This window comes from Dendrobates tinctorius, unplaced genomic scaffold (genome assembly GCF_039654945.1).
Source record: "Dendrobates tinctorius isolate UK_male_01 unplaced genomic scaffold, ASM3965494v1 ptg000086l, whole genome shotgun sequence".
Classification (NCBI taxonomy): Eukaryota; Metazoa; Chordata; class Amphibia; order Anura; family Dendrobatidae; genus Dendrobates; species Dendrobates tinctorius.
In genome coordinates, this window is record NW_027361754.1 from 9,330,457 (window position 1) to 9,568,159 (window position 237,703).

General features: G+C 44.5%; 2 protein-coding genes across 3 annotated transcripts; one reads left to right on the forward strand and one right to left on the reverse strand.

Moving 5' to 3' along the window:
- Window positions 1–40,879: 40,879 nt before the first annotated feature.
- On the reverse strand, window positions 40,880–54,521 carry DFFA (DNA fragmentation factor subunit alpha). The gene is made up of 6 exons (XM_073585023.1): window positions 54,380–54,521; window positions 53,963–54,121; window positions 44,547–44,692; window positions 43,862–44,024; window positions 43,634–43,770; window positions 40,880–42,689 (listed from the first exon to the last, which is right to left on the reverse strand). The coding sequence occupies exons 1-6, from the start codon at window positions 54,462–54,464 to the stop codon at window positions 42,426–42,428; spliced, it is 954 nt and encodes a 317-aa protein (XP_073441124.1). The 5' UTR covers window positions 54,465–54,521; the 3' UTR covers window positions 40,880–42,425.
- On the forward strand, window positions 54,501–167,649 carry PEX14 (peroxisomal biogenesis factor 14). Of its 2 annotated transcripts, none has more exons than XM_073585021.1 (9): window positions 54,501–54,859; window positions 58,237–58,284; window positions 106,550–106,634; window positions 150,385–150,513; window positions 157,691–157,776; window positions 159,844–159,946; window positions 162,626–162,723; window positions 164,083–164,174; window positions 165,091–167,649. In XM_073585021.1, the coding sequence occupies exons 1-9, from the start codon at window positions 54,824–54,826 to the stop codon at window positions 165,518–165,520; spliced, it is 1,107 nt and encodes a 368-aa protein (XP_073441122.1). In that variant the 5' UTR covers window positions 54,501–54,823; the 3' UTR covers window positions 165,521–167,649. The 2 variants fall into 2 exon arrangements, with proteins under 2 accessions (XP_073441122.1, XP_073441121.1); XM_073585020.1 differs by lacking the exon at window positions 54,501–54,859 and adding an exon at window positions 57,087–58,147.
- Window positions 167,650–237,703: the final 70,054 nt, after the last annotated feature.

Genomic DNA, 237,703 nt, shown 5'->3' on the forward strand with positions numbered 1-237,703 from the left:
CGGCCGCTCCCGTCCGCTCTCGCTCGGCCGCTCCCGTCCGCTCTCGCTCGGCCGGATCCCTCCGCTCTCGCTCGGCCGCTCCCTCTCGGCCGCTTCCGTCCGCTCTCGCTCGGCCGGATCCCTCCGCGCTCTCTCGGCCGCTCCCTCTCGGCCGCTCCCGTCCGCTCTCGCTCGGCCCCTCCCGGCCGCTCTCGCTCGGCCGGATCCGTCCGCTCTCGCTCGGCCCCTCCCGTCCGCTCTCGCTCGGCCCCTCCCGTCCGCTCTCGCTCCTACCCCAGATACCTCCGTCCTCTCTCCTCCCTCTTTATACTTCCATCCACTCTAGAAGCAGCTTATCTTCAAGGAGAGCAAATGGATCGGGGTTGAACGTCTACAAGTCTGATAGTTCTCTCCCAGCATCCTCTGTTGGAGAAGCCCCTTATAAACATGAGATTTTGCGCTTGTTCGGACAACTTTACTGTGTATAAGATCTTTTAGTCCTATGGGACTTGATGAAGCTGAGTATCAGGATGCCGACTGCAGGGCTTCCTTTGTCTGCTGCACCCAGAGTTGCACTACAATGCTTTTATGAGTTGTGTTTTTTTTGGGTTTTTTTTACCCTTTAGAACCACAAATTTACAAATTGACTGTCAGCTTAAATAGGTTTTCCACCTTTGGGGACATGTTTTTTTTTTTTTTTTTTTGGAGGTGTGGAGTTAAAGATAAGTTTTCCATTTGGGTTTCATTGAAAATGTTGCACGTTTGCCTCCTGTAGCCGCTGTGTTGCACTGTCTATTGCTGGCTGCAGAATGAGTTAACTGAGAATCCATCAGTAACTGAGGAGTTACTCTTTTATATGCTTTTTTTTCTCAGCTCCTCTCAGTTGATTTATGACCATTCACCACAAAAAAAATTAAACGTGCAGCAAAACAAACAGTCTGGGAGAGTTGAACTGTGCAAAATTTCTAGTTAAACCCAATTGAAAACATTTTTTTTTTTACCCCAAAGAACTGTGCATCAGCTTTATCATGAGGATCCTGCATACAGCAGCCTATGTCTCAGCTTCTTGAACTCCATTATTTATGGGGATCACGGTTGACTTGAAATTAGGACTCTGTTCTGATTAATCACAACATCCCCATTAATAATAAAAAAAAAAAAAAGTATCCCCTTACCGTTCCTTCCACCTGGTACATATTGTGCACACACACAGTTGCAACTACTTTCCAAGAAGTGGAATTAGAATCAGATGTCTAATAAGGAGTCTCCACATTAATGTGACGATCGTGTAAGTGTGAACAGACACATAAGAGTTGCAAGAAGTTATTTCTTTTCAATCATGCTCCTTGTGTAACATATCACCTTTTCATAAGTTTCTACTCCCAAAAAGAAGGTGCGTTACCCTCCTCCAGTATAAAGCACCTTCACTAATCACCGCATTATACACTCCTAGCAAATTGCTGTCAATTAACCGTCACAGTCGAGGTGTTAGCTTCTCTGCTTATATAAGGCGCTGCCAGGTGATGCCAAGGAACAATCCACCATCTGCATCCAATCAGACATGTGCCAGTCGCTCAGCACCGCACAGCTCTTACTGGTCCTCCTTGTGAGCTGCACCGTGAGATCGACTGTGCCCATAACACAGGACAGAGTGGCAGCAAGTGACAGCATGGTAAGTATCAAGTAGGGGCAGTATTATAGCAGTTATATTCCAATACATAGGAGTAGTGTTATAGCGGTTATAGTCTTGTACATAGGAGCAGTGTTATAGCGGTTATAGTCTTGTACATAGGAACAGTATTATAGTAGTTATATTCTTGTACATAGGAGCAGTGTTATAGCGGTTATATTCTTCTACATAGGGAGCATTATTATAGCAGTTATATTCTTGTACGTAGGGAGCAGTATTATAGTAGTTATTTTCTTGTACATAGGGGGCAGTGTTATAGTAGTTATATTCTTGTACATAGGGGGTAGTAGTATTATAGTAGTTAAATTCTTTTACATAGAGGTAGTATTATAGAAGTTATATTCTTGTACATAGGGAGCAGTATTATAGTAGTTATATTCTTGTACATAGGGGCAGTATTATAGTAGTTATTCTTGTACAAAGGGAGCAGTATTATAGTAGTTATATGCTTGTATATAGGGGCAGAATTATAGTAATTATATTCTTGTACATAGGAACAGTACTATAGTAGTTATATTCTTGTACATACGGGGCAGTATTATAGTAGTTACCTATACTTGTACATGGGGGTAGTAGTATAGTAGTTATATTCTTGCACATTGGTGTGACGTCCGTCCGCAGATCTGGGCTGCAGTAGGGACAGCACCCCGAGAAACCCTGAGACTCTTATACAGGGATCTGGAATTGTAGCAAGGCCCAGGGGGTGGCTGTCTAGAAGCAGTGCGCCAGAGCAGGACGGTCGCCAATAGGGAAGAAGGCAGGGAACCAAAAACGTAGTCAGAAACCGGGCGAGCAGCGGAGGTACAGAAACGGCAGGCAGTGGCAGAGTCGAGAGTCCAGGCCAAGGTCACAAAACGGGAGGGCGGAAAAGGTACAAAAACGGCAGGCAGTAGCAGAGTCGAATATCCAGGCCAGGGTCACAAACCGGGAGAATAGCAGAGGTACAAAGTCGTCAGGCAGTAGAGAGGTCAAAAATCAAGTCTGAGGTCAGAGTCAAACAATAGCAAATCACACAGTAGCACATAGGGGAATATATCCGGCGGCTTGCAAGACCAGTCCCAAGGTATTTGAGGGATCAGGTCATCCCTCACAGGCTCCCTGACTGATGATGTCATCAGGACTGCCCCCAGGACCAGGCCAGATGGCGATGCACCAACCCCTCCATGACCGACAGAGGAGCGGAGCCTGCGTCCATCAAATGCCTGCGCAGGAGCCCCTTCTCTGTCGCCGCCATCACTCGGGGGCGAACCACGGCGCCTCCCAGTGGCCGAGGCAGGAACAGCAGGCCCCGAGTGACAGCGATGTGACAGTCCGGCGCCTCCTAGTGGCCGAGGCCGGGACAGCAGTCCCCGAGTCTGATGGCGACGTGACAATAGGGGACAAAATTACAGTAGTTATATTCTTGTACAAAGGGAGCAGAATTATAGTAGTTATAGTCTTGTACATAGGAACAGTATTATAGTAGTTATATTCTTGTACATACGGGGCAGTATTATAGTAGTTATATACTTGTAATGGGGGTAGTATTATAGTAGTTATTTTCTTGTACATAGGGGGCAGTGTTATAGTAGTTATATTCTTGTACATAGGAGCAGTATTATAGTAATTATATTCTTGTACATAGGGAGCAGTATTACCGTAGTTATATTCTTGTACATAGGAGAAGTGTTATAGCGGTTATAGTCTTGTACATAGGAGCAGTATTATAGTAGTTATATTTTTGTACATAGGGGTAGTGTTATAGCGGTTATATTCTTGTACATAGTGGCAGTGTTATAGCGGTTATATTCTTCTACATAGGGAGCAGTATTATAGCAGTTATATTCTTGTACGTAGGGAGCAGTATTATAGTAGTTATTTTCTTGTACATAGGGGGTAGTAGTATTATAGTAGTTATATTCTTGTACATAGAGGTAGTATTATAGAAGTTATATTCTTGTACAAAGGGAGCAGTATTATAGTAGTTATATGCTTGTATATAGGGGCAGAATTATAGTAATTATATTCTTGTACATAGGAACAGTACTATAGTAGTTATATTCTTGTACATACGGGGCAGTATTATAGTAGTTACCTATACTTGTACATGGGGGCAGTAGTATAGTAGTTATATTCTTGCACATTGGTGTGACGTCCGTCCGCAGATCTGGGCTGCAGTAGGGACAGCACCCCGAGAAACCCCGAGACTCTTATACAGGGATCTGGAATTGTAGCAAGGCCCAGGGGGTGGCTGTCTAGAAGCAGTGCGCCAGAGCAGGACGGTCGCCAATAGGGAAGAAGGCAGGGAACAAAAAACGTAGTCAGAAACCGGGCGAGCAGCGGAGGTACAGAAACGGCAGGCAGTGGCAGAGTCGAGAGTCCAGGCCAAGGTCACAAAACGGGAGGGCGGAAAAGGTACAAAAATGGCAGGCAGTAGCAGAGTCGAATATCCAGGCCAAGGTCACAAACCGGGAGAATAGCAGAGGTACAAAGTCGTCAGGCAGTAGAGAGGTCAGAAATCCAGTCTGAGGTCAGAGTCAAACAATAGCAAATCACACAGTAGCACATAGGGGAATATATCCGGCGGCTTGCAAGACCAGTCCCAAGGTATTTGAGGGATCAGGTCATCCCTCACAGGCTCCCTGACTGATGATGTCATCAGGACTGCCCCCAGGACCAGGCCAGATGGCGATGCACCAACCCCTCCATGACCGACAGAGGAGCGGAGCCTGCGTCCATCAAATGCCTGCGCAGGAGCCCCTTCTCTGTTGCCGCCATCACTCGGGGGAGAACCACGGCGCCTCCCAGTGGCCGAGGCAGGAACAGCAGGCCCCGAGTGACAGCGATGTGACAGTCCGGCGCCTCCTAGTGGCCGAGGCCGGGACAGCAGGCCCCGAGTCTGACGGCGACGTGACAATAGCGGACAGAATTATAGTAGTTATATTCTTGTACAAAGGGAGCAGAATTATAGTAGTTATATTGTTATATATAGGGGCAGAATTATAGTAGTTATATTCTTGTACATAGGGGACAGAATTATAGTAGTTATAGTCTTGTACATAGGAACAGTATTATAGTAGTTATATTCTTGTACATACGGGCAGTATTATAGTAGTTATATACTTGTAATGGGGGTAGTATTATAGTAGTTATTTTCTTGTACATAGGGGGCAGTGTTATAGTAGTTATATTCTTGTACATAGGGGTAGTAGTATTATAGTAGTTATATTGTAAATAGAGAGCAGTATTATAGTAGTTATATTATTGTACATAGGGGCAGTATTATAGTAGTTATATTCTTGTACATAGGGGACAGAATTATAGTAGTTATATTCTTGTACAAAGGGAGCAGTATTATAGTAGTTATATTGTTCACAGGGGCAGTATTATAGTAGTTATATACTTGTGCATAGGAGCAGTATTGTAGTAGTTATATTCTTGTACATAGGAGCAGTATTATAGTAGTTATATTCTTGTACATACGGGGCAGTAGTATAGTAGTTATATACTTGTACATGGGGGTAGTATTATAGTAGTAATTTTCTTGTACATAGGGGCAGTGTTATAGTAGTTATATTCTTGTACATAGGGGGTAGTAGTAGTATTATAGTAGTTATATTCTTGTACATAGGGGCAGTATTGTCATAGTTATATTCTTGTACATAGGGGCAGTATTATAGTGGTTATATTCTTGTACATAGGGGACAGATTTATACTAATATTCTTGTACAAAGGGAGCATGATTATAGTAGTTATATGCTTGTATATAGGGGCAGAATTATAGTAATTATATTCTTGTACATAGGAACAGTATTATAGTAGTTATATTCTTGTACATAGTGGCAGTATTATAGTAGTTATACTCTTGTACATAGGGGCAGTATTATAGTAGTTATATTCTTGTACATAGGGGCAGTATTGTCATAGTTATATTCTTGTACATAGGGGCAGTATTATAGTGGTTATATTCTTGTACATAGGGGACAGATTTATACTAATATTCTTGTACAAAGGGAGCAGGATTATAGTAGTTATATGCTTGTATATAGGGGCAGAATTATAGTAATTATATTCTTGTACATAGGAACAGTATTATAGTAGTTATATTCTTGTACATACAGGGCAGTATTATAGTAGTTATATACTTGTACATGGGGGTAGTAGTATAGTAGTTATTTTCTTGTACATAGGGGGCAGTGTTATAGTAGTTATATTCTTGTACATAGGGGCAGTATAGTCATAGTTATATTCTTGCACATAGGGGCAGTATTGTCATAGTTATATTCTTGTACATAGGGGCAGTATTGTCATAGTTATATTCTTGTACATAGGGGCAGTATTATAGTAGTTATATTCTTGAACATAGGTAGCAGTATTATAGTAGTTATATTCTTGTACATAGGGAGCAGTATTATAGTAGTTATATTCTTGTACATAGGGGACAGAATTATAGTAGTTATATTCTTGTACAAAGGGAGCAGTATTATAGTAGTTATATTGTTCACAGGGGCAGTATTATAGTAGTTATATACTTGTGCATAGGAGCAGTATTGTAGTAGTTATATTCTTGTACATACGGGGCAGTAGTATAGTAGTTATATACTTGTACATGGGGGTAGTATTATAGTAGTAATTTTCTTGTACATAGGGGCAGTGTTATAGTAGTTATATTCTTGTACATAGGGGCAGTATTGTCATAGTTATATTCTTGTACATAGGGGCAGTATTATAGTGGTTATATTCTTGTACATAGGGGACAGATTTATACTAATATTCTTGTACAAAGGGAGCATGATTATAGTAGTTATATGCTTGTATATAGGGGCAGAATTATAGTAATTATATTCTTGTACATAGGAACAGTATTATAGTAGTTATATTCTTGTACATAGGGGCAGTATTATAGTAGTTATATTCTTGTACATAGGGAGCAGTGTTATAGTAGTTATATTCTTGTACATAAGGAGCAGTATTATAGTAGTTATATTCTTGTACATAGGGGCAGTATTATAGTAGTTATATTCTTGTACATAGGGGCAGTATTATAGTAGTTATATTCTTGTACATAGGGAGCAGTGTTATAGTAGTTATATTCTTGTACATAAGGAGCAGTATTATAGTAGTTATATTCTTGTACATAGGGGCAGTATTATAGTAGTTATATTCTTGTACATAGGGAGCAGTATTATAGTAGTTATATTGTTCACAGGGGCAGTATTATAGTAGTTATATACTTGTGCATAGGAGCATTATTATAGTAGTTATATTCTTGTACATACGGGGCAGTATTATAGTAGTTATATACTTGTACATGGGGGTAGTAGTATAGTAGTTATTTTCTTGTACATAGGGGGCAATTTTTATTGTAAAAACCAAACAAATAACATTCCTCCAATAATACAAAACTGAATTCACTAGGATTGTACATACATTCATTACATATCCAGTTTATACATATCAAATTAACTTAAGGGGGTTTTACACTAAGCGATATCGTTAGCAATATCGCTAAAACGTCACCGGTTTTGTGACGTTATAGCGATATCGCTATGTGTGATACTTACCTCCGACCGGCTCCCCCGCTGTCCATCGCTGATCGCGCGACAATGTCCGGCTCCATTTCTCGTCGTCTGCTTCCTGCTGGGCTTCCTGTGGCGCCGATGAGCGACGCGTGGAGGCGGGCGGGAGGACGTCAGGATCGCTGTGTGTGAAAGGTGAGTATCGTGCGCTGCGTCGCTGCTGCATCGCTGTGAGATCTTTCTGTATGAAAGCTCACTAGCGATCATTTAGCGATGCACCAGCGATCCTGACCTGGTCGGATCGCTGGTGCATCGCTAAATGTAAAAGGGCTTTAGAGTCCATACTCCTAGTTTGAGAAAAAAAAAAACACTTTACAAACAGAGCTCATCATGTTCCTACCCAGTGACTCATCCTTCTCTATCTTAACATGTCCTAATTTCTTCTAATGATTTTCCCTATCTGAGTTCGGACATTATCTGGTTGACAGCGTCACAGATCTGAGTCGGAGTTATTCTGTTCACCACCGGTCTCCATCTCAGACTCTACTCGAGTGCCCTCAGTTAAGGGCTTCCGCTTTGGCGGAGGACAGTCCTCTACGTCCCTATCACACTCTGCGTCAATTCTCTTAAGGTCATCTTCAAAATCGCCGTCAGACTCAGACAGAACATCAAACCTGTTAGATACGACCATTACACCTGCAGAACTCTGGAATTTCTTCCCGGCTCCTTGGCCAGTGTCGTACCCCTCAGGTTTACGGGAAGCCTTGTCCTTTTTCTTCCTTTTCTGATTATTGCTATACTCTTCAGACACAGATGGTAGCACTGAAGTTATGCCTTCCTGTGACCGCTGCCCCTGAGGTACAACCTCCATGCTCCCCTGTTCTCTCTCTGATCCCTGCTGCTCTGGTGTTAGCTGAGTAGACCCCTGGTGGACCTCTGATCTGGTCAGTATTTCCCCTGACATTAAAGCTGCCTCCTCCAGAATCTCTGCCCCTGCCACCAAGTCCTCGTCAGGAAAGTCCTTACAGATATTGTGCCAGGCGTCTGGACAGTCCCTGTGAGGGTGACCGATCTTCCCACAGAGGTTGCACCTGATGTTCTGGCAGTCTGCAGCTAGATGGCCGACCTCCCCACACAGGCTGCACTTCACCACAGTACAGGTATTTGCCAGGTGACCTGCCTTGCCACATTTAAAGCACTTACGAGGCTGCCCAGGATAGAAACACACACCCCTCTCCCTCCCAATAAAGAAGGAGTTGGGTAAATGGGCAGTGATGTTATTGCATTGGCGCAGTTTCACCAAAACCCGCCACCCTCCCGTCCAGATCCCATCACTGTCTCTGCTTTTGGTGAGGTCCGAGACCAGGTCACAATGCCTCCGGAGCCACACCACAATGTCCTGCGGGGGAACAGACTCATTCCAGAAGATGACATTTACAGTGACAGTATCTGGCTTAGAGATAGGAATAAAGCTGAACTTACTCCAGCCCTCCGAGTCTCTAAACTTGGGGAAACTAGACCAGAATCTGTCCAGATCAGACGTGAGCTTAAAGCTGACATCATAGCCCTGCCTGTCTGGAAGATTAATTACTGCCAGGATGCTGACTGGCACAAACCCCATCTGGTGGCACAAGAGCTCCCTGACGACAAACCTCCTGTCTGGCAGGTCCTCCTTGGCACCTCTGTGCCGGAAACGCATGACGTTTCTCCGTTTAAACGCCTGGCCTGTATAATTGGTACCAGAGGTAAAGGACGGAGCACCACGACTCCAGGCATTACTGGGGGGACCGTGCTGGGTCACATTGGGTTGCCTGACGGGGTGAAGGTCTGCAGCAGGAGGGGCAGCTACACCTTGTGTGCTTGAAATTAAAGGGGGGAAATCACAGACATTATCATGCACATTGTTAGCATCAGCATTAATGTCATTATCAGACTGTGCAGCATCCACCAAAGATACTGTGCTCCCCCAAGCCCCCGACCCCCCAGATACAGTGCGGCTATCCCCAGCATCAGAGCCCTGCTGGGCACCATCAGTAATGACCAGCACATGTCCACTGCCCAACTGTTGTGCTTGGCATTCTGAGACTTGTAGTCCCTCTGATAGAAAGTGCAGTCCATGCTGCTGCTTGGAATCTGCTGCAGGCTGCTGTGCTGGGCATTCTGAGACTTGTGGTACACCTGCTGGAATCTGCATAACATGCTGCTGCTTGGTGTCTGCCGCAGGCTGCTGCGGCTGCAGTATTTGACCCTTTTGGAAGCAGAAACTTGCAGGCTGCAGCACTGGCCGCACCGGCTTCTGGGGCTCACCTGGGACAGTGTCTGAGCTGGAACCTGCAGAGTCCTGCTTGTGTGACATAAACAGTTCCTGGTTCCTATAAGTCTCTGCCAGGGGCCCATCCTCTCTAGGACACAGTCCATGTCCGTCACCACTTTTGCCAGCTGTATGCCAAGCATGTTCAGAGTCTGATCACAAAAGGTGTGATCCCCACCAGGATTAGCAGCCTTTACCTTATAGCCCATGTCTATTTGTTTCTGCAGCAAGTCTTTGTGCTGCTGTAACTCACCGAGCCTCTTGACCAGTCCTGGGATCTCCTTTGCGACCTGAAGCTCGGGTGCACATGGCGTCCCCTCCTGGGATCCTGCTTTCAGCAATGTCCCTGGATGCTTGAAACCAGACGTCTCCTTAACCTTCACCACCGCTGGTTTCGTGGCTCCAGGCTCCACAGCACTTTTACTGCTGCCACCTGACTGCGACCTTGTGCGCCCCGAGCTCGCCATGCTGGCCACCACATGCTTCTGCTGCAGGTTCTCCTGGAGCGTCTGTCTCTCCAGTGAGGTTCTCCTCTGTCTGCTGGGAGTCAGCTGCACACCTGAAGATGGTGATGGCACCTCCTGAGCTGCAGGCTGCTTTCCTCCATTCAGCTTCTCACCAGTAGATTTCTTTTGGATTTCTCCTAGTTGTCCTTCACTCTGCTTGCCTTGGCTGGCCGACTGCTTAACTGGAACTTTCTTACCCACAGCCATGGCTTTTCCTTGTTCCGTTACTTTTTGCACTTTCACAGCTTCATCTTTCTTGCTGCTGCTGCTGTTACTTCCATTCTGAGCTTTCTTTCCCTCAGATACAACTTTGGGACTTGCATCTGCCTTAGACACAACTTGAGCGTTACTTCCAAGTGTAGGCCTGGAAGCCTGGGCCTTGCTTGGGGAGTTACCCCGCCAAGGGTGGCCTCCCCCTGGGCTTGCTCCAGACATCAGGAGAGCTACAAACACACAACCTCACACATAGGAGGCAGTATTATAGTAGTTATATACTTGTACATGGGGGTAGTAGTATAGTAGTTATTTTCTTGTACATAGGAGCAGTATTATAGTAGTTATATTCCTGTACATAGGGGCAGTATTATAGTAGTTATATTCTTGTACATAGGGAGCAGTATTATAGTAGTTATATTGTTCACAGGGGCAGTATTATAGTAGTTATATACTTGTGCATAGGAGCAGTATTATAGTAGTTATATTCTTGTACATAGGAGCTGTGTTTTAGTAGTTATATTCTTGTTCATAGGGGCAGTATTGTCGCTATATTCTTGTACATAGGGGCAGTATTATAGTAGTTATATTCTTGTACATAGGGGACAGAGTTATAGTAGTTATATTCTTGTACAAAGGGAGCAGTATTATAGTAGTTATATGCTTGTATATAGGGGCAGAATTATAGTAATTGTATTCTTGTACATAGGAACAGTACTATAGTAGTTATATTCTTGTACATACGGGGCAGTATTATAGTAGTTACCTATACTTGTACATGGGGGTAGTAGTATAGTAGTTATATTCTTGCACATTGGTGTGACGTCCGTCCGCAGATCTGGGCTGCAGTAGGGACAGCACCCCGAGAAACCCCGAGACTCTTATACAGGGATCTGGAATTGTAGCAAGGCCCAGGGGGTGGCTGTCTAGAAGCAGTGCGCCAGAGCAGGACGGTTGCCAATAGGGAAGAAGGCAGGGAACCAAAAACGTAGTCAGAAACCGGGCGAGCAGCGGAGGTACAGAAACGGCAGGCAGTGGCAGAGTCGAGAGTCCAGGCCAAGGTCACAAAACGGGAGGGCGGTAAAGGTACAAAAACGGCAGACAGTAGCAGAGTCGAATATCCAGGCCAAGGTCACAAACCGGGAGAATAGCAGAGGTACAAAGTCGTCAGGCAGTAGAGAGGTCAGAAATCCAGTCTGAGGTCAGAGTCAAACAATAGCAAATCACACAGTAGCACATAGGGGAATATATCCGGCGGCTTGCAAGACCAGTCCCAAGGTATTTGAGGGATCAGGTCATCCTCACAGGCTCCCTGACTGATGATGTCATCAGGACTGCCCCCAGGACCAGGCCAGATGGCGATGCACCAACCCCTCCATGACCGACAGAGGAGCGGAGCCTGCGTCCATCAAATGCCTGCGCAGGAGCCCCTTCTCTGTCGCCGCCATCACTCGGGGGCGAACCACGGCGCCTCCCAGTGGCCGAGGCAGGAACAGCAGGCCCCGAATGACAGCGATGTGACAGTCCGGCGCCTCCTAGTGGCCGAGGCCGGGACAGCAGGCCCCAAGTCTGACGGCGACGTGACAATAGCGGACAGAATTATAGTAGTTATATTCTAGTACAAAGGGAGCAGAATTATAGTAGTTATATTGTTATATATAGGGGCAGAATTATAGTAGTTATATTCTTGTACATAGGGGACAGAATTATAGCAGTTATAGTCTTGTACATAGGAACAGTATTATAGTAGTTATATTCTTGTACATACGGGGCAGTATTATAGTAGTTATTTTCTTGTACATAGGGGGCAGTGTTATAGTAGTTATATTCTTGTACAAAGGGAGCACTATTATAGTAGTTATATTGTAAATAGAGAGCAGTATTATAGTAGTTATATTCTTGTACATAGGGAGCAGTATTATAGTAGTTATATTCTTGTATATAGGGGCAGAATTATAGTAATTATATTCTTGTACATAGGAACAGTATTATAGTAGTTATATTCTTGTACATGGGGGTAGTAGTATAGTAGTTATATTCTTGCACATAGGTGTGACGTCTGTCCGCGGATCTGGGCTGCAGTAGGGACAGCACCTCGAGAAACCCCGAGACCCTTAACCCCTATACAGGGATCTGGAATTGTAGCAAGGCCCAGGGGTTGGCTGTCTAGAAGCAGTGCGCCAGAGCAGGACGGTTGCCAATAGGGAAGAAGGCAGGGAACCGAAAACGTAGTCAGAAACCGGGCGAGCAGCGGAGGTACAGAAACAGCAGGCAGTGGCAGAGTCGAGAGTCCAGGCCAAGGTCACAAAACGGGAGGGCGGTAAAGGTACAAAGTCGTCAGGCAGTAGAGAGGTCAGAAATCCAGGCTGAGGTCAGAGTCAAACAATAGCAAATCACACAGTAGCACATAGGGGAACCAAGAATATATCCGGCGGCTTGCAAGACCAGTCCCAAGGTATTTGAGGGATCAGGTCATCCCTCACAGGCTCCCGGACTGATGATGTCATCAGGACCGCCCCCAGGACCAGGCCAGAAGGCGATGCACCAACCCCTCCATGACTGACAGAGGAGCGGAGCCTGCGTCCATCAGATGCCTGCGCAGGAGCCCCTTCTCTGTCGCCGCCATCACTCGGGGGAGAACCACGGCGCCTCCCAGTGGCCGAGGCAGGAACAGCAGGCTCCGAGTCTGACGGCGAAGTGACAGTCCGGCGCCTCCCTAGTGGCAGAGGCCGGGACAGCAGGCTCCGAGTCTGACGGCGACGTGAAAGTCCGGCGCCTCCTAGTGGCCGAGGCCGGGACAGCAGGCCCCGAGTCTGACGGCGACGTGACAATAGGGACAGAATTATAGTAGTTATATTCTTGTACAAAGGGAGCAGAATTATAGTAGTTATATTCTTGTACATAGGGGACAGAATTATAGTAGTTATATTCTTGTACATACGGGGCAGTATTATAGTAGTTATATTGTTCACAGGGACAGTATTATAGTAGTTATATTTTTTTGCATAGGAGCAGTATTATAGTAGTTATATTCTTGTACATAGGAGCAGTATTATAGTTATATTCTTGTATATAGGGGCAGAATTATAGTAGTTATATTCTTGAACATGGGGACATAATTATAGTAGTTATATTCTTGTACATAGGAACAGTATTATAGTAGTTATATTCATACGGGGCAGTATTATAGTAGATATATACTTGTACATGGGGGTAGTATTATAGTAGTTCTTTTCTTGTACATAGGGGGCAGTGTTATAGTAGTTATATTCTTGTACATAGGGGGTAGTAGTATTATAGTAGTTATATTGTAAATAGAGAGCAGTATTATAGTAGTTATATACTTGGGCATAGGAGCAGTATTATAGTAGTTATATTCTTGTACATAGGGGCAGTATTGTTATAGTTATATTCTTGTACATAGGGGCAGTATTATAGTAGTTATATTCTTGTACATAGGGGGTAGTATTATAGTAGTTATATTCTTGTACATAGGGGGTAGTATTATAGTAGTTATATTGTACATAGGAGCAGTGTTTTAGTAGTTATATTCTTGTACATAGGGGCAGTATTATCATAGTTATATTCTTGCACATAGGGAACAGAATTATAGTACTAATATTCTTGTACAAAGGGAGCAGTATTATAGTAGTTATATGCTTGTATATAGGGGCAGAATTATAGCAGTTATATTCTTGTACATATAGGGCAATATTATAGTAGTTATATACTTGTACATAGGGGCAGTGTTATATTAGTTATATTCTTGTACATAGGGGCAGTGTTATAGTAGTTATATTCTTGTACATAGAGGTAGTATTATAGAAGTTATATTCTTGTACATAGGGATCAGTATTATAGTAGTTATATTGTTCACAGGGGCAGTATTATAGTAGTTATACTTGTGCATAGGAGCAGTATTATAGTAGTTATATTCTTGTACATTTGGGCAGTATTATAGTAGTTATACTTGTACATAGGGGCAGTATTGTCGTAGTTATATTCTTATACATAGGGGCAGTATTATAGTAGTTATATTCTTGTACATAGGGGCAGTATTATAGTAGTTATATTCTTGTACAAAGGGGACAGAATTATAGTATTTATATTCTTGTACAAAGGGAGCAGTATTATAGTAGTTATATGCTTGTATATAGGGGCAGAATTATTGTAGTTATATTCTTGTATATAGGAACAGAATTATAGTAGTTATATACTTGTACATGGGGGTAGTATTATAGTAGTTATAGTCTTGTACAGAGGGGGCAGTGTTATAGTAGTTATATTCTTGTACATAGGGGACAGAATTATAGTAGTTATATTCTTGTACATAGGAACAGTATTATAGTAGTTATATTCTTGTACATATGGGGCAGTATTATAGTAGTTATATACTTGTACATGGGGGTAGTAGTATAGTAGTTATATTTTTGCACATAGGGGACATAATTATAGTAGTTATATTGTTGTATATAGGGGCGGAATTATAGTAGTTATATTCTTGTACATAGGGGACAGAATTATAGTAGTTATATTCTTGTACATAGGGGCAGTATTATCATAGTTATATTCTTGTACATAGGGGCAGTATTATAGTTATATTCTTGTACATAGGGGCAGTATTATAGTAGTTATATTCTTGTAGAAAGGGAGCAGTATTATAGTAGTTATATTCTTATATCTAGGAACAGTATTATAGTAGTTATATTCTTATATATAGGAACAGTATTATAGTAGTTATATTCTTGTACATACGGGGCAGTTTTATAGTAGTTATATTCTTGTACATAGGGGGTAGTATTATAGTAGTTATATTCTTGTACATAGGGGGCAGTGTTATAGTAGTTATATTCTTGTACATAGGGGCAGTGTTATAGTAGTTATATTCTTGTACATAGGGGGTAGTATTATAGTAGTTATTTTCTTGTACATAGGGGGCAGTGTTATAGTAGTTATATTCTTGTACATAGGGGGTAGTAATATAGTAGTTATATTCTTGTACAAAGGGAGCGGTATTATAGTAGTTATATTGTTCACAGGGGCAGTTTTATAGTAGTTATATACTTGTGCATAGAAGCAGTATTATAGTAGTTATATACTTGTACATGGGGGTTGTATTATAGTAGTTATATTCTTGTACATAGGCGCAGTGTTATAGTAGTTATAATCTTGTACATAGGGGCAGTGTTATAGTAGTTATATTCTTGTACATAGGGGGCAGTGTTATAGTAGTTATATTCTTGTACATAGGGGGCAGTGTTATAGTAGTTAAATTCTTGTACATAGGGGACAGAGTTATAGTAGTTATATTCTTGTACATAGGAACAGTATTATAGTAGTTATATTCTTGTACATATGGGGCAGTATTATAGTAGTTATATTCTTGTACATGGGGGTAGTAGTATAGTAGTTATATTCTTGTACAAAGGGAGCAGCATTATAGTAGTCATATACTTGTACATGGGGGTAGTATTATAGTAGTTATATTCTTGTACATAGGCGCAGTGTTATAGTAGTTACAGTGGGGCAAAAAAGTATTTAGTCAGTCAGCAATAGTGCAAGTTCCACCACTTAAAAAGATGAGAGGCGTCTGTAATTTACATCATAGGTAGACCTCAACTGTGGGAGACAAACTGAGGAAAAAAAATCCAGAAAATCACATTGTCTGGTTTTTTTTTCATTTTATTTGCATATTATGGTGGAAAATAAGTATTTGGTCAGAAACAAGCAATCAAGATTTCTGGCTCTCACAGACCTGTAACTTCTTCTTTAAGAGTCTCCTCTTTCCTCCACTCATTACCTGTAGTAATGGCACCTGTTTAAACTTGTTATCAGTATAAAAAGACACCTGTGCACACCCTCAAACAGTCTGACTCCAAACTCCACTATGGTGAAGACCAAAGAGCTGTCAAAGGACACCAGAAACAAAATTGTAGCCCTGCACCAGGCTGGGAAGACTGAATCTGCAATAGCCAACCAGCTTGGAGTGAAGAAATCAACTGTGGGAGCAATAATTAGAAAATGGAAGACATACAAGACCACTGATAATCTCCCTCGATCTGGTGCTCCACGCAAAATCCCACCCCGTGGGGTCAGAATGATCACAAGAACGGTGAGCAAAAATCCCAGAACCACGCGGGGGGACCTAGTGAATGAACTGCAGAGAGCTGGGACCAATGTAACAAGGCCTACCATAAGTAACACACTACGCCACCATGGACTCAGATCCTGCAGTGCCAGACGTGTCCCACTGCTTAAGCCTGTACATGTCCGGGCCCGTCTGAAGTTTGCTAGAGAGCATTTGGATGATCCAGAGGAGTTTTGGGAGAATGTCCTATGGTCTGATGAAACCAAACTGGAACTGTTTGGTAGAAACACAACTTGTCGTGTTTGGAGGAAAAAGAATACTGAGTTGCATCCATCAAACACCATACCTACTGTAAAGCATGGTGGTGGAAACATCATGCTTTGGGGCTGTTCCTCTGCAAAGGGGCCAGGACGACTGATCCGGGTACATGAAAGAATGAATGGGGCCATGTATCGTGAGATTTTGAGTGCAAACCTCCTTCCATCAGCAAGGGCATTGAAGATGAAACGTGGCTGGGTCTTTCAACATGACAATGATCCAAAGCACACCGCCAGGGCAACGAAGGAGTGGCTTCGTAAGAAGCATTTCAAGGTCCTGGAGTGGCCTAGCCAGTCTCCAGATCTCAACCCTATAGAAAACCTTTGGTTGGGAGTTGAAAGTCCGTGTTGCCAAGCGAAAAGCCAAAAACATCACTGCTCTAGAGGAGATCTGCATGGAGGAATGGGCCAACATACCAACAACAGTGTGTGGCAACCTTGTGAAGACTTACAGAAAACGTTTGACCTCTGTCATTGCCAACAAAGGATATATCACAAAGTATTGAGATGAAATTTTGTTTCTGACCAAATACTTATTTTCCACCATAATATGCAAATAAAATGAAAAAAAACCAGACAATGTGATTTTCTGGATTTTTTTTTCTCAGTTTGTCTCCCATAGTTGAGGTCTACCTATGATGTAAATTACAGATACCTCTCATCTTTTTAAGTGGTGGAACTTGCACTATTGCTGACTGACTAAATACTTTTTTGCCCCACTGTATATTCTTGTACATAGGGGCAGTATTATAGTAGTTATATTCTTGTATATTGGGGGGCAGAATTATATTAGTTATATTCTTGTACATAGAGGTCAGTGTTATAGTAGTTATATTCTTGTACATAGGGGTAGTTATATAGTAGTTGTATTCTTGTACATAGGGAGCAGTATTATAGTAGTTATATTTTTGTACATGATCTCTTGGTATAGTTAAAGGGAATCTGTCACCTATTTTTTCATCTCAGCTGCCAGCACCGCCATCAGGGGCTTATCTACTTCATTCTGTAATGCGGTAAATAAGCCCCCAATGTAAAAGCCCCGTCACATATACAGATGCACCAGCGATCCCGACAACAATACGACCTTTTGCTGTATTCATTGTGATGGATCTAGGCTGCTGTGCACACACACAGCAGCCCCGCCCTGCCCCAGGCTTTATAATTTGTACATCTGTGTCTGAGCCTGCATCGCCCTTCATCTGTGTTTGCTGGTTGGGCAGTGTGTGGAGGTTTAACCTGAGATGTCTGTGTTCAGACCTGGATGGCCTTTATCTGCACTTGTTTCATCTGGCTGCACGGAAGCGATTCAGACATGTTTCAGGTACATTTGCAATAGATATGGTCTTGCTTTTGAAATATTCAGTAGGCCGTAATGGCACAGTGAGTAATAAAAAATGTAGAGTAGGACCCCCCACATGAGATTGCCTTGGCGCGACGGGGTGACTCAATGTATTGATCAATATTTTGCCAAATGTCTCATTTTGATTACAGTTAGATGTCAATATGTGCATTGCACTTCATGTTATGCGTTCTGACCTTCGGCAGCGCTGGCTTCTCTCTTTTTATATAACGATACGACCTTGTCAGGATCGCTGGTGCACCGCTACATGATCGCTGGTGAGCTGCCAAACAGGCAGCTTCACCAGCGATCAGCACCAGCGAGGACGCTGGTATCTAAGGTAAATATCGGGTTACTAAGCGGCGCGCGTCACTTAGTTACCCGATGTGTACCTTAGAAACCTGCGTGCTTGCGCCGGGAGCTGCCAGCACGCAGGTTTCTAAGGTACACATCGGGTAACTAAGTGACGCGCGCCGCTTAGTAACCCGATATTTACCTTAGAGACCAGCTCCCAGCGCCTGCTTAGAGCTCTTGGAGCCTCGATGCGCGCAGCGGGAGACCAGCGATCAAAAAATGGCCCAGGCCGATCAAGCACAATCAGCGATACCCGGCGGGGGGGGGGGGGGAGGGGCGGTCGCTGATCTCTGTCACACACAGCCATCTCGCTGGCAAGATTGCTGTGGCGTCACGGGGCTTTAACCTAAAAGATAAGAAAAATGAGTTATATTATACTCACCCAGGGGCGGTCCATTCTTGGTCCAATGGGTGTTGCGGTCTGGCGCCTCCCTTCTTCTAACGATGACGTCCTCTTCTTTGCTGCCTGTCGTGGCTCCTGCGCACTGCAGTACTCTGCTCTGCCCTCAACAGGGCAGAGCAGTGCGCCTGCGCAGGAGCTGCGACGGGAAGCAAAGAAGAGGACGTCATCGTTAGAAGATAAGAGGCGCTGGACCGGACCGCGACATTACGATGTGCTCCACTATTGCCAATGCCATCCAGTGCACGTCTTGCCGCATGTATGAAATCCTTGAACAGCCGATCGAGGGTGCATACTGCTGTGCAAGATGTGAGCACATTGCGCATTTGGAAGCCCAGATACTGGATCTAAATGTGCAGCTGGCAACACTGAGATCCATAGACAATATGGAAAGGAGTCTTCTGCTCACTGAGCAGATGCTCAATGGGATAGATGAGGGAGGGGATGCTAGGTTGGAGCTGCAGGACAATGAAGCAGCTAGCTGGGTGACAGTTAGAAGGCGGAGTAGAGGGAAGAGCACCAGGGAGGCTAGTCCTGATCTGGCACACCCCAATAAGTTTGCTAAGTTGGCAGATGAGGGGAGTGTTAGTACAGGAGTAGCACTGCTGCCGCAAGGCATGTCCTCTGAAAGCCGGAGGAGTGTCTGCTCCAGTAAGGGGGGAAATAGGAGAGCAGGGCAGGCCAGACAGGTTCTGGTAGTGGGAGACTCAATTATTAGGGGAACAGATAGGGCAATCTGTCACAAAGACAGGGATCGTCGAACGGTGTGCTGCCTACCTGGCGCTCGAGTCTGACACATTGCTGATCGGGTTGACAGATTACTGGGAGGGGCTGGTGAGGATCCAGCGGTCATGGTGCACATTGGCACAAATGACAAAGTTAGAAGTAGGTGGAAGGTCCTTAAAGATGATTTCAAGGAAATAGGCTGTAAGCTTAAAGCAAGGACCTCCAAGGTGGTATTTTCGGAAATACTTCCTGTACCACGTGCCACGCCAGAGAGGCAACGGGAGATTAGGGAGGTTAATAAGTGGCTCAGGAATTGGTGTAGGAAGGAGGGGTTTGGGTTCCTGCAGAACTGGGCCGACTTCTCAGTTGGCTACAGGTTCTACGCTAGGGACGGACTGCACCTCAATGGGGAGGGTGCAGCTGTGCTCGGAGAGAAAATGGCTAGAAGGTTGGAGGAGTGTTTAAACTAGGGACGGGGGAGGGTATTCCTTTTATAGGAGGGGAAGACAGTGCAGATAGAGACCTGGGCACAAATAATGAAATTGGGGGTGGGGTTAGAACAGTTAATAATTTAAGAAAGAATAGAGGTACAGAGAGATACATAAAGTGCGCGTATACTAATGCCAGAAGCCTCACCAAAAAGATGGAGGAATTGGAGTTAATGTTGTTGGAACATAATTATGACATGGTGGGGATATCTGAGACATGTCTGGACGAGAGCCATGACTGGGCGGTTAATTTACAGGGCTATAGTCTGTTCAGGAATGACTGTACAAATAAGCGAGGGGGAGGCGTGTGTTTATATGTAAAATCATCCTTAAAACCCATCCTTCGTGATAATATATATGAATCTAATGAAAATGTAGAGTCCCTGTGGGTAGAGATAAGGGGAGGGGGGAAAAATAATAAATTAATGATAGGGGTTTGTTATAAGTCTCCAAAAATAATGGAAGCAACAGAGAATATCCTCATAAAGAAAATAGATGAAGCGGCGACTCAAGGAAAAGTCATTATTATGGGGGACTTCAACTTCAAGTTTTCGTGTATCCTTTAATAAGATGTGTAGTAGAGGGGTTACAAGGACACTAAACTTCAGGAAAGCAAATTTCCAACGGATGAGAGATGATCTTTGTGCAATTAACTGGGACGATATCCTGAGACATAAAAATACACAAAGAAAATGGGAGACGTTTATTAGCATCCTGAATAGGACCTGTGCACAATACTGTATATACCGTATGGGAATAAACATGCTAGAAATAGTAGGAAAACCACTATGGCTAAATAGAGCTGTAAGGGGCGCAATAAGAAATAAAAATAAAGCATTTAGAGAATTAAAGCAAGTAGGTAGTGATGAGGCATTAACTAAATACAGAAAATTAAATAAATTCTGTAAAAAGCAAATCAAGACAGCAAAGATTGAGACAGAGAGACTCTTTGCCAGAGAAAGTAAAAATAATCCCAAAATATTCTTTAACTACATAAATAGTAAGAAGCTAAAAAATGATAGTGTTGGCCCCCTTAAAAATAGTCTGGGTGAAATGGTGGATGAGGATGAGGAAAAAGCCAATATGCTAAATGACTTTTTTTTCAACAGTATTTACACAAGAAAATCCCATGATGGATAACATGTTCAGGGATAAAAATTCTCCATTAAATGTCACCTGCTTAACCCAGCAGTAAGTACGGCGGCGTCTAAAAATCACTAAAATTGACAAATCCCCGGGCCTGGATGGGATACACCCCCGAGTACTGCAGGAATTAAGCACAGTCATAGATAGACCATTATTTTTAATCTTTAAGGATTCCATAATAACAGGGTCTGTACCACAGGACTGGCGTATAGCAAATGTGGTGCCAATATTCAAAAAGGGGACAAAAACTGAACTTGGAAATTATAGGCCAGTAAGTTTAACCTCAACTGTGGGTAAAATCCTGGAGGGTTTTCTAAGAAATACTATACTGGAGTATCTGGAAAAGAATAACCTCATGACCCAATATCAACATGGGTTTACAAGGGACCGTTCCTGTCAGACTAATCTGATAAGCTTTTATGAAGAGGTAAGTTTAGGACTGGACCAAGGGAATGCAGTGGACGTGGTGTACATGGACTTTTCAAAAGCTTTCGATACGGTGCCACACAAAAGGTTGATACATAAAATGAGAACAATGGGGATAGGGGAAAATATGTGTAAGTGGGTTAAGAGTTGGCTCAGGGATAGGAAACAAAGGGTGGTTATTAATGGAGCACACTTGGACTGGGTCACGGTTAGCAGTGGGGTACCACAGGGGTCAGTTTTGGGCCCGCTTATTTTTAACATATTTATTAATGACCTTGTAGGGGGCATAGAGAGTAGAATTTCAATATTTGCAGATGACACTAAACTCTGCAGGGTAATCAATACAGAGGAGGACAATTTTATATTACAGGAGGATTTATGTAAACTAGAAGCTTGGGCTGATAAATGGCAAATGAGCTTTAATGGGGATAAATGTAAGGTCATGCACTTGGGTAGAACGAACAAGATGTATAATTATGTGCTTAATTGTAAACACTGGGCAAAACTGTCACTGAAAAAGACCTGGGTGTATGGGTGGACGACAAACTCACATTTAGTGGCCAGTGTCAGGCAGCTGCTGCAAAGGCAAATAAAATAATGGGATGCATTAAAAGAGGCATAGATGCTCAGGAGGAGAACATAATTTTACCTCTATATAAGTCACTAGTGCGACCACACTTAGAATACTGTGTACAGTTCTGGTCTCCGGTGTATAAGAAAGACATAGCTGAACTGGAGCGGGTGCAGAGAAGAGCGACCAAGGTTATTAGGGAACTGGGGGGTCTGCAATACCAAGACAGGTTATTACACTTGGGGTTATTTAGTTTGGAGAATCGAAGGCTTAGGAGTGATCTTATTACAATGTATAAATATATGCGGGGACAGTACAAAGACCTTTCTAATGATATTTTTACTCTTAGACCTGTGACGGGGACAAGGGGGCATCCTCTACGTCTGGAGGAAAGAAGGTCTAAGCATACTCACAGACGCGGATTCTTTACTGTAAGAGCAGTGAGACTATGGAACTCTCTGCCATATGATGTTGTAATGAGTGATTTCCTACTAAAATTTAAGAAGGGACTGGATGCCTTTCTTGGAAAGTATAACATTACAGGGTATATACGCGTACTCTAGTTTCCTTTTTTTTTAATCAGATAATTTTTATTAACAAGATTCAAAATGACATTGCACACAATTGTGTCCAAAAAAGGAGCATAGACATATTTACAAACATTATAAAACCAATCCCCCATTTCCCTCCCTCCACCCCCCCTCCCTTAAATCCTCAATAGCCAGTAATGAGTGTAAAATAATGCTTATCCTGTAAAATACTCAGGACTAGTTACCAGATAAAAATATAGTGGTTTATTTGGATTCTTCCATCAAAGAAAGGTTATTACAGAAAAACAGGTGAATAAAAATAAGTGAAAGAGAGATTGTCCATTGTTCATAGCAAAAGCTTTCCATCTTCATTCTCTGAGATCCCACATGGCAAATGGCCTCTGTCTCTCTTAGGCTTCTTCGTAATAAAGTAACATACCAGCTGTTCAGTTATGTCATCTTGCGTCTGTGTCTCATGATGGTGAGGGAAGAAGACAGCGACCTCTACAGTTAGCCATGAATTATATACGTCTCTTGAAGCACGTGATCTCGGTATATATGGAGTTTGACATTTACCTCAAGGCTAAACTTAAATATGTAGTGAGCTGACATTTCTACCATGAGCCAAGCTTAAAAATAGCCTATGTCATATAAGCTAAAGCAATCTACAGAACTGGGTGTAATAAGAAATATTTAACGAATTATTAATATTTAACAATTCCCCCTTTTGAGGGAGACAGACATTAATTGGAACCCTCAAAATATAATGAGATCTTTTTTCTTCTTTTCTTCTTCTTTGACAAAATATTTTAATATCAATCATAATAATAATATCAGATTACCGTTATAAGTACTCAATGACATAATTGATTTGAATTCATGTTATGGTAAGCCGTGAACAATATTCATATAAAATATGTATAATTATACTTCCCTAAGTCTAAATTGAAGCATCTCAGGTTCAGTCATCATCTGGTGTCATCTGGTCTTCATTTTGATGTCTTCTGTCTTCTTCTTGGTTCTTTTAAAAATACAGTTTTTCTCTAGCATATAGATGTTGTAGAAATCGTGTTGTATATAAAATCAAAGTCTATAGATGAAATGCAGCTTTAATATCTGTGCAGTGTCATCTTTAAAAACCTGGGCTTACATTGGCTCGCCTTGGATATTCTGGAATCCTCCATCGGTACTGGTCTTTGAACAGGTGTGACGTCTTTGGTCAGCAAAGCAAGGGTTAAAATGACTCTTCCTTGCTAAACATAGCACCATAACCAGTCCTTGTCCTAATGCACAGGACATATGTCAGGGTTAATTACCTTCATTGTTCACCAGCTTTACATTGAAGCTTTACAGGTGATTGAAAACCTCTGGAACTTGGTAAGAACGTGATAACACAGTTCATCTCAGCATCATAGGATCATCGTCCTCTGGTTGTCAGGTTAGACACTTTAATTGTGACTGTCGGTGGTGGATACTGCACTTGTGATTGACAGTGGTGGATACTGCACTTGTGACTATCAGTGGTGGATACTGCACTTGTAATTATCACAGTTCATTTCTCAGAAGTCATAGCTTTGTTACCTTCTGGGACTTCTGGATAGCGACATTCTTCTTCTTGCAACTGATAAGAATCAATTTTAATATGAAAAGTCTTTATTAACGTAATTTCAGTATCTTGCTTGAAGTCTTCATTCCCTATCTTATACCAAATCTGGTAATTTTCCTATCCTATAATATCACAGCGTACCATAGCAATCAGTAATATCCATATAATTATTATCAGAATTTGTACCATATATGGATTTCAATATTTGAAATAATAAACCAATAATAAGTGATAATACATTATTATCCATTTTTTTCATGTGATAGAACATTTTTATGTCATAGGTGTAATTACCTTTTTCAACCCATAGGTGTCACTGTGTTTTATGTAACCAGTGTTTTCATCTTTATTAATAAGGAATATATTTATTATACTAATAATATGTAGGAATGTATAGCCATGAACCAAAATAAGAATATATGAGTGAGCGAATGAATGAATAAAAGAATTGTTGCATATAACTCAGAAGTGAAACATTTTCCTTAGTAATAGAACCATATAATTGCTATATTTAATGAAGCAATATTCTCAGTAGACATTACCCCACTAAATATTGGTGAAAGAATTAAAAATAATGAAAAATAAGAATAAAAATAAAAATAAGAATAAGGCCTTTATGTTGATGCAGAGTAGTTATGTCTTCAGTAACATATACCCTTAATATTTCCATGATCTGGATTATTTCATAATTGTCATAAACTTGTGTTACCAAAATATTCAAATTATGCAACTTTGCATGTAATTCCTCTTAGTGTAAAGAAATGACTCTTTATAATACTTGTTATTATACCCAATACTTATACCATTGTACCTTATTAATATTTTTTCCTATTAAAATGTGTGAAGAAGAGGTATTAATCAAATGTGATGATGTAGTCAGGATCAAAAACATATTTTCCCCCTTAATACCAAAAAATATTGTTCTATGAAATAATTCATTTATCAAAACCAAAATTAAAAATAATTAATGTATAAATTATGTGAATTTATACTTGCTTATACCATTTATTTGTCTGAAGATGTGTAACCATCAAAATTAATTTGAATATCATAAAATTATCCTTTGGAAAAATTAATTTAAATGTAGATTTTCTTCATAAACCATTTTGATGTGCGATTGCACTTATCCACAATTAACTAAATCAAGAAATAATAATTACTATAGAAATATAGAAATATATGTTGTATAGATAATATTTCATTCTAATAATTTAACTGATCTGCATATTTCTCCTAAAGATAAAAGCTTTTGGGTTTTTTTTTTTTTTTTTTTTTTCTCTCTCATTCAGAATCCTGAGGTCTCATACAAACGTATCACATTACTCGCTCAGCAGCTGCTCATACACTCAGTCACTGTCACTCAGACTGTGTCACATATTTAAGTTTAAACCAAATACCTCACATACGAAGGTGTGATGAATACACGTATTTTAACCCAAATTATCCTAATTATCAATGCATTGTAAACTATTTCAATTTAGTCTCTTAATATTTCTTTGAATATTCCCCAAATACACATGACATAAATATATGTATAGCTATACTTGACATTTAGGCCTGGAAAAAAAATTCCATTGCTTTGCAAAAGCTGAGACCCCTTTAAAAATTCTTTCCCTAAGGAACAGGGACATAGTATACTGGTCTGGTATACTTATTATTAGAAAAAGGTACAAATTCCACATGCTGTGGTAGTCATTCGAACCATGCAGTGAAGGCACACACACAGAACATATTTTAAAATGCAGTTAGTTATTTTCTTTTAAGTGTTAAATATATAAAATCATGCAATTATTGCAACTTCCTGTGTAAATAAAGGCATAAATCCTTGGAAGAGAATTTTTCCCGATTAAGTCCTGCTTTGAAATGAAAATTCTAAGGAAGCATAAAAGATAAGGTTAATATCATATTCAGAATTCTAAATATTATTACTGATGTAGATTTTAATTTTCATTAAAAAATACAGTTCTACTATTTCTACTTCTACAAACACTCTATATATACTGTATGAATATGTATATATCCACAAACCATAAAACTACAGGATTATACTCTATAAAATAATTACATATAACTCACTAATTGTATAACACTGTTACACAAAATATATATATATAATTACTTTTTCTAGCCAATTCCTAAACCCATACTTATTTCTCTGCAAAAAATATCCTGAAAGGTTCTTGCCATTTTAAAGCTGATAGATTCTTGGAGCAGAGTATTCAGTTTACAGGCCATGATGTCACTCACCACCTGTTTCTGTCTGTCAAATTCGGCCATCTTGGTTACAGAAAGAAGATCAAAACTCATCATTTTTCTTAATTCAATTTGTGTCTTTTCGGTGTTCCTTTGCATCATTCCATATGGCTTATAACAAACATGTGATTTCCTTTGTTCTTCATATATTTGATTTTGGGGAAAACTCATTTTAGAAGGTTTTGCTAATACAGGCTTCTGATAAGATTTTACTCTGCCTGTCTTTACAAAATTAGCACAATTTACTTTCCTTTCACGGTTCTCGTGTTTTCTGGCAAAATCAAGGGATTGCGCACATTCAAACAAAGAATCTTTTTGTGACGCAATAACACGAGATGCAGGATTTAGAAACCAAAATTTGCTTACAAAACTCCTTATGAGGGACGGTGTTTTGACATTCTCACTCAGCATTCTATACAAACGTTCATATATGGACATGAACGTAAAAATACATTCCTTCCGACCAATCCTTAATTTTTGAAGAATATCAATATCTGGATGATTTTCATTTGATGAACAAAAAATGAGAATTTTTAATCTGTCCTTATCAGTTAAATTCTCATGTATTTCACCAGATAACTTTAAAGACAATCTCCTAGCAAAATTTACAGGGATCCACATTTTGAACAACTGATTCTTCTCCTCGTTAGATAAATCAAATTTATCAACACAACTTTCAAAAACCTCAGAGTTTCTACAAACATGCATTTTGCTGTCATATGCAGGAATTATTTTGCATATCTCTAGCAAAGTTTTTCTTACTTTCCTTCGGATTTGGGCCTGTGAGTGATCTATTTTTAGTGGTACGTCTTTCCCTTGTACATCCTCTACGTCAGTTCTGAAGTCTCCTCCTACTACTCCATCTTGTTCCACGTCTGCAAGGTCACCTTCAATGGCCGCTACAGACACTTGATTACAGTCAATCTCCCTAACTTTACAGCCAATCTCGAGAACATCACAACAATCATTTTTGGATTTCTCTGACACAGATCTATGAAATATATCTACCATCTGTAGAATATTTTTTAATCTCTCTCTTTCTCTATTGAAAAACTTAGAATCTAACCTTTGATTCTCGAGTTCACACTCGGCATATAAACTTAACCATAAAACTTCTGAATTAGAATTGTCTACAGACTTAAATTTCAATTTACTCTGCTTAGCAAGACAATTAATGACATCCATTTTATCTTACCTTGAAATGTCTCAGCTTGTTCCTTTGATGGACAACGCTGGGTTCCTGTCTTCACACGTCTGGCTTACGTCTGGTACTTTTGGCCCTTGTAGTACTTCTCAATCTATCTGGCACTTCTTAGTCCTCACGTCTAGGTTCCGTCTGATTCTTGTGAATAGTGGAATTCCTGACAACTTGCACATATGAGCAAAGTTCATTCCCCCTTGTGAGCAAGTTGAGGGAAATCCGCAAAAAAGTACAAAAATTCAGATCTGGCTGGCTCTCCAATGTAAAATAATGCTTATCCTGTAAAATACTCAGGACTAGTTACCAGATAAAAATATAGTGGTTTATTTGGATTCTTCCATCAAAGAAAGGTTATTACAGAAAAACAGGTGAATAAAAATAAGTGAAAGAGAGATTGTCCATTGTTCATAGCAAAAGCTTTCCATCTTCATTCTCTGAGATCCCACATGGCAAATGGCCTCTGTCTCTCTTAGGCTTCTTCGTAATAAAGTAACATACCAGCTGTTCAGTTATGTCATCTTGCGTCTGTGTCTCATGATGGTGAGGGAAGAAGACAGCGACCTCTACAGTTAGCCATGAATTATATACGTCTCTTGAAGCACGTGATCTCGGTATATATGGAGTTTGACATTTACCTCAAGGCTAAACTTAAATATGTAGTGAGCTGACATTTCTACCATGAGCCAAGCTTAAAAATAGCCTATGTCATATAAGCTAAAGCAATCTACAGAACTGGGTGTAATAAGAAATATTTAACGAATTATTAATATTTAACAATGAGACATTAGCATCCATTGCTTACACGTTTACTCTAGTTTCCTTAATATTGCGTTGATCCAGGGAGCTAGTCTGATTGCCGTATGTGGAGTCGGGAAGGAATTTTTTTTTCCCCAATGTGAAGCTTACTGTTTGCCACATGGGGTTTTTTTTTTTTTTTTGCCTTCCTCTGGATCAACATGTTAGGGCAAGTTAGGATAGGATATGGGTTGAACTAGATGGACTTAAAGTCTTCCTTCAACCTTAATAACTATGTTACTATGTTACCCATCAGACCAAAACCGGGCCCGGACTGCCCCTGGGTGAGTATAATCTAACTCGTTTTTCTTCTCTTTCAGGTTAAATTGGGGGCTTATCTACAGCATTACAGAATGCTGTAGATAAGCCCCTGATGGCGGTGCTGGCAGCTGATAGTCGAAAAAATAGGTGCAGATTCCCTTTAATGTTGCATAAAAATGGCTGCTATATTCATTCGCTTTCCTGTTTATTGAAAAAGCTGCGTTTCCAGTTTAGGGAATACAGTAGATAATTCGGTAAAATATAATCCTTACTGGGTCACTTGTCACATTAAACAAAACAGACATAAAAGTCAGATCCATTGAAGCCGTCCAGCTGATTTGTGTCCACACGGAGACCGCACACAACACGGCTTTTTCCAGATAAGTGCCTTTATATGTTTAGCTTAATAAGAGGCTGCATCTAAAGAGCGGAAAAATACACAAGAAGGTGAATTGAAAGGAAATCAATGGTAAAATAAAGTTATGTATGAAAGATGAAATCCTGCCATTGGCTGCGAGTTCAGGCCTGGACAGTTAATTAAATCCTCTCCGTTTTACAGGCTCCTATTTCAGAGATTCATTTACTTTTTTTTTTTCCATTTTTTTGAAAAAGTTCCAGGAAACAGTCCATAAATGTAACCATTAAAGCGGGTTATTACATTAAAATGGTGCGGGGAAGTGCAGCACTGGAGCCGGCAGTACATTATCTGTCAGGATCTGTCATATTCTTCTGAATTGCCTGCAGACTGATGTGGAAAAGGTTACGACCCTTATATTTAAAGAACCACTGATGTCACACAAAAATAATGAGGGGACAGAATAATGAGGCCGGTGATTTGTTCTCTCCGCCCCATTTAACTAACATCTGTGTAAAAGAAAAAAAAATGGAAAAGGAAAATAATTTTATTTTACCATTATCAAATGCCACAGACGTAAATCAAAGCATTGTGCATGTCTGGGGAGGAGAAAAATGGCCATTTGTGGAAGATTTAGCTGCGTCCGTAGCAAATGTAACGTATTAACCTGCTGAGCCGCTTATAAATTATATCGAAGATCAGGCTCATCACCATTTATACCTTTCAATACAGATTTAGAATCGGATTTAAAGGGGTTGTCTCACTAAAAAATCCCATTATGTCCCTCAAAGGGATACAGGCATCTTAGAGTTAGGAGGATCCTGTGTAACCAGATCCATGGCCTGATATGTAATGCTGCCGTCCTCTTATGTGGCAAGGAGGACTTTGGATCCCAGTTGGCCATGTTCACACCACAACTTTTTTTTCAGTCCAGACACGGACTATTGGCAGCCACATGGAAGATTACAGCATGTGATATGCTGGTACATTTTACAGGTGAGAATAGCGCATGCAGTGGCACCTGTGGATGAGCGCACAAAGTTGCGCACTGAACCTACACCCCCCATATGCAACTACGAGGAGACAGGAAGACATCCAGCAACCGCAATGTAAAGCACGATTAAAACATTATTTGTTAGTAACGATTAAGACATCAAAAGAGAAAATAAAATAAAACACCCACTAAGCCTACGCATTTCGAGTAGTGATGAGAAAGCATGCGCGAATAAGGTATTCGGTGCTCTCTAATATTTTTTTCGAGTCCCTGCTGCTGCATGTCTCGTGGCTGTTCGACAGCTGCAACACATGCAGGGATTACCTGTTTGTTAGGCAATCCCTGCATGTTTTCCGGCCTTGAAACACCTGCGAGACGTGTAGGCGCGGGGACTCGAACATAGTATTAGAACTCACCAAAGACACTCTATTAGCACCCGAGCACGATCGCTCATCACTATTTTCGAGCACTAAGATTCTTAATCATGGTGCTATGATCATAAACACGTAGGCATAGTGTCTTTTCTTAAGAACAAATTCCACTGATACATATCCATAAACTGTACGGTCAATAAACCAATCCACTCGACATGTCGTAAGTACGGACACTCCAATACAACATAAATCCTACAAAGAACACAGAGATATAATCCGAACTATATATAAAATATAGATTGTATTAATATAAATAAAGTACCACGTAATACAGACAAAAGACAAAGCACTATACAAAGCTCATGTATGGTGGACACAGCAGCACTATTGTAGCAGATTGGATAAAGACAGCAATACCCTATACAGAGTTACCCGCAACAAACAATCACAAAAAATCCCAGAAAGTGCATAGTGCATAGAAAATATTAATAGCGGACAACCCTAACTGAATCTCCCGGGGCACCAGAGTACCAAGAATAAAAGTGTGTATCATGAACATATCATAGAAAAGTAGCCACTATCGCCGGGACGCATGCCCTACCCATATGTAGCTGCAAGTGAGCGTGTCCAAGAGCAGCCCCGTCGCGCGTTTCGTGTGGGCTTCCTTGGGGGGCTGTGCCTGTGTGTGGAAATTGTGGGTATTTATGCAGGAGAACCAGGTGTTGCTGATTACCAGCGCCATTACCGGCGCATGCGCAATGCAAAGTAGGCCCATCAAATACATCGCCCTCAGCCGCTGCGTGGAAATAATCGTGCCACTCATGTCTAAAAGTTGAACAAAGGCAAAGAAAAATGTGACATCAACTCAGCCTGTCCATATAACGGTAAATCTAATAAGGGTGCGGTGCATGGGCAGGGACCACGGACATAGACCACAGACAGAGAACACGGGATGGCTCCTGTGTGAAAATGATCAGGATAACGGCTGGAAGATATCCAGCAATCATGATGGAAAGGACCATAAAAACATTATTTCATAGTAACTATTAAAATATCAATAGGGACAAACAAAACCACACTATCTCTACACATTTTCGATCATAGATCTATGACTAAGAGCATTAGTGCTCGAAACGCGCGTCTCACTCCTGGAGAATTAAGCCGGCAAGTTGCTTTTAAATAAAAGTTTTGTAATCTCCTTGTGTCTTATTTTCTGCAGGACGCTGATGAACTCAAGAGGAGAAACCTTCTGACTGTCCTGGCTGCCATATTTGACTGGCAGATACCAGAGAACGACGCAGAGATAAACGTTGAGGATCCCGAGTTGCCCTTTAGGCCGCAGAGGTCTATGTATAACCCACAGCTGAGCAGAGAAAAGAACATGTGTAAAAACTTCTTTTGGAAGACATTTTCTGCTTGTTGAGCTCATAATCCTCCCATAAGAAGTCCTGTGGGGTGCGCGCCCCGTCCCGTGCATGCAATCATGGTGTCATGTCACTACAGGAGCCTGGAGTCGGCCATTTATCGGTCATGCGTCCTGAGCCTTAAAGTGGTTATTCGGGACTTCTCAATTGATTACCTACTAGTGATGAGCGAGTATGCTCGCTGCTCGGGTGATCTCTGAGTATTTGGATGCGCTCGGAGATGTAGTTTCTCTCGCTGTAGCTGCATGATTTGCGGCTACTAGACAGCCTGAATATATGTGAGGAATGCCTGTTTGTTAAGAAATCCCCACATGTATTCAGGCTGTCTAGCAGCCGCAAATCACGCAGCTACGGCGACACAAACTAAATCTCCGAGCACGCCAAAATACTCGGAGGACACCCGAGCATGCTCGGGAAATCTCGAGTAACGAGTATACTCCCTCATCACTATTACCTACCCATAAAATAGGTTATCAATATGATATCGGTGGGGGTCCTACACCTGAACATCAGCAACGTACGGGGACAATACAGCAGCCCAAAAAATTGCTGAGTGGCCGCAACTCATTAACAGCCACTAAAGTGGGAATTGATTACGGCACAGATCTCGGTTGATAGGTGGGCACCGAAGGTCGAACTCCCACCAGTCTCACATTGACGATAGCGCTCATCAGTTCTTATGTGCTGGTGGTAAAGGAATTCTCCGAATCCGAAAACCCCCCTCTAAGTCCTGGACATCCCCTTTAAGCTAACGGTATATAGTATCTTGATTTTTATGTATATTTATTGTATATATTTGGTCTTCCCGTCTTTGTATGAAGGATGGATTCAACTTAAATGCAGGGACTTAGGGTTATAAGTCTAACTATATGGCAGTATATATGTATCCAGAAGAACTATAGAAAGGCAGTTGCCATTTTTATGACCATACACATTATTTTAATTTTCTTGATTTTTAGCACAATGTGCTATTCTGTTACAATGTATTATAAGAAGCATGAATGTACGTGCAAAATAAAAGCATTGTGTGCACAAGTGTTGCCAATGTTCCTGAGCACAACCTGCGCCTGGACCGACAGTTTGGGACTGGAATGGAGTATCTGGCGCTGGTAATGCAGCATCTTCATTAAAAGCATAAACTGCAGTACCAGGCACTACCTATGAACGAGGGTGGTGCTGTTTACAGAGAGGGGAAAAGCATTTTTTAGCTACCGTAATTACTCTGTATCCTGGTATCAAAAAAATGCTAATTCCAAATGCATAATATCCAACTAACATCACATGCAATCTACATGGATTTCATTTTCAGGACTGCAAATACTAAAATATTATATTATCTGCATTAGCTTCAGAGTTCAAAGTAGATGTTTTTTTTCCCTGCTAGCAGCCATTACTGAACTTGCATAAATGTTTGAGCGTTGATCTATTACAAAGCTCCAAATACCCAGCTGTGTCCCTTCACTTAGCCATAGTGTTCATTCTTAACGGCCACCACTAGGGGGAGCCTACTGCATATTCCAGTTCAATATGAACTGTCATCTGTGAGCTCCCCCTAGTGGTGGCTACAGGAAACGAATAGTATTATTTTTGTTATAGAGATATAGCCATAGTGTTCTTTCATATGGCCAACACTAGGGGAAATCTACTGTATACTTTAGTAGTTCAGTAGGAGCTGTCATCGGTGAGCTCCGCTTAGTGGTGGCTGCAGGAATCCAGACTTGTATTCTTTATGTTGTAGAGATATAGCCAGTGTTCATTCATATGGCCACCACTAGGGGGAGTCTACTGTATAGTCTAGTAGTTCAATAGGAGCCGTCGTCGGTTAGCTCCACCTAGTGGTGGCTGCAGGAAACAAGAATAGTATTCTTTTTGTTATAGAGATATAGCCATCATGTTCATTCATATGGCCACCACTAGGGGGAGTCTACTGTATAGTCTAGTTCAATAGAAGCTGTCATCGGTGAGCTCCACCTAGTGGTGGCTGCAGGAAGCCAGACTTGTATTCTTTATGTTGTAGAGATACATGTGAAGCTCTGTAAAATTAATGGCGCTCTCACCCTCTAAACTTATACTTTAAAGTTAATTTTCATAGATTTTTTTGTCCTAAAGATGTAACAATAGGCACTTTTTAAGTTTAGACGCTAGTATGTGCCCCAATAATGGAGGGGAGGGGGGCTCTGATTTGGCATAGGGCTTTGCACTGTCGTCATAAAGCCATTACGTAAAGCACTGACCCCAAGGACACGCGTGTAAGTGCCACTGTGTTTAATGCTGCAAAAAACCCGTCCATATCGGCTTTCAGATCCATATTTTAGCTGATTTAAATCATCAGAAGACTGTCCCTCAAAAAAAATCAATAGATATGAACTAATTAAACATTTTACATTATAATTTGCAGATCCAAACACAGGAATGAATCACGCTCGGAGGGTAATTCATGCGCAGCTCCACCTCCAACCTCACTTTGTAAAATTGATTAACGAAACATTTGCAACTCCGCGCTTAAATCTCCGGCAATGTTTCACTGCAGAAAGTGAATTATATTCTGTAGGGGTTAATTCCTCCCGGTTTTGCTGCCTTCAGCAGTTTCAATAACATCCTATAGAAATAAAGGTAAACTCTCGCAGCTTGTATAATGTTTGAATCATGTTTCCTGGCCAAGCAATTTGCTTCACTTTTCATTAAGCCATAAATCAGTTTTATTATCAATGAACACTTTGTAATTCTCCAGTCGTGGCTGGCAGATATGGTCAGGTTACCATAAAGTAACATGCCCTTTCTGAAACAGAAGTCAAAAAATCTCTGCCGCCGCGCTGTCGCCACGTCTTAACACCGTATTGTTTCTATTATAGATTGTTAGAATGGTCCGAGATCCTTTTGTTTTTTTATACAGAGTCCAAATCACCTGCAGGGACAAAGGACTAGGTTATAAAATTCTGCTTTTTGCAGACAACAGTAGGGGGAGCTCAGGAGCTGATCTCTACATTGAATTTAAAGGGGTATTCTTATGTTTCTAAGTTATCTTCTATCATATGGAGGATATGGGATCACTTCAGAATTGCTGGAGGTCTGACCTCAGGGACCCCCACCAATTCTGAGAAGCGGGACTCTGTCGAGCCCGTGAGAATGGAGCAGTGGTCGATCATGCGCACTGTTGCTCCATTCACTTGTAATGCAGAAATGCTCTCGGCTTGTGTCTAACACTCCCATAAGAATGAAGCAGAGGTGTCCGTGATCAACCACTGCTCTGTTCACGTGGGCTCTTCAGAGTCCCGGTTTTCAAGATCAGTGGGGGCCCAGAAATTGGACTCTCAGTAAATGGGAAATTATCGCCTATCCAGTCAAAAATTATGCATATCCTTTTAAAGGGCTGTTCTACTTTAAGAAAAGTAGTACCTTAATGGTTATGTACCTGTAAAATAATAGAGCAGGTACTCATCTTTTTCCGGTCCAACTCCGGCTCTCCACCGCTGCTGCTACTCCAGTCTCTGTCTTTTGGCTGCAGAATTGACGTCATATCAACAGTGCATATCACTGCTGCAGCCAATCACTAAGCTCAGCGGCTTTCGCCATCTACATCAGTTTAGTGATGGGCTACATTAGTGATGTGCACTTTAGTGGTGACGTCAACGCTGCAGCCAAAAGAGATACGAGGGTCCGACACTCAAACTCCCCCAATAAGTTATCAGCTTTGACAGTACATGGTCGTACACAGTATACGGAGCAGAATGTCATGGCGATGTACATGTACACTATTCAGAGGCCATTGCCGAGAACAGAGTGGGTGTTAGACTCCCACCAATCTGATTGATTTTGATGACCTAAGTGGTGATCATGGACAACCCCTTCAAATCCAGAACTGTAGGTCAACTTTTCGGAGGAAGGTTTGAAAAGACCCCTGAACCCCGATGCCAGAGCAAGATGGTTGACGTTCCTGTACAGGATTTCACTTGTTCCTGCCGGTGGAGCAGAGCCTCATTTTACAAGGGGTTATCTGGGAATTGTATAGTGGTGACCTGTCCTTAGGATGGTATAAAGAAGTGAGGCAGCAAGAGTCGTCTCAAACAATTGTGCTAAAATCCAGAGTGAAACATTTTATCCACATCGTGGCCTATCTCAAGCATCTATGGCAGGGTTCCCCAACTCCAGTCCTCAAGGCCCACCAACAGGTCATGTTTTCAGGATTTCCTTTGTATTGCACAGGTGAAGCAATTATCACCTGGGCAATACTAAGGAAATCCTGAAAACATGATCTGTTGGTGGGCCCTGAGGACTGGAGTTGGGGAACCTTGATCTATGGGATATTGTAGCTGAAGCGTCCCCTTTCTGGATTATAATACGTTGGTTTGCGGCCACTTTTGGAGCGCTGCCTCACTTTTTTTGTATTTGGAATTTCATCTTGGTGGATTACTGACACCATGATGACCCTGAGGGGCTGCGACACTTTACCTGAACCTGGGTGTGCCATATGAGCATAGGTAATCATCAGATCCCTACTGATCAGCTTTGTGCAACTCCCACCAAGGCCAAAACAGCACAGTCATGGGGACAGCGGCTCAGCTTCCATTCACTCCAATAGGAGCCATGTTGTTCCATCTCCATACGCCTGCAGCTGCAGACAGTCAGATTGGTCATTAGTATATAACAACCTTTTATGTTTTGCTGCGGTATCATATGGATTCTTTTTTTTTTGTCCCTGTCCGTAGATAAATGTCGTTGTGAGATGAAGGGTGAAGAGTGATTTTTAGCTTTGCAGAAAAAGCCAGGTAATGACTATTAAAGGTGCGTACATGACATGAAACACCAGCGTATTAATGGGGTGGAGAGGGTTGATATCTACTCTATCTATGGCAGGTTTTGTCTTTGGGATTGTTTGCAATGGGCCAAGTTGCAGTCTTTCTGATAGAACAGAGGACCCTCCGAGTATCAACGAGAGACACAAGGTTTCTTTAGAAAATGTATTAGCATCAATGCATTAGATCACTTATCCTTGTATAATACAAGTGACATCCTTGTACAAAAATATGGCAGCGTAACAGCAAGAACATGGAGAGAGGGAATGCGGAGGCTCCCAAACCACAGATGAATATATAAGAGCCTATAGTCCTAAATTCAGAAGCCCTGCATTCCCTGTGTGAACACCGCCACATGCGGATTATTTCTTCTGCACTGGTGTACCACACGGCCAATCCCTGATTGTAGGCTGGCTGTTTCATTTGGTATTTATGCACCTGTGCAGCTGCCACTTTACTTGGGTCCGCAGCACCCTGGATTAGTGCAGATGCATTTAGGCCTGCCTGGTTTGTATCTGAATTTTTTGGAGGATTTTTTTCCTCTTTTTGAGGATTTCATGTTAGAGTAGGACTGGCAAGTGTAAGGAACTTTGACGCAGTTTGCCAGCTTCCGTATTAAGGCCTTAATATCAACCAATACCTTACATATATTGCTAAATTCATGGAGACCCGATGAAGAACAAATCACTATATTAGGGCTCGCGCACATGACCAGATTATTTTTAGCCTATGAGACCGAGCACATGGCAGATCTCATCAAGGACTGCACTCAGGTGACATCAGTGCAGTCCGATTTCCACATTCTGAGACAATGGAAAAGATGGAGGAAGTTTTTTCTCCATCTTATCCTTATCCAAGAGAATCAGAGCACACTATGATCAGTGTGTGATCAGCAGAATGGATACGATTTTATCAGACGACAAAATAAATGGGTCGCCCGCACCTGGCCTAAAAGGAAGAAAGCTATCTCACTACTACAGGAAAGAAAAACACAGCTGCTGCTGTAAAACTTAAGGTGGTTAGAATTTGATAATAAAAAAAAAAAAAAAAGACAACTTTAATGCATAAGTTCATGTTAAAAATATCAAGAAGATATAGTGGATACAAAGTATAATTATACACAACATGATTATAGAAGATATTAGTATATTAGGTCTAAAAGGGGCATCATATATATATAAATCGGCAATCCACGGGATAAATGTAAAGTATGACCGATGCGGGTCCAACACAGCATTTCCCACTGATCACGAGAAAAGGGTTGTCCCAAAAAATTCTAACACCTACCCAGAAAATAGCTGAGGATCCGTCTGCCGTGACCCCCAGTACGGGCATCCCAAATTCACTGTGGCGCAGCAGCGATCATGTGCGACCACTGCTCTACTCCCTGTACACAGAAGTGGTGGTCGCAGATGCTCAGCACTGCTCCAGAGGAAGTTGGGACGTTTACTCTTAAGGCCCCGTTACACATAACGATGTGCCAGCGATCCCACCAACGATCCGACATGGATTGGATCGCTGGGACATCGTTAGACAGCCCCTCCAGTGATCAGGACCAGCGAGCAAGCTAGTTTCTAATGTAAACATCGGGTATCCAGGAACCGCAGCTCCTGGATACCCGATGTTTACATTAGAAACCAGCGTCGCTGATCGCTGGTCTCTCGCTGCCACACGCAGCGATGCGTGCTGGCCAGCGATCAAAAAATGGCCCAGGCCGATCGAGCGTGATCAGCAATACCCGGCAGGGGGGCCGGTCACTGATCCCTGTCACACACAGCCATCTCACTGGTGAGATCGCTGTGGCGTCACAAAATCAGCGCTCTCGCTAGTGAGATTGCTGGATGTGACGGGGCCTTTAGGCTGGCGTCACACTTGCGAGAAACTCGCACAAGTCTTGCGTCTCAATACCCGTTACTGCCGCCGGCATTCAGGATTGGAGTGTGCGGCTACATGTATTTCTATGAAGCTTAGCATTCCAGTCCAAGTGCCGGCGGCAGTGCCGAATATTGAGACTCGTGCAAGTTTCTCGCAAGTGTGACCCCTGCCTTAGGATCAGTATGGGGGCTACAGCAGCCGGACCCCAGCAATAATACAGTAAATTTATCATCTATTTTATAGATAATGATAAATGTTAAACCAAAGTAAGGAGCCAGAACATAAGTTGGTTTATTTGCCCCTACCCATTGCACATATACCAACTTACAGTCATGGCCAAAAGTTTTGAGAATGACACAAATATTAATTTTTACAAAGTCTACTGCTTCATTTTTTCTAATGGCAATTTGCATATACTCCAGAATGTTATAAAGAGTGATCAGCTTAACAGCAATTACTTGCAAAGTCAATATTTGCCTAGAAAATGAACTTTATCCCCCAAAACACATTTCAACATCATTGCAGCCCTGCCTTAAAAGGACCAGCTAACATCGTTTCAGTGATTGCTCCATTAACACAGGTGTGGGTGTTGATGAGGACAGGGCTGGGGATCAATCTGTCATGATTAAGTAAGAATGACACCACTGGACACTTTAAAAGGAGGCTGGTGCTTGGCATCATTGTTTCTCTTCTGTTATCCATGGTTATCTCTAAAGAAACACGTGCAGTCATCATTGCACTGCACAAAAAAGGCCTAACAGGGAAGAGTATCGCAGCTAGAAAGATTGCACCTCAGTCAACAATCTATCGCATCATCAAGAACTTCAAGGAGAGGTTCCCTTGCTGCCAAAAAGGCTCCAGGGCGCCCAAGAAAGACCAGCAAGCGCCAGGACCGTCTCTTAAAAGTGTTTCAGCTGCGGGATCGGGCAACCAGCAGTGCAGAGCTTGCTCAGGAATGGCAGCAGGCAGGTGTGAGTGCATCTGCACGCACTGTGAGGCGGAGACTCTTGGAGCTAGGCCTGGTCTCAAGGAGGGCAGCAAAGAAGCCACTTCTCTCCAGGAAAAACATCATGGACAGACTGATATTCTGCAAGAGGTAAAGGGAGTGGACTGCTGAGGACTGGGGTAAAGTCATTTTCTCTGATGAATCCCCTTTTCGATTGTTTGGGACATCTGGAAAACGGCTTATTCGGAGAAGACCAGGTGAGCGCTACCACCAGTCTTGTCTCATGCCTACTGTCAAGCATCCTGAAACCATTCATGTGTGGGGTTGCTTCTCAGCCAAGGGAATGGGCTCTCAGTCTTGCCTAAAAACACAGCCATGAATAAAGAATGGTACCAGAATGTCCTCCAAGAGCAACTTCTCCCAACCGTCCAAGAGCAGTTTGGCGATCAATAATGCCTTTTTCAACATGATGGAGCACCTTGCCATAAAGCAAAGGTGAGAACTAAATGGCTCAGGGAACAAAACATAGAGATTTTGGGACCATGGCCTGGAAACTCCCCAGATCTTAATCCCATTGAGAACGTGTGGTCAATCATCAAGAGACGGGTGGACAAACAAAAACCTTCAAATTCAGTCAAAATAAAAGCATTGATTTTGCAAGAATGGACTGCTATCAGTCAGGATTTGATCCAGAAGTTGATTGAGAGCATGCCAGGGAGAATTGCTGAGGTCCTGAAGAAGAAGGGTCAACACTGCAAATATTGACTTGCTGCATTAACTCATTCTGTCAATATAACCTTTTGCTACTCATAATATGATTGCAATTATATTTCTGTATGTGATAAAAACATCTGACAAACACACATAAAAACCAGAGGCCAGCAGATCATGTGAAAATATAATATTTGTGTCATTCTCAAAACTTTTGGCCATAACTGTACATTACGGCTCATTTCTTTGGTTTTCCTGTTTTTTTTTGTTCTCTATACAGACCCTTTTTGAGTCAGAACAGTCGGACCTGGGTCCCGCTCTGCCCTTATCCATGTTGAAGTCGTCTGACAAGGAAAGGTTTTGATACTAGACACAGGATAGGCCGTCCCAATTGGGTAGACCTTGTCGCGGCGGGATGGTTTTACACTTTTTTGATCAAAATAACCAAGCACCCTATGTTATTTCCATGCACTATTACTTATGACTAAGTGAGAGCTTCTTTATTTGCAGGGTGAATTGTAGTTTTCAATGACATAATTGACGATCATCTAAAGTACTGAGGGAAAAAAAAAACAAAAAAAAAAACTTAAAAAAAAGTCTTTGTTGGGTGCAAAAGAAATAAGTTTAGGTACACTTTTACTGCATTTGTATGTAATTAGCAATTATGCTGTTTTTATTATTTGCTAGTACAAATTCTAAAAAGCCGATAGAAAACCAAATAAGTTTATTCCAAGATGAAGACCCCAGTTATATCCACCTGTAAAATACCAATGCAATCACACAAAATAATACTGAAGACATAGAAATACCTGCAGGGTCACCAAGCACAGCATTCGCATTTTAACTCCCTGGAATAATAATTATTGTACACCAGATTAGTGAGGATATCACAGCTGCCGATGGCATCATCGCTTCAGCAGTTCTCTACAGGAAAGATCCCTTTTTTTTCTTTCCTTTCACCAATGATTTGTAATGGCCACTGGAAAAAGACTTATCAAAGCTGTAGGAAGAGATGAGAAGACTTTATCAAGAGTTTAGACTCCAGTCTTGGATCTATAAGCCCCCTTGGTTAAGGTGGCCCCTGAGTCAGAAAGTAACATCATTAACAGCCCTAGGTTTTCATCTTTTTGCCCTTATCCACTGGTTGGTGCAAAAGGGGCAAAAAGTCACAAGATTTTGCATTAACTTGCACCATAATGTGGTTTTCTGACGTAAATCCTAAAAGTTCATATAAGATGAACTCCGCAGCTGGAGCAACGTCTCACCCTCCGACGCGATGATATGTTGTCTAACCAGGGCGTGTCTCACCCAGCCTTTATTTTTCATACTTTACACATGATTTTATATTTTTCTTCTACCCGGGGCAAATTTTTGCCTTTTCGGCTCGTGATGCACTTAAGAGAAAAAAAAAACCTAAGACGTTCAGGCCAAAAAAAATGTAAGAAAAAGTGCAAATAGTGCGAAATTCTTATTGAGACTGACATAATCAGAAAAGAGGCAGTGACCATATCGCCATCCTCTCCATCCACGGTGGCCGGTGTATCTCATGGTCGGATGGCATTCGGAGCAGGGGTAATAGAAGATAACCAAAAGTTTATGGCGAGGCTCACCACGATCCAAGAACTAACGGTGAGGCCTTTCTCAGGAGGAGACACAGAGCATATGTGGCGCATGCAGTATAGAGAGGCCCATGTTAGCAGAATGCATGCAAAACCGTACCCGGATATGTAAAACACAAGGCACATTAAGTAATAGAAACACTCAAAAGTTTCCTAAAAGTCATAGAAATGCAGATAATGAAAATTGCAGAAGGTGGTCAATGCGTTCCTCCGAGGAAACTATTGGTGCTAAGAGCGCATCCTATAGGAATAGCTACCCTTAGGCGGCAGTGCAGTTTGCAGCAGTTCCAAAGATTTTTCACATCATCTGCATTTCATGCTTTATATGTTACTTTGGAGTATTTTTAGTACGTTTCCCGCTTATTTCGTATTCTACAATGCTAGGTGCTGATAGTCTGCTACGTAAACGTTTCAGGCTACAGCACTTTTCCGGGGACTTGCGGCACTCTGTACTAGAGTAATTGTGTTATATTGTGTCATCTATGCTTTCGCTGCAGTCCTGAGTAAGGGGATACATACGAGTCCTCTCCATTATAAGAAATTGGGTTATATTATATTACACCTTCTTATTTCCTCCATCTGACCAGGGGACACCTGTGAGACGGTTCTGCCCCGCAGTGACCCGACAGACATGATTTAAGGTGATGAGCTGCAGTGTGCGGTCACAGAACAGAGCACTTTGGGGGGTTCTGTCTCTGCGGGGGCTTCTTGGCACCCCCTCTTCATGGACTCTGCCTTGTGTTTGTTGTGCTGCGATACACTTGACAAGGAGTTCATGTAGTGCACTTGCTCGTAGCGCTTAGTTAGCTCTTCTCCGCATTCATACTGCAGTCGGCGTGCGCGTTTTGTATCCCAGTTTAAGTCCGTAGACAAAGCATCAAGATTCTGTTTCTGCACATCCTGGAAACATGGAGGCAAAATTGCAGACATTATAATGACAGCAGGGATTTTACGCAATGCAGGAACAGCTCCCGTCTGTCAAGTAACTGTACTCTCCAATAAACGCACAACTACAACTCTCAGCATGGCAGGGTAACGTAATACAATAGAGCCACCATCGCGGCTCCCACCCAATTTCTGAATGGAAGGTATGCCGCCGTTCAACTTCTAAATGTACTATTCAACTTTTCTTCATTCCTCAATTGAGCTATCACATAATTAAGAGGGGTATTCCCATCTTATAAAGTGATGGCATAACTCTAGAATATGCAGTGTCTATACGATCGGTCAACGTTCAATTCCGAGACCCCACTTATCCTAAGCAAAAAGGTAGAGCCGAAATATCACAGCAGCAAACATTACTGGGTACTACAGTTCAGCTCCCACTCACTTCAATAGAATCTGAGCTGAAGAATGGTCAATATATGTAGCCGTTATGTTCCTGATACATGTACATCCGGCTACCATGGGACCTGCAAACAGCTGATCAGTGAGGGTGGTGGGTGCTGGACCTCTATCATTCAGATACTGATGGCCAGTCCTACAGAGGGGGCATTAATATCCTGGACAAACTCTTTAGGAGCTGCCAAAATAAAGCCCCCTGATGAAGCAAGGGTGAAACGTACATTGGGGCACCAGCACCACATACCACACCGGTCTATTGGATATGTAAGTTATGTTATTTCCTTGCATATAAGACCCACCATACCATCTGTTTAGACATGCCAGAATCTTGCACTATGAAGCCCACCATTGTGTTACTCTGTTGACCCTACATTGTTACTAAATTGTTGAATGCAATAAAGTTTATACATTTTAGAGATTATATGCACAAATTGGTTCTTTTGGAAGTCTGGTGATGTTGCGCCAAAAGTGTCACCTGGTAAAGCGATCTCAGTACTCACTTCCAGCTGCTGATTGGATAAGCTGAGTTGTGGTGACGTCTTCTCCTTCAGTACCTTGATCACGTGGCTCGGGAGCTGGGTCTTCAGTTCTTCCAGTGCAGGCGCCTTGGAATCAGTGTCATCCACATTGGCTTTCTCTGAGATAAGAATAGAACATTTATTAATATAGTTTGATAGGAACAAACTTTAAAAAACAAAAGTCTGGTTCCTTTATATCGCTGCCTGAACCTTTATTCACAGCCTTTAAATAAAGCTGCAGCAGTTCCTTAGACTCCCGCTCTTCTGCCCTGCGGTCCAGCAGGTTCTGCAGAGTGTCCTGCAGCATTGCTGCCTGCCTGTCCGGTATTGCCATCTCCTTACAAAGCTCCTCAGTCTGAACATCGATAAGAGCCTAAAAGAGGGAGAGAGAAATATTTGACATTAGATTTCTGGCTGCCTGCGAACACCACTAGGGGGAGCATAATGAAAGCATTGGATCCATATGTGCTGACATCCCCCTAGTGGTAGCACCAGGATTATTTACAGCATCTGCACACGGGGCTGCAAATTAGTTGCTTATTTTTGCAGTGCCCTTGCCTAACAATGAAGTTTTACTGTGGAATTGATGCAGACTTTATCTATGCATTGCAAGGGTGAAGTCTGCATCAAACAATAAACACTTGTTGTTGCTTCCCCAAATGGTTCAGTCCGGTACTGGGAGTACAACTCCCACTGTTCTCATATTGATTACTGATAATTCCTCTCTGCTCTTGTAATTAGAAGACACCTACAGCTACACGGGATTACAAAATGAACAGTCAGCCACAGCTACAATTCAGAGACACGTATCAGACTGAAAAGGAAACAACAAATATAACGAAAATTAACAATGTTCCTTGATGCGATGGCGGCGTCAGAGGCAGAAGAACCTTACCTGATAGTCAGAGTCTGAAAACAGAACGATGTTGGCCAGGTTTTGATTCAGTTGTGCAGCCAATAATTTCCACTGCGGGCGCTCATTACTACTGTCCACATCATCCAACTCTTCTGACTCCTGAGCCATCCACATGGTGCCGCCATCTAAGAGAAAGCATCAGGATGGTGGGTGCTCGGTGCCCCTCGCGAGGGACCTACTACGCTAATAAGAGGCACCGATCACACACAGAACCGCTGCGCTAATAAGAGGCACCGATCACACACAGAACCGCTGCGCTAATAAGAGGCACCGATCACACACAGAACCGTTGCGCTAATAAGAGGCACGATCGGACACAGAACCGCTGCGCTAATAAGAAGAGGCACCGATCACACACAGAACCGCTGCGCTAATAAGAGGCAACGATCGGACACAGAACCGCTGCGCTAATAAGAGGCACCGATCACACACAGAACCGCTGCGCTAATAAGAGGCACCGATCACACACAGAACCGCTGCGCTAATAAGAAGAGGCACCGATCACACACAGAACCGCTGCGCTAATAAGAGGCACCGATCACACACAGAACCGCTGCGCTAATAAGAGGCACCGATCACACACAGAACCGCTGCGCTAATAAGAGGCACCGATCACACACAGAACCGCTGCGCTAATAAGAAGAGGCACCGATCACACACAGAACCGCTGCGCTAATAAGAAGAGGCACCGATCACACACAGAACCGCTGCGCTAATAAGAAGAGGCACCGATCACACACAGAACCGCTGCGCTAATAAGAAGAGGCACCGATCACACACAGAACCGCTGCGCTAATAAGAAGAGGCACCGATCACACACAGAACCGCTGCGCTAATAAGAAGAGGCACCGATCACACACAGAACCGCTGCGCTAATAAGAAGAGGCACCGATCACACACAGAACCGCTGCGCTAATAAGAAGAGGCACCGATCACACACAGAACCGCTGCGCTAATAAGAAGAGGCACCGATCACACACAGAACCACTGCGCTAATAAGAGGCACCGATCACACACACAGAACCGCTGCGCTAATAAGAAGAGGCACCGATCACACACACAGAACCGCTGCGCTAATAAGAAGAGGCACCGATCACACACACAGAACCGCTGCGCTAATAAGAGGCACCGATCACACACACAGAACGGCTGCGCTAATAAGAAGAGGCACCGATCACACACACAGAACGGCTGCGCTAATAAGAAGAGGCACCGATCACACACACAGAACCGCTGCGCTAATAAGAGGCACCGATCACACACACAGAACCGCTGCGCTAATAAGAGGCACCGATCACACACACAGAACCGCTGCGCTAATAAGAAGAGGCACCGATCACACACAGAACCGCTGTGCTAATAAGAGGCACCGATCACACACAGAACCGCTGCGCTAATAAGAAGAGGCACCGATCACACACACAACCGCTGCGCTAATAAGAAGAGGCACCGATCACACACAGAACCGCTGCGCTAATAAGAGGCACCGATCACACACAGAACCACTGCGCTAATAAGAGGCACTGATCACACACATTCTGGTACGCTCAATGCACCTGAGGGTTTAACTTGCAAACTTGTTTTTTTCTTTTGCAAAAAAGCTTAAAAAGAGGCCTTTTAGGGTGTGTGCACACGCTGTGGATCCGCAGCAGTTTTTGCTGCTGTGTACAGTACCATTATAACATATGGCAAACGAAAACCGCAGTGCAGACGGTATGGATTTTTCCGTGCAGTTTGAAACCTGCAGAAAGAATTGACATGTAAACTCTTTTCTGCGGATTCCGCTGCGGTTTGCCATCTCCTCCACAGATGATAAACCGCAGGGCTTCTGACCTGCAGATTTACCTGTGGATTTTAATAAATCCACGCAGAAAAATCCACAGAGCATTCCGCAGCGTGTGCACATACCCTTAATTTTATTATCAGCGGGGGGAGGTCCAACCTGTGAGACTCCCACTAGTGATGAGCGGGTATACTCGTTGCTCTGGTATTTTCCGAGCATGCTCGGGTGTCCTCCGAGTATTTTGGCGTGCTCGGAGATTTAGTTTCTGTCGAAGGTGCTGCATGATTTGTGGCTGCTGGACAGGCTGAATACATGTGAGGAATGCCTGTTTATTAGGAAAACTCCACATGTATTCAGCCTGTCTACAAGTCGCAAATTATACAGCTGTGTCGACAAACACTAAGGCTGTGTGCCCACATTGCGTTTAAGCGTTTCCGCCGCAGCAGAAACGCTTAAAAACGCTAGGGAAAATGCATGCCACGCATTACTATGGGATTCCGCAGTTGCTGTGCCAATGCTGCGGATTTTTACGCTGTGGAATCGCATGGTGGAAAAATCCACAGCATGTCCATTAATTTTGCGGAATCAGGGCGATTCTGCACCCATAGGATTGCATTGAAACGCTCACTTTACGCATGTGGCTATGCCCACCATGCGTAAAGTGAGTGCTTCATGTGCGGATGGTAACCAGGGTCTGGAGGAGAGGAGACTGTCCTCCAGGCCCTGGGTACCATATCCCTGTAAAAAATAGAATTAAAATAAAAAAAATAGGGATATACTCACCTTCTGATGGCCCCCGGAGTCCTCAGCGGAGCTGCCGGCAAGTTCCGTTCCCAGGCGTGCTTTGCGGGAATGACCTCTGATGACGTAGCAGTCACGACAGCTGCTTATCAGAGGTCATTCTCGCAAAGCACGCCTGGGAACAGAACTTGCCGGCAGCGCTGTTGAGGACTGGGATCGCCGCTGAGGAGATCGGGGGCCAACAGGAGGTGAGTATATCCCTATTTTTTATTACGGTATTATTTTTTACATTCTATCTTTTACTACTGATGCCGCATAGGCAGCATCTATAGTAAAAAGTTGGTCACACTTGGCAGGCACTAAGCTTGACGAGTGTGACCAACCTGTCCATCACTTTTCCAAGCAATGCTTCAAATCGCTTGGAAAGTGCTAGCATTCTGCAAGCTACAGTGGGGAAAAAAAGTATTTAGTCAGTCAGCAATAGTGCAAGTTCTACCACTTAAAAAGATGAGAGGCGTCTGTAATTTACATCATAGGTAGACCTCAACTATGGGAGACAAACTGAGAAAAAAAAAATCCAGAAAATCACATTGTCTGTTTTGTTTTCATTTTATTTGCATATTATGGTGGAAAATAAGTATTTGGTCAGAAACAAGCAATCAAGATTTCTGGCTCTCACAGACCTGTAACTTCTTCTTTAAGAGTCTCCTCTTTCCTCCACTCATTACCTGTAGTAATGGCACCTGTTTAAACTTGTTATCAGTATAAAAAGACACCTGTGCACACCCTCAAACAGTCTGACTCCAAACTCCACTATGGTGAAGACCAAAGAGCTGTCAAAGGACACCAGAAACAAAATTGTAGCCCTGCACCAGGCTGGGAAGACTGAATCTGCAATAGCCAACCAGCTTGGAGTGAAGAAATCAACTGTGGGAGCAATAATTAGAAAATGGAAGATATACAAGACCACTGAATCTCCCTCGATCTGGTGCTCCACGCAAAATCCCACCCCGTGGGGTCAGAATGATCACAAGAACGGTGAGCAAAAATCCCAGAACCACGCGGGGGGACCTAGTGAATGAACTGCAGAGAGCTGGGACCAATGTAACAAGGCCTACCATAAGTAACACACTACGCCACCATGGACTCAGATCCTGCAGTGCCAGATGTGTCCCACTGCTTAAGCCTGTACATGTCCGGGCCCGTCTGAAGTTTGCTAGAGAGCATTTGGATGATCCAGAGGAGTTTTGGGAGAATGTCCTATGGTCTGATGAAACCAAACTGGAACTGTTTTTTTAGAAACACAACTTGTCGTGTTTGGAGGAAAAAGAATACTGAGTTGCATCCATCAAACACCATACCTACTGTAAAGCATGGTGGTGGAAACATCATGCTTTGGGGCTGTTTCTCTGCAAAGGGGCCAGGACAACTGATCCGGGTACATGAAAGAATGAATGGGGCCATGTATCGTGAGATTTTGAGTGCAAACCTCCTTCCATCAGCAAGGGCATTGATGATGAAACGTGGCTGGGTCTTTCAACATGACAATGATCCAAAGCACACCGCCAGGGCAACGAAGGAGTGGCTTCGTAAGAAGCATTTCAAGGTCCTGGAGTGGCCTAGCCAGTCTCCAGATCTCAACCCTATAGAAAACCTTTGGAGGGAGTTGAAAGTCCGTGTTGCCAAGCGAAAAGCCAAAAACATCACTGCTCTAGAGGAGATCTGCATGGAGGAATGGGCCAACATACCAACAACAGTGTGTGGCAACCTTGTGAAGACTTACAGAAAACGTTTGACCTCTGTCATTGCCAACAAAGGATATATCACAAAGTATTGAGATGAAATTTTGTTTCTGACCAAATACTTATTTTCCACCATAATATGCAAATAAAATGAAAAAAAAACAGACAATGTGATTTTCTGGATTTTTTTTTTCTCAGTTTGTCTCCCATAGTTGAGGTCTACCTATGATGTAAATTACAGACGCCTCTCATCTTTTTAAGTGGTGGAACTTGCACTATTGCTGACTGACTAAATACTTTTTTTCCCCACTGTAAAACCGCTGGCAAAACACTTATGTTTTGAGGGAAAACGCATGTGAATTCCGTATGCGTTTTACCAGTGGCGGAGAGATGCGGAAATGCTGCGGACAATTCCGCAGCATTTCTGCAACGTGGGCACAAAGCCTAAATCTCCGAGCAAACCAAAATACTCGGAGATCACCCAAACATGCTCGAGGAGATCAGAGCAACGAGTATACTCACTCAGCACTAACGCCCACCAATCCAGGGAGTGCACACACAGCGGCTACTCGGCTATTCCCTATCCTTGTGAATAGTGATGACATGTGGGGGGGGGGGGGGGGGGGAGAGATCACAACTATGAAAGAAAGGAAGACAGATAGATCTCCAATATTATTGTGACAAAACATTCCAAACTGTATAAATAAAAAAAGTCCTTTCTAATACAGTTTGTTTTTTACCACTTCATCATTTTCAAGATTTCGGCTTGTTGTCAGTGAATGGAAGCAGTCAGGTTTCTGCGGAGTCACTGTGTGCAGGCAGCACAGAATGGAGGAGAATCATGGCGCTGGGGGCAGGTGGACGGCGTCCCAGAATTAAACATCACTTTTACACAAGCTGCAGCAATGCCTAGGTACAATAAGGGGCTCAGAGTCTGATGACGCGCTCCATGTCAGGTCCCCTTTACTACACCGGATGCTTCCTACACCCTCTTACCATTGGATTAGACTGTAACCAAAACTGAAGAAAGCCGACCCCATTATCCTGTCCCAATGTGTCCTGATTCTAAGATACATAAATATCAAACCTATAAAACAAACACCTCATCAAGATGGAAAAATATGATGTCCCCAAAATCCAGGAGGCAAACTCCGGACCAGGCCCAATGCTGCTCACAGGTGAAGGTTCGTCACTATTGTATCCAATCTGCAGAATGATCCAGGAGCAACACTCACCTCTATCCTCTTCATAGTTTATAGCAATGTATCAGTCAGGAATGGGTGGAGCTCTGCTCTGGATACTTTTGTGTTACATAGGTTGAAAAAAAGACCACGGTCCATCACGTTCAACCTTTCTCCACCAATTACACATTTTGTCACTAATTTAACTATGACCAGCAATGTTATGTGTACTGAGGAAATCATCCGGCCCTTTTTCACAAGCTGTTATAGTGTCGGACATTACTACCTCTGTGGTCGGCATCACATTCTGACTGCTCTAACTGGAAAGAACCCTTTCCTATTTAGGTGCCCCCTGGTCCTTGGTATGGTCATTGGAAGGAGTAAGTCATGTGCACATCCGCTGTACTGACTGCCCATGTATTTATACATATAAATCTGAGACTGCTTTTTTCTAGGCTAAATAAGACCAACTTTTCCTCATATGAGAGGCCTCCATCCCATGTAATAATCTAGTGATAATCTAGTAGGCACCTTTGCACCGACTAACTTCTGAATATCCTTTTTTTAAATGTGGAGCCCAAAACTGGATCCCATATTTTAGATATTGCTTCACAAGTGTTTTATAAAGGGGTAACAAGTGTAAAAAGAATTAGGCCAGAGCATGTATAACAAGAATAACCACTGAGCCATGAAAGATCTTGAAGATGTTGAGAAACTTTATTTTGCTGTGCTGGCCACTGCCCGGCTAGTAGCAGAGATGCCAGGAGGACTTCAGTATGTCTGCTCTCCTCATAGAGCAGGTGTTTCTATGACAGTGCACTGTAGGGTGCAACCTTCCTACAGTGGCGCGCCGTGCAGCATCCCCTCCCGCAGCGGCGCGCCATGCAGCCCCCCCACCTGCTTCTGACATTGATTTTTATGTTGTTATTTATCCTTAATTAGTCATCTGCATTTTTCACCACAACTTTCACCAAATTGTGGTAAAGAACAGCATTTTGTTTTAATCACAATAAAAAAAATATATGCCACGAACAAGAGGAGAAAAACAGTATAGAACAACATGAAATACAGCTGGGTGCAAGAGACACTTTTTTATGGAGGCATTTCCTTCAGTCCTTCTCATCTACTACACGGGCTGGGGGCAGTGGCCGCACTTCCTTCAGTCCTCCACTACAACACGGACGGGGGGCGGTGGCCGCATTTCCTTCAGTCCTCCACTACAACACGGGCGGGGGGCGGTGGCCGCATTTCCTTCAGTCCTCCACTACAACACGGGCGGGGGGCGGTGGCCGCATTTCCTTCAGTCCTCCACTACAACACGGGCGGGGGGCGGTGGCCGCATTTCCTTCAGTCCTCCACTACAACACGGGCGGGGGGCGGTGGCCGCATTTCCTTCAGTCCTCCACTACAACACGGGGGGGCAGTGGCCGCATTTCCTTAGGGCCTCCACTACTACATGGGGGCAGCGGCCGCACTTCCTTCAGTCCTTCGCTACTATATGGGGGCAGTGGCCGCATTTCCTTCAGTCCTTCTCCGTTACTACACAGGGGGCAGTGGCCGCACTTCCTTCACTCCTTCGCTACTATACGGGGGGCAGTGGCCGCATTTCCTTCACTACTATACGGGGGGCAGTGGCCGCATTTCCTTCAGTCCTTCGCTACTATACGGGGGCAGTGGCCGCATTTCCTTCAGTCCTTCTCCGTTACTACACGGGGGGCAGTGGCCGCACTTCCTTCAGTTCTCCACTACAACACGGGTGGGGGCAGTGGCGACATTTCCTTCAGTCCTTCTCTGTTACTACACGGGGGGCAGTGGCCGCACTTCCTTCACTCCTTCGCTACTATACAGGGGGCAGTGGCCGCATTTCCTTCAGTCCTTCGCTACTATACGGGGGCAGTGGCCGCATTTCCTTCAGTCCTTCGCTACTATACGGGGGCAGTGGCCGCATTTCCTTCAGTCCTTCGCTACTATACGGGGGCAGTGGCCGCATTTCCTTCAGTCCTTCGCTACTATACGGGGGCAGTGGCCGCATTTCCTTCAGTCCTTCTCCGTTACTACACGGGGGCAGTGGCCGCACTTCCTTCAGTCCTCCACTACAACACGGGTGGGGGCAGTGGCGACATTTCCTTCAGTCCTTCTCTGTTACTACACGGGGGTAGTGGCCGCACTTCCTTCACTCCTTCGCTACTATACGGGGGGAAGTGGCTGCATTTCCTTCAGTTCTTCGCTACTACACGGGTGGGAGCAGTGGCCGCATTTCCTTCAGTCCTCCACTACTACACGGGTGGGGGCAGTGGCGACATTTCCTTCAGTCCTTCTCTGTTACTACACGGGGGTAGTGGCCGCACTTCCTTCACTCCTCCACTACTACACGGGGGCAGTGGCCACACTTCCTTCAGTCCTCCACTACAACACGGGTGGGGGCAGTGGCGACATTTCCTTCAGTCCTTCTCTGTTACTACACGGGAGGCAGTGGCTGCATTTCCTTCAGTCCTTCGCTACTATACGGGGGCAGTGGCCGCATTTCCTTCAGTCCTTCTCCGTTACTACACGGGGGGCAGTGGCCGCACTTCCTTCAGTTCTCCACTACAACACGGGTGGGGGCAGTGGCGACATTTCCTTCAGTCCTTCTCTGTTACTACACGGGGGGCAGTGGCCGCACTTCCTTCACTCCTTCGCTACTATACAGGGGGCAGTGGCCGCATTTCCTTCAGTCCTTCGCTACTATACGGGGGCAGTGGCCGCATTTCCTTCAGTCCTTCGCTACTATACGGGGGCAGTGGCCGCATTTCCTTCAGTCCTTCGCTACTATACGGGGGCAGTGGCCGCATTTCCTTCAGTCCTTCGCTACTATACGGGGGCAGTGGCCGCATTTCCTTCAGTCCTTCTCCGTTACTACACGGGGGCAGTGGCCGCACTTCCTTCAGTCCTCCACTACAACACGGGTGGGGGCAGTGGCGACATTTCCTTCAGTCCTTCTCTGTTACTACACGGGGGTAGTGGCCGCACTTCCTTCACTCCTCCACTACTACACGGGGGCAGTGGCCGCACTTCCTTCAATCCTCCACTACAACACGGGTGGGGGCAGTGGCGACATTTCCTTCAGTCCTTCTCTGTTACTACACGGGGGTAGTGGCCGCACTTCCTTCACTCCTTCGCTACTATACGGGGGGAAGTGGCTGCATTTCCTTCAGTTCTTCGCTACTACACGGGTGGGGGCAGTGGCCGCATTTCCTTCAGTCCTCCACTACTACACGGGTGGGGGCAGTGGCGACATTTCCTTCAGTCCTTCTCTGTTACTACACGGGGGTAGTGGCCGCACTTCCTTCACTCCTCCACTACTACACGGGGGCAGTGGCCGCACTTCCTTCAGTCCTCCACTACAACACGGGTGGGGGCAGTGGCGACATTTCCTTCAGTCCTTCTCTGTTACTACACGGGAGGCAGTGGCTGCATTTCCTTCAGTCCTTCGCTACTAAACGGGGGGCAGTGGCTGCATTTCCTTCAGTCCTTCGCTACTACACGGGTGGGGGCAGTGGCCGCATTTCCTTCAGTCCTCCACTACTACACGGGGGGGCCAGTGGCGACATTTCCTTCAGTCCTTCGCTACTATACGGGGGCAATGGCCGCCCTTCAGAGAGCTTTTACATAGCAAAACAACAAAATTAAATAACACTTTGGATACACAGCTTACATAACATTATCGATGAGTATATTAATCCTGAAATACTCTGCGCTCCACGAGGACCCTGCTTTTCACTTCACATCATGTGCAGCCCTCTCCTCACCATTACAGATCTCTATATCCTACAAGAGCAGCACTTTTGCCTCCTGAAACACTCTGTGCTGCTGCTCCCTGTCAGAATATTGCTGACATCGCCATGTGCCTCCTCTCCGCGCTGCACCTTCTAGAGGGGCGATGTCGCCTTTACAGCGCCCACCACATACCTATCTGGCATGGAGACCATTTCTGGTTTCCGGTGAGCAGAACGAACTCTGTATTTTCAGGCAAGCAGAGGAAGTAGTCCTTATCCTCTACGATCGTCCCATCATCCGCCAGCACCAGTGTGACCGAGGCACTGGGGTCGACGTTCAGCTGTTTCACGGCTAATAAAGACAAGGCCGGGGATCAATACAAAATATAGTCAGATTGCAAATTAACATTCGTGCCCCCTATATATTGTGCCTCCCCAAACTGCTGCAAAACTATCATTCTCACCTGCCAGAGCATGCTGGGAGTTGTAGTTTTGCAGCAGATAACAGGGAATAGGAGCACACAAGCAACATCAAAAATATGTGCCCCTTTAAGAAGGGACCGGCGTTGCACGCTGGGGCTTGTAGTTCTCCGGCAGAGGCCGCTCTCACCCTTGTTACTTAGCTCCTTCAGGGAGGAGGCCGCGACCCCGTACTTTTCTTTTGCCCCCTTCACTCTGACCAAGAATCGCTTCATGCCTGCACAGCCGTTCTCACGGAGGAAACCGCCCCCTTACTAGCAGTCGCTTCCGCATTCCCGGCCACAAAGCATGACGGGAGTGGTAGTTCCAGGGATTCGTTAACCCATTCACCGACAAACAGAAATTATACTTGTAGACTAAGTGTGTTTGGGTATTTTTTTATTTGCTAATGTCCTGGGTAGAACTACAAGTCACAGCAAGTCATTATAGAGAAAACAATCATCCGTAGTAATCACAATCCGATGTATAAAGTGTGAGACTGGATCAGGAGACTCGATGATCGACTACTCGGGCCCGACTGAGCGCGGCAGGGCGATAGTGTTCACTCTGCGCTCGGCTGCTCGGGGCTGGGAAAATGGCCTCCTCGGATCAGGCTGAGCCTCCTGTGCAGGTGAGCGCGGGGTCTGTCCTGGGGGGTGCGGGCGGGGCGGTCACCGGGCCAGGGCTCCTGTCACTGCTGCCCCCGGGAAGATGGAGGGAGGCCGGCACCTGTCACCCCCCCCAACACACACAGCCTGAGCCCCCTCCACTGTTATATCACCACCTGTATAATGTGCCCCTGAGCCCCCTCCTCAGTTATATCAGCCCCGGGTAAAATGTGTCCCTGTATAATGAGCCCCAACCTCGATTATATCACCCCCTGTATAATGAGCCCCCTCCTCGGTTATATCACCCCCTGTGTTATGGGCCCCTGAGTCTCCTCCTCAGTTATATTACACCCTAAAGAATGAGACCCCCTATCCAGATATATTACCCCCTGTATAATGAGCCCCCTCCTCAGTTATATTTCCCCCTATACAATGAGCCCCCTACGTGGTTTTATTATGCCCTATAATGAGCCCCTCCTTGGTTATATTACCTCCTGTATAGTGAGCCCCCTCCTTGGTTATATTACCCCTTGTATAGTAAGCCCCCTCCTCAGTTATATTATGCCCTATATAATGAGCTCCTTCCTCGGTTATATTACCCCTGTATAATGAGCGCCCTCATCGGTTATATTACCCCTGTATAATGAGCCCTGTCTTTGGTTATATTACCCCCTGTGTAGTGAGCCCCGTCCTTGGTTATATTATCCCCTGTGTAGTGAGCCCCGTCCTTGGTTATATTACCCCCTGTGTAGTGAGCCCCGTCCTTGGTTATATTACCCCCTGTGTAGTGAGCCCCCTCCTTTGTTATATTACCACCTGTAATATGAGCCCCCTCCTCGGTTATATTACCCCCTATGGAGTGATCCCTGTCTTTGGTTATATTACCCCCTGTGTAGTGAGTCCCCTCCTCGGTTATATTACCCCCTGTGTAGTGAGCCCCGTCTTTGGTTATATTACCCCCTGTGTAGTGAGCCCCGTCTTTGGTTATATTACCCCCTGTGTAGTGAGCCCCGTCCTTGGTTATATTATCCCCTGTTTGGTGAGCCCCGTCCTTGGTTATATTACCCCCTATGTAGTGAGCCCCCTCTTTGGTTATATTACCCCCTGTGTAGTGAGCCCCCTCTTTGGTTATATTACCCCCTGTGTAGTGAGCCCCCTCCTTGGTTATATTACCCCCTGTGTAGTGAGCCCCCTCCTTGGTTATATTACCACCTGTAATATGAGCCCCCTCCTCGGATATATTACCCCCTATGGAGTGAGCCCCGTCTTTGGTTATATTACCCCCTGTGTAGTGAGCCCCGTCTTTGGTTATATTACCCCCTGTGTAGTGAGTCCCCTCCTCGGTTATATTACCCCCTGTGTAGTGAGCCCCGTCCTTGGTTATATTACCTCCTGTGTAGTGAGCCCCCTCCTTGGTTATATTACCACCTGTATAATGAGCCCCCTCCTCGGTTATATTACCCCCTATGGAGTGAGCCTCGTCTTTGGTTGTAGTGAGCCCCGTCTTTGGTTATATTACCCCCTGTGTAGTGAGCCCCCTCCTCGATTATATTACCCCCTGTGTAGTGAGCCCCCTCCTTGGTTATATTACCACCTGTATAATGAGCCCCCTCCTCGGTTATATTACCCCCTATGGAGTGAGCCCCGTCTTTGGTTATATTACCCCCTGTGTAGTGAGCCCCGTCTTTGGTTATATTACCCCCTGTGTAGTGAGCCCCGTCTTTGGTTATATTACCCCCTGTGTAGTGAGCCCCCTCCTCGGTTATATTACCCCCTGTGTAGTGAGCCCCGTCCTTGGTTATATTACCCCCTGTATAATGAGCCCCCTCCTTGGTTATATTACCCCTTGTATAGTAAACCCCCTCCTCAGATATATTATGCCCTATATAATCTCCTTCCTCGGTTATATTACCCCCTATGTAGTGAGCCCCCTCATCGGTTATATTACCCCTGTATAATGAGCCCCCTCCTTGGTTATTTTACCCGCTGTGTAGTGAGCCCCCTCCTTGGTTATATTACCCCCTATGTAGTGAGCCCCATTCTTGGTTATATTACCCCCTATGTAGTGAGCCCCATTCTTGGTTATATTACCCCCTGTGTAGTGAGCCCCGTTCTTGGTTATATTACCCCCTGTGTAGTGAGCCCCCACCTTGGTTATATTACCCCCTGTGTAGTGAGCCCCCTCCTTGGTTATATTACCACCTGTATAATGAGCCCCCTCCTCGGTTATATTACCCCCCTGTATGATTTGTCCCTTGTAGCTCTGCAGTGTACAGCTGTCATCTACTGCTGCAGGGGGGGCTTTGAGGCCCCTCTAAGGCAGCTTTTTGTGGAATATCTTTCTTTTACAGATTTAATCCAAATATGCATTTTTTTTCCAGTTTTCTCCCCTCATTCGTTCTTTGCCTTGGGGTGTATTGTGACTTCTGTGTCCCCCACCTCCCATCCTCCCCTCAGATAAGATGTTTGCTCTCTTGCATCACACGGATATTGTACCTTCAGACTCGCTCCGACCTTCGTCCTCTGACCCTCATTTACTCCCAGTGGTGCAGCCTGCAATGCTGCTACAGAAATGCTTGCATTAACGGGATTGTCCAGGATGAGAAATAAAAGGCTGCCACCTCCTGCCGTGGATTTTGTCTGGCTCTGCAACTCGGCTTTTCGCAGGGTTTATTAGAGAAAGCAGCCTTGTTTTTTTCATAATCTTAGACATGTCCTTTAAATACAGAAGATTGTTGATAACTGGGTATATTTTACAATAAAGAAATGTTCTGCCCATTCAGCTATGGTTTATTTCCCATTCCCTGTTTTCTGTCAGTGAGGAATAAGCTGTTTCTTCCTAACCCCTGGCCCAGGCAGTGCCGGTTACCAGTCCAGATGCCAGTCTGCTCTAGTCACAGTCTCTGTAGACATCCTCCTTCACATCTGACATTCACGGACCTATAGAAGACCTTTGTGTTTGGGTCTGGAGACCCGCGGTCTGTGCTCGGACCATCCATGTCGGACGTGTGACGTTGGCATAATGCAGTGTACCTGCGCTGATACATTGGAAGAAACGCTGGACAAATGAGATATTGAACCTAGAAGTTTGTCTACATTGTCTGCAAGTGTAACAAACTCTCAGCTCTGCCAACTATCAGGCCTTGTAGTCTGGGGATGTACGAAACATATTCTTCACTGACAGCAAGCAGCTATTTTGAAAATGTTAGGAAATGGAGTCACGCAGTATATTAGGAAGATCTGGGCCTAATGTAATCTTTCCGTCAGCCCTGAAGGTTGCTGTTTATCTGGAGATCAGCGGCATTGGAGCAGTAAGCTGCCGATCTCCTCTTGCCTGTTTATGAGGCTCTCATTCTTTGTTCTCTCCCCTGAGATTTTCTTTTTTTTTTTATATATATAGAGCGGATCCTTGCTGGGAAATGAGAAGAGAGTTCCCCGGGAGCAGCTGGTGAGTGACAGGAGGAGCGCTGTACTTTTCTAAACTTTTAGCCTATGAAATATTAGGAGCCTCTGTCAGTTCTGCTCTGTTCCTTTTATGTGCTCGTGATTTAGATGTTTACTCATGAGTCGTTTATATGTAAAGTTATGGAAATCTATCTAGAATCTATAAAAAGTTGACTCTTCCATGAGACGCCGCTATGACTTCTTATTTCACGGCAGTGTCAAATCCCAGGTGTGTGGACTGTGCGTTTGTGCAATGTTGCTGCATTTCTGTAAATTAAGACCTTGCACCATTTTTGCTCCAGCCTATAAACTGTGCTGCTGCGGCCTGAAGAGAATCAAAGACTTCCACAAAAGATATTTTGATAGACATATATCTGCAGATACAATCTTCATACATTACTGATCCTGAGTTACATCATGTATTATACCCCAGAGCTGCACTCACTATTCTGCTGGTGCAGTCACTGTGTACATACATTACTGATCCTGAGTTACCTCCTGTATTATACTCCAGAGCTGCACTCACTATTCTGCTGGTGCAGTCACTGTGTACATACATTACATTACTGATCCAGAGTTACCTCCTGTATTACACTCCAGAGCTGCACTCACTGTTCTGCTGGTGCAGTCACTGTGTGCATACATTACATTACTGTTCCTGAGTTACATCCTGTATTATACTCCAGAGCTGCACTCACTATTCTGCTGGTGCAGTCACTGTGTAAATACATTACTGATCCAGATTTACCTCCTGTATTACACTCCAGAGCTGCACTCACTGTTCTGCTGGTGCACTCTCTGTGTATATACATTACATTACTGATCCTGAGTTATATCCTGTATTATACTCCAGAGCTGCCTTCACTATTCTGCTCTTGGATTTGTACTGTGTTTTTATGATACCTGATGAAGGATATACACTGTATCCGAAACGCGTTGTATCTCTTTTTTTAACCTATGAAATAAAAAAATATGGAATATCATCTTTGGATGTGAGTCCTGGGAAGCGCTGCCGTTTATGGGCTGGATGTGTTTTTCTTGATTTACTCATCCTGTGTGAGCCTGAACCTGGCTCTTTCACTTGGATCCACCCGAGGCAAGCTGCAAGCCCTGTCTTCTGAGAAGTATCCCAAAAGGAAGGATTTTTGAGGATACATAATCCAAAGCTATATTAGTCTTCTATCAGGTGAGTGCATAAAATTGTGCACCCTTTAAAGACTACAATATTGTGTTTACGCACTTAGGGCGCCGCAAATTCTCTGTTCTTCTCTCCCAAACAGGGGTTTTTTTGCACAATGTTTTAACTCAGGAAGAGTTCAGAAATCAATATTTTGTGGAATAACCATGATTTTTAATCACAGCTTTCATGTGTCTTGGCATGCTTTCCACCAGTCTTTCACACTGCTTTTGGGTGACCTTATGCCACTCCTGGTACAAAAATGTAAGCAGTTCTACTTTGATGGCTTGTGACTATCCCTCTTCCTCTTGATTACATTCCAGAGGCTTTCAATAGGGTTCAGGTCTGGAGATTGGGCTGGCCATGACAGGGATTTGATGTGGTGGTCCTTCATCCACACATTGATTGACCTAGCTGTGCGGCATGGCGCATTGTCTTGCTGGAAAAACCAGTCCTCAGAGTTGGGGAACATTGCCTGAGCAGAAGGAATCAACTGTTTTTCTAGGATAACCTTGTATGCGGCTTGATTCATACGTCCTTCACAAAGCTTAATCTGCCCAATTCCAGCCTTGCTGAAGCATCCCCAGATCATCACCGATCCTCCACCAAATTTCACAGTGGGTGTAAGACACTGTGGCTTGTACGCCTCTCCAGGTCTCCGTCTAACCATTAGATGACAGGTGTTGGGCAAAGCTGAAAATTAGACTCATCAGAGAAGATTACTTTACTCCAGTCCTCTATGGTCCAATCCTTGTGGTCTTTAGCAAAGTCCAGCCTGGCTCTCCTTTTGCTTCTCATTGATGAAAGGCTTTTTTTCTAGGTCACTTGATGTCATCCTGCGGATGCTGAGTGACATTCGAATAAGATGAAGGTCATCCAGGTCAGTGGAGAATCGTTTTCACCCTCTGATGGTCTGTAGCTTTGTTGTCCCCAATGTCTGCTGCTTGACCTTGTTGTAATGGACTGCCGTCTTAGAAATTTTAAGGATGGAGGCAACATGACGCTCGCTGTATCCCTCTGCTAGTAAAGACAGAATTGAGCCCTTCTTTTCCTCCATCAAGACTTTTCTTTTCAACTCCTTTGGCATGGTGAAAAGTTATTTTTTCATTCCTATTACTTTTGGGATATTACTAGCACTTGTTTTGCCATCCAGCTTGTCCTATTGCAAGAGGATTGTGAACACCACAGCAGGGTTTTTATACTTTCCGTCGTTAAACTACTCCTCTTTGGTCAGACCTCATCTGGAATATTGTGTCCAGTTTTGGGCGCCACATTTTAAAAAAGACATCAACAAACTGGAGCAAGTTCAGAAAAGAGCGACCAGAATGGTGACCGGTCTGCAAACCCTGTCTTATGAGGAAAGGTTGAAGGATTTGGGAATGTTTAGTTTGCAAAAGAGAAGACTGAGAGGAGATTTAATTGCTGTCTACAAATATCTCAAGGGCTGTCACATTGTAGAAGGATCATCTTTATTCTCATTTGCACAAGGAAAGACTAGAAGCAATGGGATGAAACTGAATGGGAGGAGACACAGATTAGATATTACAAAAAACTTTTTGACAGAGTGATCAATGAGTGGAACAGGCTGCCACGAGAGGTGGTGAGTTCTCCTTCAATAGAAGTCTTCAAACAGGCTGGATAGACATCTGTCTGGGATGATTTAGCGAATCCTGCTTTGAGCAGGGGGTTGGACCAGATGGCCCAGGAGGTCCCTTCCAACTCTACCATTCTATGATTCTAAACAAGATTTGGTTCAGGTGATCACCTAATCAGAAGCACATTAAGTACAGTCATGGCCAAAAGTTTAGAGAATGACACAAATATTAATTTTTACAAAGTCTACTGCTTCATTTTTTCTAATGGCTATTTGCATATACTCCAGAATGTTATAAAGAGTGATCAGTTTAACAGCAATTACTTGCAAAGTCAATATTTGCCTAGAAAATTAACTTTATCCCGCAAAACACATTTCAACATCATTGCAGCCCTGCCTTAAAAGGACCAGCTAACATCGTTTCAGTGATTGCTCCATTAACACAGGTGTGGGTGTTGATGAGGACAGGGCTGGAGATCAATCTGTCATGATTAAGTAAGAATGACACCACTGGACACTTTAAAAGGAGGCTGGTGCTTGGCATCATTGTTTCTCTTCTGTTAACCATGGTTATCTCTAAAGAAACACGTGCAGTCATCATTGCACTGCACAAAAATGGCCTAACAGGGAAGAGTATCGCAGCTAGAAAGATTGCACCTCAGTCAACAATCTATCGCATCATCAAGAACTGCAAGGAGAGAGGTTCCCTTGTTGCCAAAAAGGCTCCAGGGCGCCCAAGAAAGACCAGCAAGCGCCAGGACCGTCTCTTAAGTGTTTCAGCTGCGGGATCGGGATGCCAGCAGTGCAGAGCTTGCTCAGGAATGGCAGCAGGCAGGTGTGAGTGCATCTGCACGCACTGAGGTGGAGACTCTTGGAGCAAAGCCAGGTCTCAAGGAGGGCAGCAAAGAAGCCACTTCTCTCCAGGAAAAACATCATGGACAGACTGATATTCTGCAAGAGGTACAGGGAGTGGACTGCTGAGGACTGGGGTAAAGTCATTTTCTCTGATGAATCCCCTTTTCGATTGTTTAGGACATCTGGAAAACGGCTTATTCGGAGAAGACCAGGTGAGCGCTACCACCAGTCTTGTCTCATGCCAGCTGTCAAGCATCCTGAAACCATTCATGTGTGGGGTGGCTTCTCAGCCAAGGGAATGGGCTCTCTCTGTCTTGCCTAAAAACACAGCCATGAATAAAGAATGGTACCAGAATGTCCTCCAAGAGCAACTTCTCCCAACCGTCCAAGAGCAGTTTGGCGATCAACAATGCCTTTTTCAACATGATGGAGCACCTTGCCATAAAGCAAAGGTGATAACTAAATGGCTCAGGGAACAAAACATAGAGATTTTGGGACCATGGCCTGGAAACTCCCCAGATCTTAATCCCATTGAGAACTTGTGGTCAGTCATCAAGAGACGGGTGGACAAACAAAAACCTTCAAATTCAGACATAATAAAAGCATTGATTTTGCAAGAATGGACTGCTATCAGTCAGGATTTGATCCAGAAGTTGATTGAGAGCATGCCAGGGAGAATTGCTGAGGTCCTGAAGAAGAAGGGTCAACACTGCAAATATTGACTTGCTGCATTAACTCATTCTAACTGTCAATATAACCTTTTGTTACTCATAATATGATTGCAATTATATTTCTGTATGTGATAAAAACATCTGACAAACACACATAAAAACCAGAGGCCAGCAGATCATGTGAAAATATAATATTTGTGTCATTCTCTAAACTTTTGGCCATGACTGTAGAATGAGGTGTACTCTGTTTGGAATTTAACTGACACTGGAATGGAATGGCTGACAGACATGTAGAGAAACTGATTTTTCTAAAACTGTGCAGTGGTCTCTTAATTTTTGCCAGAGCTGTATATACTTTGAACGTAGACCCTTACTTATCTCCACGCACCTTCTGAAATGAGTAAAATTGCAAGAAGTAAAAATAAACAACTGTGCAATTTAATTGTTATTAAAATTCCTCTCTGTTCTCAAGAACGGAGATTACCGTATATACTCGAGTATAAGCCGACCCGAGTATAAGCCGACCCCCCCCTAATTTTGCCACAAAAATACTGGGAAAACTTATTGACTCGAGTATAAGCCTAGGGTGGGAAATGCTCCATAGATTATTCCCCCATATGCTGCCCCCATTAGAAGCTCCATATTGTACCCCCATATACTGCCCCCATTAGAAGCTCCTTAAGATTATTCCCCCATATGCTGCCGCTGCTGCAGCATGTAAAAATAAAAAAAATGACATACTCACCTCTCCGTCCCTAGGTGTCAGATTCTCACCTGTCCTGCGTCCATGGCTGCTCACCGCTATCTGCCACGTCATCAGTCAGTGACGTTCAGACTGCAGGGGGCGTGGCGCGCACTAATCACGTCACCGTGCCCTCTGCTGTCTGAAGTCACTGACCGATGACAGACAGCAGCAAGCAGCCATGGACGCAGGACAGGTGAGTATCGCTATACTTACCCGTCCTGACGCTGTGTCTTGAGCCCCCAGCTTCTCCGCGCTCTCTCTTCCTGCCTTCAGCGGTCATGTGATACCGCTCAATAAAACTCATGAATATGCGCATGTTCATGAGTTTTAATGAGCGGCACCACGTGACCGCTGAAGGCAGGAAGAGAGAGCACGGGGAGAAGCTGGGGGCTCAAGAGACAGCGTCAGGACGGGTAAGTATGACCTGACACCCCCGCCCCCCCTCCCCCTCTGAACCCCGGTGTATATGACTCGAATATAAGCCAAGAGGGGGACTTTCAGCCCAAAAAAACGGGCTGAAAATCTCGGCTTATATTCGAGTATATACGGTATCTTTTTTTTATGGTTCGTTACTTGAGGAATCGGCTATCTCTGCAGTCTTAGTAGTGACCGAATCGGTGCATCTCTTGCAAGCTGTGCTGTGAAGCTGGCTGGGGTCACTGGAGTCTTAGGATATTTCAGAATGAGGAGCTGTTTTCACAAAATGATTTGTGTAATCCAACTCATTAAGGCTCCCCCTTATCCGAACCTCTAATAGATGATATAGTCTCCATTCTATACTGATCCTGAGTTACATCCTGTATTATACTCTAGAGCTGCACTCACTATTCTGCTGGTGCAGTCACTGTGTGCATTACATTACTGATCCTGAGTTACCTCCTGTATTATATACTCCAGAGCTGCACTCACTATTCTGCTGGTGCAGTCACTGTGTACAAACATTACATTACTGATCCTGAGTTACCTCCTGTATTATATACTCCAGAGCTGCACTCACTATTCTGCTGGTGCAGTCACTGTGTACAAACATTACATTACTGATCCTGAGTTACCTTCTGTATTATATACTCCAGAGCTGCACTCACTATTCTGCTGGTGCAGTCACTGTGTACATACATTAAACATAGAATGGTAGAGTTGGAAGGGACATCCTGGTTCATCTGGTCCAACCCCCTGCTCAAAGCAGGATTCACTAAATCATCCCAGACAGATGTCTGTCCAGCCTTTTTGAAGACTTCCATTGAAGGAGAACTTACCACCTCTCATGGCAGCCTGTTTCACTCATTGATCACCCTCACTGTTAAAAAGTTTTTTCTAATATGTAATCTGTGTCTCCTCCTATTCAGTTTCATCCCATTGCAGTCTTTCCTTGTGCAAATGAGAATAAAGATGATCCCTCTGCAGTGTGACAGCCATTGAGATATTTGTAGACAGCTATTAAGTCTCCTCTTAGTCTTCTTTTTTGCAAGCTAAACATTCCCAAATCCTGTAACTGTTCTACATAGGACATGATTTGCAGACTGGTCACCATTCTGGTCGCTCTTCTCTGAACTTGCTCCAGTTTGTTGATGTGTGTTGTTGTGTGTGTGTGTGTGTTGTGTTTTTTTTTTTTTTTTTTTTTTTTTTTAATAAATGTGGTGCCCAAAATGACACCGTATTCCAGGTGAGGTCTGACCAAAGAGGAGTAGAGGGCAATAATGACTTAACGTGATCTAGACTGTATGCTTCTGTTAATACATCCCAGAATTGTATTTACCTTTTTTGCTGCTGCATCACTCTGTTGACTCCTGTTCAGTTTATGCTCTATTAGTATACCCAAGTCTTTTTCACATGTGCTGTTGCTTAGCCCTATTTCTCCCTTTCTGTACATGCTTCTTTTTTCATTTTTATTGCCCGGATGTAGTACTTTGCATTTTCCCTCTTAAAAACCATTCTGTTTGTTGCTGCCCAGTGCCCCAGTTTATTTATATCTTTTTGAATCCTCTCTCTTATCTAGTATTAGCTATCCCTCCTAGCTTTGTGTCATCAGAAAATGTAATCAGTGTTCCCTCAATTCCTTCATCTAAATCATTGATAAAGATGTTGAACAATAAATACAGGGCCCAGGACAGAAACCTGTCATACCCCACTTGAGACATTCTTCCAACTGGATGTGCAGCCATTTACGACCACACTTTGGGTCCGATCACTAAGTCAGTTATGAATCCACCTAACAGTTGCCTTGTCCATTCCATACGTAGTCATTTTTTTCAATAAGGATCGGGTGAGATACTTTGTCAAATGCTTTGCTGAAGTCAAGATATACTATATCTACAGTATTTCCCTGATCCACCCAGTCAGTGATTCTGTCATAGAGGGAAATTAAGTTAGTCTGACATGACTTATTAGTTACAAACCCATGCTGACTCTGACTAATCACTTCATTCTTATCCAGGTACTGACATACATGTTGTTTAATAATTTGTTCAAAGATCATTCCTGGTATAGAAGTCAGACTCGCCGGCCTATAGTTCCCTGGGTCCACCTTCTTCCCCTTTTTGAAGATAGGAACATTTGCTCTTCTTCAGTCTTCTGGGACTTCACCTGAGCTCCAAAAATTTTCAAAGATTATGGAGAGTGGCTCAAAAACTTCTGCCATCTCCTTCAGTACTCTGTGGTGCAATTCGTCTGGACCTGGAGTCTTGAATTCATTTGTTAGCTAAGTGTTTCCTCACTATCTTTCAGTTCATAGATATCCTGGATTCTTCTCTTCCTTTAATAGGACAGTGAAAATCAGTTGACGTTACATTTCCTTTCTGAGAGAAAACATTATTAGAAACATTACATTACTAATCCTGCGTTACAACCTGTATTATACCCCAGAGCTGTGCTCACTATTCTGCTGGTGCAGTCACTGTGTACATAAATTACATTACTGATCCTGAGTTACATCCTGTATTATACTCTAGAGCCCCACTCACTATTCTGCTGGTGCAGTCACTGTGTACATTCATTACATTACTGATCCTGAGTTACATCCTTTATTATACTCCAGAGCTGCAGTCACTGTGTGCATACATTATTTTACTGATCCTGTATTATACTCCAGAGCTGCACTCACTATTCTGCTGGTGCAGTCAGTGTACATACATTACATTACTGATCCTGAGTTACATCCTGTATTATACTCCAGAGCTGCACTCACTATTCTGCTGGTGCAGTCACTGTGTACATAATTACATTACTAATCCTGAGTTACCTCCTGTTTTATACTCCAGAGCTGCACTCACTATTCTGCTGGTGCAGTCACTGTGTACATACATTACATTACTGATCCTGAGTTACATCATGTATTATACTCCAGAGCTGCACTCACTATTCTGCTGGTGCAGTCACTGTGTACATACATTACATTACTGATCATGAGTTACATCCTGTATTATACTCCAGAGCTGCACTCACTATTCTGCTGGTGCAGTCACTGTGTACATACATTACTGATCCTGAGTTACATCCTGTATTATACCCCAGAGCTGCTCTCACTATTCTGCTGGTGTAGTCACTGTGTACATACATTACATTACTGATCATGAGTTACATCCTGTATTATACTCCAGAGCTGCACTCACTATTCTGCTGGTGCAGTCACTGTGTACATACATTACATTACTGATCCTGAGTTACATTCTGTATTATACCCCAGAGCTGCACTCACTATTCTGCTGGTGCAGTCACTGTGTACATACATTACATTACTGATCCTGAGTTACATCCTGTATTATACCCCAGAGCTGCACTCGCTATTCTGCTGGCCTGGCAGCCTATATTGTGTGGAGTTGGTTTTCCTCTGTTAATGACTGTACTATGGTTTATATGCTTTATATTCGGGGCAGGAATTATTCCGGAAATGTATAGATGTTCTGCGCGATGTGCAACAATAAATCCCTTGTAGTAGTCACATGCATGCCCCTCTGTGTGCGTGGGGTTAATGGGGTTTAGCTCCGGGTGCTCCTGGATCCTGTCTGTTTGGGTAAGGCGTCTCCACAACCTCCGAGCTTCTCTCCCTTTATTCTTGTGCCAGTCTGTGTTTACATGACCTCAGGAGATCCCGCTCGCCCCTCCCTGCTACATGCGCCACCCTGATGGCGGGGGGTGCTGGCATCAGTCACTGCTCACCTGGATTAATGCACGGGCAGAATATCTGCGGTTCTGTCCTGGGCACAGTTAGTGCTGCACTAAACCTGCCTGCTCCAGGTAAAGCGGCGCTGCAATAATGTCCGACTGTACTGAAACTACAATTCCCATCATGCTGTTGTCAGGAAACATCACTGACCATAGCTACAGGAGCTCTCCGTATCCATCTTCAAGTCATGGACTGACCTCTGCCGGCTATAGAATGGAAGATGAATGTAGAAAGGTGGAACATGCGTCAGTGTGGAAACCATACTGCCCTCAAAGTATCGAAGCCTGAGGCTGCACTACTGAAGCCACTCTGACCGGGACCTCCCCAAAAATTCTCATAACTGATCACACACGTGCACACTGCCAAGATTTATTCTTCCAAAATGAAGTTATTCCCTATCCAAAGAATAGGGGGATACTTGCTGATCGCTGGGGGTCTGATTGCTAGGACCCTCATGGATGTTGCACATCGGGCTCTGCACTTGTACTTGCTCGGCCTCCTCTTCATTCACTGTCGATGGGACTGCCAGAAATGGCGCAGCACCGTCCTTTCTCCAGCAGTCCCACAGACAGTGAATGGAGCAGTTCCCGATGCGCAAGATGCATGAGGGTCCCAGCAGTCGGACCCCCTATCCTGTTTAATTTTTGGAATAAGCCTTTGCTGTAGGTGATCCTCTCAGTGGTGCAGCCTCAGACATCGACCCTGTAACTTCAAGCAGTTTCATCTCCTCCACCTAGAAGGTGAAGTCGTCAATGGCTGCAAGCTGAAGATGTCCCTTTAAATCCTGTTCTAGCTCAGGTTCCACATAAGCGGACCCCCGGCCGATAGCGGCTCTCGATCAGCAGGATCTGCGGCCTGGAGACACTTAAGGTGAAATAAAAAGGAAAGAATAAAGAATGGAATTATGCTTCATTTGCTCTTAGCGTCCAGGTTTCTGGGTCACGAGATGCCGCTAATGCACCGAGCTAAGTAGTTCAGCAAGCGTGTGTTTCTATAGCATCAATCACGTATAGGCGGATGGTACGGATGTGCGCTGCCTGGCCGGACCCCGGGGGGCTCTGCACACAGCCTGCTGACTACACGGGCGTTCCTGACTTGTATCCATTGCTTTTCTCAGCCACACGTTTTGTCCTAAATGGGATTAATTCTAATATAGAAAAGTCCTGTCTTTTTTTTTTTTTTCATCTTTAAGCGTCACTCGATTAGTAAGACTGCAGCTATTGTGATGTGATTCTGCACTTTTACCACTTTTGCTTATTATTTTTTTTGCTTACATGTCAGTTTTTACTGTGTTCTAGCATTCTATTCCCGCACGCGACGAGCTGCGGATGTACAGCAGTGAGTCATCGGTCAGCGCCTGTTGGGTGTTGTAGTTCTGCAGCGGCAGGAAGGTTATGGGGGTAGTGGCCCGAGACTGTAGGATATGCTGTATCGGAGCGGCTGACCGACTTTGCGGTGCTCCTTGCCGGAGCATTTTGCAGAGCGACATTTTGGAAGTCACTCTGTGTCCTTGATGTAAGCGATACTGAGAATTTCTTTCCAATTCCAAATATTTGTGATTGATATAAAGTCACTGGAGGCGCGGGGGATTGTTTGCCAGAATGTTGATCGCTGCGTCTTTTATCGTATGCCAAATAATTCATATGCTTCACTGTATAAATAATGACTTTACACCGGAGAGTCCGCTTCATTCTGCTCGCCTAATACCGTGTATCCTGCTGCTACACCTGGAGCCAGATCCTCGCTCTTTTTTTCAATTCCTCCTACCAGTCAGTGAATGGATGCTCTTTTTTTGTTATTTCCCATACACATCAGATGAGCCGTCTGCTCATCAAAGGCCTCAATCTCAAACTATGTCGACTGTCATTGACCATAAAAAAAAAAAAAAAAAAAAAAGTTTTCCTGACCGGTGTCATGAAGGTTCATCTGTTGTGATCGAAATTCGCCGTTTTATTCCGGTTGTATCAAGTGTTGTACGCAAGCAAAATTATGGCCGACAGGGTCCACACGAGTCGTCACCCTGCAATGAGCCAGACAGGTTTTTATCCACGGGATGTACGTAAGGTTTCCATTCACTGTTGGAAATGGAGAATTGCAACATATAACGAAAATAAGAAAGTTCCAGAACCATTTGTTATATAATGTTTTAATTTAAATGTAGAAATCTATTTTTTTTTTTCCTGTAAACTTCTACATTTTTTTTTTTTTTTTTTATAGGTGAGTTACTTTAAATGGTGGGTTATAAGTGGCGCCAGGGAATAAAAGGCAATACCAGACGACATGCGTAACACTTTTTGGGAAAAAAAAATAAAATAAAGGCCCTGTTTGTAACCCTGGACAGACCCACCCCATCTCTCAATATTTAGAAGTGTTAAAAAAGGCTAGGAGAAAAAAAAATGAAAAAAGCCAAACGTGGCTGATAACAGGGAATAATTGCTGACTTACCTGCACATACCTGGCAACCTTTGAAGTTAACGTTCTTTTTTTTTTTGCCTTGCTGCATTTCAGTTGTGGCCACTAGATGGCAGCAGAGGTTTGTCGTATTGACCTGGTGGTTCTACCATTGGGGCGATCATTCCTCTGCCAAAATCCTCCACCTTCTCCGCAGACCTCGCACAGCTACACAGGACAGGTTAGCAGCGGCCTGTAGACTGCAAAAACTCCCCTGTGGCGACGGTTAGCTGGTTAAACTGCGGGAAGGCTGCCAGGGCGAAATGACAGCGCTTTAATGGAGCCATATTTCACGGTTCAGAGTGACACTGACACCGTCTCTTTTCGCCATCCTATTTACGAAGTCGAATTGAGAGATCTGCAAGGTGTTTGCTGGAACGGAAGGGCCTGTTCTAGCCACTGATTTGTAGCCCTTGGGCCCCTTGTTTGGGTACTAGCTGGGAAGCGGTCGGACATATGTAAGTGAGCAGAATGCATGTAATGGGTCAGGAAGGTGTTCCCAATAAATTGTGTACAAACAGCGAACCTGACACTAATGAAACATCTCTTACGCCTGCAAATACACTGTAACGAGACGCTCTGCTAATGCACAGCATGAGGTCTCGTGCAGAGATTACCTACCGGCGAGAGGGGGCCACCGCTTATACATGGCTCTTATTAACATCGTCAATCAATTCACTGGGAACTAGTGGGCAGGCTGAGGCATTCTGAGCCCCACACCTCCGCCCTGCTACTACCCAAAGCGCTTTATGGCCTATGCACAGGATACTCCATGGGGGGTCCCACCTGGCTCCCCCATTCCAACTGTTGCCTGACCATCTGCATGTACTGACTCTCTCCATCCACAGCTATGGGGGTGCGCTCGGCTGATTTTGGACCTCCCATAGCTGAGAATACAGGCTTTACTACCATTACTAGCTTCACCTGTCTCCATAGAACTCTATGAGCACCAACCATCATCTCCTATTCACTGAAAGATCCATCCCAGAGGAGAAAGAAGCAGATTTCTCTGATCTAATATATTACTAAGTTTCTTGTTTTCATGTGCATTATTCATTTATAGAATACATATTAATACGACGGTTACTCTTAAAGTGTATGGGAGCCTTAAAGGCAAAGTCCAGAAGTGGAGCGTTAAAAAGTGGAACCGTCTTCTTGTTGCGACTCCTCTTTGATCCTAGATTTTTCCCAGATCTCCAGTTTCTCCGTTCAGACACCCAAATCTTTGCACAATTCGGACGGCTTCATCTTCCCTGACCTAAACATTAGCGCTTGGCGTCTATTCACACGCGCGTCACAATTGTGTCCTTTAAAATACATCTCAAAATCTGTGGCAGAAATAAAGTGGATTTGTGATGCCGATTTGCCCCCACTCAGATGAAGGGTCGCCTCATTATTTATTTATTTTTTTACTTAATGAATTTTCAAACCGATTTTGCTCGAAAGTCCACTTTTTTTAATGTGGAAAAAGCAACATAGCAATTCTTAAGGAAAACATTACAGATGTGATCACTGAGTTTAAGCAGTAAAAAAAAAATCCTTACAGAGTGAAAAATTCTGGAAACTGCTCGTGTAAAATGCGCTGATCTCCGAGAAATAATAGACGAGCTCCCCCTCCATACATATAGGGGGACATGTCGCCGGTATCAGTTCTCTGTGCAGAGGACAGGGGATGGATTTGTCCATACTTTCCATACACTTTACATCTGTAAATTTCTTTGCAATCGCAGTTTTGAGAAAGGTAAATGTGAAGCAGAAGAGCTGACAATCTACAGTGCTGATTATTACCATGATCCCCAGATAATCAGTAATCGGCCATTTATAGGAAATTGTGTGACAGCTGCAGAACCCACAAATGGGGGCGATCTCTGGATTCCTCCTAGTGTTGCTGCACTGTTGGCGCTCACCAGCAGCCTGTTACATAGTGCGAGATAAACCCCGCGGGGGGCAGTCTGGAGAAGCAGCACGACCATCGTACATCCACCATTTTGCTTGTGTACCCATGCGGACATTGGTGCAACCCTTCTATTTTGTAACTTGGTAATTTCAGCGTATTTTCTAACGTGCCTGCGCCATTTTTTTTGTGCAAGTTGCCGCGTTTCTGTGCTACAGTATTACATGGACACCTAAGTCTCCGGTGGTTTGGGTCAAAGTGCCGCTATTTCTGTCCATACCGGAGAATATTGTCAGTGCTGGAAAAGGCTGTGATTTCAGATCAGCGAGCCTCGGTAGACGGGTACCATGTGTGCCAGCTTGCGCAGACTGGCACATTAGGTGCACAAGGATCGAGGAAGAACGAGAGATGAGGGGGGAAACCCAGCAATAATGGATTCCATCCAAGGGACGGGCAGGGCTGTAAATCCTCCTTTTATTTGATGCCACTTCTCTATCGATCACTGGGGGAGGACGGGCTGATTTTGGCAGCAGATCTGAGGCACCGCGCTCTTACCAATCTGTTTATTACGGAAGCATCAATAATTTGTTTCACCACAGCTATGCTCCGCGACGTGCATAGGTCTTTCCTGAATGAGGCTCTGCCATGGAGGGAGGGGGAGGTTGTGGATCATTCTGACTCGCTACCAGTCTATTAGCACCCTATGCTGAGATCCAGAGGTTTATGACACCAAAACGCGCATGTGCACCAGGGCGATGGCATCATTTGGCACATGTGCGTGGTGCTGCCTGTCGTGCACACAAACTGATGAAGGGTCTCCTGACGATACGCCGATCACTGAGGTTCCCCCTGATGAGATCAGTAGTGATCCACCCTCGTCTGTGGGTAAACCTTGCAGTAACGAGAGGTGTATGTAATGCCGGCCAGGATGAGTCCTCGAGCGCTGCAGTTCATGGCTTCACCTCCTCGATGTTTATACTTGGCAGCGAGTATATATCATACTAGAGCACACACAACGCGCCCCCCCCCCCCCCAGTCTGCATTTTTGGGGCTGCTTAGTGCATGCCCATGTACCCACCAGGTCATTTCTTGCACATGCCCTCATTTATAAGGGTTGGTTGATCTTGACCGTGGCTTCTGTAGTGACAGCCGCTGGCTAATTTTGCAGCGATGACTTATGCACTCAATTATGTACTTGTAATTAAAGTCCAAAAAACTGAGCGCAAGTGTTTTGTTTATATGGCGGGATCTAGTTCTGTTCTTCAGAAGTGCTGGGTGCGTGCAGTTCTGGTATAAGGGAAGACGACTTATGAGCGAGTGCCCCACACCTAAGACCTGTACAGACCCCAACCACTTTCTCCAGGGTGATTGCACCCGGTGTCTCGGATCACAGCTTTCTTCCAGGTTACAGACTAGATACATGGTCACATCATATGGAATAACTCTGCCTGCTGCCACATTACGACTGTGCGACTGATAATGACACAGTTAGGGGGGCTGAAGATCGTGGCTATATCACAGCGTAATACATGTGAATGGAGGGCACAATGCAATTGCAAAAAATGCACTTGAGCAATGTGTGAACATGGTTTTACACTGTAGATATATTTTACAGCCTGTAAATTTGTATAATGTCACACTCTAGGCTGGTGCTGTAAAATCCAGAGGCAAATCGGCTGTTTTCAAACAATGGAAACTTAACAGGTTTGCAGAATTCGATTCTTCTAAAAAAAGAGTGCCACCCCTATCCTCAGGTTGTGTGTGACAATGCAGCTCAGTGCCATTTACGCACAACCTGTGGACAGCAACCAGGGCACTTGGTTTGGAGACCACAAGTTTTTTCCTTTCTGTTGGAGATGGGCTGAAAGGTTGCCGGATTTTCACGCGTTTTGCGTCGAATTTATCTACTATTGGTTCACAAACTTTGTCCTTTTGTGGAGACGTCTTCTGTCAGATATGAATTATTAAGGACTGATTTTGGGTCCACGTTCTGCATGAGTCCCAGCTGCTGATACTTCTGCTGACACCAGGTTTTGGGCCCCAGCCTGCACCCTTTTTATTGGTCTTGGGTAATTTGCTTCCTTGTTCCCAAAGATAAAAGGGGCAGGTTGCCTAAAGTAAATAACGCCGAGATGGGGGGATGCATAAGTCAGCATTAGAGGCAATAGGATCTCCCAGGCTGGATATTAATACTAATTCATTGCTAGCTCCCCGCTGTGCGTGTTATTTGTTTAAATTGGGAGAATCCCACTGCGCGGTTATATCCTCACCGCAGAGCTGCTCGTGCCGGCTAATTATTTAACATTACCGCCTGATAGGAACGGGAACCATTAAAGAATGGTAATGAGAAAGAGAAAAGCACAAGATTAACCTTAGAAATGGCTGCATCAGCCTTTCCGGGAGTGAGCGACATGGGGGGGAATCTGCTCCGGCGCGGGTCCCCTGTACGCAGAGGTCAGCGGTCATTGCATCGGCCGTAGGGTTCTAGCATCACAAGGGGTGTGGGGCAGTGGCGACCTCTCAGGATATAAGCTACGGAAAGATGGATCCATTTATGTACAAAGTAATAGAAAAGAATACATACATAAAAATTTCTACGTAGTGAAAGAGCTGAATTTCCTGCCACTGACGCCTGAAGAAGACCGCTATGAACATTTTCTGCTCACGAATTGACCCGCAGTGCAGATTTTGAGTTCCCGTTTTTTTTGTCAGGTTTACATTGGATTTCTGTCTCATGATTTGTTTATTTTTTTTTCCCAAAATCCTTTTCACATGCAGCAGGGAAACATCTGTGTAAACTTTTGGCGATATTGCAAAAATTAAAAAGTGTGCAACTTATTCTGCACAGAAAAGACCCCAATGAATTACTTTGTAGGTTCATCCTCATGCGGATCGGTTGCACAGCTTCTGAAATCTTGAGCCTTAGCCGCTAATTTTTGCATCGGAATTTCACGTCCCTTTTATGCCTATATATGAAGGTTCCCTAAAATCTGCAACGTGCCCATTTATGTTAAGGATTTGACCCCTTTTTTAATGCAACATGTGAAAACTATGTTGGGCAAATTCTACCTACGACCCATCCTTAAAACTAATACGGCACAGACGGATTAGTTGCCGTTATTTGGATGAGCATTGCTGATGCCGTCTGTTTTGGGAAGGCCGTGCCATGTTTTTGAAGAGCGACCAGCGGTGGCTGCGGCTTTAAGACAGCGCACACCCCACTCGGACTCCTATACAAACATATTAGAGCATCTGCCTTGATTTTTGCTGTGTATTTAGCTGGCCGCCTCCTGGGGTAACCTGGAACGTGGCCAGATTTCACCACAATTCATTCTGTGTCAGTTTAATAAATGCACTACTTAAATTATGAAATTACAAAAGAAAAAAGAGAATGCACTTATTCAGACTCTAATACATTAAAAATAAGGCATTAAAACTCCAGCAATTTTTTTTTTTTTGTTCCAGAATCAATAATGAACAGGAAGAGTTGCAGACATTAACAGCTGCGGACATCCAAAGTCTAAGACATAAATTATCAGAGAAAAATGCACAGAAGCCCTGAATAATGTAAATACATTAATGCATTTAATAATTTAAACATTAAGATGCAGGCAGGGGCTTATCTGTCAGAACTGCTCATCAAACTCCTGTGACTCGGGGGCCAAAGGTGCCTCCTGGTTTTAAACGTTGGTGGGGGGGTATGGAGCAGCCAATAACGTGGCAACATCTAATTTGCAGACTTCATCATTTTTCTATCCGGAAGACTCGAGTAATATTCATACAGACCTGGGGGGCATTCTCACCGTTTCATGCAGCATTACTGTTTACATTGCACAACATTGACCATTTCTGGTTCAAGTTCAAAGCTGAACTTGGAAATTATAGGCCAGTAAGTTTAACCTCAACTGTGGGTAAAATCCTGGAGGGTTTTCTAAGAGATACTATACTGGAGTATCTGGAGAAGAATAACCTTATGACCCAATATCAACATGGGTTTACAAGAGACCGTTCCTGTCAGACTAATCTGATAAGCTTTTATGAAGAGGTAAGTTCCGGACTGGACCAAGGGAATGCAGTGGACGTGGTGTACATGGACTTTTCAAAAGCTTTTGATACGGTGCCACACAAAAGGTTGATACATAAAATGAGAACAATGGGGATAGGGGAAAATATGTGTAGGTGGGTTAAGAGCTGGCTCAGGGATAGGAAACAAAGGGTGGTTATTAATGGAGCACACTCGGACTGGGTCACGGTTAGCAGTGGGGTACCACAGGGGTCAGTTTTGGGCCCGCTTCTTTTTAACATATTTATTAATGACCTTGTAGGGGGCATAGAGAGTAGAATTTCAATATTTGCAGATGACACTAAACTCTGCAGGGTAATTAATACAGAGGAGGACAATTTTATATTACAGGAGGATTTATGTAAACTAGAAGCTTGGGCTGATAAATGGCAAATGAGCTTTAATGGGGATAAATGTAAGGTCATGCACTTGGGTAGAACGAACAAGTTGTATAATTATGTGCTTAATTGTAAAACACTGGGCAAAACAGTCACTGAAAAAGACCTGGGTGTATGGGTGGACGACAAACTCACATTCAGTGGCCAGAGTCAAGCAGCTGCTGCAAAGGCAAATAAAATAATGGGATGCATTAAAAGAGGCATAGATGCTCATGAGGAGAACATAATTTTACCTCTATATAAGTCACTAGTGCGACCACACTTAGAATACTGTGTACAGTTCTGGTCTCCGGTGTATAAGAAAGACATAGCTGAACTGGAGCGGGTGCAGAGAAGCGACCAAGGTTATTAGGGAACTAGGGGGTCTGCAATACCAAGACAGGTTATTACACTTGGGGTTATTTAGTTTGGAGAATCGAAGGCTTAGGGGTGATCTTATTACAATGTATAAATATATGTGGGGACAATACAAAGACCTTTCTAATGATCTTTTTACTCTTAGACCTGTGACGGGGACAAGGGGGCATCCTCTACGTCTGGAGGAAAGAAGGTTTAAGCATACTCACAGGCGTGGATTCTTTACTGTAAGAGCAGTGAGACTATGGAACTCTCTGCCATATGATGTTGTAATGAGTGATTCACTACTAAAATTTAAGAAGGGACTGGATGCCTTTCTTGAAAAGTATAATATTACAGGGTATATACACTAGTCTCCTTAATATTGCGTTGATCCAGGGAGCTAGTCTGATTGCCGTATGTGGAGTCGGGAAGGAATTTTTTTCCCCAATGTGAAGCTTACTGTTGCCACATGGGTTTTTTTTGCCTTCCTCTGGATCAACATGTTAGGGCAAGTTAGGATAGGATATGGGTTGAACTAGATGGACTTAAAGTCTCCCTTCAACCTTAATTACTATGTTACTATGTAAGAAAACCTTAAATTCACCCCAAACTTTTTGGCGCGATGATGACCAGGCACTACTATTTTTTTTTTTTTCGCCCAATGTTTGATGCATGGAGGTTGTCCACTGTGGATGTATTTGTGGTCCTCAATCAGTGGTGAAGCCTCTAATCACTTTGAAGTTTCCCTAAACATGGGGCATGAACACTTGACAGCTGGAGCGGCTGTTGTACACCGGTGGTACCAAGAATATCTTGGCGGTATTGAAACTTACCACTGGCTCCAAACCCTATGGCAGCTGCACCTGAAGCCAGGACTAGAGGACTTGCAGTGGGCACAGGGCTAAAACTATATGACTGACAGTCTCCCATCAAGGTCGGTACCATATGACTATTTTGGCTCCTGGTCTTGAACTATATAGCTAGCAACTAGCACCAGGCTCGAAACCTTTAGACCGGCAGTGAGAACCAAAGTCAAACCTTTGTGGTTGGAAGTCGGTGCCAGGGCTAGAACGGTTCAACTAGCAGCTGGCAACTAGACTGTATGACTGGCTGTCGGGGCCAGGATCACTTGCAGTGGCATGTAAAAGTTTGTGCACCCCTGAACAAAATTACTGTTATTGTGAACAGTTAAGCAAGTTGAAGATGAAATGATCTCTAAAAGGGCTAAAGTTAAAGATGACACATTTACTTTTGTATTTTAAGCAAAAAAAAAAATTTTCATCCTTTTTACATTTTAAACATTACACATAGGAAAATGGGCTGATGCTGAAGTTTGGGCTCCCTGCATGGATAGTACCTAGTAGAACCCCTTTTGGAAGTATCACAGCTTGTAAATGCTTTTTGTAGCCAGACAAGGCTTTTAGTTCTTGTTTGAGGGATTTTCATCCATTCTTTCCTTTCCTTGCATCCTCTACTATTTTGAGATCTAACCACAGATTTTCAATGACGTTCAGATCAGAGGACTGTGAGGGCCATTGTAAAACCTTCAGATTGTGCCTTCTGAGGTTGTCTATTGTGGATTTTAACGTATGTTTAGGATCATTATCCAATTGTAGAAACCATCCGATTGTGCTATGTTTCCATCAAGAATTTGTTGAAATTCATTGAATCCATTCTTCCCTCTACTCGTGAAATGTTCCCCGTGCCATTGACTGCTGCAACACAACCCCGAAGCATCATTGATCCATCCTCATGCTTAATGATTGGCGAGATGTTCTTTTCCTGAAATTATGTGCTCCTTTTTTTTTTTTTTCTCCACACATACCTTTTGATGATTGTGGCCAGAGTAGAGTTAAGCGAAAATCTTCGGTTCCCCGCTTATTCGGCTGTGTCACTGTCACAGCACATGCATGGAGAGCCCAACACACAGGATCTCCATGCATGTGCTGTGACAGCCACGGCATATGCAGCTGCGGCAGCGATCAGTTGTTTATCCAACTCAATCCAGGAAGCCGTGTTCCCGCTGTAGCTTATTCGGCAAATGCTATAGCTTGCCGAATAAGCGGGAAACCGAAGATATTCGCTCAACTCTACCAAACAGATCTGTTTTAACCTCATTTGTCCATAGGACTTGTTTCCAAAAATTAGGCTTGTTTAGATGTTCTTTTGCTTAGTTCTGATGCTGAATTTTATGGAGCGGACGCAGGAGAGGCTTTCTTCTGATGACTCTTCCAAGAAGGCCATATTTGTGCAGGTGTCTCTGAACAATAGATCAGTGTACCACAACTCCAGAATCTTAAATCTTTCTTATGGTCTTTTGCAGTCAAGCAGGGGTTGTGATTTGTGTCTCTAGCAATCCTACGAGCAGCTCTCACTAAAATTTTGCTTGGTCATCCAGACCTTATCTTGACCTCCACTGTTCCTGGTAACTGCCATTTCTTAATTGCATTTCAATTTGAGGAAAGGGCAACTTAAACGCTTTGCTATCTACTTATAGCCTTCTCCTGCTTTGAGGACCTCCGTCATTTTCAGAGTGCTAGGCAGCTGCTTAGCAGAACCCATGGCTGCTGATTTTGTCACAAGGTTAGAGGAGGACAGGTTTTTATTAAGCTGGGCAATTTCCAACACCCGGCCTTTTTGAATGATGATGGTGAACAAACCATAACCCTAACAGGCTAATTAACTTTGACCAAGGTTTCAGACCTTATCTGAGCACACAAATCTCCAAGGGTGCCCAAACTTTTCAATCGACCCATTTTCCATTTTGTAATTTTTAAAATGTAAAAGATGAAAATGTGTATATATAATTTTTGACTAAAATACAAAGGAAATGTCATCTTACATTCTAGGCCTTTTAGAGATCGTTTCATTTTCTTCAAATTGTTTAACTGTTCACAATAATAATGATTTTGACCAGGGGTGCCCAAACGTTTACATGCCACTGTATGTCTAGAAGCCCAGGCCATTATATTCCTTCTTGGGCCATTGACCGTTTAGCCTCTTTCCTTATCTGTGTCCGGGGGCTTTAAAGTTATTACACGGGCTCTGTTCCTGTAGGGAGCGCTAGGTGTTCGGAGGGGCCCAGAGCTCGTCCTCTATACTGGAGAACAGCTGATGGTGCAGTATATAATTCCTGCATATTGGGTAAATATTTAACCACTGGATACATTATCCTATATATTGGACATCGTGTCATTCTCCTGTGGAAGCATTCATGAGTCACGACGCAAATGACTTCGCTGCTCTATAAATATCAATTATTTCCCTACGGGATTGATACTGTAATCCAATATTTCACAAGAATTCCATCACTATGTTCTATCTCTGATTAATGCGATCACATTGATATTTGATTTTTGGAATGGTTTTCAATTTCTAAATCATCCAACTTTTCGAGACGTCCGGGTAGCATCCAATTGATTGGGAAATAGATACATAACGAAAGTATGAATAGCTGGAATATTGGTTGGTGCCCTGCGTTCCCATCAACTAATATACCTGAGAAATGACCGTAGAATATTCTTTGATTTATTTTATTGGAAATACTAATTTTATGGTAGCTGCGATTTTTCTTGAGCATCTGATGTTTGAGGAATTTTGATTTGAATTTCAAGTCTTTGTTGGACTTTATAGACCTCAAAGGAAATTTATGAAGAAATTGGAACAAAAATCTAAGGCTTTTAAAGTTGTAGACTTTGTCATAAAAATTTGTTTCATTTTTAAATTTTATGCTGCTTTTTGCTACTTTTGGAAAGTTTATGGGAAACTTGCAAAAAAAAAAAATTGTTACTTATACTCTAGTAGTGGGGGGGATAGAAAGTGTAAAATCCACTGTAGACTGAAGTTTTCAATCTAAAGATGTTAAAATTTATCAAGCGTTCTGCAGCACTTTGATAAATTTTCCGTAGATGATTGCGAGAAGGCCACAAAATTTTATCTGACGACGACTATCTCTGAGAAGTGAGCAAAAAGATATATACAGGACCCTGGTCCAGTGGCCACGGTCTACTGACGAGAGCTTTGCGAGCCTCATCCTTTCGACATCGCTGGTGCCTCTTCTGATTGGCAGGTGCCATGGGTGTATTCTATCACTCCGGGCCTACTCTGAAGAGGAACTGGGAATGTCGGCAGGTAGGAGGAGGTCCGCATGGCGACCACGGAGAACTGATGTGGACTGTTGACCTACTAATTTGTTTGCTGACCTCTAGTCTCCCTCCATAGTTCTTTACAGTGTCCCCGTCCATCTCTTGAACTCTTCGTTTCCAGCACTTTGGACCCTCCGACAGCTCCTTGCCCTGATACTTTGTACATTTCTCAGCTACAAAGTGTTAATGCATGTAATCTATACTCCATGCAATATACCCCAAAGCCACTTCTGATGAAATCCTTCCAAAGGGAGAGAGCGAGAGCGGCTGAACTCGTTAATTAAATTAATCTGGCACAGGGTGCAGGGTAATTATAGGTGCTAAAAACCTACGTTTAACAGGACGGCTGTTTGAAAAATGATAGGTGGCAGCGAATGGAGGCGACTGTGGGCATGGAATGTAGAAGAACCAGCTCTCATTAATTGAAGTGTTGGCACAATTCCTTTCAGAATGAGTTTATTTATTCTTTTATACATTTTTTTTTTTTTTTTTATTTTGCGTACGGGAAGTTGAGGACATATTTTTCTTTTCTTTTTTTTTTTTTTTTATTAACCAGGTTACACCCTGTGACATTCTTGAAAAATAGGACAGGGTGCAGCACCGAGGTGGCAGGGAAGCTGGTATTTGTGAATGCCAGGTCTACGGTGCCATCATTTCCTGTTTAGAGTTACTAAGTCATTATTATCGTTGTACAAGGTTTGGGGTATTATTGGCAGGACGCATGGAATGGGAACTTGTAGGGGGTGCAAACTGTTTATAAAAAATAATTGTAGGGACTGAAATGGAATTGGTACCAGACAATGTTTTCTGGGAACCCATTGGAAACTGTGCGGCTTGCCCGGCGGAGGGCGTGTGGGTCAGCGGCTTGCCCGGCGGAGGGCGTGTGGGTCAGCGGCTTGCCCGGCGGAGGGCGTGTGGGTCAGCGGCTTGCCCGGCGGAGGGCGTGTGGGTCAGCGGCTTGCCCGGCGGAGGGCGTGTGTGTCAGCGGCTTGCCCGGCGGAGGGCGTGTGTGTCAGCGGCTTGCCCGGCGGAGGGCGTGTGTGTCAGCGGCTTGCCCGGCGGAGGGAGTGTGTGTCAGCGGCTTGCCCGGCGGAGGGAGTGTGTGTCAGCGGCTTGCCCGGCGGAGGGAGTGTGTGTCAGCGGCTTGCCCGGCGGAGGGAGTGTGTGTCAGCGGCTTGCCCGGCGGAGGGAGTGTGTGTCAGCGGCTTGCCCGGCGGAGGGAGTGTGTGTCAGCGGCTTGCCCGGCGGAGGGAGTGTGTGTCAGCGGCTTGCCCGGCGGAGGGAGTGTGGGTCAGCGGCTTGCCCGGCGGAGGGCGTGTGGGTCAGCGGCTTGCCCGGCGGAGGGCGTGTGGGTCAGCGGCTTGCCCGGCGGAGGGCGTGTGGGTCAGCGGCTTGCCCGGCGGAGGGCGTGTGGGTCAGCGGCTTGCCCGGCGGAGGGCGTGTGGGTCAGCGGCTTGCCCGGCGGAGGGCGTGTGGGTCAGCGGCTTGCCCGGCGGAGGGCGTGTGGGTCAGCGGCTTGCCCGGCGGAGGGCGTGTGGGTCAGGCAGTGGCAGTATATCGTCACTTCTCAGTTCTGCTAATTAAAACAGCGCTTCATGTTTCTGATCCTTTTGTTGCAAGAGTTGGAAACAATTGTAACCCAATTTCTGTGTTTATGGGCGATTTATTACATCAGTTGCATTTCTGTAGATTTGCAGGGCAGCGGGGATTGAATTGATCGTCACTGCAGACCTCCTAATGATTTCCTCATCCTAATGCTTGTGAAAGCTTTGTAACCGCTCGCCCCTGCCCCAACCTGTCTCTTTCCCTTCCTCCTGTCCCGATCTCTCTTGGGTGTTTTTATTTTATTTATTTTTTTTAATTTTTTTTTTTTTTTTTTTTTTTTTTTTAATACCAACATCTTGGAAAATAAAAAGCTTCACTTTACATTTGCCATCGAATCCTTGCAGTGAAGATTTCCATCCACTATTTAATGGCACACACAAATAATAAGTCATAGAATATATTCTTATAAAGACTTTTATTCTATTCAGTCATTTATCTGTTTTGGGAAAGCTGGGTGACAGATAACTAAATCACTTCCTCTAGAGTTGGGACCCAAATCTGTAAGTGCCCCCCCCCCCCACCTTCTGGGACACCCGAGTGATCAATTGTGTAATCTGTGATTACCTGGCAGTAAGTGTTCAGTTTCCCTGCAGCACCCCCGCAGGAGAAATGAAGCATTACACCCAGTCCACTCAGATCAGTATTTGTAATGCAGGACAGGTAGGTGTTCTTTTTCAGCCAAATAATAAATACATAAGCTGGACAATTCCCTTTAAGCATCCAAAGCTAAGTTCTGATAGGTTGTTAGATTAAATTTTGGCCTTTATTCTTCTATGAAAAAATTGTACTAAGTGATTTTCTGGGATTATTTTCTCGTTGGGTTGGTGAATAACTCCTAAGGCCTCATTTAGACCCTCAGGACTCGAGTGAATTCCAGTTGCTGCGCTGCGTCGTTGCTCAGGCTCCAGGTAGCACGTCACGTCAATAAATTATTGACTTTTTTTTTTTTTAATAATGCAGATTAGAGTATTGTCCTGCACAGAAAGGGACATTTTTTTGCACAATCGCCTCTTTTAAAATCTGCCATCTCCCTGCCAATATGTAATGAAATCTCCAACTTAAGAGATCATCTTCGACATGAACGCTCCAGGTTAATGTTTGTGAATCATTTTTATTGGATTTTAAGCAATCCGCGCCATTCAGGTCCCTGATGTCCTAATCTTATTTCCAAAGATTAAACGCGAGGCAGAATGATCTTCCGTCCTCCTCCACCTCCTGTCTAATGGAGTCTGACAGGGTGGGTCTGGGGTGCACATGTAAAGTCCCCAATTTCTGTGACGAATCCTTTCTATTCCTATGTACAGTGTCGTGTAAAAGTTAGGACACCCCTGGTCAAAATTACTGTTAGTGTGAACAGTAAAAATTATACACAGCTCTGGCAAAAATTAAGAGAAAACTGCAAAATTTTCAATTTGTCTGATTTTTCTCTTTATAGGTATATTTTTAAATATAAATTTTTTTATACAATGTAAATTGCGCTTTTATTCTATAAACTACTGACAACATGTCTCTGAATTTCCAAGCACTAAATTTATTATTTTCAGAAAATGAGAAATGGTAAAAAGAACAAAAAATCCAGGGCTTGCAGACCTCAAATAATGGTAAGAAAACAAGTTCATAATCATTTTGAAACAACAATACTAATATTTTAACGCGGGAAGAGTTCAGAAATCAGTATTTTGTGGAATAACCATGATTTTTAATCACAGCTTTCATGTGTCTTGGCATGCTTTCCACCAGTCTTTCACACTGCTTTTGGGTGACCTTATGCCACTCCTGGTGCAAAAATTTAAAGGGAGTCTGTCACCCCATTTTTCGCCTATCAACTGCCGGCGCCGCCATGCGGGGCTTATTTACAGCATTCTCTAATGTTGTAGCTAAGCCCCTGATGTAACCTGAAAGATGAGAAAAAAAAGAGTTAGATTATACTCACCCTGTCTTTAGGTCCAGTCCGATGGGTGTCGCCGTCCCGTCCGGCGCCTCCCATCTTCATAGGATGACGTCCTCCTCCTTGCTTCTCCCTCGGCTCCTGTGCAGGCGTACTTTCTCTGCCCTATTGGGGGCAGAACAGAGTACTGCAGTGTGTAGGCGCCATACCTCTCTGACCTTTCCTGGCGCCTGCGTACTGCAGTACTTTACTCTGCCCTCAGCAGGGCAGAGAAAGTACACCTCCCAGGAGCCGAGGGAGAAGCAAGGAGGAGGATATCATCGTATGAAGATGGGAGGCGCTGGATCGGACTGCGACACCCACCACACCTGAGCCCCCCATGTTCCTGTTCTTCCTTCCAGATATGTTGTTGCTGCCTTAGGCTTTCTCTCAGCATCTAATCTTTTGGTGCCATTTTTCTGATGTATTCCTGGATACTCCTTGTTTCATCTGTGATGGTGGCTTGGATGCTTCTCAAGCCTCAACCACCCTCCTTTATGTTGGTATACAATCTTTGGGTGCTAGACTTACGGTACCGTTACACTTAGCGATGCACCAGCGATCCCGACAACGATATGGTTCGCTGGTGCATCACTAAGTGGTCGCTAGTGAGCTGGCACACAGGCAGATCTCACCAGCGACATAGCAGGGGTCAGGGGTTGCTACTTACCTGTCAGACGAGGCGATCCTGATGTCCTCCCGCCCGCCTCCACGCGTCGCTCGTCGGCGCCACAGGAAGCCCAGCAGGAAGCGCCCGACGAGAAATGGTCCAGGACGTTCTTGCGCGAACAGCGATGAGCAGCGGGGGAGCCGGTCGGAGGTAAGTATCAGACATAGCAATATCGCTGCTACGTCACAAAATCGGTGATGTTACAGCAATATTGCTAGCGATATCACTATGTGTAACGGGGGCTTTAGGGTGGAGACCTCCATGCATTGAGGAGCTTTTGTGTCTTCACATCTGCAGCTTCCATCTCTTCTTTTGGTCAGCACAAATATGCCAGTAGGTTATCTGATAACTGCCAGGTCATACCGGTATGTATTGATGGCGCAGTGAATTGATGTCTCTTTCGTTTTTCGCATACAGCTTGATGTAATCCATGTAGAGGAGGTGGCTGATGGTGCTTCTACTCTTGAACTTGTATCCATAGCCAGATTCTGTAATTATCTGACTGAGGGGGTTCAAGCCTATTCAGAACAGCAATGGGGACAGCACATCACCTTGGTATATGCCGCATTTGATTGATTTGATATATAATTTTCAGCTTTTACATTTTAAAAATTACATAAAGGAAAATGGTCCTATTCAAAAGTTTGGGCACCCTTGGAGATTTGTGTGCTCAGATAACTTTGACCAAGGTTTCAGACCTTAATTAGCCTATTAGGGTTATGGTTTGTTCGCTATCATCGTTTGGAAAAGCTAGGTGATGCAAATTTATAAAAACCCTTACTCATCTAACCTTGTGCCAAATACAGCACCCATGAGTTGTTCTAAGCAGCTGCCTAGCTCTCTGAAAATGGTGGAAGCCCACAAAGCAGGAGAAGGCTAGGAGAAGATGGCAAAGCTTTTTCAAGTTTCCCTTTCCTCAGTTCGAAATGTAAATAAGAAATGGCAGTTAACAGGAACATTGGAGGTCAAGATAAGGTCTGGAAGACCAAGCAAAATTTCAGTGAGAGCTACTTGCAGGATTGCTAGAGGATCAAATCTGAACTCCTGCTTGACTGAAAAACACCTTCAGAAAGATTTTCAGACTCTGGAGTTGTGGAACATTGTTCTACTGTTCAGAAACACCTGCACAAATATGGCCTTCATGGAGTTGTCATCAGAAGCAAACATCTCATGCGTCCTTGCCATAAAATTCAGCATTAGAACTAGGCAAAAGAAATCCAAATAAGCCTGATGCATTTTGGAAACAAGTCCTGTGGACCAATGAGGTTAAAATTGATCTTTTTGGCTACAATGATCAAAGGTGTGTGTGTGTGGAAACAAGGGCACAAAATTTTCCCTTCCCTCGTGACAGTGCACCTGAGAGAGTGGATCTGCCCAGTCAGGACAGGAAACCTGCTGAAAGTAAAAGGGTGGTACCTCTCCCTCGCTTCAGTTGGGTTTCCTGTCCTGACAGGGACCCTTGTGCTGAAAGACGGCGTGTTGGAAGACAACCTGGACAATGTATGTATCATAGGAATCACTGAACTCTATATTGAACTCTATATATTAAGTCCTCAATATTTCCCGGACTCTATTGATGAAATAAACCAGATACAAAACGGTGAACCTGTTAGGTGAGAAGGCCTGTGTTCTTTTGTGTGATGTCGTTTGTTTTAGTGATAAGGTAAAGGTGCAGCTCCATACGAAATGAATATTGGCCCTCCCAACTAATAGAAGATACAGGTGTACACTTTGGAGATCTTGAATGAATAGCCTCTATCCCGTTGTGACCTATCGTTATCTGCATATGTACACAGCTCCTGTGGGTTTCCATTATAAACCAGTGGACCTGAAATAGACATCCGGTCTCCGGCCTATGGATATGTATATTGATACAGAATGTCTGTGGTGTTTTGGATGATAAACCATTGTTCTTAAATGAACCTGTCCTACACAAGAACTTTCTTCCCAAGCACGAGAATGCCATCTGCAGGAAGGTGACAATTACTGAAGCCAATGACCATGTTCATATTACCGGAAGATGAGTGGACATTTGCCACAGAAGATACCGGAAGAGAGGGACGGAGTTGTGGGTTGTAATGTATGTGGGTGTGGATGTGAAATCTTGGTATAAATGGAGGAAGAATCAAGGCCATCTCTCTATCTCTTTCATTATTGCCATGAAGAACAATTGCTAAGTATACTTATAATATATAGATATTTGTATTGTTATTTGTCTAATTATAGGACATTGAAGAAAGGTTTTATTGTTAACAATATTATTTGAATTCTTACTGTCTTATTTTACTTGTCATGAAATATTTGTTGTTTTCCCAACTTGAGTTATTGATAGGAAATATTCAGGACAGGATACAGGATGGGAAATTGCCTCCAACACGGCGGTTAAATGTTTTTTTTTCCTCTAACCCACGCCTGTCCTGGCACTGGAAGAGCCGGCAGGACACCTGTATGTCGGCCTTCAGATAGTGTAAGCGCCGTCCGTGGGTCCTGTGGAACCTTGTCGGGCATGGGGCAGCGCAATCGGGGGTCCAGTGTCTCTTCTGCGGCTGCGGCTGCCGCGCCGCTCTCCCTCCTCCTCCGGCTGTTCATCACTCCAGGAGCTCTACTTCCGGTTGGCGCTGCCGTCGTCACGCGCAAGGCCCGCTGGGAATGAACGGGCCTGCGTGACATCAGTATGGCGCGCCGGATCCAAGATATCGGCGCCCATGAGGAAAACGGCGGTAATGCAGGGATTTTTTTGCACGGTGGGGTGGTGGAGGTGGGAGGGGTATAGAAGGGATCTGGAGGAGGCGGGGAACGCATTGGATCCCTCTTAAAAAGGAGGGATGACCAAAGAAGAGGCACTCATGTCCAAAGCTAGTCATGGAGGAGTATTTGGAGCAAGAACAGCAGCTGCAAGAGCAGGTGCTCTCACGAAGTTCTAAGTCTGGTCAGAGAAGATCGGGCACTGGGAGGAGCAGCCGCTCGAGTGACAGTCATCCAGAACAAAGGTCAGAAGGCTCCTCAGCTTCCATGAGGGATGTACGTCGTACCCCTGATCAGCCTCCAAATCCGGTACCCCTGATTGACATCGGTGGTGAGTGATCTACGTGAATGTCACCCTTTTTGTAATGGGGGTCATTTTTCTGCTAAATCACCAGTGGTTGAGGAAGGCTAGTGCAAAAACAAAGCACAAGGAGTGTGCTCTTTGCAAAACCCTGCTGGCAGTTCAGTGGCAGAAGGATCTCTGCGTTGACTGTATACACAAAACCCCTGACTTGGCGGAAGTAAAGGGTTCCCTTAAGTCAGCTCTAAGGAAGGAGGGCAAGAAGAGCCATAAGGGGCTCTCAGACTCAGAAGACTCTCCTTCGGGTGGTTTTCAGAGATCCCTGTCTCCTCCTCCTCTTCTCCCCAATCCTCGGACTCCTCCTTGGACAGTGATATAGGAGGTCGACCGTGCCTTCCGACTGAGGATATGGAGAGACTGGTTAAAGCAGTCAGGTCTACAATGGACCAAGAAGAGTAGAAAACACCTAAGTCCTTAGGGGATGCTATGTTCGGGGGATTGGAGGAATAAAGGAAGCGCACCTTCCCTGTTAATATGAAGGTGAAAGCGCTTATAGAAAAGGAGAGGAAGAAGCCAGAGAGATCGGGTAACCTACCTTCATCCAAATGGAGGTACCCCTTTGAGGAGAGACTCAGAAAGCTGGCAAAATATCCCTAAATTTGATGGGGCCGTGGCTAGATCCGCAAAGTTGTCCCTGCCTTTAGAAGACTCCGGCTTGCTAAGAGACCCATTAGACAAAAAGGTAGATGGGTTCTTGAGGCACGCCTGGGAGGCGGCGGCAGGAGGTTTGAAACCAGCGATAGCTGGGAAATGTACCGCCCGCTCTCTTTTGATCTGGCTGCAATAAATTGAGGAACATCTGAGGAATAAAGTACCAAGGGATGAAATCTTGGCTAATATGTCTCTGGTGCAAGGGGAAGCAGCCTTCTTAGCGGACCCCTCAGCTGACTCAGTAGGGTTGGCGGCAGGCCTGTCGAATGCAGCGAGATGCGCCCTGTGGCGAAAAGGGTGTCCGGGTGACTTGCCTTCAAAGAATAGACTCTGTTCCATCCCATGTGATGGTCATTTCCTCTCTGGTCAGATTCTAGAGGATATTTTCGAAAAGGCATGCAATAGAAGGGATTTCCTCATTTCCCAGGTGAGACCAAGAAACCCTCTTTTCAGAGAAGAAAATTTTAAGAGGTCGTCCACCGGGGGGAAGGGAAGAGCTGGGACTTTAAGGACAAAAGAGGGTCTGGTTACATGTTCAAAGTCCCCTCTACGTCATCAAAAAAGTCAGGTCAGAGGTAGAGGGAAGGCTCTCTCTCTTCCTCCCTGCCTGGGTGAACATCTCCCCCAGTGTTTGGGTACTGAATGTCATCAGAGACGGCTTAAGGATAGATTTCATCCCTTCACCCTGACAGACTTTTGTGATAACACCCCGCCCTGGAACAACTAGCCCTGGAGATGGAGGCCTTGGGTCCGGTACAGAAACAAGTGCTTCACGAAGTTCCGAGGCAAGATAAACGAAGGGGATTTTATTCCCCCCCCCCTCTTTTTGATGCAAAAGCCGAATGGTTCCTAGAGAACCATGGTCAACCTGAGGAAGCTCAACCGGTGGGTAGAGAATTACTCCTATAAGATGGAGTCAATAAACACTGCCACAAAGATGATGGTCCAGCACTGCTTCATGACAATCATAGACTTAAAAGATGACTACCACCATATCCCAATCCATCGGGGTTATCAAAAGTACCTGAGGGTAGTTCTGTATATACAGGGACAGGTCAGGCACTACTAATATGCAGCCCTCCCATTCGGTCTGTCCACAGGTCCGAGGGTGTTTACCAAGGTGATGGTGGAAGTAATGTCATACCTTTGGTCTCGAAACAGTTATCATCCCATACCTGGACGACTTCCTTATAGTGGGAAGGTCGGAAACTCACTGTATAGTTCAGGTGAAGGAAGTGACTTTAACCCTAAAGGAGCTAGGATTAGGATGGCTGGTAAATACCCTCAAGTCAAAGTTGGTACCAAAAAAGGTGTAATCCTTCCTCGGGTTGGTGCTGGATTCTGAATGCCAGCTTTGCCTCCTGCCAGAGAGCAAAATTGTCAAAATAAGGAGTTTAGTACTGTCAGCAATACATCAGCCCGTGATGACACTGAGGAAGGCGATGTCCCTTCTAGGTTCCCTAACATCTTGCATAATGGCAGTAGGTTGGGCACAGTTTCACCTAAGACACACCTACAGTGGGAGGTCCTGTTGGCGCAAAGATCATTGAAAGGACATTTAGGAGGAAGAGTACATCTTTCCTTGGCCGTAAGAGATTCCCTGACCTGGTTGACTGTAATGGAACATGGCATCGGGGGTCCAGTGGTTAAGACCGGTGGAGGAAGTGATCACAACCGATGCGAGCAGTACGGGATGGGGAGCACATCTAGGACTCATTGCAGGGAACCTGGTCTCCTCTAGAAGGAGATCAGGGTTCAAATGTGAAGGAGCTGAGGGCTGTGGAAAAGGCCTTGAGACCTTTTCTCCCCTTACTTCGGGGTCGCCGTTCCCGAGTCATGTCGGACAATCGAGCAGTAGTGGCTTATATCAACCATCAGGGGGGAACGAGATCCCGTGCTCTTATAGAGTTATCCAGAATCCTGTTCCAGTTAGCAGAGCAACACCTGCTATGTGCACACGTAGTTTTCGATGGTGCGGATTTTTCCCCTGCGGTTTAGGATGCGGTTTAGCCATGCGGTTTCATACCTCTACAATGGAGGAGATGTGAAACCGCAGCGGATTCCGCAGAAACAATTGACATACTGCGGATTGTAACCCGCAGCAAATTCGTGCGGAAAAATCCGCAGCATGGGCACAGCGTTTTTGGTTTTACCATTGGAAACAATGGTACTGTACAACGCAGCAGAAACTGCTGCAGACCCGCAGGGCCAGAAACGCTGCGGATCCGCAGCAGAATCCGCACCGTGTGCACATAGCCTAAGAGGCATCGAAAATGTGAAAGCAGACTTCGAGTCGCAGGGCATTGAGACAGGGGGAATGGTCCCTAAACCCTCGAGTTCCAGCAATTAGTACAGGCTTGGGACAGGCCGGAGATAGACTTGTTTACCACCTTACACAACAGGAAGGTCAGGAAGTTCTCGCTAGATCCAAGAGAAAATCCGTTCGCAGTAGATGTCCTACAGATACCTTGGGAGTTCACCCTGGCGTACGTGTTTCCCCCCCCGATAGCAAAGATTCAGACAGTAGTGAGGAAGATCAGAGAGGATCAGGCGAGAGTAATTCTCATTGCTCCATTTTGGCAAAGGAAGCTGTGGTTCTCCCTTCTGAGACAGATGTCCGTGACCTATCATGGATTTTGCCAGAGATTCTGGACCTACTTACCCAGGGACCGGTATGCTACTCTCAGGTGAAGGGCTTCCATCTGGCAGCATGGAATTTGAGAGGGTGTTACTGAGTCGCCAGGGATTCTCACCAGGGCTAGTCTCCACCCTGTTGAAGAGTAGGAAACCAATTACATTGAGAATCTATAGTAGAACATGGGAAAAGTTCCTGGAGTTCGTGGGTCAACCTTTTTGGGGATGAAGCTCCAGTAGGGCCTATTCTAGAATTTCTACAGGCGGGATTACAACTTGGGTTGGCAACTAGTACTCTCAAGGTTCAGGTTTCGAGCATGGGGGGCCTTGTATAATTGCAACCTATCATCGAATAGGTGGGGGTCCTGTAGTATATCTAGACTGGTCATGGTCTCAAAAATTCCTCCATGGGACCTGAATCTAGTGTTGGAAACTCTAACCAGAGACCCATTGAAACCCTTACAAGAGTTGTCACCAAAACTCCTCACGCTTAAAACTGTGTTACTAGTGGCCTTAACATCAGCCCTGTCTATATGCCCTCCATACACTCAAGTTTTTGAGGACAGAGTAGTTCTAAGGCCGGATCTGGTCTATCTCCCCAAGGTAGTTCTTAAGTTCCATAGGAGCCAGGAGATCACCTTGCCATCGTTCTGTAGCAACCCTAGGAATCCAGGGGAGGAAAAGTTTCATACGTTAGATGTGAGAAGGTCCATGTTGCAGTACATGTCTATGACTAGTCAGTGGAGGAACGACCTGTCCCTGTTTCTAGCCTTCCAGGGTAGCAGAAAAGCGTACGGAGTAGATAAAAGTACCATTGCCAGATGGATCAGGGAGGCCATTAGGTTATCCTACTCTACGAGTGGCGCTTCAGTTCCTGAAGGCATCAAGGCTCACTCCACCAGAGCCATGGCTACCTCCTGGGCAGAAAAGGCAGAGGTATCGATTTGATCAAATTTGTAAGGCCGCTACCTGGTCCTCACCATCGACCTTTTTCAAACACTACCGGCTAGATCTATCCTCTGCTGACTTAACCTTTGGTAGAAGGGTGCTGCAAGCGGTGGTCCCACCCTAAGGTGCTTCATTCTCCAAAAGTCTCTCAGGTGTGCTGTCTTGGGGGAAGGGAAAACACCAAGGTTACTTACCGGCAGCCGGATTTTCCGGAACCCATGACAGCACCCATATATTCCCCCCTTTTTTCACTCATTTGGTGTGCACTATAGTTTGGGTGTTTTTTGTTGATAAAATATGGTGATCATTTTACCATGTGAACTAACCAGGGGGGACTCTCATGCTCTGTAAACCAACTGAAGCGAGGGAGAGGTACCGCCCTTTTATTTTCAGTAGGTTTCCTGTCCTGACTGGGCGGATCCCCTCTCTCAGGTGTACTGTCATGGGTTCCGGAAAAAACGGCTACCGGTAAGTAACCTTGGTGTTTTCGGAGAAAAACATCTCGCCAACCATTAAGCATGGGGGTGGGTCAATCATGCTTTGGGGTTGTGTTGCAGCCAATGGCACATGGAACATTTCACTGGTATGGAGAAGAATGGGTTCCATGAAATTTCAACAAATTCTTGATGCAAACATAGCACAATCTGTAAAAAGCTGTAGGTGAAAAGAGCATGGCTTCTACAAATGGATAATGGTGCGAAACACACATCACAATCCACAAAAGACTACCTCAAAAGCGGCAAGCTAAAGATTTTTTAATGGCCCTCACAGTCCCCTGATCTGAGCATCATTGGTAATCTGTGGCTAGACCTCAAAATATCAGAGGATGCAAGATGGCCCAGGAATCTCACAGAATTGGAAGAAATTTTCAAGGACGAATAGATGAAAATCCTTCCAACAAGAATTGAAAGACTTGTCTGTCTACAAAAAGCATTTACAAATTGATTCTTGCAAAAAGGGGATGATACTAGGTGCTAACCATGCAGGGTGCCAAAACCTTTGCATCAGCCCATTTTCCTTTTTGTAATTTTTAAAAATGTAAAAAAAAATTTTGGCTAAAATACAAAGGAAATCTGTCATGTGTAACGTTAGGTTTTTTTAGATCATTTCATCTTCAACGTGCTTAACTGTTCACAATAACAGTAATTTTGACCAGGGGTATCCAAACTTTTACATGCCACTGTATGTAATGTCTCCAGTATAGGCTTTTATCTTTAGGTATGAATGAGCGTCTCCATAATGCAATGCTCCTGCTCCAGTGGATGATCCCTCCCTAGTCATTGAGATGATGCCCTCGCTGTCTTCATCCAAACCCACAGCAGATCACAATCGTGTTATGATTGATCACAGATTGATGTCCGGGGGGGTCCTGGCGTATGATGGAGGAAGCTCCTTGCATTATATTTTATTTAAGGAAAGCGGGAAGCTTTTTATGGCGCTCGTGCACCTGGGTACTTCAGGATGCCGGCAGCAAAAGTCGATATCAGAAAACTAATGATGTCATACATGGCGAAATGAGGGTGACGGGTGATCTTGGCTCACTAGGGTGAGAGTGGACCTGCTCTGTACCATATGGATTGACCAAGTTTTTTTTTTTTTTTTTCCTTGCTATTCGTTTAGCCTTGCCGCCCAGCTTTCCAGGGACAGTTACATCTGCATCTGAGCTCTGAGGCCAGGTCTGATTTTTGGTTGCAACATAGATAAAGCGGCCAATTATCGAAATTTGCTGCTGCTACATTGCAGTCCAACCTGCAGGGAGACACAGTAAGCGAGTCACTGAAGAAACTCAGACTGGATCTGACTCTTTGAAGTTTGCTGGTCACAGTAACCTCAGAGGACGCAGTGTGACCCATTCACCTGCACTGAGCTGCGTTGTTATCTCTGCACATGGCGATCTTACATGTGCAGAGCTCGATGCTACTCTGCTGTGAATTTTATCAAAATCCGGTGTCCTTTGTTTCTTTGCATCCAGGTTGCGGTTTCTTGCTTTGATGGAGGTCGTTTTCTCACGGTAACTAGATTTAGATTTATTTTCTCGGGTACGTCGCTGTGCGTGCCTTGCTTCTGCAGTCTGCGCAGAGTCTCCTCTTCATCACCGTCATGGTCTGTCTTTCTCTTGCCTGCAGCATCTTCAAGAAACGCACAGAAAAGCTTCCGGTACAACTCTTATTTCAAGGCCGTTAGTGCGACAGATAACCCTCTGCAGAGGTCAGGGTCCTGGAGCATGTCGCTGAGTCCAAATGCTGTCCGCTTGAGAGGGCAATGACTACACTTGTAGTACTAGTAATAGCCATGAAGCGTAACCCATATGTGTACTGCCAGCAGTGATGCCGGCCTTGACCTCAGTCTTGGTACAAAAAACAAAAAGAAGAGAGTCCATCAGTTTCCTTTTGCCTAATAGTTTACAACATCGAGCCAGAACTAACTTGGGCTGCCTTGCACGCGCCCTCCAGCAGTGACGCCAGAGCTTGGGCTGCCTTGCACGCTCTCTCCGGCGGTGATGCCAGAGCTTGGGCTACATTGTGCGCTCCCTCCAGCAGTGATGCCAGAGCTTGTGCTGCCTTGTGCGCTCCCTCCATCAGTGATGCCAGAGCTTGGGCCGCCTTGCACGCTCCCTCCAGCAGTGGCGCAAGAGCTTGGACTGCCTTGCACTTTCCCTCCAGCAGTGGCGCCAGAGCTTGGACTGCCTTGCGCGCTCTCTCTGGCGGTGACGCCAGAGCTTGGGCTGCCTTGCGCGCGCTTCTTGGGATGCCTTACACGCGCTCCCTCTTGCGGTGACGCCAGAGCTCACTAATTCAGCTTGTTGCTACCAGTTGCCAGGATGTTTTGTCCGCAGATCTGCATAGCCTCCATGGCCCTGGCTCACATCTGACTTCTGAACCTCTTTCTTTGGCCTTGTTTTGTTTCTTTGCAATTATCTTGTTCTCTGCCAACAATCTGAGTATTGTCTCCTGTCCAGATCGACTGTTCCTACTATTGCCACATCTGTAAACATTAGTCTCCGTTTCAGATGGCGTGTAAGAGTTGGGTTGGTAGCTGTGACTGACGCACAATACACACATGGCACCTAATAATCTTGGTGTAACGTGCATCGACCACAGAGGTCCCGAGATCCGCCATAACTGACAGCACTTCTCACCACGACACAGCACCTTTTTAGCCATTTTCAGTTCTTCCTGCTGTAAAGATGGCGCCGTTACATAGAGATACTTGCAGCGTCGAGTGCCGGTGCCATCTTTCCACCATAAAGTTCTATACAAGGAAACCTAAAATCAGATTTTTACCTTGCCTTTTCCTTACTGGGGGCAAAGGGGTGGATTTTTTTTTTTTCTATTGCCCTCATCTGTGCAAATGAATGTTCTTTGCAAAAAAAATACATTTTTGCTGGCTTTGAGGCTCTTGATCCTCCCAATATCCCTCACACCAGCACCCACTATACATTGCCCCTAGACTTTACCGGTGATGGACATCTGTTACCCAAACTCCAAATCAACCATAAAACTGTGCCATGTGCAAGAGCTGAAGACCCTCCTATACATTAGACCAAGGTCAGCCGGGCTTGCGGATGGATACGGGCTGCGCCAGCTGTCCTGCATAAGGGGGACCCCAGACAGAAAATTTAAGGGAGGTGCGGATCCTGCATGTCCAACTTCAGAGCACCGATCTCACAGAAGACAGATGAGTGCTCCTGTGTGTGGGACAGTCGGGCAAGATGGCTGCCGGCCGAATGATGACCGCTATCTAGTGTGTATTAATGGGGGCATAAGAAATGGCGGCATTGGTTGTCGCTGTGCAATCTCTATTCTGACCCACCACAATCCCTAATCTCATAGGGCCCGTTCACACCTGACTTTTTCTCCATGTTGACTGCTTCTGATTTCAGCAAGTCCCTATGGCTAGTCACACACGTTTTTCTCGCTGACCCGTGTCCGTTTTTTTGAGTGAAATGCGCTCTGAAGCCATCCACACACAATCTGTTTTTTCTTGGGTGCAGATTTGCAGGCTGTGTGTGAATGCAGCCCCACAGCCGCTCCTCATCGCCCAGTAACTTCTCCAGTTTCCTGCAGACGGGTTCAAGTTGAGGCTTTAAAATCTTATTCAAGAGGAAATTGATTCATGAAAAGTTCCCTTTTTTTTTTTTTTTTTTTTTGTTTCGCAGGAGTTTTCTTTTCTAGCTGTGGCTTTTAAAGCGTTTTTTGCAGCCTTTAGACTGGACAGATTCAATTAGGAGCTGCTTCAAGGAAATGATAGAAACTTTTTTTTTTTTCCCCACCAGGCATTTTTCAAACCCTAAAGTTGCAGAAAAAGCCCCCCAAGAAAACTGAACTGCAAAGAATATTTTACTTTTTATTTTTTTGCTGATCTTCTCCATCTAAACACTGCATAATAATCGGATTGTAACATGAGACTCGGTCCCGCTGAATAGCTGCTGATCATAATTTTTCTTTTTTGGGTCGTTTTATACTTTGCGCCCCTGACGGACACCTGAGCCGCGCTGCAGGGAGGGAGTGCTAGTCTTTAGTGGTCTGTCCCTGGGGTCCTGCATGTTGTGTGATACTTTCCTGCCTTTTTATCTCCTCCAGACCTGTGATGAGCACGGACAGCGCTGATTTACAGAGTGGCATTAGATTGCCGGTAATTGCACGGATGAGGCCCCCCGCTCTATGATCTTGGAGATGTCTCTCTATCTCCTTGATGCGGACACTCGCACTGGTTGGAGATTTATTCTTTGCTATGATAAGGAGGCAGCATATTGCGCTCCCGTGCAGTAATAGTGATTCACGGGATCGGCTCCTAAGCACCGTCATTGAGAAACGCTCCGGTGAGTCTTTTTTTTTTTTTTTTTTAAATGAAGGTTAAAACATTCTGACGACTTGGATCCATGTCCACTAAGCCGTTTTCTGACTCGTGGCCCTGCCGGTGTCCGTTACCTAGAGAATTGCTAATTAATTTAGAATTATGAAAAAAATACGATTTTTTTTTTTTTTTTTTTTTTTACTGACTTGTTCATTACATATCCTTTCACTGATGTCATGTAGACTTTCTCCTAACCGTAAAGTTTTTGCCTGTGGCTGACATTCTGGGAGTTGTAGTTGCACCTCGGCCACATGGCGCAGAACACCAACCTAAAGATGCAATGGGTTATCCTATGTCAAGGTGGGTTTCATTTTTTTTTTTAGATAACTTCTGTCCACAGGCAACATTTTTATAAAAAAAAAAAAAAAAAATGATAGTTCCCAGGTCCAGTGCAGAGTCCCCACCGCTGCTCCCAATATATTATTGTCTGCAGCGCTCACATCTGCGCTGCAGCCAATAACTGAGCTCAGCAGCTCTACACAAGTAGTCAGCATGAGCCCGATTGTCTGCAGCATCAATGTGACGTCAAGGCTGCAGACAGAATTTCCTTTGTCTTCTGACCCTTAGCAATAATAAGAATGATGCCATGTCCATATCCCAGTATTGGACATATTATAAAACAATATTCCCGTGGTAGCGGAATGTCCCGATATGTTTTGTCTCTTCTCTAAATTTTGGTTTTATGTAGAAAATTTTTTCCTATGCATATTTTTTTTAACCTGAGCTGAATTTGATCACTATGTTCCACTAAATCCAGCTAGAGGGCAGTCTAGAGCTGCTCCTGGAATGTCCTGTCTGTGTAACGCTGTAAGGTCATTGAAGGAAGTTTGCGTGTCTGCAACTCACTGAGCGCTTCACAGCGAGAATGGCAGCTCTGGGACATTAAAGGGCGAAGACCAGGGTGGGGAAGGGTTAGCAAGGAGCAACTTAGGGGTTCAATATAGGATTAGCAACGTATGTACACAGTGAGTGCAGCTCTGGAGGATAATACCGGATGTAACGCAGGATCAGTAATGTATTTACACAGTGACTGCACCAGCAGAATGAGTGCAGCTCTGGAGTATAATACAGTATGTAACTCAGGATCAGTAATGTAATGTATGTATACAGTGACTGTACCAGCAGAATAGTGAGTGCAGCTCTGGAGTATAATACAGGATGTAACTCAGGACTAGTAATGTAATTATGTGTACAGTGACTCCACCAGCAGAATAGTAAGTGCAGCTCTTGAGTATAACACAGGATGTAACTCAGGATCAGTAATGTATGCACACAGTGACCGCACCAGCAGAATAGTGAGCGCAGCTCTGGAGTATAATACAGGATGTAACTCAGGATCATTAATGTAATGTATGTACACAGTGACTGCACCAGCAGAATAGTGAGTGCAGCTCTGGAGAATAATACAGGATGTAACTCAGGATCAGTAATGTATGTACACAGTGACTGCACCGGCTGAATAGTGAGTGCAGCTCTGGAGTATAATACAGGATGTAACTCAGGATCAGTAATGTATGTACACAGTGACTGCACCAGCAGAATAGTGAGTGCAGCTCTGGGGTATAATACAGGATGTAACTCAGGATCAGTAATGTATGTATCAGGGCTGTGGAGTCGGAGTCGGAGTCGGTGCTCATTTTGGTGGAGTTGGAGTCGGTATAAAATACTCCGACTCCTAAAATATATAATAAATTGGGTACAGTAGTTCAATGCAGGATGTGCTGAATATTTTTTCATAGGAGTTTGGGAAAGTTATGAAATGTCCTATAAATGGCTGTTCTATTCCTGATCTAAGGCTACATTCACACACAGCGTTTTTCCTGTGTTTTTTGAGGATACGTTTTTCAGCTGCAAAAGCTGATCATCTTTTTAAAAAAACTGCATCACCTGAAAGGTTTTTGAGCTCATAGATAATGTTTTCAATAGCAAAAGCAGATAAGAAATCTGCTCTATCTATATATCCATTTATCCATATCTGTCTATCCATATCGTATCTGTACCAAAAAGAATGAAAACCGGGTAGTACACCAATATATATTCTATTCTATCTAAATATCTTGATTATTGGATCATAAAAATGATTAAATGTCTGAGGTTCACATTGTACTACAATAAATTTTTTCACTTAAATATAAGCAATATGTGTGGGAGTCGGAGTCGGAGTTGGAGTCGGAGTCGGTGTAAGGGAAATTGAGGAGTCGGAGTCGCAGGTTTGGCTTACCGACTCCACAGCCCTGGTATGTATACAGTGACTGCACCAGCAGAATAGTGAGTGTATCTCTGGGGTATAATACAGGATGTAACTCAGGATCAGTAATGTATGTACACAGTGACTGCACCAGCAGAATAGTGAGTGTATCTCTGGGGTATAATACAGGATGTAACTCAGGATCAGTAATGTATGTACACAGTGACTGCACCAGCAGAATAGTGAGTGCAGCTCTGGAGTATAATACAGGATGTAACTCAGGATCAGTAATGTATGTACACAGTGACTGCACCAGCAGAATAGTGAGTGTATCTCTGGGGTATAATAAAGGATGTAACTCAGGATCAGTAATGTATGTATACAGTGACTGCACCAGCAGAATAGTGAGTGTATCTCTGGGGTATAATACAGGATGTAACTCAGGATCAGTAATGTAATGTATGCACACAGTGACTGCACCAGCAGAATAGTGAGTGCAGCTCTGGGGTATAATACAGGATGTAACTCGGGATCAGTTATGTATGTACACAGTGACTGCACCAGCAGAATAGTGAGTGCTGCTCTGGAGGATAATACAGGATGTAACTCAGGATCAGTAATGTTATTTACAGAGTGACTGCACCAACAAAATATTGAGTGCAGCTGTGGCGTAAACCAGTAATGCAGCATGTGAATCGGCATCCATTGTAATCACTGGTCTCTGCAGTCGCGTGGGAAGCAGGAAAACCTCAGTTTTCTCTCCCTTCTTTATTAGCTGGGCTATAGTAATGGCATCCCTACCTGGGGCCTGATCACTGGCACATCAGTACACTGCTGTGTTCAGTCTTTGGCTGCAGCGGTCACATGTACAATCGGACTCCACTGCTGCAGGACAGAACACTTTTTTTTTACTCAGGGAAGGTCTTTCTGGTGATTGAAAATTTCATGTACATTACTTTATATCATCAAAAATTATTAATGCACAGAATACTCCCTCTTATGGTGAAAGGGGTTTGCAGGACACTTCTCCCTTAACTAAAATGTTACAATTATCAGTCCTTGAGTCTAACGTTTAATTCTTTTCAGTTAATTGGAGGTTTTCCCATTTCTTGTATTTTTGGCAAATCCACAGGATTTTTCTTAAGTATGGCAGATACCGGGGGCCACCCATGGCACTAGCAGCTGATGTTAATAAGGCCATGAGGTGAAGAAGTGGTCGGCGTTCCCATTCATTTGTATGGGAGTTCCGGCCCACCTCCCAATTATCAGCGGGCTGTGACGGGGTTCCGTTCTAGGGATCGATGCCGGTCCTGTTGGTGGGGCTCTAGAGCAGAGCTAATGATGTGCAGTACCCCTGTATATCGGTTTTGTCGGTAGCTGTGGGCGATGGTCCAGCACTTTGCGAGCTAACCTTTTTATGTGTCTGTAGTCACCTGCTAAATGCTGAGTAGTTGAGGGTGCACGGCTTATTCTTCGCCTTCAGATGAGATCATACTGTTCAGAAAACACTTTAGCTGTCCGAATATAAAGTTGTTAACAAAGAGGTTACATAAGATTTAAAAAAAAAAAAAATAAATAAATCATGACTGCTATATTCTAGAAACAGCGCCCCACCTGTCTATGGATCATGTCTGGTATTGCAGTTTAGCTTCATTGAAGTAAATCGGGCCAAGGTGTAGAAAACCACAGACAAGCTGAGTGCTGGGGTGGCTAATCCTGGACAACGAACCTCCGAAAGTAAAATGTCAGCCAGGTTTTGGGGTTTTTACAGGTCACAGAAGCCGACAGATCTGAGCTAGGAAAAATCATCTGCTACAAATTGCCACAGAAGGGAACATCTGTTTATTGGGGGCTCTTTGATTTTTTATTTTTTTTTTCTTTCTTTCTTTCTTTCTTTAGGGGTCATTCTCTGTAAGAAAAAAATAAATAAAAAAAAATACAAATGTTACTACTTATCTTCTACACTGACACTGTGATACTTCCTTATACTCTTTGGTACATTCTCTGCAGCACTTTTGTATTGGCCAAGTGCCGCCGTCCTCCTTGTGCGAGTGCTGGTACCTGCGCTGTCAGTGCTGGCACGATGAAGCCAAGTGGAGCGTCTTTAGCGAGATATACAGCTTCATAATTAGCCTCCTGCATTTTTCCCTGAGTGCTGGCATCAGCACTGTGCGATAGCTGCCTCTGATTAACAGCCGCTCTGCAACCATTTCCTTGTGCCACCGATGACCAAATTTGTCACTTCAGTTTTGACACAGACCTGATTTCTTGCTAAAACTTTGCTCTGCCGCTGCCGGCTCCATCACTTAATGCTTCACATTGTTCATTACGGTGGGGGCTGCGGAGCTAACGGGCATTAATGTGTCGCTGTCTCCACGTTTCCAGATCTCCAGCACAGTGCCTCACGTTATAATAGGAGAGGCTGGAATATAGAACTTCCCTTCTGTGCGGGGTCCCCGATGGGAGGTGTCCAGTCCCCCAGAGACGAGCTAATTGTTTCCTGCATCTATTAAGATGACTTTTGACCTCGATCTGTGTCTGGGTTATTGGGCATCCTCCCTGCACAGGCATTACTGCTCCTGCTGAGATGATCCCATTGCATCGCGTCTGCGTCAGAGTTATAGGTGTAGTCTGAGAGGTTGGTGTATATTAGTGATATATTGTGCATCTTCAGACACTCCTCCTTCTCTAAATTACTCAGCCAACCCTCCCCTTCAGGTCTCCTTTCTGCTGGCCCTACACCTCACCCCCCCCTTAACTGTCCCATCCCGCCGCCTGTACTCACCTGCCCTCAGCTCGCCACGCTGTGCCCGCCTCCTCCTTGCTCCCATCCTCCCGGCGCGTGGTGGTCACGTGCACTCGCTCTAGGTTGCGGGCGCGCGCTCTGCAGGTTCCTTAACCCTGCGGCGCCCGCCCAGAGGTCTGGCCGCCCAATCAGACTGCAGCACGTGCTATATCAGGCGTCTCCAAGATGGTGGAGACGCCTGATTATCGTGTGTTGTACCTTGCGGTACTCTGGCCAAGTTGTAGGGGTTCTTCCCTGCAACTCTCTCTGTATTCCTGCCTTGCCTCAGTTCTGTACTCCGTCCTGTACTCCTTGTTCAGTTCTGTACTCCGTCCTGTACTCCTTGTTCAGTTCTGTACACAGTCCTGTACTCCTTGTTCAGTTCTGTACACAGTCCTGTACTCCTTGTTCAGTTCTGTACTCCATCCTGTCCTCCGTCCTGTACTTCCTACTCAGTCCTGCATTTTGTACTCAGTCCCGTACTCCGTCCTGTACTCCGTTCTCAGTCCTGCACCCCATGCTCATGTCCTGTACTCCGTCCTCCGTCCTATACTTCCTACTCAGTCCTGCACTCCGCACTAAGTCCCGTACTCCTCACTCAGTCCTGTACTCCGCCCCGTGTGCCTGACCCGTCCTGTATCGCTGGTTCTTCTTGTGCTCTGGTTCCACCAGTCCCTCTCTGGTCCTTTGAGCCGCCCCTCTTGGTTCTAGCTGTCGCGGTATCTGTCTTCCGAGGGTCTGCCCCTAACGGTCCCTGTATAGGGGTCGGCTCCACCTGGCGCGCTCGCCTCCGGGAGCTCCAGTTCCGCGATCCAGAGGGTCCACTCTCGGACGTTACCTTTCTGGTCGTCACACATCCCTTCTGGTCCCCTTTCTGCCAGCCCATCCCTTACCTGATGTCCTTTCCCTTTTGGCTGCCCCTGTTCCCTCCTGGTCCCACCTCTGCCGTCCATTCCCCTCCTGGTCCCACCTCTGCCGTCCATTCCCCTCCTGGTCCCACCTCTGCCGTCCATTCCCCTCCTGGTCCCACCTCTGCCGTCCATTCCCCTCCTGGTCCCACCTCTGCCGTCCATTTCCCCCCCCCCCCCCCACTCCTGGTCCCACCTCTGCCGTCCATCCCCTTCTTCCTGTTATCTCCCATACCCCACCCTTCTGCGCCCTCTGATGTCCCTTCACTCTTGGTCCAGTCCCTTTCCGCTGTCCCTTCCTTCCTGCCCCCTACTCTTCAGTGTCCCTTCTTTCTTTGCCCCCCCTCTGTCGGCCAGCCCCTGTCCCCCTCCAGTTATTCTGGTAGCATTTTTTTTCCCCAAGAGTGCAAAAGAATAACAAATTGATATTGTCAGGAGAGAAGAACACCCCCATACACAATAGATAGCTTTATTGTCCCACCAGTAATGGTGGGCTTTGATTACTTCCATATAAGGAGCCACGTAAATGAGCTGATCAGCTATATACAGGCTTAATGGCTGGTTTCCCATTCATCTGGTAATTGCCGGCCTATTTAGACAGGAACAAGCAAATGCTCCTTCCCCAGTTTTCAACCTGTATAACGGGCATTAATGTGTACAGGGACCTTCAGTGGCCGGTGTCTGTCATCTATCTGCTCCCTGCAGATTCTAATTGCAACGATCCATCACTGACCTGACCCTGTGGCCGTACATGAGTCTCAAGTAGCTCGGATCAGAAGATTTCAGTCAAAACGATAGTTCTTTAGTGACCTTTTTTTTTTTTTTTTTTTTTTTTTTTTACATCTAATGACCAATGATGCACTGTCAGGAAAGGCGTCTCCATGATAAAAATTTCCTCCGATAATCACTAGTCCTTGTAAGATTCAGTCACAGAATGTTACCAATAATAGTTTTTCGCTGTCATTGAACCTACAGGATTTGTTTGACTGTAACTCTCAAAGCACTAAAAGACTATACACATTGGACAGACTTCAGCCTACAGATGTTGTTCACAACGCTTTCCCTACCTCTTTCCCATACACTGGAACCCCCTTGTACTGATCCTGAGTTACCTCTTATACTCCAGAGCTGCACTCACTATTCTGCTGGTGGAGTCACTGTGTACATACATTACTGATCCTGAGTTACATCCTGTATTATACCCCAGAGCTGCACTCACTATTCTGCTGGTGCAGTCACTGTGTACATACATTACATTACTGATCCGGAGCTGCACTCACTATTCTGCTGGTGCGGTCACTGTGTACTTGCATTACATTACTGATCCTGTACTGATCCAGAGCTGCACTCACTATTCTGCTGGTGCGATCACTGTGTACGTACATTACATTACTGATCCTAAGTTACATCCTGTATTATACTCCAGAGCTGCGCTCACTATTCTGCTGGTGCGATCACTGTGTACGTACATTACATTACTGATCCTAAGTTACATCCTGTATTATACTCATGAGCTGCGCTCACTATTCTGCTGGTGCAGTCACTGTGTACATACATTACATTACTGATCCTGAGTTACCTCCTGTATTATACCCCAGAGCTGCACTCACTATTCTGCTGGTGCAGTCACTGTGTACATACATTACATTATTGCTCCTGAGTTACATCCAGCATTATACTCCAGAGCTGCACTCACTATTCTGCTGGTGCAGTCACTGTATACATACATTACATTATTGCTCCTGAGTTACATCCATCATTATACTCCAGAGCTGCACTCACTATTCTGATGGTGCAGTCACTGTATACATACACTTTTTATCCTGTGGGTTTTGTCCCATCTTGGCTACTTATTTGTTCTCCAGATGCAAGGTGATAACTCGCTGGTCGCTGGCAGACACCCCTCTCCCATTCTGAGAGCACAGCTCTGAAGTGCCTTACTTATATCAGAGGGTGCACCTGGACTTATTGTCTATGGCACTATATGGCTTCGACAGTCCTATAGCCAATGAGTAAAGCATTGGGGCACGAGTGGCCATCACTCGATTCAAACAAGTCAGCTCGTTGCACCGTTTTTTTGTAACCACAATCCACTTTATAGATAGGTGATAACTTGGTAAGGTGGAACTGCCCCTTTAAATCAGGAGCTGCCTTCAACATTCTGCTGGTTCTTAGTTTTACTGTGATTGGTCAGTAAGATAGTAAGTGACACAACTCCCTTTACAAATTGGCTGAGCTCCTATAGTTACTTTGGAGAGTCAGGTGTGAAGACGAGCTTTCTCAGAATACATATCATCAAAGCAAGACACAGCACCAGCAGGGATTGTTGCTCCAAAGTCAGTAGAATTGTGAATGCAGCTCTGGGCTAAACATGTGCCATATGAATGAGTAGGAATTTCTTGCATTAAGATCGTGGCTGGACCTGTGCAGCATCTATGGAACCTCTTGTACAGATCCCATTAGAAAAGAACCCAGAGAGTTTCTTCTTGTGTGGAAGCACAGACCTCGCAGCCCTGGTTCGGACCTTGCCTGTCTGGATCTGGGATATTCAGACGATGCCTTTTATTGTACCCCCCAGGTCTTTCTGCTCGTCCTCTTTATATGGCCCCGGCCTCTCTCCCTCCATCCCTGGCCGCAGCTTAATCTCTTCGCACATGTAAATTCACTTATCATGCTTTCTTAAAAGTCGCCTCCTTCCCCTCCTCTACCTGACATCTAAATTGCTTTCAGTCACTTCTCCTTCTCCTGTTTTCCTTTAAATGAATTACTAATGACATCTTGCTCAATCATGCCCTCTCTGCAGGCACTTGGAGAGTAATGTGCCCCATCCGAACCTTTTAAACTATTACCGAGCGTATTTCCCAATTGAATCAGCGCCATCGCAGGTGTAATAACTAATCGTTTGACTTACACCTGCTCCGATCGCCTTAATGTCCGTGATCTGTGTTGGATGCTGGTAATTTCCTGTTTATTGCATTGTCCCATGGATCGGTTTTGCCTACATTTGCCCAGATTAGTGAATTTATGGAAACAAGATATGTAAAGAGGTGGGAGGCGCTCCCATGGCAGCCGGGGATCAGCGGCTGGAGTCACACACAACCCCTGCTAATATTCAGTGTTCCTCCATTTTTAGTTGACGTCAGATCTGCAATCATCAAATCTGATTTCCTTTTTTGCACTAAGCTACTTTCAGGAAACAATCAGCATGCAGGATAGTTGCAGCTGAAGGATCTTACTATATCTTACAAGTGGATTCTTCTTGATCGCTGCAAATCTTGAATCTTCAATAAAACAAAATTTAAAAATATTTAAAAATCCCTGATCCAGAGCTGCGGTGGCCTGAATGAGAACCGCGGATTGTTCATTGCTTTAGAACCTCGGTAACTGTTCCTCCTGTTCCTCTTCATAGTCAGTTTCTAATTAACCTTTTGTTTTTGTCGGTGATAATATGTATCTGCTGCAGGGTCCTCATCCATACGTACCTCTGTCCTTACAGATTGCCACCGCTGTAAAGTTTCTGCAAAACCCGAGAGTGCGCCAGAGCCCTGTTTCCACCCGGAAAGACTTTCTGAAGAGAAAAGGTAAAATTTAAACATTATGCAAGATATTTTTGCAAGGGACAATATTATGCCACCTCCTAATATACTAAAGGGGCTCTCCGGTGCCCTCCGTTTTGATGAAGTTGCCTGCCACGGTTTCTGCGTCCTATTCCAATGACTTGGGCAGGTGCAGAAAGCTTGGCAGCCGCTATGCATCCTGATAGGCACCTGGTGATACTATAGTATTCAGTTCTCAAGTGTCATTAAGGGGCCAATATATTAGCAGCCCCCCACAAATCTGCCCAGTTTCAAAGAATTTTTAAGAAGTTTGTTAATCCATTCGGTGCTTCACATGAAAGAAAAAGGAAAAAATAAAAATACATTTTTGATTCTATAAAAATGAGGTATTGAATTGCATGAGATAATGGTACTCCCCTCCCTCCCCATCTCCCCCAAGAAATGACCCTATTTTGGAAACTCTACCCATCAAGGAATCCATCTAGGGGTCTAGTGAACATTTTTACCCCACAATCGCTAAGCTGTTTCACATGAAAAATGTTTATTAGAATATTAAGTAGATTTGGCTGAAAATGTTCCATTTCTCCAATGAGGGATCAAAAAGAAATGCTACCCTGAAACAATTTGACCTAAGTGATGCGCTATTTTGTGGGTCAGTACGATTAAATGAAATACCAAATTGATGTTTTACAATGCTTGCACAATAAATACTGTTAAAAACTAAAATATTTTGTGCCTCCATCTTCTGGGAGACAAAGCTTTTTATTTTTTTATGTATACTTAGCTTGATGAGGCTTTTATTATGCTTTGGCAAAATGAGTTTGTAGCTTTTTATTGGTACCATTTTGGGGTATACGTGACTTTTTGATCACTTTTTATTCCAACTTTTGTAAGACAATGAAACCTAAAAACAGCAATTCTAACTTTTTTTTTTTTTTTTGTTATGGTGCTCCCTGGGTGGGGATAAATAGTGTGCTCTTTTTATAGTTTTGATATATATGGACAGGATTATGCCAAATATGTATATTTCATATGTTTTAGCATTTTTTTTTTTCTTACTATACAGTCCATTAAAAAAAAAGCTGTAACTTTTTTTATTTTTTAGTCAACGGAGTTGCGTTAGGGCTTATTTTTTGTGATGAATTGTGTTATTGGTATATTTTTGGAGGTCGTGAGTACCTATTCAGGTTTTTTTTTTTTTTGAGAAATTCTCATAAAACAGCAATTCTGGGTTCTTTTAAAATTTTGTTTTACATGGTACAACATGCTAACTTTATAGTTTGTCTCGCTATGGATTCTGGCTTTTTTATGGTGCTCAATTTGATAGCTAATTGAAAAGTTAGTTTTATAGTTGAAGTTATTACAGTTGCAACAATTTTTTTTGTTTTTTTCCCTACGCGTTTATTTTATTTTGCTCTTGTAATATTCAACTATTCTTACACAGTGACATAACAAGAACGAAAGAAACCACTAGGCATGGACCTAAAAAGAATTGTAACAGGACAATGGAAATGGTTAAGCCCCCATCACACATAGCGATCTCACTAGCGAGATTGCTGCTGAGTCACAATTTTTGATCGCTGTGTGTGACACTGACCAGCAACCGGCCCCCCTGCCGGGTATCGCTGATCGCCCTGGAATGGCCAGGACATTTTTGTGATCGCTGGTCTTCTGCTGGCCAGCACGCATCGCTGCGTGTGACAGGCGGGAGACCAGCTATCAGCGCGCTGGTAACTAGCGTAAATGCTGGGTTTCTAAGCAGCGCATCACTTAGAAACCCGATGTGTACTTTAGTTACCAGTTCCCTGCATCAGCGCGCTGGTAAATAACATACACAGCGGCGCCGCGCGCTCGGCGTCACTGGTGCTGATCGCTTGTGAAGCTGCCTGTTTGACAGCTCACCAGCGATCATGTAGCGACACACCAGCGATCCTGACAAGTTGATATCGTTGTCGGGATCACTGGTGAGTCGCTATGTGTGATGGGGCCCTAAAACACCTTTATAAAACAGTGGGTGTCAAAATTTGGCAATGTGTGCAAGAGAGTGCCTGCACAAGTCAAACAATTAAATTAAACGAGTGTATAAAAATACATTGTACATGGAATTAAATTGATTCGGGAGAAAGGGGGAACCACAGGGAAAGTAATATGGTAGATAATTAAAGTGCAAAATAAATAATCCCTTTAAGAATAAGCCAATAGGTAGGAAATATGCAAATACCATATTCAGTTATCCAAAAATAGTTGAATGCAGTGTCACCCAAATACATATATGGGAAGCAGTCATATAAGGAGAGCAATCATAGAGAAGATACATGGGGCATGTTAGCTGCACAGTATGTGTGAGGGAAAAGGAATGTGGATAGCAGCAAGACACCCCAACGCACGTTTCCGAGCTTAGTCCTTTGTCAGGAGAAGATCACACAGAGCCTCTCTCCTGTCCCTGTTTCAGCCTGCTCAAGCGGAGATTACGTTTGTAGCAGAATATCTCAGTGGTGATTTATCCGAGTTATGGCCATTGGATGCCAGAATGTATCCCCAACATTGTTGACCTCTGAGTCTCCCCCCCCCCCCTCCCCCCTGCAAGGATGTATGAGATATAGTGGCTTGAGAAAGTGATTGCTCTCTTGGCTTTTTACATATTTTGCTACATTACAACCAGTGTTAAAATATTTTTTAAATCCGATTTGTGTGTAATGCATCAGCAATAAATAGTCTAAGTTGGTGAAGGGAGAAAAATGTAGGCAAAAATTAAATTTATGGGATCAAATTACTTAAAATTGGAATTTGCATATGTATTCACCCCATTTGCGATGAAGTACCTAAAAATTTCTGATGCAAGCAATTCCCTTTATAAGTCCTATGCTTAGTGACAGGATGTCCCTCTGTGTGCAATCTAAGTATCACACGTCTGACAGTATATACACTTTACCTTTTCTGAAAGGCCACAGAGGCTGCAACACCATTAACAGGAGGCCCCACTAACCAAACACCACCATAAAGACCAAGGAGATCTCCAAACACCACCATAAAGACCAAGGAGATCTCCAAACACCACCATGAACATCAAGGAGATCTCCAGTCAGGATAAAGTTGTTGAGAATACAAGTCAAAGTTGGGTCATAAAAAAAAAAATATCTCCCATTCTCTGATGATCCCATGGAGCACCATCAAATCCATTATCATCAAATGGAAAGAATATGGTACAACAACAAAACTGCCAAGAGAGGGCACCCACCAAAACCCTCAGCCTGGGCAAGGACATTAATCAGAGACGCAGAACAGAGACCAAAGGTAACCCTGAAGGAGCTGCAGAGGTCCCAAGCAGAGACTGGGAGTATCTGTTCATACGACTACAATAAGCTGTTCACGCCACAGAGGTGGTCTTTATTGAAGAGTGGGCATTAAAAAAGCTTTTATTTAAACACGAACATTATAAAGCTCATTTTGAGTTTGCCAAAAGGCATGTGGGAGTGTCCCCAAATGTACTGAGGAAGGTTCTGTGGTCAGATGAGACCAGACTTGAACTTTTTGGACACCAAGGTAAACTCCATATCTGGCGCCAAACCAACACAACTCCTCACCCCTAGAACACCATTCCCACAGTGAAATATAGTGGTGGCAGCATCATGCTGTGGGATTGGTTTTCTATAGCAGGGACAGGGAAAATGGTCCAAGTCAATGGGAAGATGGATGGTGTGAAATACAGGGATATTCTTGAGCAAAACCTGTTTTCATGTCAGTGATTTGAAACTGGGACGGAGGTTCACCTTTCAACAGGACAATGACCCAAAGCATACTGCTAAACACTCGAATAGTTTAAGGGTAAATGTGTAAATATTTTGGAGAGACCTAGTCAAAGCCCAGGCTTTAATACAATATAGAATCTGTAGTCAGATGTGAAGATTGCTGTTCACCAGAGGAAATTATCTAACCTGAAGGAGCTTGGGCAAGTTTTTCCTTGCAGAATGAGCAAAAATCCCATTGGCAAGATGTGGAAAGGTGACAGAGACTTATCCAAATCGATTTGCATCTGTAATTGCCACAAAAGAAGGCTCTACAAAGTACTGATTGGGGGGGTGAATAGTTATGCACACTGACGGTTTCAGTTATTTTGTCCTATTTGTTGTTTGCTTCGCAATAATAAGAATAACAAATCTTCACAATAGTCGGCTTGTTCTTTACATGAACTGATGCAAACCCTCAAAAGTAAACCATGAAATTCCAGGTTGTGATATAGCAAAACATTAAAAAAATTTTTTTAAGTATTTTTGTCTCTTTGTAAGGCTTTTTTGTGTGTTTGCACGGCGTGAGTTGGACACTTTTGATAAATATGTCCTAATATTGCCGGGTACCAACATCATAGTTATGGTAAGTGTATAAGAACATATGGGCTTCATTGATTAAAAAAAAAAAAAAAAAAGTTTCATTTTACAAGCAACCAATCAAAGCTCCGATTCAATTTTTGTTTTCCCGTCCAGAAAGTGCTGCCTTGTGATTGGTCACTAAAAGCCAAAAGGTAGTTTGTTTGTTTTTTTTTTTCCCCCTTCGGGCGTCTTTTGATGAATGGGGTCTGTGCCCTTATTGCTACCGCACAGGCGGAAATGAATGTAAACTTGTATAATGATCTCATCCATTCAGCTGCACGGAGTGTGGCGTGCGAGGGCGGTCACCTCCTGTCCCTGCAGATAATCCGGCTCCTCTCCATCATTGCATACATCTCTATTAACAGTCCCTCTGTACAGACCCCGAGCTTCAGCTGCTGAGACCCTCATCAATTAGCGACAGCCGTATTTACACTGAGCCGCAGGATAAATGTCATCCGCTGCGCTCTGCGTGCTGTGGACTCGGAGAATGAGCTGGAAAATCACTGTAAGGTCACGGGGCAGCCGCTCTTGGGGTCGGGGAAATCTCCCCCTGATTGGTCTAATTAGTGAGCAATTGATCTGGCTTCGCTGTACGCGCTCATGTAACGACGTATTGAGCCAGGGATCTGTACTGAGCAGCGCTGCCGGACCGCCACTCGTCTGACAACAGATTCTTGATTTTTCCCTCTTTTTCATTGACTCTCAATTAAAGCTAAAAGAAAGGGGGTAAGAAGCAACAGGAGAGGGAACTTCATTATACGCAGGTATTAATTGTTCAAAGTGTCCCACCACCTGTTATGTGAGGTGATGTCTACAGTGACCACACTCAGCAGAAGCTCTGGTTCTGTGGGTCAGTGGTGTGGGGCTCATTTTTAATCCACTCCTGGCTTCTGCCATGAAAACCTGCACGTGTGGATCCATTCGATAGTCTGCGCTAGTGCTAACCTCTTGTTCGGTGATGGCTCAGAAGCTTATGCGGAATAACAAGTGTCTGCTCCATACTTTACAGTGCTGCTCTGCTTGGTCTTATTTATTATAGATGTTTTGCAGAATGATTTTTGTGAGATGTCCAGTATAGAGATAAAAGAAAAATAGTCCCGGCTTCAACACAAACATTTGCGAGAATAAGTGCAGCTTCCTGAAATTATGCAATGTATCCCTGGGGCTCTGTATAAAATCATACATCTGTGTGTGTATATGTATAATATATAAAACTGAATGTGTATCACCAACCAATCACGAAGCATCTTTCATTTCACCAGAGCTGTTCAAAAGAAGCTGAGCTGTGATTGGTTGCTATGAGCAACAGTTTTCCTTGCAACCAATCACTAAGCATCTCTCATTTTGCCTGAGCTGGTTAAAAGAAGCTGAACTGTGATTGGTATGCTATGAGGTATGAGCAAGTTTTCCCAATTGACAACACCTCAGCAGACAGTGACATGGTGGGAGAAATCTAGCATCCCCGGGAACATAAGCTTCCAGCCATTGTCTGCCCCCCAAAAAGGAGCAGAGAGCACATGACAAAAATGAATCCCCCCTCCCGTTCCCATATACCCATCACGCATCCTCTATTCTATAGTCACATCTTCCCTCTTAAAGGGATCATTGATATTGAAGTCAGAGCAAATCCATCCAGGGCTTTGGTTTTGACCCCAGGCCTCTCTTAAAGGGATCCCCGGTATGGAAGTTAGGACCGTTCCACTTAGCGCTATGGTTCTGACTCCAGGCTGACGGGATGATGTGGGATATTAGGTGTAGTAGTCCGGTGGCTCTGGCTGACGGGATGATGTGGGATATTATAATGAATGTAGCTATGCAGAGTGGGCAGGGCTCTACACTCAGTTTTATATACAGTACAGACCAAAAGTTTGGACACACCTTCTCATTCAAAGAGTTTTCTTTATTTTCATGACTATTAAAATTGTAGATTCACTCTGAAGGCATCAAAACTATGAATTAAGGCTAATTTCACATTTGCGCTTTTGAGTGCAGCGACAGCCCGCGCACGGCCGCTGCTAAGCCCCGCCCCCTGTCGCGCCTCCGCCGGTAGCTCCGCCTACCGGCGCATGACGCTGCATGCGTCCTGCGTCCCCTATCTTTATCACTGGGGGCACAGGCCGTGCGCAGTATGCGTTTGGCGGCGCATGCGTCCTTTTCACGGTGCGCCGAGCGCAACCAAACTGCAGCAGGTTGCGTTTGGCGCTGGTCGGCGCACCGTGAAAAGGACGCATGTGCCGCCAAATGCGTACTGCGCACCGCCTGCGCCCCCAGTGATAAAGATAGGGGACGCATGCAGCGTCATGCGCCGGTAGGCGGAGCTACCGGCGGAGGCACGGCAGGGGCGGGGCTTAGCGGCGGCCGTGCGCTGGCCGTCGCTGCGCTCAAAAGCGCAAATGTGAAACTAGCCTAACACATGTGGAATTATATAATTAACAAAAAAGTGTGAAATAACTGAAAATATGTCTTATATTCTAGGTTCTTCAATGTAACCACCTTTTGCTTTGATTACTGCTTTGCACACGCTTGGCATTTTCTTGAAATGTCACCAGAAATGGTCTTCCAACAGTCTTGAAGGAGTTCCCAGAGATGCTTAGCACTTGTTGGCCCTTTTCCCTTCACTCTGCGGTCCAGCTCACCCCAAACCATCTCGATTGGGTTCAGGTCTGGTGACTGTGGAGGCCAGGTCATCTGGCGTAGCGCCCCATCACTCTACTTCTTGGTCAAATAGCCCTTACACAGCCTGGAGGTGTGTTTGGGGTCATTGTCCTGTTGAAAAATATATGATGGTCCAACTAAACGCAAACCGGATGGAATAGCATGCCGCTGCAAGATGCTGTGGTAGCCATGCTGGTTCAGTATGCCTTCAGTTTTGAATAAATCCCCAACAGTGTCACCAGCAAAGCACCCCCACACCATCACACCTCCTCCTCCATGCTTCACGGTGGGAACCAGGCATGTAGAGTCCATCCGTTCACTTTTTCTGCGTTGCACAAAGACACGGTGGTTGGAACCAAAGATCTCAAATTTGGACTCATCAGACCAAAGCACAGATTTCCACTGGTCTGATGTCCATTCCTTGTGTCCTTTAGCCCAAACAAGTCTCTTCTGCTTGTTGCCTGTCCTTAGCAGTGGTTTCCTAGCAGCTATTTTACCTTGAAGCCCTGCTGCACAAAGTTTCCTCTTAACAGTTGTTGTAGAGATGTGTCTGCTGCTAGAACTCTGTGTGGCATTGACCTGGTCTCTAATTTGAGCTGCTGTTAACCTGCGATTTCTGAGGCTGGTGACTCGGATGAACTTATCCTCCGCAGCAGATGTGACTCTTGGTCTTCCTTTCCTGGGGCGGTCCTCGTGAGAGCCAGTTTCTTTGTAGCGCTTGATGGCTATTGCCACTGCACTTGGGGACACTTTCAAAGTTTTCCCAATTTTTCGGACTGACTGACCTTCATTTCTTAAAGTAATGATGGCCATTCGTTTTTCTTTACTTAGCTGCTTTTTTCTTGCCATAATACAAATTCTAACAGTCTATTCAGTAGGACTATCAGCTGTGTATCCACCAGCACAACACAACTGATGGTCCCAACCCCATTTATAAGGCAAGAAATCCCACTTATTAAACCTGACAGGGCACACCTGTGAAGTGAAAATCATTTCCGGTGACTACCTCTTGAAGCTCATCAAGAGAATGCCAAGAGTGTGCAAATGTGTGTGTGCATATATGTGTGTGTATTTATGTGTGTGTGTGTATATGTGTAATATATATATATATATATATATATATATATTATTAAAACAATTTGTTATAACTAACCGTGGTTAATTACTGCGCCCGGGCAGCATCGGGCTCTTTATATTATAATAAATATATATATACATACATATTTTTTTTTGTGCAACCATAGACTTAAATGGGCAAGTCTTATCCAACACACAGAAGAAACTAATGCAAGTTGTGTTCTTTTTTTTTATTTTTACCCCCTATATGTAGATTCATAAAAAAAATTGCTCCCATTCACTGTCCCATTGAATAACGTTGGTCTGGGAGCTGCCCAGTTTTTCACTGAGAGCATTTGGACATTAAATTATGGCAGTGGAAACCTACACGACCAACAGTCCAAAATGGGAGGAGGGGGGTGCTACATAAAAAATGTTGGTTAAATACGTAATTTTTTTTAACTTGCATATATTTTTTAAATTAAATTTTGTTTAAATTGGCACTGTTGGACTTTTAAGTGACATTGCTGCAGAATGATTTAACCAAGAATCAGCTAGTGACCTAGGTGTGGGTCTGACCAGGAGTTTGTAGCTTTTATCTGTTTTTTTTGTTGTTGTTTCTTCCTGAGCTTCTCTCGGCTGATTTATGACCACATCAAATTTCGGTTCAACTTTGATGATAAATCTCCACAGAGGAGTGCAGAAAAAGTCAGACAGCAGATAAATGCTCCCAGTCAGACCGAGCCCACCGACACATTCTCCGTTAACTCATTCTGAAGCCAGCAATGAGCAAGAGATACAAAAGAACCTGAAAAAGTGAAGCAATGAAATTTTTTTTTTTTTTTTATGAAACCCAATAGCAGACTCCAAGAAGTGAGGTTGTTGCTACATTGCTGCGCAAACTTTTTGATACTTGACCCCCATTATTATAAGTTATTTTTTTTCACAGCAGAAAAGACGAGGATTTCTTTTTCTAGGTTTTTTTTTTTTTCTACAGATCTACTATTGATGAGGTTTGAAGTTTGATTTTTGGGAGCTAAAAGCCACAAAAAAGCGATTGTTTTCCTAATGCCTATTGTGGATGTCGCCATGGTTACTTTATAGACTTCACTTGTCTCAAGAGAGTCATCCGTTTTGTATCTCCCCTCCCTTCATACTTAATATTTCAGCTGCTCATAAAAAGCACCAGAAAGGGCAAGAGGAAATTATTTAAATTAAATCACAAAAAAAGGTGATTAGCGCCGGTTACGGAGTTAACCCCTTCCCCACTGGCAGACGTCCCGCTCCGGCATTTGCTACAATGTAGTATATACAATTTCATTATTTTAAAAGAAAATCTGTCTACCGCTATGAAATAAACATATGACTGGGTTGTCTCCTCTGTTGTACAGTAGGGGGAGAGGACCCCCCAAATATTTCTAAATGTCAATACAAATGTTTCCATACAAGAATACATGTTATGTGATGCTCAGCAACCCATCATAGGATTGGCTCCTTATGTCTCCTATCGCTTAATTGGCTGAAACACACTGTGCAGGAACAGCAGAAGGGTCTCTGTATGCTGGGAGCTCTGCTCATCTCTCCACTTGCGGCACCCTTACCTCTATCCCATTCCCTCCTAGACTGCGCAGGACGTCCAGAACCCCGCTCCTCTGCCGGGATAGGCACTCTTGTCCTATGCCTGGCCCGTGGTGGAGGGGTGGGGCCTCTCGTCCTGTGCCTGGCCCGGGATGGGGGGTTGGGGCCCTCTTGTCCTGTGCCTGGCCCGGGATGGGGGGTTGGGGCCCTCTTGTCCTGTGCCTGGCCCGGGATGGGGCGCTGGGGCCCTCTCGTCCTGTGCCTGGCCCGGGATGGGGGGCTGGGGCCCTCTCGTCCTGTGCCTGGCCCGGGATGGGGGGTTGGGGCCCTCTTGTCCTGTGCCTGGCCCGGGATGGGGGGCTGGGGCCCTCTTGTCCTGTGCCTGGCCCGGGATGGGGGGCTGGGGCCCTCTTGTCCTGTGCCTGGCCCGGGATGGGGGGCTGGGGCCCTCTTGTCCTGTGCCTGGCCCGGGATGGGGGGCTGGGGCCCTCTTGTCCTGTGCCTGGCCCGGGATGGGGGGCTGGGGCCCTCTTGTCCAGTGCCTGGCCCGGGATGGGGGGCTGGGGCCCTCTTGTCCTGTGCCTGGCCCGGGATGGGGGGCTGGGGCCTCTCGTCCTGTGCCTGGCCCGGGATGGGAGGTGGGGCCTTCTCGTCCCGTATCTGGCCCGGGATGGGGGCCTTCTCGTCCCATGCCTGGCCCAGGATGGGTGGGGGCCTTCTTGTCCTGTGCCTGGCCTGGGATGGGGGGGTGGGGTCCTCTCGTCCCATGTCTGGCCCAAGATGGGGGGGGGGGGGGTCCTCTCGTCCCATGTCTGGCCCAAGATGGGGGGGGGGGGGGTCCTCTCGTCTTGTGCCTGGCCTGGGATGGGGGGGGGGGGGGGTCCTCTCGTCTTGTGCCTGGCCTGGGATGGGGGGGCGGGGACGGGGCCCTCTCGTCCTACGCCTGGCCTGGGATGGGGGGGCGGTTTCTTGTTCTGTACCCAGCCTGGGATTATCCCGCCCCCCCCCCCCCCCCAACCACCCCGTCTACCCCCTGCTCTCAGCCTGGGATGGGCCCTCTGCCTGTTCTCCTGCCTGGTACACCTCCCCTCTGATTCTTGGGTCTTCTAAGGATAATCAGACTTTTTTCTTTCTTTGATACTTTAATAAGATGTTCCATAGCTCCTAGGACGAGTGCGTCTCTGTTCTCTGGGTGGAAAACTCACCTTTTTAGGCAAAGATTCTAATTTTATTGGGAAAGGGCTTTGTAAATCTTAAAACAATGGCGGCGTGCCCGTCCTGTGTAATCATCCAAACATACAGTAGATCCCATCTCTATTAGCTGCTGCACAGTGGACTCTAGTATTCCCTGTTATCAGCCGCGGCAGAAGCTGAATTTAGATGACTTTGTGCCTCCTGATCACTTTGTATCTATTAGAAAGAAGAAATGAAAATCCTTCTGGGTAAGTTTCCTGATGTGGCGGAGACATCACTGACCTGTTGGAAATATTTACCTTTAAGGCCTGTTTCACACTTCCGTTTTTGTGTCCGCCAAACGGATCCGTTTCCGTTTTTTGACGGAAACTGATGCAAACGGATCCGTTTTTTAAAAAACGGATCCGTTTTTTTGACGGATCCGCGGTAACCACTAATGGAAGTCTATGGGACAAAAAAAACGGATCCTGCAAAAAAATGGCGGATCCGTTTTTTTACGGAAACCAACGGATTTTGACGGATTTGAAAAAACGGAAGTGTGAAACAGGCCTAAGTGTCAACTGAGGTGAAAAAATGACAAACTAAAAAGTAACTCTGAGCGGCTACACGGACGAGTTAGTTTCAGCTTTTATTTACTGGAGGTTGTTCTACTTTTTTCTTAATGTTTTGATGACTTTTTGAAGCTTTTTAGAAGAGGTTACTTTTCTCCTTCCTGATGCATTTTTTACAGACGTGCTTCAAAAGAAGTGACCCTTACTTTTCCCTCCCTCACCCCAGGTGTGATTATTTTATATGCTAAAGTGGGGGGTGTGGGGGGGGGGGGAACGCTCACAAACCTCTACAAATGGAGTAACATGACATTGAAAAGGAAACGATAATTGTTTTCTTTGTGTTTTTGTTTTTTTTGTTTTTTGGGGGGGAGCTAATTGCAGGGATTCTTTCTATTTATTTCTATTAATTTTGCATGCATGTAACCTGGTGCTGGATTACCAGATACTTCGTATTATTGGACAGCGATAGAAAAGCATTGACTGACTAGTAAGGTGGATAATCTTCAGGAAGAAATGTCAGGCCATGTGCACACGATGCATTTTTCCTGCGGATCCGCAGCGGATTTTACCGCTCAGAAACGCTGCGGATCCACAAAGTGATTTACAGTAGCATGTAAATCAATTTAAGAAAAAACCGCTGTGCAGACGCTGCGTTTTTTTCCGCGCGGTTTTTGTGCGGTACAAAAAAATGCAGCATGTCACTTCTTTTGTGCGGTTTTCCACCTGCTCCATTCTCCAAATCCGCAGGGGGAAATCCGCAAGAAAACCGCACAAAAACAGGAAGAAATCCGCAGGAAAAATGCAGGTCATTTGACCTGCGGATTTCTTCAATTCTGGGCGGAAAAATCCGCAGGAGGAAAATCAGCATGTGCACTTAGCCTAATAATTAACACATGCTGGATTAACAAATGCCAGAAAGGAGTTTTTTGGTTGTTTTTTTTTTCCCCCCATATTTTATTCTCCAAGCATATTTTTTTTTTTTTTTCTTCCAGTAAGAGCCATTTGCTTCAGTTGCTGGAGTCTTTACTGGGCGCCGCTGATCTCCGGATCATTATGTGCAAAGAACAAAACATGTTTTACTTTCTAAAGTGTTCTGGTAAATCAGTGCAAATTATCAGCGCTGATGATCTATTTCCTTTTTTTGATTTATTTTTTGTTATGATAATTTTTTTTTTTTTTTGCACATTTTGCTAATGTGCGGATCAGCAGGGAGCGATTAATTATAGAAGCCTTGGGATTTCTGCGGCTCGGTGAAAGCATCCACAACACATCCTAAAAGCCCTCTTGATTACCCCGGGTAACCGGAGATTGGGATCTGTGCTTGCCAAGATCTCGTTAGCGCCCTCTTTTTTTTATATTTTCATAATATTCTGAGTGCTTGGCGCAGTTGGCATGAAGAATCGCCAACTCTGATCTCTGGGGGTAACGGGGACAGGGATTCGCTCGCTGCCCTCTAGCAGCAGAGATCTGATGTAAGGCCCGGTACCCACTGTGGTGCATCTGTGGTCTACCGATACACGCCGCTCCTGCAGGCCCATTACTCGCTTTCTGTAATCTAACCATCCATTCAATTAATTAACACTTTTTTCTGTTAAAATCCGCGGTTGCAGCATCGGCTTCTGCTGTTACGATCGCTGTCTGTGGTTATGAATGGGTCTGTCACCTCTGCAGAAAACCACATCACTTTACTTAAGACGCAGTGATTTGTTTTTCTTAAAGTGACACGAAGCCAAAAATCTATCGAATATCCATTTTTTTTATGCAGTTTTATTCAAGTCTGTTGTCAATGGCATGGCTGGCAGCAAGTGCAAAAATTACTTCTTATAATCGCCGCCTTATGGCCAATGTCTCCGTATTCTTTGGAAATCTGATTAGAAGCTGGGGACAGAATGCTCACTTGGCCAATGGTTCTGATCAGTTCAACATGCGTTTTAGATGGGGATAGGGGGGAAACGGGTGCCAGGCAGCTCTGGGAGACCATCTACCTACAGAAAAATAAAAGGAGTGGCTGTTGAACTTCAACAAGGCCGATTTTTCTAGCTCCCTTCACCGTTCCTCAGAAGGCCCCCATTCACGTAAGATAGTCAGCCCACCTGGCCAAAATCAGTGGTTACAGCCAACTTGGCTCCATTATCAAAATCCGCCTTGAAGGTCAGCTCGTCACTAAAATCCATGTTTATCTGCCCTATTAGGCACAATCACCTAGAAAAAAGCGGAACATCTCTCCGGACTTTGACCTGCTCCTATTCTGGCGGTCGGCCATCATTCACACTGTTCTGATATTCTTAATTTTTTTTTTTTTTTTTTTTACATGTCCCCACAAAAAAAAAAAAAAAACAAGAAATTTGCAGCAGTCACTTCTGGTGCATACATTAAAGGGATTGTCTGAATAAAATAAGCAGGGATAAAAGTTCCCCATTCTGCCGATCAGTGCGGGACCCCCAACAATCAACAAGATCCCACCGATCACATGTTGCGTATTTTGTGCTGATTTTATACATGAATTTCTAAACTGAAATCTGCGGTATTTTTGCTAATCTTCTGCACTTATTTACACTGCTTTTATAAATCTTTTTGTCGCAGGCAAAAAAAAAATGCATCTAACAATGTCAGATCAGTGGCATAACCTTAGCGGATTTAGGGTCCTCATTGGAATAAATGGGTAAGATCCGCTCCACAATGGTGTGTGTCCACAGAAATAGACATGCTGAAAATGTGTTGTTTTTTTTTTGTTTTTTTTTTTAAAAATCCACAAAAGCCTATTTACATGCAGATTCTGCAGTCAAAAAAGTAGCATATGGATGACATTAAATTCAACTCGCCCACTGTGGGGAGAATGTGTAAAATGCTGGTGCTTTTACATGTGGATGATCGGCACCATACACACCATTTGTGTACCTGGCCTTGGGGGATGTTTACAGTTTTGCTGTGGATTTTGCGCCAAAATTCTTGTCCAACACTATCGCAAATACTTTTTTGTTCGCTTTCAATTAAGTTCAGCGGAGGAACACATTTTTTTTTTTTTTTTTTCCCCCTTGGTGAAGTTTTGGAAAAAATGATGTCCAATTTATTTATTTTTCTCATTCCTCATTGAATCTGGGCCAAACTTGTCAAACAGCTGCAAAAAAAATAAATTTAAAAACCGCATTAAAATCCACCTGAAAGCTAGAAATGTTGAAAAACTGCACGGATATCGGACTTGGATTTCAATTAAAAACCGCGTCTCTTTCTTCCGAAACTTCTTATAGAAAAAAAAAAATTACGCTAAATTTTACTATAAAGTTTCTGTGTTTTTTTTTTTGTTTGTTTTTTTTATCTCCTGCCCATTGAAGATTTACTTCTAGTTCTGTCTTGTGCACAAGTCATAGATGTAGAGGTGGAGTGTTCCCGTTTCCAGCACGTGTAACATTTCAGCTTTGGTCCATGACTGTACTTTTCTAGGAGTATGAAATTTTAATGAAAACTCCATATTGGATGCATTTTAATTTATAGCGTCCGAAGGCTAATGCTGCAATTAGAAGCTTCTATAGGAAATAGTTTTCATTTTTCCATTTTACACTGACGCTCTCTCTCGGGGGTCACCATCGCCTCCATCCATGCAGGTATAAGTGCAGAGGCGCATCTGTGATGAAGCGGTCTGATGATCTCTATGATTGATGCAGAATTTCGGCTTTTAATATATGCGTAAAAAAGTCATCGGAGCAAGTCTATGGGACTCGAGGATTGGAGGGGTCACATCCGCACCCCCGGGTTGGGGGCGGCCACGATCTGTGTAATAAATCGTTAGTATCACTTTTATTGGTCTTGGTTCTTTCCCATTTTTAAGAATTTATTTACCCATTGCTGACATGACAGGGGCCGGCGGGTTGAGGCTGCCTACCGACTGCTTGCATTTCACCAGTGATGTACGGCTGTCCGCCACCCATGCTTATATATGTAAAGCATCCGAAGCCAAGACCAGAGATTGCGACGGCTGATTTAACACCTTCGGAGCAGAGATATCCCATCCCAAAAGACACCTAAAGGGTTAAGAAGGTGGAACCGTCTTTGGATGGAATCTCGTTACAGTGAAAGCCTTTTTAGCATTGATTTCATAACAGTCTTAATTTAATAGATCCGTCATTACCGAGAAGTCCTGGGAGTCGGGCCTAGCTTTCCAGGTCACCGACCTTTTAATTACAAACCTTGCTCTGATGGTCAGGTTATCGACTGAATGGCTTCCAGCTTGCTGGGCCTCAGGATGCAAATGCTAACTCTGCACCTCCTCCCCAGGCCCTTGCTATAAGGGAAAAATAAAATTATAGGCTTTTTTGACAGACCAGCACCAAGTACACCGCTTGCCCTGATAATTTTTTCTCTGCTGACTTGCAGTCGTGGCGTCGTCTCCTTATGTCACGCTCACCATCCTGCAGCCACACGTGTGCGTTTGTGTCCAGATGGCATGACCCGTATTCCTTCAGTGTAATTTAATGGCTGACATAATCTGTACATCCGTCTGTTTGTCAGGATGGGTCCTTGCAGATCTATTTTCTATTTTTACTTGATTTTAAAATGTTTTTGGGAAAAAGTTGCATATTTCTTAATCTGTTCTGCAATGCATTAGGGTCCCCTGCTTGTTCAGTGTCTGTAGAGTTTCCTTAGAAACTGCAGTTTACATAACCCCCTACCTACTGTCTCCTTTCCCCATTATAATGTAGACCAGGGATGGGCATTAAATTTTCCCAAGGGGCCACATGAGAAACCGTGACTGTAGGGGACCGAATCAATCGGCTGAAATTTAATTCTGCTCTATATTTATAGTAACCTATTATAATTTATTTTGTATCTCGTAATATTGAGCAGAATTAAGTATGCTGATATCCCCCATCCCCCTATATATCGTATGAGCCCCCACATAGACGCCGATATACATTATGGGCCCCTATATACAGTATAACCTCCCCTTGCGTGGCCTCCCACGTTCAGCGCGAGCCCCCCGCGTGGCCTCCCACGTTCAGCGCGAGCCCCCCGCGTGGCCTCCCACGTTCAGCGCGAGCCCCCCGCGTGGCCTCCCACGTTCAGCGTGAGCCCCCGCGTGGCCTCCCACGTTCAGCGTGAGCCCCCCGCGTGGCCTCCCACGTTCAGCGTGAGCCCCCCGCGTGGCCTCCTACGTTCAGCGCGAGCCCCCCGCGTGGCCTCCTACGTTCAGCGCGAGGCCCCCCCGCGTGGCCTCCTACGTTCAGCGCGAGCCCCCCGCGTGGCTTCCTACGTTCAGTGCGAGCCCCCCCCGCGTGGCCTCCTACGTTCAGCGCGAGCCCCCCCGCGTGGCCTCCTACGTTCAGCGCGAGCCCCCCGCGTGGCCTCCTACGTTCAGCGCGAGCCCCCCCCCGCGTGGCCTCCTACGTTCAGCACGAGCCCCCCCGCGTGGCCTCCTACGTTCAGCGCGAGCCCCCCCCCGCGTGGCCTCCTACGTTCAGCGCGAACCCCCCCGCGTGGCCTCCTACGTTCAGCGCGATCCCCCCCTGCGTGGCCTCCTACGTTCAGCGCGAGCCCCCCCGCGTGGCCTCCTACGTTCAGCGCGAGCCCCCCCCGCGTGGCCTCCTACGTTCAGCGCGAGCCCCCCCCCGCGTGGCCTCCTTCGTTCAGCGCGAGCCCCCCGCGTGGCCTCCTACGTTCAGCGCGAGCCCCCCGCGTGGCCTCCTACGTTCAGCGCGAGCCCCCCGCGTGGCCTCCTACGTTCAGCGCGAGGCCCCCCCCCGCGTGGCCTCCTACGTTCAGCGCGAGGCCCCCCCCGCGTGGCCTCCTACGTTCAGCGCGAGGCCCCCCCCCCCCGCGTGGCCTCCTACGTTCAGCGCGAGGCCCCCCCCCGCGTGGCCTCCTACGTTCAGCGCGAGGCCCCCCCCGCGTGGCCTACGTTCAGCGCGAGCCCCCCCGCGTGGCCTCCTACGTTCAGCGCGAGCCCCCCCGCGTGGCCTCCTACGTTCAGCGCGAGCCCCCCCGCGTGGCCTCCTACGTTCAGCGCGAGCCCCCCCGCGTGGCCTCCTACGTTCAGCGCGAGCCCCCCCGCGTGGCCTCCTACGTTCAGCGCGAGCCCCCCCGCGTGGCCTCCTACGTTCAGCGCGAGCCCCCCGCGTGGCCTCCTACCTTCAGCGCGAGCCCCCCCGCGTGGCCTCCTACCTTCAGCGCGAGCCCCCCCGCGTGGCCTCCTACGTTCAGCGCGAGCCCCCCCGCGTGGCCTCCTACCTTCAGCGCGAGCCCCCCCGCGTGGCCTCCTACCTTCAGCGCGAGCCCCCCCGCGTGGCCTCCTACCTTCAGCGCGAGCCCCCCCGCGTGGCCTCCTACGTTCAGCGCGAGCCCCCCCGCGTGGCCTCCTACGTTCAGCGCGAGCCCCCCCGCGTGGCCTCCTACGTTCAGCGCGAGCCCCCCCGCGTGGCCTCCTACGTTCAGCGCGAGCCCCCCCGCGTGGCCTCCTACGTTCAGCGCGAGCCCCCCCGCGTGGCCTCCTACGTTCAGCGCGAGCCCCCCCGCGTGGCCTCCTACGTTCAGCGCGAGCCCCCCCGCGTGGCCTCCTACGTTCAGCGCGAGCCCCCCGCGTGGCCTCCTACCTTCAGCGCGAGCCCCCCCGCGTGGCCTCCTACCTTCAGCGCGAGCCCCCCCGCGTGGCCTCCTACGTTCAGCGCGAGCCCCCCCGCGTGGCCTCCTACCTTCAGCGCGAGCCCCCCCGCGTGGCCTCCTACCTTCAGCGCGAGCCCCCCCGCGTGGCCTCCTACGTTCAGCGCGAGCCCCCCCGCGTGGCCTCCTACGTTCAGCGCGAGCCCCCCCGCGTGGCCTCCTACGTTCAGCGCGAGCCCCCCCGCGTGGCCTCCTACGTTCAGCGCGAGCCCCCCCGCGTGGCCTCCTACGTTCAGCGCGAGCCCCCCCGCGTGGCCTCCTACGTTCAGCGCGAGCCCCCCCGCGTGGCCTCCTACGTTCAGCGCGAGCCCCCCCGCGTGGCCTCCTACGTTCAGCGCGAGCCCCCCCCGCGTGGCCTCCTACGTTCAGCGCGAGCCCCCCCCGCGTGGCCTCCTACGTTCAGCGCGAGCCCCCCGCGTGGCCTCCTACGTTCAGCGCGAGGCCCCCCCGCGTGGCCTCCTACGTTCAGCGCGAGGCCCCCCCCGCGTGGCCTCCTACGTTCAGCGCGAGGCCCCCCCCGCGTGGCCTCCTACGTTCAGCGCGAGGCCCCCCCCGCGTGGCCTCCTACGTTCAGCGCGAGGCCCCCCCCCCCGCGTGGCCTCCTACGTTCAGCGCGAGGCCCCCCCCGCGTGGCCTCCTACGTTCAGCGCGAGGCCCCCCCGCGTGGCCTACGTTCAGCGCGAGGCCCCCCCGCGTGGCCTACGTTCAGCGCGAGCCCCCCCGCGTGGCCTCCTACGTTCAGCGCGAGCCCCCCCGCGTGGCCTCCTACGTTCAGCGCGAGCCCCCCCGCGTGGCCTCCTACGTTCAGCGCGAGCCCCCCCCGCGTGGCCTCCTACGTTCAGCGCGAGCCCCCCCGCGTGGCCTCCTACGTTCAGCGCGAGCCCCCCCGCGTGGCCTCCTACGTTCAGCGCGAGCCCCCCCGCGTGGCCTCCTACGTTCAGCGCGAGCCCCCCGCGTGGCCTCCTACCTTCAGCGCGAGCCCCCCCGCGTGGCCTCCTACCTTCAGCGCGAGCCCCCCGCGTGGCCTCCTACGTTCAGCGCGAGCCCCCCCGCGTGGCCTCCTACGTTCAGCGCGAGCCCCCCCGCGTGGCCTCCTACCTTCAGCGCGAGCCCCCCCGCGTGGCCTCCTACGTTCAGCGCGAGCCCCCCCGCGTGGCCTCCTACGTTCAGCGCGAGCCCCCCCGCGTGGCCTCCTACGTTCAGCGCGAGCCCCCCCGCGTGGCCTCCTACGTTCAGCGCGAGCCCCCCCGCGTGGCCTCCTACGTTCAGCGCGAGCCCCCCCGCGTGGCCTCCTACGTTCAGCGCGAGCCCCCCCGCGTGGCCTCCTACGTTCAGCGCGAGCCCCCCCGCGTGGCCTCCTACGTTCAGCGCGAGCCCCCCCGCGTGGCCTCCTACGTTCAGCGCGAGCCCCCCCGCGTGGCCTCCTACGTTCAGCGCGAGCCCCCCCGCGTGGCCTCCTACCTTCAGCGCGAGCCCCCCCGCGTGGCCTCCTACCTTCAGCGCGAGCCCCCCCGCGTGGCCTCCTACGTTCAGCGCGAGCCCCCCCGCGTGGCCTCCTACCTTCAGCGCGAGCCCCCCCGCGTGGCCTCCTACCTTCAGCGCGAGCCCCCCCGCGTGGCCTCCTACCTTCAGCGCGAGCCCCCCCGCGTGGCCTCCTACGTTCAGCGCGAGCCCCCCCGCGTGGCCTCCTACGTTCAGCGCGAGCCCCCCCGCGTGGCCTCCTACGTTCAGCGCGAGCCCCCCCGCGTGGCCTCCTACGTTCAGCGCGAGCCCCCCCGCGTGGCCTCCTACGTTCAGCGCGAGCCCCCCCGCGTGGCCTCCTACGTTCAGCGCGAGCCCCCCCGCGTGGCCTCCTACGTTCAGCGCGAGCCCCCCCGCGTGGCCTCCTACGTTCAGCGCGAGCCCCCCCGCCCATGTGGCGCCCACGTTCTGCGCGAGCCCCCCGCCCATGTGGCGCCCACGTTCTGCGCGAGCCCCCCGCCCATGTGGCGCCCACGTTCTGCGCGAGCCCCCCGCCCATGTGGCGCCCACGTTCTGCGCGAGCCCCCCGCCCATGTGGCGCCCACGTTCTGCGCGAGCCCCCCGCCCATGTGGCGCCCACGTTCTGCGCGAGCAAATGTAAATGCATTTCTTAGGGACAATACACAATGTAAAGCACAACCAGCATGCAATGGGTACAAAATGTATTACGTTTTTAATAAACTTTTCTATATGGAATTGATGTTTAAATATGAAAATAACCTTCTAAAAAAACAAAAGTTCAACCAGGGCTGTGGAGTCGGAGCTCATTTTGGTGGAGTTGGAGTCGGTATAAAATGGACCGACTCCTAAAATATATAATAAATTAGGTACAGTAGTTCAATGCAGAATGTGCTGAATATTTTTTCATAGGAATTTGGGAAAGTTATGAATTGTCCTATAAATGGCTGTTCTATTCCTGATCTAAGGCTACATTTACACACAGCGTTTTTCCTGTGTTTTTTTGAGGATATGTTTTTCAGTTGCAAAAGCAGATCAGCTTTTTAAAAAACCGCATCACCTGAAAGGTTTTTGAGCTCATAGATAATTTCAATAGCAAAAGCAGATTAGAAATCTGCTCTATCTATATATCCATTTATCCATATCTGTCTATCCATATCATATCTGTACCAAAAAGAATGAAAGCCGGATAGCACACAGACTAACACTCCTTCTTTTTTTTTTTTTTTTATCACCAGTTAGGTGACACCTCATAGCTGGTCAAAAGGACACCCAGGACAGGCATTGCTCGTCTTCAGTAACACATCAACATCAATTGATAGTTCGAATAAATAGGCTGCATTCACCACCACATCTTCTTAAGGTGCAGGCTTTATTTTCAAGTGTAGGGGTGTGCAGTATGAGGTTCTGCAGCAGCTGAGGTGTGCAGTATGAAATTCTGCGAAACAGCATGAGGTTCTGCCCCCCCCCCCCCCCCCCCAGGGTTTGATCCTGGCTACACCCATAGTGTGAATGTAGCCTGAGGATCTAGGCCTTGTCTTAGCTGAGATAAGTCATAGTGTGTGTATGTGTGTATATACACTCACTGGCCACTTTATTAGGTACACCATGCTAGTAAGGGGTTGGACCCCCTTTTGCCTTCAGAACTGCCTCAATTCTTCGTGGCAGAGATTCAACAAGGTGCTGGAAGCATTCCTCAGAGATTTTGGACCATATTGACATGATGGCATCACACAGTTGGCGCAGATTTGTCGGCTGCACATCCCTGATGCGAATCTCCCGTTCCACCACATCCCAAAGATGCTCTATTGGATTGAGATCTGGTGACTGAGGAGGCCATTTGAGTACAGTGAACTCATTGTCATGTTCAAGAAACCAATCTGAGATGATTCGAGCTTTATGACATGGCGCATTATCCTGCTGAAAGTAGCCATCAGATGTTGGGTACATTGTGGTCATAAAGGGATGGACATGGTCAGCAACAATACTCAGGTAGGCTGTGGCGTTGCAGCGATGCTCAATTGGTACCAAGGGGCCCAAAGAGTGCCCAGAAAAAATTCACCACACCATGACACCACCACCACCAGCCTGAACCGTTGATACAAGGCAGGATGGATCCATGCTTTCATGTTGTTTACGCCAAATTCTGACCCTACCATCCGAATGTCGCAGCAGAAATCGAGACTCATCAGACCAGGCAACGTTTTTCCAATCTTCTACTGTCCAATTTCGATGAGCTTGTGCAAATTGTAGCCTCAGTTTCCTGTTCTTAGCTGAGAGGAGTGGTACCCAGTGTGGTCTTCTGCTGCTGTAGCCCATCTGCCTCAAAGTTCGACGCACTGTGCGTTCAGAGATGCTCTTCTGCCTACCTTGGTTGTAACGGGTGGCAATTTGAGTCACTGTTGCCTTTCTATCAGCTCGAACCAGTCTGCCCATTCTCCTCTGACCTCTGGCATCAACATGGCATTTCCGGCCACAGAACTGCCGCTCACTGGATTTTTTTTCTTTTTCGGACCATTCTCTGTAAACCCTAGAGATGGTTGTGCGTGAAAATCCCAGTAGATCAGCAGTTTCTGAAATTCTCAGACCAGCCCTTCTGGCACCAACAATCATGCCACGTTCAAAGGCACTCAAATCACCTTTCTTCCCCATACTGATGCTCGGTTTGAACTGCAGGAGATTGTCTTGACCATGTCTACATGCCTAAATGCACTGAGTTGCCGCCATGTGATTGGCTGATTAGAAATTAAGTCTTAACACACAGTTGGACAGGTGTACCTAATAAAGTGGCCAGTGAGTGTATATGTACAGACCAAAAGTTTGGACACACCTTCTCATTCAAAGAGTTTTCTTTATTTTCAGGACTATGAAAATTGTAGATTCACTCTGAAGGCATCAAAACTATGAATTAACACACGTGGAATTATATAATTAACAAAAAAGTGTGAAACAACTGAAAATATGTCTTATATTCTTGGTTCTTCAAAGTAGCCAACTTTTGCTTTGATTACTGCTTTGCACACTCTTGGCATTCTCTTGATGAGCTTCAAGAGGTAGTCACCGGAAATGGTTTTCACTTCACAGGTGTGCCCTGTCAGGTTTAATAAGTGGGATTTCTTGCCTGATAAATGGGGTTGGGACCATCAGTTGTGTTGTGCAGAAGTCTGGTGGATACAGAGCTGATAGTCCTACTGAATAGACTGTTAGAATTTGTATTATGGCAAGAAAAAAGCAGCTAAGTAAAGAAAAACGAGTGGCCATCATTACCTTAAGAAATGAAGGTCAGTCAGTCCGAAAAATTGGGAAAACTTTGAAAGTGTCCCCAAGTGCAGTGGCAAAAACCATGAAGCGTTAAAAAGAAACTGGCTCTCATGAGGACCGCCCCAGGAAAGGAAGACCAAGAGTCACCTCTGCTGCGGAGGATAAGTTCATCCGAGTCACCAGCTTCAGAAATCACAGGTTAACAGTAGCTCAGATTAGAGACCAGGTCAATGCCACACAGAGTTCTAGCAGCAGACACCTCTCTACAACTGTTAAGAGGAGACTTTGTGCAGCAGGCCTTCATGGTAAAATAGCTGCTAGGAAACCACTGCTAAGGACAGGCAACAAGCAGAAGAGACTTGTTTGGGCTAAAGAACACAAGGAATGGACATTAGACCAGTGGAAATCTGTGCTTTGGTCTGATGAGTCCAAATTTGAGATCTTTGGTTCCAACCACCGTGTCTTTGTGCGACGCAGAAAAGGTGAACGGATGGACTCTACATGCCTGGTTCCCACCGTGAAGCATGGAGGAGGAGGTGAGATGGTGTGGGGGTGCTTTGCTGGTGACACTGTTGGGGATTTATTCAAAATTGTAGGCATACTGAACCAGCATGGCTACCACATCATCTTGCAGCGGCATGCTATTCCATCCGGTTTGCGTTTAGTTGGACCATCATTTATTTTTCAACAGGACAATGACCCCAAACACACCTCCAGGCTGTGTAAGGGCTATTTGACCAAGAAGGAGAGTGATGGGGTGCTACGCCAGATGACCTGGGCTCCACAGTCACCAGACCTGAACCCAATCGAGATGGTTTGGGGTGAGCTGGACTGCAGAGTGAAGGCAAAAGGGCCAACAAGTGCTAAGCATCTCTGGGAACTCCTTCAAGACTGTTGGAAGACCATTTCTGGTGACTACCTCTTGAAGCTCATCAAGAGGATTCCAAGAGTGTGCAAAGCCGTAATCAAAGCAAAAGGTGGCTACTTTGAAGAATCTAGAACAATAGACATATTTTCAGTTGTTTCACACTTTTTTGTTAATTATATAATTCCACATGTGCTAATTCATAGTTTTGATGCCTTCAGAGTGAATCTGCAATTTTCATAGTCATGAAAATAAAGAAAACTTTTTGAATGAGAAGGTGTCCAAACTTTTGGTCTGTACTGTATGTATGTAATCGATATTATACAGTGTATTACATATTTACGATTTATTCCATTTTTTTGTGTTCTAAAGTTGTATTCCAATAAATAGATTATGTTCTACCTAAATATCTTGATTATTGGATTATAGAAATGATTAAATGTCTGATGTTCACATTGTACTACAATAAATTTTTCACTTAAATATAAGCAATATATGTGGGAGTCGGTGTAAGGGAAATTGAGGAGTCGGAGTCGCAGGTTTGGCTTAGTGACTCGACAGCCTGAGGTCAACTTTAATTAATTAAAAAAAAAAAAAATCACAAAAACTGACTTGTGTAGGAAAAAGAAAGTATTGGACATAGGCATGGTGGAATTGAATAATCCTTTGGTGCTGCAGAAAGTGTTATTAGTGTTAGGGCTACCTGGCAATCTTGGCCACGACTGCTGTCGCGCTGCAATATTTGGCTCGGTGCCGTGGCTACTTTGCTGCAGTGTAGAAGTAAATGGTGCCACATTGCGCCACCTCACTGCTGCAGGAAGTAAGCTGCAAATAGTGACTCGCGGTCTCTGCAAACTGTGAGCTGCGGTAGAGCAGGGGTTGTAATGTGACACCATTTACTTCTATAGGGCAGCAAAGTGGCGGTGGCACCGAGCGAACTTGGACTGCACGACAGCTCGTCTTGGCCACGTTTGCGGTGCAGCCTGAGCCTAAAGGTAACCGACAAATCCACGACTGCGATTCATTTATTTCTTTTACTTTTCATTCTAAACTAAGTGAAATGTTTTCTTTGTGGATTGTGTTTTCCTGAGTTCTGAGGAATGGCTGCAATGATCGGAGAAAGATTCAGTGCGGCCGGCCGCCGTCTCCTCTTTAGCTGCCACTGTGAGACAGTGAAAAATGAGCTTGTTGTCAGAAATGTTGTCGTGTAGCGATGTAGACTGATGGGCATCAAACAAAGCCCCGACATTGATCTCCCCTCCGCCTGCAAAGGAAAAGGGGAACGGCAAAATATGAACTGAAAGATCAAGTCACCGACCCCGCGGCACAGTGCAGGTGTCACTTCTGGCCAAAAACGGCAATTCCTAGTCATCTCCGGCCGTTTCACGTAATTATTTTTTTTTTTTTTTCCTATTTTAATTTTTATTTCCATCTAGTTAATTTATTTTTGTATGTATTATTATTACCGTATATATAATTTTTTTTCCTCTTGATGCTTAAGCGAATAGATTACACTGGTTATCTATCACCCTCTTTTTTTTTTTTTTTTTTTTTTCCATAGGAATTTTTTTTTTTTCCAATTTCCATACATTTCAATAAATACAGAATTTAGCTTTTTTTTGCGGGAGGGGGCCTAATTTTCTTAGCTTTTCTTTTTTCCCTTTTCTGATATTTTCAGCATTGCTCTTAAATATAAAGTAATATAACGATTAAAAGGAGATATAGGCTGTTGTAAATAATTTTATACAACTTTTTCCTATATCCCTAGTCCCCCTACAGCTGCCCTTACAGCTCCTAGCAGATTAGACTACCTACGCTTTTAGGGTGATTGACCCCGTTACCTAGGATCCATAGCCATACACCTAGAACTGGGCACTAAGCGGCTGCCAACATCTTATGCCGCTGATTTTGTAGGAAACCGTAGTAAGGAAGAACATGTGACCAGTTATTTTCCTCCCCCCCCCCCTTACTGCATCATGATTTGTAAAGCTCCGTAATCGGGGGTCTCGACCTTTACAGTACTACAGTATAGTGCCCCTGTGAGTGTGTATGTGTGTATATGTATATAATATATACACACACATCCTAGAAAAACCCAAACTGTATTATGTAACATTTCACAATGATGCTGGACTGCTGCTTTGTCCCTACACCATGCTTTACACTGCAGTTCAGCCTGCACACAACCCCGGTGTATAACATTCTACAAACTCTGCAGGATGCCTGCACATAGAGATCAGATTCGTATTACAGAATAACCTGTTTATTTTTTATAAATTCCAGGCAAATAAATGGGATGTATTGGGTTTGAGTGGGGGGGGGTTAATTTTAAGAGAAAAAATACTTGGGATCTCCAGCAAGAATATTGTGGAGCATGGAAAGACTGAGAAATAGAAAGAGCAAATGCTTTGAAATAAAGCATCATTAAGCCAGTGACCTGTATCTATTCACCTGTGATTGATGGCGGCCATAAGCCAATAAAGGCTGCGTATATTAGCCGTGGTGGTCTCTGGGTGGCAATATACCATTAGATTGACTGGTGCTGCGTAGGGGAAGGCATCAACCTATGTGCCCTGCAGAATGTTGCTGCCCACCCGGTACTGTCTGGGTGAGCCGCCCTGGTTTGTGGTGACCTCAGGACGTTGCAGTCATCGGGGGGGTCTTTATCCCCCTGCTCGCTTTCCAAAACCTCTTTCTATTTTCAAGTCCATTACTCCCATACTTCTGTAAGGTTTGGGCTCCCAGAGGAAGCCGCAGTGATATATCATTTGTGTGTTTATTTATTTTTTTATAAAGATGGAGAGCTTAGTTTGCGAGTGCGGGGGGCAGGAGGGCGCCCCCTGAGATGTGTATTTACACCAGATCCACACGCGCCTGCTCCGATGTCTCTATTAGGATGAGACTAGATGCAGGACTCAGCTGGGCCCCGGGTGTTGCATCAGGGTCTGCGCAGCTCATCTGCTCCAGGTGTTGCATCAGTATGCCAGGGCTCAGCGGAATGACATTGCTTCATGCTCTGCTCCGAGGGGAGGGCACGGAGCCGCTCTGTAATGAAGTCTGTGCCGAGGACCATTACCAAGCGCTGCATTAACCCATTACTTATAGCAGACCTTGCTAGCCCGTTACTTGATGGGATGCTTTTTTTTTTCCTGTTTGTAGAAAAGTTAGATTTGGAAACGGTTGGCGAAACTCCGTGCCCAACATTTTATCCAATTTTTGTTCCTGATCATCAAATAAGTTGTATCGACACCTTCAGCCATCACTTAACACTTGCAACCAGATTTTGGAAAGTGTAAAGTTTCCGTCTAGCGCCACCACAGGGAGTATTGCACAATTCCCGTGTAATGCTTGTAGCCGTGCTCTCCTGAACTTGGGACCGAGTCCAATTTGGGTCTCACCACTGAGACCTCACTGATCGCCAGGACGGGGCCACTTGTGTTCCCATTCCTGTGCAAGACTTGAACCAGGAAGAGGTGAATGGAACGACAGGTCGCACAAGGTGCTGAAAATCTGGAGATAGCCGACCGCTGCGCCCCGCTATCACCGTCACACTCCAGTCTATGGTGCTGTCTTGCACGCTTGACTTGCCACTTCTTTAAAACCCCTCCTGGCCATAGTATTGCATCACAAGGAAAATGAGGGACCTGACCCCTTTTTGGGGATCAGTCAGGGTCCCAGTGGAGGCTCACACACTATTCTTTCCAATAAAAGGGTAAAACTCAGACCAGAACACCCCTTTTAATTTTGGGATCTACTGTATGTTATAGTGCAGTCTTCCACGCTTGTTCTTGACTCGCTGGCTTCTTATAAGGTGCGCTTTGTGCCCCGGGGAGGTGCTGATGACACCACGTCTTGGTCTTGCACTTGCACCTTAGCACGTGTGTTGCCATCTCCAGCTGTCATCTCCCTGAAGCCACTTTGCTTTTTTGCCCTGAGACACCAAGCAGCAATTAATTAGTAAATTGACAAAACCCAACATGTACAGTTTGTTTTTGTGTTTTTTTTTTTCATAAAGATGTAAAAAAAATAATTAACACGACAGGCTCCGAAACCATCCTTATATTCCACATTCATCACGGTCTTCTCTGGTTCGGGAATCTGCAAGTAATTTTTCTGAATAATTTTTTGCACCAAGTTGAAATGATATTTATGTAAAATTTTAATTCTGGACTCAAAAAGTCATCTGATATAAGGCGGCTGCAAATCCAGAGTGTAATATCAGGGAAAGCTGGGTGATGACTAGTATCGCTGCGCTTACTGCCTCCTCGGTGGCTCATACCAAACTCTTCCATATTTCTGCAGAGTATATCTATTTATGTAGCATTATACACATCTCCCTATAACTTTGATGATTTGCCTTTCAGGATCCAGTTATTAATTTCTGTCCTCCCTGTCATGTAAGAAAAAAAATAGTGTAAAAAAAAAAAAAAAAACTGGCTAAAGTTAGGTTACGTTCACACTAGCATTTTAACGGTCCGTTTGTTCCACTGTTTTTTTTTTTTGTTTTTTTTAAGGACAGACTGATTTAATCTGCAAAATGGATCTGTGGCAAAACTGACACAAACAGAAGCAGTGAGATCACATTGATTTTTGGGGTCCATTTGGGTTTTGTTGTTTTTTTTGTTTTTTTCCTTTAAAAATCCAGGCGGACCCAATAATAATCATTCAGCTGATTTCTGATTTGTTTGTTGTTTTTTTTCATGAATTTTGTTTTTAAACGAATGGACAAATGTAAATGTGAAAAAAGCGCGAAACAAGAGTGTCAACATCGGAATTCAGGAAAATGTAACCGCAGGCATTTTGGTTAATTGGTTACAAATATATTAATGATACATTCTTATCTTTTGTGTCTATTTATGTGAATTTAAAATAAAATATATATATATATATATATATATATATATATATATATTAGTTCTCGCTGCTGTTGTGCTAGAGGGACGGGCGTAAAAACCCATAAACAATGTGATATATAATATTTTTCCCTCGCCCCTTTTAAATAAATACCGATCAGCTTTATGTTCAGAGACAATAGGAGCCGTTGGCTTAAATTTGCAGTTTACAGTATTTATGGCTGTAATATGAAGGTGCTGGCATCGTAATTTCATGCCCCAATGAGAAGAGCAAGGTCGAGGAGAATGCCTCTATCCACATCTGCTAACACACTAACTCATAAACAAGAGCCGTCTGTATCAGGTAGCACAGAATCCGCTCGCCTAATGAAATACAGCACAGCTTTCCATTACTGTTAGTTTTTACTGTGTCGTCATTACGTGTAATTTATGTTTAAAAAATTCAATTTTATACAGGGCTCTGGGAAATAGGGGTCTTAGGGTCAGCCGGGGACTTTTAACGGCTCTCTCGCCCTGCATGCTCTCCCAACTCAACCTTAACCCTCTCATTCCCACCGCAGCCTGAGGCACCTTGCTCCAGGGGTCTTGTAGTGGGTGTGGGGCCCTGGGTATCGCATTCAGTACCATAGTACCCATCAATATAGGTGTAAACGGCTATTGAGGTGACAACGTAATTTATTCTTTCCAATGAGTTTACTAGGAAAGTGGTAACAGATATTATAGCAGAGCTGAGTTTGTCATTTAACACATCCCATGGTGACGAAACAATGTGATATGTGATTTTTTTTTTTTCGTAGGACTGCAGGAAAATGTAATCTATAATCATTACTAAGGACAGACAAAATGCACAATTAGTACAGTTGATGAAGACATAAATTCAGCTCTGCTACATCTGTACATTACAGCAGGTGACTCACAGACATCAGATTTAGGCAGTAAAAATGCATTGAGGTTTTAGGACCCAACAAATATTATAGTAAGAGATCACTGACACCTGGCTGGGCCTCGAATGTGGCTGATGCTAAAGTCACCAATAGGACCCAAAACCCATGAAATTGGCAAACGACCAGCGGGAGTTAACAGAACTAATGGCTCCCATTTGCTTTGCATCTTCTGCTATTAAACATCATATAACATATAGTAATCTATCTTCATCTCATTGGTGTCACTCTGTACATACGTTACTGATCCTGAGTTGCCTCCTGTATTATACCCCAGAGCTGCACTCACTATTCTGCTGGTGCAGTCACTGTGTACATACATTACTGATCCTGAGTTACATCCTGTATTATACTCCAGAGCTGCACTCACTATTCTGCTGGTGGAGTCACTGTGTACATACATTACATTATTGATCCTGAGTTACATCCTGTATTATACTCCAGAGTTGCACTCACTATTCTGCTGGTACAGTCACTGTGTACATACATTATATTACTGATCCTGAGCTACATCCTGTATTATACTCCAGAGCTCCACTCACTATTCTGCTGGTGCAGTCACTGTGTACATACATTACTGATCCTGAGTTACTTCCTGTATTATACTCCAGAGCTGCACTCACTATTCTGCTGGTGCAGTCACTGTGTACTTACATTACTGATCCTGAGTTACATCCTGTATTATACCCCCAGAGCTGCACTCACTATACTGCTGGTGCAGCCACTGTGTGCATACATTACATTACTGATCCTGCGTTACATCCTGTATTATACTCCAGAGCTGCACTCACTATTCTGCTGGTGCAGTCACTGTGTACATACATTACATTACTGATCCTGAGTTACATCCTGTATTATACCCCAGAGCTGCACTCACTATTCTGCTGGTGCAGTCACTGTGTACATACATTACTGATCCTGATTTACATCTTGTATTATACCCCAGAGCTGCACTCACTATTCGGCTGGTGCAGTCACTGTGTACATACATTACTGATCCTGAGTTACATCCTGTGTTATACTCCAGAGCTGCACTCACTATTCTGCTGGTGTAGTCACTGTGTACATACATTACATTACTGATCCTGAGTTACATCCTGTATTATACCCCAGAGCTGCACTCTCTATTCTGCTGGTGTAGTCACTGTGTACATACATTACATTACTGATCCTGAGTTACATCCTGTGTTATACTCCAGAGCAGCACTCACTATTCTGCTGGTGCAGTCACTGTGTACATACATTACATTACTGATCCATGAGTTAAATCATGACACACTCCCTTTATAGAAGCTCTGATAATCTGTTATGGGTGTGTCATCAGAAATTAGCTGTTTTTGTTAAATTTTATATTTTTTCAACCTTCTGTAATATGATCAATATAAAAATATTACTTTTTTTATATGACTCATTTTTCAGTACAGCTGTGCCATTATCCTCACAGGCAGGATTATACTGACACAGGATCCACCATTCATAATAAGTAATGTCACCGCTCACCTGCTCCTCCCTATAACTTTGCTCGGATTAGTGTATTGTTAGGTTAGGCTTTGTGTCATTCTATTGCTCCTAATGTCCATGTGCCCAACAGCTAAGAGGAATCTTAAAGGGAAGGTGTCAATAGGTTAATGCTTCCCAATATTAGGACCGCACAAAATCGGGGCAGCTCTGATTCCAGCTCCTTGCTGCACTTAGATATCACTGTTTAAGGCTGGTTTCATATTAGCGTTTTTGTGCGCAGCGCATCCATGCTTCATGCGAACCTATGTTTAACATGGCATACACATGGCCTTGCGTTTGCATGCGCTCGTCTGCGTTTTCATGCGCATGCGTTTTTTTCCAGGTGTGCATCTAGACGCCCCGAACGCAACATGTTGCATTTTTGGGTCCGTCCAAAGGCATCAAGAAACTGCTTGCGCATGGAATGCGTCAAAACAACTTATTATAGTCTATGGGAACGCAGGCGTGCACATGGACATGCGTACGCATGCATTTTAAGAGTAAACATGTCTAGACACTGGTTTAAACCACCCCTACACAAAGAAACCTTGTTTGATGGAGTCTGTTTCAAGGATTTTCCTCCTGTGAAATGTGACACCTAGAGAACACACGCGCATAAAAACGCAAACGCATGCAAAAACGCATGAGCGTTTTGCATGCATTTCTACTTGCGCACGATGCACTGCACACAAGGACGCAAATGTGAAACTAGCCTTATCTGCTAGGACTCTTAATGAGTTCTGTTTTACTATTCCATTGATTGGCAGCTCTCTTACTACACCGTACATAGGCAGAAAGCTGCCAATGAGAATTGCTAGGCAGAGTTAGCTCGTGAAGATGGTGGACCCCATAGCAGAAACTCCTCAGTAAGAAAACTTGCAGAACTACAAAAGATAAATCCGTGTTTAATCAAGTCCTACAGCAAGCAGCCCAGTAAGTGACCCATCGCTGGAATCATGGTCTCTGCCCCTACATTATGCTGCTGTCTGATGGGGCAGCAATTTCTGGTGACAAATATTTCTCTAATGGGTTATTATGGCAGCCGGGTTCTGCTGAAGGCCCGCATCGCTGCATCTTGGCACTGCCGTGGACTCAGTGCAGCCTCCATCGGAGACTGATCTTTACTTGGGAGACTGAAAAATAGTAAAAAAAAAAATTACATTGTTCCAGAAATATAAAAATGTGTTACTTTATTTTTATCTGGGAAGTAGAATAAATGAAATAAACCTGTTAGGTTTCCACCTGTCCTGTCTATGAAATGATAGACTAAAAAATCAGTGTCAAATTGCAATTTTTCAGTCACCAAACCTGCCTACAAAAATTCTATTTGTAGCCCAAAATGGTATCAATAAAACCGTCCACTCACCACTCAAAAAAACAAGTTCTATTGATGGAAAAATTAAAACCTTGCTGGAAAATGGAGGCAGAAATACAAATTTTATTTTTTTTTTTATGAACTCATGAATTTTTTTTATTTACCAATTTCGATGACAAAAATCTCTGCAGGTTTGGTATCACCATAATTTTATTGACCTGGAGAATTGTGATTTTAATCATTTTGGCTTTCCAATAAACACCGTAATAATGCCGAGATGATGGCAGAATTGTGGGGTGCATTTTTTATTTTTTTACTATTTCACCTCAATTTACTCTGTCGCCTCATTGGGGGACACAGAACCGTGGGTGTTATGCTGCTGTCCACTAGGAGGCGACACTATGCTTAATCTGAAAAAGATTAACTTTGGCTCCTCCTCTGCAGTATACACCCCTGGACGGCATCAGCCTTCTCCAGTTTTTGCTTAGTGTCGCAAGGAGGCACACCTAAAAATTTTTACTCCGTTTTTTCTTACTTGTTTTTTTTTTCAACGGACTACAGATGAAGAAAAGCGGGTCTCCAGCGAGACTCCCGGCATGGCTCCCTCCTCGGTCCCCTATTAGGGGTACCTGGTTGAGGTCGAGGTGGCTGTTCCCCATGTCGCTCCCTCCCCAGTCCCTCGGGTACTGGTTCGAAGTCGAGACCCCCCCTCCTTCCCCAGTTTCTTTCGGCTCTGGGTTGAGGTCGAGGAGAGGGTGAAGCCCCCTGACGGTGACAGCAGCACCCTCCCTAATCCCCCTCTGGGGGTATTAGGTTGAGACACCACAGGTAGGGCCTGTATCAGGCACCATTGAACCGCTTACAGACCCAGGGACTCCAGCCCAGCTGCGGGCTCCTGTTGGGACCGGGGGAGGTGCAGGCAGGCATGGCACTTGTCAGAGACGGGGCTCCCTGCGCCCCTGTCGCTACGGCAGCACCAGCTGCATAGCGCCCCAATGGACCCTTCACAGGGCACCGTTCGCCTTCATGACCCCACCGCTAGCCTTCCTTTCATTCCAGGGGGGTCTGGGTTAAATCCAACCACCCCCCGGACAACCGCGCCGTCCTGGAGCCCTTCTGGGCATGAGGTCTCAAATTTAGACCGCGGCTTCGGCCTAGCCGAAGTCGCCGCCTTATTTCCGCCCCCCGGATGACGAAAATGACACTCTGCAGTGTCATAGAAGGGGCGGATCGAGGCCTGAAGGGCGCGCTTTTACATAGCTCAGTGCGCCCTTTTCAGCTCTCTGCCCCCTTTCTCCTCCACCTCAGAATCCCGGTGGCCATCTTGCGGCAGCAGAAAACATAGCTGAAGCAACACAGCAGTCTCTGGGGGGCACAGGACCGTCAATTGTCGGCGCTGGATCTAGGGGCACATCGGTGGGGTAAGATCACAGCTGGGTTCCCTTACCCAGTTGTGAATTCATATTACCTATAACGCTCCCCTATACTTCCCTCTGCATAGCCACCCCTGTAAGGCCCCTGATAGCCAGCCTCTAAGCACTATGTCGGGCTCAAGAAAGAGGACCAGGCAAGACTGTTTTTATGCATTCTGCACAGCCTGCAAGTCCACTCCCCAGTGGCAGCACGTACCCGCACTGCCGGGACTGTACCCGAAACACTGGGTCCGAACCCCAAAACGTCCCTACCAATGCTTCTGCGCCTGCGACCACGCCGGAATGGGCCACTCAGATGTCGCAGTCTATGACAGTCCATGAATAACCTGACCTCCACACTACTGCAGGCTGTGCAGGGTCATGTCTCGGCTATGAACGCTACCCAGCAAAGGGACAGCCCGTCTCAGGGACATGCCGCTTCCGACAGTCTCAGACGAAAGCGGACCCACAGGTCGCGTTCATCCGCGTCCTTACATAGCACTCGTTCGTCCCCCTCCAGGGAGAGACACGGTGGCTCTAGATCACCTTCACCGTCCCCTGACAGACAGGCAACGCGGATCTCCACAACGATTCCCGACCACAGAAGACCTCCGCCCTAGTTCACCTGCTAGGGAGCTCCTTAGCGATGCGCAAGACTCAGAAGGCATTTGTGACTCTAACTCAGGCAACGAAACAGAGACTTCTCTGATACCTTGTCCCCCTAGTAATACAACTCTAGTTGAGGATATAATCTCCTCCATCCTTCGGGTGCTGGACATTTCTGATCCAACCCCGGAAGCCCCAGAACACAATATTTTCTTCGAGACTGTTATGAAACCACCTAAGGTCTTCCCTAATCACCTGGAATTTAAAAAAATACTTTCTAAGCATTTTTCGCAGCCTCAGAAAAAAATTCGCCAATCGCAAATACTTAGAAGCAAAGTACCCCTTCCCACAGAAGGACACCAAGGAATGGACCGATCCACCCGAAGTGGACCCCCCAGTCTCTAGGCTAGCAGCACAGACTCGTCTTTCACTGCCAGACAGCTCAACCCTCAAGGACGCAGCAGACAGACAGGTAGAACGCATGGCTCCTTCAATCTTCGAAGCAGCAGGAGCTTCCATGGCTCCCGCGTTTGCTTCAGTCTGGGCGGCCAAGGCCATTCTAGCCTGGGCTCAAAAAATGCAACAGGGCCTCCAAGCTTCAAATCCTCAGCTGTCGGACCAGGCGGTTCAAATAGCACTAGTAGTAGATTACATGATCCATGCAGCTTTGGATTCTGCAAGAGGTGTAGCATCAAACGCCATCTCGATCCGGCGTATCCTCTGGCTGAGGGAATGGAAAGCGGACACGGCCTCAAAAAAGTCCCTCACAAATCTCCCGTACTTCAGTGGGCGTCTTTTCGGTGAAAAACTGGATACAATGATATCCAATGCCACCGAGGGTAAGAGTACCTCTCTCCCTCAATACCAAAACGCACGTTTAAAAGATGTAACCAATCTCGTTTCCGATCCTTTCGGAATTCTTCAGGCTGGTCCGTCTCGCGCCCAGCACAAAATCGTAAACGCTCCCCCTGCAGAGACAACACAAGGGCGGCACAGAGGCCAGACAGGACCTGGCAGTCAAAAGCAGGCCAGGCAAAGTCCAAAGGAGGAAAATCTCAGACTTTCTCCTCATCATGACTCACAGCTTCCGGAAGACACCCCACTCGTAGGCGGATGACTGCTACTCTTTCAGCAGGTCTGGCTGCCTATTGCAGAAGACAGGTGGGTCAAGGAAATAGTGTCTTCCGGATACAAGATCGAGTTTTCTACCAGCCCACCGAACCGGTTCTTCCTCTCCGTTCCCCCAAAACCACCACTCAAGGCACGAGCCTTCAATCAAGCGGTTTCCTCCCTCCTTCAAACAGGAGTCATAGTACCGGTTCCTGCAGACGAGCGCTTCTGAGGGTTCTACTCCAATCTGTTCGTAGTTCCCAAGAAGGGAGGCAGTGTCCGACCCATACTAGACCTAAAACAACTCAACAAGTATGTTCGGGTTCGTCATTTTCGCATGGAGTCCCTCCGGTCAATCATTGCGTCCATGGAGAAAGGCGAATATCTCGCCTCCATAGACATACAAGACGCATACCTGCATATACCAATTGCTCCCGCCCATCAGAGATTTCTCAGGTTCACAATCGACCAGGACCACTACCAGTTCGTTGCCCTCCCGTTCGGACTCGCCACGGCTCCCAGAACGTTTACCAAGATCATGGCAGCCACCATGGACGTTCTACACTCCAGAGGCATAGTAGTCGTTCCATACCTGGACGACCTTCTCATCAAAGCCCCCACCTTCAAGGACTGCGAGGTCAACGTCTCAATCACAATCGGCACTCTGAGTCGCCTGGGATGGTTAGTCAATTTACAAAAGTCATCGACTACCCCGAGTCAGTCTCTGACCTTCCTGGGGATGCTATTCGACACCTCCAGGGGTCTGGTGCTCCTCCCCAGGGACAAGACACTGGCTCTCTGTCTAGGAGTTCGCATACTCCTCCGCAATCCCCCCGATCTCTCCGGTTTGCCATGAGAGTCCTCAGCAGGATGGCAGCAGCAATGGAGGCGGTACCATTTGCCCAGTTTCACCTCAGACCTCTTCAACTGACCATCCTCAAGTCCTGGGACAGGAATCCATTCTCCCTCAACAGGGAGTTCCGGTTAACATCAAAAGCCAGAACGTCCCTACACTGGTGGCTCAAGCCAACCTCGCTTGCAAGGGGAAAATCCTTTCTCCCAGGCCAATGGAAGGTTTTGACCACCGACGCAAGCCTGACTGGTTGGGGCGCGGTGCATCTACATCACAGGGCGCAAGGCAAGTGGTCACCAATGGAAGCGAATATGCCCATCAACATCCTGGAGATACGGGCCATCTTCCTAGCATTGAGTGCCTTTGATCACTTGCTGGCAGCCTCTCATGTCAGAATACAGTCGGACAATGCCACGGCGGTGGCATACGTGAACCATCAAGACGGGACCCGCAGCATCCAGGCGATGAAAGAAGTGACATATCCTCCACTGGGTGGAGGACGCGAGGTCGGTACTCTCTGCGGTCCACATTCCGGGTGTGGACAACTGGGAAGCCGACTACCTCAGCAGACAAGGAATGGACTCGTGGGAGTGGTCTCTCCATCCCGAAATTTTGTCAGATCTGCCATCGCTGGGTGCAGATGCCCTGGTTCAAGACTGGACCCAGTTCCAGCTTCTGTACATTTTCCCACCCCTCCCCCTGATCTCCAGAGTCCTGAGGAAGATCAAACAAGAGGGAGTTCCAACCATCCTAATCGCACCAGACTGGCCCAGGCGTACATGGTACGCCGACGTCGTACAACTCACAGCAGACGCCCCCTGGCGTCTCCCCATCCGTCCCGACCTTCTGTCACAAGGCCCGTTCTTCCATCAGAACTCAGGGGCTCTCAATTTGACGGCATGGCCATTGAGACCTGGGTTCTGACCCAAGCAGGTTTTTCACCGGATGTCATTACAACCATGATCAGGGCACAGAAGCCAGCTTCCGCGAGGATTTACTACCGTACCTGGAAAATTTTCTGTACTTTGTGCGAATCTCATGGACAGACTCCACTCCCCTACTCTCTCCCAAAGGTTCTTGGCTTCCTTCAATCGGGCCTGGATGCCAGGCTATCCCTGGGCTCGCTTAAGAGCCAGGTGTCAGCACTCTCAATGCTCTTTCAGAGTCGCATTGCTAACAAGCCGCAAGTGAGGACTTTTCTCCAAGGGGTTTCGCGGTTGGATCCCCCCTACAAACGTCCATTGGACACGTGGGACCTCAACTTGGTCCTGACAGCATTGCAGGCACCTCCTTTTGAACCCCTTAAGGAGGTCCCTCTCCGCCTTCTATCACAGAAGGTGGTCTTTCTAGTGGCAATCACTTCGCTACGCAGAGTGTCCGAACTTTCGGCACTTTCCTGCAGACGACCCTTCCTGGTTTTCTACCAGGACAAGGTGGTTCTCCGTACAGTCCCATCTTTCCTACCGAAGGTCGGGTCCAGCTTCCATCTCAATGAGGAAATCTCACTGCCTTCTCTTTGCCCAGTTCAGGTTCATAGAGTGGAAAAGGCTCTGCGTACGCTTGACCTTGTCAGGGCATTGCGTATATACGTGTCTAGGACCGCTTCCTTCCGGAAGTCTGATTCACTTTTCCTCCTTCCGGAAGGCGTTCGCAAGGGCCTACTGGCTTCCAAAGCCACCCTTGCCAGGTGGATCAGGTCCGCCATACAACAGACTTACCGCCTTCACAATTCTCCTCTTCCGGCCGGTATCACGGCACACTCTACGCGTGCGGTATGGGCCTCCTGAGCCATTCAGCACCAAGCCTCGGCTCAGCAAGTGTGTAAGGTGGCCACTTGGACTAGCCTCCACACGTTTACAAAACACTACAGTGTTCATACCCAGTCCTCAGCGGATGCGAGCCTGGGTAGACTGGTCCTGCAGGCAGTACCCCATGTCTAGGGAACTGTCAACACAATATTCGTCCACTGCTTCCCACCCAGGGACTGCTTTTGGACGTCCCACTGTTCTGTGTCACCCAATGAGGCGACAGAGTAAAGGAGATTTTTGTGTACTCACCGTAAAATCTTTCTCTTAGCCTCTAATTGGGGGACACAGCTCCCACCCTGTTACCCTTACGGGCCGTTTTTTGGTTGAGTTCTCACATTGTTCTTTAAGTTTGTACATGGTGGCCTTATTACAGGCATGGTTATGTTATTCCTGTTATGTTCCTCCTAATGCTTTTGCACAAAACTGGAGAAGGCTGACGCCGTCAAGGGGTGTATACTGCAGAGAAGGAGCCAAAGTTAATCTTTTTCAGATTAAGCATAGTGTCGCCTCCTAGTGGACAGCAGCATAACACCCACGGTTCTGTGTCCCCCAATTAGAGGCTAAGAGAAAGAGATTTTACGGTGAGTACACAAAAATCTCCTTTTTCTTTCTTTAGTAATTTTCCCATATACTATACTGAAAACAATTCAAAAATTAGTTTTAATTAAAAAAAATTAGTCCCTGAAGTGGCTAGGTATATAAAAAATACAAAACATAGGAATGGGGGTGAAAGCGCAAAAACGAAAAAAAAAAGCCTGGTCCCTAACGGGGCAACATAAACGGTACATTTCTGATGGCGCGCTCGTTCATGTACTTCTGTCCGGTGTAAAGACCGTTCTCAAAATGCAAGTTCGCTCTGTAAAGGCCTTGAACAAGCAGGGGCTGCCGTGAATTAATTCTATATGTTCTGCTTTATATAATGTCACAGAGACCACAAGCCAGGTGCTAAATAGTCCAGCTGGACTCCCCACAATCCATATAACCTCCCGCTGTCCCCGGAGGAGCTGTCTGCAGAATACAGGCTGCATTTGTGGCAGCCTGCACTCCGCTGAGTGTTTATTGGCCATTTGCGGTATTAGAACATCGCTCCTGCAAATTTTTGTATTTTTTGGAACAATTTATAATAATGCAGCTTTCAGTACTTGCGTGATGGCCATGTTGGCGCATACCCTTACATATATGGCCAAGACGATACTCTGTTGAGATAAAGCGGAACAATTCTAATGTAAGTCTTACTATAAAAATCATAATAAAACGAATACTAGAGATAAACGGCTTTCAGTCTGGAATATAGAGGAGTCTGCGTCGTGTGTTGTTGCCATCCTAAGGTTGATGGTGACTGTGTGCTGCCGAGTCCTTGCCTTGTGTCCCCTCGGTGTCTCGCAGATTATTCAGCTCAGATAGCAATCAACTGGGAGACGCGCGTGTGTCTAATTTGCATTAGATTATTCGAAACAAAAAAAAAAAAAGAAATCTGCATTAGTCAGGCTAGTGATAAACAACGGCCAGGAGTTTATAATATCAGCCAACGCTGCAACGTCCTTCTCTCTCGGATGATCTGCTCTTGTTAACCTCTTGTCATCCGTCTGATAGAAGAAGGGGGGGTTACTGATACAAAGAGATACAGGATTCATGGCTTGTGCATTGCATATGTACAGGTTATTAAATGTGCACAATAAAAGCTGAGACAACAGTTTATACATTAGTGAACTCTGGTGGTGTTATATGTATTAAAATATTTACATATCTTTGAAGTACACTCATTGCAGAAAGATTAAAAAAAATGTCCTTTGGATTCATATCACTGTCTTTAGAATGCAGTATTATAGTAGTTATATTCTTATACATAGGAGCAGTATTATAGTAGTTATATTCTTGTACAGAGGGGGCATGATTATAGTAGTTTGTCTTGTACATAGGAGCAGTATTATAGTAGTTATATTCTAGTAATAAGGGGACAGTATTATAGTAGTTATATTCTTGTACACCGGGGGCAGTATTATAGTAGTTATACTGCCCCCTGTGTACAAGATTATAGTAGTTATATTCTTGTACATAGGAGCAGGATTATAGTAGTTATATTCTTGTACACAGGGGGCAGTATGATAGTAGTTATATTCTTGTACACAGGGGGCAGTATAACTACTATAATACTGCCCCATGTGAAATTATAGTAGTTTTATTCTACTGCTCCTATGTACAAGACTACTATAATCATGCCCCCTATGTACAAGACTATAACTACTATAATACTGTCCCTATGTACAGCATAACTACTATAATACTGCCCCTATGTACAAGAATATAACTACTATAATACTGCCCCCTGTGTACAAGAATATTATAGCAGTTACATTCTTGTACATAGGAGCAGGATTATAGTAGTTATATTGTACACAGGGGGCAGTATTATAGTAGTTATATTCTTGTACATAGGAGCAGTATTATAGTAGTTATATTCTTGTACATAGGAGCAGTATTATAGTAGTTAGGGAGCAGGATTATAGTAGTTATATTGTACACAGGGGGAAGTATTATAGTAGTTATGTTCTTGTACATAGGAGCAGTATTATAGTAGTTATATTCTTGTACATGGGGAGCAGGATTATAGTAGTTATATTGTACACAGGGGGCAGTATTATAGTAATGTTCTTGTACATAGGAGCAGTATTATAGTAGTTACATTCTTGTACATAGGGAGCAGGATTATAGTAGTTATATTGTACACAGGGGGCAGTATTATAGTAGTTATATTCTTGTACATAGGAGCAGTATTATAGTAGTTATATTGTACACATGGGGCAGTATTATAGTAGTTATATTCTTGTACATAGGGGGCCGTATTATAGTATATTCTTGTACATAGGGGGCAGTATTATAGTAGTTATATTGTACACAGGGGGCAGTATTATAGTAGTTATATTCTTGTACATAGGAGCAGTATTATCATAGTTATATTCTTGTACATAGGGACAGTATTATAGTAGTTATTATTGTACATACGAGCAGTATTATAGTAGTCATATTCTTGTACATAGTGGGCAGTATTATAGTAGTTATGTTCTTGTACATCGGGGGCAGTATTATAGTAGTTATATTCTTGTACATAGGAGCAGTATTATAGTCGTTATATTCTTGTACATAGGAGCAGAATTATAGTAGTTATATTCTTGTACATAGGAGCAGTATTATAGTAGTTATATTCTTGTACATAGGGGGCCGTATTATACTTCTGTACAAGGATATAAGGGCAGCTGAGTTTTACTTATCACCGTATCCTTTACCAGTATCGTCGATCCTCCATAGCTGCAGCTTTCATGTGACTCTCTACGGTAATTTGGTGTGAAATTGTCTCAGGTGAGTCTTGCATGTATATCCGTGTCCGCTGTTAGAACCTAATTAAAGGAAGGCAATGAGGGGGTGAGTTAGCTTTTATTAAAGACCTCTTACCAGTAACATTATTTACTATTGATACTGATGATGAGACGTGAGTTGTGTGTATGTGTTAGTCATTTATGGAATATAGCAGCAATGTATTTCCAAGTATCTAAGGTGTGGACATATTGAATTGTGGTCGACACAAAGTTCCAACCAACAACAGGTTTAAATCTTCGGCGACCCTAATACAATCCGTTTTAGGACCTGTAGGGGTCTTTTACATGTCTCTTTGTTGTGTTTTTTTTGCGTACGAGTTGCTATTCATGTTTTTTGCTAATACAACTCTTACCTTTTTTCACATGCTGTGATTGTTCATGGGCTGAGTAGTTTGCAAAAATCGTGAGACACGGCCAATATTTCCAAACTTATTTAAAGGGGTTGTTCCCTTTCAAAGATTATTGGTCCATAGGCTCAGCCCCAAAGGGGAGTTGTTACCTGCCCTCCCTGCCTCTTATCGCTGTTCCTGTGATGGCGCACAGGCTGCAGAGGTGACGTCACTTTGGCATTGCTGCAGCCAGTTACTCAGGTTTGCAGCTTGTGCCGTTGGTCACAGTGATTGGCTGCATCGTTGACAGTTGACATCTCCCCTGCAGATTTTTTTCTGACCGACTTTTTGGTTGGAGAATCTATTGTGTTTTACAGTAGCAGCATTGTAAATCAGTTTAAGAAACTTTTAAGTTTGCGCTGCAGAGAAAAATTGACAAGTAAATTGAGCTATTTTTCTGATTTTTTTCCATTTGCAAAACAACCACCAGTTGTCCCTGGAACTGTGTCCCTATCTATCCCTGTCCCGGGGGTACTCTTAAACCCTGCTCTGTCCCCTCCCCCACCCCATGAGGCTTGGGATGGAAAGGTAAAGTAAACAAGACACAAAGACCGAGCATTAATAACAGAAAACCTCTATCCTACAAAAGCACTAAACAACAATAAGGAGGATAGGGACATGGAGGAATAAACTAAATGGGAACAGGGACCAGGAGATAAACACACACACACTTGCTACAACAACTCTACGGCCGGCGTCACACACAACGTAGAAAAATACGGACCGTATTGTACGGCCGTAATATGCATAAATGGTCCCTAAATGGTGCTCCGTATGTCATCCGTTGTCAGGGTGTGGCCGCGTATTTTTCCCATGTAAGCATCCGTATGTAATCCGTATGGCATCCGTATGCTGAGAATTTCTCGCAGGCTTGCAAAATGGACATATAATGGAGCCCAATGACAGGTTTTCAAACACAAATGAAAGAATAGATATAGACACATAGAATGCATGTATATCCTGCATGCTGCGATTGTCTCAGCCCGTGAAAAATACGGCTGATGGGAGCTACCCCTTAGAGTATCATTGGTCCGTGTGCAATACGTTTTCTTTAACACCTCTCACTCGTCCGTATTTCTCTTTATTGTGACGGCCTACTACAAACACTTCATTTTAACACTCAGCACAGGAAGACAAATCTTTCACCGGCAGGGACAAGAAAACTGGACCAATTTTTTATAGGAAGAGGTAATGAGCAGATCAGAAGCAGCTGAAATGGAGCTGCATGTTTCTGACCAGCATAGAAAAGGTTTTTAACCTCTTCCACACCAGAGAAAGCTAAATCCATTTAATATGGGACACAAATCACACGATCTTTCTAAAGAAGACCTGCGGTTCATTATCCGATGTGACCGTCTAACTGCAGGTCTTTGGGGTGGGGGACGTGACTATAATCTGCCGACAATTTCCTGCCAGGGCTATTTGGTATTCTTTTTGTATTTTGCTCCTTTTTCCAATAATCGCTCAGTGTGCATTTGATTTTCTTTTTATTTCTCCTTTTGTCATAAAACGTCGACTTCCTCTCCTCTCCTCTAGTAATGATGCACGTTAACGAGCTCCCTCTTTACATAATTAGCTTTGGTTAGTTTTCTTCTGTTTTGTCTGGTTTCATTGCACCTTACGTGAGCAGAATGAGGGGTGCCAGCCTTGTAAGCGCTGAAAATTCTCAGCCGCTTCCTTATTTTGGTAGAAAGGGGTTTTGCTACTGATGGGCTTCTTTGAGGGGAGTGGTTGTGGAGTATTAAGCTTTGAGCTGCGATAATAAAACTGTTGAGAAATTAAGCAAATTGATTTGAGAAAATCAAACCTCAAACAAATGTTCACGCTCAGTCTATAAGATCACGCTCAATAGTTTATTACCCTCCTGGTATATATAAGTGTCAGTTGCATAATGGTTCCCTGTGCACACTGGAGCTTGTCTCTTCTCATCCAAATTTTTTTCTTCCCCTTTTGCAGGATTGAATGATGAAGAGATAGAGTTGGCGCTCCAGCAGTCGGGCACTGCCCACGATGACCCGCCCCATGTGGGCACCGCAGGCTTACCCCACCTGGGTCCACCATACCAGCTAGCAGTCCAGCCCTACCGTAAGTGGCACCATAATGTGTCTCTACACAAACTTCATTTTTGCAGTCATACAATGAAAATCTGCATTTAATTCCTAAACATCCAATGAAATAAAATTTGCTACGAAATAACTTTTTTTTTTTTTTTTTTTAATATATCAAGTCTCTGTTGCATTAACAAAGTAGTTATGATTAACCAATTTTATGGTCCTTTCTATGATGTCGCACTCAGAATCCAATATTTGATTTTTGCAAAAGTTACTTTTTTTTTTTGCTAATGTAGCCACTGGGTGGCGCTGTAAATATTTCAAATAATGTCATGGAGATTAGACGCGAATAGTCCAAAAATAAACTCTTCTGTACATGTATTTTTTATTTATATACCTGTAATTTGCAAATATGCCTGGAAATATGTGGAATCGCCTCTTAAAGGGGTGGTGGTGAATAAGGTCTGTGAATATAATTTTGTATGCAGACCATAATGTATAGACTGTTCTCCAGTTCTCGCGGGTCTCCCAATCTGCGCTAAATGCCGTAAACATGCCTATGGGACAGGAGACTCGCTGGAAATGTGTACATTGAGTGTGAAATGCTCTCATCTGATCTCGGGCATGGCCGCTCAGCTTCTATTGAAGTGAATAGGACTAATCTGCAATACCACTCACAACCTACATACAGAGGGGGCGCTGGTTTGGAATATGCGTAAATACAATCCATTTACGTTTTCATGTCAGATCTCAGAAGTGGGACTTGGGGTTTGCAGTCTAAATTACTGTGGGTCAGCTCCATTTAATGTGCCGCTACCCCAAGTGCCACATATTAAAATGGTTTTGGAAACCGTTCCAAATACAAGGAGCCATTTTCCCATTGAAACCAGCTAGGTACAGCTTGGTAGTGCTTTCCTGGGCAAGGTTGGATATTGGCGCAACAATCTGTGCAGAAACCTGCTCAGTCCTGTTCACTTTTTATGTAGAAAAGCTGCAATACCAGATGTAACCTGTGTACAGGTGTGGTGCTGTTTTTGAAAAAAAAAAAGGGAAAAAAGTAATATATATTTTTGCTCAAAATCCTGAACATACCCGAGGTCTAAACCCAGAAGAAAATTTTGCTGCATTTTTGAAACACAAAAAAGGCCTAAAAAGAATATAGAAAAAATGCATTAAAGTAGCTTATTTGATTTTGAGTTTGTTCTCCAGTCACATTGAGAACTTTGTCTTTTTTTTTTTTTTTTTTTTTTTTTTACTTTTTATGCCCATGGACAAAACTCCTTTCCCTTGGTCTGTAATGGTCATCTGAGGCGTCCGGTAAAAAAAAAAGCTGTAATATTCTGGCCTTTACTTTGGGTCTGAATGAAATTGATAATGCAATTAAAGGGGTTGTTCTCTTTTGCTGACTATTATTATTTCTTCTTTTTTGCTGAAATGCATTTGGCGCTAATCATTTTTGCATTTGGGTTTCATTAAAACTTTTGCACCATTTTGGCTTTTACCACTTTGATGTGGTCCGTGGTCAAAAATCGGCTCAAAAGACAAATTTAGAACCTTTCCATGCATCAGAACGCGCTTGCTGATGGATTCTCCGTTTACTCACTCTGTAGCCAGCAGCACAGAGGCGAAAGAAAGGAAACTGGTCAGAATTTTTAATGAAAAGCAATTACAAAAATTAATGTTAGCTCCAATTGAATAAAAGACCTAAAAATTATCCCCCCCAGAGGTGCCCAACAGCTGTAATATAAAGTCAGTAAAGTGGCTTTATACGGAGAATCACTATAAGCCCCGCGGATCGGCTATTACATAGGAACTTTGTGGGGACGGGCAATGTCCCCGAACATTGGGTGAGTGTCGCTTTAATGGTGACCTTTCCTGATACTTTTATCTGGTGCACCGTGCGCAGTTCAATAAACCCCTGTCAAATATCATATCCTGACCCTATTAATTAATTGTAAATCAGGACGGTTGTTTGCACGGGAGGGGGGGGAATCATAATAGATGTGTTTTTACTAAATTAAAATGTAAATGTAATTACCCCATAGATTGTGAGTGAGGGAGGGCGTCGTTATTAATATTCCGCTTCACGGTCTCCTTGGCAACGGCCTCGCCCAATCCCGAGGCATCTATTAAGAAAGTGACAATGATTTTTTTTTTTTTTAAATTTTAATTTTTTTTCTTGTTTTATTTTACATAATATAATTTTTTTTTTTTTTTCAGTATTTTTATTTTTTTTCCCCATCTGATAATTGCTTAAAAAAATATATTAAAAAAAGGCGGAAATGAACCCTTTAGTCGCCAAACGCTGTGCCGCTGTATCAAGAACGCCGCTTTCCTCACCAGTACGATACGAATGGAGTTAAAAAAGGAAAAAAAAAAATGTTTGATTAATTCCGAGAAACAGGACTGATAATAATGCTGATAAATGACACTGAAATTACTTTTTGCCTGTAATTTATTACATAAAATATCTGGTGTTTGACATGCGATTAGTCGCCGGGTGCATCAGTCAGTCTGATGTGGATCTGAGGAGGAAAGTCGGAGCTGTCACTCCTGAGGCGGGAGAAGCTTAAACTGTGAGAAAAAAAAAATCACATTAATTTCCTCACAGATTCGCCTAATTGCCAAGAAAAAAAATCTACAGCGCAAGGCGTTTTTATTTATTTTTTTTTCTTGCAATTTGTACCGTCGTACACAAATGAGATTTTTTGATTAAGTCCGGTTTGTCCAAGAATGGAAAATAAAATTTAAAAAAAAAATTTAAAAAAAGTCTCCCGTTTTCTGTATGCAGCTCCAGTGCAAACTTATGCATTGCAATAAGTTGCAAACTAAAAAAAAATCTTTGTTTAGTTGCAATCTTTCAAGCTCATTCCTTTGTTTCCTGTTGCTTTTTATGGTGTCGTCATATTCTAGGAAAGAAACAAATTCTTACCTGCGTGATTTGGGGGAAGAATATATAGACTCCTTGCATAAGCCATCCTAGGGCATCCCCCTCTGCAAAGTGCCAGCGCGCCCGTATATCTGACCCTTTCTTCTTTATAATCACTAAATGTTAGTTAGGTACATAGGGGGAGATTGAAAAAGAAACGTAATGACTGCAGAATATTACTACAAAAAGTTTGTTTGTAGTCTGTAACCATGGAGACACATAAGCCTGCAGGGGAGCTGTATGACCAAACTGTGGGAGATTTCTTTTTCTTTTTTTTTTAATTAAACCCATTTGCAAAGTTGCTTTTCATTTCAGTCTAAAGGCACTGGAGCAACTAAAAGGTTAATCTACCTTATGCAATTTCCATATAGACAGATGCAATGATTTGGTCTGTAGAAATTGCGGTAACAGCCAACCTTAAAGGGGTTTTCCCAGAATAAAAACGTATCACTTATTCATACGTTTTGGAACTCCAGATCTTCAGTAATCACAAGAACAGGGGTCCTTCATTCCCTGGTTGAATGTAGGAGCACATGAAACTTTATTCACGGTCTATGGGACTGAGGAGGGGACCTGGGTGGTCTCCCATAGACTTTAATGGAACGACAGTGGTCATGGGGGTCGTGGCGATCAAATGGTTTTGAAAAAGAAAAAATTCCTTTAAAGAAAAATCCAGTTTTGAAACTAATTGACCTAATTCTATAAATCTCCATATAATTAGTATACAGCGCTTCGATCACGTATCTGATTGCGGAGCAGAATGAGACCGCCATCAGTTTTCAAGGTCGCCCAGTAAAATTCTGAACGCAGCTTTGTATGGGAGTGGAGGAAATGACACGAAACAGCCCAGATCCTGTCCACTAATAGTTACAGAAAGCATCTTGCAAAGTTATTAAACTTTTTGAAATGTTATTAAAGATGGAACCCGCCCGCCCCTCTTACAGTCACAGCTTTACCACTTTTTTTTTTTTTTTTTGTAAATTCCTCAGACTTTTACACTTACGCCAGTAACGCTCTCTGAGCGCCAGCTTTTATAGATGTGACCTGCGCTGCGGGCTCGTAGTCTTCTCATCTGAATACAAGGAGCGTTCGAGTCTTAATGTGTCACTTCAGATACTAAAGAAAAACGCTATTGAGACAGGGTTAAATAAGCTGTTTTTGACATTTTTCCATCTACCCACACCCTTGGGTGTGCCATGCTGATTACCTAGCCAGAAAAACTGGTGTTCTGCCCTACGATTACTGTTTTAGGGCTGTTCTCTTAAGGGATAGTGGAGAACAGAGGCAGAATTGTCCCCTTATTTTCGGCTCGTGGGGAGAATAATATGCTTTTATCTGCTATACATTTACATATATTTGTAGCGAGAGGCTGACTGTGCTTAGTGTGGTGGTGTCAAGAAGCTGCTGAAAGGTGTCTCATTTTTATCATTGCTTTTAAGGCCTTTTTGGCTTCAATCTGTCAAGGTTGGGCAGTTAATTTTCCCATTAGACATCATGAAAGACTGACTGTTGTGGAGACCCAAACCAATAGGCTGAAATGAATCCTGTTCAGTATTAACAATAATTATTACGATTAATATAAAATAATGTAATACTGAGCAGAATTAAGTATGCTATTGCCCCCGTATACCATATGAGCGTCCTATATACAGTATGATGCCCTACATAACTCCTTTATACCGTATGATCCCACACAACTCCCTGTATTCAATGAGACCCTACAGACTGCACGAGTCCCATAAAGATAGCATGAACCCCGCATAGCCCCCTTTTATACAGTATGATCCCCCACGTAGCCCTCTTTATGCAGTATGATCTCATACATACTCTACAGACAGCATGAGCCCACACATAGCCCCTTTATACTGTATGATCCCAAACATAGACCTTACAGTCAGCATGAACCCCCTATGGATGGCATGAGCCCCCTCATAGATCCTACAGATGACTTGAGCCCCCTATGGATGGCAGAGCCTCCACATAGCCCCCTTTATACAGTATGATCCCACACAAACCCTACAGATGGCAATAGCCCCCTATGGATGGCAGAGCCTACACATAGCCCCCTTTATACAGTATGATCCCACACACAAACCCTACAGATGGCAATAACCCCCTATGGATGGCATGAGCCTACACATAGCCCCCTTTTTACAGTTTGATCCCACACACAGACCCTACAAATGGCAATAGCCCCCCCATAGCCCACTATAGATGGCTTCCCACTATGTACAGACACATTCAGTAAGTCCATTCCAAGTTGGGAATGTATCAATGAATATAGTTTGTCCTCGCCAGTATGCAAATAAGATCAAGGAGAGACTGATTAATCAGCATTTTATTATACTTGCATAGGAAGATAGATTGCCTTGGCCGCTGGACGGTCACCGGAGGATAGAGAATGTCATGGCAAAAAAAGTGCTTTCGGCTTTTAATAGGCTGATGCTCATAAGTATCTGGTTAGGAAAAGGTATGGAAATGATGGTGGATTCCCAAGATGTGTTTAGAGATGGCTGGGGTTTGGCGCGATCACAGGGCGCGTACGGTTATCTTTTCCAAGATGGACCAGTATGACCATCTTGTCCAGGATTGGGTCGGAAATTGCCTAAAACATATAATTTGAGATGCTGACTACTGGAGGAGGCTTGTAAGTCGCTGACTATCCAGGGGCTGTTTCATCCATGTTCATGGATCCCAACATGTGACTTCCTAACTACTTTTGTTTGTTTTAGATCTTCAGAGGATATAAAAATCTTGTAACTGTTCAGAACCTGTCCTGGTGGTGTCCTCGCTGACACTGCCATGTGGTTCGTTACAGGACGGGGCACTAATACACTTTATACCGGGATTTCCACCTCTTGCTGTTATCACAAAGGTTCTCACTCCATGACCACAAACAGATGGGGAGAAATCAAACTACAAAGTATAGCAAAGTGTTACAAAACTTTCTGTTTTCAATGATTAAAGGGTTATTCTCAACTTGACCAGTATAACCGATTCCCAGAATAGGTGGTACCGTAACTTGTTGAATGTTGGTGGACCTGGGGCCCGGACCCCCAATGATTTACTTAGAACTGGGCTCTGAGATGTCCCTTTGGAATGGAGCATTATCCGTCACCCCACTGTGCCCGTCATCATGCATGGGACTGCCGGATGTCCAGCGAGAAATCCTTTAGATATATGTGCATAAAGCCTAAAGACCCCTTATAAGTGTGGCAATGGGCCGAACAGATAGTGATACTATTCATTACCTCTTGGACATAAAAGTTGTCTTTCTGCCCCCTCCCTCTCCGTTCCCGGCACCCCCTTCTGATGTTCGTTTTTCTTCTTTAATTTTGCCACGAGACAGACTTGTGTCACTTAATGTAAAACGAGTGAGATGGCATTTCAGCTCAGAGGCTTTATAGACTTGCTGAACTTTTGTGAAAGATCATCCCAGTCCCGTTTCATTAATAATGAAAAGGAGGGGGCAATAAAACCGCTCTGTTCCCGGATGCACCATAGACTCGGAGCGAGGGGTTAGCCGATATTAATGCTGCCCCCTTAACCCCTCTGCTAGCGGTGGGCCCTACTGCTCCCATTATATCCTCAAGCACCTCCGACCTCCTGTGCGGGCATCGGGGGGCAGGAACATAAACCTGCCCCTCCAGCTATCTATAGCCGTAGAATATTTTTGTCTTTTAACATGTTATACTTTATTTGCAGAATAGATAATAGTTAGATCGGTTAAAATGTGAGACCCCAGGTAAAGGAATGAGCTTGCTCGGCTGGTTAAAGTGGCTGGCTAACTTCGTGGCAAGTTTTTTGTTCGTATTTGGGGCAAAAAATAATTTTTGCGATTGGGTTTCATTAAACATTTTGTGGTGGTTTGCTTTTTCAATCTGTTTCCCTGCACATGCGTATTTAATATGGTAATAAATCAGCAGAAAGAGGCTAAAACAAAGGAATGAGCTCCCTGAAGGATTCTCATTTAACTCATTCTTCAGCCAGTAATACAGTCTAACACAGAGGCTGCAGAATTTGATTAGAACAATATTTTTTTTTTTTTTTTTTTTTTTTTTTTTGAAACCCAATTACAAATATAATTTTTAGTATTTAAGTAAATAAATGGCCCCCAAAGATGGGCAACTCTTAAGTATGTCCTTGTGTGGAGCAGTAGTGCGCTCGCTCATCCACTCGCCAAACTCTTCCCTCATGATCCTGGATGTATTTTTAATGATTGGTGGAGGTCTGCATGTGATCATCCAGTGTTAATGACACCATCTGCTTTTTCTTCCCACAGACCCTCCTCCCTCTCGATGGAGGGAATATGGCGCCCTTGCCGTCATCCTGGCTGGCATCGCCTATGGTTTCCACCATTTGTATAAGGTAGGAGATTTTTTTTTAGAAGATTTTGTAGCAGAGGTGAACTTCCTGTTCACTGGTGTTAATGTCATAGATGTAACAGCAGCTCCATGGAAAGCCCGAGATGACAGAGTAGTACTGAATTCTGCGCTTGGCTCTGCTGCACCAGACCCCACTACATGGCTTTGCTGTCCAGGCCTGATCTCGGGAGCGTCCGGCTCGGCCAGGCATTGTGACACAAGCCGCTCCTGTATCTGGGCTCTAGTTAGGTTTCCTTTGTAATGAATCGTGTGCTGTTCCAGCTTGCATTCCTTTTATTTTATGCTGCTTTTAGTAGTTACACCCAAAATAATCTGATTAATTATCTGAGTAATGTCTTGTTTTTCTTGCAATCGTTCCATCGGTTGTCAAAACTTTAGGCTTCTCATTTATTCTCACAAACTATGAATAATTATCACAGATCCATTAGACCTTGCCATAGTCTCATAGTGGAAACAGCCTTATATATTTAAGCGGTTGTCAATCTTTGTGGACAGTTTTTTGTTTTTTTTTCTTAAATGCATGTATTTGAGGCTAAAGATGTATTTTTGCAATTGGGTTTCATTACAAATTTTGCATCGTTTTGCTTTCACAGGATCTGTTTCCTGCTCAGTGTTTGATGTGGTCATAAATCCACTTAGAGTAGCTCAGAAAAAGACAGGTGTTAAATTCCCCAACAGTCTGCCAGAATGAGCTCACTGATAGAATCTCAGTTAACTCATTCTGCAGCCAGCGATAGACCATGCAACATGGCAGCTATAGGTGGAAAACTGTGAAACATTTATAATAAAACTAAATTGCAACGCTTGTTTTCTGCCCCAAATGCATGTATTTAAGTGAAAAAGGACAACACCTTTTAATCACAGATAGGAAGGTCACACATTTATTAGGTCATTTAGCCTTCTCTCAATAAGAATTTGGGCTGGGTCATACTTAATGTTGGAATTGATAAATGGATTCCAACTAGTACAGCACCTAACAGACTTTTGAATGCCTCGAATGGTCAAAGTTGCGTTGCTGTTGACGGATCCACTTCTAAATGCCAGGTGTAAAATCCCCCTTGCACATTAGATAAGTCAGACAAACCCACTGACCATCAGATGTGTATAGGGGGGGGGGCACCTGTCTATTTCCGATAAATGATTTGGGGTTGGAGAAAAATCAGGTTGGGGAAATTTAAAAGCATGATGCTTTTTTTGTGTTCAGAGGAGAAGAGCCGCTGCCAGAGCTCAATGGCTGCGTCTCTCTTCCCTCCAAAAGTCGATGTGAATGGGGGAGCCCAGCCCAGAGGGGAGAGAGAGAGCTGTGGGCAGTCAGCTGTTGCATGTATTATGGTTAACTTAAGGTAGAACTATTTCTATAAATATTAGTTACTTATTGTAATAACCGGTCTCTGCGGATACAAATACGTTCCCAGTAACACTTTCTTGGAAAAGTAACAATTTAAAGGAATAGCTCAGGCGCAGCTGATGTGTTATATTATAAATGGTGCAGGAACTGCGGGGGCGGAGTATGTACAGATTCACAGACACCAATGAGAAGATCCCTGATGTAGCTCCGCCGCCGCAGGGCCTGCACTCTTAGGCTACTTTCACATTTCCGGATTTTAAATCCGGCGGGCTGCGGTGAAAAGTTGTAAAACCGGATCCGGTAGAAGCCGCAGCCCGCCGGATCATCTGTTTTGGCCGGATACAGTGCGGGAGAGGGAGTCTTTGGGCATGCGCTCTGCAAAAAAGCGGTCCGGCGCTGTCAAAAAAACGTTGCAGAGAACGTTTTTTTTGCAGACACCGGACAGGCATTTTTTGCCCTTTCCGGCTAAAGCCGGACACGCCGCATGGCCATCAGGCGCAATGCGGCGATCTATAGGAAAAAAGCCGCATCCGGTGGCAACAGGCGCCGGATCCGGTTTTTACATTTTTCGCCGCATCGCGCCTGATGCTTCAAAACGGAAATGTGAAAGTAGCCTTATTTTTGCCTGGAGTGTCTTTAACTTTCGCAAACCCATAATGGCCTCAATATAGTGTAAGATGTTTCTTTTTTCACCTTGCACAGAGGTATCTGCTTCCACTAATCACTAGTAGCAAGGAGAGCCGCAAGCAGCTGCAGCGCATCGAGTCCAGCGTGTCGGAGATGAGTGGCAGCGTCACACAGACAGGTAACGATTAACGACTCCATTGCAGCCCCCACCCCGTAGTCATAACTTCATTTATCTGCTCACAAAATCTGTTCACATTTGCAAATGAAGACGCCGTCATTTCGGTTTAATTTGAAATTGCTTGTTTACTGTCGCTGCGGCCTCAATTAATTATGTTTTTACGGAAAGGATCCCAACCTCAGAATATTAATAAGGGGCTGGAGTGACAGCCCTTTAGTGAAGAGGGAGGTTTAGCTTCATTCTCCCCATCGTGACAGCAAAGGGGGTTGTGTATGTGCCGGGTTGGGAGCAGGTATACCCGCATTCAGGACGTGGAGTCGATATAGCTAAGCCACATTCGGAAAGGAAACTTTCGTTCAGATGTGACACTAGTAAGTAGGATACTTTTTTTTTTTTTTTTTTTTTTAGCACTATGGTATCTCAACATCTAACAAGGCCCTAAAATATCTGGCTAAGTTAACTCTTAAAACGAGCGATGCCGCAAGCAGACCTGTATCGTAAGCTGAACAGATCCAAACGGTGGATGCTCTGTGGTCATATATGAGAAATTGTTTCCGAGGCACCAAAGAGATAATTTAATTCCTTTTATTTATCCAAAATGCAACGTTTCGGACAATAAGCGGCATTTTTTCAAGCATTAGCAAAATGGCAGATAAATTCCGTGTCAGAGGAATTGCCATTATGGACACAGTGGTCAAATATGAAATCTATCGACCATATTGCCCCTTGTGTGGATTACTAGATGGCGCTGCTCTGGCTTTTATGGATGCCATGCGGAGGGCAGATTCCATTGTAGCTGCTGGAGACTGTTGTGTTTGGATGCGTGTAGTGAACTGGCCGAGGTGTACAGTGATCACGTCTCCATCTGCCAAATAAATGCAAAAAACTATGAAAATTATATATGTACGCATCAATATGTCTTACATTAACCCTCTCCAGGTCCAGATCTGGAATGCCGCATGAATTCTTCTTGCTCACAGCCGTCACCACGTTCCACCCAACTTTTTCTTAAATTAGCTATTTTTGTTTTATATTTAAAAAAAAAAAAAAAAAAATCCACCTTTTCAGGTTTTTGGCAATGTGTCATTCAGGCAGCCAAACCCAAGATTGTGAGCCAGAGCGTCCACTCCCATCCCAGCCCTGACAGGGCTTAAAGTGTCGTCATAGCAAGTCTCCAGCCCTAGAACGGGGTTGTGCGTGCCGTGTGGCTTCAGCAGTGGCTGAGGGTTCCCCTGGGATCTTTCCTTTTGTAAATCTATAAGGGTAAATTGTGATCTCTGCGTACGGCGAGACGCAGCAATCACGGCCCTGTTGTTTGCCCACAGCCTCCCCACCCGCTCCGCACACCCTCCTCTAGCAGCCGCTGTCACAGAGATGACAGGCGAGGATAGATGGATACAGCAGACAGTGCTGAGATACAGAGAGAGCCATTGATAAATGGCTGTCTGTGATAAGGGACACACAACGCTATACTTCTCCATCCAGGCAGCCCTCTGCCAGTGATACATTGCAAATCCCACAGATGAGATGGGAGGGGAGAGATTAGATGGGGACGAGCATAAATCCCAGGCAGAGGAGGCACACGACGGCGGTGGCTCAGTTTAGCCAGAGCTGGGAGCTGCCACTGAGCACATGATTAGGCCTTTGCTCAACTGGTTGATTTCCGAGTGTCATTCATCACATTACCGAGCTGCTTGTAAAGACACGGGGTGTGCGCCCTGACAGCAGTTTATTTCCCCTTTCTTTCTAAATCCATCATGTCGGAAGCATCGCAGAGTTATAGATGGGATCCGGTAATGACATTACAGTCACACGAACGCCGTGTAAAGCGACACAGAAATTCATATTTGTGATAGAAGGGGCATGTAAATCAACACAAGCAGATAACGCCTGCATAATCCGCAGCACTGTACAAAGATCACTCCTAGGAATCCTTGCAGATTTCGCCCCTGGTTGCATTTAATCCCAGGACCCAGTGAGGGAAAAGTACAAAGTGCTGAGCCGCCGGCTACAGCTGGTCAGAAGGGGAATTTTAATAGTTGCAGCTAGTGATGAACACAAGTGCTCGCTACTCAGGTTTGTCGGGGGTGCTCGCCGAGTGTCGGGGGCACCAGGGGGGCGCTCACCGAGTGTCGCGGGCGCTCAGGAGTGCTCACCGAGTGTCGCGCTCCCGCTATTAGCCACAAAACATGCGGGGATTGCCTTACATACATGTGCAATCCCCGAATGTTTTGTGGCTGTGTAACAGCGGCAGAACATGTGGGTGCGGAGACATGAACATGTCACTCGAGCACCCGCAATACATGGTGCTACCCGAGCACCCTTGGCAAACCTGAGTAACGAACACTTGTGCTCATCACTAGCTGCGACTATTAAAAGTCACCTACCCACCTCCAGATGCCTGGACCCAAAAGCCCTACAGGCAGGCACAAGTACAATAAACGATTCTTGATCGTTGGGGGATCTTATGTTTTTATGCATCTGCCTTCATGTCATGGATCCAATGTAATCTTCACGCATGGAGTTAGATGCGTTGGTGTCTGGCGATTTTCAGTGCCGAATGTATTAATTGTCCTTATCGTGTTGAGCTGTTCATGCATAATGAGTAAGATATCTCCTTAAAGACTATGAATGTCCTATTTCTTATGAAGCATCGCTGTGTCTTGTACACCGTCTTAGTGACCCAGTTGCAGACCACGTTGGCTGCCGTGCAGGAACTGCTCCTACAACATCAGCAGAAGATCCAGGAGCTGACGCAGGAGCTGGCCACCTCCAAGGTGAGAGACGGGACACCACCATATTCCCTTCCCCTGGCTCCGTACACTGCTCTCACTTTAGGAGCCCATTTCTTGCATCCCTCAATCATCCATAAATACGTATACATGCATGATGGATTGTAAGCTCTGATGGCGAGGACTTCCTGCTACTGTTTTGGTACCAAATTATAAAAATACGTATTCCTTCGTTACCATAGATGTTCTCAGCCGTGTAACTCCAGCCTCTGAATTGTATAAAGAAAACCATGAGAGGAGATTATTGTGTGGGGTTTTTTTGTTTGTTTTTTACGGCTTTCTACCAGGGTACAGGCCCAGGTATTGGGGTATGACCACAGTCATGCAAAAAAGAATGGGGACTTGATGAGGGGTAATGGAAACAAAAGGTTTTTGTCGCGTGTTTTTCATTTTTTTTTTTTTTTTTTTCACCAAACAGTTTAGGATGTCAAAAGAAGTTACCTTGTCAACTCAGAATATAGAAGTTTTAGTAAACCTGTGAGTTCAGTCCCAGAGCACAGATTCACTGCTGATACCAATTCAGAATTGCAGGAACCAGGTATCTAGCAATAAGGCAGAGTCTCAGTGAGAAATGTCGTACCTGTAGTAATGGAGTACTGTTCAGGGTCAATAAATACACAGGATTTTGGAGTTTTCTGTGAAGGTCATCCCCTTATTGATGTGCTAGGCCCAATGTCCTCTAATCTCTGTGTAGCCCCCTAAGTCCCCAGACCCCCATATGACACATGGGGCAGACATCCGGGGCTGGAACCTGTGAAGTCTAGCGGTAATATATAGCACGTTAGATGTAAGATCTAGAATTGCATCGGAATAATGGGGGGGGAACCAACTTGTGAGCTTTAAGGCCAAGTTCCACTGCTCATCGGACGTGGTCCCCAACATCCTAATCGCTGTTCGTCTCTCCATGGACGGGGCCAGTAATTTTTACCTTGAAAGGTTTTGTATAAGAAAAAAGTCGATAATGACTATGGTTACATAATCTTTTTCCATTTATGTCACTCTGCGTTACAAATCTATGATAAATGTAAGTGTCCTATACATGTGGTGCAGGGCTGCGGGGCAATAGCTGGTCTAAGGCCATATCAAGTGCCACTCCATCCTGGGTGGCGATAACACAGAATGGCTGGTGACATTTACGGTTTTCTCCGGTCCCGTTATAGCCTTAGAGTTAATGGACCCTTCGCTGTCAGAAGCATTCAGTCAGGCGCATCCTCGGCGTCTTCATTTTTTCTTCCCAGATCTGCGCCTTCCCTAAGTTTTGGTGCACCGTCTATCGGTATAATCTGCTGGTTTCCAGTTTGGGGTTAATATATTTTATATCCATGTTTCTGTCTCTTTTTCTAGGCGTCCAACTCCACTAACACAATCGTGGAATCTCAGAGCATTCAGGAACTAAAGTCGGAAATTTACTCCTTAAAGGGACTACTTCTAAACAGGTACCGGGGTCCTCCCTCAGTGGGTACATATGGTGTAACACAAAGGGACGGGTGCGGTATATAACAGGCATAGGATGATAAGGTTGTGTCGTCTGAACTCTCTGGAGGGCATAATGTTTTAGGTTCAGTATTACCAGCCTACAAATGCTGCCCGCCATGTGGTGGTGGCTGATGCACATTGTCATGTAGTCTTGGCCTAAAGTCTACTGACACTATACGAACCTAGTCCACGATGTTTATTTATAGATTTTGTCATCAAGGGGTTTTATGATACTCAAAGTCTAATATACTTTGGCGCTATCGCCGGATCTCTTGGGGTCTTGTGACTGTGGCTTCAATGGTGACAACCAGCAAATCTAAAAGATTGTATGCAAATCGAATGATCTATGCGTCTGTTAATTCAAGCTTTGTCATTTTATATGGCTGCACTGAATGTTTGATCGCCTTCTAATTATTTTTATAGATATGCAGGACATCCTTTTGGTCCAGTTACTAATAAAATGTCACTTCCAAAGCAGCACAGTGTCCTCATCCCAAGAGTTCCAACCTCTTGGAGTGCAGCTGGGACATGGCCACCTATAGAGGAGCAGAAGACCAAACCTGTTCATAGCCAGCCTCCTCCGGACGGCGCTGTGCATGCGCTAGTTTCTGATGCAGTGCACAGTGTTATTCTATGGAGGGCACTAATGGACAAGTCTGGTCCCATCAGTAGCTCGGATCCATACTGTAAGGGGGCTTGCACATTTCAGATGAGGATATTGGTTCTGCTCTGGAAAGACCTTATATTAGTAAATGGATTAAATAGTTATTTTCTTACAGAACTTCTAAAAAGTGTCCAGCACATAACACAGGACGTATGAGCTACGTTTATTACATGTGACTTTTGTGAGTGTTTTTTTTTTTCCTCCATTACCAGGCGGCAGTTCCCTCCATCTCCATCTGCTCCTAAAATTCCTGCTTGGCAAATCCCTGTGAAACCTCCATCTTTACCTAATCAGGCAACACTAAACCACAACAGCAGCAGTGACATATCTCCTGTAAGTAACGAGTCCAGCTCCTCTTCTCCAGTGAAGGAGAATCACAGCCCTGAGGGCTCGAAGGTTAATTCCCACCATTTGACGACCTCTCGAGATGAAGACCCTGAGATTGATGTGCAGAGTCAGGTGCGCATGGAAGTTCAGGGCGAAGAGGAAGGAGAGGAAGATGAAGAAGAGGAGGAGGAGGATGTTGGACAAGCTGATGAAGACTGCATCGGGGTCCAGACTGAAGACCGAAGAGGTGGAGATGGACAAATCAATGAGCCGGTGGATAAGTTGCGTCGACCTGAGGGAGCCAGTAATAACTGATGGTAAATGATCGAGGTTCCAAGTATTTCTCCTAGCTGTCCCCCCTTCAACCCTTCTGACGTCTGTTTCAGAGGTGGCCCCCTGCACCTGTCACCAGGAAACTGTGATCTTCTGTGGTCCAAAAATGTGAGAGAGAGGGATCTTGCAGACCAGGTTTACTCGAGAGCTGCCATGTTTTTTCTCCATAATTGTGTCTGCAGTCATTTCTGCATATGTGTAAAGAAATAGCCAAAGTTCAGTTCACTTTCACAGCCCCCGTCGGCCCGGTGCCCTTGACAGCAATCTGCTGGCATGCAAGGAAATGTGACAATGAAGGGCGGGATGCGACTTATATCCTCAGTTTACGAGAAATACATACCCCTCTCCTCCAAAAATAGAGATAAAACAAAGAAATGTTCCCGTGAATTAATGTCAAATCGCCTGTTGAATTGCACACGTTGTCACCGTTCGGCTCACTAATAGCGTGCGTGCATGCGTGTGACACGTCTCGTGCGAGTGCTACACGTGGTGAAGTTTCCAGCCTCATTGGCAAATGGAGACATACAGAAAACATACTTTACCGTCTAATGTCATATTATTACACGTTTTATCTCTTCTCACTCTGACCATGGCTGTAATCTTCAGTCATTTTGTTACCTTAATCATTCACGTCTCACCGTCTTATTCACACGTTATTGCTCAGTATTGGTTGTAAATCAGTTCTACAACCAGGCTGGAGGCGCGCCAGGCACCTCGCTCCTCACTGCCAGACATTCAGAGTCCTTAAATACTTGTACTTAGATATTCTCCTGAATTGCAGCTGAACGGTCATTGAGTGATTCTCTCAACCTCCATATTTCATCATCTTCTCCAGTGATTCCAGCGCTCCCAGTCCTTCTCCCATGGAGACATTTTATCCTATGTCACCATTCTGACATTATTCCTTCCTGAGATCATCATGCACCTAAACCATCCAAGCGTCTCGCAAATGTCCTCCACACCTTCCTTCTTGTAATTGTATATCCACCAGCTGTTGTTACTTTTCTATTTCCTCTCTTACCTCTATTGTTCTTTTTACTCATCTTTTCCTTTCCTTCTAACTTTTCTATCCATTACTTTCAACTATTGTTTATTAGATTCAGATTTCTCCTTACTTTTCCATCCATTTTTCTACTTGCCTACGTTATCATTCTTTACCTTGTCATACAGTCTTTTTTCCCTATCTATCCCTTCTTCATTTTTCCTTTCGACTCATTCTTCTTCTTTCTTGTCTTCCCTTCTTGTTCTTATCTTTTTTCTTTCATGCTTTTTAATTCACTTCCTTACACCTCCATCCATTTTTCTAGTTTCATTCATTCTTCTCGTTGCTTTTTTCCATTGTGTTTTCGTGACCCCCATCCCTGTCCAGTCTTCATGTCCTTTCATCTTTATCCCATTCCTCTTTATCTTTGCCTTCCGTTTTCCCTTCTCTGGCCCTGCCCGCTTCCTTTTGCCCTGCCCGCTTCCTTTTGCCCTGCCCGCTTCCTTTTGCCCTGCCCCCTTCCTTTTGCCCTGCCCCCTTCCTTTTGCCCTTGCCGCTCATAGTCATACCTCTATTCTCTTACACCTCACTCGTTATAATTTATTTTTTCTCTACTCTCCGTTCTCACAAGTTTTGCCTTTTTTCTAGCTTGTCTCTCTAAATCACGACTCATAGACAATAGGAAACATTGAACAGTTGGATTGTGAATAGTTTTATGTCTTCAGCTCTTCATCCTGTAATTGCCGTGTTCTGGAAAATATTTTCTGTCTCATCCCCAAGACGAAAATAATCAAACGCAGAGTCTGAACAATAGCTGAAGCCACCTATAGAACAGCTCTATCTTCTTTCATTTCCATGGATATCATATTTTCTTTTGCTTCCCCCATTTGTGCTTTTGATCTATATTCCTTGCAAATAGACAGAACTGGTCATATGGGGTTTAGCGACTCTTATTTTATTATGTCAGGGACAGGAAAAAAAAAACGAAAATCCTTATTCATTGCATGAATACAACGCCGCACATCCTTAATTTCATCAGCCAACTGTGCTCATTAGTGTGCTAATGTATAGATTTCCAGTAAAAATATAATTGTACATAATTGTAATAAAGATGAGTTAGACTATTTAATCTTGGCCTTTGAGTTTTATTCCTTGGGTGTAATTTATGCAGCGGGGTTGTCTTTAGGATTTTGTTTTTCTGTTAGAAGTAATAATAGTTTGTTACTTAATATCCAGCGCGCCCTTCCTCCATCATCAGTGAGACATTATCCTGAAAAAGATAGTGACTCACAAGGAGCAATGCTCTGCGCAGGTGGGTGCGACGAGGCTCTGCGCAGGTGGGTGCGACGAGGCTCTGCGCAGGTGGGTGCGACGAGGCTCTGCGCAGGTGGGTGCGACGAGGCTCTGCGCAGGTGGGTGCGACGAGGCTCTGCGCAGGTGGGTGCGACGAGGCTCTGCGCAGGTGGGTGCGACGAGGCTCTGCGCAGGTGGGTGCGACGAGGCTCTGCGCAGGTGGGTGCGACGAGGCTCTGCGCAGGTGGGTGCGACGAGGCTCTGCGCAGGTGGGTGCGACGAGGCTCTGCGCAGGTGGGTGCGACGAGGCTCTGCGCAGGTGGGTGCGACGAGGCTCTGCGCAGGTGGGTGCGACGAGGGTCTGCGCAGGTGGGTGCGACGAGGCTCTGCGCAGGTGGGTGCGACGAGGCTCTGCGCAGGGGGGTGCGACTAGGCTCTGCACAGTCATCTCCGTACTGGACAGCTGCACCCTGGAATAGTTTCACCTTCTAAACCTACATAATATGGCGAATCTTATCTCGTACTGATTTTCATCAGCATTATGGCGTCTATTCCAAGTCCAACTGCACTGAAATTGGTTGTGGTACATGACTTGGGAAAGTCGCCTTTTATTATTGGGCTTTGCCGTGACTAGTTTGGCGCAGGATACCGTGGCCCGTCCATATTTCTCAGTCCATATTCTTAATTCGGTCTTATTTGCAAAACACAAAAGTGACAGTATGGAGGAAAATGTGTTTTTCTTCCTAATCTCCTTTTAAGGGGCTTTAATAACGGAGAAGCTGAATCAGTAGTGTATTAAGATGTGAGGCAAATATGGGGCACAATGCAGCATCTTCATAATGGGGGCAGCTTTTTAGTAAGGTTCGATACTTATCCTCCTCTTTCCCACCTCGTGGCCACAAAACACGTCCCAACAGTAATTTGCACCAATAAATGGCACATCTAGATGTGCAGCAGTTTGCGGCTTATCTTAATATTTTAGCACTGTAAAGCAAGGCTTAAAAAGTATTAAAAATATATATATCAATCTGATCGGCTGACAATCTGTATGAGGACGGCCCGACCTATGTCTGCACTTGGGGGATCATAAACAGAACTTTGAGATAAGTGCAGCAGATTCTGGCAGCTGCTTATCTCCCCTCTCCCTATGGCAAGAAAGCGGCGTGCTTGACCACCCAATTTCTTCCAGATAGCGGTGCAGACCGGACAACGAAGCCCTGACCCATTGTAATAAATATTAGTAAAAAGTGAGAGCGCCTTTTTTTTCCCATTTATAAAACTCTTCATACCGTGTAGCTCTACTGGGAATGTCTGTGTGGTGGAGACCCGCAGGCCAATGCCCCCTTTCTGCCCCTGGCAACAATGTAGCAATGATGCTAGTTTGCAACAGATACAATATTGCCTCTACTTATAGGCCAGAGACATTGTGACTTGCCTCAGTTTGTACCTGTGTGAGACAAACCGATACCAATAAACTGGATTTATTCTTTTTCCTTAAAGAACATTTTACTTTTTTCTTTCCCTTGCAAAAAAAAAATTGTCTATTAAGTGGTTAAGTTGTGTCGATGTAATTGCGCATAAACAGCAGAATTAGGTGATGATTTTTTTCCTTCGCCCATAAATAGTCCGTCTTGTGTGAGAACTGTACTCCGAGATAGAGGAAAGCCAAAGACTGGAGGTATAAATCCTTCTCCTCAAGGACAAGATCCCTCGAGAAAGCCAAAAAAGCTCTAATTTAAAAATAAAAATGAATAGATAAAAACTGTTGTTATTAGAACCTGTCAGTTGTGTGTGGAATGGACTTATAAGGCAGATAGATCGCAGGAATGTTTTCCGCTGTGACTCACGACAGATTTTCAGAACATCTCTACAAATGTCCAATATGAGGTGAAACGCTTCTGCATGCATAATGCCGGCAAATATATAAAATGTATCTCCTACTTATAACCACAGAATCCTTAATTTTTTTTATCACATTGATTTATTCTATTTGATATTTTAACACAATATATATGTAAATTCTTGTGGAAATTTATTTAAGCTGCATATATTCCTTTTTTATTCTGCTATATTAGTGATCTCTAACCTGTTGCTCTTAAGCTCCTGCACCACTACAACTCCCAGCATGTCGCTCAATATAATTGCCAAGCCTCAGTGTACAAATGTAGCTGCAAATCCACTGGCATTAAAAATGGTCATATTTATCATTATACAAGTGACCTCAGATGCTTATATTTTTTTAAGAGGCAAAACCGAAGACAAAAACAAAATGAGCTTGTACACTGTTGTAAGTAAAAGTGTAAAAGCCATCCCACCGCAACAAGGTGACCCCAATCAGCATGGTCCAAGCTCCTTTCTTTTTGTCAATCGACCTCAATATAGATGGGGGCAGAGCAGGACCCAGGCCTGACTGTTCAGACACCCACCTATGGGAAGCTATATAAATGACATGCTTAGTTCAAAAAGGGGGACCCATGCCCCTGTTAGGACAAGAAACTACATCAAAACCAAAGAAATGAGCCGGAACATAAGTTGGTATAAGTTCAATGTATATGAGCATGTTCACACTGGGGCTATTTAACAGACAAAGCCTAAGGAAAAAACAAAATTGGTATATACACTTGTAGTCAGTAAATGGTAATAGTGCATGCAAATAAAATATGGGACCTAGTTAACACTATTTTGATCAAGAAGGCATAAAAGCCATCCCACCACGATAAGGTGCCCAATTGGGATGGTCATATTTCCAGTAGTAAAACCTTACCTTGTGTCAACCGAACTCAACATAGATGGTGCAGAGCAGCACCCAGGTCTGACTGTTCATCTATATAGCTTCCCATGGGCGGTGTCTGAAAAGTCGAGCCTGGGTCCTGCTCTACCCCCATATATACTGAGGCTTTAATACTAGAAATATGACCATCCCAGTTGGGTACACCTTATCGTGGTGGGGTGGCTTTTATGCATTTTTGTTAAAAATAGTGTTAATTAAGTACCCTATGTTATTTACATGTACTATTAATATTTATTTACTGACTACAAGTGTATATCCTCATTTTGGCTTTGTCTGTTAAATAGCCACAGTGTGAACGTGCCCCTACACATTGAACTTATACCAACTTATGTTTTGACTCATTTCATTTATTTAAGCCATAGTTCTTTATCAGTGGTTTTGCAAATAAAAAAAAATCATCATGATTGCTGCTTAAAGGGGTTGTCCACTACTAGGACAATCCCATAAACTAAATGTTCTGCTCTGATAAAATAACATAGCCTATGCTCCCCTCCCATGCTGGCTTAGTTCCTGAGGTGTCAGCACTGGCTCTCCCTTGGGCTATGATGTGGTGTTGTGACACGTGATGCCTGGCGCCCAATCAGCACTTGCATCACTGTCTCCAGACAAACAGAACATGGAGTACACCAGGGCTGCAGCACATCTTGGACTTCCTCTTCATGTTCAGTTTGTCTGAAGGCGGAGCCAGTGACGCCAGCGCTGATTGGGTGCCAGGCATCACGTGTCACAACACCGAATCATAGCCCCAGGGAGAGCGAGTGCCGACACCTCAGGAACTAAGCCAGCATGGGAGGGGAGTATAGGCTATGTTATTTTATCGGTGCCAAACATTTAGTTTAACAAGGGATTGTCCTAGTAGTGGACTGCCCCTTTAAAGGGGCTATTCAGAAGTTATAGGTCTGATACTTGGCACCTCACCATCAGCTATTGCCAAGTCTTATGGGTCAGTGTATAGAGTGGTAATGCAGCAGCGCTATACCCTGTCTAGTGGTCATTTTCAGGTACTGCAGCCCAAATCTCATTCACTTAAATGGACAGCCCCTTTAAAATGTCTATCTTAATGTTTTTTTTACTTGATTTGGTCCAATATTCTGTGCTGATTTGTATATTTCTAGTGTAGAACTTTATATTCCCTGCATAGACTGTAAAATGTTACTTTTTTTTTTTTTTTTTCCATTTCCTGACATCACTAGAGGGAGCTTAGTGCATACAGCTTACACATTAATCTCTATAGTAAAACTGTCTGCACTGAATTCCATGTCATGGGGAATGCTGGCAGCCGAGAGTCCCATCACCCCCTCTGTATATGCCGAGGACCTCTACATCTATGGTCTTTTACCACTTAAAAATAAAAAATGCTTAATCTGACGGGGTTCAAGATTTAGAGAGAAAATATATATTATTTGAGTGTTAGGATATTAATTTTATGTTTTTAAGCCCTTTGTCCTGGTATTACTTTTTAGCCTCTACGGGCTCATACTCAATTGCGAGAGACTCGCACGATTCTCGTGCGAGTATCTCACATAGAAACCCGGCACTCAGACCGTAGCATGCAGCTGCATAGAAATACATGTAGTCACACACTCCGATCTGAGTGCCGGCGGCAGAATCATGCGAGTGTCTCGCAAGGGAGTATGAGCCCTAAGGCTTATAATCTACTTTACCACACGGTAGTGAGAGTCCGGTATTTCTGTAACACCAGTCCCCGCACGAGTCCTATGAAAGCCCCTCTCTAAACTCCCTGACACCAAGAATCAACACAGATCTATATTGATTTTAACCTGATGAGACAACCAGACCAAGAGGGGAAAAACCTGATGTTTAAAGGGATGCCTTTCTGTAAAAATATAATATATTTCCTCCTAATAAGGTAAAATATTTGCAGAGGGGCGAGCGCAGAGCAGAAGCTCCGAACTGTCTCCTAAGGCTTGTTTATTCATCCCAGGCTGCAGATTCTCCTAGCAAATACACATTGGCTCCTGAGCGCTGCTCCTCTTTGTGTTCTTCGCCCGCCACGTGCCGCGTGTGGTCGGGTTTACAACGCACTAATAGAAACTTGCTGTTAATAATATTCTGCAACTAATTATCAAATTAAAAAGAAACAGAAAACACATTGCCACGTCTGCAAAACAGTCTCCTTTCAAAAGAAATTTGCAAGGAGATATATATATATATATATATATATATATATATATATATATATATATATATATATATATATATATATATATATATATATATATATAATATATAATTTTTTTTTAAGATTTAAAAATGAATTTTTGTTTAGGAGACCGTGTGCAAAATATATATTGTGGAATTGCTTTCTCTACAAATCCTTCATATAATGCACTGATCAGCAGTGCAGTGATGCAGATAATGCTGAGGACCATTGGAGGGTATTGTCATTTGCTCAGTGGGTATGTTCTTCCTTACTTAATGTCTGAGCCAATCTCCTTCCTCTATTTGAAGCTGCCATAAATACTGTTTAGGGTGGTATTGAAGTTCAGCAACTTTCACTTAAAGGGAACATTGCAGTAGATTTTGATATGTAATCTGAGAGCAGCACGATGTAGGGGCAGCGATCCCGATTCCATGGATGTCACTTACTGGACTGATGTTTTTATAGAGTCCTTGTTTTCTTTGCTGTAGGTGTGTAGAAGTGGCAAGAATGAGGAGCTCTGTGTAACCCCGCCCAAATCTCTGGCAGCATCTGGAGTCCAGTGGGGGCGGGGTTACACAGATTAGCCTGATTACCTTGCATGCAGCACCTAGTCCTGGAGTGATAATCTCCTGCTGATAAACCTAATTGTGTTAAAATTTCCAGGCTGTCGAGCACGTGACATATCTCAGGAATCGTACTATCTACCCCTACCTTATGCTGCTCTCAGATTAAGTAGCAAAAGCCTGCTGACAGATTCACTTAAGGAATCTGTAAGCAGGATTTAGAACGTTAAAGTAAAAGCATGGCCGTAATGGCGCCGTTATGCTGATTACATTGGTGCCTGCTCTGAAGGAATCTGATCATTGGTTGTTTAATCACCCTTAAGGCTAGTTTCACACTAGTGTTTGGGAGGGCTGCGTAGTTTCTCAATGAAGCTCCGCCCACTGCCGCACCTCCGGTCAGCTTCGCCTACGTCTGCATGCTGCCTGCGTACCTATCTTTAACATTGGGTACGCAGGCCGTGTGGATGTGTCCACATGCGTTGTTTTGACGACCACAACAAATTGCAACACGTTGCGTTCGGCGCGGGTCGCCGCATCGTCAAAACTACGCATGCGGACGCATCTGCATACATCCGCATGGCCTGCATACCCAATGTTAAAGATAGGTACGCAGGCCGCATGCAGATGTAGGCGGAGCTCACTGGAGGAGGTGCAGCAGTGGGCGGAGCTTCAGAGGAACTACGCAGCCCCCTGCAACTCTGCCGAACCCAAATGTGAAGCCAGCCTAAGAGTTTTCTTCTAATATCTCTGCATTGGAGCGGGCCTAGGTGGAAGGGTCTTTTCTGCTCTGTCCCCTCCTGTGGTTCTTTTACAGGTCAATGATTATTCATGACATGCCTCCTTTTTGAAAATACGCGCAGCCGGCAATATTGGGGAGGGTGGTGCGTGCGCAGTGTGATCGCAGTCTTCAGGTCTTCAATAACATGGAGGTGGCGCATGCACAGATCGAGATCTCTGCTCAATTTATTTCAGTAAATAGTTGAATGCCCCGTGAAATAATAGTTCTGGAGCATCTTTTCTCCGCATTGCTCCGATTCTCTAGAAATTTGTCTAAAATTACCAATTGGGTGTTACCAGTCAGGGGCACTGCACACTATAAGGCTATGTGCAGACCACCGCGCGTTCTCTCATCCCAGAGAATTGGGCCGATTACACTCATCAAACACCGCTCAGAGTTCTCTCTGATTAGGAGAAGATGGAGAAAAAAATGTCTTTTCCATTGTGGAAATCTGACTGTGCAGAGACGCCCGCAGCTCACCTGCGGAGATGGACATGTACGTCTCTAGACCGCAGCATGTCTATTAAGGTTTCAGAGACGTGAGTCTCCACAAGATAAATTTCACCCTTGCAATGTATTGGACTCGGTGAAGCAGCGCAATACAATGAACACATGCAGATTCACCTGCGTTCAGTAGCTGGCAGCGGCCATGTGCTGCCTCCAAAGAGCTGCCAATTCCTGAACGTCTGCACCTACCCTAACAAGAAGGATAACTGAGGAACGGCACAACACGGAGTTATGAGAGAAGGTTTTCAAGATTTCCTCTGATGAGTTGATTGATCCTTTAAAAATGGTTCTGGGCTGCAATACTAGACAATGCCCATGGCCGACTGACCATCTGTTCTGCCGGAAAGGTGACGTTCAACTGCAACGTAGAGGTGGAGACTGACTGAACAGGGGGGATCAGGAGTACAGGGGGATTCATCCGCAAACTATGATAAACCCATGGATGCTCGGGTCAACATTGGAAACTTAAAAGCACACTCCAGGCAAAACGTAACATGTCTATTGCAGGGCCTAAAAGGGATCGATCATGATACAAGAATGAATCCATGTGTCATCCTCTGCCCCCTTAGACTTTGCAGTATCCGTTATGCCTCGAGTGCTCCTTTCTACCCTCAGCAGTAAGGAGGAGATATTCCTATCTTTTTAGTATATCAGATTGCTATTTAAAGGAAAGTTGTCAGGAGGATCCCTTTAAGCACATACAGTTGCTGCAATGTTTCTCATTATGGACAGGCTCCTCTTACACAGAATTCTAATCATCGTTCATATCCGTACTTGTGTAAATGAAGATAATACACCTTTTATGGATTTGGTTCATCCCTGTATACATGGAGAGAAAACTTTGCCGAAATCTTAGCTATATTCACAGATAAATGACACTTGTAAATTCTCCATAAACACTACTTAAAGTGAAGCTTTAGTGGGCTAGTTAAACAAACCCTCGATGGAAATGTGCAAACATCCCTACTAACAATACCTGCTACTATGTAACGGTATCACCGCCGAATTCTAAGAGTCTGCGTATTATCAGCGGGAACTGTAAGAAAGCATCGTTTATGTCGGCCATAAATATACATATTTCCATGTATTGGGATAATCGGAAGCATGTGCTCTTCTCTCCAAAGGGAAAGGCTTTGTTATAATTCTGAGTCCAGACCAGTTTCCTTTTTTAGGGTAAAATGGAAAGAATTTTTATACAGAATGACTGTCAGTCTAGTGTAAGATCTACTCACTATAATATCACTAGAAGGAGCTGAATAAATGTCTATTTACTTTTACTGATTTTTTTTGTCACTTGATACTTTCTTGTTTGTAGGGCAGAATATTGAGTTAAGAGAGGTACGGTCTGGGCCCATGGATTTCGATGGACATTCTATATAAATTGGACCATAAATACATTACAAAAATAATTCACAACTGTCAATTGAGGTAAATTACTGCAGTATGTAAGAGAAGACTTGGAAGCAATTATTGAACATTTAGTGTATGTGCACAAATTAAGTATTTGGTGCAGGAATTTCTGCATCTCTTGGCAAGAAAAATGCTGTGTAAAATAGACAACCTTGATATTGAAAAAATATCTACAATTGACGTTTTTCCTGATCAAATATAATGATGCAACTTTTCATTTGTAAGCAAACTTAAAGGGCTTGTCCCACAGACAAAGTACATTTTAATTAATAGATCTTTGAATAAAATTAGCACATAATCACTAAAATATGTTGTATAAGAGCAGTTAAAAGCATATGGCCCAGTGGCCTAATTTAAATATATAATGACAAAGGATAAAAAACCTTGAATTAATAAATACAGATAATAATGTATGATGCCAACAAAAATGCTCCTCAAACACATTCCTTCACAGTACCCTCCACACGCACACTATAATGACCATACTGTACCCTTCCACCTCCACCAAAGTTTAGTGACCCATCACAATATGATGCCCAAACTGTAATCCCCACATTGACCTCCACATAGTATAATGAGCCCCCCCGTAGTCCTCCAGTAAAAATGGGCCCCATGTAGTCCTCCATTCAAAATAATGGGCCCCATGTGATCCTCCATTCAGAATAATGGACCAATGTAATCCTTCATACACAATAATGGGCCCCACGTAGTCATTCATGCATAATAATGGGCCCAACGTAGTCATCCATGCCATATAATGGGTCCCACGTAGTCTACCATACAGAATAATGGGCCCCACGTAGACCTCCATACAGAATAATGGGCCCCACGTAGTCCTCAATGCAGATTAATTGGCCTCACGTAGTCCTACAGATAGAATAATGGGCCCCACTTAGTCCTCCATACGGTATAATGGGCCCCACATAGTCCTAAATACGGTATCATTGCATTCACTTAGTTCTCCATACGTTATAATGGCCCCCACTTAGTCCTCCATATATGGTATAATGGGCCTCACATAGTCCTCCATATGGTGTAATGGGCCCCACATAGTCTTCCATACACTATAATTACATTCACTTAGTCCTCCATACGGTGTAATTGCATTCACTTAGTCCTCCATATGGTATAATTGCATTCACTTGGTCCTCCATACGATATAATGGCGCCCACATAGTCCTCCATACGATATAATGGCGCCCACATAGTCCTCCATACGGTATAATGGTCCCCACATAGTCCTCCATACGGTATAATGGGCCCCACATAGTCCTCCATACGGTATAATTGCATTCACTTAGTCCTCCATACGATATAATGGCCCCCACATAGGCCTCCATACAGTATAATAGGCCCCACATAGTCCTCGATATGGTATAATGACTCCCACATATTCCTCAATACGGTATAATGGCCCCCACTTAATCCTCCACATGGTATAAGGGCCCCACATTGTCCACGGTGTTGCAAGCCAAATATAATCACCCTGAGGTCCACAGTTTGACTTCTTCTCTAAATTGTGGGTGGTCCGGATCCTGCTTCTCTAACAAGCAGTACAATTTGTCACATTATGGCCTCCTGGATTGGTCTGTAAGCATTATGTCATAACCTCTTTGCACGCTGATGACTTTCTGCTTGGCATATACCAAACATGCCGATAGTCTCCTATTCACCCAATGAAGGTCCTGTGTTGGGGCCATATATGTAAGGAATATTGTATTTTTTGGTGTTTGCGGGTCAAGGGACCTGCGGCGGTTACTAGATCTGATCTGGTCCCCTACATCGGCTTCTCGGCAACAGGTGGAACACATTTGGCAATACCTCAAACTTGTTTTTTTACAACCTTCTAGATGCCGCTGTTATCGCCGTGGATCATAAACTTGATTAGCCAGTACTGCCCCATCCAGGAGCAATTTTATATACCATAACCCTATTTTATAAAGGAAATGTCCATAAATTACCCTGTTCTGTTCATGCGCTTCGTGATCCTTCTCGATCCTATTTTACCGACTTGGCAGAAAATTGTGGGATTACACTTAATGGTATATTAATCTGAGTCTCAGTAAAGGCAATCTCTTATTAAAAAGGATGTGCGCCAGTTCCCCTTTAACAGCCGTGAATTAAAGCCTGGGCTGCGAGCACATGTAAAGAAGTCCCACATTAATTACAGAGGACACGTTTAATATGAACATTGGGAGATGATTTAACTTGTGATCATTAATGTGGACAGAAGTTATAATGATTGAGTTGGAGCGTTCCGCAGGATGGTGCTGTGGGGAGGCCGGTCCCAGCGCTGTGCTAAACTTTACGCCTCTCCAGACTAAAATTGTAGCGGCCGAAGAAATGCTTCACCGTCCAACCCTTCAGCGACATGGGGTAAGTTCTGTCTTTAAGACTTAAAGTAAAAAAATAAGCAAACATTGGGGCCCGGGACTGCCACAGTGTAAAATAAAGAAGCCATATTACAGATCTGGAAAAGAAAAGGCAATGGATGTAGCAGAGCTGAGTTTGTAAAACCTCAACAAATTCAGCTCTGCTATGTATCACACTTTATTTCATATACAAGTAATTTTTCTCCAGGACACGGATTCTTAAAGGGATCCTAACATCCCCATCACCACCATCTTTGACATATCCCTTGTAAGACTAAGGGGCTTCGCTGTGTCCATGGGCATGTAATATTAAGATTGCAATGATCCCAAATGTGGTCATACAGATTAACGTATCCATGACAGACACCAAAAATCCCAAACCGCCAAATTTCAATGAGCCCTTTAGTAGAGTGACACTGCAATCTTGATGTTGTGTAGGCCTTGCCGAAACCAAAATAATGTGTTAAAATAGTCCTTGATATCTGTGAAGTCATGTGGGTGGGCCCACTGTGCCTAGGAGTCATGTTTTCTCCCCCTCCTGCTGTGATTGACATCTCACAAGCCCAAATATATTATTACAGGTCATGAAGTGTCATGTGGACGGGCCCGCTGTCACCTGGAGTCATGTTTTCTCCCTTTCCTGCGGTGATTCACGTCTCACAAGCCCGGATATATTATTACAGGCCCGTGGGATTAAGCGGATATGCTGCGGCCTGGCTTCAGCTCCATCTGTGCACTTGTCTTATTCGGGTCCAGGATCGCCCATCGGACCCTTTCCTGGTTGCACACTCTTTTGTGTTCCTGCTGAATTAGACAGGTCTCGCTCTTTTTTTTTTAAAAAACCTATTATCCTACATAATGCTGCAAAAGAGGTTTAGAGGCAAAATGTAGGATGACTGGTTCTGTTTAAAGGGATTGTTCAATCTCATGCTCTCAACAAGGTGACACTTTACAAAATCCTTTTAAGAGGTTGGAAATGTGGGGCAACCTATCTCCATTCTGACTTGTATAGGGCGAATATTTGCTCTAATTGGACATCTCAACCGGGAAAGTCTCTGTAGTGCAACCCATTTAAAAAGAGATAAAAAAAAAAAGGTTGGGTTACAATTGTTAAACTACGTCTAGTTGCCCTTAGCAACCATTTAGAGCCCCTTTAGTTATTAAACACTCTGGGGGGGGGGGGGGAAATAATGGCTGCTGATTGGTTGCTATGGGCCACAAGTTTCTTTTTGCCCTTGGCTTTCTTTGAAGCCTTGTCAGTTGCCTATGGACCTTGCACTGGGGTTAGGTGTTGCCTTTAGCAATAAGGCTTGCGTGCTTGCCATAGGTTACTACAGATATACGAACACTTGGGTAAAGTCGTCCCCAGCAACCGTGTTTTATCTTCTTGATTGTTCGAATCTCTGGCCACCCGATGCCCCAGAGCCAATGAGCAGCGGCCTCGCAGGACGCTCTTGTGTTGCCGCTTCTGATTGGTTGATTGATTTATCAGCGAGTGACAGACCACAGCACCAACTAGGGCTCCGCTGAGACGGTTCGGCATTTTCTGAGGTAAAGAAGCGTGGGAACATCAGGTGAGTACTGGTGGAGTGGTGACGGCCTCGAATATTCTCCCCAATATTCACATAAGCTGAGGTAAATGCAGCGTGTTTCTTGGCTGTATGTCCTTCCCTCGCTTCTCCAGGGTTCTCCAATGGGGTCTCCTGGACTGCAAGGGCAAATTTAGTCTTGTATGCTAATAATGCTGAGGGGATGATACAAACATGTGCTAAATAAGAAAATATACTGAAATATACATGTGTAGTGTTCTTAATATAAAGTGTTTGTGTAACGTACGCGGTGAGTATCGGGGGCTAATGTACGGGGTGTGTATGATGGGTAATGGATGGAGGCGTGTATGGGGGTAATGGTCAGGATGTGTATGGGGTGTAATGTATGGGGTGTGTATGGGGTAACCTGGGGGATAATGTATGAGGGGTAATGGACGGGATGTCTATGGGGTGTAATGTACGGGGTGTGTATGATGGGTAATGGACTGGATGTTTATAGGGGTAATAGACGGGATGTGTATGGGGGTAATGGACGGGATGTGTATGGGGTGTGTATGATGGTTAATGGATGGGAGATGTATGGGGGGTAGTGAACGGGGTGTGTACAGGGTAACATATGGGATGTGTATGGGGGGGTAATGTATGAGGGGTAATAGACATGGTGTGTATGGAGGGTAACGGACGGGGGCTTGTATGGGGGGTAATGGATGGGATGTGTATGGGGTGTAATCTATGGAGTGTGTATAGGGTAACGTATGGGATGTGTATGAGGGCTAATGGATGCGATGTGTATGGGGTAATGGACAGGGTGTGTATGGGGTAATGTATGGGATGTGTATGAAGGGTAATGGACGGGTTGTGTATGGGGGTAATGGACAGGATGTGTATGGGGTGTTTATGGGGGTAACATATGGGGGGTGATGTATGAGGGGTAATAGACATGGCGTGTATGGGGGGTAACGGACGGGGGGCTTGTATGGGGGTAATGTATGGGATGTGTATGGGGGTAATGTATGAGGGGTAATGGGATGTGTATGGGAGTAATGGACAGGTTGTTTATGGGGGTAACGGATGGGGGTAACAGACGTGGTGTGTATGAGGGGGTAATGGGTGGGATGTGTATGGGGGTAGTGGACGAGATGTGTTTGGGGGGTAATGTACGGGATCTGTAGCAGGGGGGTATTGGACGGGATCACATGATTTCTTGGTTCTATCAGCTCTTCCTATCCGGTATACACATTGTAATTTCAGTGTGGTATATGCAGCTATCCAGAAGACAAAGATGGAAATAAACCCTCTGTGGATCCACCTCTGTGCGACAGCCTACTCTACACTCCTGTGGCCGCACATTCTTCTACATCTGCTTACAGGGTAAGGCCTCATCCATACCTCAGTATTTTTGCATCAGTGTTTCTATTCCAAAACCAGGAGTGTCTTTCAGTTAGTTTTTCTCTGTAAGGCCCCTTTCACGCTTCATTTTTTTGCCATCAGTCACAATCCGTTGGCTAGTGGATCCGGCGAAAAAACGGATCCATCGCATCATTTTTTTCCATCCGTTTCTTCCGTTATTCGACGGATACGTTTTTAAAAGCCGGCAATTCAGTGCGCTGTACAGTAAAATCACACTGACATGTTAGAATCGAAAGAATAGATATATACACACAGAAAATATATAAATATATACATACAAACACATGTCATTGAGACATATATATGTTTATAGTTCATAGAGTTCTACATGGCATAATAGCCGCAAAATCAACTAGATAGCGTGTTAAAGTTTCTGGACTTTTTTTCACGCTGTCAGATCACCTCAAGTCAGCTGGGGACTCTGCGCAGCCTCAGTGACATCAGAGGTAGTCGGTGAGGCTGTGCGGAGTCCTTGGCTGACCTGAGGTGAACTCAGGAGTGTGGGAAAAAGTTCAAAATCTTTCCCACGCTAGTCAGTTAATCTTCGGTCTGCCGGGGCGCCTGCGCAGAGATGAATTAATTCATTCTGCAGTGGTTTACAGCAGGGTCAGTAGCATTAGCATCGGTCCCTGTTGTAAACTAGTTAACCCCTTGTGATGGATTGCAGCGGGGGACTTGACTGAACAGCGGGGAGGTATGTACAGTTGTGGCCAAAAGTATTGACACCCCTGCAATTCTGTCAGATAATACTCAGTTTCTTCATGAAAATGATTGCAAACACAAATTCTTTGGTATTATCTTCATTTAATTTGTCTTAAATGAAAAAAACACAAAGAATTGTCCTAAAGCCAAATTGGATATAATTCCACATCAAACATAAAAAAGAGGGTGGACAAAAGTATTGGCACTGTTAGAAAAATCATGTGATGCTTCTCTAATTTGTGTAATTAACAGCACCTGTAACTTACCTGTGGCACCTAACAGGTGTTGGCAATAACTAAATCACACTTGCAGCCAGTTGACATGGATTAAAGTTGACTCAACCTCTGTCCTGTGTCCTTGTGTGTAAAATATTGAGCATGGTGAAAAGAAAGAAGACCAAAGAACTGTCTGAGGACTTGAGAAACCAAATTGTGAGGAAGCAGGAGCAATCTCAAGGCTACAAGTCCATCTCCAAAGATCTGAATGTTCCTGTGTCTACCGTGCGCAGTGTTATCAAGAAGTTTAAAGCCCATGGCACTGTGGCTAACCTCCCTAGATGTGGATGGAAAAGAAAAATTGACAAGAGATTTCAACACAAGATTGTGCGGATGTTGGATAAAGAACCTCGACTAACATCCAAACAAGTTCAAGCTGCCCTGCAGTCCGAGGGTACAACAGTGTCAACCCGTACTATCCGTCGGCGTCTGAATGAAAAGGGACTGTATGGTAGGAGACCCAGGAAGACCCCACTTCTTACCCCGAGACATAAAAAAGCCAGGCTGGAGTTTGCCAAAACTTACCTGAAAAAGCCTAAAACATTTTGAAAGAATGTTCTCTGGTCAGATGAGACAAAAGTAGAGCTTTTTGGGCAAAGGCATCAACATAGAGTTTACAGGAGAAAAAAAGGCATTCAAAGAAAAGAACACGGTCCCTACAGTCAAACATGGCGGAGGTTCCCTGATGTTTTGGGGTTGCTTTGCTGCCTCTGGCACTGGACTGCTTGACCGTGTGCATGGCATTATGAAGTCAGAAGACTACCAACAAATTTTGCAGCATAATGTAGGGCCCAGTGTGAGAAAGCTGGATCTCCCTCAGAGGTCATGGGTCTTCCAGCAGGACAATGACCCAAAACACACTTCAAAAAGCACTAGAAAATGGTTTACGAGAAAGCACTGGAGACTTCTAAGGTGGCCAGCAATGAGTCCAGACCTGAATCCCATAGAACACCTGTGGAGAGATCTAAAAATGGCAGTTTGGAGAAGGCACCCTTCAAATATCAGGGACCTGGAGCAGTTTGCCAAAGAAGTATGGTCTAAAATTCCAGCAGAGCATTGTAAGAAACTCATTGATGGTTACCGGAAGCGGTTGATCGCGGTTATTTTGGCTAAAGGTTGTGCAACCAAGTATTAAGCTGAGGGTGCCAATACTTTTGTTTGGCCCACTTTTGGAGTTTTGTGTGAAATGATCAATGTTTTGCTTTTTGCTTCATTCTCTTTTGTATTTTTTCATTTAAGACAAATTCAAAGAAGATAATACCAAAGAATTTGTGTTTGCAATCATTTTCAGGAAGAAACTGAGTATTATCTGACAAAATTGCAGGGGTGTCAATACTTTTGGCCACAACTGTATATTGTTGGTTTTTTATTTATTTTTGCAGAACAAGGACTTTTTTGGGATTGACAGAATAATACATTTGGTCAAAAACTTTGTGTATTTATTTCATTAAAAGAATTTTCAATTAATGTCTTTTTTAACCCTTTACTATTCTAGGATTAATAATGGAGAGGTGTCTTATTGACACCTCTCCATTATTAACCCGGCTTAATGTCACCTTTCAATAGCAAGGTGACATTAACCCATTATTAATAACCCATGAGCCACTGCTAAAGGCCATGGGAATAGAGAGGATAAGTGCCAGAAAAGGCGCATCTTAGGCTTGTTTCACACTAGCGTTCTCGGGCGCAGGACTGCCGCTTAGCTCCGACCCCGGCCTTGCCCCCTCCGGTCAGCTCCTCCTAGGATCGCATGACGCTGCATGCAATTAGCGTACCATATATTTAGCGTTGGGTATGCTGACCATGCGCTGGTCGTGCACTGGTATGATTATGCTAGCGCTGCGCCCAGCGCACAAAAATGCAACACAGCGTGTGGAGAACAATGAGCAATCTGCTGCCTGCAACATCCTTCAGCATGACCGGTTTGGCAGTGGGTCAGTAATGGTGTGGGGTGGCATTTCTTTTGAGGGCCGCACGGTGTTGGGCTGTGAGCACAACCCCCATCTGTGGACGTCGGGCACTCAGACCATCCTCGCGGAGTCGGTTTCTAACGGTTTTTGCGGACACATGCACATTTGTGGCCTGCTGGAGGTCATTTTGCAGGGCTCTGGCAGTGCTCCTCCTGTTCCTCCTTGCTCAAAGGCTGAGGTAGAGGTCATGCTGCTGGGTTGTTGCCCTCCTACGGCACCCTCCCCGTCTCCTGGTGTACTGGTCTTTCTCCTGGTAGCGCCTTCAGCCTCTGGACACTACGCTGACAGACACAGCAAACCTTCTTGCCACAGCTGGCATTGATGTGCCATCTTGGATGAGTTACACTACCTGAGCCACTTGTGTGGGTTGTAGAGTCCGTCTCCTGCTACCACGAGAGAGAAAGCACAACCAATATTCAAAAGTGACCAAAACATCAGCCAGAAAGCATTGATACTGAGATGTGGTCTGTGGTCCCCACCTGCAGAACCACTCCTTTATTGAGGGTGTCTTGATAATTGGCAATAATTTCCATCTGTTGTCTATTCCATTTGCACAACAGCATGTGAAATTGATTGTCAATCAGTGCTGCTTCCTAAGTGGACAGTTTGTTTTCACAGAAGTTTGATTTACTTGGAGTTATATTCTGTTGTTCAAGTGTTCCGTTTATTTTTTTGAGCAGTGTGTGTATATATCCTTTCTTTTGTGTTTTAACCTGTCAGGAGCATGCTCAGTTAAAAAAAAAAAAAAGATCCATCGCCGGCATCCATCATTTGACTAATGACAGATCCTGCGCCCATAGGCTTTCATTCTAGCAAGCGACGGATCCGTCGCTCTCCGATTATTCACGGACACAAAAAACGTTGCTTTGTGCGTCGTGTCCCGCCACCAGACAAATAATTTTCAATGGATCCGGTGAACGACGGACGAAACATGAGGCCATCCGTCGCTAATACAAGGCTATGAGAAAAAAAACGGATACAGCGGCATCAGTTGCCGGATCCGATTTTTTTTCAAAAAACGACGGATTGTGACTGATAGCTAAAAACTCGTGTGAAAGGGGCCTTAGTTTCCCTCCTGGCTTTGGCACACAAACACTGATGCAAAAATACTGACGTGTGAATGAGACCTAAAATGCAGCCTGCCTGAACATTTAAAATCTGATGGCGGTATGTAAGTAGTTAAATGCATTTTGTGCTTTCGATTTTTTACTTCCCCTCTTTCTAAGAGCCAAAACGTTATATTTTTCTATCAACATTGCCGTACAAGGGTTCTTTTCTTTGTGGCATGAGTTATAAATTTGGATGATACCATTCATGTTTTCATGTAATGTACTGATAAACAGGAAATAAACTCCAAGTGGGAGTGACATAGTGGTGGGCAGAAGGGGGGTAAATACAACTACAGTATTTTTTTGGGGGGTTTGTATTTGTTTTGTATTTTATGTTAATATTCATTGCGCAATAACAAATTACTTTGCGATATCCGTTTCCAGGTCGATACTATTACTGCAATTTATTTTAATTTAAAGGGAACCTGTCATTAGGTTTTTCCCATATAAAAAAGGCCAACACCTGTACACCCTTATATACAGCATTCTAAAATGCTGTATATACAAGTGCATCTCACAAAATTAGAATATCACAAAAAGTTTTTCAGTTCTTCAATACAAAAAGTGAAACGCTTATATTATATAGTCATTACAGAGTGATCTATTTCAAGTGTTCGTTTCTGTTACTGTTGATTATGGCTTACCGCCAATGAAAACCCAAAAGTCATTATTTCAGTAAATTAGAATACCATCTTGAAAAATTATTTTAAAATCCGAAATGTTGGCCTACTGAAATGTATGCTAAGTAAATGCACTCAATAGGTCGGGGCTCCTTTTGCATCAATTACTGCATCAATGCAGCGTGGCATGGAGGCGATCAGCCTGTGGCACTGCTGAGGTTTTATGGAAGCCCAGGTTGCTTTGATAGCAGCCTTCAGCTTGTCTGCATTGTTGGGTCTGGTGTCTCTCATCTTCCTCTTGATAATACTCCATAGATTTTCTATGGGTTTAAGGTCAGGCGAGCTTGCTGGCCAATTAAGCCCAGTAATACTGTTGTTTGTAAACCAGGCATTGGCACTTTTGGCAGTGGACAGGTGCAAGTTCCTGCTGGAGAATTAAATTTCCATCTCCAAAACGCTTGTTGGCAGAGGAAAGCATGAAGTGCTCTAAAATTTTCTGGTAAACGGCTGCACTGACTTTGGTCTTGATAAAACACAGTGGACCTAGACAAGCAGATGACAAGGCTCACCAAACCATCAGTGATTGTGGAAACTTCACACTAGACATCTTGAAAACTTTAATAAAAATATTGTTTAAGAAACTTCACACTAGACCTCAAGCAGCTTGAATTGTGTGCCTCTCCACTCTTCCTCCAGTCTCTGGGACCTTGATCTCCAAATGAAATGCAAAATTGACTTTCATCTGAAAACATCACCTTGGACCACTGAGCAACAGTCCAGTTCTTTTTCTCCTTTGGCCCAGGTAAGACGCTTCTGGCATTGTCTTTTGGTCATGAATGGCTTGAAACAAAAAATGCGACACTTGTAGCCCATGTCCTGGATACCTCTGTGTGGTGGCTCTTGAAGCAATGACTCAAGCAGCAGTCCACTCCTTGTGAATCTCCCCCAAATTTTTGAATGGTCTTTTCTTAACCCCTTTGCAACCTGCTCTGTACTAGTATGGCGCAGGTCCCTTCCTTCCCTTGGATGTGGGCTCTGGCAGTGAGCCCACATCTTTCCCGGTACATGTCAGCTATTTTGAACAGCTGACGTGTCTGGGACAGCCACGGGTGGAATCGCGATCCACCCGCGGCTATTAACTCGTTAAATGCCGCTGTCAAACTCTGACAGAGGCATTTAACTCTCGCATCTGGCCATCAGGCTGGAAATCCACCCACTGGTGACCCCCATCACGTGATCGCGGGTCACCGGTGGGTTGGCATGACAACCAGAGGTCTCCTGGAGACCTCTATGGTTGTCCGTGCCGGATTGCTATGAATGCCAGCCGGTGGTCGGCGCTCATAGCAAGTTAGCAATTCTGCTACATACAGGTGATCTGATCATCGCCTGTATGTAGCAGAGCCGATCGGGTTATGGCAGCTTCTAGTCTCCCATGAAAACTATTGAAGCATGCCAAAAGTAAAAAAAAAAAAAAAAAAAAAAAATATTAAATAAAAAAATGTAAAAGTTCAAATACACCCCCCTTTTGCCCCATTCAAAATAAAACCATGAAAAAAAAATCAAACCTACACATATTTGGTATCTCTGCATTCAGAATCGCCCGATCTATCAATAAAAAAGGTTAACTTGATCGCTAAATGGTGTAACGAAAAACTAAAAACGCCAGAATTACGTTTTTTTTGTCACCGCGACATTGCATTAAAATGCAATAACGGCCATGAAAAGATCATATCTGCACCAAAATGGTAAAAATAAAAATGTCAGCTTGGCACGCAAGAAATAAGCCCTCACCCAAACCGAGATCACGAAAAATGGAGACGCTATGAGTCTCGGAAAATGGCTTTTTTTTTTTTTTAAATCAAACTTTTGGATTTTTTTTCACCACTTAAATAAAAAAAGAACCTAGATATGTTTGGTGTCTATGAACTCATAATGACCTGGAGAATCATAAAGGCTGGTCAGTTTTAGCATTTGGTGAACATGGTTACAAAAAAATTGTGGAATTACACTTTTTTTGCAATTTCACCACACTTGGAATTTTTTTTTTTTTACCATTTCCCAGTTATGAATTTTTGTCTTGTTACGCCGTTTACCATTCATATTAATTCTTTTTTTATATTGATTGGGCGATTCTGAACGCGACAATTCCAAATGATTGCTTTTTTTTGTTTTATTTTGAAAAACATTTTTTTTTTTTTACTTTTTGCATGCTTCAATAGTCTCCATGTGAGACTAGAAGCTGCAGTTGTTCGATCGCTCTGCTACATACAGGCAATGATCAGATTGCCTGCATGTAGCTGAAATTCTCACTTGCTATGAGCGCCGACCACTGGGCGCCGCTCATAGCAATCTGGCTATGACAGCCATAGAGGTCTGCTGGAAACCTCTGTTTGTCATGCCAACCCATCAATGATGGGTCACCGATGGGCGAGATTTCCGTTGCTCTTACCGAAAGCGTCAGTTAAATGCCTTCTGTCAGATTGACAGTGGCATTTAACAAGTTAAAAGCCGCTGGTGAATCATGATTCCACCCGTGGCTGTTAAAGGTACATGTCAGCTGTTCAACACAGCTGACATGTGTCGGGAAAGATGTGGGCTCAGCGCCGGAGCCCACATCAAAGGGAGGGATTCCAATGTGGACGTACTATTATGCCCAACATCGGAAAAGGGTTAATATGCTTGGATACATCACTCCGTGAACAGCCAGCTTCTTTAGCAATGACCTTTTGTGGCTTACCCTCCTTGTGGAGTATGTCAATGACTTCCTTCTGGAGATCTGTCAAGTCAGCAGTCATCCCCATGATTATGGAGCCTACTGAAACAGACTAAAGGACCTTTTTAAATGCTTAGGAAGCTTTTGCAGGTGTTTTTTGTTAATAATTCTAATTTACTGAGATAATAACTTTTGGGTTTTAATTGGCTGTAAGCCATAATCGTCAACATAAACGGAAATAAACACTTGAAATAGATCACTCTGTAATCACTCTATATAATGAGTTTAATTTTTTTGTATTGAAGAACTGAAATAAATTTATCTTTTTGATGATCTAATTTAGTGAGAAGCACTAGTAAAAGACCTTATTATACTTAGATGGCACAGTCCGGTCCCATGGACGGCACTGGTCTTCATCCGATGCCTCCTCTCTTTTTGCGATCGTGGTCTTTTTCCTTGCTTCATATGGATGACGCATCCTACATCTACAGTGTCCTCCATCACACTCATGCGCTCTTCTATCTGCCCTGACAAGGGCAGAGCAAAGTATTGCAGTGCACATATGCCGGCGCTCTTTCCTTGCGCATGCTCATTACAGTGCTTTGCCCTCAGAAGGGCACCTGCGCAGGAACGCGATGGAGGACGCTGTGTGGATGATGCAGGACGCGTCATTCACATGAAGCAAGGAGGAAGATGGCAATCACAAGAAGACAGGAGGCGTTGGATGATGAGACCAGCCACACCCATAGGCCCGGCCGCACCATAGTTGAGTATAATTTTTTTTTTTTTTGCCATGCACAGGACATTGAGGACATATATACAGCATTTCAGAATGCTGTATATAAGGGCGTACAGGTGCTGGGCTTACTTGATAAGGGAAAAACCTTGTGACCTGTTCCCTTTAAAGGGGTTGTCCAATGAAAATAAGGTATCACCTATCCACAAGTGGGGATCTGACTGCTGGGACCTACACAGATTGGCAGAATGGTGCATTTTTATCCCTGACATAGTACAGTATTTTGTCTCTGGGAGAATGGAGCCACAGTTCGCATGCACAGTGGTGGTCTGGAATGTGCTCTGCTGCTCCACTCTAACCAGGATAAAAGTGGCCTATTTTTTTATGTATTCATTTTCTTGTTCACAGAAAACTCTCAAGTGCAAGTACTACTGTATCAGGACTTGTAGATGTTCTGACGTTTTTATGAAAAGATTATTTCCTTAAAATAAAAGAATAAATAACATCCTTTTGCTGATAGGCCATTCTCATTGTTGTGGCCTGACCTCTGGGACCCTGGGATCCTTAGTGCTCATGTGGATGGTATGAATAAAACGTGTGCAGTCCAATATTTAATTGGACAGTAGACTCACCCATTTTTTTCTGTAGTGTGGCTCAGATGGATGACTTGTTTAGTGTTCAGACTGTGAGAAAAATAAAAACAGTGTGCACCACTTTCTTGCACATTAAAGTCTATGGGTGCGTAAAACAAAAGACAAAACTATGGAAAATCCTAGTGGCATCTGCTTTTTATGGATATATCTCTGTTACGAGTATAAATCCAGGAAACTGTATTGTATCATGTACATTTTTTAGTGTAGATGTATGAAAATAGATCACACAAAATGTCCCACTGGCGTAAAAAAAGGAGGCACGGATGAAAATCCGGTGAGAATAAAAAAAATCATACTAGTTTTTTCTATTCACCTTCCACGACAGCTTATGGAGGTTGTCTCCACTCCCTAATGGGTGATAGGAAGCACAGAGGTTAAAAGCCCCTCCTACCTCCTACTCGCCAGTGTCTTTCTTGTCCCTCATGGGGCAGGGAGAGGTTACTTTGTTTGCTGTGGTGGCCGGTTACCACAGCTTACCTCCTGTGCTTGCAGAGCCTGTTAGCCGGACAGTAGTGGTCGTGGGTTCAGCCCTCCTCCTCCGTGCTGGTCCCGTGTGTGGTGGCCTCGGGCCCTTCCTGGCATATCTGCGTTCCTACATAGGGGGTAAAGCGGGCCAGTGATCCCGACCGGAGGCCTTCCTGAGCCCTCTGGTCTTCCTCCTCCCTCTCCTCACGTTTGGCATCCCGGAAGTGACGTTATTGGGCAAGTGTGTTACTTCCGGGTCTTGCGTTCCACCTTGGAACGCATACACTTCCGGTTTCGGCCCTTGGGCCTCCGGATTGACCGAACGGCGTGCTGAGCACGCGGAATCACCAGAGGCCTGTTCACGGATGCGGGGAGGAAGAGGAAAATAGTTTCATTCACGCTGAGGGTGGGGTTTATGGCTATATAAACCCACCTGAAGACACCTCCAGGTAAGATTGTTCCCTCAGTATGGATGGTACTTCCTGCCCAGTGCTGCTCCAGTAAGTCTGTGTATGGGGTGGGTCCTGGGTTAGGGTCCTTGGCATTGATAAAAGATCCCCCTGCTTACACTACTCTCCCTCTTTCAGGGAGACAAGTCTGCCCATAAAGCCCCTACCAACAAGACTCACAAATGTGCCATTTGCAATATCAAGCTTTCCTCGCTATGGAAAAAGGAGCTCTGTCAAGTGTGTATGGAAAAGGTAGTCAGAGCAGAACAGCTCACTCTCCTTGAGGAAATACGCACCCTTGTTAAACAGGAGGTGCATCCTCCTTAGCCGCCTTTACCCCTCCTTCGCCGCCACCACCTCCCTCTCCGGGACCATCTCCTTCTAAAAAGAGGAAATTCCAAATAGATGACTCCAACTCTGTCAAAGCACTCTTACACTTCATCTTCTGGGAGATGGGAAAGATCTACATCCCCGAAAAATTCAGAGGCGAGAAAATATCTTTTCTCCTCTGAGTATATAGAAGAGCTGGTGAGCTCAGTATACTACTATGGGATTGGAGGAGGAGTCAGTCCCTCAGTCTATTCAAGATGAGATGTAAGGAAACTTCCAGAGAAACGCCTCACTACTCCCTCAGAATAAAAACATAGGTTCCCACTGGAAGAGGACTCCCCTAGGTGGGATGTGCTTAAAGTGGACGTACAGGTGGCGAGAGTAGCGAAAAAAAATGCACTACCCTTTGCGGTTTCTTCACAGCTGAAAGATCCTATGGATTGGAAAATAGAAAGTCTGTTGAAGAAAACCTGAGAAACATCCTCTGCTGCACTAAAATCCAACATAGCTTCCACCTGCGTGGCCAGAGCCCTCTTTCGATGGCTGGATGAGTTGGAAAGTCATATTTCCCAAGGCATCTCAAGGGGGAATTGATGGACTCTCTGCCCATTCTCCAATGAGCCCCTGCTTTTCTAGTCGATGCCTCCATGGACTCTATCAGGATTGCCGCCAGATTCCTGGTCCAATCTAACTCCACCAGAAGACCCCTCTGGCTTAAGATGTGGAGTGGGGATGTCACCTCAAAGGTCAAATTATGCTTAATCCCCTTTAACCCCTTCACCCCCAAGGGTGGTTTGCACGTTCATGACCGGGCCAATTTTTACAATTCTGACCACTGTACCTTTATGAGGTCATAACTCTGGAACGCTTCCATGGATCCCGTTGATTCTGACATTGTTTTCTCGTGACATATTGTACTTCATGATAGTGGTAAAATTTCATTCAAATAACTTGCATTTATTTGTGAGAAAAACGGAAATTTGGCGAAAATTTTGAAAATTTCGCAATTTTCCAACTTTGAATTTTTATGCCCTTAAATCACAGAGATACGGCACACAAAAAAATTAATAAGTAACATTTCCCACATGTTTACTTTACATCAGCACAATTTTGGAACCAAAATTTTTTTTTGTTAGGAAGTTATAAGGGTTAAAAGTTGACCAGCGATTTCTCATTTTTACAACACCATTTTATTTTTACGGACCACATCAAATTTGAAGCCACTTTGAGGGATCTATATGAGAAAATACGCAAAAGTGACACCATTCTAAAAACTGCACCCCTTAAGGTGCTCAAAACCACATTCAAGAAGTTTATTAACCCTTTAGGTGCGTCACAGGAATTTTTTTGAATATTTAAAAAATGAACATCTAACTTTTTTTCACAAAAAAAAACTTCAGGTTCAATTTTTTTTATTTTACCAAGGGTAACAGGAGAAATTGGACTGCAAAAGTTATTGTGCAATTTGTCCTGAGTACGCTGATATGTGGGGGGGGACAACTGTTTCGGCGCATGGCAGAGCTCAGAATGGAAGGAACGCCGTTTGACTTTTTCAATGCAAAATTGGCTGGAATTCAGATCGGACGCCATGTCGCGTTTAGGTACATCAGGGACTCTCCAAACAGTGGAAACCCCCTACAAGTGACCCCATTTTGGAAACTAGACCCCCCAAGGAACTTATCTAGATATGTGGTGAGAACTTTGAACCCACAAGGGCTTTACAGAAGTTTATAACATACAGCCGTACAATTAAAAAATCATATTTTTTCCACAAAAATGATCTTTTCACCCTCAATTCTTATTTTTCCAAGGGTAACAGGACCCTAAAAGTTATTGTTCAATTTGTCCTGAGTACGCTGATACCCCACATGTGGGGGTAAACCACTATTTGGGCGCATGGCAGAGCTCGGAAGGGAAGCAGCGCCATTTGACGTTTTTGGCTGGAATTGAGATCGGACACCATGTCGCGATTGGAAAACCCCTGATGTACCTAAACAGTGGAAACCCCCCACAAATGACCCCATTTTGGAAACGAGACCCCCTAAGGAACTTATCTAGATGTGTGGTGAGCACTTTGAAGCCCCAAGGGCTTCACAGAAGTTTATAATGCCCGGGCATGAAAATAAAAAAAATCGTATTTTTTCCACAAACATGATCAATTAGTCCCCAATTTTTTCATTTTCCCAAGGGTAACAGGAGAAATTGGACCCCAAAAGTTGTTGTCCAATTTGTCATGAGTACGCTGATACCCCATATGTGGGAGAAAACTATTGTATGGGCATACGTCGGGGCTCGGAAGGGAAGTAGTGACGTTTTGGAATGCAGACTTTGATGGAATGGTCTGCGGGTGTCATGTGCGTTTGGAGAGCCCCTAATGTACCTAAACTATTGAAACTCCCCACAAGTGACCACATTTTGGACACTAGACCCCCCACGGAACTTATCTAGATGTGTGGTGAGCACTTTGAACCCCCAAGTGCTTCACAGAAGTTTATAACGCTCGGACGTGAAAATAAAAAAATCATTTTTTTCCACAAAAATGATATTTTTGCCCCCAATGTTTTATTTTCCTAAGGGTAACAGGAGAAAATGGACCCTAAAAGTTGTTTTGCAATTTGTCCTGAGTAGGCTGATACCCTACATGTGGGGGTAAAACACTGTTTGGACGCATGGCAGAGCTTGGAAGGGAAGGAGCACCATTTGACTTTTTCAACTCAGAATTGGCTGGAATTGAGATCAGACGCCATGTTGCATTTGGAGAGCCCCTGATGTGCCCAAACAGTGGAAACCCCCAATTCTAACTCCAACCCGAACCCCAACACACCCCTAACCCTAATCTCAGCCCTAGCCCTAACCCTAACCCTGGCCCTAACCCTAATGGGAAAATGGAAATACATACATTTTTTTTATTTTATTATTTTTCCCTAACTAAGGGGGTGATAACGGGGGGTTTGATTTACTATTTATGGCGGTTTTTATGTTTGGCAGCTGTCGCACGCTAAAAGACGCTTTTTATTGTAAAAATAGTTTTTGCATCACCACATATTGAGAGCTATAATTTTTCCGTATTTTGACCCACCGAGGCATGTGAGGTCTTATTTTTTTGCAGGACGAGTTGACGTTTTTATTGGTACCATTTTCGGGCACGTGACATTTTTTGATCGCTTTTTATTCCGATTTTTGCGACACAGAATGAACAAAAACCAGCGTTTCATGAATTTCTTTTGGGGGGGTGCGTTTACCCTGTTACGCCTGCGGTAAAATTGATAAAGCGGTTTTATTCTTCGGGTCAGTACGGTTACAGCGATACCTCATTTAGGTCTTTTTTTATGTTTTGTCGGTTTTATGCAATGAAAACTATTTTATATAAAAAAAAAATAATTATTTTTGCATCACTTTATTCTGCAAGCTATAACTTTTTTATTTTTTCGCTGATGAAGCTGTTTGGTGGCTCGTTTTTTGCAGGACAAGATGACGTTTTCAGCGGTACCATGGATATTTATATGCGTCTTTTTGATCGCGCGTTATTACACTTTTTGTTTGGCGGTATGATAATAAATCATTTTTTGCTTAGTTTTTTATTTTTATTTTTTAAGGGGCTCGCTAAAGAGGTTAACTAATGGGACAGTTTTATAGGGCGGGTCGTTACGGACGCGGCGATACCTAATATGTGTACTTTTATTGTTTTTTGTTTTTATTTCCAAAAAATGGATTTATTGGGGGAATATTTTTTTTTTTTTTTCTAATTTATTTGGCAATTTTTCTTTTTTAAATTATTTTAACACTTTTTTTTTTTAACTTTATTACATAGTCCCAGGTGGGACATCACTGTCTTGTGATGCTTCCCTTTAACCCCCGGTACACCACGATCATGTTTGATCGCGGTGTGCAAGGGGTTAGCGTGTCGGGGGCGGTCCGTGACCACCCCTGACACATTGTGCCGGGTGTCGGCTGTGATAATCAGCTGACACCCGGCCACGATCAGCGGCGCTCACCACGTGGGCACCGCTGATCGCGCTAGATGTACTATCCCGTCCATGGGCATAGGGGCCCGGGTCCCATGGACGGGATAGTACATCGGATGTCAGGAAGGGGTTAAAGGTGATTACGTCTTTGTCCCCGCTCTAGACGAAATTCTAGAGAAGGCCACAGATAAGAGAAAATCCCTCCCTGAGTAGAAACCGACCAGGAAGCGTTTTTTTCGTACCTCCCAGGCTCAGCCCCCACCAAATGGGAAGGGAAAAACTGGGAACATCCTCATTCCGCAGCAACAACAGCAGCAGGATAAACAATGACTCCGACCCGGTGTGGGGGAGGCTTGCAAATTTTTTCCATCAATGGCAAGCGATTACTGATTGCTGTTGGGTCCTCAATGTTATACAGGAGGGCCTCCTTATAGAGTTCGAGTTCTCCCCTCCTCTGGGTCTGAGAGTCACCTCCCTTCCATCCCAGGGAGCCCAGATAACATTGATAGCAGGCCTCCAGAATCTTGTAAAATCAAACGTGATCTCCCCAGTACCAGCAGCAGAGTGGGGTGCAGGCCACTGCTCCCGACCTTTTTTGGTATAAAAAAAAAAAACCTTCAGGGGATGCACATATTATCATAAATTTAAAAAGGCTCAATCAGCACATTTTGTACCTCAGATTCAAGATGGAGTCAATGAAATCAGACATTCCCCTGATAGGCCCGCTCTTCTTTATGGCAACCACACTAACAGTTCAAGGTGCTCCCCTTCGGCATCTCTTCACCACCAAGTGTCTTCTCCAAGATAATGGCAGAGGCGGTGTCACATATCCGGAGAACGGGCATCTGAATCATACTTTATCTGGACGACCTGCTAATCGTGGGTTCCTCCGCTCTAATTCTCAGGAGTCATGTATCAAGATCTCTCGATATTTTGAAATCTCTGGGATGGCTTCCCAATCTAAAGAAATCTCAGCTACAGCCCTCCCAAACAAGAAGGTTTCTGGGGATCCTTTTAAATTCTGCCAAACCAATGTCTTTTCTTCTGCAAGATCATCACCTGGCCATGATGACAAAAGTCTCAAGCTTCAGAGACCAGAGGTCCCCTACCATGCAGGAAGTCATGTCGGTCCTAGGTTCCATGACATCCTGTATTCAGTCAGTGTCCTGGGCGCAGACCCACTCCAGAGTTCTTCAAACCCACATCCTTGAGAATTGGAACGGGAATCCCAGCTCTCTGAACAGGAGAGTGCACATTCTAGGACGTGTAAGGGCCTCCCTGGCGTGGTGGTTGAATCCCAGGAATCTTCTCGGAGGCGTAGGCTGTTCACAATCCCCTCTGGTTATGATCACATCCGATGCCAGCAAATGGGGCTGGGGGGAGCCATAGTGTCCCATATACTTTCCAGGGATGCTGGGATCGAGCGATAAGCACCAGGTCGTCCAACTTCAGAGAACTGAAGGCGGTGGAGGAGGCTATTCTGGCAGCGAGCAGTCTGCGGATGTCACGTCAGTCTATTCAGACAACATGACTACAGTTGCTCACTTCAAACATCAGAGGAGCACAAGATTCAAAAACCTAAAGAGCATTTCAAATTGAATTTTCTGTTGGGCCGAAAAACATCTCTCCCTGATAGCGGTCCATCTGAAAGGCTCTTCAAACCTTCAGGCGGATTTCCTGAGTCGCCAGGTTATACAGCCTGGGTAATGGAGTCTAAACAGAAGAGTCTTCAAAATGCTGGTAGATAGATGGGGCCTACTGAAAATCGATTTTTTTTTTTTTGGCTGCAAGTCAAAGCCTTTTTTTCCTGACTCCTATGGTCAACACCAGGGGAGTAGATGCCTTCGCTCAGAAATGGGACTTTCGGTTGGCTTACGCATTCCTGCCGATCCCAATAGTAGCAAAAGTTCTTTGGAAAATCCGGGAGGATCAAGTTCCAATCATCCTATTATCTCCGGTCTGGCCGCGGAGAAGCTGGTTCAACCTAGTTATCGAGTTACAGGTAGACGGACCAGTCCATTTACCGAAAGAAACTGACGACCTTTCACAAGGGCCTCTTCATCATCCAAACTCTCAGGAGTTGAATCTAGCTGCCTGGTTACTGAGGCCCAGGTTGCTAAGGGCTAAAGGACTTTCGGACACAGTAATTGCAACTTTGCAGAGATCCAGGAAGCCAGTTACTAATGCTATCTATAATAAGGTGTGGAAAAAGTTTTTAATCTTTCTGCCTCCCTAATCTATGGACTTCTTACAAAAAGGACTGGAATTAAACCCAGTACTCTGAAAGTTCAGGTCTCTGCCCAGAGCTCCGTATTCTATCAGGACCTAGCCAACCACCGTTGGATTAAGAGATTGATTATATCAGCTCTCAGATCGCATCCCAGAGAACAGACTGTTGTCCCCTCCTTGGACCTAAATCTAGTCCTCAGAGGGCTAACATGCCCACCATTCAAACCCCTGGCTTCCTGTACTCAGCTTCTCTCATACAAAGCAGCCTTCCTTGTCGCTATAACCACAGCAAGGCACATAGGGGAATTACAAGCTTTGTCAATGAGAGCCCTACTTTATAGTTAGAGACGACTCTATAGTCTTCCGCCTTGATCCGTCCTTTCTTCCTAAAGTGGTGTCTGATTTTCACCGATCTCAGGAAATTGTCCTCCCTTCCTTCTGCCAGAATCCAGCAAATCCAAAGGAGGAGGAATTCCATACACTCGATGTTCAGCGTACTATCTTGCACTACCTGGAACAAACCAGCTCCTCAAGAATTGACTAAAACTTATTTGTTCATCCATCAGGCCGAAATAAAGGAAAGTAGGTGACAAAAAGTACCATCTCAAATTGGATGAAGAGGGCCATATCGGAAACATATCTGGCTCAGGGCATGACACCCCCTGCCGGGGTCAAGGCCACTCTACGAGATCTACCTCAGTCTCCTGGGCAGAAAAAGCAGGTACATCCACTGAGCAGATCTGCAGGGCTGCAACGTGGTCTTCACTTCATACCTTCACCAAACACTACAGATTGGACTTATTGTCCAATAGGGATCTAGTCTTTGGCCGGAAAGTACTCCAGGCTATTGTCCCCACCCCCAGTGCAGAATTAGTTGGTATTCCTCCATATGCTGTCATGGAAGGTGACTAGAGAAAATAGAATTAGACTTACCGGTAATTCAGTTTCTAGGAACCTTCCATGACAGCACTAATTCCCTCCCTATTTTCCATAGATAATTCCTGGGAGCCTAAAGGTAACCGGTGCTGTGGTGTTCGTTATAAGTCCCTCGGCTTTTAACCTCTTTGTGCTTCCTGTCCCCCATTAGGTAGGGGAGACAACCTCCATATGCTGTCGTGGAAGGTTCCTAGAAACCAAATTACCGGTAAGTCTAATTCTATTTTCTGGATGAAATGCAGATGATTTCTCATTTGCTCACCTGCAGATCTTAGGAAGGCCAGAGTCACACTACCGTACAATATGGAAGAGTGCTATGCGAGAAAACCTTGCGTAGCACTCTGCCCAGTGTTAATATATGGAGCAGCTCACATCACCAGGCGTATTCAGTGTGCGTGTAAAATTGCAGCAACCAATGCAAGCGTATGGGTGCGAGAAAAAAATCGCACAGCACTCGGACCATGCGAGTGCCATCTGATTGTTACGCACCGGTGTCCTTTGAAAATCAGGCAATTCATGTGCCGCATACGGTTTTGTGCCGCACAATGCTTCCTGTGACCCCTGATCTCATTGGGACCTGATTGGTTAAGGTTGTGATGTCAGCGTCACACCAGCCAATAAGAGAGATCACCAGGAAAGTTTGTTGTAGCAATGAACTTTCCTGGCGATCTGCCTCATAGTAACGCTGTTTCTCCTCTGATCTCCTGTCAGTGAAAGATCAGAGGAGAAACAGTGTGACAAGTGCTGTTGGCAACACCTGTCATAAAGTAAAAAAAACATACAGCCAGGTTAGGGTTAGTGCTATAGTTGGGGTTAGTGCTATAGTTAGGGATACTGTTAGGCTAAAGTTAGGGTTACTGTTAGGATTAGTTTTACTGTTAGGCTTAAGTTAGGGTTACGGTTAGGGTTACTGTTAGGCTAAAGTTCGGGTTGTTAGGCTGAAGTTAGGGTTGGGGGCTAAAGTTAGGGTTAGCATTGAGGCTAAAATTAGTGTTAGAGTTAGGGTTAGGGGTGCGTAGGTGTTAGGATTGTGGTTATGGTTAGGTTTGGGGTTAGGGTTGGAATTAGAATTGGGGGGGTTTCCACTGTTTAGGCACATCAGGGGCTCTGCAAACGCAACATGACGCCCGCAGACCATTCCATCAAAGTCTGCATTCCAAAATATCACTACTTTCCTTCCAAGTCCCACTGTGTGCCCGAACAGTAGTTTTCTCCCACATATCGGGTACCAGCGTTCTCAGGACAAATTGGACAACAACTTTTGGGATCTAATTTCTCCTATTTCCCTTGTGAAAATAAAAAATTGTGGACTAAAAGATAATTTTTGTGGAAAAAAATTGATTTGTTTTATTTTCACAGCTCTACATTATAAACTTTAGCGAAACACTTGGGGGTTCAAAGTGCTCACTACACATCCAGATAAGTTCCTTGGGTGGTTTAGTTTCCAAATTGGCGTCACTTGTGGGGGGTTTCCACTGTTAAAGGGAATCTGTCACCGGAAGTTGGAGGCCTATGTAAATGGCCTGTGTCCGGTCCAATGGGCGGTGTTTCTTATTCTTTCTCCACCCCAACCGTGGCCCCCGTCTGCGATCTTTGCCGGTATTAGAGAAGTTCAACTCCATAGTTTACGCATGCGCACAGCAATCTTGCTTTGCGCACGCACAGTATGCTTTGCCCAACTGCGGGCAAAGCCGAAAATCATTACTGTGCATGTGCCGGTACACTATGTCCCGGAACACAGCAATATGCTTCAGGGACATAGTGTACCGGCGCATGCCCGCAGTTGGGCAAAGCATACTGCCTGTGCGCGAAGCAAGATTGCTTTACACACGCGTGAACTATGGAGTTGAACTTCTCTAATACCGGCAATGATCGTAGACGGGGGCCACGGATGGGGTGGAGAAAGAAGAAGAAACACCGTCCACCGGAACAGACACAGGCCATTTACGTAGGCTCCAACTTCCGGTGATAGATTTCCTTTAAGGCACATCAGGGGCTCTCCAAACGCGACATGGTGTCCGATCTCAATTCCAGCCAATTCTGCATTGAAAAAGTCAAACGACGTGCATTCCCTTCCAAGCTCTGCCATGCACCCAAACAGTGGTTTACCCCTACATGTGGGGTATTGGCGTATTCAGGACAAATTGCACAACAACTTTGTAGGTCTATTTTTTTCCTGTTACCGTTGAGAAAATAAAACAAATTGTGTCAAAAATATCGTGTTTGTGGAAAAAATGATGTTTTATTTTCACGGCTCTACGCTATAAACTTCTGTGAAGCACTTGGAGGGTTCAAAGTGCTCACCACATATCTAGATAAGTTCTTGAGTGGTCTAGTTTCCAAAATGGTGTCACTTGTGGGGGGTTTCCACTGTTTAGGCACATCAGGGGCTCTCCAATCGCGACATGGCGTCCAATCGCAATTCCAGCCAATTCTGCATTGAAAAAGTCAAACGGCGCTCTTTCCCTTCCGAGTTCTGCCGTGCCCCCAAACAGTGGTTTACCCCCACATATGGGGTACTGGCATACTCAGGACAAATTGCACAAAAAATTTTGTGGTTCTTTTTATATTGTGAAAATAAAAAAAAATTGGTTCTGAAGTAAAATGTTTGTGAAAAAAAGTTAAATGTTTTTTTTCCTTCCACATTCCATTCATTCATGTGAAGCACCTGAAGGGTTGATAAACTTCTTGAATGTGGTTTTGAGTACCTTGAGGGGTGCAGTTTTTAGAATGGTGTCACTTTGGAGTATTTTTTTGTCATATTGACCCCCCAAACACGCTTCAAATGTGAGGTGGTCCCTAAAAAAAAATGGTTTTGTAAATTTTGTTGTAAAAATGAGAAATCGCTGGTCAACTTTTAACCCTTATAACTTCCTAACAAAAAAAATTGTTTCCAAAATTGTGCAGATGTAAAGTAGACATGTGGGAAATGTTATTTATTAACTATTTTGTGCCATATGACTCATTTTATGGCTTAAAATTTTGAAAATTGCGAAATTTTCAAAAATTTTGCCAAATTTCCATTTTTTTTTTTTTACAAATAAACGCAAGTCATATCAAAGAACTTTTACCACTATCATGAAGTACAATATCTCACAAGAAAACATTCTCAGAATCACCGGGATCCTTTGAAGCGTTCTAGAGTTATGACCTCATAAAGTGACACTGGTCAGAATTGAAAAAATTGGCCCGATCACGAAGGCAAAAACAGGCTCTGACGTGAAATGGTTAATGTGGGTCACCATTCTTGGTTGGGGGTTACAGTAGGGTCATCAAACCGTGCGTGTGGAGGAATTCTCGGGGGGGAGGGTATCGTATTGAGTTTGGGGGCACTTTTGTTTTTATCAATGATCCTACATAACCTATATTATTCCAATGTTTTATTTTAAGATCTATTTATTAATAGGTACTTTGTTTGTGGGGCAATCCCATTACATTTTTTTCCATATGAAAAAGTTCGTTATATTTGATGATCAGTAACAACCAGGGCTGTGGAGCCCATTTTAGTGGAGTCGGTATAAAATGGACCGACTCATAAAATAAAATATATATTAAATTGGGTACAGTAGTTCAATGCAGTTTGTGGGGAATATTTTTTTCACTGTAACTGTTACTATGACAGCGGATGTGTTTAAAAGACAGCTCATCGAGCTTGTTGTGAAGGACACTGTACCATTATTATTATTTGCACGACCAGCTTTTTACAGCTCTTAATGGAGAAATGGCTTGCAAACTTGGTGATTCTCTGGAAAGAGAAAGTATTAGAAAATTACTGATTGAAGAAGCCCTTAACCAAAAGGAAGATCTTAAAAAGACTCTTAAGAGACGCTTTGTATGTCTTAAAATGGATGCCTGCACACGTCACAGGGAGAACTATTTTGCTATCAAAGTTCTATGTTTGTGACAACGAAAAAAATTGTTACTCAGACACTTGCAGTAAAAGATACTTAAAGCTCATCACAGCAGCCAGTTTCTCCAGACCTTAGTGGAAAAAGTTCTGCAAGATTATGAACTCAAAAAAGAATAGGTCCTTGCTATTGTAACTGATAATGCTTCAAACATAAATACAATTAAACTGATGAATGAGAATAATGAAGGTGAACAGCAGCTAGAAGAACATTTCACATTCAGTATGGATGGCCACAGTCCTGTCCCCATAACGGAGGAACAAACAGATATTGCTACAGAACAGCAAAATGATTTTTTACAATTAGATGATCTTGTTGAAGCTGCTTCACACCTCTTTCCTATTCATCACATGCGCTGTGTTGTGCACACGCTGCAGCTGGCAGTAAGAGTTAGTCTGCAAGAGGGACATGCATCTCGGATTAGCAAAGTGAGGAAATTGGCTATTGCTGCCAGAACCCCAAAAATCGATTCCATCTTGAAGAGACGTGCTGGAAAAGGGGCAATTGTGGTTCAAGCCACTCGGTGGGGCAGCACCATAATGATTGAGAAATTGGTTGAGCTGGAACCCTTCCTTCCTTGTAAATATGGCCAACCCTCAGGTAACACTACATGAAGGTCAATTGACACAGTTGGCTGAATTGAAGGAATTGCTTCATCACCCATTTACAGTGCCTAAAAAGTTACAAGTTGAGGATTTAACTCCTGGCATTTTTATAAAGGGGTGGAAGAACCTGTTATTTTGCCTGTCCCAAAGAGGAGGTTTAATCGCAGGTGGCATTGCTGCATCAATGAAACGGAGAGACACTGCTATTAGAAAATACAATTCTTCTGGCAGCTGTTTATATGGACCCGAGTCATTGTATATTGCTGGATAATCAACAGCTTACTAAAGGAAAAGAAACTCTGATTAAGGTAGCAGTTAGGATGAGTGGGCTGCAGGATGGCCAAGAGCAAGAGGACTCGGGTCATGACAGTGCTGCTGCTGCCATTCCTTCATCCTCATCAGATGAGAAGTTTGATTTCGACAAGTATTTGGATGACATGGAGCAGGCAAGGCGTTGCTGCAGGGAAAAAGATTCCACTCTCATAGAAAACAGTGACTCTATTTCAGCAACATTTTTCACTTGCTCTCAAAGAAGTAGAAGGGTATGTGCACACGCTGCAGATTCTGCTGTGGATCCGCAGCGGATTTGGCCCTGCGGATCCGCAGCAGTTTCTGCTGTGTCGTACATTACCTTTATTTTCTATGGAAAATGAAAACTGCAGTGCACACGCTGCAGATTTTTCCGCGCGGATTTGCTGCGGTTTCAAATCCGCAGAATGTCACTTCTTTGTGCGGAATCCGCAGCAGTTTAACAACTGCTCCATTGTACAGATGTCAAACCGTAGGGGAAAACCGCAGGCTAATCCACAGATAAAACGCAGGTCTTTTGACCTGCGGATTTTGCAAAATCTGCAACGTGTGCACTCACCCGAAGAGTTCAATCGTTAATCAAAACTGACTGTGCACGAGGCAATTCCTTTATACCCTGAAATTGTTAGAGATGTTGCCCATGTGGTTACGGCTTTGCCACCAACCCAAGTTAGTGTAGAGAGGTTGTTCTCTAGCCTTAAAATAATTAGGTCAGAGGAGGATCTGATGGAGGCAATACTATTTCTCAGAGCAAATTCATAGACTGCACAAATGCTATTCAGTGCATTTTTGTTGAAAACTGTTTTCCACTTACTATGAGTGTATAATAAATTGTAAATCTGCAAAGTTTTTTTTATCTAAAGTTGTATTCCAGTAAATGTATTTTATGTTCTATCTAAATGACTTGATTATTGTATCATAATAAATATTAAAAGCCTGATGTTACCATTTTACCATAGTAAATTTATCACTTAAACTTGAGCCATGTATGAGGGAGTCGGAGTTGTGGAGTCGGTGTCATGGGAATTGAGTTGGAGGTTTGGCTTACCGACTCCACAGCCCTGGTAACGACTTCCTCAATTATAGACATTTTTTTAATAAATATCATGGTTGGCACGTGACTTTGTTCAAGCTTTTAACTTTGCCCCCCTGTGTGTTTGAGTTTGACATCCCTGATCTAAACAGACTGCCTTATGATATCATTTGCTCATGCAAATTGCTAGGTTATTGGAGGCTAAATGAAAGAAATTCTACTATAGATAAACTCAGCTCTAACACCTTTATGACAACTAAATTATTTTATTTTTGCGTCAGCAGCTTTGATGGGGACTGACATGTTGTGACCTCTCCATAAGTCAAGTGAATGGAAGATAAACTGCAGTCCACTAGACCATGTGCAGAACTGTGATGTTGCACTCCTTACGTTTTTACGTCCGCTGTTGTCAGAGCAGATATCAGCTAATTGGTGAGGGTGCAGTGTGTCAGATCCCCACCCATCTCGTAGTGATGACTTTTCCTGCTCATATGTCATTATTGTTAGTCCTGGACAACTCCTTTTTTAATTTTTTTTATCTTAATGAATTTGGCTGTATGTGGCCTTGTATTTTGTGGGCTTTGTAATCACAACTTTCCCACTTTTGACCTCGGTGATCTAATGGTTTAAGGATTGGGTTCAGTGAACAAAATCACAATTAGAGCAGGTGCTTGACCATCATGAAACACAAGCACTAACTCTGGGTTGACAAGGACTGATTGTGGTAGAAGTTCTCTCATTGGCTGATGTAAAGGGCCTGTCACACTAAGCGATATCACTAGCAATATCGCTATAACATCACTGGTTTTTGTGACGTTATAGCGATATTGCTAGCGGTATCGCTATGTCTGATACTTGCCTCCGACCGGCTCCCCCCACTGGTTATCGCTGATCGCGCAATAACGTCCTGGGCCGTTTCTCGTCGTCAGCTTCCTGCTGGGACTTCCTGCTGTGGAGACGAGCGACGGGAGGACGTCTGGATCGCCTCATCTGACAGGTAAGTAGCGACCCCTGACCCCTGCTATGTCACTGGTGAGATCTGCCTGTGTGGCAGCTCACTAGCGACCACTTAGCAATGCACCAGCGATCCTGACCGCGTCATATTGCTGGTCGGGATCGCTGGTGCATCGCTAAGTGTGACAGTACCTTAAGAGGACGTCTTGGTAATCATTCAGATGTAAAATAAACATACAAAGATTACATGTATAAATGTATTATATTTTAATTTCAATAATGTAAGATTTCTTGAAGAACATACTGTGCGCTGAACTTGGCTTTCTTGTTACTTCTCTGGCCTCACATTTCACAATAACAGAGACGAGAAGTTTTTAATTAAAGTAACTTCCTAGAGATCTCTCGCAGACTGAGACTTTCTACTTTGACTCAGCAACTTTAATATATATTTATTATTAAATGGGTTGTCGAGGAGTCGGTTATTGATTATGTATTCATGCTATGGGTCATCTATGTCAGATAAGTGGGGTTGAACACACGGCCACCTAACAAATCAGCTAAAGCAGAGACTGGATTTAAACCTCATAGCACGTCTTCATACACTTACTAGATAGCGGCTGGTCGTGGGTACTGTAACTCAGCTTCTGTTGACATGGCCATGATGTGAGCTGCAGTACCTGGCATCTGCGACTACACGGTGTATGGAGCAATAGTTTCCTGGTTGCATACACGGTTTACATCTTGTGGCTGCCAGAGCTTATAACAGATGATCAGTGGGTTGGAGCCACACTAATTTAATATCAATAGGCTATCAATACATAAGTATTGGACAACCCCTCTGAATGCTTATCACTTGTATCCATACACTAGTGACCATATCGCCTCACTCTGTTTAGAGGGGTTTGTCTCATGAGAAATGTTTCAAAAGATATGCCAAAAATGCCGGTTCCACCTCTGGGACGAACACCTGTCTGCTTGAACCCATGTTGCTGCTGGCGGCCGACCACAAATGATTGGCTGCGTAGTACTGTATGATGGTGCTCTGCAGGTTTGACATCCGCATCCTGTCAATTTAACCTGCACAATCTATTTCACTCTTTTCAATTACAGTTAAAATCTGCACCATTTGATGAAAGTTTTATCACTGTAAATTCCCAGCGGAAATGAAACAGACAGAGAACTTTAAGGTTGAAGAAGATAAATTTTAAACGGGTTGTACTTGACTTTTTTTTTTTCTCTCCCCCCATAAAATCAGGTCAAACACTTATCAGTTGGGCACCAGGGAAGCTGGCTGGCTGTCAACCAACTTGACATCTGCAGTGATGCCCGTTGACCGAGCAGAGCAGAAGAAAAGGAACTGCTCTGTCAGTGGTCACAGGAAGGCGTAGAATCGCCAGCAAGAGTGGTCCATGACTACTCTGAGTTGGGAGAGATTGTCACAAGGCAGAACAGGCAGGTAGATGGCAACTACAAGCAGATAAGTGGTTAAAACCATAGGGGAGAAAAGTCCCAGATAATCCCTTTTTAAAATACTTCTCAAATATATATATTCTTGGGGAGTGTTTGAAAAACCTTCCTAATTTAGTAATAATAGATGTTAGATCTGGTACTTTAGGAAAGCAAGGCTGGATTCAGCTGAAGTAGCTTGTCAACACTTGGGAAATCTGTGCTGCTGTTGTCATGCTGAAAGTAACAAAAAGACATGTAAGATGCAGTCCTGTGTATTATGGAGCATCAGGAGGGTGCTAGAAACAGCATATGTTTTCCATGATGTGTTGTGAATGTCTTGTACAGTTTGTAGTAAGTCAACTTAATGCCGACTTCACATTTCATTTTACCCTCAAGTTAGTACCTCTGTCTGGGGTTACGTCTGAAGCCTTGAAAAATGCGATTCTGGCAAATGTGCTGACGGGATCATTGATGGAAATGATGCAGAGTCACTGTCTGCCCTAACATTGTTTTCAGCTGAATGAGGAGTATACCAAGACGTGGTCAACTGTATCTCGAGGTCTGTCTCACGTAGACTGATACAGCCGAAAAGTACCGTATATACTCGAGTATAAGCCGAGGCACCTAATTTTGCCACGTAAAACTGGGTAAGCTTATTGACTCGAGTATAAGCTGGGTATGCATTGTCCCCTCATCCCTGTCCTGGTGTGTATGGCTCCTCCTGCTGTATGCATGGCTCTTCCGTCCTCCCCCCTGCTGTATGCATGGCTCTTCCATCCTCCCCCCTGCTGTATGCATGGCTCTTCCGTCCTCCCCCCTTCTGTATGCATGGCTCTTCCGTCCTTCCCCCCTGCTGTGTGCATGGCTCTTCCGTCCTCCCCCTGCTGTGTGCATGGCTCTTCCTGTTGTGAGCTCATTTTCGGGTTTGCCTCTGGCTTCTGGTGAGGGTTATGGAGCTGGCTGTGCTGACAGAGGAGTAGTGAGTTCTCTATCTGGACTCCCTCTGTTGGTGAAGGGAGGTAATGAAGCTGATCTAAATGGCAGAGACCGGCCACCTGAGGAGGAGGACTGCGATTGGACATCAGGAGTTTGATTGGATTTAAGGCAGCCGACTCCCTAGTTTCTTGCTGGTGATTTTTCCTGACTCTGGCTCCTGGTTTCCAGTTTGGTTCCTGCCTTCCTAAAGCTAAGTTTTCTCTGCTATTGTTCATATGAGTTTTTGTCTGGTTTACTTAGTTTTTGTGTTCAGCCAGCCCTGGCTGGGACTGGGTTGAATCCCCATTTTGTCTCTGATCAGTTGATCTCTTTTGCTCGGTAATCAGAATATACCTGAGTGCTGATATGGTGATTTGAAGTCTAGCGACTTAGGGCCTTCTTCTATCCGATGTGTTGGACATTCTTTTTGGCAGGGTTTTTTGCGTGATTGCAGACAGCAGCTTTTCTTTCCTGTCCTTTCTAGTTAGCGAGGGCCCCATCGTTTGCTCAGCCTATCTTTCTACCTGTGTCTGTGTTTTCATCTTGTTTCACCGACGATACATGTTGGGGGCTGTCTATTGCTTTGGGGTCTGCTCTGGGGCAGTTTAGATTTTCCCTTTCTTTCTTTAGGCTTATTTAGTTCTCCGGCCGTGACGAGGCGTCTAGGATCACCGTAGGCATGCTCCACGGCTACTGCTAGTTGTTGTGGATAGGATCAGGGGTCTGCAATCTGCTAGTTACCAACCTCTCCGGTTTTCTGGGCTTAGCTTGCTTTTGTTTTTTTCCTCCTCGGTGACTCATTCAAAATAGAATCACCAGTCATACCGCAGATTCTAGGGTACTCAAAAGCAGGAGAGAATTGTAAAAAAAAAAAAAAAAAAAAGTGTCAGAAATTTTTTTTTTTTTTATATGTATATTTTCTCCTCTTTTTCTCTGGGGCCGTAGGAGGATTCTTTTTTTTTTTTTTTTTCTCGATGGAGATTAAGCAATTGTCTGATCGTGTGGAGCAGCTCGCTGCTGAAGTGTGGGGAATTTCCGCCTATCTCACTCATTCACATGCTGTTGAACCAAGGATCCCTGCTCCTGATGTGTTTTCTGGGGATCGGTCTAAATTTTTGAATTTTAAGAATAATTGTAAATTATTTCTTGCCTTGAAGCCTAACTCATCGGGGAGCTCTGCGCAGCAGGTTAAAATTGTCATCTCCTTGCTGCGCAGCGATCCCCAGGATTGGGCGGTTTCTTTGACACCTGAAGATCCTGTTTTGACTAATGTGGATACATTTTTTCAATCCTTGGGGTTGTTATATGATGAACCTAATGCTATTGATCAAGCTGAGAGAGCCCTATTGGCATTGAACCATGATCAGGATCCTGCAGAGTTATACTGTCAGAAATTCCGAAAGTGGGCGGTCCTTACTACATGAAATGATAGTGCATTGGCAGCTCTCTTTCGGAATGGTTTGTCTGAGACTTTAAAAGATACTATGGTGGGATTTCCTGTTTCCTCTGGTCTTGACGATTCTATGTCATTAGCCATTCAAGTTGATCGGCGTTTACGTGAACTCAAGACTACACGGGAGGCGCTGCCACATTTTGAACAAATGTCTGAACCTATGCAATGTGATGGAGTTTTGTCTAGGGCGCAATGTCAGGAGTTTAGAAGGCGTAATAAGCTGTGTTTTTTTTCTATGGAGATGCCTCTCATGTTATTTCTGTCTGCCCTAAACGAGAGAAACGTTTTGCACACACATTTGCTGTGGGTGGTGTACAACCTAAGTTTCTTTTGGCAATTATTCTGATCTGCTCCTTATCCACATTTTCCACGTAGGCTTTTGTGGATTCAGGAGCGGCCTTGAATCTAATGGACTTGGATTTTGCTAAACGTTGTGGTTTTCCTATGACACCTCTGCAGACGCCTATTCCTTTGAGGGGTATTGATGCTACTCCTTTGGCGAAGAATAAACCTCAGTTTTGGACCCAGGTCATAATGCGGGTCGCCCCAGACCACCAAGAAAATTGCAGATTTTTGGTGTTGCATAATTTACATGATACCATTGTTCTGGGTTTTCCCTGGTTGCAAATCCATAATCCAGTTTTGGATTGGAAATCTGTGTCTGTCGTGAGTTGGGGTTGTCGGTGTGCTCTTGGTGACACTCCTGTTTTCTCCACTTCTCCCCAATCGCATGATGTTCCTGACTATTTGGCTGATTTTTATGATGTATTTAGTGAGAGCAAGTCTGCGTCTTGCCTCCTCATAGGAGTTATGACTGTGCCATTGAGTTGAGACCTGTAAATTTTCCAAGGGTCGACTTTTCAATTTATCTGTACCAGAACACGAGGCTATACGATCTTATATTAAGGAGTCGTTGGAGAAGGGTCATATTAGACCATCCTCTTCGCCATTTGGTGCTGGGGTTTTTTTCGTGGCCAAGAAGGATGGTTCATTAAGGCCTTGTATTGACTATCGTTCCCTCAACAAAATTACGGTTAAATTTCAGTATCCGTTACCCCTGATTTCTGATTTATTCTCCAGAGTTAAAGGTGCTTGCTGGTTTACTAAGCTTGACCTCAGGGGGGCGTATAATCTTATTCGCATCAAGCATGGGGATGAATGGAAGACGGCGTTTAATACTCCGGAGGGACATTTTGAGTACCTGGTGTGATGCCTTTTGGGCTCACTAATGCCCCTTCTGTCTTCCAATCTTTCATGAATGATATTTTCCGGGACTTTGTGGATAAGTTTTTGATCATCTATCTGGATGATATTTTGATCTTTTCCAGGGATTGGGATTCTCATGTGGAACATGTTCGGACTGTGTTCCGGATTTTGAGGGAGAATTCCTTGTATATTAAGGAATCGAAGTGCCTTTTTGGTGTACAGAGGATTTCATTTTTGGGATTTATTTTGTCTCCGTCAACTATTGAAATGGACCCGGCCAAGGTACAGGCTATTTATGATTGGGTTCAACCCACTTCTTTGAAGGCTCTCCAGAAGTTTTTGGGTTTTGCTAATTTTTATCGTAAATTTATAGATAATTTTACTGGTATTGCTAAACCACTGACTGATTTAACTAAGAAGGGTGCTGATGTGCTGAATTGGTCTTCAGAGGCTGTTTCGGCCTTTCAGGAGCTGAAGCGAAGGTTCACTTCTGCTCCGCTTTTGCGGCAACCTGATGTCTCACTTCCTTTTCAGGTGGAGGTAGACGCTTCAGAGATTGGTGCAGGAGCTGTTTTGTCCCAAAAAGATCCGGTGACGTCTAAAATGAATCCCTGTGCCTTCTTTTCCCGAAAGTTCTCCCCATCTGAACGCAACTATGATGTGGGGAATCGGGAATTGTTAGCCATGAAATGGGCATTTGAGGAGTGGAGACATTGGTTGGAGGGAGCTAGACATCAAGTTGTGGTCCTCACTGACCACAAGAAGTTGATTTACCTTGAGTCGGCCAAACGCTTGAATCCTAGACAGGCTAGGTGGGCCTTGTTTTTTACGCGTTTTGATTTTGTGGTCTCCTTTCTTCCAGGCACTAAGAATGTTAAGGCAGACGCCCTTTCTAGGAGTTCTTTGCTAATTCTCCTATTGTGACCAAGCCTACTACCATCCTAGGTGAGGGGGTAGTTCTTTCTGCCAACTCGCCCAATTTGAGACGTGCTCTGGAAGAATTCCAGGAGGACAAACCTGAGCGTTGTCCTATGGGAAAATTGTATGTTCCTGACCAGTGGAGGAAGAGAGTGATGTCTGAAGTTCATTGCTCCGCATTGGCTGGTCATCCAGGTATTTTTGCTACCAGAGATTTGGTGAGTCGGTCTTTTTGGTGGCCCGCCTTATCTCGTGATGTCAGTAATTTTATGCAGTACTGTGGGACTTGTTCCCGGTCTAAACCCTGTTCTCGCTCTAGTGGGTTGTTGATGCCCTTGCCGGTGCCTAAGAGGCCATGGACCCATATTTCAATGGATTTTATTTCTGATCTTCCTGTCTCTCAGAGAATGACTGTTATCTGGGTGATTTGTGATAGATTCTCTAAGATGGTCCATCTTGTACCACTCCCAAAGTTGCCCTCTTCCTCAGAGTTGGTACCCTTGTTTTTACAACGGATGGTTCGGTTGCATGGGATTCCTGAGAACATTGTATCGGACAGAGGAGTTCAGTTTGTTTCCAGATTCTGGAAAGCCTTTTGTTCCAAACTGGGAATTCAGTTGTCCTTCTCCTCTGTGTTTCACCCTCAGACCAATGGGCAGACGGAGAGAACAAACCAGACTTTGGAGTCCTATTTGAGATGTTTTATATCTGCTGATCAGGATGATTGGGTTTCATTTTTGCCCTTAGCCGAATTCACTTTAAATAAAAGAGCTAGTTCTGCCACCTTGATGTCGCCCTTTTTCTGTAACTTTGGGTTTCATCCTCGATTTTCTTCAGGGCAAGTGGAATCTTCAGCCTGCCCAGGTGTTGACACTGTGGTAGAGAGAATGCAGCAGATTTGGGACCAAGTAGTGGATAAGTTGCCTCTCTCCCAGGAAAAGGCCCAGCGGTTTTCTAACCGGCATAGCTCCATTGGTCCCCAGTTTAAAGTGGATGATATGGTTTGGTTGTCATCAAAGAATATCTCTATGAAGGTGGCTTCTCCAAAGTTCAAGCCAAGATTTATTGGACCTTACAAGATTTTGGAGATTCTTAATCCGGTTTCTTTTCGATTGGCTCTTCCTGTTACGTTTAAGATCCGTAACGTGTTTCATAAGTCGCTGTTGAAGAGATATGTTGAGCCAGTAGTTCCTATGGCTGCACCTCCTGACCCTGTATTGGTTGAAGGTAATGTGGAATATGAGGTAGAGAAAATACTGGATTCTCGTCTGGCTAGACGGAGACTCCAGTATTTGGTCAAGTGGAAGGGTTATGGCCAGGAGGACAATTCTTGGGTCTCTGCCTCTGATATTCATGCCGATAGATTGGTTCATGCTTTTCATCGGGCCCATCCTGATCGGCCCGGTGGCATGGATGAGGGTTCGGTGACCCCTCCTCAAGGGGGGGTACTGTTGTGAGCTCATTTTCGGGTTTGCCTCTGGCTTCTGGTGAGGGTTATGGAGCTGGCTGTGCTGACAGAGGAGGAGTAGTGAGTTCTCCATCTGGACTCCCTCTGTTGGTGAAGGGAGGTAATGAAGCTGATCTAAATGGCAGAGACCAGCCACCTGAGGAGGACTGCGATTGGACATCAGGAGTTTCTGATTGGATTTAAGGCAGTCGACTCCCTAGTTTCTTGCTGGTGATTTTTCCTGACTCTGGCTCCTGGTTTCCAGTTTGGTTCCTGCCTTCCTAAAGCTAAGCTTCCTCTGCTATTGTTCATATGAGTTTTTGCCTGGTTTACTTAGTTTTTGTGTTCAGCCAGCCCTGGCTGGGACTGGGCTGAATCCCCATTTTGTGTCTGATCAGTTGATCTCTTTTGCTCTGTCTTCAGAATATACCTGAGTGCTGATATAGTGATTTGAAGTCTAGCGACTTCAAGGCCTTTTTCTATCCGACGTGTTGGACATTCTTTTTGGCAGGGTTTTTTGCGTGATTGCAGACAGCAGCTTTTCTTTCCTGTCCTTTCTAGTTAGCGAGGGCCCCATCATTTGCTCAGCCTATCTTTCTACCTGTGTCTGTGTTTTCAACTTGTTTCACCGACAGTACATGTTGGGGGCTGTTTATTGCTTTGGGGTCTGCTCTGGGGCAGTTTAGATTTTCCCTTTCTTTCTTTAGGCTTATTTAGTTCTCCGGCCGTGACGAGGCGTCTAGGATCACCGTAGGCACGCTCCACGGCTACTGCTAGTTGTTGTGGATAGGATCAGGGGTCTGCAATCCGCTAGTTACCAACCTCTCCGGTTTTCTGGGCTTTTTGCATACCATACGGTCAAGCTGCTCCCACAACAGCTCAATGGGGTTGAGATCTGGTGACTGTGCTGGCCACTCCATTACAGATAGAATACCAGCTGCCTGCTTCTTCCCTAAATAGTTCTTGCATAATTTGGAGGTGTGCTTTGTCCATATTATTCTTTTATTTTTATTAGCGAGACTCAGAAATGGCTTTTTCTTTGCTACTCTGCCCTGAAGGCCAGCATCCCGGAATCGCCTCTTCACTGTAGACGTTGACACTGACATTTTGCATGTACTATTTAATGAAGCTGCCAGTTGAGGACCTGTGAGGTGTTGAGTTCTCAAACTACAGACTCTAATGTACTTGTCTCGTTGCTCAATCGTGCAGCGGGCCTCCTACTTCTCTTTCTACTCTGGATAGAGCCTGTTTGTGCTCTCTTTTAAAGGGAGAAGTACACACCGTTGTAGGAAATCTTCAGTTTCTTGGCAATTTCTCGAATGGAATAGCCTTCATTTCTACGATCAAGAATAGACTGTCGAGTTTCACATGAAAGTTCTATTTTTCTGGCCATTTTGAGAGTTTAATGGAACCAATGAATGTAATGCTCCAGATTCTCAACTAGCTTCTCTAATCAGCCAAACTGTTTTCAGCTGTGCTAACATACTTACACAAGGGTTTTTAAGGGTATTCTAACCATCCATTAGTCTTCTTAGGCCGGGGTCACACAAGCGAGAAACTCGCACGATTCTAGTGCGAATCTCTCTCATGAACACCTGGCACTTCCGCCGGCACTCGGACCGGAGCGTGCAGCTGCATAGAAATACATGCTGCCACAGGCTCCGGTCCGAGTTTCGGTGGCAGTTCCGGGTGTTCATGCGAGAGACTCGCATGAGAATCGTGCGAGTTTCTCGCATGTGTGACCCCGGCCTTACACAGTTAGCAAACACAAAGTACCATAAGAACACTGGAGTTATGGTTGTTAGAAATGGGCCTCTGTACACCTATGAAGATATTGCATTACAAACCAGATGTTTGCAGCTAGAATAGTCATTTACCACATTAACAATGTATAGAGTGTATTTCTGAATCATGTAATGTTAGCTTCATTGGAAAAAAACCTGTGCTTTTCTTTCAGAAATTAGCTAATTTCTAAGTGACCGTAAACTTTTGAACTGTAGTGTATGTCCTCCTCTTAGAGATTTATCCTATATAATAAACAGCACACTTATATGAAAATCAGACGCCTGAATAGGAATTAATTTTGCAGTACATCATCCAATTTGCTATTGACAAATATTTGAGAAAAGATGTATAATTTAATCTACTGTCACTTTTTATTTTCTGAATGTGTACACAAGGAATAACACTATTTGTGGCCATTATATGACTTGTATCCTGCATTTTTCACTAGTTTTCCCCTCTACATGCTCTTTCTAATTTTCAGTTGTCTCTGAGTTAGAGGGGTTAGTAGCTGCTATGATACCATTAGGCTAGGGTCACATTTGCTTTCAGGAGGGCTGCAGATTGATGCCTACTTCCTCCCTGAAGCTCCGCCTACTTCTGTTTGCGTCCTGAGTTTCTCTGCGTACCTATCTTTAACATTGGGTATGCAGATGCGTCCACATGCGGCAATTTGACATGTGTGGCGACCACACGAAAACGCAAAATTTTAGGCGGAGCTTCAGGGAGGAAAAAGGGAGGAAATAGGCAGCCATCCGCAGCCCTCCTGAAAGCAAATTTGAACCTAGCCTAGGTTTATGCAAAGTTTGTTGAAACAACATTGACAATTTAAAGTGACCAGCTTCAGGAAGAGAACCTTTTTTTATTGTTTTATATATCATTCGGCTATCAAAATTTAAACTAAAGGGAACTTTAAAAATCGTAGTATAAATAGAAATTTGTTTTTAAACTCTCCTTAAATGTGCACCCATGGGATCTTGACTTATTTGCCTTTTCCTTTAACAATCAGGAATTTATATTTGTCAAGATCTTGTCCTAAAACTCTCACCTCATTGACCGTTTCGATTTGCAACAAAGACTTCTCCGTAAATGTCAGTACTGTTTACTAATACTAATATATGTCTTGTTATTGTGTTTTTTTATTATCATACAAGCGGTGGATACCGCGTTTTGATCTACATACCCCAACCGACCTCCACAAGCCCATACGCAAATAGTATCAATTGAGTGCACACCTGCACCAACCTTGATAGCAGGAATCAATATATACAAAATTTGGGACTTGCATTTAGTCACCACACTGTGACATCAGTCGGCAGACCGATGAAGGCCTGTTGTGGGCTGAAACGTTTCTGAGACTGCACATAATAAAATTTTCTTTCAAAAAGGATCATTCAAGTTGAGTGCCAAGTTACTATTTGTTTTTTATTATTGCACGTCTTAGTTCTTAAAAGATATAAAAATATACCGTGTGTATACACACAGTCAAAATTGTTGATACCCCTCGTTTAATGACAGAAAAACCCACAATGGTCACAAAAATAACTTGAATCTTACAAAAGTAATAAAAAATGTATGAAAATAAACAAATGAAAGTCAAACATTGCTTTTTCAACCATGCTTCCACAGAATTTAAAAAAAAAATAAAACTCATGAAATAGACCTGGACAGAAATGATGGTACCCTTAACTTAACATTTTGTTGCACAACCTTTTGAGGTAATCACTGCAATAAACGATTCCTGTAACGGTCGCCTCTCGGCAGGTATTTTGGCCAACTCCTCAAGAGCAAACTGCTCCAGTTGTCTCGTGTTTGAAGGCTGTGTGTATATACAGTATATATACCGGTGTGTATATATATTTTTAACACTCCTTAGTAAGGCTAGTTTCACACTAGCGTTTTAAGGCGCAGCACACGCTCGCCGTGTAACTCCGCCCCCTGCCGCGCCTCCTCCGGTCAGCTCCGCCTATGGGCGCATGACGCTGCATGCGACCTGCGTACTCTATCTTTAGCATTGGAGTATGCAGGCCATGCGCAGGTATGTGTTGTGAACTCATTTTCTGCTCCTCCTTCCGTTCTCCCTATGGTGGTGACAGGAGGTAGTGAGGTTGGTTTAATTGGTAGTGATCTGCCACCTGATGAGGAGGATAACGATTGGATCTCTGTAGTATCAGACTGGATATAAGACAGCCGATGCCCTATCCTGGTGCTGGTGATTCAGTCTGCTTCTCAGGTCTTGGACTTCAGTTCTGTTCCAGTCTTCTCAAGTTGTTTGTTTTTGCTATTGTTCACACTTGCTCTTGTTGGTCAATTCAGTTTTTTGTGGTCGGTCAGCCAGCCCCTGCTGGGGTTGTGCTGAATTTCCGCTCCTATTTATCTGTATTTGCCTTTTGGTCCCTTATTAGATTGGCCTCTTTTTGCTCTGTCTCAGAATATTTCAGAGTGCTGCTATAGTGGGAGAAGTCTAGTGACTTCAGGGTTAATTTTGCTATCAGAAGTGTTGGACATTATTTTGGTAGGGTTTTTGGCAGATTTCAGACAGTGTCTTTCCTTTCCTGTCCTTTCTAGTTAGTCGGGCCCCATCGTTTGCTCCGCCTATTTTTCTGCCTTTGTTTGTGTTTTCATCTTGCTTCACCATCAATACATGTGGGGGGCTGTCTTTCCTTTGGGGTCTGCTCTGGGGCAGTTAGTTTTCCTCTTTTCCTGCTTTAGGCTTATGTAGCTCTCCGGTTGTGACGAGGCATCTAGGATCATCGTAGGTACACTCCACGACTGCTGCTAGTTGTGTGGTAATATCAGGAATCTGCATAGTTACCAACCCCTCTGGTTTTCTGAAACTTGGCTTCTGTTGTTTTTTCCTCCTCGGTGACCCATTCATAACAGGTATGCTTTTGACGGCGCATGTGTCCTCTTGATGGTACACCGACCTGCGCCAAACGCATCGCGTTGCATGTTGGTGCTGCCGGCGCACCGTCAAAAGGACGCATTCGCCGGCAAAAGCATACCTGCTGGATCTCTTCACGTTACTTACAATTGGCGACAGTCGCAGATAGCTTAACTCAGCTGCTGGCACACATGTTATGAAGAATCCAGAAGAGAATTTGATTCCTTTAAGAATTCTTGTTGAATGCATACAAACAGCAGCAGGTAAAAAAGACTTTCTTCAGACAGGCTGAAAACACATGTGCCTCTAATGAAGCCAAGATGGAGACTGAGACACAGGGGGAAGAAGAAGGAAGTGACATCACACCCAGAAGAGGGAGACAGAAGGGACAAACTTGATGGAAAGGGAGGATTTCAGCTATGCAAAACACAGGAACACATAGCAACAATAAACAATATGAGAGACTGCAATACAGCACGTAAAATGTACAAGACAGTCTGTAAAATATCTCATTCATGGGATGTAACAGCTTGTATTTTGTCGTATCATTGGAATCCTATAGTTACTGTGTGCACTAGGACATTAATGGCTTCTTTCACCTAACTAAAAGACTTTGCTTTGCCCTGCTTTTGGCTACTGGATTCATTTTTCACAGTTCCAATTATTTCACATTATTTCCTAAATGCAACTTTTTATGCTAAAACACCTGTCAGAACTATTGGCACTCAGTATTACAAGAGTCGCGAAATGTTCGAAATATCAGTATTATTAAGATAAAATCCACAAGCTTCCATTTATGAGCTTCGTGAAGCCTGCCGCATTGCTGGCATATGTACCATAGCTTTCAGTATAATGTTCTGACTAGATTGTTATGTCAGGATCCTGAGCTCAAGATGGGAAACAATTTCTTTTTTCTTCTTCTCTAAAATGGAATGTTTAAAGCAATCTCGCCGGCCCGCCTGACACTCGACAGACCTTTTTTTATCTACAATAAACATTAAGGATCTTTTTCCTCTAAACAGCCATGTATCGCTTCTCCATTCTCATAATATTTTACTTAAGAGGTTTTTTGGTACCCAAATGCATTACCGAGCATTTGTCTACATTAAATCTCTGCTGCCATTTATCAGCTCATTTCTGTCTTATGTCAGTATATTTTTGGATTGCTCGTGCCAACGCTTCATAGCATTTATCTAGTGTGTAGCAAGAAATACCATCTGTGAAGTCCTGAGCTTTACACGGTCACCTGCCCAAATAGTGAATCCACACCAGTCTAGAGAGTTTGCTAACAAGTTATCTTTTAATGAAGCCTTTATCAATTAATATGGTTGTTAGAGATTATGAGAAGACATGAAAAGTGACACCAGATGGAATTAGAAGACTTTTCACAAATCCAAAATTAGCAAATTGGACGATTTCCCCTCAGTATTACAGGGACATGTTTGACTTAAATTTTTACTTTGGTGGGCTAAAAAGTGGTGAGATTCTCTTTTCTGGAAGGATAAAACTGTGGGTAATGGGTGGAAGCTGATTCTTTCCAGTATCTGGCTGGCAAAGTGTAGCTTTGGCAGGATGTGGCCTGATTTGTTGTTTTGTCAAGTACCTGTTCAGTAGAGTATAATGAGGGAACGGAATTACCTATTTTCGATGAAGAAATTCACCAAAAGAGAATCGCCGATGAAGTGAATTCACCTAGTAATTCCAATATCCAGTGAATAAGCGAAACACAGATCAGGCGAAAATTTACCTCCCATCCAGCCTGGAACGTGTATTTTACCACACACAAAATGTTATTTCTCAGCCATGTAATAAGATGTCTCTGTGTCTTATACAGAGTAGCTAATAGAGGAGGACAGGGCTGCTTCTCAAGTGTTTGCCTTCATTCACACATCTGCTTTCAGACCAGTTTTTACCTATGTGTAGTTCTTATGTCTTTGTTTTACAGCCTTGTTGGACTCTTTTCTTTCTCTTACTTATTAAAAAAATGAAGGCGTTTAGCTGTCCAAACCAATTTTTATCCTTTAACTTTTGGCAATAGATCAGTTAAAAATGGAAGAAACACTAACGGAAAACATCATTTTTTTTATCTTACAATCCCTCATAGACTAAAATGGAGTCTCACACATCGGATACATGGATTCTTCCCCATCCAAACCAAACCCCCATGAAAATTTGAATGGATCAGTTGAATAAGGGATGTGTTAATGCAGCCTAAATGTGCAACAGGAGGGCTTTTGACGTGTGGAAGCTCTTTCCAAGCCTCTCACTCAAGCTCTATTCCCCACCTCCTCCTGCTTGACAGATACTCTAAGGCTGGAGTCACACATAGCGACTCACCAGCGATCCTGACAACGATATCAATGTGTCAGGATCGCTGGTGAATCGCTATGTGATCGCTGGTGAGCTGTCAAACAGACAGCTTCACCAGCGATCAGCCCAGCGCCCGGCGTCGCTGTGCACGTTAGTAACCAGTGCGCTGATGCAGAAGCTGGTAACTAATGTACACATCGGGTATCCAAGGGACGTGCGACCCTAGATAGATACCCGACGTGTACGTTAGTTACCAGCGCGCTGATGCAGGGAGCTGGTAACTAATGTACACATCGGGTATCCAAGGGACGTGCGACCCTAGACACCCGATGTGTACGTTAGTTACCAGCTCCCTGCATCAGCGCGCTGGTAACTAACGTACACGTTGGGTATCTAAGGGACGCACGTCCCTTGGATACCCGATGTGTACATTAGTTACCAGCAGATCGCTGGTCTCCCGCCTGTCACACGCAGCGATGCGTGGTGGCCAGCGGGAGACCAGCGACCAAAAAAAAAGTTCTGGCCTTCCCTGCAGCGGTCAGTGATACCGGCAGGGGGGCCGGTCGCTGATCGCTGTCACACAGCGATCTCGCTGGTGAGATCGCTGTTGTCACAAAAATTGTGACTCCGCAGTGATCTCGCTAGCGAGATCGCTATGTGTGACGGGGCTCTAAGCTGTATGACTTCAAGGAAAGGAGCTGAAAGTCAAGCAGGATAAGGCAGCACTGAGCAGGGCATAGAACTGGAGTGACAGAGGCTTGGAAAGTGCTTCCAGGCATCCTGAAAAAATAATTTCATTTCATTAAATCCTCAAACTGTTTTACCTGATGTGCAAGTGCGTTAAGATTGTATTCCTACTGTACTTGTTGGAGGCAATGCTTTCTGTAAAATCGCAGGTTTACCTTTGTCTTGCTGATTTCAATTAAGTGGGTTATAAAGACAGTTTTAATATATTTCATTGCTTGAACGCCAAGCAATGAATTGCAGTGATTGAAGTTAATGGATGAACAATAGCTTGACAACTTTTTTTTTTTTAATGATGATGAGTAATTATTTTTTTGAAAGTTGATTTTTTTTTTTTTTTTATTTTTTTTTTACCTTATACAAAGACATTTGACTTTATCTCACACAGCAGTAAGGAGCTCATTTTGTTTCATGAGAGGTTAATGCCCAACTCTGCTCTAAACCTGAAAGTTCAAGTCTAAGAGCATCTGTCACGTTATGAGTTACAATCAGTGTTACATTACAATATATTTTCATGGGAATTTTCAGTTAAATGATGTCTCTTGAGTTTTTTTCGGCTTCAGAGAGTGTTTTGACTAAGTGTTCTGTTACTGTGGTTTTTTTTTTTTTTTTTTTTTTTTTAAAGGATCTTTCTCCATAGCTTAGAAGATAACTTGCTGTTCACTGGAACCCTCAGCGTTCCTGAGAAAAGGGCTCTGCAGAGCCCTATCTGAATGGAGTGAATGCTAAGCCTGGTCACCACCGCTCCCATTCATTGTCCATTGGACTGACAGGAAAAGCCAGTCAGTCTAATGACAATGAATGTAGAGGATGCAACCATGCATGAACTCCGCTTCATTCAGATTGGGCTCCCTATTCTTGGGACCACTGGGAGTAGTTACTTACGATTGGCTCACATCTGCGTGTATAAACTTGCTGAGATTCTCAGCCACAAAGTTTTCTTTGTGATTGTGCATTTTTCCTCACTACTGTGCTTCACACATCCCACCAATGAGTAAAGACAGCAAAGCGGTGCTGAGAACTTTACTATCAGAGCTGTTTGCTTCTATGGTGTTCTTAGCTGTAACTTTTTTCTAAGATGATACAAACTTGTGGTATATCACATATCACAGCCGTATGCAATGTTTTTAACATCAGCTTTTACATACTGTAATTCTGTCATTTAAAGCTAGTTTGCAAACTAATAAAGAAATTTTATATACAGAAATAGATCTATAGATAGAATAAATAGGATATATGTCACAAGCCTCCTATATATAATAAACTATATCTCCCTTTAGTGCCTTTCATGTGGCGTTAATGCCTTAACGATACGCCTTTTATCGGTGGCAGTAAAGGGTACTTATTCCTCAGCGCCGCTTTTTAACAGCGCTGAGAAATAAGTGTATAGCGCCCCCCTAGCGTTGGAAATTCTCCGGTGTCTCGGCTACTGAGGGGTAGCTGAGACACTGGGGAACATGATTCAAGTCGATTTTTACCCACCCCAGTGTTGTGATCACCGTTATTCAAGGAATAACGGCAACCACAAAAGTCTGATTTCCCATTCAATTTCTCTCTCCTCTGATGTGATCTAGCACATCAGAGGAGAGAGAAATTGGGTTCCCTGGTACCTCCAGTGTCCCTGGACCCTCCTGCATTCCCCGGTGATATCCCCTGGCAACTTTAACCGGGAAGAAAATGGCAGGCGTATGCACAGTGCACCCTCTGAGATCTGCCGGTCGGCATCTGGCAATAATAGGAAATTTTTCCTATTGGTTCATTTTGATCACTGTGATAGACCCTATTACAGTGATCAAAATAAAAAAAATATTAACGCAAACCCCCCTTTATCACGCCCTTAGTTAAGTAAAAATAAAAAAAATATTTATTTCCATTTTTCCATTAGGGTTATAATTGGGGTTATAGCTAGGGATAGGGTTGGGGCTAGGGTTATGGTTGGGGTTATAGTTGGTTATAGCTAGGTTTAGGGTTAAGCTAAGGTTATTGTTGGGGTTGGGTTAGGGTTGGGGCTAAGGCTAGGGTTGTGGTGTTGGAGTGGTTTTGGGGTTAGGGTTGGGAATAGGGGTGTGTTGGGGTTAGTGCTGTGTTAGGGTTGGAGTTTGAATTGGACAGTTTCCACTGTTTAGGTACATCATGGGGTCTCCACACGCGACATTGCGCCACCACTGATTCCAGCCAATTTTGCGTTCAAAAAGTCAAACGGTGCTCCCTCCCTTCTGAACCCTGCCATGCACCCAGATAGTGGCTTTGCCCCACATACAGTGTATCGGTGTACTCAGGAGAAATTGCGCAACAAATTTTGTTGGCTATTTTCTCCTGATACCCTTGTGAAAATAAAAGTTTGCTTCCAAAGTACCGTAAATTTTTTGTGAAAAATGTAAAATGTTCATTTTTTTCTTACACATTGCTTTAGCTCTCTTGAAGCACCTGAAGAGTTGTTCAACTTCTTGAATCTGGTTTTGCGCACCTTGAGGGGTGCAGTTTTTAGAATGGTGTCACTTTTGGGTATTTTACATCATACTGACCCCCCAAACTCAATTCAAATGTGAGGTGGTCCCTAAAAAAATGGTTTTGGAAATTTTGTTGGAAAAATTACAAATTACTGGTCAACTTTTAACCCTTACAACGTCCTAACAAAAAAGTTTCCAAAATTGTTCTGATGTAAAGTAGACATGTGGGAAATGTTATTTATTAACTATTTTGTGCAATATTGCGCTCTGATTTAATGCAATATTGCTCTTTGATTTAATGGCAGAAAAATTAAGTTTGAAAATTGCAAAACTTTCACAATTTTTGCCAAATTTTCATTTTTCTCATAAATAAACACAAGTTAGCGAAGAAATTTTACCACTAATATGAAGTGCAATATGTCACGAAAAGACAGTGGGATCTTTTGAAGCCTTTCAAAGCTATAACTGCATAAAGTGACAGTGGTCAGAATTGGAAAAATTGGCTGGGTCAATAAGTATCAAATTGGCTCTGTCACTAAGGGGTTAAAGAGCCCAAGGATGGAGGGGGACTGGCGCTTCCGAACCCTTGGATTTATTACTTAAGCCCCCGTCACACACAGCGATCTCGCTAGCGAGATCGCTGTTGAGTCACAAGTTTTGTGACGCAACAGCGATCTCACCAGCGAGATCGCTGTGTGTGACACTTATCAGCGACCGGCCCCCCTGATCATCCTGGAATTGCCAGGACATTTTTTTGATCGCTGGTCGCATCGCTGCATGTGGCAGGCGGGAGACCAGTGATCAGCGAGCTGGTAACCAAGGTAAACATCGGGTTTCTAAGCACCACGCGGCGCTTAGAAACCCGATGTGTACCTTACTTACCAGCACGCGGCGCTTAGAAACCCGATGTGTACCTTGGTTACCAGCTCCCTGCACCAGCGCGCTGATAACTAAGGTACACAGTAGGTAACTAAGCGACGTGCGTCGCTTGTTACCCGCGTGTCGCTGTCCTGTTTGGCAGCTCACCAGCGATCATGTAGCGACACACCAGCGATCCTGACAAGTTCACATCGTTGTCGAGATCGCTGGTGAGTCGCTTTGTGTGACGGGGCCCTTAGCTGCTCAGGGCCAATAGATGAGGGGATGGAGGGTGTGTCTGGGGCTGGATCAATACAAAGGGTCTTGGTCCAGGTGATGGGGAAGGATCCCTTGGTTCAGGGGTTGGAGGCAGGAAGTTTTAGGAGGATTGGTTTGTTGTCTGGGAGGCAATTAAAAAGATTAGGGGTTTGGAACACTTGACACATTTTTCCCCGATATGGCAAAACGAGGCTCTACCGGAATTTGTTAAAATGGGAGAATTTAAAAATTGGATGAGACTGGAAATACAGTACATGGTTTAGGTGCAGGACATGCAGGGACTGGTGCCCTTTGGAAAGTTGCAAAAAGATTATGGGCTACGGAGGTCTGCAGATGTTTATGGTACGCAGAGTATGACGATGAATATGGAGATTCACAAGGATATATTGATTGATTATGCCTGTGCAGGGGGGGAAGGACAAAAGGGGTAGTGTCAGGTATCTATAAGGATCTAATGCATACTTTTTTAAATAATTATCCTATTAGAGCACAGGGGAAATGGGAAGAGGAGTTGGGTAGGATAGAGGAATATAAATGGGAAGTGATTATGGAATATATATCCCAATTATCGCTGAGTGAACCGGGCAGACTCTCGCAGATATATGTACTGCATAGAGTATATAGGACTCCTGAACAGCTGTATAGAGCGGGTCTGAGACACACTTCTGAGTGTCCTCGGTGCCGAATGGAGGGGGCTGGAATTCTCCATATGTTATGGCAGTGTCTAGATTTGAACCCGTATTGGACAGCGGTGCTTAATGCCATAGGAGGAGCGTATGGTTGTAGGATTGAAAGGGATCCTGTGGTGTGTATACTGGCATATGTGGAGGAGGTTCAGGTACATAATAAATATAAGGTGGCAATAGCTAGATTATTATATATTGGGCGAAAGCCAATTGCCAGATACTGGATAAATGAAGATCTGCCGACGTTGAGGGAATTTTTCAGACAGTCTGACCTTATTGTGAATATGGATAAAAACATTTACGTTAAAAGAAAAGGCATAAAAACATTTGAGACTCTGTGGACATCTTGGGTGGAGAGAAGATGACCCTGAATTTAATTACACCATGCATTCATTGCTGCTCTTGTATGTAATGGGGGGGAGGGGGAGGGGAAGGGAGGGAATTTCTGAAACTAATGACCATTGTTAATGTTGTTCTCATTGCGATTTTTGCTCTATTGCTTCGTACCTCTTAAATTTGGTTAAATAAAAATGTATCCAATTTAAAAAAAAAAAAAAAAAAAAAAACTAAGGGGTTAAAGGTTGTTTAGCCCTATTAAAACTATTCAATAAATACTGTGAAAAAAAATAGCGTGGGCTCCCCCTCATTTTTAATAACCAGCTGAGGGAAAGCAGACAACTGGGGGCTAGTGTTATTATTCTGGTAGTGAGCCAGTATCCATGGAGCTTCCCAACCTGTTAATATTGGCTGGCAGCTCTCTGCATTGCCTTTACTGGATATGTAAAAGGGGAATCCAAAAAAAGAGACATGGGGGTCCCCCCTATTTTTAATAACCAGTAAAGGCTAAGCAGTCAGCTTTGGGCTGATATTAATAGGCTTGGGAAGCTCCATGGATAGTGGTTCCATCCCAGAATAATATCAGCCCCAAGCTGTTTTCCCTTAGCTGATAATTAAAAAATAAGAGGGATCCCATGCTAATAACGTCAGCCCTCAGACACACAAGAAATGGCGCTTTCATTAGATGCGCCAATTCTGGCTTGTAGCCTCGGCTCTTCCCGGTTTTCCTGGTGGGTTGGCAATCAGGGTAATTGTTTTAGCGTTAATGTTAGCTGTGTAATGTCCGCTGTCATCAAGCCCGGGGGGGTTAGTAATGGAGAGGCGTCTGTCATGCACTTCCCATGATTAACCCCGTAAATTTAAAGACAAAAAAGAAAGTCCTTTATATGTAAAAAGCACTTCCTGATCATTACCCTTTTTAACCTTTTGGATTTTTTTTTTTTTAATGGTAATGAAGCGTCCTCAGTAATCCATAATATGAGCGATTATGTCACAGCAGCTGATTCACACGTTACTTTGTGTTCCGTTGGCCATGGTGAGTGGTAACGTTACTAAGGTCACCGCTCATCATAGCCTCTGGATGTAGCAGAGTCTGAGATTGTCGTGGGACATTCATATTATAGATTACGGCAGACCCTTTAGTTTACTTTCTTTATGATATTAAATGGGTTAAAGAGGATAATTGTTGTTGGGTGTTTTAAAAATAAAGGACTTGTCTTTATTACCGATGACAGCACCACGGAGAGAGGGGATCCGCCATTCAGGGAAAGGGAACCTACAGATAAAAAGGGCGGTACCCCTTCCCCACATCAGTTGGTTTCCTGTCCCTGATGGGTAACCTCTTTCAATTTGGACGGTACCTTTTTAGAAGACTCCGCAGAAGATCCGGGGCCGGCCAGTCCAGATACTGGCACCGGGGAGGACCCTGCCACGGCTGGTGTGGTGCCCGAAGCCGCCACCGCTGGGACCAACTAGTCTTTCAGGGTGAGCGGAGGGAAGCGTGGCCGCCGCTCCGGAGAGGACACAGGACTTCGGGGGTCCGGGCAGGTGCACATGCAGATAGCGTGCACCCTGAGACTGGAGCAGGCATACGGGTGGAGCAAGATAGTCACCTCTCCGGAAATAGAATACTCCTTCCGGGACCCGGGGCAGACGCATGCGCAGATGAGACGCTCCCCGAGTGATGAAGCCGCAGGAGGAGGACCGGAAGTGACTTCATACGCACGTTAAATTTAAAAAGGACAACAGAGGAAACATTCCTTGCTGCAGGCTGTTCTCTGTAAAATGGAAGACAGCGATCAGCAGCAACAGCACCGCCACAAGCAGCAGAAGAAACGCTCTTCCACAGACAAGCGGATCAGCCGGTCCAGCAGCCACTCCACACAGTGCAGCCGGGAGTCCAGCATGATGAATAAGTCACCATCTCCGGAACATCCTTTGCAGGATCCTGTCCCTCCTCCAGAACCGGTACCTGAGGCTGCGTCTGACTGGTGAGTGACTTTCGAGAAAGTTCACGAATGTAATGGGGGTCCCTTCTCTTCCTTTTTATTAGGGAAGGAAGAGATTGGGAAAGATGAAAAACAAGTGCTGCCCCATATGTGACAGAGCCTTGCCTGTGTCCTAGAATAAGAAGCCCTGCGACTCTTAGGCCAAGTTCACATAGCGTTAACACAGCCCGTTCAACGCATAGCGTTGACGGGCTGCGTTAACGCTATAGCATAATGCGATGTGTTATGCTATACCACAAGCGCTGATGCTTCATCAGCACTAGCGGTGACTGAGCCTCAGATGCTGCAGCCCACGTCCGAGGCTCCGTCAGTGAATGACAGAACGTCGTGAACGCATGCCGCTTTACGACATGTATCGCGATGCGTCATATAATGGGGGTCTATGGCAGCGTTAACGGACTGCGTTACACCGCAGTGTGACCCCAGCCTTAGAATCATAGAATCGTAGAGTTGGAAGGGACCTCCTGGGCCATCTGGTCTAACCCCCTGCTCAAAGCAGGATTCGCTAAATCATCCCAGACAGATGTCTATCCAGCCTCTGTTTGAAGACTTCTATTGAAGGAGAACTCACCACCTCTCGTGGCAGCTTGTTCCACTCATTGATCACTCTGTCAAAAAGTTTTTTCTAATATCTAATCTGTGTCTCCTCCCATTCAGTTTCATCCCATTGTTTCTAGTCTTTCCTTGTGCAAATGAGAATAAAGATGATCCTTCTACAATGTGACAGCCCTTGAGATATTTGTAGACAGCTATTAAGTCTCCTCCCAGTCTTCTCTTCTGCAAGCTAAACATTCCCAAATCCTTCAACCTTTCCTCATAAGACAGGGTTTGCAGACCGGTCACCATTTTGGTTGCACTTTTCTGAACTTGCTCCAGTTTGTTGATGTCTTTTTTAAAATGTGGCGCCCAAAACTGGACACAGTATTCCAGATGAGGTCTGACCAAAGAGGAGTAGAGGGCAATAATGACTTCACGTGATCTAGACTGTATGCTTCTGTTAATACATCCTAGAATTGCATTTGACTTTTTTGCGGCTGCATCACACTGTTGACTCATATTCAGACTGTGATCTATTAGTATACCCAAGTCTTTTTCACATGTGCTGTTGCTTAGCCCTATTCCTCCCATTCTGTACATGCTTTTTTCATTTTTATTGCCCAAATGTAGTACTTTGCATTTTTCCCTGTTAAAAACCATTCTGTTAGTTGCTGCCCACTGCTCCAGTTTATTTATATCTTTTTGAATTCTCTCTCTCTTCTCTAGTATTAGCTAGCCCTCGTAGCTTTGTGTCATCAGCAAATTTAATCAGTTTACCCTCAATTCCTTCATCTAAATCATTGATAAATATGTTGAACAATACGGGGCCCAGGACAGAGCCCTGTGGTACCCATTTGAGACATTCTTCCAACTGGATGTGCAGCCACTTACGACCACTCTTTGGGTCCGATCACTAAGGCAGTTATGAATCCACCTAACAGTTGCCTTGTCCATTCCATACTTAGCCATTTATTCAATGAGGATTGTGTGAGATACTTTGTCAAATGCTTTGCTGAAGTCAAGATATACTATATCTACAGCATTTCCCTGATGCACTCAATCAGTGATTCTGTCATAGAAAGAAATTAAGTTAGTCTGACATGACTTATTAGTTACAAACCCATGCTGACTCTGTTTAATCACTTCATTCTTATCCAGGTACTTACATACACACATGTTGCTTATTAATTTGTTCAAAGATTTTTCCTGGTATAGATGTCAGACTCACCGGCCTATAGTTGCCTGGGTCCGTTTTCTCCTTTTTGAAGATAGGAACAACATTTGCTCTTCAGTCTTCTGGGACGTCTCCTGTTCTCCAAGACTTTTCAATGACTATGGAGAGGAGTTCAAAAATTTATTCTGCTATCTTCTTCAGTACTCTGGGGTGTAATTCACCTGGACCTGGAGTTTTGAATTCATTTAGGTTAGCTACGTGTTTCCTCACTATCTGTTTATAGATATCCTAGATTATTCTATTCCCTTAATAGGACAGTCAAGAACAGTTGATGTTACATTTCCTTACTGAGAGAAAACAGATGCAAAATAGGAATTTAAAAGTTCGGCCTTCTCAACATCCTGTCTTTCCATTTCCTCATTTTCATCCTGTAAAAAGCCTATAGCATCTTTGCCTTTTCTTTTACTATTGACATATCCCCAAAATCATTTATTATTGCTTTTGACGTCTCTTGCAAGCCTCAATTCATTTTGTCAGCTTTAGTTAATCTGATTTGTGCCCTGCAATTTCTGCAGACAGCATTATATTCTTCTTTAGATATGCCTCCCTCTTTCCATTTTATAAACATTTCTTTCCTCCTTTTTAGCATGTGCTTAAGTTCTGTGTTCATCCATTCTGGTTTCCTTAAATGCTTCCTATTCTTCCCTCTTTTCGGAATTGTTAACAATTGTGCTTTGAGAATTTCATTTTTCAAGATTTCCCATCCTTCCTGGACATTTTTGTCCTTAAGGATATCCAGCCATTGGATCCCTCCAATTCTCTTTCTGAATCCCTTAAAATCTGCCTTTCTGAAATCTAACCTTGACGTCTGAGTCTTCACAGGTCTTCCTCCTCTTGTATAGGGAAAGTACTCTGTGAAGAAATCCCAGACTTCGCCTCCGAACTTAGATCTGCAATTAGATCGGAGGTCCAGAGTGCTTTTACGTCCCTAAGACAGGGAGATAAAGCCAAGAAAAGGAAACCATCATATACTCCCAGTCCGATACCTCCAGCTCTGGGGGCAATAGACTCAGATATAGCAGATTCCTCCTCCTCATCCTCGGACGATGAAAAGGGGGAGCGTCACTGCTTTCCCCTAGATGAAGTAGATACACTGGTAAAAGCAATAAGATCTACCATGGGGGTGGTGGAACCTCGTCCCAATAAACCAATTGAAGACAATGTTTGGGGGATTAGGTCAAAAGAAGCGGAGGGTGATTCCCCTAAACGAAAACATCCAGGCCCTAATTAAGAAAGATTGGGAGAGGCCGGAAAGGAAGAACTCCTCGGTGCCTTCTCTTAAAAGGAAGTACCCCTTTGAGGAGGGGGCATCCACATCTTGGGACAAAGCCCCTAGACTTGACGTTGCCATAGCCAAGGCCTCTAAAAAAAAATTGGCCCTCCCCTTCGAAGACATGGGTACACTTAAAGACCCCTTGGACAAAAAAGCTGACACCTTCCATAAAGGAGCCTGGGAATCAGCAGGGGGAAACCTTCGACTAGCCATAGCAGCAACATGTACTTACAGATCCCTAATGATATGGGCGGATCAGATGGAAAAGCAGTCGAGTTGAGGGAGGGGGCACCCAGGAATAATATATTGGAATCTATTCTCATAATAAGAGGTGCAGCGGCCTTTTTGGCAGACTCATTGGCTGATTCTGTCCGGTTAACAACTAAATCTGGAGCTCTCAAACGCAGCCCGAAGAGCCCTATGGCTCAAATGCTGGCCGGGTGTTTTACAGACAAAACTCAAGCAATGCTTGATCCCATGTGAGGGACAGTTTTTGATTAGGGAGACGCTGGACGATATCCTCCAAAAAAAGCAGGGGATAAGAGAAAGGGATTCCCAAACCTGGGCCCCCATCAATTAAACCGTCCTTTTGGAACAAAAAGTTTTTCTGCAGAAAACCCCAGAGGGAACAAATTAGATGGGATGAGGGGAGAAAGAAAGACAAAGGGTTCCTCTTTGGCAATTCCTCCTGGAATAAAAAATCCTCTAAGTGACTGTCCCCCCCAAGGTGGGGGGAAGATTAACCTTTTTTCCTTCTGGCCTGGGAAAAGATCTCGAACAGCCCTTGGATCTTAAATCTAGTCAAGTCGGGCTTGCGGATAGACTTTCTCTCTCTTCCCCACAAAACTATGTAGTGACTCCCCTAAGATCCTCCCTGCAAGAACAAAGGGCTCTGGAATGCAAAGTCATGAACCTCGTACAAAAAGCAGTCCTTCAGGAAGTCCCCCCTCAGGAAATGGGAAAGGGATTCTACTCCCCGCTTTTTCTAGTGTCCTAGCCAGATGGCACCTATCGGACAATAATAAACTTGCGGAAACTGAATGGCTGCTACGTGAGAAATCAAAAATTCAAAATGGAGTCGATAAAATCGACCATCAAAATATTGTTTCCTAACTGTTTTATGACTGTCTTGGATATCAGTGACGCGTACTACCACGTCCCCATTCACAAAGAGTCCCAGAAATTCCTCAGACTGGCCGTTTCCATAAAAGGGGAAATAAGAGAATTTCAATAAAGAGCCCTCCCCATCAGAATATCAATAGCCCCCCCCTACCGGCTGGACCTAGCCTCTTCGTCTGGCTTAACCTTCGGTAGAAGGGTTCTTCAGGCTCTGGTCCCTCACTAAGCTAACAAATCTTTGTAATTCTCTCCGTGGTGCTGTCATGGGGGATAGAGAAAGACGTAGTTAATTACCGGTAACAGGATTTCTCAGAGCCCATGACAGCACCCACTTATTTCCTTCCCATCACATGTGTGATGAGCACGTTTTTCTGTCCGTAGCATGTGTGTGTATATGTGTGTGTATATGTATGTGTGTATATATATATATATATATATATATATATATATATATATATATATATATATATATATATATATGTGTGTGTGTGTGTATATATATACACGGTGTTTAGTTTGCCAAGCAGTTTTGATAATGTATATATATTTAGTTGTCATTAACCTGGAGGCGCTCCGATGCTCTGTAAACCAACTGACGAGGGGGAGAGGTACCGCCCTTTTTATCTGTAGGTTCCCTGTCCCTAAAGGGCGGATCCCTTCTCTCCATGGTGCTATCATGGGCTCTGAGAAATCCCGTTACCGGTAAGTAACTATGTCTTTCTGTGTGTTTTGTTTCATGTAACTTCGGGGTTAGTGTCTAACAGACACCTCTGCATTCCTAACCCCTGGGCTCGATAACAGTGGACATTGCAAAGCTTACATCAATCCCAAAACCATTACCCCAATTGCCACTGCACCAGGGCAATCGGGAAGAGCAGAGACTAAACACCAAAATTGTCACATCTAATAGATGCGCCATTTCTGGGGCGGCTGAGTACTGGTGTTGTTAGTATGGGAAGGAGCTATTATGCATGGCCTTTTCCAGAATATTAATATCAGCCCCCAGCTACCTGCTTGGGCTTCGCTGGTTATTAAAAATGGGGACGTCAGGTTTTTTTTTGCTCCTCTTTTTTAATGGCCTTTAAAGGCTAAGCAGACTGCTGTGGGCTGATATTAATAGTCTGGGAGGCCCCATGGATATTGGTCCCTTCTCAGAATAATATCAGCCCCCAGCTTTCTGATTTCTTTCAGCTGGTTAGTAAAAATAAGGGGGACCCCACTTTTTTTTTCATTTATTCGCTTAATACAAGTACACAAAAATACACACGCATAGCACTGATTGAGTGATGAGCGAACTTGCTCGCCTAGCATGTTGTTCGAGTACCTTGGTCGTGCTCTTGTAATATGTTCGAGCCCCTGCGGCTTCATATTTTGCGGCTGTTAGGCAATATCTGCATGTGTTGCGGCTGTCTTAACAGCCGCAAAACAAGCAGCCGCAGGGACTCAAACATATTATTCGAGCACGACCAAGGTACTCTGATAACACCCAAGCATGCTCGGGTAACACATTATCTGAGCACGTTTGCTCATCACTACTGACTATATATCTCACTGACATCTTCCTATCCTGATGGTTCACACTGTGAATTCACTGTACTTGACTGATGAAATGTTGGGTTTTCTATAAGATGGGTGCGTAAAAATTGGACGCACCTACTGACTTGCATTGGGGAGTCTGTCGTTTTACGCGACCATACGCAGCATGCTGTGACTTTTTTCCTCACCCCAATTCCACATGAGGAAAAACTCAGATGAACACTGAATAACATTTGGTGCTAGTGCAATGTGATTTTTTTTTTGTCACATTGCACTTGCAATGTGCGTGTCACTTAGTTACTCGCTGTTTACCTTGGATACCAGTTCCCAGCACAAGCACGCTGGTATCCAGGGTACACAGCGGGTAACTAAGCGACGCAGTCTTAGTTACGCGCCATTTACCCTGGATACCAGCTCCCAGCGTCTGCTTACAGCGCTGGGAGCTCGCTGATATCCCGCTGCCACACGCGATGCGTGCTGGCCAGCGGGAGACCGACCAAAAATGGCCCAGGACATTCCTGCACGATCAGCGATACCCGGCGGGGGGGGGGGCGGTCGCTGATGCATGCCACACAGCGAGATCGCTCATGTCACAAAATCGGTGACGCAACAGCGATCTCTATAGCGATCTCGCTTAGTGTAAAGTACCCCTTAGGCTAGTTTCACACTAGTGTTAGGAGGCACAGCGCTTGGCCGCCGTGCAGCTCCGCCCCCTGCCGCATCCAATCCTGTCAGCTCCTCTTATGGGCACATGACGCTGCATGCGACCTGCATACCCTATCTTTAGCATTGGGTACGCAGGCCGTGTGTTGGTATGCTTTTAGCCGCGCATGCGCCCTTTTTTTTTGACGGAGCTCCGAGCGCACCAAAATGCAACACGGTCTGCTTACCCAATGCTAAAGATAGGGTACGCAGGTCACATGCAGCCTCATGCGCCCATAGGAGGAGCTGCCAGGAGGGGGCGTGGCAGGGGCGGAGCTGCACGGCGGCCGTGCGCTACGCCTTCTAATGCTAGTGTGAAACTAGCCTTACTCTGTGACCTCACAGCAAACTTAAGATTTTGTTGTTTATTTGTAATACAGCTCTTGACATGGAAAATTAAAACACACAGGCCCCAAATTCTTGGACATGTTGAGCATAAAACTTAAACAATAAGTTGTATGCTGATTGGGTAGTCTTGGCTAATTATGATGCATCATTCCATTACTTTTTTTTCTGGCCATTCCATTAAAGCAGAAAACCCCAAATACACAGTGGCTCCTCCACGAGGTAGACCCGGTCTATCTATATGTAGCACTACATTTCCGCTGCTGCTGATAACCTAATGTGTATATTGTTAGCCTGATGGCATTTTTGTAACATAATGAATACTTGGCTCTCCCAGATAACTGCTACTGCAGACACTAGTTAATCCTCTCCTATGAGTATGGAAGTTGACATGCGTGTTTATGGAATCAATGCCAGATTTGCACTGAAAGATATAGGAAAATAAAATTCATATATTTGATTATATAGGGCCCTGTTTTTTATTACATACCGTCCTGTCTTGTTAGCTGTATAATGCAATGACGGCTGATAGAGCATAGGAAAGCTTCTTTTCTAATGGAGGAGCTGATTGACTGGTCGTCTGGTCATCAGCTCCTTCATCAGCAGTCATTTTATATATAAAAAGAGAGGGCACTGTGAATAACAAAATTTAAGAATACACTATGTAAGAGACAGTACTGTACAGTACATAACAGCAAAGAAAGCTATATAATAAGGGACAGCACCATATATAACTAGAGGATGGTATGTAATAAGGGACGTGTTATACATAATAAAAGAGGAAACTATGTAACTAAGGGTGGTGTTATACAGAATTAGTGAGTCCACTATATACTAAGGGACAGTGTTAGACATAGTGAGTACACTATATACTAAGGGACTGTGTTAGACATAATAAGCTATTATAATGTCTTCCTCCACTTCCCCCTGTTCCTAAGTCCATTATAAGTCCCCCTTCCTCTCAATCCCACACACCCCTCATTGTCCTCCCCCGCATTCCATTATTGTCCACTCCCCCACCCAATCATTGCACTCTTCACCACCTCCATCATTGCCTTCTCCCCTACCATCCCCATCCTTGCCCATTCCACCACCTCCATCATATCCTCTCCCCTCCATCCCATTATTGCCCTTTCCACCACAATCCATCATTGCCCATTCCACCACCTCCATCATTTTCTCCTCCCCCCATCCCCACCCTTGTCCATTTCACCACCTCCATCATTTCCTCCCCCCCACCATCCCCATCCTTGCCAATTTCACCACCTCCATCATTTCCTCCCCCCCCACCATCCCCATCCTTGCCAATTTCACCACCTCCATCATTTCCTCCTCCCCCACCATCCCCATCCTTGTCCATTCCACCAAATCCATCATTTCTTTCTCCCCCACCATCCCCCATCCTTGTACTTCCTGACAAGGCTGCTACGGGCAGCGACAGGCATTGGGCTGTGCGGGCACCGTCACATTCCATTGGGTAAATATGGCTCATGTATATCTTTGATTATAATTATGTGATTCTGATGTTAATGAGAGCTTTTTTTTTATTTATGTGCTATTCACATTCCACTACTGGGCAGATCTCTGCCTTATTAGTCCTCTAATTTTGACATTGATCACATTACTTGCCATTTTCTATTGTGATCCCTTTGGTGGTGGTCTCTTTATTCATATCATTATTAAATGTTATACTTTATTATGGATAGAGAATATTTTTGCCTGCTCACCATTCTTTTGTAAGTTTCATACTGTTGTTTTTAAAGGTCTTTTCTCCTTGGCAATTTGTTGTCTCAATAAAGCCTCTACTATTGATTAAACATGCTGTATGTGCACTGTTATTGTGCTCTTTTTTTCACTTGCTTGTGTTCACATCCCCATCCTTGCCCATTTCTTCACTTCCATCATTTCCTCCTCCCCCCATCATTGCCCTCTCCATCACCCCATCATTGCCTTCTCCCCATCACCTCTACCCCATCATTGCCCTCTCCCCCAACTACACACACACAGCACCATTCACTTCTTTGCACATTCCCCTGCAGCACTATGCGCGCACACACACACACACCACAACTCATCTCTACACACACAACACACATACATACAAAAAAAAAGACACAGCACCGCTCACCTCTCCGCATGCTCTCCCATTGCCGGCAGCTTCCTCTCTCTGGCACAGCCGGTCGCTGAATGATGACGTCATCCAGCGGTGCTACTGTCTGTGTGAGAAAGACAGGAGGCGTGGGCAGGAAGCAGGACAAATCGCTACAGCTCCGCTCCGTTGCCATTTTCTCTTGTAGGCAGCAGAGCTGTAGGGATCTCTCCCTGCCCGCCGCACATGAGGGCTATGTGGCCAGGGGCCCCCTGGAGTCTCAGGGCCAGATAAACAGGCCAGATTGCCATCATTATTAGCCACCCTGCAGGGCCCCCCTCCATCTCTGGGCCCCGGTGCAGATGCACAGGCTGCACATGCGGAATGTCCACCCATGTCTGTAACATCAGTTAATTGCACAGTTTGTAATAAATCTTTCCCAAGTACTTTCCAGTTGCCATTGGTGGTGTCCTGGTGTAGATCTTTTGCAGGATAAGCATGCACAGATGCCTTCACTTTAATATGAGCAGGCAACAGTTACAGCTCATGCGCACTAGTTACGGTCTGTAAGTACAAGGTGAGCGCTTGCACGACAGCCGCAATACAGAAAAGAACACTATACATGGAAACAACAAGTAATTTACCAGCAGCGCTGCTTCTCTGCCATGTGTCCATTGCTATAGCACTGCTGAGAGGATACCATAATACTGTGCACAATGTATAAAGACAGAAAAACGGCACTGAGGATTTTACTAGCAGCGCTGCTTCCCTGTAATGTGTTCTTGACTGTGGTGCCGTTAAGGGCACGATCCTGAGCACTTCGTTTTATATCTCCCACCAATGAGTAAAGACTGCAAAGCAGTGCCGACAACTTTACTAGCATCATTATTTGCCGCTGTTGTGTCCTTAGCTGTAACTTTTTGCTAAGATGATACAAACTTGTCTAACGTGGTTTACACACGTCCCTTCCAAAAAATACAAAAAACGAGAAACTGAATTGAGAGACTAAAGGTAATTCGAGGCACTGGGGGTGACACTGGATCACAGTAAGCTCCTAGGATAGGTAGTTTTTTCACCTTAGAATGGGGGCATGTGACACTTTCCAGGACTGACTATTCCAGGCTCCTGTCAGTGAAATGATATCGGCGCTGCAGGGGGTCAGATAAAAAGAGCGACTAATGAGGTGACAAGGAGAAACCACATAGAATGTTTCTAACACTTTATTGACATGGTTATTTGGAGAGACCCCTTTTAAAGTTTGAACACAAATTTGGGAATCCACAGTTCTTGTTTAGAACTGTGAAAGAGGATTATTTCCTGCAGCAATCTGCCTGTGCGCAGACCTACATGGTGGTCCCAGACTTGTTGGCTAATATGTTTAGTTGACTCCGGGGTATTGTTAATGAAGTATCACCTGTGTAATGTATGTCATGTAATGTATGGAACCAATGAATGGGCCTTTTTACTAATCTGATGATGGATCATTTTCGGATGTTGATTTATGTGACTTTTTTGTTCTGAGAGGCTTGTGTAGGTAACTGTGAATTTATGACAAGACTGTTCCTGATCTCAGGAAAACTGCAAAATATACAGTTACCACTGTTTTTTGTTCTTGAATCTTTTATCAATCTTCTGCATCGATTGATTAGAAATTTAACTTTTTAATCACCGCCATTAGGCCTTTTTACTGATCTGAGAAATTTTAAAAAATTGCATCCAACGGGTGAAAATGAAGCTGGTGTCCGCAGTGTACTATAGCTGAG

What these genes read in the sequence shown, in the direction of transcription:
- DFFA (XM_073585023.1), bottom strand. Translation starts at nt 54,464, where the DNA reads ATGAAGCGATTCTTGGTCAGAGTGAAGGGGGCAAAAGAAAAGTACGGG. An exon ending in GAAGGAGCTAAGTAACAAGG is followed by an intron (nt 54,122 to 54,379) that starts GTGAGAGCGGCC and finishes TGTCTTTATTAG; the next exon opens with CCGTGAAACAGCTGAACGTC. An exon ending in TTTAAAGGCTGTGAATAAAG is followed by an intron (nt 43,771 to 43,861) that starts GTTCAGGCAGCG and finishes TTCTTATCTCAG; the next exon opens with AGAAAGCCAATGTGGATGAC.
- PEX14 (XM_073585020.1), top strand. Translation starts at nt 58,049, where the DNA reads ATGGAGTCACGCAGTATATTAGGAAGATCTGGGCCTAATGTAATCTTT. An exon ending in GAGTTCCCCGGGAGCAGCTG is followed by an intron (nt 58,285 to 106,549) that starts GTGAGTGACAGG and finishes CTGTCCTTACAG; the next exon opens with ATTGCCACCGCTGTAAAGTT. An exon ending in TGGCAGCGTCACACAGACAG is followed by an intron (nt 159,947 to 162,625) that starts GTAACGATTAAC and finishes ACACCGTCTTAG; the next exon opens with TGACCCAGTTGCAGACCACG.